General features: G+C 36.3%; 22 protein-coding genes and 2 long non-coding RNA genes across 36 annotated transcripts in view; 17 read left to right on the top strand and 7 right to left on the bottom strand.

The window, feature by feature from the left end:
- LOC127801089 (calcium-transporting ATPase 4, plasma membrane-type-like) overlaps nt 1-4,942 on the top strand; it is a 41,537-nt gene extending 36,595 nt beyond the window's left edge. Inside the window, exons 6-8 of one of the 2 annotated variants that reach the window (XM_052335941.1) lie at nt 3,755-4,053; nt 4,157-4,520; nt 4,617-4,941. In XM_052335941.1, the coding sequence (XP_052191901.1) occupies nt 3,755-4,053; nt 4,157-4,471 (614 nt within the window). In that variant the 3' untranslated portion in view covers nt 4,472-4,520; nt 4,617-4,941. Of the gene's footprint in view, nt 1-3,754; nt 4,054-4,156 lie in introns of both variants that reach the window. The other variant, XM_052335940.1, reaches the window with a different exon arrangement.
- A 4,139-nt stretch (nt 4,943-9,081) lies between these two features.
- LOC127801090 (probable glycerol-3-phosphate dehydrogenase [NAD(+)] 1, cytosolic) lies at nt 9,082-16,922 on the bottom strand. Its single transcript, XM_052335942.1, has 5 exons — nt 15,465-16,922; nt 13,833-14,054; nt 11,232-11,479; nt 9,718-9,857; nt 9,082-9,555 (listed from the first exon to the last, which is right to left on the bottom strand). Exons 1-5 carry the CDS (start codon nt 16,123-16,125, stop codon nt 9,435-9,437), a joined length of 1,392 nt encoding a protein of 463 aa, XP_052191902.1. The 5' UTR covers nt 16,126-16,922; the 3' UTR covers nt 9,082-9,434.
- Nucleotides 16,923-17,688: 766 nt separating this feature from the next.
- On the bottom strand, nt 17,689-19,959 carry LOC127801268 (protein IQ-DOMAIN 11-like). Its single transcript, XM_052336210.1, has 5 exons — nt 19,476-19,959; nt 19,068-19,396; nt 18,709-18,903; nt 18,495-18,626; nt 17,689-18,412 (listed from the first exon to the last, which is right to left on the bottom strand). The coding sequence occupies exons 2-5, from the start codon at nt 19,284-19,286 to the stop codon at nt 17,816-17,818; spliced, it is 1,143 nt and encodes a 380-aa protein (XP_052192170.1). The 5' UTR covers nt 19,287-19,396; nt 19,476-19,959; the 3' UTR covers nt 17,689-17,815.
- Nucleotides 19,960-27,521: 7,562 nt separating this feature from the next.
- Nucleotides 27,522-41,482, top strand: LOC127802745 (pentatricopeptide repeat-containing protein At4g20740). Of its 2 annotated transcripts, none has more exons than XM_052338749.1 (2): nt 27,522-30,040; nt 40,998-41,482. In XM_052338749.1, the coding sequence occupies exon 1, from the start codon at nt 27,861-27,863 to the stop codon at nt 30,024-30,026; it is 2,166 nt and encodes a 721-aa protein (XP_052194709.1). In that variant the 5' UTR covers nt 27,522-27,860; the 3' UTR covers nt 30,027-30,040; nt 40,998-41,482. The 2 variants fall into 2 exon arrangements, with proteins under 2 accessions (XP_052194709.1, XP_052194710.1); XM_052338750.1 differs by lacking the exon at nt 40,998-41,482 and adding an exon at nt 30,529-30,701.
- LOC127801529 (uncharacterized) lies at nt 33,365-36,163 on the top strand. Its single transcript, XM_052336751.1, has 2 exons — nt 33,365-33,814; nt 35,531-36,163. The coding sequence occupies exons 1-2, from the start codon at nt 33,365-33,367 to the stop codon at nt 36,161-36,163; spliced, it is 1,083 nt and encodes a 360-aa protein (XP_052192711.1).
- Nucleotides 41,483-45,182: 3,700 nt separating the features above from the next.
- On the top strand, nt 45,183-48,555 carry LOC127802550 (protein trichome birefringence-like 41). The gene is made up of 5 exons (XM_052338402.1): nt 45,183-46,131; nt 46,244-46,418; nt 46,914-47,089; nt 47,209-47,367; nt 48,030-48,555. Exons 1-5 carry the CDS (start codon nt 45,770-45,772, stop codon nt 48,349-48,351), a joined length of 1,194 nt encoding a protein of 397 aa, XP_052194362.1. The 5' UTR covers nt 45,183-45,769; the 3' UTR covers nt 48,352-48,555.
- A 532-nt stretch (nt 48,556-49,087) lies between these two features.
- On the top strand, nt 49,088-49,971 carry LOC127802323 (dirigent protein 22-like). Its single transcript, XM_052338066.1, has one exon. It carries the CDS (start codon nt 49,093-49,095, stop codon nt 49,714-49,716), a length of 624 nt encoding a protein of 207 aa, XP_052194026.1. The 5' UTR covers nt 49,088-49,092; the 3' UTR covers nt 49,717-49,971.
- Nucleotides 49,972-51,729: 1,758 nt separating this feature from the next.
- On the top strand, nt 51,730-68,238 carry LOC127801841 (protein JINGUBANG). 8 transcript variants are annotated; one of them, XM_052337300.1, is made up of 5 exons: nt 51,763-52,217; nt 52,831-52,886; nt 64,757-64,795; nt 66,011-66,713; nt 67,034-68,238. In XM_052337300.1, exons 4-5 carry the CDS (start codon nt 66,295-66,297, stop codon nt 67,863-67,865), a joined length of 1,251 nt encoding a protein of 416 aa, XP_052193260.1. In that variant the 5' UTR covers nt 51,763-52,217; nt 52,831-52,886; nt 64,757-64,795; nt 66,011-66,294; the 3' UTR covers nt 67,866-68,238. The 8 variants fall into 8 exon arrangements, 2 of the variants coding, with proteins under 2 accessions (XP_052193260.1, XP_052193261.1); XR_008023199.1 differs by lacking the exons at nt 64,757-64,795; nt 66,011-66,713; nt 67,034-68,238 and adding exons at nt 56,018-56,129; nt 56,267-56,727 and having other exon boundaries at nt 52,014-52,217; XR_008023198.1 differs by lacking the exons at nt 64,757-64,795; nt 66,011-66,713; nt 67,034-68,238 and adding exons at nt 56,018-56,129; nt 56,280-56,727 and having other exon boundaries at nt 52,024-52,217.
- On the bottom strand, nt 57,579-60,049 carry LOC127801840 (scarecrow-like protein 3). The gene is made up of 2 exons (XM_052337299.1): nt 59,906-60,049; nt 57,579-59,218 (listed from the first exon to the last, which is right to left on the bottom strand). The coding sequence occupies exon 2, from the start codon at nt 59,182-59,184 to the stop codon at nt 57,760-57,762; it is 1,425 nt and encodes a 474-aa protein (XP_052193259.1). The 5' UTR covers nt 59,185-59,218; nt 59,906-60,049; the 3' UTR covers nt 57,579-57,759.
- A 1,501-nt stretch (nt 68,239-69,739) lies between the features above and the next one.
- Nucleotides 69,740-99,184, top strand: LOC127802611 (CSC1-like protein At3g54510). The gene is made up of 10 exons (XM_052338523.1): nt 69,740-70,228; nt 71,387-71,527; nt 76,426-76,489; nt 82,138-82,350; nt 83,322-83,513; nt 85,145-85,443; nt 85,975-86,254; nt 86,540-86,818; nt 95,486-95,719; nt 98,486-99,184. The coding sequence occupies exons 1-10, from the start codon at nt 69,945-69,947 to the stop codon at nt 98,633-98,635; spliced, it is 2,136 nt and encodes a 711-aa protein (XP_052194483.1). The 5' UTR covers nt 69,740-69,944; the 3' UTR covers nt 98,636-99,184.
- A 3,910-nt stretch (nt 99,185-103,094) lies between these two features.
- On the top strand, nt 103,095-112,495 carry LOC127801764 (uncharacterized). 4 transcript variants are annotated; one of them, XM_052337154.1, is made up of 14 exons: nt 103,095-103,289; nt 103,665-104,013; nt 104,125-104,179; nt 104,599-104,672; nt 104,874-105,218; nt 105,341-105,555; nt 107,517-107,843; nt 108,009-108,219; nt 110,129-110,221; nt 110,310-110,401; nt 110,647-110,764; nt 110,901-110,986; nt 111,487-111,538; nt 111,661-112,495. In XM_052337154.1, the coding sequence occupies exons 4-14, from the start codon at nt 104,664-104,666 to the stop codon at nt 112,165-112,167; spliced, it is 2,055 nt and encodes a 684-aa protein (XP_052193114.1). In that variant the 5' UTR covers nt 103,095-103,289; nt 103,665-104,013; nt 104,125-104,179; nt 104,599-104,663; the 3' UTR covers nt 112,168-112,495. The 4 variants fall into 4 exon arrangements, with proteins under 4 accessions (XP_052193114.1, XP_052193115.1, XP_052193113.1 ...); XM_052337155.1 differs by having other exon boundaries at nt 103,665-104,179; nt 104,597-104,672; XM_052337153.1 differs by having other exon boundaries at nt 103,644-104,179.
- Nucleotides 112,496-112,647: 152 nt separating this feature from the next.
- Nucleotides 112,648-116,691, top strand: LOC127801762 (putative disease resistance RPP13-like protein 1). Its single transcript, XM_052337152.1, has one exon. The coding sequence runs from the start codon at nt 112,928-112,930 to the stop codon at nt 116,261-116,263; it is 3,336 nt and encodes a 1,111-aa protein (XP_052193112.1). The 5' UTR covers nt 112,648-112,927; the 3' UTR covers nt 116,264-116,691.
- A 176-nt stretch (nt 116,692-116,867) lies between these two features.
- LOC127801765 (uncharacterized) lies at nt 116,868-117,380 on the top strand. The gene has a single exon (XM_052337158.1). It carries the CDS (start codon nt 116,868-116,870, stop codon nt 117,378-117,380), a length of 513 nt encoding a protein of 170 aa, XP_052193118.1.
- A 2,432-nt stretch (nt 117,381-119,812) lies between these two features.
- LOC127801528 (secreted RxLR effector protein 161-like) lies at nt 119,813-120,403 on the top strand. Its single transcript, XM_052336749.1, has one exon. The coding sequence runs from the start codon at nt 119,813-119,815 to the stop codon at nt 120,401-120,403; it is 591 nt and encodes a 196-aa protein (XP_052192709.1).
- A 7,744-nt stretch (nt 120,404-128,147) lies between these two features.
- Nucleotides 128,148-136,296, top strand: LOC127801761 (putative disease resistance RPP13-like protein 1). The gene is made up of 4 exons (XM_052337151.1): nt 128,148-131,855; nt 132,593-132,937; nt 133,025-133,143; nt 135,956-136,296. The coding sequence occupies exon 1, from the start codon at nt 128,432-128,434 to the stop codon at nt 131,771-131,773; it is 3,342 nt and encodes a 1,113-aa protein (XP_052193111.1). The 5' UTR covers nt 128,148-128,431; the 3' UTR covers nt 131,774-131,855; nt 132,593-132,937; nt 133,025-133,143; nt 135,956-136,296.
- Nucleotides 136,297-147,414: 11,118 nt separating this feature from the next.
- Nucleotides 147,415-148,830, top strand: LOC127801525 (uncharacterized). Its single transcript, XM_052336745.1, has 5 exons — nt 147,415-147,543; nt 147,681-147,766; nt 148,232-148,283; nt 148,410-148,452; nt 148,637-148,830. The coding sequence occupies exons 1-5, from the start codon at nt 147,430-147,432 to the stop codon at nt 148,828-148,830; spliced, it is 489 nt and encodes a 162-aa protein (XP_052192705.1). The 5' UTR covers nt 147,415-147,429.
- An 8,144-nt stretch (nt 148,831-156,974) lies between these two features.
- On the top strand, nt 156,975-161,405 carry LOC127801760 (putative disease resistance RPP13-like protein 1). Its single transcript, XM_052337150.1, has 2 exons — nt 156,975-160,819; nt 161,348-161,405. The coding sequence occupies exon 1, from the start codon at nt 157,385-157,387 to the stop codon at nt 160,733-160,735; it is 3,351 nt and encodes a 1,116-aa protein (XP_052193110.1). The 5' UTR covers nt 156,975-157,384; the 3' UTR covers nt 160,736-160,819; nt 161,348-161,405.
- Nucleotides 161,406-161,407: 2 nt separating this feature from the next.
- LOC127801766 (uncharacterized) lies at nt 161,408-165,841 on the top strand. The gene is made up of 3 exons (XR_008023182.1): nt 161,408-161,690; nt 161,777-163,076; nt 165,455-165,841. It is a non-coding gene; the product is annotated as an uncharacterized LOC127801766 (long non-coding RNA).
- A 21,411-nt stretch (nt 165,842-187,252) lies between these two features.
- On the bottom strand, nt 187,253-189,434 carry LOC127802569 (uncharacterized). Its single transcript, XR_008023306.1, has 3 exons — nt 188,989-189,434; nt 188,320-188,441; nt 187,253-187,430 (listed from the first exon to the last, which is right to left on the bottom strand). It is a non-coding gene; the product is annotated as an uncharacterized LOC127802569 (long non-coding RNA).
- Nucleotides 189,435-206,371: 16,937 nt separating this feature from the next.
- Nucleotides 206,372-211,557, bottom strand: LOC127801737 (annexin D3-like). Its single transcript, XM_052337110.1, has 6 exons — nt 211,331-211,557; nt 211,027-211,172; nt 210,096-210,359; nt 207,139-207,351; nt 206,957-207,046; nt 206,372-206,772 (listed from the first exon to the last, which is right to left on the bottom strand). Exons 1-6 carry the CDS (start codon nt 211,404-211,406, stop codon nt 206,569-206,571), a joined length of 993 nt encoding a protein of 330 aa, XP_052193070.1. The 5' UTR covers nt 211,407-211,557; the 3' UTR covers nt 206,372-206,568.
- Nucleotides 211,558-220,638: 9,081 nt separating this feature from the next.
- LOC127801739 (annexin D4-like) lies at nt 220,639-222,769 on the top strand. The gene is made up of 6 exons (XM_052337113.1): nt 220,639-220,768; nt 221,213-221,385; nt 221,606-221,824; nt 221,943-222,167; nt 222,246-222,317; nt 222,406-222,769. The coding sequence occupies exons 1-6, from the start codon at nt 220,723-220,725 to the stop codon at nt 222,622-222,624; spliced, it is 954 nt and encodes a 317-aa protein (XP_052193073.1). The 5' UTR covers nt 220,639-220,722; the 3' UTR covers nt 222,625-222,769.
- Nucleotides 222,770-227,607: 4,838 nt separating this feature from the next.
- On the bottom strand, nt 227,608-229,470 carry LOC127801742 (annexin-like protein RJ4). Its single transcript, XM_052337116.1, has 6 exons — nt 229,305-229,470; nt 228,977-229,122; nt 228,576-228,794; nt 228,249-228,461; nt 228,042-228,131; nt 227,608-227,969 (listed from the first exon to the last, which is right to left on the bottom strand). Exons 1-6 carry the CDS (start codon nt 229,375-229,377, stop codon nt 227,766-227,768), a joined length of 945 nt encoding a protein of 314 aa, XP_052193076.1. The 5' UTR covers nt 229,378-229,470; the 3' UTR covers nt 227,608-227,765.
- Nucleotides 229,471-231,959: 2,489 nt separating this feature from the next.
- Nucleotides 231,960-236,841, bottom strand: LOC127801738 (annexin D3-like). The gene is made up of 6 exons (XM_052337112.1): nt 236,521-236,841; nt 236,202-236,347; nt 235,226-235,489; nt 232,638-232,850; nt 232,452-232,541; nt 231,960-232,267 (listed from the first exon to the last, which is right to left on the bottom strand). The coding sequence occupies exons 1-6, from the start codon at nt 236,594-236,596 to the stop codon at nt 232,064-232,066; spliced, it is 993 nt and encodes a 330-aa protein (XP_052193072.1). The 5' UTR covers nt 236,597-236,841; the 3' UTR covers nt 231,960-232,063.
- A 4,051-nt stretch (nt 236,842-240,892) lies between these two features.
- On the top strand, nt 240,893-243,101 carry LOC127801740 (annexin D4-like). The gene is made up of 6 exons (XM_052337114.1): nt 240,893-240,979; nt 241,391-241,560; nt 241,927-242,145; nt 242,265-242,489; nt 242,572-242,643; nt 242,732-243,101. Exons 1-6 carry the CDS (start codon nt 240,934-240,936, stop codon nt 242,948-242,950), a joined length of 951 nt encoding a protein of 316 aa, XP_052193074.1. The 5' UTR covers nt 240,893-240,933; the 3' UTR covers nt 242,951-243,101.
- The last annotated feature ends 5,832 nt before the right edge of the window (nt 243,102-248,933 follow it).

Here is a 248,933-nt window from a genome sequence, read left to right as displayed (position 1 = left end):
TAAAGTGAAGGGAGCCTTGCTGGTGTTCTCTCACTTACAGTCCTGTCTAGCCCGCCACAATCGGAGTAGGCTCTAAAAGAGAGTGAATCGGAGTAGGCTCTAAAAGAGAGTGAAGTTGCATAGAGAGAGAGAGCTTTTTCATTCATTCTTTCTCATATAATGAAATAGTACAAGAGTCTTTTGTTTTTTGGTCAATAATACTCTTTAACTATTACATCATTCTGCCTCCCATAATTTTGGCATGCAGTTCCCCACTCATTGAAACTTCATAACTATTCTTACCTAGTGTTACTACTCAAATTTTGAGTTGCTTTAAAAGCTTAATGTGATTCTAATTTTGTCAGGAAAAGTTAAGAGTAGCTCTATATGTGCAGAAAGCAGCGTTGCATTTCATTGATGGTATGGTTATTACTGAATCCACCCCATACATATGCTTACTCTTCCAAACTCTGTTTACCTTCTGAATTTATGTTCTTGTCTGGTACAGCTGGTAGCTGCATTGAGCAGAAACTGTCTGAACCAGTTAGACGAGCTGGTTTTGGTATTGAACCAGATGAACTTGCATCCATTGTTCAGTCTCATAACAGCAAAGTCTTGGAACATCATGGTGGAGTGGAAGGATTAGCCAGAAAAGTTTCTGTCAGTTTGGGTGGTGGTGTCTTTTCAAGAGATATAGCCATAAGGCAAAAAGTCTATGGCTTGAATAAATTCATCGAGAAACCTCCCAGACCATTCTGGAGGTTCGTCTGGGAGGCCTTGCAAGATCTAACTCTGATCATCCTCATGGTATGTGCTGTAGTCTCCGTAGGAGTTGGAATTGCTACAGAAGGGTGGCCAGGAGGTATGTATGATGGGCTCGGTATAATACTGTGTATTTTCTTAGTGGTTATAGTTACTGCAATCAGTGACTATAAGCAGTCCTTGCAATTCAAGGATTTGGATAAGGAAAAGAAGAATATATTTGTTCAGGTCATAAGAGAAGGAACCAGACAGAAGGTTTCTATCTATGATTTGGTGGTTGGTGATATTGTACATTTATCAATTGGAGACCAAGTTCCTGCAGATGGGCTTTTCATATCAGGCTATAGCTTGTCAATCGATGAATCAAGCTTGTCGGGTGAGAGTGAACCTGTCGATGTCGACAAAGAGAGGCCATTTCTCTTATCCGGGACCAAAGTTCAAGATGGATCTGGTAAAATGCTGGTAACCTCTGTTGGTATGAGGACAGAGTGGGGGAGATTGATGGTTACTTTGAGTGAAGGGGGAGAAGATGAGACACCATTGCAGGTGAAGTTGAATGGAGTTGCAACCATTATTGGGAAGATTGGATTGGCTTTTGCTGTTCTGACATTTTTGGTTTTGACCACAAGGTTTCTGGTGGTGAAGGCGCTACATCATGAGATAAAGAACTGGTCCACGAGTGATGCTCTGGAACTTTTGAATTTCTTCGCCATTGCAGTAACCATACTCGTGGTTGCAGTTCCAGAAGGATTACCGCTAGCAGTAACGTTAAGCCTTGCCTTTGCAATGAAGAAACTAATGAATGATAAGGCGCTTGTGAGGCATCTGTCTGCGTGTGAGACGATGGGTTCTGCTAGCTGCATTTGCACAGATAAAACAGGAACACTGACTACGAACCACATGGTGGTAACTAAACTATGGATTTGTGGAGAAGCGAAATTGGTAAAGGGCAAAGACGCTCAAAATCTATTAAATTCTTCTATACCTAAAAGGGTATTGGCCACTCTTTTGCAGTCTATATTCCAGAATACAAGCTCTGAGGTGGTGAAAGGTAAGGATGGAAAGACCAACATCTTGGGCACTCCAACAGAGACAGCAATACTAGAGTTTGGCATGCTTTTCACAGATGATCTCAATGGCTCTTGGAAGGAATCTAAGCTAGTAAAAGTTGAGCCTTTCAATTCAGTGAAGAAGAAGATGTCTGTGCTCGTTTCTCTTCCAGGTGGCAGGTTTAGAGCTTTTTGCAAAGGTGCATCAGAAATAATCCTGAGGATGTGTGACAAGATTGTCAATGAACAGGGGGATGCTGTGCCTATCTCAGAAGAACAAAGGAAAAGTATCATAAGTGCAATAGATAGTTTTGCTTGTGAAGCTCTAAGAACTCTGTGCGTGGCTTACAAGGATATAGAAGGCACGTTTAATGGAGATAGTATTCCTGATGATAACTATACCCTCATAGCAGTTATTGGAATAAAAGATCCAGTTCGTCCTGGTGTAAAGAAAGCTGTTCAGACCTGTTTAGCTGCTGGGATTACGGTGCGGATGGTCACTGGTGATAATATAAATACTGCGAAAGCCATTGCTAAAGAATGTGGCATCTTGACAGATGATGGAATTGCCATAGAAGGGTCAGATTTTCGTGATAAAAGTGTTGAGGAGTTGAAGGAAATAATACCAAGACTTCAGGTAGCCAAGAGACTTGAGAAACTTTTACTAGGACAATCTTTAGGAATGCCTAAACAGCATATGACTAACAGATGTCTTGCTACATTTGGCCTGTGCAGGTGATGGCTAGATCATTACCCCTAGACAAACATAAGCTAGTATCCCATTTGAGGAACGAATTCAAAGAAGTTGTGGCAGTGACAGGTGATGGGACCAACGATGCTCCTGCTTTGCATGAGGCAGATATCGGGCTTGCAATGGGTATTGCAGGAACAGAGGTTTGTTTCATGAAAGTGCTGTTTTTTTTTTTTTTTTCACTCAGTTGTTACTGTTGTTCTCTCCAGGCTACTGTTTTCTGCTATTCATCTTTGAGTTTGCACGAATTTATTTTCTTTTCTTATATTTCCTTCAAAGTCTTCATATAACTGTTAAGTTCCTTATCATGGGCACAGAAAATTGATAAAACCAGTAGGATCGGGATATAATCAAAGAATTCGCCCCATGGTTTGAAGTAGATGTGCTAGAGAACCTTGGTAGCCACTAGTTTGTGGGGATATATTTCCTTAATTTGCTGATATTAATTCACAATTTATTTTGCGGTAATTCTTGCGTTGCAATCATGCAAATACAATAACTATTCTTTACTCTTGCATTCAATCTGAAACAGAGGCATTATTTCTTAATAACTTACCGCATAATTAGCATCTCGGTACCCTAATCAAACATTCGTATACTTGGTTTGGATGTTAGTAAGCACAGCAACCATGCCATAGCAACTATCTTAGCTAATGTTCCAAATACCTGACACTATTTTGGCAAGAAATTTGTGGCTGGAAGATTTTATTTCAATCCGAGAGTGCACATCTTCTCCTTACACAATGTCACTATTAGTTCACTCATCATTAGAACATGAATTTTTAACTGGCAGTTAATGAATTGTATTTAGAGGCAACAAGGGTTCTTATTTCAGTTGTGAATTAACCCGATCTGTTCAGGAGGCTTAAAAGGCCACAATGCTCAAGACACGACACATGGTATTTTTCCAGATGTTATTTCACCAATGAATATTGTCCTACAGGTTGCAAAGGAAAATGCCGATGTTGTAATAATGGACGATAACTTTACAACTATTGTGAAAGTTGCAAGATGGGGCCGTTCGGTTTATATCAACATTCAGAAGTTTGTACAATTCCAATTAACAGTTAATGTTGTTGCTCTCATGATAAACTTCATCTCTGCCTGCCTGCATCTCGGGTAAGTTCTTCCATGGTACCTTTTGAATAATTCCTTTTACGGGTCTTCCAATCGCACAGCATGGGTGATGAGTAATATTTGGAGGAACTTTCAGGATCTGCTCCTCTTACTGCTGTTCAGTTGCTTTGGGTGAACATGATCATGGACACTCTTGGGGCATTAGCACTGGCTACAGAACCTCCAAACGATGAGCTGATGAAAAGACCTCCTGTCCGAAGGAATGTTTCGTTCATAACCAAGGTTATGTGGAGGAATATTATAGGCCAGAGCATCTATCAACTGGTTGTCCTTACAGTTCTCAAGTTTTATGGAAAGCACTTGCTGAAGCTTGATGGTTCAGATGCTAATTCTACCCTTGATACATTTATATTCAATACCTTCGTTTTCTGCCAGGCACGTTATCTCTATCTCAAACCTATTTTTCATTCGTTGTAATATCTACGTGCAGAAACTTATAAAACGATGCATCATCCTTGAATTGGTTTTAATTTGACAGGTTTTCAATGAAATAAACAGCCGGGACATGGAGAAAATAAACATACTCAGCGGCATGTTCAGCAGCTGCATATTCATGTTTGTTATCACCTCAACAGTAGCCTTCCAAGTTGTTATAGTTGAATTTTTGGGCACATTTGCAGATACTGTGCCACTTAACTGGGATTTGTGGCTAATCAGCATACTCATTGGAGCAGTGAGCTTGCCGGTGGCCGTTGTCCTCAAGTGCATCCCCGTCAACATGGCTAACTGCAGCATTGTTTCTGAGCATCATGACGGTTATGAACCCCTCCCCAGCGGTCCGGACCTGGCATGATTTAATCAAACTACAATGGCTTCCATTTGGAAAGGCATATACGTTTTCGGTAATAATTCGAATACAACTTCACTCAGTGTTTTTGGATTATGAGGAGCTATATGCTGATTTTATATTTTTTTAATTCTTTCCTGATTTCCTGCAGTATTGCATCTCCTTGTATAGAGTTCAGCCTGGAAGTGTAGGTGGTTTTTGAGTAGGAAAACTTAGATTTTGATTGTTTCTATTTGTAACGACCCATCCGAGCTATGGCACTATTAGTGAATAATCAACCGAATTATTCACACAATAAACTAACAACTGAAGGATTGAACTATATTTCAATAGGAAACGCTTTAGGTGGGTACTAGGCTTCGTCTTTCCTTTTGCCCCACTCGAAGAATCAATTCCAAAACATAAAGGAAGCATAGCGGAACGAGACCCGAAACCCGAGTGAGTTTCACCTTTCTTCAGCTCGTTTCACAACAAGGCAAAGATGATCCAGGCACAAAACTAGCACAACAAAATTTCGCTGAGTACTGAAAATTTATGGAACATACATTTCAATCCTTACCTAATCTAAAACTTAGCTCTACCAACTAAAGTCATATGCATCAAGCAATCTCAATCATTTATCACACTATAATGATTACAATAACTAGATACAAATCAGCGTCCAAAACATATATATTCAATCACGAGAATAAATATACATGCAACACCCGTGAATGCATGCATGAATATATATATACATATATAATTTAGGCAATATCGTTAGTCGCCACATCCTCCTCCCAGCATCATCCCTACTTTCATCTAGACATACAATACGAGGTAAAACCACATGAGTCATAAAGACTCAGTAAGAGTGCAAATGAATGCAAATAAGATAATATGTGAGATGCAATGACAAGTAAGTATACATGAATGGCGAGGTATCACTACCTTCCGAATCCATATGTTCGAGAGCATTAACCTCCCAAATTACCCACTCCACTAGACCACTTATAGAACATGCATAACACACAACTGCAAACAACATATATTTATCAATATTACAAATCATTTGCAAGGCTACCATCTTTGAGGTTATCCCTTACTTGGCTCAAAGTCTCATCTCTGCCAAAAGCGAGAACGCCAACCTGCTTCGCACTCTTCTAGGACCACCGTATCTTATATTACCCTTACTGAGTTCCCAAATTCACCCCTATATTTTCCCCACTAATCATACAGATGACTTGGGGTGAAAAAGGAAAGGCATGTTGGTGGACAAGACGCCAGTTGGCAGTGATCGTGGATCATGAGAATGTGAGTTAATCTCATGTGTTAATTATGTAATGTATCTATTGTGTATTAACTATGGGTAACGATTATGGTTTGACTCGAAGTCAACTCAAAACAAATTAAGGTTTCAGCCATGAGTAAACCCAGTGTGTGTTGGGAATTTGAATCGGCCAGTTGTGGTCAGAATATGAAATATGTGTAAATATGCTTGTCTATTGGAGTATTTTATTGAGCGTGTTGGTATTTATTTTATTTGTCTGTAAAAATTGAATTTATATTTTAAGAGCCTAATCGAGTTCGAGACTCAGATGAGTTTTCGCTGCCTATATATTTTACACCCAAGATCTCGACAGTCGAAAACGGCGAAGCTTGAATTCCACCCAAAATGTTCATATTATTTTAATAATTTATATTGACAGGACATAGTCGACCTTCAAGATAGGTCAAAATTATAACCATAGGTTACATTGGCACCGGATAATGGGGCCGAGGCATCACACTATTGAATTTCGAATTCAATTGCTTTGCCATCTCAATTCATATTCTTGACATATATGTAGAAATGAAGCGTCCACAGAACTGCACATTGAATCTTCTTAAGCAACAATGGTAGCCATAGTTACCCGTATGGGCAGCCCAATTGGTCAAGAAGAGGGGCGCAAAGTGCTTTCTGTGATGAATCTTGGACCAAGATCAAGGATTGAGTTTTGCAAGCGACAGTGTGGGGTACATCTTTTCAAAGTGAGGGGGGGTTTCTTGTGCGCGCTGAGTCCAGGTCTAGCCACTGCATTCGATTGGGTCACCATGATTAACCTCCTCCCACGTCCTGTCAGATCAGATGTGGAGAGCGCTCGAGATGAGCGATTTGACCTCTTGGACCAACAATGGTAGCCATAGTTGCCTCCCTAAAAGATCTGATGTATATGACAAGACTGCCATCATGACCACTATTGTTGTGCCTTCCTTAAAAGGAGATAACAAGATTGAGTTCTTTTTACAAATTAAAATGAAATTCAAACCGAACTTATTTTTTAAATTAACTCATTCTTTTGTTCAACCCATAAAAAAAAAAAAAAAAAAAAAACCCTCTACGTTTGGCAAAAATGGTAAACTGCAAATGCGGTTTTAATATTTTTGAATAAAACATAAAAGCAATTTTTGTATTTACCTTATAAATAACACAGTTTATGCATTTAAACTTAGAAAGATGAAAACGGTTTGGGTATTTATGTTTATAATAGGATCGAATGAATCCAATTTGTAGTTCAATATTCAATAACATTAAGTAAGAGCTTATTTAATATTGTATTATGTTTGGGTATTGAATATTGTAATATTAAACGCTTATTTGTCTTTTTGTATTATATTGAGAAAACTGTGTTTATAAAAATGGTTTGATAAATAAATGTAATATTGCACTTACAAGCGTTAAAAATAAGTAATAAATATAAAATCCACTATAAACAGCTTTCCTTTTTTTTTTTTTTTTTTTATAAAAAGGTAGGTAAGTCTCTCATTTTTTTTTAAAGCTATTTAACTTGTATTTTTAGAGAAGCATATATGGTTTGAGGGTAAAGTTGTGTTTTATCAAACAATTCACTAAAAATAAAAAAGAAAAAAAAAATACTTTTCTAAAACTTAAAAAAATAATTATTATATTTTAAAGACCCAATAAATATCAAACACAGCCTCTCTAGACTCTAATTCAAGTGAAAAACCAAGCAAATAGTACCACACAGGATCTAATTCAAGTGAGAAACCAATATGAAGGAACTCGATGGGTGTGAGAGACAGAGGGTGGACGAAATATATCATGGTGATAAATGCATTGGTGAGAATTAATGAGAGGAGTCTGTGAGCCATCTCCAACTCACCTCTCTATCTAACTCTCTATACTATTATAAATAAATCATTCTCTATTTTTAACTTATCTCAAAAATTATGTGTGCTCCAACCCACATTCTTTATTATATTCTCTATTTCACTTTTTATTTTATTTATTTGTTTTTATAAATTTTAATTCTATTTATTTTATTTCATTTATAATTTTAACACATACACAAAATCAATAATTAAATACATAAATTAATTAATAACTAAATATACAAAATAATCACATAAACAAAATTAATAATTAATTAAATACACAAAATAATCAAATATAAACATACACAAAATCAATAATTAAATACATAAATCAATAAATAAATACACAAAAAATACACAAATCGATCAATTCTACAAAAATTTCACAAAAAATCCCCAAACAATTTTTCCAAATATTCCCCAAACAATCGAACAAATTGATCCGACCTGCACATAAATATATACGATTGATCTGATCCTCGTTCAGTTCAGCTTAAAGAAGACGACCTAGTCCTCATCACCGACATCAGATCTGGCCGTCGTTCTACTCATCGTTGCTGTTGGTCGTTGCCGCCAATAGTCGCTGATGTTGCTACTGTTCCTGGCCACCATTGCTCTCGTCGTCACCACTGTAGCTCATTGCCGATGTCTTTTTCAAATTTTAGGGTCAACAACAAAGAGCTGTTGGAGAAATAGAGTTGAAGAGCAAATTTTCACTCCTCAACTGTATGGAGCCATTTGAAATTTCATAAAAATTTGAGAAAAAGTCCCTAGATAGGGAGACCTATTGGAGATCATTTTCAACAATTCCTTCTCAAATTTTGACTTAGAGAGGATTTAGCCCTTGCATTGGAGATGGCCTAAGAGAGAAGATAAAAATTGCATTTAGTCAGGTAAAATAAAGAGCTAGCTAAAAAGAAAAGACAAGATAGTGAAATGTTTTAGAAGTGTGTTTGATTGCTACGAAAGAATGGGATGATTCATTCTCTAAGATTGACTTTCTTCAAAATGATTAGAAAAAGAAAAACTTTCCATTACAAAATAGATGAAAAGTCTTCCTATTTTGTAGAATAAAAGATATTATTATTTTTAATTTATTAGATAAAATTTTAAACAAAACAAAATTTGACAGTGATAAAATTGTTTAAATAATCAATTATTAATTAGAGGTGAATTCAAATCTTGTCAACATAATTAAATTTTATTTTTTAAGCAAGATACATAAAAAAAATTTTTTAAGAACTTTATTAACAAGATTTCATAATACTAAAATTTGATGTAATTTTATTTTTCCAAATAGTCTAATTTGATAATCGGAGAGCGTAAAATTCTCGTTTTTACTCCTCTTTGTTTTGTTACAGTTACAGAACAAGGAGGGGTAAAAAAGCTCTTCCACCCCTCAAGACCATTAAGAGAGTTTTGAGACGGTTCAATCAATGGTAATGCTGCACACTGGGCTCTCACACAATATTATCACTGAATAAAACTAATTTGTTCACTTGCTGCTAACATTCTTTGTTTCTTCCTTGTGCCGCAAACAGCAGAAACTTTAGACTATGGTGTTGATAAGCCAAGAGGTATAAGTAGTTTTCCAACACTACCGGCAGGTCCACAATTAATAATAGAATGAACATTAGAAAGACAAAGCAACAAAAATAAATCTAACATAGAGCGCAACGCACTTTTCTCCAAACTGCTGCTGGTGGTGGTTCCTCCAACAATATGTCCACCTGCAGAAACTTGTAAAATAAGGTCACCTTACTGAGTTTTCTGCTGATCCGCGATGAAATACAGACGCCGCAGCAGTTCGAGCAGACATCTTTAGTCAGGGCCACTACTGCCCAAGAAGGGAGGGTCTGTAGAAAACACGACTTTGTGCTATCTCAATGCGTTCTCGAGGATCATTCATTGTTTCATCCCTCAGCGCTTGAAGGATGGCCTGTGGTAAAACCTCCCTGAAGATCAAGATGGATTCAAGGTTATTAAGGTTTTTTTTTTTTTTAAGTCCATCATGTTCCCTAAACAAACTTGATCATCTAATAAAACATTTGTGTGCGCAGGCGTGCGCGCACGAGAGAGAGAGAGAGAGAGAGAGAGAGAGAAGTTAACTTCGATACCTTGTAATTAGTATTTTATACAATGTCTTCAAAATTGGGCAAAGCTCAACTGGAGCAACAGGCTTGTTTTCTTCTGGATGTAGAACACTTAAATTGGACTGGCTGAGCAGCTCATAGAATGCTTTCACAGCAGAGACTCCCTGCAATTGAAGGACAATTAACATTGTTTGTTAAGACAGACTGAACAGATGTACATGAAAAATAAAAAAGATATGCCCTAAGTAGAGATTTCAACAATATATTCAAGATAAATCAAATTAATTCAGTCATCTCACAGTGTTTATACCAGGACACCAGTTGAAACAAATAAAAAAGCCTACAGTTGGACAGTTCCTCTTTCTCTTAACAAGCTATTCAGTCGGTGGATGAGCACCTTCTTCTTGTATTATAGGACAGCAGTGTAACTGTAAGTACCCTTCCTACAAATCATTATCACGAGATTATCAGCTTGCTGATAGGACTTGGCTGTTATAACTCCTTGCTAGAATTGTCAGCCTTCAAACTCTCTATCTAAGTGCTCCATTCTCCACAAGTCTGTTAATATAAGCATGCTCGCCATAAACTCCATATGTCCCCTCAACTATGCAGAGGTGAGGCCTTTAGAAGAGGATCTTGGCGACTCATCAATCACTTGCTGTAGAGGATGGCCCTAAAACCTAGACTCAAGCAAGGCCTCGGTCACTTTTAGGGACTTGTAAATTGGAGGGTTGAGACATGGATTTAGCCAGAGGGCCTTGCACTCCATTAGAGGGATTCTCCTTGATCAGCCACAACAAGAGCACGGCCAATCATCATGAAAGTGGTGGTTTATCCTATACTCACATTCCTACAAAGATAATGACATCCTAAATCCATGCAAGTGATGTCACCACCACAATTCAGAGTGTCTCACCATAATGTCTCCCTAGATGCCATAGGCACAAGCATTTTGGTTTGAGTTTTTCATAAGCATTGGGCCTCTGGTCATACTTGATAAAACAAAACAAGAGCCTTATTTTTCCCTTCAATAAACTTGGAGTTTGTCTCCCTACTACAACTCTCTTCTTGTTGGTAATTACCTATCTCTCTTCTCTTGAGTCCTGCCACATGTGGGTGCTCAAGAGAGGAATAAATCTAAGGGGCAAAACTGAAATAAGAGAAAATTTAGCTGTACGGTTAAAAGCCTTGACCATATGGCTGACATAATACAAATACATTTATTTGTCTCCTAGAAACAAGAGCTGCAACAAGAGACAGAGAGAGAAGAAGAAGAAGAAGAAATGCAAATAAAAAGGGAAATGTCTTTAACATCTGCTCCAAATATTTCTCTGTAGTGTCTTCATATTTTCAATAGCGCGAGTGTGAAAGAACAAAATGGCAAGTAAAAGGCAAATGCACTTGGAAGGAGCTCGAAGCTTTTCTCTCTCCTTTGACAATAACCTTTGATTTTAGTTGAACTAAATTTCACTCATTTTGGGGCTCAAGTTTTTTTCACTCTTCTAATAAAATAATTCTGAAGAAATCAAGATATATACCTGAATGGTTCCCTTCCCCTTGATGCTGTCACCCATATCAAGGGTCAGTTCTCCTTTAGCCAACTTCTGGCCGTACCAAGCATTACGACCTTTCAACAGGGTTACGTAGGTGTCAGCCAACAGGGGACCTGCAAGCTTCTCCGGTTTTTCAGCCAACAGATGAGTAACAAATATCATCTCTGATGTACAGTGCGCAAAATATACTGATTTGCTGGTGGCACTCTCATTGGTCAGAGCTGCTACCATACCTGTGAAATTCAGCTAGAGAAGGTAATGTAACAATTCCAAGACTAGATTACAAAATCAATGAAATAAACTTTTCTAACCATGATTATTCTGATTAAACTATTGTATAAGAGCAATAGCTAGTTTTTGTTTTCTAGGACTGTCATGCTGGACTACTAGTTCGTTGCTGGCTAGGGGTGTCCAAAAATATCCACAAACCGGTGAACCGGACAAAACCGGATCGAACTGTGCCTTTTTGATTGGTTATATGGTTCAATGGTTAGGTTCTGGTTCTAAAAAATGAAGAACTGATATATTTGGTTTGGTTATTGATTTTTTTTTTCAAACCGTGGTTCGAATTGAACCGGAACCGATATTATACTTATATATATATATATTATAATTTTTTAAATATATATATATACACATATGCATAAATAGTATCACTTCCAAAGAACCTAGCGAGATTCATAAACTCTTTTATTTCTAAACTTTTATGCATTATTGCTATACTAAATGGTTGATGTAATCTCATTTGATGAGATAGTCTATTAATTATTTTGTTCTACTTTTACTTCAAGACTTGAAACATTAATGAAGTTATGGGTTTATTTTAATTCACAAATTTGTTTGTAATTTCATATTTTGCGAAAATGTTTAGAAACTAAATGTTAATTGGATAGAACTGAAACCGGTTCGGTGTGACGGATTGGTCATGGTTTGGTTTTATATATATAATGGTTCGGTTACAGTTCTTATTTTTTCGGAATAGTTTAAAAATGGCTCAGTTACTGGATTCTTATAGAACCGGACCAATCTAAACTGTTGACGCCCCTATTGTTGGCTACTTCAATGATATAATTCTCCCCAAAAGGAGATGAGAACAAAACATATCGCGCAAGATACCAACCAGAAGGCAAACACAAACACACATAAGGACAATAATTAAAACTCTATAAGAATTTAATATGATACAACACCTTTAAGAACAAGTCAACAATTAAAAAGTTGAAGACAATAATCTATATATTTAAAAAAGGTTGCAAACTTCCCATAGACAAGAAACAAATTCTGCCAATGCAAGGGCGAGATCAATATAGACCCAAACCTAGGACAAACTAAACAAAGTGGCTGCCTTGATCATGAACGGTTAATTTCCAAGCATCTGTATATGACAGTATTTTCAAAATCAAATAATCAGGAATCCGGAAATATTAATTCATGGCATGGAAATAAGAACTTTATAGTGGTACTGATCATTTAAGTGCAATGCAATCAACAATTTCTCGTTGTTGATTACCATAGAGGTTTAGAGAGAGTTGTTGATTACCATAGAAGTTTAGAGAGAGGTGAAAATGATTTTGGAAACATTTTCTCAAGTCTTATATGCATGTCTATATGTAGCTATGTACATACATGGGGTGGGAAGGGTATGAACCAGGAAAAGACAAAAAGGTCCAATGGGAAAAAGTATTTCATATTTATGTATAGTTCTAAATTAACACCTTAAAATTTAAAGGCATGACCCTAATTTTTCTTTCAAATAAAAGGGCCTGATTGATCATGATCTTATTTATCTACAAAACTCAAAATCAGTTATGATGACATAATATTTAAAAATATTATATTATTTGCTTTTTAAGTAGTTATAAAAACTTATGCACATTCTTGTTGTGTTAGATTAGACTGTTAACAAATATTGTACTAATTCAGGGATAGTTCTAAGCAAGAGGAAGGAGAGTTATCTATTTCTGCAAGAAGTCAAGCCATACAGGGAAAAAAATAACTGCTAACAAGACTCAAGATGGGCTCTTGGTGTCTTTGATTTGGTGCCACAATTTTCACCCTTTTATTTTGGACTTCAATCATCTCTTCTTGATTCTATACATGTGAGAGCTAAATGGGCCTTGAATACCCGTTGATGGTTTTTTCAAGATTAAAAAAATTAAATAAGATTATTATTATCAATATGACATGAGTTGATGAATTGGCACAATAGCAAACTTATGTATACCATTTAAGCAATTAAACATGCATATTATTAGGCAGATTCAAGTCTTACTGATACTTTATGTGTATGTACGTGGCAGTTATGTTTTGGCTTCAAAATTTCCCAGTGAACAATCCCACAGGAGAGGGGGAAGTTCTTTGGTTCATCAATGATGTTAAGATTTTCCAAAGACAGGATCCTAGAGAAACCATAGCTGGTTACTGCATGCATCAAAATACCAATACTAAGCAACAGTGTATGGATCTAATTCTTTCATGAATTAGGACATTAATTAATGCAGAATGACAGGGGAACAAAATTTTAAGTAAGATTACTAGTTTTTTCCTGCTCAATGTTTTTTTCACAGTCAAGATAGTGGACCTTACCAGCTCCAATGGCATAAACGTTCTTTAAACCACCCATAACTTCATGAGTGACAAGATCACCATTATCCCACACAATAAAGTGAGGCTGCCTTAGAAATCTTGCAAGAGGTTTCCTCCACTTTTCGGATCCGCATACTCGTGCATTGGCATATTCCTTGTTGTAAATCTCTGATGCAATATTGGGTCCCCCAAGATAGAGAATGTTTTCCATGGGAACTCCAGCTGCAGATCATTATAATACTCAGGAACGGGGGATGCATCTTTTAACACATAAACAAATAGAAAATGCAAGGAAAAACTAATGCAGTACTATCAATATTCCCCCCCCTTAGATAAGACATAATCCATCAACAAAGGAACAAACATCTGCAGTTAATATAAAAATAGCAGTATGGCACATTTATAATTTACTTCACAATGTATAATCCTTTTAAATTGGCATGTGATATTATATAAATTTTGCAGGTAGGAGAACTCTTAACTATTTAGCATAATGAATCATCAAAAGATGAGAAAAAAGTAAATCATTTGATTTCCTTTCTTTCCTTTTGTTTTATCCTTATTCATTCTATTTGGATATATTTTTTTTTTATCAGTCCTACCTGTGAAAGGATGGTTTGCTTGGAATAGCTAACCATGGTGTCTGAGGTATAGGATTATGTTCCTACTTGCTGCAGTAGGTGTATATGAGAGGATATACTCAAGGATCACCCACTCATTCAATGTTCAGCAGTAAGAGGGATGTGGATCCTTTTCAGTTTCATGGAGAATGGAAACACTGGGATTTGGTGTACACAATTTTGTGTGTCAGGGTCTGCATGCTCTAAGAAAGAGGTAAGGAGGGAAACAGCTAGTTAACTCTTCACCAATGTGAGACTTAGGCAACTTGTATCTCTACTAGGTCTTGGGAAGATCAAGACAAGTCAGAACTATGCACCCTAACCAATGATGCAAGTGGACTAGATGTCCCTCACATTGTTTACGTTACAAAACTACTGCAACAAATAAGCTTTCCTTCACTACCACATAAGAAGGGGAGGACAAGGTTACAAGTCAGAATCATAACCTCCTAGGTGTAATCCCATAGACCCCACTAGGTTCCACTGGGCTACCACCCTCACTGGGATGTATAGAATTTTCTGTAGAGTTTTATATTGCTTTTGCAATTAGGGTACACCAGTACATATGAGTTGTAGAATTCCCACTCCCCAACCCCCTACTTCTATGCTGTTAATAAAGTTTTATAAGTGCTACGTGAGCAACATATCAGCCATTAGTGACATATCAGCCATTAGTGCTAAACGAGCAGCCTATCTGCAGATATAGTGTTTTAAGTCACCAAAATAACAATAAATTTTCTTCCCATGTTATACAGAAAAAGAAGGGAAGAACGGTGGAAGTTTTAGTTTTTGACAGAAGAATAAAAGCTATATTGTAAAGCATGAATTAATCAGCAGAGTAACAATCAATTTATATGTCGCCATCATGAGCCACTCACTTTCAAACAAATACTTATTAAGTAAATGGATGTAAGAACCTTAAACATATAAAAACAGGCACACGAACAGTAAAGAACTATAAAAGAACAGATCAACTGGAGACAGAAGGGATGGAGAAGAAGTGAGGTCTCACTTGCTCGATTGATCATTTGAGTGGGTGTTATGATGCGTGGTTCGGGCTCCAATTCAGCCTCTATACCTTTTGCCAGAGAAACTATCACCGGCACTGTAATTCTTTCCGTCCAATACTTACTTATTTCCTCAAACACCTCCCGGGTTTCAGTTGATGGCAGGCCATTCACCACAATATCAGCATCCCACACAGCCTCCTGCAAGTTGGTGACAACCTTCAAAGGGCAAAGAGGGGTGTCAATCATATTCAAGCAAAACCCATCTTTCAAAATCTCATCTGCGTATAGTGTCCGGTCACCCAATCTTGCCTCCACATACTTCAAGTATGCACATCTTCTAATCAGCCTCCTTAATATATCTTCCCTCGAGTTTATTACCTCAAATAGGTGCTCAGCAACTGCTCTATCAACCGATCTTCCAGCCCTTCTCCATATCCTAATCTGGACCTTGTCTCGAAGGTGACCGTAGCTATCTTGCATCATTGCAGCGAAAACACTGCCCCAGGCACCTGCCCCAACCCCAACAATCCTCAAGGGATCGCCATCAGCCTTGCCAAAAAGGAGACGAAGGTCATCAACCTTTTTCTCTATGGACCCATTTGAGTTCTGAATTGAACCATTTGGATGCATATTATTCGTTGCCCCCTCTGTATTCTCAACCATATTCTTCCAATTGCAATCAGCTTAAATTATTCACAGACAACAACAATACGTTAAAACAACAAACGCCCTTAATTGCAAACGCTTAGTTGGGACTGACTCGAGAAATTTTCAAGATCATAAACACATTCCAGAATGCCCAAATTCCAAGTTTTCCATAAGGGTTTTGGCCCTACCACAAAACTGAAGCTAGCAAATTAAATAACCAAAACATAACGAGATCATAATTTGGGTTTTGAGTTTTGGGTTTTTCATCAGAATCCAAAGAACCTCCCCCAGTCAGCCGTCGAGACTCCGAATTCTCTACCTGTCTCCTTCAAAAACTTACTAGAACAGAAAAACCACAAAGAAAGAGGCAAAGATCAAATGTAAAGAATGGATGAACATTCGCGAGGACCGAACTCTGGAAACTCCGCCAGCGAACTTGGGTAAACCACCCCACCAAACAAGCCGCCAACAAAAAGGTTCTATCTCGAAGATAACGCAGGAAACAAGCGCAGCCTTGTCGATTAGTGCAAAGAGGCGGCGATGGAATTTCCAAGTCCAAGACGGTTTGATCTCGCGCCGGCGCCGGCCAAATTCTCCGAACCAAAACCTTCACGCAGAGTGCACATTGCGAAGAAGGTGAGGATCGTAACTAGGCGTGAAGAAATGGATATGGGCGACTGGGTTTTTGAGGAAATAGATCAAATAAACAGTGATGGGTTTGACTCTAAGAAACTGAGATAGTGATGAATTATCATTCTTTTCGCTTGCACGAAAGAGCAAAACAAAGAGCAACTGATACTCTGATGATCTGATGGAGCAATATTTAACCCACAAGTTATCATAATAATAATAATAAATTCTTTCTTTATTTAACATGTCTACAAGTATCCATTCCCCATCACAATTACCTTTAAATATTAAAATACAACAGTCATACCACCCCCCACAACGACCTAGAAGATGTACTTGTTCTGCCAAATTCTATTTTTCATAAATTATAATTTAATATTTTACTCTTAAAATATTAATAAATTCATCTAAAGCTGTTTAAATAAATTAAAGATTTATTGTAATAGCTATAAAAATTTATTATAATAATTATAAATAAAATATTATTGATACATCATAATTTATATCTTTTACTACATAATATAATTAAAATATTTCTTATTCAAGCACGAAGTGGTGAAATACATTACTAAAATATCCTCACCCAAGACGATAAGATGGAGGGATATTTTTATCATTTGTATAATTCAAAAAATATCAATAACACGATCCTAACCATAGTAGATATAAATACAGATTAATTAACGTCATCTCAATCTTTTATTTATTTATTCTATTATTAATTAAGATATAAATTAAAAAATTTAAATATAAATATATTCTAAATTTTTATTATTTCTATGTTTCTCTCTCTTAAGTAATTTTTAAATTAAATAAAAATAATATATATATATATACTCTAATACATTTTAAAAAATTTAACAGACAATTTGATAAAAAATTTAAAATACTTCTTCTCAATTTTATCTTGAAAAGGATTTTAATTTTATGTTAATATAATATTTGTTAATCATTTAACGAAGGTTACCCAAACAAATATATATATGAACTCATATTGATTATAATTTAACTGCAGTCCGGAGCAAATCTACAGGCTATATATATAGCAAGGCATATTGCACTACCAACTTTTGGTTCATCTAGAGGCAACATTTCGATGCCAATTCGGAGTTTCAGAGTTGAGACCTTTCAAACTTCTTGTTAATTTGAGTGGACCTGGAAGATCTCGAAAGCTTGGAGATCTCTGTTGAAAGCCACTGTAGTTGCAGATCCTGCTGCTGCTCGTCACCTCACTGTTTATGGAAGATATCGGCGAGAATTTGTGCTTGTACGGTGAATTGGTTTCAGAGCCAACGTCTGAGCACGTCGCTCTCAACCTCGGCGAGCTCACCGATCTTGCTTTCGCCTTGGCAGATTCGGTGGCCGCCATGTAAGTTGGAACGACGGGAGAGGTTTCGACGCCATTGTCGTCTCCAACGGACCACTGTTTCTTGTGATGAAATGATCTTCTCGGAAAACTTAGCGGAGAATCCAACCCTAACCCGCGGAACTCCTCTGTGCGGTATTGTGTCTTGAGATGTTTCAGCTTGAGGTGTTCTCTGTATTCGTCTCTGGTTCCTGCGTTTGAAGCGAAAACTGTGTCCGACTTTTTGGATAACTGTGCGTCCACCCATTGCTCTAGCCAGTATCTCAATCTTCCATTCACCTTCTTCTGTTCTGATTCTGTTGATCTCTGTAAACATTTTTAGGTTCAATAATTTGGAGAAACTAGAACGCAAAATTTGAAGGAGAAGGAAAGAAGTGGAAGAACTTACTCGGTGACTCGAGCTGTATTCCTTGATCCTCTCTCTCTTGAAAACCGCTTCTCTCTTGCTTAAACTTAGGGCATTTGCTTCATCTTTCGTCAGGAGGCTGTCGTCCCATCTCCTCTGACTGTGCGAATCAGTCTGCAAATTCAAATCCTTTGACAACTAGATCTATGGAAAGAATGAACCGCGCTAGTAAATTTCGAATCAATTTTGAACTCGCCTTTGGGGTTCTGTTCTCCTGAAAATTGCAGGTTCCTTCCGCCATCTGAAATCTCTTTGCACAGACCTGTGATTGGATACTCACAACGGACTGCAAGCATTTTAGCGTGGTGATAGCTTGGCGTCTCACAGCGCGGCCTCTGATGATTGCTTGAAGCCTCACCAGTCCCTTCAATGCCCGTAAAGCTTTTCGCGCCTGCAGTTCTCCCAAACTCACAAGGTAAGAAATGACAAGAAATCTATGAAGTCTAGACGTTTACAATTATTACTCGTGTAATATAACCACATCGTGACGTGTATTCTGCAAGAGTGTCAAAAGTTCTAGAAATCGAAATTGACAAGAACTGAAACAAAACTCACAAGATAGCCCCGGAAGGCAGTCTGAATTATGGTGGCAGCAAGATCCCGAACCCCCTTCTCCCGCCGCCGAGTCAATTCCGGTGCACTGACTCGAACAACAATGCCGGAAAAGTCTCGCCTCTCCTCCTCACGTTGAGAAATATCAGCTGCCGCAACCGGCGGAGCCTGTGTCAACAGCTTCGGCGGCAGCCTCCGTTTCAACGGCCAGAATACCGACATGATTGCTCTGCTCTTCTTGGGTTACTCTAAGTCGCCGTTTCCTCGGCGCCGAAACGGAGGCCAATCTTCTGATACTGAGCCTTCCCAAAACCCCATCTCCTTCTCCTCTCCTTGGAACACCAATTACAGAATCAAGTATCAGCGTCTAGAAATTACCTACTTTACCAAAGAAGCAAAATCTGAACTTACCCTTTCTGGTTTTGAATGCGGCTCTGCGGAGAAGATCCTTTTCAGTAGTCGACTAAACCAACTTATCTTCGGCATGGGAACATCACTTCACGGAGCCGATGAAAAGAAAGAAAGCTAGCTGTTCACGGCTCTGGAACAATTTGGAGGCATTTGAACGTCCGGGCTTGTTTTCCCGGGAAGCGGGTGAGAGAATGAAACAAGAATCACCGCGTGGGAAAGGTCATTGGAACTGGTGTACAACTTTTGCCAAATTCAGGGAAAGTAGATGTGCAACGTAAGAAGAAGAATCATTGTTTATGGCACCAAGTTCAAGACGAAAATTGTGAAAATCAAAAGCAGATTTTCTTTTCTTCTTGAATTCATTCTCAGAGAAAGAGAAATCCCCCCAAAACAGATGAAATGGGATGTGAGATGAGAGTGAGAGGGCAACCCATTGAAAGTGAAAGTGGGTATTATGTGTTTCGTGGGTTCTTCAATAATTCATGCCTTTTCATGATCACAGACATCTATCTGTTCAGCGGGGAAATTATTCCTGCTCGGCATGTGGGTGGAAAGGCAAAAATCTAAGATAATGTCGAGTCATTCGAATTGACAAAGAGAACCTTCCTCGGAACAATGACAATCTTTACTAATTCATGGACCTTCAGATTATAGCTAAAATGTTTTATGATGCACCTGCTCTTATGGACTAATTTAGCTCGTTATAAACAAAAATTCGCAAATGATTATTTATACTTAAAGAAAATGGCACTAACACATTATTTTATATTTCCATAGAAATTTTGTAAAGAAATGCATAATTAAATAGAACACCCAGTTAGTATTTTTACCACAATAATGTGGTAATTTTGGATTCCACCATTTTAAAAAAAATGATTTATTAAACTGGTTTTTATTTTTAAAAGTATTGTTATCACTTATTCTTTTGATAATTGTAACTAAATTTTGATAAATTCCATCCTCTAACCTCGGGGCCCTAAGCAGAAAATTCTGGCCCTCCACAAGCGGCCCTACCAGAGCTCTATCTCAATGGTTAGAGCAGTAGACATTTAGGCGCCAATGCCATCTCTTCAGTGATGTCTTTGAACTTTAATTTGAAAAAAAAAAAAGTTGATAGCATCAATACATAGATAATGGCAGTCCATCTCTAGCACAGGAGCGATGAGGATGCGCATGCAGTTTCTGTTTTCCATATATTAGCTAGCTTTCAGCAGGTTAATTAGTTCTGATCTGCATGTGGAAGCATGGCAGATCTGACGGCCATGGTTGTCATTTGAAGTACCAGATGATTGTTCGATTGTAAGCTATAAGGGGCCTAGGCTTTTCCCAATCCTTTTCTACGCTGACGCTATATATATATAATACCATGTGATCAGAGCGACTGTGGGTGCTATTCAAGACCATGCAATTCCATACATCTGGCTTTATTCAAAAGGAGATGAATTCTGTCTCTGTTTCTGAAAAAGCAATGAAGGCGAGGAGGAGATGATGATGACGACATGCATGTATAATTGAAGAGGCCCGGTGGTGTGTGGGGTAGTCGGAAATGTGCAATGGTTGAGAGAATGTGAGTTAGAAGATGCGATAGAAGCAGCCTTTGCTACTGTGTAAATGGAAGGACAGCTGTGAGAGGACCCTATTGTGCTTGTCTCCAACCAAAACTCATCACCTTCCTGAAAGAGCAACGAAACAACACCTCTCTCTCTCTCTCTCTCAATGATCAATGATCAATGATCAATCATTAATTATCCATTCCCTTGGGGGGTTTTAAAAGACTATTTGCCAACCATCTTAATGCAATTCTGGATGTGCTAATTGCAGTTCGATGATATAAACTTGATGTCTCGTGTTGTATAAAATATTCTTAATCTTCTTGTATAGAATATTAATACTCTCAAATATTATAATATTTCTCTTATATATTAAACTAAAAATAATGATGCTACTATAACTGATGAACTGTTCAAAATGTCCCCTCTCTACATGTGTATGTTTGCGTCCCTTACGCCTTATTATCACCCATTGTTGAAGCAACTCAAAGATAGGGCCGAGGAGAAGTGGACAACAACTGTCCGGTGGAGCCTTGCAGGAAAAAGGCAAAACAAGGATGCTTTGGTTGGAACTTAGATAGCATAGCAGGCGCCGGTAAGGCCCGGTGTCCACTGTCCACAGAGTTCGTTTGAGTTTAATATTAATATTAATTAATTAGGATACTGAATCAATTTTGATTGGGTTAGTAAAATGATATTAGAAACCAAATTCAATTATTAACCTAACTTAATTAACGTTATATTAGTTCAGGTTGAATCTCAATTTCAAAATGCACAAAATAATCTATAATCTTAAATTCCAATAACATAAATTCTAAAAAAGCAATAGAATTTAATATAACATAAGATCTAAATATAACACCTCACCTGTAATGCTCCGGTTCCCGAGTGCATTATAACTCAGGGTAATTTTGGAATAATTTTTTTTTTTTCATACTACTAAAAACTAAGACTAAACTATATCATTGCTCTTATACATCCCAAAATTTTCATTCATTTATCTCCAAGGAGAATTATCATAAACATTAAATGCAAAAATTAGAATCGAACTTAATATCATAATATTAATAAAAAATCAGCTCTTACATCACGAGAACATAAATTTCTCAACATGACTTAATCATAAGTTCTTAACTAACATTAACCCTAAATAGGGTTTTACATCATCATTTCTCAAACATTTAGAATTCGAAGTGGCAGAACTTAAATACATGAGCAACATAACATACGTTCAATCGATCATACAACTCATCATGCACTTTGCTAAGTGCCATTACATGTCTCATTTATCCTCGTTTCTGCTACTATCTTCATCTGGAACGTTTGAATATTCTAGGGGCAAAACCCAGATTAGATGATGAATCATCTAAGTAAGGATATAAAACATTTAATACTCATGTATGTATGCAATGCACATAACATCATAACTCTCATGTTTGGGTCGACTGCACCTTAAGATTACCTGTCATTTTTCCAGTCTCCCTGCCAGACCGAAGTGTATGGGTGCACCATTGGCAAAGTAACGGAGCCAGTACCTAATCCCAAACCCATGACACGTATGACCGTGAATCTCATCATGCTCATATGCATACTTTGTCATCAATACATGTAAATGCAATCTACATGACATACTCACATCAAGACATGACAATATGATAAAATCATTTACGTAAAATCATATTTTGGATCGAACTACTTACAAACTAAGTATTTTCATAAAACCAAATTCAGTTGGGAGTACCACTTACCTTGCAAAAACATAATTTTGCCCCTAACATAATTTTGCCTCAAAATTCGCGCCAGACTTCCAATCATACTCAATTATGAACCTTAACGTATCTTGAGCATCATAATTACTTAAGAAAATCAGATTTATAATTTTCTCTAATTTTTCTAATTTCTCCCATTTTCTCCTATTATTTCCTCCAGATTATGAAATAAATAGCTTCTCATAAAATTTTCTCAATTTCTCTTCACAATAATTCCTAAAAACATATTCCTAAGCCCCATAAATTTCCTCATAATTTTCAGAATCCATATTCTATTTATTTCTCATTTTCTCTTTGATTTTCAAGCATCTATTGCCTCAAAAAAATTCATAATAAATACTAATCATGCATTTATTTTCCAATTTCATCATCAAAAATTCTAAAATATAATTATCATATTTCTAAAATTTTTGAAGAAAATTTTGAAGATAACTCACATTTCCACGGAGCGATTCGGTATTCTTCAATATTGCGATAAAATCTCGATTTGCATATCCAACAACACATTTTGTCACAAATTTTCATACAAACTACTAAACCCAGCCTATAGAATTTTTCTAGAAATTTCTTGGTATTTTTCTCTCTCTATTTTGTTTTTCTTTCTCTTTTTCAAACTTCTCTCTCACTCTCAAATCTTTTTTTCTTATAATTTTTCTCTTTCTAATTTAAGTTCTCAAACCTTTCAAGTTTTCTCTATTTATAGAAGGTTGAGTTAAGCTTAACATAATTGTAGTGACCCACTATCTTTAATTATTTCGTCACATTTCATAATTATTTTTCACTAAATCTAAATAAAAATCCTTAATTATTTATCCACACATTACTTTGTCTCCCACATTTCTCAATTATTTCACCCATCATCTTTGATTATTTGTCCACACCTTATTTTGTCGCTCACATTTCTTAATTATTTCACTCATCATCTTTAATTATTTTTTCATATTTCTTAATTATTTCCCACTAAATCTCACTCATAATCTTTAATTATTTGTCCATACCTTACTTTGTCTACAACATTTCTCAATTATTTCACTCATTATTTTTGGTTATTTGTCCACACCTTATTTTGTCGCTCACATTTCTTAATTATTTCACTCATCATTTTTAATTATTTTGTCATATTTCTTAATTATTTCCCATTAAATCTCATCCATAATCTTTAATTATTTCTCCACACCCTACTTTGTCTCCCACATTTCTCAATCATTTCATCCACTATCTTTAATTATTTTGTCACCTTAATTATTTTTTTTCACTAAATCTTCTTTTAAATAGATTATTATTTAATTTATTAGTTTTAAACCTACTTTCTTAGCCTACTAACTCCAAGCCCATTTAGTTAGCCTAGCCCATTAACTCTAAACCCATTTATTTAGCCTTTATTTTTTTTCAACTTAGCCCACTAATTCTAAGTTCATTAGTTTTCTCAATTATGATATTTAATTGATGTCAAAAATATTTTAAATATAAAATTAATTATTATTATTCTCAAAATACTAAGATATTACATCACTCCTATGTACCCTAAGTTTCTACGCAGAGCACAAGCTCTCCTGAGGGAGGGGTGATCAAGGTCAGCTGACTAACATATTATAAAACAATCAAATTAAAGACAAGCATAAATAATATCAAACGTATATTACATATATTATTCAAATAAACTAACACAACCTCAGGGTAGCAATTACATTTCAAAGAAAACCAATAATACCTGCATGATAAAGTCACATGCCTTCAAACTCTGTTAGAATTGACAACACCTATATATCTCAATCTCTATTTGCTCCTCAACTTCTACAGGATTGCTCAATTGCCATCTTGTCATTGTCAAAGCCTACAGTAACTATTGAAAATAGAGGAGGAAAATGATGAATGCATTTACTCATTAAGGTTTATCACAAATGCATGAATGCAAAGGATGTGCAACATCAATGTACGTGAAAAACTCTTTCGTGTTATTTTTTAATTGTCTGACTCAGGATTATCTTAGTCATGCATACTTAACTTAGCTAGATTAACTATTATGAGTTCTCACTTTATCTCCAGCTTGAACATTATGGTTTTAACCTCTCAACATCTCACTAATCTTTATTATCATACCCAATCTCGAAATAAAATATTATAAATCTGTCTTCTTACTAAACTAAATTAAGAATATATGCCTATCAACTAAGTTTTCAAAATAGTCCATTGATATCAATACTTAAAAACTTTATACAAATCACATATTAAAACGTGTCAAAATAACTTAAATCAACATATAATTCATCGCACCAACTAGTGTTCATTTTAGATAGTACTTGCGTGTTACTTCTAATCATCCTTTACGAGTTTCTCACAAATTTAACATCTATCAATAAAGCACAAAACACTCTATTATTGAGTATATATATTGGAAATTTACTTACACTTAGACCTTTAATTCTTTGAAATTACATTTTAATCCTTAAACTTTTAGAAATCTTATTTCAACTCTTAAAACTTATAAAAGTCACATATTTAACATATTTTCTTCAATAAATTTCATTTATGCCGAACCTCTTATTAAATCAAGATTATGGCCTCAAAACCATGCAATATTTATATAAAAACCCTTTGATTTTCATAAATTACATCTTGGCTCTAAATTTTACAAAAATTATACCAAGACCCTTATCTTTTCAAAACCTCACAAAACCCAAAAGTTTTTACAAATACTACATCAAGACCCCAGCGGTCTTCCTTTATCCCATTTCCAGAACCCAAGCTTTGGGGTTATTGCATTAAGTGCTGAATTTTTACAAAAATTACACACAACCTCCTTGCCTGAATACCATCTCTTCTAAACTTCAAATTTCATCCTATTTCTTGCAAATTAACCACATGCGAGCACCAACCAGCAACCAGGGACATTAAGTAGTTAGATTATGTTCATCAATAAGGAGAAACCAAGACAAAAATTGAAAATTAAACTTACCAAAAAACTGCCCAGAATAGCCACAGCTTCTAGAAGTTCATTTTCCTTCAAAATCTCAGTATAATTTCGTATGAAATCCATATGCAAAGCCACCTTAGGTGTCCTTAGGATAGGCAAAAAGAGATTATTGCTTCAAATTGAGAAAAATAGAAAAGATCAGCCAAAAAATACCCACCCATTGCCGCTCATTGCTAGTGTTATTCATTGTCCACTGCCGACTAACAGCTTCTTCTTTTCTGATTTTTCTAGATTCTGATGACCTGACTCCCTTCTTTAGTAGTTTCCTTATTCCCGATAGACTTGGACTATAGATGAAAACTGAGATTAAAACTCACCTGGACTTCTAAACTACAAGCGACAGCTGTAATACTTTTTTCTTAGCTTTCCAGCTACAACTCCTATCACCAGCGAGCTAGTCTTGGCGCCCCCCCCTAACAAGCACCTCCGACGGTTGCTTTCGCTGTTTTCATTCTTTTCTTATTTCCTTCTTTTTCCTCCTTTATTTCCCAATTACTTCTCTCAGTTGGAGCGTCTTTATTTCCACACACACGTATATATACTTTACTTTTATCTCACATAACCCTTTCCATGTTCTCTTTATTTCATTTAAATACCTTTGTATTACATTTGGCCCCCAAAGTTTCCAACGCTTTCATAAATGGCCAAATAATCTTTCCAGGCATTTATTACTTTTTCCACTTTGGGGCTAAGTTGTTAACTTTTTTTTTTCCCAAGTCCAATTTTCAAGGTCCATTTGTTATATCCATTTTAAGAATCTCCATAATCTAAGCCCTTTAACTAAAATGTTTTCTTGTTTTGGACAAGGACGAATCTTTTAATATTTTATTCTACCCAACTTTATTTCATGATTAATCCTTAACCAAAAATAAACCTTTAATCAAGTTCAGTTTGTTTTTCCAAGGCCCTATTTACATTTTTAGTTTTTTGGTCAACATTTTATTCAGTAAGATACTGTCACAATTCTATGATCAAATTTTATCATTGAGCTCAACTCAAATTCTTTATTTTCATTCCATGTTTACATGTATTTTTCAAGTTTTGAAATCATTTATATCATTAATTCATTACTTTCCTAACTTTTTGAGTTATTATTCTTTGAATTGACTCATTTTAACCCTTAATAACATTTCTTAATCTTTAAATTCCCTTAAACTTCAATATGAAGTAAAAATATATAGTATAAAGTATTACACTAAATACAAAATAACATTTATTTCTAAAATACATCAAATAACCGTTTGCATTATGAAAACTATTGGCTATTATTTCATTATTATATAATGTAAAGTAGCATTTTTATTAAATTACATTAATCATCCTTAAAATTTGACTTATTATAAAAAATACTTTCACATTTTAAAATAACAAAATTTACTCTTTATCACTAAAAACCAAAATAAATGATCATTTTAGTTCTAGGTGCTCTTCTTTCTCTCTATCTGCTCACTCTTATTCCTCTCACTCTACAGTGTATATATATTTAGATATGTATAAATTTTATTTGACGAAGAGATATATATTTCTCAAGATATATTAAAATATATTATAATTATTACTGTATTTTTAATTAAGAAACATAACTCCAATCTACAACTATGTTATACGGAAACACCTCATAGGAATCGTTTCTTCATTTCAGAAATATTTTTGAAACGTTTTCTATTTTTGTTTCGATCCTATTTATATTTATTTTTTAAAATAAATATTCGTTTCCACATAGATCTACAATGCCCGTGCCATGGAATCATGGATTAAGGGTTACCTTTGCAACTCCAAGCAAAACCCGTCCCCATCCGCCTTTTCCCATGGACGGCGGTTCTCGCGCAAGAGGAGAAAGCAGAGGAACGTTTCCTCTGCCATCCAGGTTTCCCATGCCATTGTTGGTTGGAGGTCATCTCGCTGTGAGTTGCAGACACTGTTGAAAAAGAAGTTGCCTTTGTAAATTTATCGCATCGCTCACTCAGTTGAAAGAGATTATTTCTTGCTCTACTTTGTACAAAGCCCCTTCAAGTGAACAAATCAGACATGAACATCGGAGGACGAGAAGCCGAAGAAGTGAACAAATAAAGCACGTCAACATAGAGATCGAATGCCGCCTCAGCCGCAACCCATCAAGCCCAACAAGCTCTACTTATTCTATGGCCACCGGAAGCCCTCCCAGAACCGCCCCACCGTCCGCGGCGGCCTCTTCTCCAACCGCCAAACACTAAACCCTAACCGCCCATCACACCAACCCATCGACGCCAATTTCGACCTCAAAAAATGGGACCCGGACTCCCCCGAAAGCCTATCCGCACCTCCCTCCAAAACCCCATCAGAGAGGTTCTTCTCCATATCCCAGAACCTCTCTCCCATAGCTCGCTTCATTGTCGATTCCTTCCGGAAGCACAAGAATTGGGGTCCCCCCATTGTTGCAGACCTCAACAAGCTGCGTCGCGTGACGCCGAAGCTCGTGGCTGAGGTCCTCAAGGTCCAGGCAGATCCCAGGGTCTCCGCCAAGTTCTTCCACTGGGCAGGTAAGCAAAAGGGTTACAGACATGACTTCGCTTGTTATAATGCTTTTGCTTACTGTTTGAACCGAACAAATCAGTTCCGGGCGGCCGATCAGGTCCCTGAGTTGATGCACATGCAGGGAAAGCCGCCCAGTGAGAAGCAATTTGAAATTTTGATTAGAATGCACTCTGACGCGAACAGGGGTCTCAGGGTGTACTATGTGTATGAAAAAATGAAGAAATTTGGGATGACGCCGAGGGTGTTTTTGTATAATAGGATAATGGACGCACTTGTGAGAACGGGGCATTTGGATTTGGCAATGTCCGTTTATAATGATTTCAAGGAAGAGGGTTTGGTGGAGGAGAGTGTTACCTACATGACTCTGGTTAAGGGTCTTTGTGGCGCAGGACGGATTAATGAAGTGTTGGAGCTCTTGAGTCGAATGAGGGGGAATTTGTGTAAACCGGATGTTTTTGCATACACAGCAATGGTTCGTATCTTGGTTGCGAATGGGAATTTAGATGGTTGTTTGAGGGTCTGGGAGGAAATGAGAAGGGATCAGGTTAAGCCGGATGTTATGGCTTATGTAACTCTAATTACAGGGTTATGCAAAGGCAATTGGGTTGAGAAAGGATATGAACTGTTTAGGGAGATGAAAGAGAAAGGCTATTTGATTGACCGGTCTATATATGCATCATTGATTGAAGCATTTGTAGCCAATGGGAAGGTTGGTACAGCTTTTGATTTGTTAAAGGATTTGATGGACTCCGGATATAGGGCTGATTTGTCGATATACAATTTTCTCATTGAAGGTTTGTGTAAGCTGAACCAGGTTGATAAGGCTCATAAACTTTTCCATGTCACACTCCAAGAGGGTCTTGAACCAGACTTTATGACTGTGAATCCCTTGCTACTATCATATGCAGAGTTGAAAAGAATGGATGACTTATGCAACTTGCTTCTGCAAATGCAGGGTCTCGGTTTTGACGTCATTGATAATCTTTCCAGATTCTTTTCGTTCATGATGAAAAAGGATGCCAGAATAATGATGAGTTTAGAACTGTTTGAATACTTGAGGGCAAAAGATTATTGCAGTGTTTCAATTTATAATATTCTTATACAGGCACTCCTCAAAATTGGAGAGCTGAATAAAGCTTTATCACTCTTTCATGAATTGAAAAATTCAAATTTCAAACCTGATTCATCAACTTACAGCAATGCAGCTATATGTTTTGCTGAAGCTGGAGATATCCAAGAAGCATGTACATGCTATAATAAAATAAAAGAAATGTCTTCGGTTCCTTCTATTCCTTGTTATCATTCTCTTGTTAAAGGGCTCTGCCAAGTTGGAGAGATTGATGCTGCTATGCTGCTTATTCGTGACTGCTTAGCATATGTTACAACAGGGCCCATGGAGTTTAAGTATGTCCTAACCATTATTCATGTTTGTAAATCAAATGATGCTGAGAAGGTGATTGAAGTTCTAAATGAGATGATGCAGCTCGGTTATCCCCCTGATAATATCATATATTCTGCTATTATCTCTGGCATGTGCAAGCATGGAACAATTGAGGAGGCAAGGAAAGTGTTCTCAAATATGAGAGAACGCAAGCTTCTAACTGAAGCTGATTTGGTTGTTTATGATGAGAAACTAATTGATCACATGGAGAAGAAAACCGCAGACTTGGTTCTGTCAAGTTTGAAGTTTTTTGGGCTGGAGAAGAAGTTGAGAGCAAAAGGTTGTTCACTTTTGCCAACTTGAGAATGTGAAGTCAGGTACCTACTTGTTGGCTTTTGTATACTACCTACTGTTTTGAAGAGTAAATTATTTATGATTATGCATAATTGATTCAGTATCTTGTTTGAACAGTATCAATCGCCTCACTAGATTAGTCTGATAAATGCTAGTTCCATTACTTTCAAACAAAGAAAATTAAACAATAAACATGGTCAGGTTAAAATCAGATTAATTGAGTTGATCCCCCAGGCATGCATTCTTTTTTTGAACTGTTGCAGTCCTAGAACTGATATATGCTTTTATCAATGCATGATTGATGCAAACCAATTCTTCATTGCAAATCTTTAATGCTTCTAATGAATTATGTTTCATATTAATAAAGAAGAATAAAACTAAAAAAGGCCACCAATGATTAGAATGTTCTATATTTTATAGTTGTTCTGCTGTATTGTGCTAATACCATGAGCATGACAGTATTATTTTTTTTACTTTTCTTGGCATTTCTTTTTTCTCTGGATAATTTTAGGGTTTTCAATTCATGATTTGGGTTTGGCTGGTTTGCTATGCTTGCTTGGGCGATTCTAAGGTTAGTTATGTGTTAGGAAAATGCTACTACCCTGACAAATTACAAACTCTATTTTGTACTTTGAAAGATTGTACATTTTATTTGGAAACAGTGAATTCAGCAAATTTATGGTGACCATGACGTTCTTTTTGTGCTTAATTTATTACTTAAATTTTCTCACAGGAGGACAAATAATTACATAGAACATGGTGAAATCTATGGGGAGTTGATTGTCCTGACAAAATATAAAAGGATAAGGCATCATGTTTAGAATTTTTTTATTGCATAGTTAATTTTGGAGACATAATATGCAAGATTATGCCTATCTGATTGGACGTCTTGATGTTAAGAAGACAATAGTTTCTGAAGGATCTTGGATTAGTAATACATAGAACCTGCTTATGGACATGCAAAGCTTTAAAGGATGTCTGATTCTAGTTTTCGAAGGAACTTACATTCTAATAGTAATATACCAACGAATGCACTGAATGCACTAAGTCTCTGTACAAAATATCCAGAGAATAGTTGTATTAGTGAACGAGGGATCTCCCAACCAATCAGGAAAGATCATGCCCCCATTGAGGAGGTATCTCTCTTTTAATTTGGCATCCAGTGCACCCCTAGGCCCTAGCCCTTGCGACATTTAGCAAGTTTGACATGTGCAGCATCCCTTTAAGATGAGGAACCCCTTTCATATCATCAGAAATGCTCAGCACACCGTGCTTGCCAATATGAAATTGCTTAAATGTTGGAGAGCTGACAGTCGAGCAATTTGCTTTGGCATCTTCCTTAACTTAGTTAGCATAGATGTACTAAACTTCCAATCCATTCTGGTAAAGGTAAGTGCACTAGTATTCATAAAGGTGACAACATATTCGACATCTCTGTGGGCTTAGCTAATGACAATAAAGTCCTTAGACTTTTTAGCTCATTGAATGCTTTCAACTCATTAGCATCCCTGATTGGGGTAGGATTATGTCACAGCCCAAGGGCTGTTATGTAATTAGAATGAGATGGCAGGATATTAAGGGGTTGGCATAACTATAATCAGCAACTTGGCACATGGCCGCCCACTTGGCACATGGCCACTTGGAGCTTCTAGAAAGGTAGTTAGAGAAGTCTCTAGTGTAACCAACTCCTATAAATAAGAAGCTGATAATGAGGATGGGGATATGTGAAGATTAATACACAAGTCCTTTCCCTCCTAATTCAATCTCCAATCTCTCTCTCTATTCTCTTTCTTCCCCTATCTTCCTAATTCCCTTTTCCCACCAAGTTTTCTTCCAAAGACTCGGAAGAACTCCTAGTCAGATCCAGAAGTCTGACATTTGGTATTAGAGCACAGCGACTTGTCAGGTGGAGAATGGCTGAAGGAATGCGAGCAAAGCAGAATGAATTGCGACTAGAAGCCCTAGAGGTTGAGTTGCCCCAGAACCAAACACAAGTAGAAGACCGCCTGGAGATTCTGGAATTACGCACCAAGAATACTCAGGAGGAGATAAGCAGGAGTCGGGCGGAACACTCGGCCAATTTGGAGAGAGTTGCAGGCGGAATTAGATCGGAGTTTGTGGGATACGCGACCAACTTCGATCGGGCCGTCAGTGGACTCAGGGAGGAATTCGCGGGAATGAGCCAACAGTTAAGCCAGCAAGTGAGTGCTGCTTCGAGCATCTTTGCTACACAACCCCAGGCCAGTCTGTCAACCGACTTTCCGTTGCGGGCCACATCAGCGCCCATCCTATCCACGCCAAGGGCAAGGCATGGGCCTAACGATCCAGGGGAGGCCAGGGGGGAAGCAAAGGATGACCTCACGATCCGAGGAGGATATAATCACTCCAATCTCCAGGGACCGCAAATGGACATTCCTCTGTTCGAGCGAGACCGACCTAGGTGGTGGGTAAGACGTTGTAAGAGGGTCTTCTATCAGTATAGAGTGGCGGAGAGAAATAAGGTGAATATGGCGGCAGCTTACTTGGATGACGTAGTAGATGCTTGGTTCCAAAATTGGAGTAGGAATAGAGAAGAATTGAGTTGGCCACGGTTTGTGACTGACATCTGTAATCGGTTTGGAGAGAAGACCAGAACCAACGTGATAGAAGAGTTCAATAAGCTCAAACAGAAGGGATCGGTAGAGGACTACTTAGTGAAATTTGAGGAGTTGAGATCATTGTTGTCTATAGCACATCCCACCTTAGATGAGGTTTGTTTTGTAGCTAGCTTCATCAGTGGATTGGATGAGCAAATTCGGCCCACAGTCAAGATGCTCTATCCCGTATCCGTGGCGCAAGCCGCTGAACAAGCTTACCTGCATGAGATGGCATTGGACGCCTTCGTCAAGAGACACCAATTGTGGCCTAAAGGAGGTAAGGATGAGAACTTGACAATTCCGATGAATAAGGGAAACCACTCCACATGGCAAAAGAATGGGGTGACAAGCAAACCCCAGATCACGCCTAATCAAACTAAGGACCTCACCCTCGATCAGAAGCGGCAACTGAGGCTTTGTTTCCGTTGTGGCGAGAAGTTTGGTCCCGGACACCAGTGCAAACAAATGCTACTGACCATGGAAGGCCACCAGGAGTACGAGAAGGAAAATGAAGAAGGGGAAAAACCAAAAGAAGGGATAGAAGAAGACGAAGGGGGCGAAATATCCATGCATGCATTACAAGGACATGCATCGGGCAGAGTATTGAAGGTGAGGGGAACAACGGCCAAAAGGAATTTGGTGGTGCTCATTGATAGTGGAAGCACCCATAGTTTCCTGGATGAGGAAATCGCCTCCGTCCTCTAGTGTGAAATGCAGGAGACCACTCCTTTATTGGTAATGATCGCAAATGGAAGTAAGATGGTCAGCCATTACAAGTGTAGTGAATTTAAATGGAAAATAGGAGGTCACGATTTTGCAGTGGACCTAAGGATCCTCAGGTTAGGTGGATGCCACATCGTGCTGGGCGTGGATTGGATGAGGACGGTAAGTCCCCTCGTGTTTGACTTTAACACACTAGAAGTCACATTTGAGAAAGAAGGCCAAAAAATTACTCTGAAGGGTTGCACGGAGATAGGGGACTACAAGCTAGTAACAGGCAAGAGACTGCAGAAACTATTGGATAAAAGGGGACCATCAGTAGGGCAATTACACTCCTTATATGCCCTGGAGAGCGACTACCGAAGAAGGGGTACTGCCCTTATCAAGCTGAGAAAGGAGGACCAGCACACGGTCCCTTCACCCAAGCTCGGCCACACTCAGGTACACTCTCTGGACCCTATTCACTTATTGTTGATGGAGTTTGAGGATTTGTTTACCATTCCTACTGGCCTACCCCCACATCAATTTCTTGATCATTCCATTCACCTCAAACCAAATGTTGAGCCTGTTAACCTAAGAGTCTACAGATATTCACCCATCCAAAAGGCCGAAATCGAAAAACTGATCAAAGACATGATGGATAAATCCCTAATTCAACCCAGCCAAAGTCCCTTTGCCTCTCCTGTTCTCTTAGTTAAAAAAAAAAGATGGAACATGGAGATTTTGTATGGATTATAGGCAGCTAAACACCCTAATCATCAAAAACAAATTTCCTATTCCAATCATTGAGGACCTCCTAGACAAACTAACGGGTGCAGCCATTTTTTCAAAACTGGACCTTACCTCTGGATACCATCAGATTAGAATGAACCCAAGTGACTGTCACATAACCACTTTCAGAACCCACCAAAGACACTATGAGTTATTGGTAATGCCTTTCGATCTTACTAATGCCCCCGCCACCTTCCAAGCTCTCATGAACCACATTTTTGCTCCCTATCTTAGGAAATTCGTGCTGGTCTTCTTTGACGATATATTAATATACAGACATGACCTCAACCAGCATATAACCCACATTCGAAAGGTATTTGAAATCCTCAAAACCATCAACTATTTGTGAAGCAATCTAAGTGCACTTTTGCCAAGCCACGAGTGGAGTATTTAGGTCATATAATCACCGGTCAGGGCGTAAGTACCGACCCTCAAAAGGTGGCAGCTATGAAGAATTGGCCTAAACCAAAAACATTGAAAGAGTTGAGGGGATTCCTTAGCCTTACTGGTTACTACTAATGGTTCATCAGAAGCTATGGAATACTGAGTAAGCCATTGACAACTCTACTTAAGAAGGATAACTTCCATTGGAGCAGTGAGGCAGATGAGGTTTTTGCCGACTTAAAAGAGGCTATGACCCAAGCTCCCGTGTTGGCCCTTCTTGATTTTTCGAAAGAATTTGTGCTAGAAATCGACGCTTGTGATGTGGGAATCGAAGCTGTACTTAGTCAAGAGGGCAGGCGAGTATCCTATTTGAGCCAACCCCTCGACACTTAGGCCTTAGCATATACGATAAAGAATTGTTGGCTCTGTTGATGGCAGTGGATAAGTAGAGGTATTATCTAGAAGGCATGAGGTTTACTATAAAAACAGATCACGAAAGTTTGAAGTTCTTGTCTCAACAAAGGGCACACAACCAGTTACAGCGCAAGGGGATCACTAAGTTGATGGGATATGACTATCTCATACCGAAAGGGTAAAGAGAACCTAGTGGCAGACGCACTCTCAAGGAATGAGGTACTAGCTGGTTGCCACGCCATTTCAGCATTGGTACTAGATTGGGTGCAAGAGATCACTAACAGTTATGCGCACACGCCATGGATTCAGGAGAAAATAACATGGCTGATAGTACAATCCCAAGGAGAGGTAGGATATTCCTTCCAAGAAGGCTTGTTGAAATACCTAGGCAGGGTAGTTATTGGGGAAGATGATCACCTAAGGAACAGGATCTTGCAAGCTTTACATGAATCATCCATAGGGGGGCACTCGGGGCTAAATGTCACCTATCGCCGGGTGAGGCAACTATTCTATTGGCCAGGCCTAAAAAAGGATACCACCAACTATGTCCTGCAATGTACCATCTTCCAACAATGCAAACATGAGCAGGTTCCCTACCGTGGTCTCCTACAGCCACTAGAGATTCCCTCCCAAGCTTGGGAGCTGATCTCTATAGATTTCATTGAAGCTCTACCGAAGTTGGAAGGATTTGACACTATTCTGGTGATAGTGGACCGCTTAACCAAGTACATCCATTTCCTTCTCCTTGCCCACCCTTTTACAGCTCCGGAAGTGGCTAGGAAATTAATGGATGGCGTCTTTAAGATACATGGGGCACTGAAGGCTATAGTTTCGGATCGTGATAAAATTTTTACAAGCCAATTCTGGAAGACCCTGTGTCAAGGACTAGGTATCGGGCTGCAAATGTCATCTGCCTACCATCCAGAAACCGATGGTCAGATAGAGCGCGTTAACCAGTGCTTGGAGACATACCTCCGATGCCTTTGTTTTACAAATCCCAGAACCTGGAGTCGTTGGTTGCCCTTAGCTCAATGGTGGTACAACACCAACTTCCATACCGCTCATAAACGAACACCATTTGAGGCTTTATTTGGCTATGCTCCCCCGATAATTCCGGCTGTGTTACATTACACTCCCGTCGAAATCTCGGCTGACCACTATCTACATGCACGGCAAGATGCACTTCAGATAATAAAGAGAGAACTCGGTCTGGCCCAATAGAAAATGAAGCAAAGGGCCGACAGCCATCGCACGGACCACACATTTGAGGTGGGTGATGACGTCTACCTAAAAGTGAAACGATTCCAACAACACTTATTTCACAAGGGACCTATCTCTAAAATTAGCCCCAAATACTATGGGCCTTTCAAGATTCTGGCCAAGATTGGAAATGTAGCATACAAGCTGCAACTTCCTCCTGGGGTGGGTCTACACCCAATCTTTCATGTGTCTTTCCTCAAGCCAGTTAGAGGGATCACGACGGATACTAGCTCGAAAATCCCTGACTTACACGAGGATACGGAACTGGACATCGAGCCCCAGGCCGTGCTCGATAGGCATATCATCTACAAGGATTCTCTACCCATCACTCAAGTCCTAGTCCAATGGATGCACCTACATCTGGATAACACCATTTGGGAATATCTCCCAGAACTCCTCCAGCGCTATCCCAGGGTGTCTAGCCTTCTCTAATTTCTTGAGGACAAGAAATATTTCAAGGGGTGGGGAGTGTCACAGCTCAAGGGCTATTACGTAATTAGAATGAGATGACATGATATTAAGGGGTTAGCGTAACTATAATTAGCAGCTTGGCACATGGCCGCCTACTTGGCACATGGCCACTTGGAGCTTCTAGAAAGGTAGTTAGAGAAGTCTCTAGTGTAACCAACTCCTATAAATAAGAAGCTGATCATGAGGATGGGTATATGTGAAAATTAATACATAAGTCCTTTCCTTCCTAATTCAATCTCCAATCTCTCTCTTATTCTCTTTCTTCCCCTATCTTCCTAATTCCTTTTTCCCGCCAAGTTTTCTTTCAAAGACTCGGAAGAACTCCTAGTCAGATCCAGAGGTCTGATAGATTATACCACTTATAATCATTGAACGAAAGGTGATGCACCTTTTTGGGAATATCATGGAGCTTCGTCATTCTTTCCTCTATGTAGAAAGTATATTGTCCAGATATGACTTATGCTAGATCATGGATAAGGTCATGCATCATAAACAAGTTGGTCGGAAAGAAATTGGACAGTTTCAAAAAAAGACCTAATTCCTTGAAGTCCTCCGCTTGGTAGCTCGGAAACGGAAACGCTGAAATGATATTTTTTTAAAAAGGTAAAAAATGGTTAAAAAGGTAGGAAATAAAAATGCGGGGTAAACTGTAAATTTAAAAAATATAAGAAATTTTTTATAAATATAATTTTTAATGCAATATGCCATATTATTGATATGTACAATTTTGCAAGAACCAGTGTAAATGCAATATGCCCCACTGATTCAAACTTAATAAAATTTGAAACTGATATGCAATATGCCATATTATTGAAAAAATTTGATTAGTTTAAAATTAATTTAGTTTTGATATAAATAGATTAAAAACAAAATACCAAACAGAAACCAAACAAAGAACATAGAGGGGCGAGGCTTCAGGGTTCGATCGGCGGCGAGGCCTCGTGGTTCAACAACGAGATGCGTGGTCTTCAGCAAGGAATGGCGAGGCTGACTAGAATCGGAAGTGATGGATCAGCGGTCAGTGGCAAGGGAGCACCCATAGCAGCAACTTGAACGTGCGGGAAAAGAGAGGGAACTTTTTTTTTTTTTGGGGGGGGGGATTTTCAGCCGGCCTTCGAGATGTGTGCGATGTGGGGGTCCGGCTGGCTTTCGGCCTTCGGGATCCATGGCCCATGTTGCTAGAAATGCGTTTCTGGCGGAAATGAGTTTCTATTTAATTTTAGTAAATTGCAAAATGGCCCCTGTACGTTTCGCAATTTACAAAAATGGCCCAAAAATCATTTTGGGCGGTTCTCACTGTCTCTGAAACGAGAAATGGTCTGGAAACGTTGAAATGGCATCCCAAATGCATTTCTGTGCAACTTAGGTCCTCCGTGTCAACTTTTCCAAATGTCTTATTAGCTCTTGCACAAAAGAGGGAGTGGAAAAGAAAAGGGAAAAAGCACAAAAAAGGGAGTGAAAAAGAAAAGAAAAGAAAGATGGATAAAAACAGAACTTTGATATTGTCAAGATTAGCACGAGTCCAAAAAATTTTATTCGAACCATATGTATGAAATAAAAGGTATATAGTGGATAACAACTAATAACTATCGAATATATACACACACATTGAAACAAGTTGCGATGAACACCTTATAAAAGAATTTAACACAATGATGTCTAGCATAATTAATCTTTCCTTTTCTGCGAACCCAATAGGAATTAAACCAAGCAAAATATAAAGCAATATGGATAAAAAATTCATGAACGAATCAATCACAAAATACCAAATTTATGTAGAAAACCTCCTAAACGATAGGAATAAAAACCATGATATTCAAATCCACCAAAATCTTTCACTATCAACAAATAATGGGAATACACAAGGTTATTCTCTAATATAAAAAAACTAGAAACACATAACAATATCTCAACACACGCATGTATCTTCTAGAGCAACCACCCTTTGCAACCAAACGATTTCTAAAAAAAAGGGGAAAAATCTTTCCAAATAGAAGCTCGGCAAACTATCACAGAAAATTGTAGACAAGTCAAGTTGATCTCCACCATTCAGATTGTAGAGCGGTATGTCTTGAATATCCTGATTGAATTTCAGCCAAATCAAACCCTAGATCAACCTCTTGATCAAAACCGGCAACACTTCTTTAACCCAAAAAATTAATCTCTCTCTCTCTCTCTCTCTCTGTGTGTGCGCAGCCCAAAAAAATGTTCTTTGGTCTTAAGTCCTCTAAAACCAACAGCTTGGAAAAGGAAGGACAAAAATGTTCTTGGGTCTTTCACATGGACTTTACCAAACAAAAATTGGGACGTCTCCACAAAGATGAAACCCATCCCAACAAACAGGCCCAAAAGTTCGATTGTTGGAAAAGGGTGTTAACATGCAAGAAGCCAACCCATCACACCAGGAAACCAAGATGGATCATAACTTTCGATGATCACACCCCATTTCAAACTCAAAATGCCTGTAATTAAAAAATAGTAAAAATATTAAAGAAATTCTTTGTCACTGCTGCTTTAGTTATCAGTCAATTTGTTTTGGGGGGTATGCGTATTTTGCGGATGTGAGAAATAATCTTGTGCCATTCCTCCTTTACATCCTTTTGGCACGGACAGCCTGGGATTAGCTGCTTATTGATGGACGTGGGAAGGCCCTCTTTGGGCACGTTCGTGAGTTCAGGGCAATACAGATTTTCAGTGCTTCAAGACCACCTACCAGTTGAAGGCCCCTACTGTCCCGTGATTTCAGACGTTGTAGCCTATAGAATTGAAGAAATTTAAGATTGAGGGCAGCAGCCTGTCATCTGCAAAGCTCTCCAGCTCGCTTGCATCATCAGTGAAGTAATAAAATTGTCAAGGCATGAAAGTGCTTGAATACCCCACTCTCTCCAACGAGCCACAAACTTGCATTCCCCAATCTCAAGTTGTTCTGCCTTTGAGGGAAGACCCCCTTCTGGACATGGCTCAATTTCTGAGCAACCCCAAATAGCCAACATCTCCAGGGAAGGATGGAGGTCTCACATTCTTTCCAGTTAGCTTAGGACAATCTCATATCTTTTACTTTTTAAGCTTTGAGAATTTATTAAACTCACCTAATCTCACCGACCATTCTTCCCACTCAAGCATTTCTCGAAAAGCTAGGCTCTCCAAAGACTGAAATATTGGTTTGCCCAGAGAATTATCTCCATAGAATTTAGGTCCCACCTGTCCTATTTCCCTCATACCAAAAAAGAATGATGTTTCAAATAGGGCAACTGATGAAGAGATTGTAAGCTAAAACAATGCTGGCAACGGTAAAACTCTTACGGAAATCATATTAGTGAATCGGGTATCTGCCAGCCAGTCAGGAAAGGGTCTCAGATCAATATTTTGTGAGATTCCTCAAGTTCGTGTTAGGTTTCAAATTTATAAGTACTTCTCTTTCATTCCTTGAGTCCTTGTGTTCTTCTTTCCATCTATAGATTAACCTTGTAATTAAGGAGCTTTCTCTCCTTTAACTTGGCATTCCATGCATCCTTGGCTGTTGTTACATTTTACAAGTTTGAAATGCAAGGAAGGTCTTTTAGGTTAGCAATTTTTAGACCATCCTCATTCTCGCCCAATATGAACTCATTTAAATGCTGAAGACTTGATAATTGAGTAATTTGCATTGGCATCTTTCTTATCTTATTTGTCCGACTAATATTGAGATGACACGAAGAAGCTCAGATAAGGTAGATGTATCAATCGCGTCTTCTATCATTAGGGAAACAAACCTTCTCAGAAACAATATCCTGCATATTGTATAGGTTACAAGTTGATTCAGGTAAGCATCCGATAGCCACAGCGTCAGAGATGTCTAGAGAAGACGCAAACAAATTAATTTCCCAATATTGTTTGGTAGTGTGGTGAGGCAACGATGTTTGTAAATTGCATAAGTCATTAATAATTGCAGGTAGTTTGATTTTCAAGTCAAAGAAGCTCAGATAAGTTAGATGTATCAAACTACCTATCCAATCAGGTATAGACAAGCATCATGGTACCCGTAAAGGTGATAACATAATTGGCACTTCCGTAATGATAAAGAAGTCCTCAGAAAGACTATTGAGCTCATTTAATGCCTTTAATTCCTAGATTGAATTCCTTTTTTGGGACTATCATGGAGCTTCAACGTTTTTCCTTCCGCACAGAAAGCATACTGTCCAGATCATACATTTTAAACCTATTGAATGTTTTGTGATTGGATCGTTGAAAGAGAGACCCAGACCCACCTTTTCCATTACTAGCTCTAGGCTGCTGCACAAAACTTGAATGTTTTATAATTTAGCCTCTGCAACTCCTTGAGCAGTGTCGGTCCACGGAGGAGGTTAACGACGGCGGGAGAAGCCTGCCAAATGATCAAGCAACACTTAGAAACATAGCAGAGAGAAGAAAGAGACCTGAAACAGAGACGCGATCAACTAATGGGTGCATATGCTGATGCTCAATGGGCGGCTGTGGTGAGTGAGGCTGCAGCCTACTCCTACTCTTAAATAGTAAGATCGGAACACAAGAAAATCATCAGTCTTAAGTAATTATTTTCGTTTTTAAGTAGAGCACTGATTTGTCTAACATAGAGAACAAAAAAGAAATTTAAAAGAAAAAAGAAAGACTCAGTTGTCCAAATTCTGCCTCTAGTGAAATGTAACTTTCTTTATATATGCACTGGAATGGACTTGATGGTTCCTAATTGTAAGTCTACGTCAATACATACGGTGATAATCTTATTGTAGACGTACGATATCTTTTAAACATTTACTAAATAACTATAGTTATGCAAATGGGTAAATTAGCAGACTCATTGTCATCTCTATTCCTGTGTGGTCTCTTATTATAGTCACGTTATATTAGGATTTAAAGTCTCTTATTATGTTCATCTTATGTTAATATTTACAGGATAAAAGGATTTTGAACACAATCATAAAAGTTTTAAGTGGATATTGTTAGGATTCTTAGATAATATTTTAGGTGTACATAACTTTATGAATGTCCAACAAAATTATGAATACTTCTAATCTCATAAATTATGTAACATCAATCTAATCTCAATTGTATCTTAAACTGTAATTTTATTTCTTTAAATAGCATTTGTTAAAATAAATAGGATAAGTTTGTATCAACATAAGTTTGGAATATATATAAAATAATTAATATAAGATTGAAAAGTATTTCAAAATTTTTATTAGATTATTTGCTAAATTTTTTTAAAATGTAACAAGAGACATGAGTTATTTTTTTTTATTGGTAAGGTTTCAAATAAATTTATTTAGAGAGAAATGAGATAAATTTATTTAAATAATTCTAAATTAGAAGTTGCGTGACTTCTTTTCAATCATTATCCGATTTCTAAAACAATACTTTACTATACTCTACTTCTACTTGCCCTTACGTCTCACCTTGTGTTGTGAGATGAGATGCAACGCAAAACAAAGTATTATGAGTAACAGTGTTGGAATAACGTTCTATTATGTCCCCTTTGCTTGGCCTGCGTGACAAAATTAGACCATTGTATTAACAAAATTTTCAACAAAGCTAATGCTAATGTTTCACGAATAAACTTTATGTTAAAATCTTTTCAACCCTTAACGTAAATGGCTCTTTTATTTGGGATAAATTAGCCAGTATGAATGGATCGATTATATTATCTTTATATAAACATTTTTTTGTAAGTAACTTCAACTGAGACAAAAAGAAATTATATCATACACTTGTATAAATTTCTTTACTTGACGTTGTCAATATTAATTTGTGCCATATAATTTTATCAAGGTTTATTTGAATTGAATGGGTGAAAGTAGAAACCCAAGATTAGAAGAATGTAGATGGAAAAGGATGAATTAACTTAGACAACTTGAAATATTAAAATTAACATTGGAGGGTGGTAAAAGCAAAACAAAGATCTTGAAATTTTTGGCTCTCAGATTCGAATCCTACTATTGTCTTTTATATTAAAGGTAATGATAATAATTCATAATTGACCATATAATGAATTGCCTTACGTTCTCACTCACATCTATAAATCTCTGCCACAAATAATTAAGATGTGAAAGGGTGAAGGATTAAAGTGAAGATAAAACCAATTTGAATCTTAAATAACTATTCAGTATTCAGCTGCAGCAAACATAATTACTTTGAGAGGGCACACATAGAACAACGCATTCCCAGGCATTTGTGCTGTATAGAACATTCTTGATGTTGTACACAATATATACCTTCCAGTATCATCATCGATGCCATTAAGTATCATAGAATTTTTGTGCTTTATAGTCCAATTGAATGCGCCTAATTCTAGACCGGAGCTGAGTGCTTTTAGGATCAACGTGCCATTGTAGCAGCTCTCCCTCTCCCTTCAGTATATTTTAATTAGAGGCTGAATCATCTGCATGTATACAAATAGAATCCTTCACAAGATCAGCTGCAATGAGAAGCACCCTTCATTACATCTCTCATACGCAGATATTTTCCCATAACAGATTGAGATCAACAAGTGATCGATAACAAGAGATATATGGAGATCTCTAAAGAAGCAATTCCAGCCTGCATCAACTCTTCAATTTAAAAAATTACAGAAAACCTTCATGACATGTGCAACTCCTGTAAACTTATATCGGATTTATGAGAAATTATTTTCCATAGTTACAACACAATAAGGATGGAATATGCATGGGAAAACAGATTATATGGTCAAACATTACATGCATGGGAATGCACTGGGGATTTCTATGATTACTAGAATTTCCTTCAAGTTGCTGAGTGCATCCAGGCTAGAAAATAATAGTTTATAAATAACTACAAATAAACAAATTAATGAAGAAAAGTGGGTCTTCTATCTGAGATGTGAAGTATCCTGACCTGTAGAGGGCATCCAACTACTGAGATCCGATCCATCTTTGCCCAAAATTCTCCCTTTCAATACCACTGATGGAATGGAAGCATTATATATATATATATCAATGCCATATTTACCATATTCTCCCTTTCAACACAGAGCCAAACACACCATCAGGGGTTACCATTGATTACGAACATCTACAGCCTAAAAAGAATTAGTAAATAGTGATGCAATTAAAACATGATTGTGCCCCTTATTAATAATTATTCATTTTAATTTAAAGGTGCATGGATACAATGATGAGATTTTATGTTGAAGAAGACACATAAAAAAAATACAATAACCCCTTCCCATTTTTCTATCGGTGCAGCCATACCATCTTCCCCATTTACCCCTTCTGTGCTCTCCCCTCTATTCTAGTCTTACTCCCCTACTACCTCCTCAATTTCGGTCCCCTTCCAAGAGCCTTGGTGATAGTCTTCTCCCAGCTCTTCAATAAAGGCTATTGGAATTGGCAAGTTTCACTGTTCCTTGTCCATAAATTTAGTGGGTGAATCAAATGTTTTTTATGGGCATTTTATTCTATAAGGTAATATTCAATTTTTTAAATACTATCTTAATTTTTTGGTCAAAAGACTTGCATCAATCTACATAATATTGGTCATAAAAAGTATAACAACTTATATATTCATTTATAATTTCATTATGAGCTCTTAAATCTTTTAAGAATAACTCCTTTTCATGAATTTTGATCAATGTTATTTGAACTGATTCTTTCATGACCATTGGTTGATTGGTTAGTGAATGAAAGAGATATTTTACTTAGGAATAAAAGAAATCCTCTCCCAATGTTTCAGCCATATTTGTACTAAGTTTGGGATGAAAATTTGATATGATTTATTATTATTGTTATTATTATATTATTATATTATTATTATTTAATCTACAATTTAATCAAACACTTGATTTGGTGTATGAAGTATGTTTCAATTATTAAAATACGTTTTATGTTTTATTTTATTTAGTAAAAATACAATACCCAAAAGAATTGAACCAAGTTACCATTATACCCATGCTTATTTTTATTGCATTAAAAGTAATTCTATAAATAAAAGTTTGATTAGGTGCATGCGCTACTTTCTTTTATGAACATAAATTCACATTTACAACTTTATCTATACCCTACCATCCTTACATGTCACTTTTAAAATGGATCTTTGCACACTTTTTGTTATTTTGTGAAGCATAATGTTAAGTTACATTATTTTTAAATAATGTATATTTAGTATATTTTATTTTAAGTTTAAAAATAGAAAACTAACTATGCATTCTTCGGTAATGGGGCCGTTATGATGATCACTAAAGTGAAAAAAATGGAGAAATATAGAACAGCTTGAGGACCCACTAAACGGCATAAAGTTACATGCTTTTACATAAATATTGCGCAGCTGTAACTGTGCAATGTGGTTGTGACTTAGACAAGTCTACTTCCATGTGACGATGGCATTTGATTTATAGTGATGTGTTGCATCACACATGCCCCCAGACCCAGAACGTTTGTTCGCATACATGCCCATGTTGCATCACAAATGCTATTTCGTATACTCAATTTCATTAATGCATGGAGACATGCAAAGGAGAGGGGACTAATGTATTGTTGGATCCTCCTAAAACGAGGTGCCCCCATGTGCTCTCCATTCATTAAGTGGCAATTGGCAATTGGTAATTAGAGGAACACAGATCTGCCCTTTGTTTAATTTGCTTCAGAAAGTCTCCCAACGTCCATATATATATATATATATATATACTCGTAGTAACTAGTCAAACTATATATCTTGCAATCCCACTCTATTCCACGTCCATGCTATATGGATCTCAACCAATCATTGTTCAAGCAAATAATATAATTAATGTATTGTATATTTTATTAATATTAGTGGCGTGACTTGTGCTATGTACAAGCAAGCAAAAAGAACAAAAATGATAATTTATTTGAAGGTTACATGAAGATACATAGGACACCCATCTCTATATATATGCCAGCATTGATGGAAGAGCTTACCCTTGTCGTCCGCCAAAGCTTGCATTCCATATCCACATCCAGCCAAGTTTCATGTGGGATTCATCAACCTTTTCTCTCAGATCAATCGTTCTCTCCGACATTATACGATTCGTGATATATATATATATATATATAGATTCTAGGCTCAACATCTCTGACGAGAGAGCAAAATATTATTAAGCCAGCCATGGGCTTCGGAATCGGAATGCATCAATATAACCAGAATTCGTGGGCTTGTCTGATCGTCGTGGTTTCTGCGTCGCTAATTCTTTCTGCAAGCTTCTGCTCGGCGATTGCAGGCAATGCATATACTTCGGGCAACAAGAACACGAGTAGTACGATGAAGACGGAGAACTGGAAATCGAGTGGAAGAGATTATGACAACTGTAATATGTACGAAGGGAGTTGGGTTTATGATGAGGCTTATCCTCTATACGACTCATCGGGATGTCCTTTCATTCGCAAGGAATTCGATTGCCTCAAGTACGGCCGCCCTGATCGTACCTATCTTCGATACAGATGGCAGCCCATGCACTGCGACCTCCCCAGGTTCCCCCCCCCCCCCCCCCCTCTCTCTCTCTAAATAATTAATTAATTATTTGGTTTATTAATTGGGGTGACTGTTAATTACATATAATATATATATATGCATTAATTGTAGGTTTGATGGAGGAGATTTCCTGAGAAGAATGAAGGGAAAGAAGATAATGTTTATTGGGGACTCGGTGAGTCTGAATCAATGGCAATCGCTCGTGTGCCTTCTTCATGCTGCTGTTCCTAGTACATCAAGCATCATTCGTTATACCAATGGCTCCATTTCTACATTTATATTTCAGGTAAGTAGTCTTCTTCTTCTCTTTCTTTCTGCGTGCTTAAAGTGGTCTTCACTTGAGAAAATGGACAATAGAACTGGGGTTGATTAGCATGGCATTGGCAGCCCTTGTCTCCATCTACCTAAAGGACAAGCAACATAATTTATATTTCAAAATCAAAACTTGTTTACACTATCTTTGAAAAAAATCTTGAAAATATTAACTAAACCAACATTTGTTGTCCCATATCACACCCACCCTCAGAATCAAATTTAATTTTGAAACGGAAGATTTAAATACGATATTAAGTTTTGTATATATAATTTAATTTTGAAACCACCAATTAATTGGAGAAAGCTAGTTTTATGCAAATAAAAGTACAGGCTTATATTGCTGGATTACTGTTTACCTAAATAATTGGCATAATGATAATGGACACAAATCATAGGTCTCTTGCAGAAATAGAAATGAAAAATGAGAATTTCATCCAATCAAAAACATACATACTGTTCTTTGCAGGATTATGATGTTTCGGTGATGCTATATCATTCTCTGTACTTAGTAGACATTGAAACGGATCGAATCGGTCGAGTTCTCAAACTGGGTTCTCTTAAAAACGGCGACGTATGGAAGGACATGGACATTTTGATCTTTAATACTTGGCTTTGGTGGTATCGTAGAGGAATTATGCAACCGTACGTATCTATATCATCAATATTTAATTATCCCTCCCTGCTTTTGAATAAGAAATTAGTGAACACTTGGAAGGTAATTAATAATTACGAAAGGGTTGTTGTTGTATTATTGATTGCAGATGGGACTACATTCAGGATGGTAATAAAGTGGTTAAGGACATGGATCGAATGATTGCTTTTAGGAAAGCCTTAATGACATGGGCAAAGTGGATTAATTCAGAGATAAATCCTCAAAAGACCAAAGTCTTCTTTCAAGGAATATCTCCTTCCCATTACGAGTAAGTTCTTTTATTATTTAAAACTTCAACAAAATCGTGATAATGGTGATTATCATATATATAGTCTTTTTTTTGCAGTTATAATTATTAGTCTTTCCATTACACTTGACACACTGATATTTTATGAGCAAAATGTCTCCATAAATAGAAGAGAAAAAATTATGGAACATAGAAATCCACTTCAAAAACAATCTTAATTAAGTCCAAGTAAATAATGGGGTACATATAATCCATTTTTTTTTTTTTTCTTTTGCACTTGGTCACAGAACCCAATTCCAATCAACCAATAAAACACTTGGAAAATTTGATAAATCTGATTGAAAGAAGAGGATATATATTGCTCTGACACCAAAATCTGAATTTAGAGGGCTTCGATGACATATAACACAACATCAATTTCGGGCTTTTTTCTTCACGTAGGAAGGTGACCCTAAGAAACCCAACAAACAATGCTATTGATCAATTAATTGGATATGAACAGGAACGAAAATTTTGAACTATATATAGTACTGTTGATCAATTTCTAGAAAGCTGTTTCCCAAACCGATTCAGATGCATTGTTCTTGACTTTTATCTTGCTTTAAAAATTGAAAAGAAATTTTAGAATCAAAACGAAACGGGCAGTGTTCATATTAATTTTCTGATTTGTGATGGGATTTCAGTGGCACAGAGTGGGGTGAAGCCGGAGTGAGCAACTGTGGAAAGGAGATAGAACCCGTAAAGGGTTCATCTTATCCAAGCGGCTTGCCAGCTGCAGCGGTGGTACTGAAACAAGTGTTGAGCCTGGTTTCAAAGCCTGTACACTTGCTTGATATAACGATTCTTTCGCAGCTAAGGAAAGATGCGCACCCCAGTATTTACCATGGCTTCAAGGGAATGGACTGCACGCATTGGTGCATTGCTGGGCTTCCAGACACCTGGAATCAACTGCTCTTCGCAGCTCTCGTGCATGGAAGCGATTACCAAAACCACTCAAGGCACTAGGCACTGGACACTGGACACTGGGCGCTGTCAGAGTCAAGTATTCTTTGTTTTCTTATTCACATATGCGTACCATTTGTAAAACTGCATTGACAGTTTTAATCCCAATAATTTACTCAAGGATGCCAGTGGTCATAACTTCCCTAAATTATAGTTTAATTACTTTCGTGCTGATGTACACGAGAAAAATGTAGCAGTGGTAGACGGTGATTATATACAAGTAGAATTTTATTTAATGGTAATATTATTGTACCATTTTGTTAATATAGACTATCATTTTCTATATCAATAATGAGGATAAGCTTTTCTTTTTTGTCCTCCCAATTAATTAGGAGGTGGTTCAAAGAAGGTAAATTCTCTTTTTACCCTTGATTGCTTTTTAATAATTAGAAGGCAAAAAGAAGATAAAAGAGGAATTTCACTTGTCCCACCACATCCTCAGCCAATTTGAGAAGACAAAATAACATTTGTCTCGAACATTATTGTGTCTACTTATTAACCACAAGAGAGTCATGTGGTTGTATTTGTAAAATATTATGGCCTAGAACAAGTTATATACAGTAGCTTCTCATACACAAAAGCATTGCAACCACTATGGTGAAAACAATCGTAACTTAAAACTATGCTTCAACTTGAAAACGAAGCAACCTATTCCAATTATGTGCAGTCTAAGAATACCAGTATCCAAGCAAGAAGCAATGATTCCTTCCCAAGGCATCAACCAGGCCAAGCCTTCTTAAGCTCATGCCACTATATAGCACCATTTTCAGTTGCCAATGGTTACCAAAAAACTCAATGGCCTCTTCTTCCCTGAATTACTCCCTCCTAGCCGTTCACTTAGTCCTCTTCTCAACCTTAATCAAACACAGCTTTGGAACTTTCTACGAGGAGATGGCTGAAGGCATAGCCTTGAAGAGCATGGACAGCACAATCCATCTCCATTTCTACTTTCATGACATAGTCAGTGGCAAGCACCCGACGGCAGTAAAAATTGCCCAACCACAGGACACTCCGCCCTCCGGCTTTGGCACCGCTTTCATGATGGATGATCCACTGACAGAAGGGCCAGAACCCACCTCGAAGCTCGTTGGAAAAGCGCAAGGAATATATGCAATTGCATCACAGAGCCTCGTAGAACTGCTCATGGTTGTAAATTACGAGTTCGTGGAAGGTAAATACAACGGAAGTAGCATCAGCATTCTTGGGAGGAATCCGGTGTTTGATGATACCAGAGAAATGCCCATCGTTGGGGGCAGTGGGCTGTTCCGGCTGGCTCGCGGGTATGCCTTGGCACATACCGTTTGGTTTGATCCTAACACAGGAGATGCCACTGTAGAGTATAATGTTTATGTCATGCTCTCTTCTTGATCATTATTCCCGGCCAATGCACTCTATCAACCCTTCTTTAACTGATGTTAACTGTACCGTATAGTAAATTCCATAACTGAAGAAGATGAGAAATCGAACCTGTTAATGAAATGGTCCCTTCTGTAAAGTCAACACAGGTTTGAAGCATGTCTGCGAATGCAAGAAGAGATCGCGTAATCAAACCTGTTAAAGCTTAGCGCTGTAAACAGACATAAGCAAAGTAGTTTTTGTCAATCAAAAAAGCAAAGTAGAATAGATGAGAATCTATTCATCTGACTTAGAGTTATGGATGGGACTAGATTAATTTTCCGGAGTGGACAGAGTACTGCAGCCAAACAAAGCGATCAAAGAGGTTATTATGAAACATATACTGAGTTCATAAAATTGTTAGAAATGAAGGCTGTCACAAACAAGCATCCAATCTGAAGAGTTAAAACAGATGTCATACATATTGAACACCGACTCCCTCTCTCTTTCTCCAAAATCTTCTCTTTCTTATATAATTTTCTCTTTCTCAACATCTTCTTCTTCTTCTCCAGAAACTGCTTCCCAGCAAGTTTCTTCTCCAGAAGCTTCTCTCCTTATATTTCCCTCCAGAAACTTCTCAAAAGCTGCCCACTTCTTTCTCCAGAACATTCTTTCCAGAAATCGCCCCCATCTTTCTGCAATCTCCAACCACCGACCTTGAATAAGTATAAATGTAGGACTTGGGCTCTGAATTTGTGTGTGAGGAAGAAAAAAAGAAAAATACATGTCAAGGTGTGCGTGGTGTATGTGTTTGGGTGTGAGTGGACAAGTGAGAGATAGTAAGGTGTATTTAGTTGTAATCTCAATTGTCCAATAAGAGTTGAAATATAGAGAGATACAAGGCTTGACTGATAGCCATGGCTTTGGTCCACGATGTGGAATAGACTATAATGAAACATTTAGCCAGGTAGCCAGGATGACAGCAATTCGAGTTCTACTAGCCTTTGTAGCAAATAAGTCATGAAAATTATAGTAGATGGAGAGGACACATTTCTACATGGAGGAAGAGGAAGAGGTAGAGGAGGAGGCATTTTTAACAATTGAGATTACAACCAAACACGCCTTAATATGTCTCACTTCTCCAGACATCCAAACACATACACCACACACATACCCTTAATATCTCTCACTCTTCTCCTTCTTTATTCGGCAGACACTCCTTTCTCTTTTCTTTTTCCTCACTCTGTTCTCCTTTTTTCCTTCCTCATACACACAAATTCAGAGCTCAAGTCCTATATTTATACTTATTCAAGGTTGGAGGCAGAAGATTGTAGAAAGATGGGAGCGATTTCTAGAAAGAATGTTCTGGAGAAGGAAGTGGGCACCTTTTGGGAAGTTGTTGGAGGGAAATATAACGAGAGAAGCTTCTGGAGAAGAAACTTGCAGAGAAGCAATTTCTCGAGAAGAAGAAGAAGAAGAAGATGTTTAGAAAGAGAAAATTATATAAGAGAAGATTTTGGAGAAAGAGAGAGGGAGTCAGTGTGCTTCAATACTCCCCCTCAGCGATTATTCTCTCTTTTGTCACCATTCCAAGTTGCTGTAGAAACTCTGTGATCTTGGATGGATCCAAACTCATGGAAAATGTACATGACTTGTTCTCCTGTTTTAACTGATTGCATCTTAATTTCTCCTTGTAGCATTTTTTTCCTTGTATAGTGCTAATGAATCTCCACATGCTTAGTCCTCACATCAAATATCAATTTTTTTTGTAAATCTAATGTGATGTTTTTACTTGTTATTTCTACCTATGTTGTTTCTGCTAACATTACATAGACAGAATTTTAATTTTCTCCTTAATTTCATGATTGGCGTGCCATCAATCTTCAATCTATGATATACTTTCACATCTCTCAGACCAAACACAACATAATTACCTGGACTTGTTAATTGTGCCACAGACAACAGGTCCTTCCTCATTCTCAAAATATGTAAGATGTTTGGCACCTGTACTCTATAAGAGCTGGTTTGTGAGCTAATTACGATAGTTCCAATGTGCTTAATTGGCAGCCTTGTATCATCTGTCATCTCCACCACTCTGTTACAATATGTTGTCTTATTCACTAACCTTGCTTCATCACCTGCCATATGACTTGCAACTCCTGAATCGACTATCCAATTTTTATTGTAAACGACTTTGCCTTGGTTAAGGGCTGTTAAGACAACTCGATTTGCTGGGGCTTCCGTCTCTATTCCGAACTCAAGGTTGTCCTTTTCTTCCTTACTGTAAGGCCCGACTTTTGGGCCTTATTCTTGAGCAGCCCAAGGGGAGCCAAGCCCATGTGAGAAAGGAAAGCTACTAGGGCTCCCAGCTCCCTTCCTCCCCCTCTGCTGGCTCTTTTCCGTCTCTCTCCCTCTCTCTCTCTCATTCTCTTCCAAGAGCACTTTTGTAAATCATTGATTCTTTTAAAATCCAACCCTCTGATTGTGAATCCGCCCGTATTTTCACAGTAAAAGTGGCCCCGATCTACAAGGAGGTAAGTCTTTTAGTTTTATCAGGAATCATTTTCAGCACAGATTCATGATATTTACGTATATATGCGCGGTTTGGGTTTGGTCGAAAGTTTAAGCTTAGATCTATGGAGATTTGGCCGTTCGATCTTGCTGGTTTTTGGGTATATTGGTCGATGGGGATAAGGGTGTCGGGTGCTTGCCTCCGATCGCTGGAAACCACCGGAAACGGTGGCCGGTGGAGACTGCCAGTGTGTTTTTCAGTTCTGGCCCGAAAATTAAGAATCAGATCTAAGAAAATCTAGCCGTTAAATCTCGCCCATTTTTGTGTGCGTTAACCCCCTTGGCTTGGCGTTTCTAATGGTAGGCTCTGATCGTGGGAGTCTCCAGCCGGCAGCCGCTGGCGGCGGCGTTTGTGGCTGGTTTAGGCTGTTTTTGGGGTTGGCCTAGGTTGGCGGGGCCCAGCTGGTTCATGGGCCAGCCCAATGTGTTTGTGGCTGCGTCTGGCCCAGTTGTGGCAGCCCTTGGTCCATAACCCATTCTATTGACCTGTTCGTTGACCTTTTCATTAGTCAGTTTGGATTGACATTTTTGGTCTTGTATTTATGCAATTCTCATGTAATTTACTAATATTGTTAGGTGACTTTGATGTGACCCGAGAGCGTCTGTGGGAATCCCAAATATTTTATGACACTGTGAGTTGGTAAATTATATTATGGTGGCAATTGTTGCATTTATATTTTTAATCATCTTGGTATTCTATATATGCTAATCATGATTTCATTCTTTAATTGCATTTGGGAAAGAATAAAATCCATATTTTCTGATTTGTGCATATTGACACTCATAGCTGATTCCATAATTCCTGTTACTTTAACCAGCTCATGCTGGTACCTATATTTGATACACCGCATGTAATACTTTTAATACTAGATGGTAGCATAAGACGTGTATTAAAACGAGTAACTACTTAGAACCCTATATTGCTAACTATAGTAAAAGTTAGGCGTTGGTGCACCACATACTTTAGGGTGACAGATTTTTCCTCATTAAAGGTAATGGACTTTTTTTTGTAATTTAGTTGAGATGTTTAATTGTTAGAAGATTATGTATATTGTAAGGCTTACTATTCCCTATTTGAGTCTATGGCTTCTTAGGGCGTAGTGCTGGTCACTACCTTCAAACTTGGGGCGTGACAAAGTTGGTATTAGAGCTTAGGCGTTAGAACTTTGGGATGTAAAATGAAAATGATATGACACATAGGTACACAAATAAGAGGTTAAACACTTTCACGTGCATTATATTGCATACATTGTACTCTTAGAGCAAGTTTTTGGTAGAATAGGTATGAATATGAGCCGCAACATCTTCACAACCTTGCCCTGCCGAGGACTTTAGGTCCCTTATGCATATCATGATTGTGTATGTGGAGTTTTATGTTATTTGGTATATTATTTTGTTTTGTATGATAAGACAATCTAAATGTTGTATAAATCATGCCTCTTAAGACTCAAGGTGGTGCTAGCCAGATGCGTGGACGTGGCGGTTGTCATGGAAGAGGATAGGCTATTTTTGCCTTGCTTGTACTTGCTTGGGGTGACCATGTAAGGACAGTGACGAACAACACCAAGGGGATGGGAATGCACTTGTCAATCAAGACACCGGAGGAGCAGGCGGATCCTCTTGGTTATCATAGTTCATAGAGGATAGAATTCAATTGGGTGTAAAGGCAGCGGTAAGTGAGATATTAAAGAGTTGGGAGAAGTTGGGGGGATGGATTAGGGTTGCAACGGAGGACAGACTATGCCTGACGAGTCGGATCATGGGTTAGACACTCACTTAATAGAATTCATGCGATACAACTTGCCTTGGTTTGATGAGATTAGCGACAAAGTGAAGTCGAAGAAGTTCTTGAGTAAGTACAATAAGATATGTGAGGCACTAGGGTGCAACTAGCAGAGGATGGTGGAGTGTACTTGTAATGACCCATTAGTGGGTTTAGGACACTTTATCGATAATTTTGTGTGTTATATTTTGTCATTATTTGATCAATACTTTGGGAAGTTACAAAAAGTCAAAATAAATGAAAATTTATGTATGTTGAAAAGTCAAGCAAAGGAAGTGTAGGGGTGATTGAAAAGTCAAAGGAAAAAAAAAGGATTAAAGTTAAAGGTTGAAAAGTCAAAATTGGGGGATTTACCCAATCCCCAAATTTTGACTTTTCAACCTTTAACTTTAATCCCTTTTACTTTATTTGACTTTTTAACCATCCCTACACTTCCTTTGATTGACTTGTCAACGTACATAAATTTTCATTTATTTTGACTTTTCAACTTAACATATAATTTCTCAAAGCATTGATCAAATAATGACAAAATATAACACACATAAAATTATCTATAGAGCGTTCTAAACCCACTAACGGGTCGTTGTAGTATTGTCTTTCAATTGGAAGGCCTAGCTTATACATGGTACGAGCATATGAAGACAACTAGACCACCAGGTGCACCACAACTAAAGTGGGAGGAATTTAGCAGCAAGTTTAGGGAGCGGTTCATCCCTAAAAGCTGTGAGGAAGGCAAGGGCTCGGAATTGATGCAGACCCCCGACGTGATAGTGGAATAATACAACTGCATGTTCACGTACCTTGTAGAATTCGCTAAACCTCCCTAAGTACAATTTTCGTGAGATGAGGTGTACGTGCTGTAGCTAGAGCGTTATTAGGGTATATGTAGAAAAATTGTTTACCCTGTTGCTCATCGTCAGAATTGATGCCAACTTACAAATCTAAAATATTTAGGAGTAAGCCTGTCATTGGCTTAGTGATATGACTCGTAGGTACATGTCCACTCTAACGGTAAGAATTGTGATAAGCGATTCTATTACATATACTTTAGTCACGCTTTGGCTATAGCATGTACACCTCTCCTTATTGAAATTGTGCTTAGGGAGGTTTAAGTTTCTTATGTAAATTAGTAAATTTTGGATATTGTTAACATATGATGAATTTTGGGCCGATGAGCAGTTCAATTTCAGTTTAAAGGTAATGGGATTTTTTTTGTAATTTAGTTGAGATATTTAAATGTCGGAAGATTATGTATATTTTAAGGCTTGTTATTTCCTGTTAAAGTCTATGGCTCTTAGGGATGATACTGGTCACGTTCCCCGAACTTGGGGCATGACACTTACGTTCCATCGTTGCACATGAAGCCTAAAATGCCCATTCTTCTTCACTATAGTCTTCTATCTTCTTTGATGTTGCAATATTTCCTTCAATAGAGCGTTTCTTTTATCTGAAGTCTCTAGCAAAGTGACCTTTCCTGCTGCAGTTGAAGCACTCAACATTACGCCAGCTGTAGCTGCTCGAACGTCTTATCTTCCAATCCTTGACAATTTTGAGCTCCCTGCTGGGTAGCTCTTTTCATGTTGCCTTGGTATTTCGTTGCGTGGGTTATTCCATTGTGATCCACCTCTTCCTCTTCTGCGACCTGGGCCGCTAATAATGCCTCTTCCTTTGTTGTTTTGTGAAAAACTCCCGCCATTTGTTTTTCTTGAGCCTTCTGATCAACTAGTAAAGTTTTTAGTTGTTCTAAGCTCAGTTGAGTTTCCCAGCCTTATATAACTGTCTTAACCCATGAACAATTTTTCTCATCATTTTAGCATCTGAGATTTTTGACTCTAGATCCAATTCAGAAATTTCTTGGCATAGTATTTTCACTTTTGTAAAATATTCCCTTATTGACATATTATCTTGCTTTAATGACATTTAATAATTCATTTTCAAGGAGCTAGAGCCGTGTGTTATTTTTCTTTGTAAATCGAGCAGGTAAAACATCCCACGTGGCTTTAAGAATGGTGGCGTACGTGGTGTGGTGTGCTCTTAGCATATCCTCCTCAATGGCAAACGTTGCCTTCGTAGCTTTGATCTTCCATTTTCGGTATGCAACAACTTTTGTTTTTGAGGGTGGCATGCCTTCATTGCCCTTTACGACTTCTAATAAATCTTTGCTCTCTAAGTAAGACTCCATACATATCTGCCACGTGCTATAATTTTCATCGTTTAATTTTTTAATAGCACTTATTACTAGGCCATGATCAGCCATAGTGACTGACTCAGTGTGAGTGTGATCCTCGTCAATATCGAGTGGTAAGAGAGTTCACAGTCCCAGACTGCAGAGAGTCAGAGACAGAGCCTCCTCAACAGATTCTTCACACCAATCCCAGACCTATTGAGTTCATGATGATCCTTGACCGCTTCTTCGGCAACACCTTGATTTGTAATATCTCCAAACAGTGTTTCGGTCCCTAGTTAGCCAACCTGGCTCTCTATACCAAATTGTTGAATAAAAGTTGAAATACAAACTTTTATTCAATAATACATTGATTGTTCCATGACGAGATCTCCAAAACCCTCCTATCAAAATGGTGGATAATTTCAAGTTAAAATTTTCAGTCTTTTGATTGGAAATATTTCTGCTAAACTAGTAAAGTCAAAATGGAGGGCATATGGTTGTATTGCATAGTGATTTAGTTCTATTTCTATATTTGCTTTTGCGAGAGAGAGAGAGAGAGATTGTGATCCATTAGAATGTTTAATAATGATGATTTAAAGAGATGTTTTTATCAAATTAAGAGTTAGTAATTGAGACTTGAGTTGAGCCGAGTTTTAGAGAAAATAGAAGTTTGAGCTCAAAAACTTATTTAAGCTCAAGCTCATTAAGAATATATTAAGTTGAGAGCTCGTCTCGTCAAAATCTTGTTTATCATGTTAAACAATCTCGAGTTTGAGCCAACTCATTTAATGTGGTAAATGGGTTTAGGTGAGCTAGATTTTTTTTTATATATAAATTAAAGCCATTAGTTTTTTTTTTTACATAAAAATATAATAAATATAAGTATAAATTCTCAAGACAAATATAACAAAACTGTGCAAACAAATATAAACATCATTTTCATAAACACAAGAATAAATAACAAAATAAATAAAAATTTTAAATATAATAATAAATATGTTCAAAACTACTTGATCATGGATAAAAATAAGTTCAATCATCAATTTTAAATCCTTAATAAACCACCAACTCTATGGCAAAGGAATCTCCCCAACATCATTATCCTATAAATAAAAATAGAAGAATTAATAATTATTTGTAATATTAAAATATAATGATAAAAAATATTTATTTCGTTATAATGTTCACGGACTTGTTCATGAGCTTTGTTTGTAAGTCAAATTGAGTTAGCGTTCGCTTTGCTCCAACTCTAAATTGGAGATCAATCTTTTTTCGTTTACAATACAAACTAAATATAAACAAGATTTAATCAAGTCAAATACGGGGTGTTCAATTCAACTCATTTACAATCCTAAGGAAATTAATGAAGGAAAACATGAACAACATAGAACATCATCAATATAAACCTCTGTCTGAAAAAGAAAAAAGAAAGAAAGAAACCTCCACATTGGCATCCGGGGGCAAAGATCGATTGTATAGATGTTTACACAAAATAAAAGGAAGAAAAAGAAAAAGAAAAAAAACTGGATTCCGGCACGAAGAATAATTTCAATTTTCAGCTGTACTTTCCAAATCTCCAGGCTGAAATGGAGAAAAGGGGTTTATTGTGCCAGCGAAAAATCGCACATCTTTTCTCTTCTTCTATGTTATAGCCGCCATAGCCTAGGGTTTGCAACAACCCTGTTGCCTGCAACATACTATGGTAACTCAAAGGGACTCTCCCGAACCCAGCGAACTCGAGCCTTGGAATCCACCTCTCAAGTTTTTCATGTCTCTCCTTTCGTTCAAACCCCTCACATGCTATGATGTTCTTAATTTCCTCTCCGAAAAGCATCTTCTCAACCTTATAACGCTCTACTGATGCCCTTGACACGGTAGATTGTAAGCCATCAAACAATGCTCCATAGAAGTTCAATGCTTCCGTTACTCTATCAACTAGACTATGGCCATTATGGTCAGATTCTTGCTCCATCACCATCACCAACTTTGGTGAAAGTTGCCTCAGGCCATTCAGAAAATTTATCATGTTTGGTGAAGAGGCATAATATAGCGTTGACAATGGCGATGCTGAATCAGGACTTGGGCTACACAGATTAGCCACATCTTTTACAAGGAAATCTCTTAGAGTGAGTGAATTCATCTTCAACAGACTTTGCAGGTGAAGAGAATTCGAGCTCTTGGGCATTGACGGGGAGTTTCTGCGAACCATCTCATCCTCGGATGCCAAGAGAGAATGCAGTTGAAGCACGGAGATGACTGCAACAGCTTCTCCTGTCTTAACACGCAAAAGGTCCATATCGAGATTCTCCAACTTACTAACTATAGGATTGAATTGAAATGGAAGATCCAATTTTTCAGCTTCTTCACTCAGTCGATGACCCATGAGTTCCAACACCTCTTTCTGTTGATGGATGCCTGTAATTTTCAAATGAGGTGGCCCTTGAGGACGATGACGTAATGCATGAAGGAGATCAATCCACTGAGCAGGTTCAGAGGAATTTAGGTCGACAATATGAACCACCTTCTCCCCTTCCATAGCCTCAATAATTGCAAAGTTTGTGATAAAATACGCACATCTTAAGAAAGGGCAGAGATCGAAGAACCATCTCTGGACTAGAATTTCTTCAGAGACAGATGAAATTTTGGTAGCACTGAGGGCCTTGTGCAAACCAGGCCATCCTTTAAGCATGCGATTCGCAAGAGCTTCAGTAAAGTAAGCAGCAATTCTCTGCATTGCATCACCTTCAGCGGAGGCGAGATGGGAAATTTGCTCAAGGGTAGCATTGGCTTTATCAAAACAACCCGCTGCTATGTGATTAGCACAGTTGACAAGCAGCTTGATCAGGCACAATCCTCTCTCCTCGGATTTCATTCCCGGGTGCCATGGATATGGTGAACCCAATCCAGGTGAAAGTGACATCAGTGAGAATAACTGAAGAGGTGATGAACTTACGGATGATGACCCATCCTCTTGACCCATAGCTGCTATGACAGCAAGATTGGACTCGGGACACCTGAAATGCATGGTGTAGTCATAATCATAACGGTTGCAACAGAAAAAGTTTAGAAATGATCATATCAATTGTCCTAAGCCAATATTTCATTGGAGGAAACTGTTCTTGAAACAGAGAACTTCAAATCCCATGTTCATGTTGTTTTGCTTCCCAAACTGCCGGTGGTTGCCGATGATAATGATAAAAGTACAAACAAAAATACAAAATTTTCAATATGTTCCAATAAGTAACATCCTAAAGAAGCCAGCTGAACTTTTACAACTAGTTGAATAGTTTTTAGTCAAAAATGATTCAGATTGTCATTCCTTTAATGGTTCTTCACTTCCCTCCCAAACAAATTGTGAACTATAGGAAAGGTGAACAAAAAGAAACAAATTTGCTTCCTCATCAAACACATCGAGCAGGCAGTTTGCGTTGAAGAGTTCTTCATCAACATTAACCTCTAGGTTGGCCCAATAGTAAAGAGCTACAGTACTCTCCTCTGCTACCAAAGTTCAAGCCTCTTGTGGACAAGCCCATACATATATTTCTGCGTAACAACTTAATGCAGTGACTTGAAAGATCGCTCTTGAAAAATGTTAAATGAACTTAACGATACATGTGTAAATGCACAAAAGTTTATGCATATTACGAGTAGGTTTCAATTATTTCGATCCTACAGAGACAGAACAAGAAGAAGAAAATTACCAGCAACAGTTCAGTTGTACCTCACAGGAACAAGCAATTCAACAGACTGCAAGATTAAGATTCGAAAAAGGGTTTTCCCGTTGATCAAAATCCCAGACAAAATCATATGAATATTTCCAAGGCTTCGCAGGATGTATCTGGCCGAAGGGTATGTTGCCTTAGGAGCGGGCCAATTAGAATTAAAAGCCCTTGCCATGAAGGACCTCTCTATGGCTGCACTTTCGACAATTCAAGTTGTCGTTTCTTGTCGGCGTTAATTTCTATTACTTTGGAGGATCCGAGGAATTTGGATATGTTTCTATGAAAGAACAGAGCCCTCTTTAGCGTTTTCCAAGTGCATACAAAGCCAAGATGGGAGAAAGAGACAAGGAGGTCGTCCGAAAAGCAGAATGTTTATCCAAATCTAGCTGTGGAGTGTTAGATGGGAATTCTTGGAATATGCCCTAGGTTATATATTTAACTAGTAATCATCCTTGTCTTGTGTTATTGATGTCATTATTATCTTCTCCAACGTGCTGGTTAAGAGCCGCTTTGGCTAAGTTTGTTCAAATAGAATTTTAAACTATCTTTAGCTTAATTTTTTTAAAAATTTAAATTATAGTCATGTTTTAAGTTAATGAAGTGTTCAATACTTTTAACTTATTAGCTAAAAGGTTACGTATTTAATTAAAAAAAAATTATAAGTTGCTAGAAGTTATAAAATGACAAAAAAAAGACATGTATATTTATATAAAGAAACTATATATATGTAAACTATTATGTATATATAAATACCTAAAGAAAAAAACTTTTTAAATTTTGAGAGCAACTAATATCATTCTAATTGTGGGCATAACAATCCGGCGGAACCCATCGACAACGGGTATTGTTGTAGGCAATTGGGAAAGCATCCTAGTAGTCAACGAAATCCATAGTCAATGATTTTCGCAAAGGTGGGGCACAAATGATGAGTTCCAAGTCGTCTGAATCCACAGATCTAAAGCCTAGAGAAGAGCGGAGAGAGGGAGAGAAAACAAGTGACCAGAGACTGGGAGACATTGCCATTGCCGCTGTCGATACTTCTTCTGCCTTTGGTGAATAAAGTGAGGAAGGTACCGATGGCAACGAGGATGTCAACAACTATGATAGGAGGCGACCAGTGACTGACTGACTAATAACAAACAATGACAATGGTGGACGCTGGTGAGGAAGGCCTCATGACCACAAATCTCTCCACCTTCCAATCCTAAATAATATAAATCTGAATCCAATTCTGTCTGTATACATACACACGTTAATATGCCATCAACCCGCAGTGTAATACAATTATGGCAGCCTACTCATCTGTAAAAAAATCGAAGGGAAGATAACCAAAACAAACTCTATTACCATGATGAACTGGAAGTACATACAGAATTGAGACTGCTCAAAAACATATATACAAGACCATCCTTATATGGACACAAGAGAACAATCTGGACATAGGAAGTAAATACATTAAAGACCTTGAAAAACACTCATAGGATCCATCTAATAATTTTTCTAGGGACTGCATCACCAGTTAATATCATAAACATACCTGGAGAACAGAAAAGACATGCACACCATCATAAGTATTTCAGGAATTATCAAAAAAATTAACTTTAAAAATTTTAACATCGTCTGCCCATTTCAAAGCTTTGGTAGTGCTTGTGATGGCCGGAATTCTGAGAGCCGGCAACCAGAGTATGGCGGGTTCCGGCGGGCAGTGCCTTTGGGACGATGAGGCGTTCAATACAGAATGCTGGTTCTTTCTTCAGCCAGGGCCCATTATATCGGATGCATGCTGCGGCGCCGTGAAGAGGCTTGATGTTCTGTGCGGCTGCGATCGGCTGGACCCCAATGACGAGGAGTTCTTTGGAGAGAAACTGGCCTACGTTGCACAATTCTGCTCCAACCCCATTGCCCTCCACTTCCAGGCTCCAAATGTGGAAGTAATTAAGAGGATCCCATTCATTAATTCATCATCTCTAACATTCGGGTCGGTTTTGGTATACCACAAAAAAATAATTATTAAGTCTAAGTCAAATTCGATTAGTTCGGCTAATAAATAAAATTATTAACAAAGCATATATGATTCATATCATTTTGTATGAATTATATGATAATTACATATTTGTAAGATGTTTTCATTTATTACATCATCCTTTAGTATAATATTGTTATATATTTTTTCTCAAAATAAATTAATTATATATTATAGTAGCTAGAATATATATGAATTTATCTAAATTTCTTATAATTGATAACATATTTAACTATTTCTCATCAATTTTCTTTTTTTTTTTGTTTTTTCTATCTTTTTCTCTTTAGAAAAAAATATATATTCAATTTTATCCATTTTCCTTCATAAGATTAAATATTTACTATAAAGTTTATCTATAGATATTTTTTTAAATTTAAGTTTCCAAATTTATACACACACACACACACACACACATATATATATATGTATGTATGTATTAGAGGAGTAACTCATGTGTGTAAAAAAAATAAATAATTATAAATAATTTTTTTTATGATTATAGTTTATTTTTTAATTCGTTTAGATAAAATTTTAAATAAAATAAGTTGTTTAAATAAAATTTTAAATTTTAAATATATTATCGAAGTTTCAAATAAGTTGTGTTAATATAATTTTTTTTGTTTAATCTTTTTATAACATTTTTTAATATTGACCAAATTAAAATGTAGAGGGTAATAAAGATATTTTTAAAACACAGAATATAATCATGAATTTTACCTAAGGAGGAAGTAGAAATTTTCCTGAGACATTTTGCAACGGTTGCTGTGCAGATGAATGAATTAGTTACTGGGTACTCAAATTGGAAAGGAAGACAATTTGGGGTTGCCATCGATTATAATCGAATCAAATTGATCAAAAAATACTAATTGAACCGAACCGAATTACATGTAATAACCAAACCAAATCGATCGATTAAGTCTAACTAACCAAAATCAAATTAACTGAAATTTAAACTGAGTTAACTAAACCGCTAACCGATAATTGATTGTGCAAAATCAGTATAGAAACAAACTAATTTGCAAAAATGAAATACAAGAACAACATCAATTGATACAGAAAAATGCAAAACCATTTAGAGATTGAGATAAGACAAATCAATTTGTGCAAAAGAAGGAAATACAAACGAAAAATCCATAATGCAAATGAAGAAATATCAAGAAACTAACCTCACTGAAAGTCAAAAAAAATTGAAAATAAAACCCTAACCTAATGCCAATACTAACCTCAATTTGACGGTCGATCATCATTGGTATGGGTCGATCGCTCAAGCACAAGGAAATAAAAAAACAAGGAGATGAAGGGGATGGCGATTAGCGAAAGGAAAGGTGTTGGTCTGGGTTTGACGAAAGGGACGATGATCGGCTAAGGGAAATGCGGGGGGCGACTAGTTGCTAACGGCAAAAGAAAAGGCGTCGAAGGTGGAAGTGACACCGATGGCGATGGACTCGAAGGGTTGGTCTTTTTCGACGTCTCGCGTCCATCTTGATCTATTCTTCTAGTTCCATGTGAGTGAGAGTCTTTGCCTCGAGTGTCGCGACGTCAACATCGGCATCGGAGGGGGCGATGGTGTCTCCGTGCCAGAACATCTAAGACAATGGAAGGGAGAGGGCGGAGCAAACTGAATGATTGGTTCGGTCCTTCCGCCTTCTAATTTGGGTCTTCTCTCCTCTGTGTCTCTGTATCAGTTGTCACTTAGCCCAAGTGGATATTTTCACTTTGCTTTTATTCTAAACCCAAAATTGTGTCGTTTTTGTAAGTTCGGTTCGATTTGATTATTTCGTTTATTTCAAGCAAAAAATCAAATCGAACATTGAAAATCAAACTTTCCAAAAAAATTATCCGAACCGAAATTTTGAAAAAAAAATATCCGAACCGAATCGATCGAACTTATCGGTTCGATTTTGGTTGCTTCGATTTAACTGAAATTGTGCTCACATCTAAAGCCAATGCTCCAAATTCACATTGTCATGCCATCATTGCGACCTTTCTGTCGTCCCTACCACGAGCACACCCGCATGCAACAACACTACTACATTTCACTTGCAACTTGTGTAACAAACTTAACATAATGCATGTTTTCGATCAATAGATACGTACGTACTAAAAACCCGTGAATGCAAGAGAATCAAGAGAAGACACAGAAGCCTAGCTAGAGAACAGAGCTGGTTCTGTGTGTTTTAAGGCCCAGAGTAAATTTTATCAAGTGTGCCTCTTTATACAAATTAGATAAAAAAATTAAAAGTTATCAATTAATTAATTTTATTAAAATTATAAGAATTTACAAAAAATAAGAAATAATACGTTGGGGCCTTATTAAAACTTTATTTGGAGAAAATCTAATGGGACAAAACTCCAAATAAAGGAAAAAGAGTACCCCGCTTTGAAAATATTGCATTAAAAAACAAAAATTACATATTTGAATCTATATATTTGGCTAATAAGAAAGTCTGTTTTGATTCCTCATATTTTGTTTATTTATTTTATATTATATTATATAATTAATAAGAGACTTTTCTTTTTAATTACATTTCTTTTTGAGATTGAGAATTAATTGGTTGGCTTCTCTTTTTTATTGATAGAATAGAGGCGACAATTTTTTTTCTTAATTTTTTACACATATATACATAGGTTTAAAAAAAAAATTTGGCCCCTCAATTGTGGGCCCTAGACAGTAGCCCTGGCCAGGGCGGGCTCTGTATATATATATATATATATATGTATTAGTATGTATTAATTAATTCAAGTGTTGATATTAAAATTAATTAAGGTTCTAATTAATCATCATCTTCTGTTTTTAATTGTTTCAGGCTACACAGTTCCATGAAGTTGCCCTGGAGATCTCGAAGGTGAGACTTTGAATTGTAGGTGTAATAGAATAAATTGAAGTGGGTTTTGGATAGATCTATTGGGACTGTCTCGGACTTTTAGTATATTTGGGTTGTATTTTCTCCAATTCTATCCTTGATTATTAATAATATTTCACCTTATCAATTATTGAAAGATAAAAAGGGAAATTGGAAGGCAAATATATAGATGATGAATTGCGAAGAACGCAAAGATGGGTTGGTAAAAATGGCAAAGAGTCGGCGGAGTGATAGTAGGCAGACAAGTTACGGGAGTGGTTTGGTGAATTGTGAGAAGAGAAATACTGATAAAAGCAAACAAAAATTAAATTAAATTAATATTTTTAAGTGGTATTTTACAGTTATATTAAATTAATATTTTTTCAAGGTATTGGGTGAGGTGGGTCTGGTCCTCCACAGTTAAACAATTACCAATTCAATTTTAATTGGCTAAACCAAAAGTGAAAAGAATTTCAAACCAAGCCAACAATATTAATACTCACCCATTTCTTCTCTTCTGACTTTGAATTGCCCAACTTTGGCAATTAACAAAAGTTTAGACCAATCAGGAAGGGGGGGGGCGGGTTCCGAATTTCTCCGGCCGACCACTACTATTGAAAGTTTAGGTTTTTAAAATTTAGCATTCTCTGAAATGGTCAAATTTAAAAAGTATTGTAAGTTAATAATTAATGAAAAAAAAATGTGGTTGAATTGCACAAAGAAGAATAAGGAAATGAAGAGACGTGTTTTTGAACAATCAAGTCAAGGGGGTTTGAGTTCAATTTGAGTCTGAGTTTGATAAAATTCTTAATAAATGAGTGTAAATTTAACAAAAATTAGGTCGAATCCACTCTTTTGTAACTCCCTTGTATTACAGTGTTTATTTATAATCCATATTACCTTTCTTCATTTGGTTATTAAATCTCTCTGGAAGACACCCTAAATCTAACGAGAGCAACTTCCTCTTGCCTTGTGCGACAATCATCAAATAAGAAGAAAATGAAAAAAATAATATACAGAGTTCTGTTACCAAAACATTAACACACACCTGTCCCAGCTCTTACATACTGAGCCCCCCCCCCTTTACCCGGGGAAAGCAAATGGACCCCTCTGATTTGTTTTTTTTTTTATATTTATTTATTTTCCCTCCTACCAAACAGCCGGCGGAGAATAGACCATTTATTTATTTATTTTCTTTAATTCTAGAATACATTTTAGCTGGCAGATTATGATTAGTCAACAGCCTAAAAGCAAGAGAAGACGATGCCATGCCCCCAACAGCTTCTTAATCCATTCGCCCTTCATTTCACGAGTATCTTGTCATAGAGTCAAAGTAGCCGTTGCACCCTTTCCTCCTCGGCTCCTCCCCATTTAAATACCCAAAATCTTCGCGACAAGAATCCCGTGTTCACAGCTCCGCTCCACCCCCCTACTCTTCCTACGAATCCTTCTTCTTCCTCATCTCTGCAAAGCAAAGTATAAGAAGAGATTCAATTGGAGAGATGTTTAGCACGGTGATGAATCGTCCTCTTCGGCCGGAAAGCGCGCTGTCGATGCCATTGTTGTCAGCAACAACCACCAGCAGTAGCAGCGGCGGAAGCAGCGACACCGACGACAGCCCCCCCGCGTCGCGCCGCATCCAGCTCCATGATCTCGGGTATCAAATTTCAAGCATGTCCAGTTCGGTGTTCCGCTCTAATTATAAGTCTCTGGCGGTTCTGTCGGGCCATGTTGGATCGGTTTCTTGTCTGGCCTTGTGCGGCGAATTCATACTCAGTGCCTCGCAAGGCAAGGACATCATCGTCTGGCAGCAGCCTGATCTCCGGCAGTTCACCAAGTTCGGGCAAGGCGACGGTTCGGTGAAAGCCCTTGTCACGGTCGGCAACAAGGTCTTCACGGCCCATCAAGATAGCCGAATCAGGTCTGTCTTTTAACTTTTGTACGTGAAAATATTCACAACTATAATCGAATACCACATCATTATGGTGAAGTCGTATCACGTATTGAAATACTGAGTATTTGTTGAAAGTTTAATTTTAAGAAAATTTCCAACCGCCATGTATTCACAATTTGAATACATGGTAGGATGTTATTAGATTGTGATGATATGGTGTTACAGTTATATCGAATATTATCTGCACTTTTGCAACTCTCTTTATAATGGCTTTGCACGAAAATCATATAATTCAAAATAAGACAATATTCATTGTTTTGAATCTCTCATGTATTTTTTCCTAACAGGGTGTGGAAAGTGTCTAGAAGGTCTGAGAATGTGTTCAGGCTCGTTGACACACTTCCCACTACAAAGGATTATCTGGGGAAGTTCATGAAGCAAAGCAATTACGTGCAGACTAGGAGGCACCACAAGCGGCTGTGGATTGAGCATGCGGATAGCATTTCATGCTTGACAGTGTATAATGGGTTGATCTATTCCGGTTCTTGGGATAAGACCCTGAAAGTGTGGAGGATTTCGGATTTGAAGTGTTTGGAATCGATTAAGGCCCATGATGATGCCATAAACGGATTGGTTGCAAGCAAAGGAATTGTCTATTCAGCTTCAGCCGATGGGAAGATCAAGGCCTGGGGGAAAGAGGGGAATTCGTCACACTCTCTGAAAGGAATCCTGGAAGGCCACAAGGATGTTTCTCTGAATTCTGTCGTCGTTTCTGACGATGGAAGGTTCGTTTATGGCGGGGGCTCAGATGGGTTTTTGGTGGGGTGGCAGGGGAACAGAGAATTCAGCAGCTGGAAGATTGTGTGTGAGGTGAAAGCACATCAAATGGCCGTTCTTTGTATGTGCCTAATGGGGGATTATCTCTGCAGTGGCTCGGCCGACAAGAGCATCGGCATCTGGAAGAGAGAGTTCAATGGCGGAATTTGCAGAGTTGGGAGGATAAGAGGCCATGAAGGGCCTGTCAAGTGTCTGCAGGCATCTCCTAATGGTGTTGGGGGTGGGTTCATGCTGTACAGTGGAAGCCTTGACAAAAGCCTGAGAGTTTGGTGGGTTCCTAAGAACTCTAATAGGGAAGAAGAAAACAAAGTTTCAGAGAAAACTTCCCCAATCTTGTTTTAGTGTGTTTGTGATGAAGCCCTGGACCCATGTTTTTTTCAGTGTCTCCAGTGCTACAGAGATTTTGTCTATAGTAATTTTGTCCATCTTGAAGTTTGGGTGAGAGTAAACTTTAGAGTTTAGAGTTTTCTGGGTGTAAATCTTAGGAAACAAACAAAGGGTAACTGTAGAGTATTTGTCTGTGTGGATGTGTGTTTGTTTGTCTTCTTTATCTTGTTCCCCCTATTTCCTTAATCTCTTGTTGGTTGTGAAGTGTAATTACAATATTGGGTCATTCAATTCAATTCAATAAGGATTATATGTTCTTTGGCAGTTCTGCTTCTGTCCTGCAGTTATATAACTATTTTATCAAGTGCCTTCCTGTATACTTATATTGTTCTGAACATAAATCTTTTTTTTGTATAAAAAATTTCTATCTGCAGATGATTCTTGCTACTCAACCGTATAATAAGTTAGGCCGACAGCAATTCAGATTACATCTGGACCACCATAATTAGGTGACTAAACTGAATGCTTAATTAATATAAGACTAGAATTGGGGTTTGTTTGAAGGGGGAGCAGGGGAATCTTCCACTAAATTATATGGCACTTTTGTGCTTTTTCCCTCAATAAACATGTATGTTCTCATGTCATGTTCCTTGCAGAGTTGGTAATAGTTTTCCACATTGGGGACCATCCCAAACCCTTAAAATCAGGAATGATGTATCCCCAAACGGGGAGTAGGGTCAAAGAATTCAAAACAGACACAGGTTGGTGATGATGAACGGACAAATCCATCCATGGTTTCAATTTCTTATACATATCCCTTTGCTCTTAATATTGTAAGCCATTCTAGTCGTCTTTTGACTGCAAAAGTGCAGGGCATCGGGGTTGAACGGCGATGGCTGGTCCAAACGCAGAGGCACTGTGTTATATTATTCTCATTTTTGGCGTAGAAGCCTCCTTTTGCAACTGTAGATGCGTAGGTTAGACCCTCCCCGAGGCCGAAAGAGGAAACCGAAAGTAGTTCTATTCTCCATCAACAAAGCAAGCCAATATACACACATTGCTCGGCGAAATGAATCGTCTAAGTAATTTAAAATTACAAAAGTATTATTGTTTTATCATTTCAATGACATTTTTTATATGAAAATAAAGAACCAACCTACACTTAGGACCACAATTTAACCCATTTTTAGCCCATTCCTTGTGTGAATTTAGAACTATCAATTATTGTTATCACTTATTGAAATTAGATTACAGTATGATACATAAATATTTATGATATCTAGTTTTGTTTTTTCAAATGGTGTTATTGAGGGTTCATAGTGGAGTTTTTTTTTTCGTGTGCTTAAATCCAACGAAGACTCACATTTCATCATATTTTTAATTATATATTAAAATTTTTATCTTCTCAACATTATAACCAAACTTTCATTTTGTTTTAAAATTTCACCTACTATCTATCTTTTGTTAAGATTATTCATTAAAAAGGTAACAATCTTCAATATATATATATATATATTCATAGATCAATTACAAATAACTATCTTATACTTATTTTAGACTAAAAATGCAAAAAAGAACTAGCTTGATCCGTTGATAAATGGGCCTGAGCAAGCCTTACCGGTTAAATAAATGGGATAGGTTGGGCCCCTTCCATGGGGTGGGCCTCGGGATGCTAGGCTCATGGCTAGGGCCAGGCTTAGCCCACGGACTATCAATTCAAATGCAATAATAAACCATCATCGTTTCTCTAACAAAATTGCTATTTTTTATTTAATTTTAAATATAAGTAAAACAATATTATTGAAAATTATTAGTCCATAAAAAAAGAACAAAAATAGACAGAAAAATAAGTAAGAAGGTGACATCGCCTCCCTGACTCGCATGGTGTATCGCTTCGAAAACAGAGGACGGTTACGTCCTCTGCGCTCGCTCTCCGCCACGTCCCCCTCGAGAACCGACACGTGGCAACCGTAAAACCCTCCTCGCTCCCTCCCTCCCTCTCTCTCTCCTCTGACGCATCTCTATCTGCATGTCCGCTCGCCTCACTACAAATTTTGATCCCAACTCGGCGCCAGACACAGTGTGCGTGCAAACATGGAAGCCGAGGACCTGTTGGCTTCGGCGGGCATCAACATAGTTCTGTCACTGGTGGTGCTGTGGCTCTTCTCCGTCCTGAAGAAGCAGCCCTCCAACGCCGGCATTTACTACGCTCGCCGCCTTTCTCTCGGCCAACGCGTCTCCTCCGACCCCTCCTCAACTCGCCACCGCTTCCTCCCGTCCCTCTCCTGGATCTCCCGCGCCATTCACGTCTCCGACGACCAAATCCTCGACACTGCCGGCCTCGACGCTCTCACCCTCATCAGGCTCTTCAAATTCGGGTCTCGTCATCTCTTCCCATCTTCGCTTATCTGCAATCGATGATTAGGCTTCCCTAATTCTGTAAATCGTAGCACGTTTTTTGTTTTGTGATTTGATTGTTCGGCATAGAATGGATGGGGAATGGGCGATTAGAAGTCGGACATTGGCCAATGTACTTAAGAAAATAGATGAGAATAGTGGAGTTTTAAAGGAAGTGGGTTTTTCCTTATCTGCCGAAATGGTTTTTATGCATGTCATGTACCGTGATTGTTGTCCTATTTCTTCTGTTAAAATACTCCTACCGATGAGTTATTAAGGTTAAATGTCCACTAGAATGTTATTTCAACAAGACCCTTAAAAGACTTTCAATACCAAGGGCTCCAGTTTTCTGTACTGGATGCAACAATTGCTGCTCATAGATAAACCCCTAGTTTGATTTGTTGGAACTACTAAAAATGGTGCTATAAAGAATGTGCTCAAAGGTACCTAATTCCTTATTTATAGTATTTGAGCTCTTCAAACTAAGTGTTCTGTTTTGGTTGTTGACATCCTAAAACCCTCGTTCCTTCAACTAAGTCTTTCCCTCTCTTGTTTCTTCTACAATCCAAGAACCCAATTACAGCATCAAGGCAGGAACTTAACTCTGTGGACCCATAAGGAGTACCAGTTTTTGTATGAAATAAGCTCCAAAATCCGAATTTTCTTTTTGCTATAGAGAGAAATAACTTAACAGAGTGAAACAAGATAATTAGCTTGGTAACATCTAGATAATAGCACACAGATCTATCCTTCCTACATTCATTCACTTAGAACCTTAATTTTGTTGTTTTCCATGTTAGCTCCAGGCTTTTGTTTATTTGGTGATATTGTAAGTGAGAATTTACAATATTGACTGTTAAATCGTGTTAGCATGTTCTATATTTATTCGTGCAATGTTGGAGGTTAAGTTAAGCTCTAATTTCCAGAGGCTGTTATTTATTAGTCTTATCTCTTGATATCAATGAGGCTGTGTCTGAACGTGGGAGAAAAATTGGGGAACTCTATTTTAGTTTTCAAGAAAGGAATAGGATTTTTGTGATGATACCCAAAATTATTTACCAAATAGAAAAGCCTAGTATAAATATTCAAAAGATTCAACAGCTTGTTCGATTTGCACCTTATTTTTCTTTATTTTGCAGCATCAATTTCTTTTCAATATGCTCTCTTGTTGGATTGGTGATACTCCTCCCTCTGAACTATACCGCTGATGATGCACAATCTAAGAGTTCCCATTCCATGGATTCTTTTACAATATCAAATGTTAATACAGGTTCCAACAGGTAAGAATATTGATCTGCACAACAAAAGTGTTCTACCAAAGTCATGATCATGTGGCGTCTACTACTTTCTCCATCCTATGTTTTAAGTATCAAATTAAGAATGTAAAGGGCTTTGGTATTATATTACGTCTGTCGAAACAGTTGGTGATTTCAGAAATGTTGCATAAATTCTTTTTATTGCTTATGCATGAGACCTCAACTTTGACACTGATGAAATCTTGCCATGCTTAACTCAGTTTTTGGCCAGTCCTATATTGTTCCAGGAACAAGCTGAATGGATCTGAGAGCTCCTCAAATATCTGTAGTAGTGTTCTCTTGATAAAATTTGAATCTTGGAAAGTTCAAAATCTCATAATCCAAAAACGTTCCTCCTTTCTGTCTCTCTCCATTGTCCCTCCCCTCCTCTCTCTCCCTTTTCAGGTCTGAGATTATGGCAGAATCTTTAGATATCAGATAGAACACAAAAGAAAAGTAGATGATTTGAACTGAAAGTAGGTACTGTAGCTAGATGTGTGGAGGAAGAGAGGCTAGGTATATTTCCATTATACTCACTATCATTCTGTTGTTCTTTACTTTTTGATTGATAATAATCATATAAAGAAGAAGATATTTTAGCCATTTGCATCAAGTTCAAACTTTCTTCTTGCATATGTGCACTATACTTACTGTTGCCACAAGGGGTCTCGCTCTCTCTCTCTCTCTCTCTCATACGTGCCCACTCACCCCTCTATGCATACTTATCATCGTCATAAGAATTTTTTTTTTGGGGGTTTGGGTTCTTTACTTACTTACGAGAGTTTTTTGAGATTTGAGATTCTTCTTGTTTGGCCAAATTCAAGGAAAAAGAAATGAAAACTGTGGGACTGTTTTGTAGTGGGTGACATGCACCATAATGGCATCTCACAACAGTAAGCTGTGAACTTTTAATGTAGTTGTGTAATACCTGGGATTTATTTGAGGATATAAACGGTATTTAATGAAGGACATAAGTGGAATTTTTGGAAAAAAAAGAAACTATAGGGTACTCTATCACGGTCTTTAAGTGACCGAATCGACTGAAGGGAGTGCTCTGGACCCTAGATATTTAAGGAAAATGGAATAGTATCGACGAGTGATTCGAGTTATAATTTTAGGCATCAAAAGAAGTTGAATCGGAAACAGTTTTCGGTACAGCTGTGGATCAGGCTGAAAAATCGAATTGTCGTAAGGGATTTCCGGAAAGTCAACGGAACCCTAAGGGAGTTCCGATTTTGTGTTAAGATCAACCCTGAAATGGTTTCGAGATGAAACAAGGATCCCGTGAGGGCTCGGAAGGCAAAATTGTCTTTATCAAGTAATTTTGAGTTATTAATTTTGAAATTTTGGTATTTTAATCTAAATAAAATTAATATTTGAGTATATAATTATAATTGCAATGCATAAAGTGGGATTAATAATTTAATTAAGAGATTTATATATAATTTTTATGATTTTAACAAATTATATGTATTATACATAATATATTATATAAATTATATATACATATATATGTGTGAGTGTGTGCGTGGTAAGTGAAGCCAAGTTCTCTCATATAATATATATATTATTGTGTGTGAAGCCAAGTTCTCTCATATAATATATATATTATTGTGTGTGAAGTGTGTGTGGAGGCGTAGGATCTCCCTGGCCAAGAGAAGGTGCAATTATAATATGTATATAATATGATTATTATATATATATATATATTTTATGTTAGTAAGTGAGTGAACATATAATATATGTATTTATGTGTGTGAATGTGTGGTGGGCGTGAAGGTGAAGGTGGATGATGAAGTTATAATGTAATTATTAAATGTATAGATAAGAATTGTGGCCAAGTTGTAGAGATTCTTTTAATATAGTAAGAGATGAACATTATAATATATATATGTGGGGGGAAAGTATGCGTGAAGGCCAAGGAGCTCTTTGGCTAAAGATAATGCAATTATAAAATGGTTATATGAGTGATAGGATAGGAAGTATTATATATAATATTTGTATATATGCTTGGAGGCCAAGCACAAGTTGAGTATAAATAGGCATTTGGGTGCAAGGAGGTGAAGGCGTAGAGAGGAGAAGAATGAGAGAAAGGAGAGGAAGAAAAAAATAATAGAAAGTTTGGAAGATTTTAGAAATTTATTTGAAGCTCGAGGAACGTGTTGGGGCTCGGAAATTAGCATGTAAAAGCTTGATACCAGAGTTGAGGTTGGGTGAATTTTCGAGGCATTTTGAATTACATTTAAGGTGAGCGTTCTACCGAAAAACTTGGTTTAAACTTGTGAGTGTTCTATCTGGAAATTTGGTTTTAAGTTGTGAGTTGTTCACTATCAAAACTTGTTTAACTGTGGGTGTTTTTACCCTAAAAACTTGGTGTTTGTCCTATCTAAAAGTGTTGTAATTTCATAGAAAATGATTTTGTTGCATGCAAACGGTAACTGGTGATGGTTGGTTTTACAAGGAAGGGTTTGTCCCTAAATGTTTTGAATTTGTGCATTACATTTTATAAAACTGTTGTTTATATGATGCTTTGAATTGTGAAATGTGGTATTGTCTTGTGTTTTGTCATTCATATGGAATGTCAGCCTAGGATGTTGTCTGGATAGTGTAGCCATAATTCTCCAAGGGCGTGACGGAATAATAGGGGTATCTGATGCTGGTGTGCATGTCAGGATAACCGCCTTGGTTTCCGTGCCAGACCTTTTGGTCAGGGAAGTTGCACTAGGATGACTAGGTGGTCCATGTGAAATTTTGCAGTTGAGATTGTGTAGTGGTTCCTGGATGCTTGGAGTGGGAACGTAATCTCTGACGTAAATGTGGTGAGCCGGGTTCCTGAGTTGATGTGACCCTCCTAGGCCGGGAGTTGGTAACGATTGTTCCTGAGATGTTGGAGAGATGCGTTGACTTGCCCCTCTTAAGCTAGAATCGCGTCGTGTCGATGTGTCGGTATGGTGGCATAGCTTTTAAAGAGATTGCTCTTTTCCCGTGGTAGGGCTAAGCATTGTGGGATTCTCTTGAGCTAGGGCTTACCGGGATTTGTTGGTTTATTTCATGTCTTGCATACATTCATGAAAACGTGTTTTGAACGCTCACTTAGATGATTCATCATCTAATATGGACTATGTCCTTGGAATATTCAAACATTCCAGGTGAAGGCAGCGGTGCGAAGGGAAAGGGAATTGCCGAGGAGTGACGGCGATTAGTAGATAGTTTACTTTATGTCATTTTCAATTATGTTGTTAATTTTGATGACGTCATGTAAACGTTGGTTCGACTTTATGTTATAAATAAAGTGGGTTTGATTATGAATTATTGAGGTTTCGATTTAGCTTCCGCATTTGAGATGATGTACCTGTCTTAGTTTATTGATGGTTCATAGTTGATATACTGAGAAGGTGTAACGGGATCTTCGGGGGACGGTTTTGTATTGAGTTTTCGTTGATTGGAAAAAAAAAAAAAAAAAGATATCCCCGAAATCTTACGTTACGTAACGCCCTCCCGGGAATTGGGGTGTTACAAGTTGTAAATAATTGCATCACTTACTTTGGAGTTCCCAACCAAGGAACTTCTTTTCCCCCTCTTTCAATGTTCCTGATCTTTCTGTGGAGTTTGAAGCATGGCTACTCTGAAGCTTCTCGGATATGTTAAGGGAAGTTTAGGAAAAATCTGAAACAGATTAATGAAATTTGCCGAGGAAGGTTCCTAAAAATAATAGTCCATATCCTTTTGTGAACTGTTCTAACTAGTTCCTACAAAATTTATGTAGCATTAGTGATTTAATGAGTCATCATCTAGTGTTTGTCGTGCCATTCCGGTTCCCATTTCCATCTGCCATTAGGCAACTAGGACAACATTGCCAAAATATAGCAGAGTTCAATGTGCTAAACTTCCTTCTAGATCAGGTAACTTCAACTGGAGGGACATTCAGGTCATGCCTTTTAAGTGGTATTCTAGAATTCAATTTTATAAGTGACCTGGTGATATTGTTGAATTCCCAAATTTGTGGGATTTGGAGAAAGTTCCAGAAATGTATTTGCAAATTGTCTGATTGTAGATTCCTCTGAATATAAATCCTGGACAACTTGGAATCTGAAGAATGATTAGGCTTCTTTTAATTAATTAGAGCATGCTAATTTCCATACCACTGAGGTTACAGTGTTGAGCTTACTCCCACAATAGTGTGAGAGAATATTTTGAGGCTGAACTTTGTTGATTGCATGGTTTGTTATAGTTTATGTTCTATGGATATTTAATGAGCTTTATCATATGTTACCCTTAGATTCACCTAAATTAGCAAGCAGTTCCGTCCTCTATGTAACATATTGTGTAGTTATAGCGTCTAGAATAGTACATGGCCCTCCAGATCATACATTTTGTTGGTTACCTTATTTCCAAATAGTGGTATTTATTAAACAATTTAAGACCATCCAAGACACTATCAATCTTCTCGGTTTACTTTTTATTTTGGCATTCCTGCAGTGGAAATTAGTATAATGCTGCTTAGAGATTCCCAGAGTTTGCTGGATTGTTTGAAGAATTTACTAGAAGCCATGATAATAGAATTTGCTACAGTTGTATGCTATAAAACAAGTGTTGCTACCTTCAGAACTTACATTGAGCTGTTCAATGTCAGTTATCTTAGCTACCTTTTTATTCATCAAAAGTATCTATTTGTACCCTCCAGGCACATACATGGGCATACATGAGCTCACATGTACTTATATAGTATTTTTTCGTATTTGACAGATTCGCTCTAATTATTTTGTATCAACTCTTTGTTATCATTTTGGTTTAGCAGATTAATATTTTTTTAGTGTGATTTAACCTTTTCATCTTGACAACTTTTTGACTTAGGATTTACTAAGTTTATTTCTATGCCACAGGCTTTGGGTACACTTTTCCTGCTTATGGTTTATATCTTGTTATGGATTGTACCTGTTATATAAGGTGACCCTCTCACTCATCCTTTATGATTGTAACTTTGCTAAATTTGATAAACATGCAAGGTATGTGATCATTTTATATGCCCTGACAGAGAGGGCTGTAATCCAAATTATCAAGTTGTAATGGCTATCATTTGTCTTCTCTGCCTGTCTCCTTGGTTCTCACACTTTCGTTCTACTTAGTCTCCACTTAGTTTCACCTTTCAAAAATCTTTCATGAAAAGGCTGTTGCTATCTGTCCATAAAGGGAACCATAAAATTTGTGAAGCAGAAATATGTCAATTCTCAAATGCTTTAGCAGATCTATTCTTGAAACCTATTAACAGCATAGCATTCTCATTCTCCTTGCTAACTAAATAACCATTTTGAAAGCATAGGATTGTCCTTCTCTACATTAACTGAATAACCATCAAACTTCCCCTTGAATAGAAGATATGAAATAAAACCTGAAGTCCTGCAAAATCCCCTTGAACTGAGGATCCCACACAAACACTCATGACGTAGTGGATAGTGGACAGCTATTGTTCAATAGAAACGTTGTCCTGGTTATCTCAAAATGTTAGGTGTTGTCCTTCTGCAAAATCCCCTTGAACTGAGGAGCCCAAACGAACACTTGTGATGAAGTGGATAGTGGATAGCTATTGTTCAATAGAAACGTTGTGCTGCTTATCTCAAAATCTAAGGTATTGTCCCTTAATGGTTTATGATCATGCCAACTATAAAAAAAATCTTAGGATTTATAACCAAATGAGTTGTATTCAAAATACTTCTCTTGAAGACTTGAATTATGTTTGGCATTGAAAGAGACAAAACTTGTGGAACTATCATGAAGAGTTTGTACATCACAGCTGCTACAATTGCATTTTTGGTGGCTCAGGGTGGAGCAGTTATGGCTTAGCCGTGTCAATCTCTCTCTCCATGCCATGTTACCTGTATCCCCCCTCTCTCCCGCATCTCTCTCTCTCCCTCTAACATGCCACTGGCCATCATTTTTAATAGTGGGAATATACAGCAGGTGACATAGTCGATAATTGAAACCAAATAAAAGTTGGATGCTACCATTGGAAAAATTCAAAGTTAGGTTAAAATTGAAAACTAGGGTAAAGTTCAGTTTTTTCTTTAGGTAATTAACCCAATTGAAACATGAAAAATATTGTTGTTAACATGCATTGATGCATCTGCAAATATGGATAAATGTTTGGTTGATAGAGGAAAGTAATATTCCCATGTGATTAAAGTTGAAAACTGTAGTAGTACAATGAGGGATGACATTTATACAAGCATGCATCTCAATAAGCATTTTCTAAACATAAAAATATGGCTTTTGGAAAAAAAAAAAACCAAGTTATGGGGAAAGGACAGCTGATTGTGTCATTTTAATTTTCTGGCAATGTTTTGAAGTTATGTTTGTCTCTCCGTCCGTCCATCCCCCTCTCTCTCTCTCTCTCCATATTGTTCAAAGTTTAGCTTCTTGTGTAATTAGGAGTACTGTAACACCCTGCTCTCCCAGAGTATTAGGTAACGTAAGATTCCGGGGATATATTTTTTTCTAACGGAAACTCAACACAAAAAAATCGTTCCCCGAAGATCCCATTACACCTTCTTAGTATATCAACTTAGAATCATTAATAAACCAAGACAAATAAGTCACCTCAAATGCGGAAGCTAGATCGAAACCTCAATATAACATAACCAAAACCACTTTATTCATATCATAAAGCCAAACCAACGTTTTACACGATGTCATCAAAATAAACTACATAAATGAAAACGACATATCATAAACTTTCCACTAATCGCTGTCACTCCTCGGCAATCCCTTTTCCCTTCGCACCACTGCCTTTACCTGTAACGTTTGAATATTCCAAGGACATAGTCCATATTAGATGATGAATCATCTAAGTGAGAGTTCAAAAACACGTTTTCATGAATGTATGCGAGACATGAAATAAGCCAACACAACCTGGCAAGCCCTAGCCTAAGAGAATCCCACAACGCTTAACCCTACAACGGGGAAAAAGCAATCTCTCTAAAGGCCATGCCACTATACCAACACATCAACACAACGCGGTTCTAGCTTAAGAGTGGCGAGGTTAACGCATTTTCCCAACATCTCGGGAACAATCGTTACCAACTCCCGGCCCAGGAGGGTCACATCAACGCAGGAACCTGGCTCACCACATTTACGTCGGGGATTAAATTCCCACTCTAAGCATCCAGGAACCACTACCCAGTCCCAACTCAAATCTCATATGGACCACCTAGTCATCCTAGTGCAACTTCCCTAACCAAACGGCCCAACACGGAAACTAAGGCGGCTATCCTTGCATGCACACCAGTATAAGATACCCCTATTAGTTCGTCACACCCTTGGAGAATTATGGCTACACTATCCAGACAACATTTTAGACTGACATTCCATATGAACAACACAAAACGCAAGACTATGCCACATTTCACAAATCAATACATCATATAAACAACATTTTATAAAATGCAATGCATAAGTACAAAACATCTAGGGACGAACCTCCCTCATGAAACCAATTGTCACAAGTTACCGTTTGCATGCACAAAACCATTTTGCATGAAATCTCAACATATTTTGGTAGCACAAACCAAGTTTTGGGGTAGAAGCACCCTCAATAAATCAAGTTTTGGGGAAGAACCACTCACAAGTCAAAACCAAGTTTCCAGGTAGAAGACTCGAATGTATTCGGATTGCCTCAATCCTTGTGCACGACTTCGATTTACGTGCCAAATCACAAACACCCGTACTTATACTCAACCGCGAGCCACGACACTCCCTAAACACCATATTTAATTAAATGAGCATCAAAAATCCATTTTCCTTATTTTTCCATAATTTTCTCTATTTTTCTCCCAATTTTCACCTCGATAATTCAAAAATAATTATCTCCTCAAACGTTTTCCCAAATTTTTCAACACAATAATTCCTAAAATAAATTTAGAAAAATACTGAGATAAAATACCAGAATTGCCCTTGTGTCACGCGCCCTGCGCGTGTCTTCGCGTGGAGTGTGATGCGTGCATCTCATGCGTCACCTTCTTCCTCGTTTTCGGCCGTCGACGACTCCTCCAATGGTCGAACTAAGGGTACCCCCTTGAAGCCCTCAACAAGTCGATCATGTTGGCACCGGTTGCCAGCCGAAAGACCACCAGAAATCGCCCCAATAGGCAGTTGCAGGTCAACGTAGGCGGACCGCCTTGAGTTTTCCGGCGAGCTTCGAACCAGCTTCAAACATGCTCCAATGCACACCAAATTCTCCAGATTTTCTCCCCTTGATGCAAGGATCAAAAGCCTCTTAACCACTCTCTCAAAATCACACCAAAACATGGCCAATTTGATGCCAAAAATGTTGAAACCCTCGGCCCCTTTTATAACCAAAATCCGGCCATCATTCGACCAATCATCAGCCAAGGCTTGGCCTCCAAGAAAGCCCATGCCGTATACTACCTCCCCCAGGTCTCCCTTGGCCGTCCCATTGTCGGAAACAGCGGCCACTTGCAGTGGATTGCGGCGGCCAATTTCTCCTTGCTGTGTTCACACTATGGGTTTTGGTTTATTACACTTTGGCCCCTTGTTTCTTCCAATCTCGATTTTGTCCCTTTCCTTGAGGCCCTTGATCTTTCTAAAAATACCACTAAGACCCACAAGTTTAGTACTCTTCATTTCATCCTTGAAATTCCTAAAAAATTATTCTTTTGACCTCCCTCGGGCAAAATCAGAAAATTGCACTTTGGCCCGGTTGATTGATTTGACCCTAAGTCCCTTCGTTTCAACTCGAAATCGCTCAAAGGTTGTTTCATATGTAAAATCTAGGTCCTTAAAATGTTCCGTTGACTTTTCGGAAGTTTCTTACGTCGATTCGATTTTTTTAGCTTGACCCACAGCTATACTGAAAACTGTTCCAGATCCAATTTATTTTGATTCCTAAAATCACGCTTCAAATCACTCGTCAGTACTATTCCATTTTCCTTAAGCATCTAAGGTCCGGAATACTCCCTTCGGTCAATTCGGTCGCTTAAAACTGTGATATTGTACCCTAAAGCCTCATTCTTTCGATAATTCCATTTATACCCTTCAGAAAATTCCATTTATACCCTTAAGGATTTCCTAGGTATTGCAAGTACACTTGTGTCTTGGTTCTTGCTGCTGAGAGTAGAGGTTGTCTTTTTCCATTGGTCTAACTACATGAAAGGAGCAAATTACTTCAGTCTTCAACCTGGATGAGCATTAGATTTTAATATGTTGTAGGTTGGTCAATCTATTAAAGATCCTTTTGACCTCCCTCGGGCAAAATCAAAAAATTGCACTTTGGCCCGGTTGATGATTTGACCCTAAGTCCCTTCGTTTCAATTCGAAATCGCTCAAGGGTTGTTTCATATGTAAAATCTAGGTCCTTAAAATGTTCCGTTGACTTTTCGGAAGTTTCCTACGTTGATTCGGTTTTCTCAGCCCGACCCACAGCTATGCCAAAAACTGTTCCCGATCAAATTTCTTTTGATTCCTAAAATCACACTTTAAATCACTTGTCAGTACTATTCTATTTTCCCTAAGCATCTAAGGTTCAAGGTACTTCCTTCGGTCGATTCGGTCGCTTAAAACTGCGATATTGTACCCTAAAGCCTCATTCTTTCGATAATTCCATTTATACCCTTCATAAAATTCCATTTATACCCTTAAGGATTTCCCGAGTATTACAAGTACACTTGTGTCTTGGTTCCTGCTGCTGAGAGTAGAGGTTGTCTTTTTCCATTGGTCTAGCTACATGAAATGAGCAAATTACTTCAGTCTTCAACCTGGATGAGCATTAGATTTTAATATGTTGTAGGTTGGTCAATCTATTAAAGATCCTTTTGACCTCCCTCGGGCAAAATCAGAAAATTGCACTTTGGCTCGGTTGATTGATTTGATCCTAAGTCCTTTCGTTTCAACCCAAAATCGCTCAAAGGCTGTTTCATATGTAAAATCTAGGTCCTTGAAACATTCCGTTGACTTTTCGGAAGTTTCTTACGTTAATTCGGTTTTCTCAGCCTAACCCACAGCTGTATCGAAAACTATTCTCAATCTAATTTCTTTTGATTCCTAAAATCACACTTCGAATCACTCATCAGTACTATTCTATTTTCCTTAAGCATCTAAGGTCCGGGGTACTCCCTTCGGTTGATTCGGTCGCTTAAAACTACGATAGTGTATCCTAAAGCCTCATTCTTTCGATAATTCCATTTATACCCTTCATAAAATTTCATTTATACCCTTAAGGATTTCCCGGGTATTACAAGTACACTTGTGTCTTGGTTCCTGCTGCTGAGAGTGGAGGTTGTCTTTTTCCATTGGTTTAACTACATGAAAGGAGCAAATTACTTCAGTCTTCAACCTGGATGAGCATTAGATTTTAATATGTTGTAGGTTGGTCAATCTATTAAAGATCCTTGGTGACATACTTTCTCGTGTTTTCAATTCTCTGACCATACATGGCTTAAATTTGTATCAGCTGCTTTAAATGAATTAAACTTTGTTCTCAGCTATTTTCAAGTTATTATAGATTTTCTGCGCTTTTGTCTTTGGACCTTGATATTCAAATAAGTTGTCGTAACAGGTGACCTGCTGCACCATGTCATCTCCAGGAATATAATAATATATTGACGAAAAGGATTCAGCAACTGTGCAACAACAGGCATCAACCTGACCAATTCACTGTTCTAGTTCGAGAAATACCTCTGTGTGAAGAACATAAGGCCCGTGGTTGTTGTGTTGAACACTTTTTCTCTAAGCACCATCAGTATGCATATCGGTCTTATCAAATTCTATATGATGGAAAGGATTTTGAGGACCTGTCGGTAAGGATACAAGAGAACAGAACTACACATATGATGCATTAAGAGTTTCAATTCTATAGCATACTAGTCTTGCATTAGCATAACAGTGTCTGGTTTTTAATCTTCTACTGTAGAAGGTGAGGGTCTCCAAACCTCCTACCAAAATGTGTCCAATCCTTTTGGGTTTTCTTTTTCTCTTTTTTTTTTTTTTTTGCCAGTTTTTTACTTTCTGAACCATCATATTTATATTCTGGTGTAAGTTATCCTATTTAAATGTTTTCTACTTGATAGAAAAGACCTTATCAAAGCAAGTTGCAACTAAACTCTTTGGGGTTCTCCCACTGGTTACTGCAAAGGAGCCGGGGTGCTTTTATGATTAGAGATTTTGTTGTTGTGATGAAATGCTCTTGGCAATAGAGCGACTAAAGAGTCTCAATTATTGCTCTTGCTAAAATCAGAATTAGTAAAGAAGTGTTTTTTTGAAATAGATTGGTGTGTGTTGCATAATTCTATAGAAATCTTGGTGCCAGTGGAAATTCTTCTGATTTTGTCAAAACTACTACTGATAGCTTGCACATAGTGATGGAGGGAAACTTATTCTTGGAATAAATGTAAATTTCCTGTTCCAATTTCCCTTCATCTTTTTGCCATTTCTGTTTGAAAATAGTTAGGAAATGCGGGGAAGAAGTTCGATCAGTTTTGAATTACAATCACAATGGTCAGACAATTTAGAACCATGAAGCTAGAATGATTTTGACTTTATTGTGGGAAATAGAATTTATTTGTATATTTTAGAACTTGAGATGACTGTTGTTCCTATCAAGTTTGGTTGCTTTGCATGTCCATGTGAATGAAAAAAATGTGAATTTTCTTATTGAACAATCATATAATTTTATTGGATAACTGGGCCATGTAAAATGTCACACTTCAGTATCTTTTTTCATTCTCTATGGTATTTGTCTTAAACCGTTTACACATATTTTTAAATGCAGAAAGAGGCAAAAAGCATTGCAAGAAAGATTGAGGACTTGAGATGCCGTTCATTGACTAAGAAAAGGAAGAGAAAAAACTCCCTCTCTGTTGCATTTCAAGAAGATGGAAAAATAAGAAAATATGAGGAAAGGCTTGAAGAACTTTGTCATAAGATATGCCATTTACAGTGCAAAAGAATGCTTGAAGAGAAGGTAAATTTTTCTCTGTTCATGATTCTTAAAAGCAGTGTCAACTGACAGCCATTTGTTGAGGCCACCATTTTTCTATTTGTTACATTTGATATTGTTAAAACATGTTTTACCCACTCAATTTATGGTTGTCAATAGCATGCAATCAGAGAGCTTTTCCCTTCTGTTATATTAGTTGAAATTAATTGGAGATTATCTGTATAGCAATTCTTTTCATTAACTTCTTTTTACTTTTATCCGGTTTACTCTGTTTTACTTTACTTACTTTGTTCTTTAGTTTTCATCCTAGACATTCAGGTTACTAATATTCTGTTCTTCTTTACCCACCCCACTTCCCCCAGCTTCTAACTGAGATTAGGGTCATTATTTGAGTTTGTCAATAAGGCATTCATGGTGACTCCAGCAACATGGGATGAGAGATTTTTTCCATTTAAAATTTGTGCTAAGTTCCAGTTGACTTCTGTGTCTCTTGCTTTTATGAAATACAGGATTTGAAGTGATATTATAGTACTCGTGTTGTATGATGTTGAGAGTAAAAACAATAATATAGAAGATAAAGTTAACCCTCTATCTACCAATTTAAGCTTTTAGATGAGATGGTGGTTAACAATTCAAAATGATAACAAAACAAACAAAAGTCCTGAATTCAATCTTCAATGCTAGTCCAGTATCTTATTAGTTGCACGTGTTTGACCCAGTTATGCACTAAAGCTTGGCCACATGTGAGGGTACTGATGAGAGTAAAAATAACAATATAAAAGATAAGGTTAATCCTCTATGGTGGTTAACAATTCAACATATGCAAAACACCATGTTAGCAGCATATAATAGGGTTGGGAAGGTAAAAGGAATATGCAACTCTTGAAGAAACTCTTTAGCAATATTATTTTGCTGCAAGCATAGGATATGGCAAGATATTCATCTTCACTGATGATTTAGAGGACTTTTCTTGTTTCTTGAAAATTCCAGGAAATACGTGAATCAGCTAAAAACATACCCTATCCTCTTCTGGAGCATCAGGTATCAGGGAAGAAGACCACTTGTGATCAACTGAAGCATGCAAATGTAGTGTAAAGCTGAAAAAAGAATAACAACCCCTACACTCAAGTTCCTTGAGGTAAATGATGACATATTCCAACACTGAAATGAATACTACAGACATCAACAATTGTTGGCCTATGCTTTCAAAATGAAAAGATATTCAACAATTCACCACATTGAATTGTCTAACTCACTATGTGAATGTTGAAACAACTGTGTTGAAGAGATGATATAGGAATCAGGATCACTGTGAATAAATTGGGAGAATTGATTCAAAATTCTGAACAGAGGTGTGTTGAGGAGAGTTAGGATATGTAAAACATAGTTAGGTTGAAAAGGTTTAGACGACTTCCTCCCGTTGTTCTTTCTATTTCTTTGTAGGCTTTCAATGTTGAATTACCCTTGTATATGATTTTGTGGAGTAGGATACTTGCAAGTATTTTTCTGCTTTTCTGTCATCAGAATATAAACACATACTGAAATTTATTTGTGAATACTTTTGGTGTATATATATGTATTTTGTGACTATTCCATGTACATGTTATTATTGTCAGTTTGGAAATATAATATTCTTGTTTGCTGTCATTGTCCAGGAGTTGCCTGTTGCTTTTGTCACATTCAGAACCCGATGTGGTGCTGTGCTAGCTGCAGAATCTCAACAACACTCAAATCCACTTTTATGGATCACCGAAATGGCCCCAGAACCAAGGGATGTATTATGGAAGAATTTGGCAATCCCATATAGGCATTTGCCACTCTATAAAATTGGAGTTTATGCTGTAGTTTCACTTCTCACAATATTTTTTGCCATCCCTGTGACTGCAATTCAAGGAGTAGCAAAATTTGAAAGATTGAGGAAATGGTTTCCTCCAGCAATGGCAGTACATGTAATGTAAGTAGTAGAATCTTTATCATTGAATTTCTTATATAAAGGGTAATTTTAACATTATATTAAAATCAATTTATGGACTCTTCTATTCCCTTTGTCCTGTGTGTCAAATATGACAAGGGTAAGGTATGAGATCTTCGACAACTATACCCAAATTGGACCCTTTGACCCACTGCTCTGAAATGATATTTCAGGAGGAAAATGCACACACTTGACAAAGGGACAATTTCAATGCTCTCACATGGATAACAGAGAGAACTCTTGTTTTCCTTTTAAGTTCCTTCTAATATTTTAAGTGTGTTTGTAAGTGAAAACATCTTATTTGAAATTGCATCCAACAGTGGTTATATTTAAATGTCCAGTGTCCTAATACCCCTGCCTATTTTTTTACTACCTATCTCAATAATTTAAGATTAAGGGTTACTAAAGTGTGATGAATGGAACAGACCCACATTAATGCTCATAGTCAGAAGATGTTTATATCTTGATATATGTACATATATTTGTTTTTCTTATATGGTAAATGTCCTACAGACCAGGTTTGGGGCCTGTCATTATAGGGTATCTTCCAAGTGCCGTCCTCAGTGGATTTATATACATCATCCCATTCGCCATGCTTGCAATGGCTAGAATAGCAGGTTATGCATCAAGGAGTAAAAAGGAGATGAAGGCTTGTGACATGGTGTTTTATTTTCTAGTCGGAAATGTGTTCTTCTTAAGTTTGCTATCTGGTTCTTTGCTTGATCAAATTGGAAAATCTTTCACTCATCCAGGGGATTTTCCTAGCCGCCTTGCAAGGGCTGTCTCATCCCAGGTATGTCAAGTAGCCTTTAACTCATTTGTCTGTCGTGTTCCTTTCCTTACTTCTCCTATGCTGTACAACATTTTTCTCTATTTGCAAAATGTGATCAAGAGAGGGGATGTTATTGTGGAGAGCATATGGAATACGCATTCACTTGCATTTGTTCCAATGCATATGTTACATATTTCATAGTTTTAGATGCTTCAATGTGATTTGATGATTCTTTGATCATTTTGCCATTTCTCACTTAAAGTTGACAGTTTGGCTTATAGATTTATTGTTTTCATGTTCTTTCAGGCAGATTTCTTTATGACATACATCTTGACAAATGGACTCGCAGGATTTTCCCTGGAGATTCTCCAGCCTGGATTGCTTATTTGGGATGCTATAAAACTGCGTACATGGGGCCGTGGAAAGGACGCAAATCTTTACCTGTATTCTATGCCCTACTGCAGAGTCATCCCTTTTGTGTCTCTCTCGATACTAATTGGTACTACATATGCGGTTGTGGCACCATTGCTTCTCCCATTTCTGATTGGCTACTTCTTTCTAGGCTACATCGTGTTTATCAACCAGGTTTGCCTATGTACCCCCTGGATATGGCTTCTTATTTTTTTCCCTGAGATATTATCTTCTCATGTCTATATGTTACCTTAGTGAGGGCAATTACTTCCTTGGACCTACAGCAAAAGAAAGGAAGAACAGTTTAGTTCCATCTTTGTTGTCATTTGTAGACTTGTCAATACCTGTGAGATATCTTCTGATCAAATTTGTCATATTAATCCCTTTATAACACTGTACTTGGTTAATAATCTAGGCTGCAGTTTTCATGCATTCTTCTTTCTTGGCAGCAAGATTTTCCCAACCTTATTGTCATCCAGAGTAATCGACTGAAACTTGCTGGCATTGAGTTATTTGCTGCCAACAGTTTATTACGAGGCAAAACCTTATCTGAACAAACAAAAAGAAACAATATTCCAAGTGTGCCAATGTTGCTACTTGTAGAAATTGAATAATTCCTTCTTACACAACATATGTACATTGCAGTCCTCTTATAGAGGAGAAAGTGTACAACATAGGAAACAAGTAAACCTAGGAAAGGAAAGATACATATGTACAAGATTTAGGAAACTTTCCTAAGACCGGATTAGGAAGATATCCTATCCGGTGATAGATACTACTAAGAAAGGTAAGCTGTAGATCTCCAATCTTCCCTTGATAATTTTCACGAGATCCAACACTCGCTCTCAAACTGGAGAATGGATGTCTGTCATTCCCAGCTAGCATATTAGGTTTTCGAATCTTTTCACTGTCAGCTTCTTAGTGAACACATCAGCCACTTGTTCCTCGAATGGAACATGAGAAATATGAATTAGGTTTGCATCCAACTTCTCTTTTATGAAGTGCCGGTCTATTTTTATGTGTTTTGTCCTATCATACTGGACCGGATTATGGGCAATACTTATGGCCAATTGGTTGTCACAAAACAGTCCAATTAAACCTTGAATCTCGATCTTCAAGTCCTCTAGGATGATCTTTATTCATAAGACCTCGCATAGGCCAAGTGTCATTGCTTTAAACTCTGCCTCTATGCTTGATCTAGCCACAATGCTTTGTTTCTTGCTTCTCCATGACACAAGGTTTCCACCTAAGAACACACAATACCCTGTGGTTAATCTACTATCAGTGGGAGATCTTGCATAATCAGCATCAGTGAAACCTCTAACATTCAACTCATTCCCTATTTTAAACAATATTCCTTTGCACGGAGTAGCCTTCAGGTAGCCAAGAATTTTCCTTACAGCTTGCATATGCTCCTTAGTTGCGCTATGCATAAATTAACTTACAAGACCAACAACAAAGACAATGTCCGGCCTAGTATGGGAGAGGTATATCAAACGGCTAACTAATCGTTGATATCCCCCCTTATCAATTGGTTGGCTGCCCGGATTCTGCCACAACTTGTTGTTTGGTTCCACCGGAATACTAGAACCTTTGCCTCCAGTCAACCCTGTTTCAGTCAGGAAATCCAATACATATTTACGCTAAGATTATCCTTGGAGTAGGCCACTTCAATACCCAAGAAATACTTGAGGATACCAAGATCTTTGATTTCAGACTCTTAAGCTAAATTTCCTTTGAACACCTTTTGTTCCTCTTCATCATTTCTGGTGACAATTATGTCATCCATACACACTAGTAAAACAATGACTTTTCCTTCCCTTGAGTGTTTCATGAAGAGAGTGTGATCACCCCTTGCTTTGACTATATCCCATAGCCTTCATGGCCTTAGAGAATTGGCCAAACCAAACCCTCGGGGACTGCTTGAGTCCATAAACAGCTTTCTTGAGCTTGCATACTTTCCCAATATCACCTTATTGGAATCCCGAAGGCAAATCCATGAATACTTCTTCTTCTAAATTTCCATGTAGAAAAGCATTCTTTACATCCAATTGTTGTAATTCCCATCCAAAATAGGCTACCAACGAAATGAGAATCCTCACTGTTTTCATCTTTGACACGTGGGCAAATGTTTCAAAATAATCTATGCCATAGGACTAAGTAAAACCCTTGGCCACCAACCTGGCTTTATATCTCTCCAGGGTTCTATCAGCCTTGTATTTCACATTAAAAACCCACTTGCAACCCATTGGTATAACTCCCTTTGGCCAAGAGACCACTTCCCATGTTTGATTCTTCTTTAGAGCTCTCATCTCTTCCAGCATAGCTTGTCTCCAATTCTGATTCTTTAGAGCCTCATCTATTGATTTCGAAATGACAATAGAATCCAAAGATGCTGGGAAGCCTTTGTGGTTTCCGGACAGACGGTGGTAGGACAAAAAATTGGTCAAAGGATGCTGGGTACAGCCTCTAACCCCCTTTTTAATAGCAATGGGTAGGTTTAAATCATCAAAAATGGGGTTAGGTTGAACTAAAAAAGAAGTCTGTGTGAATTCCTTATCTGGACTAGGGTCGGATGTTGGTGCTTGTTGAGACTCTAGAACAAGCTGCCTTCTTTTGAATACATAGGGTGATCCTTTAAACCTAACTGGAGGTTTCAACTGTTGAGAAGCAGGTTGCTCACTACTGCTTGAGAAGTAAGTAGGAGGCTAAGATTGAGGTTGAGGTTGAGAGGATGAATCAGGTGGAGTAGATTGGCCAGATGGAGTAGTCTTTGGAATAGTCTGTGGATTAGTACTAAGGTATGCAAGTGTTGATGCTAGGGTAGGAAGCACATCCCCACAGCAACAATGGTCACCATTAATCGAATTCTCCCCCTGGTGACCAGCCTTAGGAGTGCCAAAGAAAGGAGTGGACTCCACAAAGGTTACATCTTTGGAGATATAGAATTTCTTGGTAGAGGAATGATAGCATTTATACCCTTTTGAGTGGGAGAATTGTAACAGCCCGCCTTCTTGGGCATGTTATGCCTTAGGAAATTTGGTTAAATTTTTTTTTTTTGAACATTATTTTAAAATTCCCTAAGACCGTATCTAGTGCCAGATGAGATATCTAGACTAGAAATAAATGTAAAGCGGAAGCTGAATCGAACCTGCTCATGGTAATGCATAATTTAATAATTGTACATGGCATTTAATACAAGTTAATACATAAAGCGTTTGATGATGGAACAATATACATAAATCTTAAACTAATCATATTATAACATGGTACATTTACTCGCATCTTGATGTCTCGTGTCGCTACACATCACCACTCTCTGAATCATCTCTGCAAGTCCCGGCTAGAACGTTGAATGTTCCAGGGGCGAACCCATGTTAGATGATGAATCATCTAAGTAAGAATACCAAATGCAATGCTATGAGTGTATGCAATGTCTTTCATCGTAGGTGTCAACTACACCCCTCATGCTGCCTATCATTTTAGCGGCCACATCTTCGAAGTCGGGGTGTGTGGGTGCACCCTTGATAGGCCAGTGGTGTCAGTTCGTACTCCCTACGGCCTCATATGCATGTGATCAACAGTATCATTGTGCATGTATGCATTTCATAGTCATGCCCTTGATGCAGTCTACATGATGGCTTCATATCATAGCATGTCAATATGATAAAAGCATTTACATTTATAACTGTATTAAATTCAGGCAGCATACTTACAGTTAATTTGTCTCGAACTACGTGCCAAGCGGCTATCCCTTAGTTTCCTTGCTCACAAGGACCCCTACAACATAAATTTATTTTTAGAATACCATTTGCTAGTTTTTTCGTAATTTCTTCCATTTTTCTTTTATTCCTAAGCTTTATTTCTTCCAGAATTACATAATAATTATCTAGGCTTCATAAAAATTTACTTTCTTTTTACCAATATTCCTTAAATAATATTCTTAGTATTCTGGAATTTTTCTTGTAATTTTCTAACTTTAATTCCTAGTTTCCCTTATTTCATAATAGCTAAATATGTAATTATTACATAGTAATTACCTAATCTTTCAATTTATTAAATTTCTCTTCACTAATATTTCTTAAATAATACTTATAACATTCTGAAATTTTCTTGGAATTTTCAGACTTAAAAATCCTATTTTTTCTTTATTTCCATAATAGAGAAATCTACTTAAATTACATAATAATTACCTAATCTTTCATTTTATTCAATTTCTTTTCACTAATATTTCTTAAATAATACTTCTAACATTCTGAAATTTTCTTGAAATTTTTTGAATTAAAATCCTATTTTTTCTTTTATTTCCATAATAGGAAAATCTACTTAAATAATTAATAAATTTATCATTTTCAGAAAATTATACATTAAATGGATCATAAACAATATTTCAGACTTAGTAATAAAATTTTCAAATTTTATTTCATCTATTTTATTTTATTTTCTTTTCTTTTCTTTTCTTTTTATTTATTTTCTTTTCTGTCGGGCGCGTGAGCTGCACGCGCCTTCTTCCCACTCGCGGGCGCGTGCAGCTCACGCGCCCGACTGGTTCTTCTTCTCCGGCAAGAAGCTTCGCCGCCGGCCAGCGATTCGACCCTTAAACTCGATTTTTCTTCACCTAGCCCCTAGATCTCGACATTACGAACACAATGGTGCAAAAATTAGCAAGAGAAGAGATCGATCTTACCTCGAATCAGCCGAAATGCTCCTTGGCTCCGGCGAAGTCACGACTTTCCGGCGACGCTTGGATCTCCCTCTTTACTGCTTCGTTGGCCTTCAAATTCTCCAGAAATGCTGCCCACGACTTGAAGATCAGAATCCCACTCTCCAATCTCACAAAATCTCTCCCAATCGACCGATCTAAGCCTCGAAATTTTCGGATGGATTGGGCAAGGCGAACTTGGCTATTTATAGCCCATTTTCGACGTGCTTCGCTTCCCCATCGACGGCCACGCGTCCCAGAGGCTATTCCCCGGTCTTGTCGGCATTAAAAACCCCACCTTTGCCCCCAAGAAGCAACTTGCAGGAGCGGCCATGCTCTGGCCGCGCACTGCTCTGCAAATCCGATTTTCGGATTTTTTTTTTATATATATATATATATTATATACATACATACATATATACTGATTTATATAAATCTTAAATTATATTTATTTATATTGTCACAAGCATACCAAATTAATACATTATTATTTAAACTTACTTAAATTTATTCACTAACTTAGGGTATTACAAGAATAACCTAGAAAGACACACCTAATACCTCTAGGATCAATCTCGTCTCTATGTTGTTTGGGAATGTGAACAAAAGAAACACAGCCAAAGACCTTCAAAGGAAGAGGAGAATGTGAAGTGAGGTATGGGAAATAAGTAGATAGACACTAAAAAGGGGTCTAATGGTTGAGAATTCTTGAAGGTACTCGATTAATTAAGCTAGCTGCTGTAAGGACAACTTCGCCCCAAAAGTTCTTAGGAACATGGTGATGGTGGAGAAGAGTGTGGGCAACGTTTAGAAGATGCCTCATCTTTTGTTCAGCCACTCCATTTTGTTGTGGAGTGTCTACACAAGAAGACTCATGGACAATCCCTTCTTGTTGGAAAAACTGATGCATGTGAATATTGAAGTAATCCTTTGCATTATCAGTACGAAATTTCTGTATAGGGCAGTTGAATTGAGTTGAAATCATTTTACAAAAGTAGGGTAGAATAGTACCAACAATAGCTTTATCCTTTAATAAGAAAATCCATGTCATTCGAGTACAATCATCAATAAAAGAAATAAACAATAGAGCCCCAGAACAGTTTGGTATTCTAGAGGGTCCACAAACATCTAAATGAACCAAAGAAAAAGGTTTAGAAGACATCTTATTACTGACGAGATAGGACACACGGTGATGTTTAGATACCACACATACACATCACACTGAAATACACTAGGATCTAGGGTCCTAAATAATGAAGGGAACATGGTTTTGAGAAGAGTGAAAGGAGGATGGCCAAGCTTGTAGTGCTGTAGCCAAATGTGAGCAGCAGGATTGGAGGTGGACTGAGATGAGCAAGCAACTTTTGGCAGCTGATTTCCACTAGGACCACCACCCTTTTTCACCAAAAATATAGCCCATTCTGTTATCTAGCAGCACCAATCATCTTCCCTGTTTTCATGGCCTGAAATTCACACATGTGAGGAGAGAAAATTGCATGGCAATTCAAATCCTTAGTTAATTGATGGATGGACACAAGGTTGGTGGACATGTTTGGCACATGAAGCATTGGTTTGATGGTAAGGTTTGGGCTAATGGTGACCTCACCCTGTCCTTTAATGGAAACATAAGTGCCATTGGCTATTGTGATCTGTTTTGAGGTGACAATAAGCTCATAAGTGTCAAAAACGTTAGGATCAAGGGTCATATGGTCAGTGGCTCCTGAATTTAGGATCCAAATGTCATTATTATCAATTTTGGAGGCTGAAAAAGAGGTAGAATGTAGACAATTACCTTGCTGGGCAAAACAGTAGCTTCCATCCAGAATTGACTTGAGGAAGGCCTTAAGTTTGTTGATTTCTTCAACATCTAACTGAGTAAGATCAGAACTAGGAATTGGTTCTGTCTTATCAGTTATTTCTCCTTCCTTATGCTCCTTGCTGGATAGATAGGCCTGATTCTTTAATGCCATGCTTTTAAAGCCTCCAACCCTACTTAAGATAGCCTCTTTTCCATGAAGTTTGAAGCATGTTTCTCGGGTGTGCCTAGGTTTCTTATAGTAGGTGCACCATAGCCCCTCTCAGTTGGTGTTCTTAGCTTCTGATTTTCCCATTCCAAGTCGTGCTCCTTCCCTCTTGTTTGTCATCATAGTTGAACCCTCTGTCCCTAGTTCATTAAGCATGGCTCCTCTTCGGTTCTCCTCACTTCTAACAATGGAAAAAACCTCATTAAGAGAAGGTAATTTCTCCCTGCCAAAACTCTGTATCCTCACCTGATCAAGCTATGTATTAAGGCCAGCTAGAAACTCCACAATCTAGCCCCTTTCAAATATTCGGCTAAGGGTGGCAGCATCTGTATTGTACACCATTTTTATATCTTGGTAGTGATCTAGCTCCAACCATAACCCGTTCATCTTATTATAGTATTCTGTTACAGTCAAAAAAGCCTTCCAAGTACTACTAATCTTTGTCTTTATTTCAAAGATTACAAAGGCATCTCATACCTTAGAGTAGGTTTGTTTTACAGTGTCCCAAATTTCCTTTGTTGAAACTAGAAACATATAATTTTTACTGACCTCAGGTTGCATGGCATTCCAAAGCCATGACATAATGAGAGAGTCATCTATATCCCACGCCAAAAAACCAGGATTAGTGGTCTTTGGTGGAGAAGCAGTTAGATGGCAGATCTTCCCTTGGCCTTTGAGAAAAAGTTATAACCAGCTGAGCCCATTGCAAATAGTTCCTACCATCTAGATGGTAGTAATGATGCATCCCTGGTAATTCTCCAACTCCGACTGCAGCTCCAGTACCGGCATTGGTCGTCTGATCAACTGGTGTTGATTCTTCAGTTGTTACGCATGGTGTAACTTTTGAGATCTCTGACATGCTCACCTTGGCAATTGAGTGAACCAATGGATAGCAATGAAGGTGTACGGGAAAGAAGAGAGGAAACAGAGGCGTGCAATGAAGGCACGTTAGGAAAAGAGGAAATAGAGGCTTGCAATGACGACACATTAGGGTTTAGGAGCAATAGGGAAGCTCTGATACCACGTAGAAATTGAATAATTCCTTCATACACAACATATGTACAGTGCAGTCCTCTTATAGAGGAGAAAGTATACAATGTAGGAAACAAATAAACCTAGGAAAGGAAAGATACATATGCACAAGATTTAGGAAACTTTCCTAAGACTGGATTAGGAAGATATCCTAATCCGGTTATAGATACTACTAAGAAAGGTAAGCTGTAGATCTCCAATTTTCCCTTGATAATTCTCACGAGATCCAACACTACTATTTGTTATGTACCTTGTGTTGAAGCCTGAAACTCTAAGAAATCATCTGCTGGCAACCATTATATAACCATTTTTCTTGGAAAGTAGCATTTCTTTATGCTCCTTCAGTCTTCATTTTGATTGCAATGCTGTCAGAGAGTTTCATATACAACACATCCCATTGATTTTTAATGGTCATCTCCTATTGCTAATCCATGTTGGATTGACCATTGCATTTCTGCTACTCTGCTTCCTGGAGACTCCTGTCAAATCTTGCATTCCAGAGAGAAAAAATGTCATTGAAGAATTTCCAATTGCTTATTTCCTTTCATTTTTCATTAAGGCCTTAATCCTTCACATGGTCTCAGTCTTCAGCCTGTTGAAAATGCATTGTCTTTAACCAACACAATATGTACCTTATAAGCACTAACAAATGCAACCTACCTTCTTGGACCTATTTAAGTAATCAAGATTTGCCATGAGGATATAGTAAATGTCTTCATATCTGTCAACTTTTTCATTTCCTTTCCATTTGTTTCTTGTCTGGATTGGAACTACAGAAACTCAATTGTAATTCTTACACTTCCATTTGCTCCCCCGGTGTCAATAACTCAAATTTATGGTCCTGAGTAGCATATGAATGATCGATCAAATTTTGCTACTTTTATGCATAAGGAGAACATTGTATTACTGCCTTTAAATATTTGCAGAACAAACTAGATAGCACCTTTGCTGCTTATTTCTGGTGCATATGTTTCTTTAGGTGTTTCTTTTAACATTTAGAAAATTTGAAGTATGCCGTATTTATTATACTTTTGACAAGAGAACTAACAATTTAGCAACAATATGACATTTTCATTTTTGCAGATTCATGATGTGTACGATACTATTTACGAGACTTGTGGTCAGTATTGGCCATACATACATCACTATATTTTTCTTGCAATAGTTTTGACACAGATCACTATGATTGGTCTATTTGGACTGAAGTCGAAGCCCTCTGCCTCATTTGCTACAATTCCACTACTCATTTTCACTCTAATGTTCAATGAGTATTGCAAGATTCGTTTCCTTCCTACATTTTCCCATTATTCAGTCAAGGTAATTGAACCTTAAATCTTTTATCTTCAATTAATTGATCAGGTTCCAACTTGCAAGTATAAATGTCTAAATCACTCCTTGATGGGAGATAGTTTAAACTTTCCTCAAGTATTCTGAACTGTTTTATGCTGACAACTTTAGTGGTAATGACTCTAGAAGGCTTATGGAACCTTGCAATATATTTATGTGGATACCTCCTCATATATCCTATAGAAAAATTTGTCAAGACCCTAGCTGTAACTAATGTTTCCTTTGAAAATAGAAATGGAATTGAGGGAGAAATGGGAAGAAATGGAGGAGAGACAGACAGAATAATAGGGGAAACCGAGAGAAATGAGAGAGAAGTAGACAGAAAGTAGGGAGAAAGAGAGAAATAAGGGAGAAACTAGAATTCTAAAATATTCATTCAATTCTTATGTGATTCTCGGAACTGTGCATAGTCTTATATATAAAGCTATATGACAGTAACTTAGTAGCAGTTACCTTTACACCACTACTTCTCCATTACTCCATAACTGTAAATTAATTGTAAATAATACACAATTACTTTTAAAACATAACTATAAATAACAAGTAATAAATATATTACAATATAACTGCCTAATTTACTTGGGGTCGTGATATTCCCTCCCCCTTAAAGGATTTCTTGTCACCAAGAAATCACAGCAACGACCACTGTTCTTTATCCAATTTCAGCTTTCACTATATGCTTCATCCTTCTTAAACCGTTCTTTCCAAAGATTTCACTGGAAATGCCTAAAAGATTAGCAAAGTCTATTACCAATTGAGGATGAATTTTAACTTATTTTTCCTTCTTCTCGCTAGCTTTATCTAGTAAATCCCCAATTACTAGCTTTGCATTGACATCAAGTATTGGAAGGGTACCTATTCTTGGCTTGAAATCTTCAAAATCTAAAGTTGGTGTAATAGTAACCTTCTCCAACTTCACAACATCTTTTACCTCCTAATGCAGTATAGGTAATTTATCAACTTCTTGTAGACTAGAGGTCTTAGGGAGGATTCTAGCTCCTATTGGAATCGGTTCTGCAGTAGGTTTTGAATAAAGATCTACTAGTATACTAAACTAAAACTTCTTTGAAATCAAATCCATTAAGTCATTCATCTTTTTATTGAATTCTTCCTTGAATACTTTCTCCAGCGACTGCATTGTCTCAAGAGTTCCTTCGCCCATCGTTTCCTCAGTCAAATTCTATTGACTTCACTCTGAACAGCAATTGAAACTGCTTCCAATAATTTGTAACTGCCTCTGAGACCGTTTCTAGAAAACCTTCTTGTACTGCTTGCCTTCAAAATCTGATTAGAAACACCTAGATCCAACCAAAGAATCAGACTGCTCTGATACCAAATGTCAAGACTCTAGCCCTAATTAATGTTTCCTTTGAAGATAGAAATGGAATTGAGGGAAGAAATGAGGGAGAGACAGATAGAAAAGGGGGAAACCGAGAGAAATGAAGGAGAAATAGAAAGTAGGGAGAAACTAGAATTCTGAAATATTCATTCAATTTTGATGCGATTCCCAAAATTGTGTACAACCTTATATATAAAGCTATATGGTAGTTACTTAGTAGCAGTTACCGCTACACCACTATTTTTCCATTACTCCATAACTGTAAATTAATTGTAAATAATATTCAATTAATTTTAAAATATAACTGTAAATAACAACTAATAAATAATACTAACAACATAATTTCCTAATTCACTTGGGGTTGTGAAAAAATGTGATGGCCTAGGGAACTTTAGTTGTTTAATTTACAAAGTTTGATAATAGTTTAACAATAAAGCACCTTGTTTCTTTAATATATTCTACACGCACTGGATTTTATACAGCATCTAGAGTTATTAATTTTGTTGTGTTATAACATACATTGAGTTTTGACAACCAAAGTTCAAAGATTGGAATCAAGCTCTCTCTCTCTCTCTCTCTCTCTCTCTCTTTGTGCTTAGTTTCATCCAATTATAACAGGCTTTGACACTAGAATGCCTTCTGGTTTCCTACCTGGCTGCCTTTATTTTCTTCATTCTTATTCTCAATCACTGTCTTATATACCCATTTTTCCTCCCATATTTATTAATATAATTTTTTGTTCATGTTGAGTAGGTATCTTATTGAATCGTTGCCAAAAGGTAATTGGAGTACTTACATATATTAGCTGATATTCTAAATGCACCGAGTTACCAACCTGCCAATTCAGGCCACTGGTGGTGGGGCAAATTTGATGCATTCATTTGGTTCCAACAAATTATTTATTAGTTATCTGAAATTAAAATTTGACCTAGGCAACTAGCATGTAAAGCATGTATAAGGGAAGGAAGAGCCTTTACTTTGATAATGTTTTTTGTCCCTTTCATGACATTTCGATGATCTAGATAATTCTGTCCACAAATGCCATAGTAATGTGGAAAAAGGTACCTCTGTTTTGTTTACCCATCATTTTTTAATATATTTGCAACTAAAATGTGCTTCTCAAACGTAGTTCGAGTATGCTTAACTTAGTTGATGATAAAACCTTTGGTTGCCAGTTGAATTCTAGGTTGCCCTCCTTTCAATTGACTCTTCTTCAGCTTGTTACTGCTTTACAGCTCGGGCACCAGATCAGACTAGGGAAGAATGCTTCTCATGTTCTACTTGAAATGTGAATTTATGTGTGGGGGGAGTGGGGCTCGAAAAGTTTTTAAGTTACATATCCCACTAATTTCTGAATCAAATGTACAGCATTATCTAGGAATTGTCTTTCTGTTCAGGACGCAATGAGAAATGATGAACTTGATGAGATGTGCGGTTCAATGGAATCCAACTACCAGAATGCACTGGATGCATATTGCCCTCCTTGCCTGCGGCAAGTGAATTTCTCAGCGGAAGGATCAAGCTCGACACAGCCACTAATATCTTGACACATGATCCACCAATCCTCTCTCCTGTTCTCTTTTTGTTTGGGACATCCTCTCACGAGAGTTCCTCGCCGATGTTTCCTCTGTTTTGTTCTTTTAGTCATTCAATTCATTGTTGTATCTTCCTGTTATCTCCAAATGACAAACGGCTGCGAGCTGCCACTTGTTGGAAAATAAAATATGTATGCTTGATGGGTCCGTCCAGGCTACTTCATGAAGCAAGGAACTTGCATTCTATATACAGTACAGTAGAGTTGATCACAATGGTTCGTGTGAAGCCATCTGCAGCTGGCCACTGCTTAATTTAGAGTTTTTGGTGGGATTTCTGTTGCTCAAGAGAGCTTCCAAACTGATCCTTATTGGTGACTTGTTTTGAACATAATTTACTGCTGGAGGCTTGACAGAGTTATTTGTTTTCTATTTCAGTTTTGGTTTTCATCTTATATATATATTGTCCATGAGGATCAATCAATCTGCGTGCGTAAGTGTGGCTTCTAATTCTTGTTCTCCCTTTGCAGATTTGGCAAAAGAAAGTGGAAAGAAATGCTTTATCTTAGTAGGTTGATGTACGTGCTTCACAAAATTAAGAAAAGTTTAGGAGCATAAGAAACAAAATCACTGAATCAAAGTGTGTTTGTAACAAAGATTTTTCGATAAGTAGTAAAATATTATGTGTTAATCTACATTTATTTTGGGTAATTTATCAAATTGCATTTAATTATTTTAATTTTAAAACATATTTAAAAAAATAATACAATTTGTAAATTATTTATAAAAATATTCCAAACTGTTCTAAGTTATCGCCTATAGTTTGAAAATTTTAGCAAGGAGGAACTTGTGTCTGGTCATTTGTGCAACTTCTCACTAGTGAGGAACTTTGTGCATATATATCATAGAGTTAACATTATCCTAATAACTAATATAATCTATTTTTGCAAAAGCTTGCATGGAGGCATTTTATAGATTTCAAAAAGTTTGTTTTCCAATAATTTTTCAGTCCTTGGAGTATTTTTGTAATTTTCATAAATTTAAGGGACCTGTTTTTTATTTTCAGAGATTTAAGCGTCATCTTTCTTAATTTCTTAAAAATTAGGGGTTCAGAGAGTTGGTAATAGAAAACTTTTTAACAGTCCAAGTGCAAAGACTTAAATCTTCTTTAACTGGGTCGGGTCAATTGGGTTATTTGTTTGTGAAACGAGGGGCTTAAACAACCCTTTGCTTATTTGTTGTACTCTTACTTGGACTTCATTTAGCTATGTGGTTTGACCAGCTAGTTATGTAGCTTATAGCATTTATTTTTACTTGTTTGGCAATATTACATAACTTAAAAGTTATGTAGTTTAAGAGGTTGTTTGGCTTAACCTTTTTTTCAATAGTTTTTAAGTTATTTAACTTTTAAATTAAAAGTTAGATAGTATTTAAGGTGATAATATATTTAGATAAATATACTTTTAAGTTGTTAATTATTAGTTATATATTTAATTTAAAATATATATATATATATACACACGCAGTGAGTGATAGGGACAGAGGAGATGAATGTGGGGGTAGGGGTGAGCAAGAGTTCGGTTTAATCGAACTAATCGAACCGAATCGACAGGTTCGGCCGGTTCGGTTTGATTTTTTATAAAAAACGATTCGGTTCAGTTACCTATTACTCAAATTTGGTTATTTAGTTCGATTCAGTTATTTTAATAATAATAACCGAAAAATCGAACCGGTCTTGCACCATTAAACACCCCTCCCTGGGGCGGGGGGAATTGAACCATGCCCCATGTACCTGATAGGTGAGAGCCAACCCTCACCCCCCATTCCTTACCCGATAGGCGAGAGTCACCCCCTTCCCTTCCGTCCGATTTCTAATCGAGCCCTAACCTCCATCATTCGCTGTCGCTATCGGCTTCTGTTCTCCGCTTTCGACCTTCTTTTCCTTCATGTGCCGTATTTTCTTCGTTCATTCCTCTCTTTCTCTCTCGTCATTTTGAAACCTTAATCCTAAACCTAATCGTCGGAAATAACTTTTGTTATCGTCGTCGCTGCGCCCATTCATCCATTCTCGAGAGTGAGCGATTCCCTAACCCTAACCTTAACTTGTTTCTTCTTTGTTTTGCCGACTACGACGAGTTGACGACAAAGAGTGAGTTCTCTGTTTCAGAATAGTTTTCCTTTCTTGTTCATTTGTTCATTAGATTCAGTTAGGTTTTTGTATGGTTTTTCATTTTTCAGGACACTATTACAACATTACTTCTTACTTCATTCAAAATGGCTTCAACGTCTTCATCTTGTAATGTAAGTAAAATCCTATATGATTTGATTTTCTACAAGTTTTATTGGCAAACTGAAATTGTTTTTAAAAAAGAAATTGAGGTTAAAAAAGAATGTAAGATATTAATTAGATCATCATATCAGTTTCATTTATGATTGTGTTTGGATTTGTCTAAATTAGATTATCTCTTAATTACATCAGGTTTATTTGTGTTTTCAATTTAAGACTAATTTGTTAGATTTAACTCTTGTTTGTTTGTGTTTTGGATTTAATTAATTTTGGAGCCGATATTCATGATCTATTTTAGCTGTTGTGATTTCCTTTGTGCTCTTGAATTTAGATCCATTGGTCTGTGTTCTGGATTTATTGTCTGTGTTTAGGGTTCATTGTCTTGTTTGTCTGTGATTTGGATTTATTGTTTGGATTTCTTCTTATTTTGAGCGTATGGCAGTATGCCATATAACCAACAATCGAAAGACATTGTTTCAATTTTTACTAATAATTAAAGATATTATAAGATTTGAATTGGTTTTTATGCCATTTTTTTGACTGTGAGGATATGTTCAGTTTTGTTTTGGTATGATTTTTATGCCATTTTTTTATAGGAAGATAGCAGTAGCAGGTTTCATTGTTCATTTTTTTGTATGGGTTCATTTTTTTGTAGGAAGATAGCAGCAGGTTTCATTGGCCAGCAGGTTTTGTTTTTGTATGGTTTTTTCGGTTTGGTTATAGAAAATCCAAATTTTGTTATTTCGGTTAGTGTATTAGTCCAGTCGGTTCAGTTATAGGCCTAGGTTCGGTTCGATTCGGTTAGTTAAATTTCGTCGGTTAGGTTCGATTATAACCGAATGCACACCCCTAGGTGGGGGCGATGGCCAACGGGAAGTGACTGGTGGAGGTGACGACAGCTTGTGGCAGTAATGGTAGAACAGAAGCAACGAATCTAGAACTAGATAAGACGATTGCATGACCCACCAACATAAGACTGCTTGCGATTGCCCAGCTGGACAACGATGAAGGCGATTATGGAGGAAGGGCGACAGTGACAGTGGCAGTAATGGTAGAAGAGAGCTTTTGGAGAAGATGATGGGAAAAAATAGCTTATGGGAAGAAGATGTAACGGTAATAGCAGGGACATGCATGTAAATATGGAAAATATTTTAGGACAAAATGATATTTTTCTCGATCAACTCTCCAACGTTTTTTGCCAAAGCTGGGTCACGCGTGTAAATATGGAAAATATTTGAGGGCAAAATAGTATTTTTCTCGATCAACTCTCTAGCATTTTTTGCCAAAACTGGGGGCACCAGCTTCTGTCAAACACAGTTATAATAGCTTTAAAATTATATAACTTTTAAGCTATTAATTGTTACCAAATACTTAACCATAAAAAGTTATATAACTTTAAGGTTGCTTATGCAACTTATAAGTGATCAAACCGCTAAGCCAAACAACCTTTAAACGCTAATATGATAGTGTTTGAAAAAAGTTTATGATCACCAACTTTAACAAAAACGCTATCATCAGTTTATTGTATTGACAAAATCATTTACTATTTTGTCTTATAATATTTATATCTCTTGTCCTTACTATCTCTTCTCTCATTTATCCTTCGCATTTCCCATCGTCACCCCTTCTCTATTATCGCGATCGTCGTCGCCTAGCTCCATCATCACAAGCTGCATCCTCTTGGTGGGTCTCCTCCTTGATCGCACCATCGTCATCTCTATTTCTAAATTTACCGTTGCATCTCCTACCGCCTACTTTAGCTCCTCTTACCATCTTTCCTGTGCTGTTGCCCATTTCTTCTTTTGTTGCCGGTCACTTTCTTCACTATATATATATATATATAACACATATGATAATTTTGTATATAACATATTTAACATATAATATATATTAATTTTAATAAAATATTATATTAATATATATTTTTAATAATTATATATAATTTATTAATAGTAAAATTTTATTAATTAGATATTAATTTATAATTTTTTATTAAAAATTAATATTTTTTATATTTTTTATTATTTAATAACATATTTATTTTTTTTATCAAATTCTAATATTATATCAATTCTTTCAAAATAAACATATAATTATTAATTAATAACTTAAAAATATATTTATTTAAACACATTTTAAATGTTATCCCACTTACAAACTTTATACCGCTTAAAAATTACACAATTTGCCATTCAAAACGCATACCCAAAGTACGCATAACCTCTCCGGAGTTGCGTTGTGTTTCTCTCAAGCCAATATAAACCCTAGCCGGAGCTGCCCGGAGGCGTCGACGAGACTTTCTAAGATCACGGGTAGGTAGTTAATGAAGATAAACCAGCAGCGAAAGGGATTCTCACCTGATTAATCGCCGACGATGCACCGGTCAGTCTTCTTTCTTCTTCACTAATTGTTACTCGGTGATGATGCGAAACCCTTTCTTTGATCGGTATTTTATGGGCTCATAGGACCCCTGTGAATTTACTTCAACTCGTACAACGCCCAACTATTGATGGCATCTGAATATTCCATGCTTAATTGCAAAAGCTTGGATGCCCTCTCCGGTGGTTGGCCCTCTCCCGTTCATTTTCCAGATTTGATGTCCTTCTGAAACCTTCTTCGGCCGTTATAGATATTCATGTTACCTCTTGTTTATGCTTTTGACTTAAATTATTGCTTTTGCAGTCAGCTAAAATTACTTGTATTGGCTGACACCATAATTGCTCATTCTCTTACTAGTGCTTTAACTGAGAATCTCAGGGCCAGACCTATAGTGAGGCCCGTGAGGGGGTTGTCTCAGGGCCCATAAATTTTGTCACTTTTGGGGGCCATAAATTTTTTCCAAGCCCACCCCCAATCAGCGCCTTCTGCAAACCCTACTCCGTCTCTGGCTTTCTTGCCCTCGCTGCTTCGCGGCTCGCCCTCGCCCTCGCCCTCGCTTGACGCTTGCTCGCTCTCGCTCGCGGCTCGCCCTCGCCTCTCAGTCGGTAGCTGGGGAGGTCGCATCTATGGCTACTGGCTCTGGCTCTCTAACTCTTGTTCTCGCTGGGTGACTGGATCGCACGCCTCTCTGCATTGCCATTGGGACACTTTGGTTCAATCTTTTGAGGTTTGGTTCCATCTTTGGTGTTGTGTTCTGTTCGGGTTCAAATTCAATACCAGTGACAAAAAAATCTTTTGGTTCAATCTTTGGTGTTGTGTTCTTGTTCTTGGCGGGCAGGCAGTGGCCATTGGCCAGTGGGCATCCCTTCATACTCTAGAGACTAAGAGACTAGGTAAGTTAATTTATTTGATTATGTTCTATTTAATGTGTATTTTTATTTTGTTTTGACTAATTTAACACCTATAATGAGTTTAGAAATTATGACTTTAAAATGTTATTTGACTACTTCATTTAGTTAGGGATTGTCCTGGCTGAATTGTGTTAATTGTGATTGAATATTTGTTAATTGTGATTGAATATTTGAATTGTCCATGCTAAAATTGTTACATTTTCGATTTTATTCTTTGACATGAGATGAATATTTATTTATTTTTTTGATGTTTTATTATTAAAAAAATAAAATTTAAATGTCCATTACGATTCAAGGGCCCATTTTTACATTTGACTTAGGGCCTCAAAATCTCAGGTACGGCCCTGACTGAGATATATGGCATTGATATGTAAGTGCGAATATTGGATTTGGTTTTGTAGGTTAACATGGGAATGCCACGATCTCCATTTTCTACGCTGAGGAACTTCTTACCTGCTTTAGCTCCATGAAGCTTGTAACTCTCCCTCTCTCTCTCTCTCTCTCTCTATTTATATATATATATATATATATCTGCTTCCATCCATGTAGAAGGCGCAATGTTCTTGCAAAGAATTACATGCCTTTGTGTGTGGTTCCATTCTGTGTCAGTCATGGTTGTGTATATGTATGCGTCCATGAAAGTGTGCATTGGATTGATTCCGTTTCCTTTTTGCAGACATGTCTAAGCAAAGGTGGAGGTTTTCATTTCCCACCCTGCTACATAATCGATGTGTGTGGGATCCTGGTCTTACTTGACTGTCCCCTGGACCTTTCTGCTCTCGCAATCTTTGCTCCTATTCTTACTGATATATCCAATGATTCTGAGCCTGGGGACCAAAAGAGACAGAAAAGGGAGAAAGCCCTTGATGCAAAAGTTTTGGTGCAGTCAGAGCCTTGTTACAAGAATGTTAATAATTTACACCTGTGGGATAGTGCTTTCGTTAATGTTGTTTTGATCTCAAGCCCTATGGGTATGCTGGGGTTGCCATTTCTAACTCGCACCAAGGCTTTTTCTGCTAAGGTGAAAGAATTTGCAAAATTTGCTTCTCTTTTATAATTTAGCTTTATGTGGGGTTCTATTTCAACTTACTCTTCAGAGGAGATTAATTTCTTTGTTTTGTTTGGTTGCTTCAATTGGGTTAGATTTATGCTACTGAAGCAGCGGCACGACTTGGGGGCCTTATGATGGCAGATCTTGTGGCGATGCATACGGAACTGAGACAGTTTTATGGGCCTGAAGATTGTAGTTTTCCTCAATGGATGAAATGGGAACAGCTTGAAGTGCTTCCATCAGTACTGAAAGAGAGAATTTTGGCCAAAGATGGATCTGATATCAGTAGTTGGATGCCTCTGTATAGGTAATGATATTTCACATCTCATATAAAAGACCACACACAACTTTCTTCGTTTGTTTATTTGTAGTTCTGTAAACATTCTTACAGTTCTACTTACCATATTTATATACTATTATTTTCTGGCCGAGATACACTTGACATTCTTGAAAGAAATTCTGTAATCATAGATTTGGTCAGTGCATCCGTGTAATGTTTGAGTGCATGAGCCATTATCCTATTGGTCACTTCCTTTTCTACCCCCTTAAGGGATAATCTTGACCCACCTTGCATAATTGGAAACAGGCTCTTTGCAAAAAATGGGGGCGGAGAGGCTGCATAAAAATATGACCTTCTCTTGACTCCCAATGCAGGGAGCCTCATTTTAGATTTATATAGCAACAATAACCCTAAGAAGCCCGGCGCGGGGGGGGGGTGTTACTGTGGTTCGATTTATTTGAAGTCTACATCCACTCCTCTGGCTTCACTAGAGAATTTCAATCCAAAAAGACTTGGAAACACAAGTAGAAATTCATATTACAAAATCAATAGACTTGAACACTAGAAATCATAGGTCTGTAAACATAGATTTACAACCCACAAGTGAATACACTGACTCAATGACAATAAGTAATTGTCAAAAGAGTAAAAGAGAAAAAGTAATCACTATAAGTAATTAAAACTCTATGAATGCTTGAGTGAATGTACTTCCAAAAAGTTCCTTTTTGCTGAAAGTGGTCTGTCCTTATAAAATTTTGAAAATACTGGAAAACAACCCAGCTGTTCAGAAAATTTACTACACAGAAAATGGAAAATTAGCAAACTTGATGAAATACAAAATTTTCCAAATAGAAAATGGAGGTTTGGAAAATGCAGTTTTCCAAAATTGAACTAAACTTGGACAACACCTAAAATGAGTTTTCTAAGTTTTCCTTATTAATTTGGAAATATGGAAATGTGATTTTCTTAAAATTTTTCACAAATCATCTCCATCTCCTTTCTAACACTAGTTACACAAAAGAAATTAAAACACCTCTATCTTTTTCGAACATATGTCGCAATTTTTTCAATTGGAAATTACTTTTTGGTATTTCTAATAGTTGAACGCTTTTTTAAAATTTTCTATGGAAGATGGAAACAAGAAATTATATAGAAAATTGGAGATCATTTTCTACAACTAAACAGCCCCTAGCTGTTAATAGACATTTGAACCACCTGCAAATAAGTCAGAGCTAACCATTAGATTCATGGACAACTTTTTTGACAGTTATAGTGAAACTTTTGGCTGTCTTGGTTTAAATATAAGAAATCCGTCAACTGATTCTTCGTATATATAACAAAAAGCTGAGAACTATTAAAACTTCAGTTGGCTGTTATATTGTAAACAGTTGACAGTTTTCCTCGTATGAAAAGCTGTTGTTAAAACTCTGTCAAACATTTTATGCTTGAAGATTTTTGTTTTGCTATGTAATTGGAACTTATGCTTGAAATTTTGTTTTGCTATGTTAAAAATGATAGCATCTTTTTAACAAAAAGAAATTGCTATAGAACATTCCAACAAATCTAAAGGTTTTCATTTTGAAGGGAGAAGACTCAAATTTCTTTAAGGATATATCAAAGACATGGAAATTTCAATCAAATTCATTTACTAATATTCCAAATCTTATTTAAATTTTGTTACATCAAAATCAAACTTGGTTCACACCTTTGCATTGTAGATACCCCTTTTTAAATTATTCCATTCTTATTGTGTTGTAATTAAAGAAAATAATTTCTTATAAATCCGATATAAGTTCACAGGAGTTGCACGTGTTATAATTTTTTTTTGCAGCTTCCTTTTTCTAGTTTTTTGAATTGAAGAGTTGGAGCAGGCTGGAACTGCTGGTTAAGCCTTATTTAGAGATGTCTGTCTCTTGTTCTCATTTATTGATCTTGATCGGTATGGAAAATGTATGTGTATGAGAGATGTAATGAAGGGTGTTTCTCAGTGCAGGTGATGTGAAGGATTGTATGCAGATGGTTCAGACTTTGAAATATGCTGAAGAAACCTGCTACAATGGCACATTGATCTTAAAAGCATTCAGCTCTGGTCTAGAAATAGGTGCATGCAATTGGACTATAAGTTCTCCAAAAGGAAGCATTGCATGCCTTTCCAGCTCCATTTTTGTATCTTCTCATGCAAAGAGTTTTGATTACCATGCTCTCCAAGGATATGATATAATTTTGTATACTGATTTCTCACTGCTTGACATCGTGGAAGATACTGATGGCAATAATTGTTCTGTGACAACTGCAAACAAATTTTCAGCTATCAGGTACTGTCGCTTCTCACACTGTTGACAAATATCAAGTAGGTTTCTGTGCATACCCTTTGAAAGTATGCTTGCCTTAGCTGAGGAATTAATATATTATTACAGGCTTTATTTTTAGTTTGTCACGAATTTAATGCTTTACCCTTTCACTTTAATTTTTTGTTGCAGAGATGATAGCAAGAACCAGGATATAGTTGCTGGGTTGCTGCTTGACAATGATGAGAATTTGGAGGAGTTGGAGAAATTAGCTTTTATATCTTCCTGCGCCATTGATTCTGTTAAAGCTAGAGGTTCAGTCCTTATTCCAATGGGACGACTTGGAATTTTACTGCAGCTTTTGGAGAATATTTCATGTTCTCTAGATTCTTTAAATCTTAAGGTAATATTTTCATTCTCTTTACAAAAACTTTTGTTGTAATTATAAATTGGCTATCGCAAACTCTGGTATCCTTGCTTTCAGAGAGTGATTTAAAACTTCTGCCTTGAATCCTCAAAACTGAAGATAAAAATTTTACAAATTTGAGTAGGGGCTGATATAATGTTATGCAATCTAGTTTAGGAACACAGTTTGACGCCTTAGTTGCTGAGCATATCAGTTAAGGCAGTTTTATCTTGGTGATTCTTTTATATTTAAAAAAAAAACTGCAGAAAGACATCCGTTTATCTTTTACACTCTCAATACTCAATGCTACTGTTACATGTTCCTGATGTAGTTGATATGAATAATATATACATTTTAAATATTTTATTTTAAATTATCATCACTTTATCCATTATTTAGATATTTCTGCTTAAATTAGCAAATCAGAGAAATCACAGTTCCACAAATATCATATATACGACATGCATGGTACTATTGCTCGTCTTTTTACTTTATTTTTTTAAAAAAGAAAATGCTAGCTTTTTTATGCAGTGGCTTTATTTTAAATGTTTATTCCCATACACATTTCTATATGTACACTTGTTTTGCATGTTGGAGGTTGCCTATTACATGAGTTTCTTTGTGTTGGCCACGCACATGCAATGCACTTGTTTCAGCAATGTTTCAAGATATATTTAAGGTGAATGAGTTGCTTTCTTAAGATACCAAAATTTGTCATTGTTAAAGATGCCTAACAGAGGTGGTGCCTAGGAAGGTCCAAACAAAAAGTCTCCCTGAAGTATCCAAATAATGAATACAGCAACATGCCAAGTTTTTATCCCACTAATTCAAATTATGAATATATATTTTTAAATTAAAAGGAAGTCCAGTCCACACTGCACGAGGCTCCCTGCTTTTCAAGGTTCAGGGAAGAGTTGTATCTGTGTGCAGCCTTACGAGCTGGTTTCACAACTCAAACCTGGTACTTGTCTCTCAAAAAGGAGCAACCTTAATGTTGCTATCAAGATTTACTCTCATGAATGTTTATTTTAATGCTGGGTAATTTTATTTTTTATTGGGACACCATAAAAAAGTGTGCAACATGCTTCTAGGAGTATGGGTGCCCAGCATGCATTAAAAACACACTCTTCCATAAGATTGTCCTGTTTGTTAGCAATTAGCATGCATCACTTCTTGAACTGCTGTGCTTTAAAATTCTTCTTAACTAGTGGCTTAAAATGCCAAATGATGGATAAATAACAAATGAGAATATAAATAAATCTAGGGGAATGCCAGTACATGTTGCCATATGTCCCGTTGCGCTTCTTAATTGTGCATCTGCTATCTTTTGCATGGAGTGCTGGTGATTGCCTAGGTTGTAATATGCATAACTACATGGGTGATGTTATTATTTTTACACCTAGGCAACTTAGTTGTTTCTAATGAAGAACATATTGGCCAAGTTAATCACTCACAATTTGGATTAGAGAGCAGTGAGACACTTGGGTAACCTGTAGGCATGGCATGGAAAATAATGGCTTAAAGAAGATATAATTATGTATAAAGATGAGTGTGAGCTATAATCCATGTAGCCTACTCCACCAGTCCACCTAGTAAAGATTAGGCTTGACATGGTTTTATTGTTGGTGCTAGCAATCAGACACTTTGATGAGTCCTAGAAAATCCATGATTAGAAACTTAGCAAAAGGAAAAGAAGAAGAAGATTTATTTTGAGCTTTTGATTTCTTTCAAGTCCTAACCTGCACGTTACTAACACTAACCCATTATCTAAATAATTGATTGGATGTTAGGTGCTTATATTCATGATTTCTTCTGTAAGATCTATTTTGAGCTTTGATTTCTCCCAAGTCCTAACCTGTAAGTTACTAACTCTAACCCATTAACTAAATAATTGATTGGATGTTAGGTGCCCATATTCATGATTTCTTCTGTAGCAGAAGAATTACTAGCATTCTCAAATATTATTCCAGAATGGTTATGCAAACAACGGCAAGAAAAGGTATTTTTTTTTTTTTTTTTGTAGAAAGTATTATCTTAGGTCATAATGTGTACAAGCTGTTTATACTTCACTTTGATTGTTCTTGCAGCTGTACTCTGGTCAGCCATTGTTTGCTCATATCGACCTTTTAAAAGAAAAAAAGCTTCATTTATTTCCTGCAGTTCATTCGGATAAATTACTGTAAGATGTTTATTTCCTTCTCAGATGCAACTGTGTCTTTGCTCGTACAGCTCTCCAATCTTCTGTGAAAGAAGAATTCTATTAAAAACAGTTATTCTAATTTATGTGCCAGAAAATAAATATATTTGAAAACCAACCCCTGATAGTTTGCCGTGGTGATTGAAATTCAGTTAATGCAAGCTGTTGCCTCATTTGTCCTTTCTTCTTTATCCATTGAGAAAGTAAGAACTTGTGTCTCTTTGCAGAAAAATGTGGCAGGAACCATGCATTGTGTTCTGCTCACACTGGAGCCTGCGGCTTGGACCTGTTGTTCATTTGCTTCGCCGTTGGTCTGGGGATCAAAATTCTTTACTTGTCATGGAGGTGTTTGTAGTCTTTTTTAATGTTTTCCTGATATTGTCTAGCAGCATCATATCCTATTATTTTGTTTATGAACATTAAACTTGTGTTAGATTGGACTTTCTTCTCACTAACAGAAGGGCTCATATGCAATCTGCAGAAAGGAGTAGATGCTGATTTGGCTCTCTTACCTTTCAAGCCAATGGCAATGAAGATCCTGCAATGCTCATTTCTTTGTGGAATGAGGTATGAGTTTGTTTTCAATTTCTCTCTCATCCCTCTTCCAGAAAAATATAAATATGTTATCTAATAGTGAATGTGAATTGAGTAGATAGATTATGGGGAAATCCAGATATGGTATCACTGTGTACTGCCAAAGCTATGGCATTGTTTGAAGATTAGGATCATGAGATGTTAAGCAAGCATGATTTTATATGTCAATTGATGATGAACTGTTTTGGGGAATGGCTAAATTTATAATCATTCTCAATTTCAACAGTCTGACTCATACCTCTCTATTTGGGCCGCCCTTTGGGTGCTACTAACACCTTCCTCCTATTTGAGTCAGATCAAGTGCTCGCATGAACTGAAATGAAAGAAGGTTCAATGTGAACTTAACTGTTCCCTTTTCCTTCTTTACTAAGTTTATGATTAAGGCCTTGTGGAAATGGAACTAGTCTGCTCGACTAAATTCTGGAACAACCCTTTCCACTAATTGTTAGATTTTTTCACCTTTTTGTTTGTAGGATGCAGAAAGTTCAACCTTTGTTGAAGATGTTACAACCAAAACTTGTATTGGTAAGCTGTGAAATTTACTTTAACACAGCTATCGTTCTTTTCTAATGCAAATTAGACTTGGAATCTCCTACTCCTATGCAATCTTTTTCTTTTACCCTAATTTGCTTTCCTGTTCATGCTAGTTCCCTGAAAATCTGAGGCGGTGTTTTGAGTTTTCATGCACAAGTTCAACATCCTTCATTCAATACTCGGAATACGAAACAGTACGAATCCCAAGCTTGAAGTTCACTCGAGACTTGGAAATTGCAGCGGACTTGGCTTGCAACCTCCAGTGGACAAAGTTGGAACAGGATAATATCAATATAGCAAGGCTAAAGGGAGAGTTATTTGTGGAACACAGCAAACACAGGTTACTTGGAAAAGAGCAACTAGTCTCTTCACCCCCTAAACACTTGACCCACTGGGGTTCGGTTAATATGCAAAATCTTATGACAGCGTTGCAGAAGATGGGGATTAATGCTTCTGTTGAACAAGGCTCGAATAATTCCAAATCAGAATACAAGGTACATGTTGAGCCCAATAAGGCCTTAATTGAGGTTGAAGCTGGACGTACCGTTATTAGCTCAACTGATGAGAAATTGGCTGCGTCCATTTTCGGAGCCATCACCAGTTGTTTGGAGGGCATTTAACAGAAGAGGCATTCCTTTTAACTCTTGTGTTGACTTGTTCCCCCTTTTTCGGCGACCTGGATTATGGGCAAATGTCATACAAGGAAGGATGTTTCTCTGACTGGAGCATTTTTGGTTCTTTGCTCTTATTTTCCAGTACTTGTTACTTCTTGTCGATGGTTAGGCAGGAAACAGAAAAGCTCGATACTGTACAGCTACAATTTCTAGTTAACAGTCCAATATCTGTAATTTTGTTGGGGGCGAGGGTGTCCTATATGTAATGTATTGCTTGTGAAATTCCCGAGTATTTGAGCAAATCTTGATGAAATTGGTGTAGGATTGATTCGTATTTCACAGTGTTAGGTGAAAATTGGAGCATCAATTATCAGTAGAATTGAAGTTTGTCTACGCAGTTGTTCCTTATTTGTTATATTCTCAAAGGAATTGTACGCTATAAGTATCGATGGGCAAGTCTAGGTTACTTGATTTTCAGACATTACCGTCAAGTATTAATAGATTATAACCTGTTGACATATGTCTAACGAATCTCAGAAAGGCGGCGTATTTCTTGAATATCGCTGAATCAAAGTCAAATTTCGTGACAAAACCTTGTGGGTTTCATTGGAAAAAAGGGCAGAAGCGTGGGCTCACCAAAATTACCAGGGAAAATATTCAAGGCAACACATCAAATGCACTAAATGAAGGTCGCGGAGTCTCTCCCGAAGAGCATAGCATCTTTCTTTTCTTTCTTCTAATCTTTAATTGCCAAAGACAAGATGACATGGCTGGGATTGTTGGTGGCGCCTTCCTCTCTGCTACTCTTCAGGTGCTGTTTGATCGTTTGGCTTCTCGCGAGTTCCTCAACTTCCTTCGTGGGCGGAGAACTGTGGAAGCAAAGCTTAAGGAGCTGCGCCGAAAATTGCTTGTACTCGATACAGTGCTCGATGATGCAGAGGCTAAGTATATCAGGAAAGAAGCAGTGAAGAAGTGGTTGGACGAGCTTAAAGATGCTGTCTATGATGCGGAGGACTTAGTGGATGAGATCAACTATCAAGCTTTGCGATGCAAAGTGGAACATGAGTACCAAAGCCGCCCAAACCAGGTAACAGGGCTTATCCCAACTTCTACAATTTCATTTGATGTAGGGATGGAATCCAAACTAGAGGAGATGGTCCATAGATTAGAGGATTTTGTGAAAGAAAAGGATGCTCTTGGTTTGAGAGGCGACGATGGAGGGAAATCGCGTGTTAGCAGGTTGCCAACAACTTCTTTGGTGGATGAAACCTATGTATTTGGGAGGGATTTGGAGAAGGAGGATATAATTAATTTGTTGCTTTCAGACGATGCATGTGGTAACGAGATAGGTGTAGTTCCAGTAGTGGGGATGGGCGGAATAGGGAAGACCACTCTCTCTCAAATTGTGTACAATGATGCTAGAGTGGATCAACATTTCGAAATTAAAGCATGGGTCTTTGTATCTGATGTTTTTGACATTCTCGGGATTTCCAAATCGATTCTTGAGAGAATCACTGAAAAAACTCACGTAACCGCAAACCTTGAAGAAATTCAAGTCCGTCTTAGGGAGAAGCTGCGTGGCAAGAAATATCTAATTGTAATGGATGATGTCTGGAATGAAAATTATGAGATGTGGGAACTTTTGATGAGACCTTTGATAGCTGGGGCATGTGGAAGTAAGATTATCGCAACTACACGTAATAAGAGGGTTGCATCTATCATGCAAAAAAATCCTGCTGTTCATCAGAACTTACAACCACTGTCAGATGAAGATTGCTTCTCTCTCTTCTCTAAAATTGCTTTCACTCATCCAAACCTCAAAATGATGCGTGGGGATGTGGTGAGAAGGTGCAAAGGGTTGCCTTTGGCTGCAAAAACACTTGGGGGTTTGTTGCGTTCCAAACTTGGTATTGAGGAGTGGAATGACGTCTTAAAGAGTGATTTATGGGACTTGCCTGAAGATAAGAATAATATCCTTCCAGCCCTAAGATTAAGTTATTATTATCTGCCTTCTCAAGTTAAACAATGCTTTGCTTATTGTTCCGTATTTCCTAAAGGTTACAAATTTCAGAAGGAAAGGCTAGTACTGATTTGGATGGCTCAAGGTTTTCTGCAATCTAGAGCTAATAAGACAATGGAAAAGATTGGTGAGGAGTACTTCGATGAACTTGTATCAAGGTCATTCTTCCAACAATCCGATTATGAAGTAAACTCGAAACAGACCTATTTTACAATGCACGACCTTGTTCATGATCTAGCACAAGCCATATCTGGACAGTTTTCTATCCACTTAGAAGACGCCAAAAAGCTACATGATATTCCCAAAATAGTACGCCACATTTCTTTTGATTCATTCGCCCTTGACATGAGGGGTATTAATTGGTTCAAGGCATTAAATGAGGTCAAAAGTCTAAGGACATTTCTGCCTTTCTCGCATCAATATGTATTCGATGATGAGGTGTTGAATACGTTAGATGAGGTGTTGAATACAATGGCACCACTACGGGTACTATCTTCTCCAATTTTACCTCATTCGGTTGATAGTTTGACAAATCTACGATTCTTGGACTTATCAGGCTCAAAAATTCTACGGTTGCCTGAATCAATTTGTAACCTATACAATTTACAGACATTATTACTAAGCGAATGCCGTTCCCTCACCACACTACCATCAGAAATTGGAAAACTAATTTGTTTGCGTCATCTAGATATTAGCTCTGTAACATACCCAGAAAATTCGGGCACTATGTTAATGGAGATGCCAATTCAAATTAGTCGACTAACAAGTCTCCAACAATTAAGTAATTTCATATTGGGTAAGAATGGTGGGCTGGAGTTTGAAGGCCTGAAAGAGCTCCATCATCTTCAAGGGTCACTATGCATTTCAAACTTGCAAAATGCAACAAGTACCAAGGATGCATTGGTCACCAAATTAAAAGAGAGAGCGCTTCTCAAAGAGTTAAAATTTGTATGGGATGGAGAAACCAATGACTCCTGTTTTGAAAGAGAATTGCTTGAGAATCTGCAGCCTCATGCCAATTTGACGAGCCTCTCAATATGTGGGTATGGGGGCACAACATTTCCTTGCTGGTTGGGAGATCCCTTGTTCACTAATTTGGGTACCTTAACCCTTTATGGATGTGAGCATTGCTTTAGCTTGCCCGGTCTTGGTCAACTGCCCTCTTTGCAAGAACTTGTTATTGAATCTATGAGGGGATTAAGAAAAGTGGGCTCTGAATTCTATGGGGATGTTTCTTTGGGCAAACCGTTTCAGTATCTAAAGAAGCTAACTTTTAGAAGAATGTTTGAATGGGAAGAATGGTTTATGTCTGGAACTGTAGAGTTCTCTCAGCTTCAAAAGCTCAGTATAATAGATTGTCCCAAGCTAATGGGGACTCTACCTACTCATATTCCATTTTTGCAGAAATTTGTTATTATCAATTGCCTAAACCTTATGCCTTTTCCTCCATTACAATTCTATTTGAACCTTCAAGAACTAAGCATGTTCCATTTGGAAAAACTCGAAAGTCTTTCCATTTCCGACGAGCATGAGCTTCAAAATCTAAAATCTATCTGCCTTAATGACTGTCCAAACATGATATCTGTTGCTCATGGAGGGTTATCAGCTCCCAATATTAGGGTTCTTGATGTCTGTTCATGCCCACAATTGAAGTCCCTACCAGAAAGAATGTGCAGCCTCCTTCCGTCCCTTTTATCATTGAGTATTGAAGATTGTCCAGAACTTGAGTCGTTTCCAGAAGGGGGTCTTCCCTCAAACTTAAGGAAACTTGGAATAGGGAATTGCAAGAAACTTGTTGCTCGTAGGAGAGAGTGGGGTATTCAAACACTCCCTTCCCTTCAATACTTTCTAATTTGGAATGAAGAAGAGCTGGAATGCTTTCCAGACGAGGGGCTGCTTCCCTCCACTCTTACAGAGCTTGTAATTGTTTCTCTACCAAATCTAAAATTGTTGAACAACAGGGCCCTTGAACTCCTTGGCTCTCTTGAAATACTGGGAATTGGCGAGTGCCCTCAACTCCAGTCCCCGTCTAAAGAGGGCCTTCCCAACTTCACCTCTAAGATGAGAATCATATATATATGAACCATAGCTGGAATCTTGCTGAAAACTTACTGGAAAAAGGGTTTGAGAATCCCATGATATATATATATCAGAGGGAATCATTCCATGTGTGGCAATCAATTCAGGTGCTACCTCTACACTTTGTTTATGCGTGAGTTGATTCGTTACTGAAAGCTTGGGAGAGTGATAATGTTTACGTGCTTGCTGTAACAACTTTTGTTAGCTGACGTGTTTAGGAGTGCATGCTGATATGGATTTCAAGTGTTTTATTTCTGTTTTACTTTGCTTTTGAATAAGTCAAGTTAGTTCCACTTTTCTAGGAAGTGGTTAGTTGCTTGTTGTGATCATGGGATAATTTCTAGCCATGATCTTAGTGATTTGATTTTCTGTTCTCTACTTATTCTGTAAGGATTCAGAAGTTAATTCAGTTTTTTGCATCTTATTCCTCACGTTTGTGCTGCACATCTTTCTTTCTCTATCTATGTTCTTTCCTTTCAAATTGTAACAGTGGTATCAGAGCTTTTATCTTTAAGGGACCTGTGCATCCATGGAGTCTGAATCCAACTTGACTACAATTGCTCCACGGGTGTTTGATGGCACCAACTACCAAATGTGAACAGTGCGCATGGTGACCTATTTGGAGGCCCTAGATCTCTGGGAGGCAGTGGAAGAGGACTATGCGGTACTTGCACTTCCTGCTAATCCTACAATGGCACAAATAAAAGCACATAAGGAGAAGAAGACCAGGAAATCAAAGGCAAAAGCTTGCCTATTTGCAGCAGTGTCACCAACAGTTTTCACTCGAATTATGTCCTTCAAATCAGCAAAAGAGATATGGGACTATCTCAAGAGTGAATATGCAGGTGAAGAGAGAATTAAGAGCATGCAAATTCTGAATTTAATAAGAGAATTTGAACTTCAAAGGATGAGAGAGTTTGAGTCCATCAAGGACTATTCTGACAAGTTGCTGGGCATAGCAAACAGAGTTAGATTGCTAGGAGCAGAATTTAAAGACTCAAGGATTGTAGAAAAGATTCTTGTCTCAGTCCCTGAGAAGTATGAAGCATCAATTACTGCTCTTGAGAATACTAAAGATTTGTCAAAAGTTGCTCTTGTAGAATTGCTAAATGCTCTTTAAGCACAAGAGCAGAGAAGGCAAATGAGGGAGGATACTGAAGTTGAAGGAGCCTTATCTATCAAGCATAACAAAAAGCAAGTGGAAAGGCAAGAAAAAGGATGCTGAAAACAGTGCCACCAATGCTACACCAGCTGATGCTAACGGCAAAAAGGAGACTCAAAAGAAGTCCTATCCTCCATGTTAGCATTGCAACAAGAAAGGCCATCCACCTTTCAAATGCTGGAGAAGGCCAGATGCAAAGTGCTCTAAGTGCAACCAGAAAGGGCATGTAGCAATTATTTGCAGATCCAAGTCTCAGCAACATGAAGAAGAAGCCAAAACTGCTGATCAAGAGGAGGAAGATCACCTTTGTGGCAACCGGTTTCTCCCGCATGAATTCAAGTGAGAACTAGTTGATAGACAGTGGCTGCACCAACCACGACCCACAACAAAGAGCTCTTTATTGAATTGGGTAAGGCAAGCTCATCAAAGGTCAGAGTGGGTGATGTCAAATACATAGCAGTAAGAGGAAAAGGTACTGTAGCCATTCAAACTTGTCTTGGTACAAAGTTAATTTCTGATGTGCTTTATGTACCTGAAATAGATCAGATTTTACTAAGTGTGGGACAATTGATTGAAAATGGAAACAAAGTTTTGTTTGAGAGAAAAACCTGTCTAATTCAAGATGCAGTTGGGAAAACTTTGTTTAGAATAAAGATGAGTGGAAAAAGTTTTGCTCTAAATCCATTGGAGGAGGAGTAAATTGCTTTTCAGTAAAGGGTAACATTTCTGAGTTGTGGCATAAGAGGTTAGGGCATTTTAATTATAAAGTCCTGTTGCAAATGAAGTCAAAGGAAGTAGCTATAGGACTTCCACAACTTGTAAATCAAGTCCCATCTTGTAAGGCCTGTCAAATAGGAAAACAGTCTAAAAAACTCTTTCCTAAAGTAGCTTGGAGAGCCACTAAGAAGCTGCAGCTAGCTGGCCCTCAAAGAACCCCTTCATTGAATGGCAGCCTTTATTATGCTATTTTCATTGATGATTTAACTAGAATGTGCTGGATCTATTTTTTGAAGCACAAGTCAGAGGTTGCACAAGCATTTTGGAAGTTCAAAGCTAAGGTTGAGAATGAAAGTGGGGTGAAGATTCAGGTTTTGAGGTTTGATAATGGAAGAGAGTATATTTCTGAGGCCTTCAACAATTTCTGTGAAGATGCAGGCATACATCATCAGTTAACAGCCCCATACACTCCACAACAAAATGGAGTGAGTGAGAGAAGGAACAGGTATATACTGGAAATGACTAGATGCTTGCTGCATGAGAAAAATTTACCTAAAAAACTATGGGCAGAAGTTGCAAATGCAGCTGTGTACCTGCAAAACAGGCTTCTCTCAAGGGTAGTGGGAGATGTGAAACCTTTTGAAGCTTGGTATAGTTACAAACCAAGTTTACTCCATCTCAAGGTGTTTGGTAGCCTATGTTTCACTCATGTGCCTCATGTCAAGAGGGATAAATTGGATGAAAGAGCATTACCTGGAGTCTTTATTGGGTACAGCTCTACATCCAAAGCCTACAGAGTCTTCCAACCACAGAATGAGAAGATAGTTGTAAGCCGAGATGTTCAGTTCTTTGAAGAAGAAGAGTGGGATTGGAATGACAATGCAGAAGAGAGGCAGAACTTAAAGCTAACTGACTTTGTCTCTGCAGATCAGAATTTGGTGAATGATGAAGATGCTGTGGATGACAAACCTGTGAGAGGTACCAGGCTACTCACTGATGTTTATCAAAGGTGCAATGTAGCTGTTTGTGAACCTACCAGCTATGATGAGGCTAAACAAAGCCAGGAATGGAGAGCAGCAATGGAGGAGGAGTTGTTCATGATAGAAAAGAACCAAACCTGGAAGCTTGTTGATAAACCTCAAGACAGAAAGGTTATTGGGGTTAAGTGGGTGTTCAAAACAAAGCTCAATGCAGATGGGACAGTCAACAAGTACAAGGCAAGACTTGTGGTGAAAGGGTGTGCACAAATACCTGGAGTTGACTATTCTAACACATTTGCTCCAGTTGCAAGGTTGGACATCATGAGACTTCTTCTTGCTGTTGCTGCATAGATGGGTTGGCAGGTGTATCAACTTGATGTGAAGTCTGCATTTTTAAATGGCTATTTGGAGGAAGAGATTTATGTTGATCAGCCTGAGGGTTATGTGAAAAAGGGAGAAGAAGACAAGGTTTATCTCCTAAAGAAAGCCCTTTATGGTCTAAAACAGGCTCCTAGAGCCTGGTATAGCAGGATTGATAAGCACTTGAAGAACTTGAACTTCTGTAAAAGCTTGTCAGAGTCAACTTTATATGTAAAGAAGGTTGAATCTGAGATTCTTGTTGTGTCTCTATATGTTGATGACCTACTAGTGACTGGGAGCAATTTGAGCATGATTCAGTAGTTTAAACAGGAAATGAGGGAGCTTTTTGAGATGACAGACCTGGGGTTGATGACTTTCTTTTTGGGAATGGAAGTCAGGCGGAAAGATCATGAAATCTTCATATTCCAGAAAAAGTATGCTAAGGAGATTCTAAACAAGTTCAACCTTGAAGAATGCAAGGGCATGAATACTCCTATGAATGTTAAGGAAAAGCTAAGCAAGGATGATGGAACAGAAGGAGTAGATCAGGTGCATTTTAGAAGCATGGTTGGCTGCCTCATGTACCTTACAGCTACCAGACCTGATATCTTGAATGCAGTAAGCATTTTGTCAAGGTTTATGCATTGTCCTACTGAAATGCATCTCAAAGCAGCTAAAAGTGTGTTTAGGTATGTCAAAAATACCTGCAATTTTGGAATTAAGTTCAAGAAATGTGAGGAATTTAAGTTGATAGGCTATTCAGACAGTGATTGGGGAGGTTCTGTAGATGATCTAAAGAGCACTTCAGGATATTGTTTCTTCCTTGGGTTTGGTGCATTCTCTTGGTGCTCAAAGAAGCAGGACATAGTGGCTCAGTCAACTGCAGAGGCTGAATTCATTGCTGCTACAGCAGCTGTAAATTAAGCTCTATGGTTAAGGAAAATTCTGGTTGATTTAAACCTAGAGCAGATGGAGAACACTGTGATTCCTGTTGATAATCAGGCTGCCATAGCCATTTCAAGGAATCTAGTGTTCATGGGAAGACAAAAGGACTTTAATATCAAGCTTTTCTTCCTAAGAGAAGTACAGCAAATTGGAGAAGTGAAGTTGGTCTACTGCAAGTTTGAATGTCAAGTGGCAGACATATTCACAAAACCTTTGCCAGCTAGCCGGTTTGAAGATTTAAGAGCTAAACTTGGTGTTTGCAGCTCCTAAACAAGGAGGAGTGTTGGCTGACGTGTTTAGGAGTGCATGCTGATATGGATATCAGGTGCTTTATTTCTGTTTTACTTTGCTTTTGAATAAGTCAAGTTAGTTCCACTTTTCTAGGGAGTGGTTAGTTGTTTGTTGTGATCATGGGATAATTTCTAGCCATGATTTTAGTGATTTGATTTTTTGTTCTCTATTTATTCTGCAAGGATTTCAGAAGTTAATTCAGTTTTTTGCATCTTATTCCTCACGTTTGTGCTGCACATCTTTCTTTCTCTGTCTGTGTTCTTTCCTTTCAAATTGTAACAACTTTCAAGTACTATTTTGATGATGTTTACTTGCTTTAGGAAAATGAACCTTGTCTGTGTTCTTTCCTTTCAAATTGTAACAACTTTCAAGTACTATTTTGATGATGTTTACTTGCTTTAGGAAAATGAACCTAATATCTATTTTCCTGATCGAATAAATTACTAACCAAAAATAATGTGGCAGCCAGTGTTGGCAGAGAAAGCTTTGTGCTTGTACTACTGCTTTTTTCATGTATACTTTAGCAAAGTAGAAATGGGGTTGGTATCCTAGTAATCTAAACTCAATGTGGATTTAACTGAGTTTACTCTTTTTTTTTTCATGGGTGTCCTCGTTCATATTCAAATTCTGTTATGTGGTTTACTATGTTGGATTGCTCATTCTAAGCTGGACATCTGTTTCCGATGCCACTTCTCCCCCTTGCAAATCACATTTCTAATGGATCATCTTTGGTAGAAAAAAAAAAGAGAGCTTTTATTTTCTTGAATTGCATAAGTTTTGCACATTGATGAAAATTTTGAGATTAAGGTGATTGTGACACTGTTGATATTAAGATCGAATAGACAAGTGTTTACAGCTGAAATCCATTCTAGAGCCTGGTAGAAAGTCTCTTTTGAAGGATGAATCAGTTGGATTAGCCTGTTAGTGATCTTAGACATCAATTCTATCGATTAGTTTAATTATTCTTCAAATAACAAAATTCTACTTGACATAGCTACTTGGTCATTGATATACGTTTTAGCTAATAACCCTTTAATTCTTTTATTTTCTATTCTAACAGAAGTGCTTTTAGCATCTACGCGGAGGTAATTGCACAAGAAATAACATCATCAGGCCAATTCAGACATTGTTTTGCATAAACAGTAATTTAAATTGGTTAAATAAGCTAGATTTTTTTTGTCATGACCTGAGTTGGGAGGAAGCCTTAATTGCCTTTGCATCTTTATCATGCAAGTAAACATTTTTATCAGTGTTGAAGTATGAATGGAACGGGAAAACCAATGACTCTGGAAATGGAAGAGAAGTACTCGAGAATTTGCAAACTCATGCCAACTTGAAGAATCTCGCAATGTCCAAGTATGGGGGCATGAGCTTCCTAATTGGTTGCGTGATCCCTCATCTGATAATATGGTTTCTTTAAAGCTTTCTTATTGTTAGTATTGTTTCATGTTGCCATCTCCTAGACAATTGCCCCCTTTGATATAACAGGGGCCTTCAACTCCTAGGTTGTCTTGAAACGTTGGAAATCAACTGCTATAAGCTGTTAGCTGTTAACCAAAGTCTGAGAATGCTAAGGATTTTTTAAGGTACCCTCCTTGTTTATGCGTGAACTTTCTTTCCAAGTCAATGCAATAAATAGAAAAAAACTTTACAAATGTATTGTACAATTTTCATTCAACACTGTAAAAGTTGCTTATATCAAACTTTAGTATTTAGCAATAAATTATTGATATAAAAAATTTACTTGCATAATTTTTTTATTAAAAGTTTTTTTATACCAATTTTTAAGTACTGTTAACGAGTACTCTAAGGTGTAATAAATTGAAGTATCGTAAACTATAAAAACAAGTGCGTTAAAGTTGTTCATTACCAACCAATATGAATAGTTGGAAGAGATTTAATAAATATATTTTATTTAAAAATATGATGTATTTATTGCACTTTTAGTACTAAGTTGTAACAAAAAGTTTGTCTATATAAATTTACTTTGAACTGTCAAAATTTGTGCATATTATTTTTTTAAAAATATTCCTATAATACTCGTGTATTAATTTCTTGCAGCACCATTAGTAGAAAATGTCTTCTGAATTCATTAATTAAATAATATATTCACTCTCTTTTCTGCACACTGATTATATAAGATTAAAAATATTATATTTCTGCTAACATCAATTCGTTGTATTATTAATTTTAACAGTACAAAGAATAAAAATAGAAAAAAAAATTGAGATAGAACTTCTCTTATTATTGTTCATGAGGTTTATATATTCCTTGTAGTTGTATACAAAACATATTTATAAAAAATAGTGGAGAATCATAACTATTCCAACTACCATTGCATCTTTTTACAAAACATGTTCTTTAAAATAAGGATCAACATTCCTTTTTAACTAAATTTTCTTAACTAAATCTCATTTTTAACACGGATAAAATATCCTTAATGTTGTATAAAAATTATGATATTGAATGCTAGGACATTTTTGAGATATTGACTAACATTAACAAGGAAAATTAGTTTCACTGAACAGAATAATTCTAATTTAGTGGTAAAAGTCTTGTCACTAAATTAGAATTATTCTAATTTAGTGGCGGAGGAGCATTGCTCTCAGCAACTCTCCAGGTGCTGTTTGATCGTTTGGCTTCTCTTCTCTTGAGCTCCTGAACCTCCTTCGGGCCAGAAGAAATGTCGACAAACTGCTCAAGGAGTTGGGTCGAAAATTGCTCGTACTTGATGCAGTGCTAGATGATGCGGAGGCTAGCTAGGTATGTCACGAGCGAAGCTATATATGAAGACATGGCTGGACGAGCTTAAAGATGCTGCCTACGATGCGGAAGACTTGGTGGACAAGACCACCTATGAAGCTATAATTCGGTGCAAAATGGAACATGATCGGCTACCAAAGGGGGCACAAACATGCAGGTAATAACGAATCCCAATCCCATCTCCACTTCTACAAATTTTGTTTGATGCAGGGACAGAGTCCAACATGAAGGAGATAATTGATAGATTAGAGGACTTTGTGAAAGTAAATGATGCTCTCGGTTTAAGGGGCAACTGCGATGCTGCTGGTGGTCTTGGTCCAATATGTTTGAATGATATTTATATATATCATTCAAACAAAATTTTCATAAAAAAAATTTAAACAACAATCACCTAATTTACACTTTAATAATACATTATATTATTATTTATTATTAATAAATAATATTATTTATTTTCACTAGTTTTTGGTCTTCAACCAGTCCCAAATCGGCCAGATGGAAGACAATAAAAATTTGGCCTAAATTTCAATGAGTCCAGAACCCAAGCGGTCGGTCTACAACAGAATTTAAATACTATTACTTTGTAGCATTAAATTTTTTTAGCTTTATCCTTTGTTGCATTACTTTCTTTTTTTTTCTAGATAAACATCCTTTTACCATTTTTTTATTATACAATAAAAATAAATTTAAAATTATAACTAAATGCAGGGGCAAGGGTGTTTATTGGTCTAAGTAAACCTGAAAACAACTAATTTGATTTAATTTTTTCGGATTTAATTTGAGTTGATTCTAAACATTTGGACCCTAAATTTACTCAATATCGGTTAAGTGGGCCCACACTTTTGGGATGATCACCCTTACGCTTACCCCATCTCTAGTGCTCTTGATTACACGAAAATCGCAAGCGTAAGATTTTTGCTTCATTGCGTAGAGGAAGGTTTGAATTCGCATCCCATTAAATTAACACTAACATAGCACTCATTCTTGCCAAGTGACCTATACCCTAGGAGCAAGTGGACTCACACTCTTGGATCAATGGACACCGGTTACATCTATACTCTATATTCAACATATTGATGCAAGAAATTTATTAAAGATTAAAATTAAGTGTCTAAATAATATATTTTTAAATTTTATATTCTAACTTATACTAATATAGTTGTTCTTTGTTATTTTCTTTTCTTTTATATTTTAGGGTGGAGCTAAGATTTCTTTTTGGTACCGCGATTTATTCGTTATTTACAAATAAGTTGCTTAGTATATATATATTACTACTAGTCTGCTACAGCGTCATTGTGACTTCAAATATTTTTGTAAGATATTAAATGTTGGGGGTTGGAGGCAGTGCCGTACCTGAGATTTTGGGGCCTGAGACGAAATGTAAAAATGGGCCCCAAATCGTAGCAACTAATCGCTAAAATTTGAAAGCTGAAGCAGATTTGAAATTTGAAGGCTTGAAGCAGATGCAGATCTAGCTGGCGAGGGCGAGCGATGAAGGGCGAGAGAAAGGTAGTGCGACGAAACCACGGAGTGAGAGAGAGGCAGTGAGCAACGAAGAGCGAGCCACCACCACTGGCCACAAAGGCGAGGCGAGCCACCGATAGAAAGGGCAAACGCGAAGCTAGGAGTGACAGACGGAGCAAGGGAAGCAGCGAAAGCGAGAGAAAGAGAAGGGTAGGGCGAAGTTTTGTAGAATGGGAGATGAGGGGGTAGGCGACTGGGCCTGGGCAGTGGGTCTTTACAAGAGGGAGGTTTGGGCCCCTAAATAGGTAATTTTTCATGGGCCCTGAGGCAACTGCCTCATGGGCCTCATGGAAGGTCCGATCTTGGTTGGAGGCTGTCGGATAAGATTTTCATTCTGTGGCTCACGACCTTATCGCGGAAAGCATTTCGTGATAAGGCCACGGTAAGACTTTAGGCTTCGCGAAAAGGCCATTTTGAGCTTGTTTTCTTTCAAATCAAGTAGAGATGGGCTCTCTCATGGGTGAGCCACCGACGGAAAGGGTAAACGCAAAGCTAGGAGTGACGGATGGAGCAAGGGAAGCAGCGAAAGCGAGAGAAAGAGAAGGGTAGGGCGAAGTTTTGTAGAATGGGAGAAGAGGGGGTAGGCGATTGGGCCTGGGCAGTGGGTCTTTACAAGAGGGAGGTTTGGGCCCCTAAATAGGTAATTTTTCATGGGCCCTGAGGCAACTGCCTCATGGGCCTCATGGAAGGTCCGACCTTGGTTGGAGGCTATCGGATAAGATTTTCATTCTGTGGCTCATGACCTTATTGCGGAAAGCATTCCGTGATAAGGTCGCGATAAGACTTTAGGCTTCGTGAAAAGGCCATTTTAAGCTTGTTTTCTTTCAAATCAAGTAGAGATGGGCTCTCTCAAGGGGCACGACTTTAGAGACCTAAAAAACACTATATAAGGAAGGATTTTTGAGAGATTTAAGAGCTTTTTGGAGGAGGAGAAGACGGCAAGTCGAGGAAGAAGAAGGAGATTTTCTTGAAGATCTTCGATTTTGGTTGTATTTTTCTGTTCTTTCTTCTCTCCAACATCATGAACTTTATTTTTATTATTCTTTCATTGGTTGAAACTATGTTTGACTAAGTAATTTGTGACTAAAGTGATTGATGAAACCTAGTTCAATGATGGTTTAATTAAAAGTATTTGAGTTTTATTATATTTTTGTCTTTTGGGTTGATCGTTTGTTATGCACTAATTCCATTTTGATGCTTGGCCGCCATTAGAACGTGTTTGTGATTTATATTGCTTTCGAGAGATTCAATATAGATTAGCACTTGGTAATAAATGACATAAGATTCAATAATAGGTAAAGATACCATTATACCTTGTGAAATCTTATTTTGATGATCATTGTAGATAAATGCATGTTTGTATATTTGCAGATTAATTAGAGATAATTAATCTCATATGTAAGTATAGATTTGATTGACCATCGAGAGAGGCTTTTGATTGATGCTATTTCTTGAATACTGCTGACTGACCGGAATCGTGTAGGCCCACCTATGTTGCACGAAAATGAAAACGGGAAACGCGGAAATGAAAACCCGAAAACGAAAATGCGGAAATGGTATTTTTCAAAAAAGTTAGGAAACGAAAATGCGGGATAAACTATAATTTTAAAAAATATAGGGATGTATTTGAAGTTAATATATAATTTATATACTATAAATAATATTAAGTTATAATTTTGCAAACCCTAGATTTGCTTTTCTTTGCCCTAAGAGAGACCCACGCCTCTTGCTGTCAATGGCAGACTGCCGCCGCTTCCTCCGTCTGCCATTGTCGCCCTCTTGCCATCGACGCGTCTGTTGCGCTCGTCTTCGCCGTCGATCTCGCCTCTCTCACAGTCGATCTTTGCCATCGTTGCTGCCTCTCTCGCTATCGACAAGTCTCTTGCCTTCACCCTCGCCTTCGTCTCACCTCTCTCACAGTTGAAGCGTCTCTGCCATTGTCGTTTGCCTCTCTCGCCATCGACGAGTCTCTTGCCCTCACCATCGCGTTCGATCTTGCCTCTCTCACAGTCGAAGCGTTTTTGCCATCGTCGCTCGCCTCTCACCCTTATCGCCGCCCATCATCGTACACCATCTCTTGCCTCGACCGTCGTTGCACACTTTATATCTCGCCTCGTCGCTAACCGCCGCCGCCTCACCTCTCGATGACCATTGTCTTTCTCGCTGCAGGTGAGTGATCTTGGTCCCTGGAAACACGTTTCAAGTGTGAAACACGTTTCCCACATTTTCTGTAAATTGTAAAACCGCCCCCATAATGTTTCACAATTTACAGAAACGTTCCGAAGGTTGTTTCGGGTCGTTTTCATGTTTTCGAAAAGGGAAACAGTTCAGAAACGCCGAAACGGCGCCTCCGAGCTGTTTCCATGCTTCATAGCCCACCACAACTCCCCTATGGTGAATTTCGAGACAAAATCGTGTGGGCTTACCACAACTACCGTGTGGTGAATTTCAATTTTTCTTGAGTATCACTATTTCTCCAAGTTCGTTAATATTTCTTGAATTAAATATCACTATTTCTTCAATTTCCAAAAAAAATCGTATGGGCTCACCACAAGGCAATAGTATTTCTTGAATTTCGTTCTAGCCTGGTATGTTTCAAGTTCAGATGGTAATAGTGATGGATGATTAACGTTGAGTAAAATTTTATAAGTAAGTAGTTATATTTTTAAAATTTAGCGAGTGTATGTTAAATTTACTTTTACTACGATAGATTTCGTTAGCCATATTAGATTCTGTTAGCATTTTTCGTTTGTAATATCTAACGAAATTATAACGAGTGATGAATGATTAACGTTGAGTAAAGTTTACTGAATAATAAGTAATTACAATTTAAAGTTTAATAAATAAATAATTATAATTTAAAATTAAATGAGTATTTATTAATTTTACCTGTTTGGAGCCACACTTCAAACGTAGTATATGAAGGTCGTGCAGTCTCTCCTGAAGAGCATTAGCATCTTTCTTTTCTTTTTTCTTATCTTTGTTGAATTATGCCTAATTGGTTTGTTGTTTTGTGCCTAACTTTGACAAAATTAGGTGACCTAATTTTATCTAAGTTAGGCTACAATTTTGTCTAAGTTAGGTAGCCTAACTTTGTCACTTAAGGGGTATGCTCCATGTATAAATACCTTTTTTTCCCATAGGCTTTGGCATCTCATCTCACCCCATCTAATTGGCTTGTTGTTTACTCCTATTGTTAGAGAGAGAGTGATACTTGTTATCTTTTTACAATTTGAGAATAGTTATAATTTTCTTATTCTTTCTAGTGAGATCTTTTTTTTACTTATCATGGATGTAGTCTATATTAGATGAATCACATAAATTTTTGTGTTCATTTTATTTTTAATTTAACTCATTTCAACTATTAGTTGCAAGTCATGTAAGACCTATCATTTTCCAACAAGCTTTAATTGGCAAAGACAAGAAGGCATGGCCGAGCTTGTAGGTAGCGCCTTCCTCTCTGCTACTCTTCAGGTGCTGTTTGATCGTTTGGCTTCTGGCGACGTCCTCAACTTCCTTTGTGGACGGAGAACTGTGGAACCAAAGCTTAAGGAGCTGCGCCGAAAATTGCTTGTACTCGATACAGTGCTCGATGATGCAGAGGCTAAGTATTTCAAGAAAGAAGCAGTGAAGAAGTGGTTGGACGAGCTCAAAGATGCTGTCTATGATGCGGAGGACTTAGTGGATGAGATCACCTATCAAGCTTTGCGATGCAAAGTGGAACATGACTACCAAAGCTGCCCAAACCAGGTAACAGAGCCTAACCGAATTCCTACAATTTCATTTGATTTACGGATGGAATCGAAACTAGAGGAGATGATCCATAGATTAGAGGATTTTGTGAAAGAAAAGGATGCTCTTGGTTTGAGAGGCCGGGATGGAGGGAAATCGCATGCGAGCAGGTTGCCAACAACTTCTTTGGTGGATGAAACCTATGCATTTGGGAGAGATTCGGAGAAGGAGGACATAATTAATTTCTTGCTTTCAGACGATGCATGTGGTGACAAGATAGGCGTAGTTCCAATAGTGGGGATGCCCGGAATAGGGAAGACTACTCTCTCTCAAATTGTGTACAATGATGCTACAGTGGATCGACATTTCGAAATTAAGGCATGGGTCTTTGTATCTGATGATTTTGACATTCCCCGGATTTCCAAATTGATTCTTGACGGAATCACTGGAACTCCTCACGAAACCGCGAGCTTGAATCAAATTCAAGTCAGCCTCAAGGAGAAGCTGCGTGGCAAGAAATATCTAATTGTAATGGATGATGTCTGGAATGACAATTATGAGATGTGGGAAAAATTGAGGACACCCTTGATATCTGGGGCACGTGGAAGTAAGATTATCGCAACTACACGTAATAAGAGTGTTGCATATATCATGCAAAAAAATCCTGCTGTTCATCTGAACTTGCGACTACTGTCAGATGAAGATTGCTTCTATCTCTTCTCTAAAATTGCTTTCACTCATCCAAACCTTGAAATGATGCGTGGGGATGTGGTGAAAAGGTGCAAGGGGTTGCCCCTGGCTGCAAAAACACTTGGGGGTTTGTTGCGTTCCAAATTTGATATTGAGGAGTGGAATGACGTCTTAAAGAGTGATTTATGGGATTTGCCAGAAGATAAGAATAATATCCTTCCAGCCCTAAGATTAAGTTATTATTATCTGCCTTCTCAAGTAAAACAATGCTTTGCTTATTGTTCCGTATTTCCTAAAGGTTGCAAATTTCAGAAGGAAATGCTAGTACTGATTTGGATGGCTCAAGGTTTTGTGCAATCTAGAGGTGAAAAGACAATGGAAAAGATCGGTGGGGAGTGCTTCGATGAACTTGTATCAAGGTCATTGTTCCAACAATCCGATCATGAAGTAAACTCGAAACAAACCTATTTTACAATGCATGACCTTGTTCATGATCTAGCACAAGCCATATCTGGACAGTTTTCTATCCAGTTAGAAGACGACAAAAAGCTACATGATATTCCCAAAATAGTACGCCACGTTTCTTTTGATCCATCTGTCCTTGGCCCGTGGGATTTTGATTGGTTTAAGGCATTAAATGAGGCCAAAAGTCTAAGGACTTTTCTGCCAGTAAGTTTGGGATTTGTCGGAATCCACAGTAAGGGGATGAATATGTTGCCACCACTACCTTACTTACGGACATTATCTTCCCTAAATTTACCTGATTTGATTGAAAATTTTACTAGTATACGGTACTTGAATCTATCTTACTCAGCAATTGAGGAGTTGCCGGACTCAATTTGTAACTTACACAATTTACAGACATTATTGCTAGCACAATGTTTTTGGCTCACCACACTACCATCAAAAATTGGAAAACTAATTTGTTTACGTCATCTAGATATTAGCACTAAAATACACTGGGGAGCATCCACTAGCTTAAGGGAGATGCCAATGCAAATTAGTCGACTAACAGGTCTCCAACAATTAAGTAATTACGTATTGGGTAAAAATGGTGGACTGGGTTTTGAAGGCCTTAAAGAACTCCATCATCTTCAAGGGTCACTATGCATTTCAAACTTGCAAAATGTGACAAGTCCCAAGGATGCATTGGTCACCAAATTAAAAGAGAGAGCGCTTCTCAAAGAATTGCATTTTAATTGGTGTGGAGGAACCAATGACTCAAGATCTGTAAGAGAATTGCTTGAGAATCTGCAGCCTCATACCAATTTGACGAGACTCTCAATAACGATGTACGGGGGCACAACATTTCCTGACTGGTTGGGAGATCCCTCGTTCACTAATTTGGTTACCTTAGCCCTTGATAGTTGTGAGCATTGCTTTAGCTTGCCCGCTCTTGGTCAACTGCCCTCTTTGCAAGAACTTGTTATTGATTCTATGAATGGATTAAGAGAAGTGGGCCCTGAATTCTATGGGGATGTTTCGGGCAAACCGTTTCAGTATCTAAAGAAGCTAAAGTTTTTAAGAATGTTTGAATGGGAAGAATGGTTTGTGTCTGAAACTGTAGAGTTCTCTCAGCTTCAAGAGCTCCATATATCAGATTGTCCCAAGCTAACGGGGACTCTACCTACTCGTATTCCATTTTTGCAGAAATTTTCTATATACGGTTGCCCAAACGTTATGCCTTTCTCTCCGTTACAATTTTATTTGAACCTTAAAGAAGTAAAGATGTTGAATTGGGCAAAACTTGAAAGTCTTTCCATTTCAGACGAGCATGAGCTTCAAAATCTAAAATTTATCTCCCTTGAAGGCTGCGCAAATATGGTATCTGTTGCTCAAGGAGGGTTACCAGCTCCCAATATTTGGTTTCTTGAAGTCCGTTCATGCACACAACTGGAGTCCCTACCAGAAAGAATGTGCAGCCTCCTTTCGTCCCTTTCAACATTGACTATCGATGATTGTCCAGAACTTGAGTCGTTTCCAGAAGGGGGTCTTCCCTCAAACTTAAGGACACTTAGAATCGCGAATTGCAAGAAACTTGTTGCTCGTAGGAGAGAGTGGGGTATTCAAACACTCTCTTCCCTTCAATTATTTGAAATTCGGGGTGAAGAACAGCTGGAATCCTTTCCAGACGAGGGGCTGCTTCCCTCCAGTCTTACAAGGCTTATAATCCATTATCTACCAAATCTAAAATTGTTGAACGACACGGGCCTTCAACTCCTTGGCTCTCTTGAATTACTGCAGATTATCTCCTGCCGTCAACTCCAGTCCCTGCCAAGAGAGGACCTTCCCAACTCTATCCATGAGCGATTGATCACTAATTGCCCATTGCTGGAATCTCACGGATAACTTACTGGAAAAAGGTCTTGAGAATCCCATTATATATATGTATCTCAGAGGGATTCATTCCATTGTGCGGCAATCAATTCAGGTGCTACTTCTACACTTTGTTTATGCGTGAGTTGATTCGTTACTAAAAGCTTGGGAGAGTGATAATGTTTACGTGCTTGCTGTAACAACTTTCAAGTACTGTTTTGATGATGTTTACTTGTTTTAGGAAAATGAACCTAATATCTATTTTCCTGATCGAATAAATTGCTAACCAAATATAATCTGGCAGCCAGTGTTGGCAGAGAAAGCTTTGTGCTTGTACTACTGCTTTTTTCATGTATACTGTAGCAAAAGTAGAAATGGAGTTGGTATTCTAGTAAAATCTAAACTCAATGTGGATTTAGCTTTGTGCATTTTTTTTTCATGTGTGGCTTAGTCTGTTGGCTTGTTCATTCTAAGCTGGACATCTGTTTCCGATGGCACTTCTCCCCATTGCAAATGGGTCGTCTTTGGCAGAAAAAAGGAGAGCTTTTATTTTCTTGAATTGCATAAAGTTTGGGCCATTGATGAAAATTTTGAGGTTAAGGTGATTGTGACACTATTGGTACTAAAATCGAATAGACAAATGTTTATAGCTGAAATCCATTCTAGAGTCTGTTGTAAAGTCTCTGTTGAAGGCTGAATTAGTTGAATTAGCGTCTTAACCATATACATCAATTCTATTTATTAATTTAGTTGTTCTTCAAATAGCAGAGTCATGTTTAACAAAAACTACTCGGTCATCTATATACATTTTAACTAATGACTTTTTAATTATTTTCTTTTCTATTCTAACAGAAGTGTTTTTAGCATCTACGTGAAGGCAATTGCACAAGGAATAACATCATCAGGCGAGTTCAAACATTATTTTACATAACAGTAATTTGAATTAGCTAAATAAGCTAGGTTTCTTTTGTCATGACCCGAGCTGGGAGGAAGCCTTAATTGCCTTTGCATCTTTATCATGCAAGTAAACATTTTTTTCATAGTGTTGAAGTATGAATGGACCGGAAAAACAAAAGACTCGGGAAATGGAAGAAAGTGCTCGAGAATCTGCAGCCTCATACCAACTTGAAGAATCTTGCAATATCCAAGTATGGGGCACGAGCTTCCTAGCTAATTGGTTGCAAGATCCCTCGTTTGGTAATATGGTTTCTTTAAAGCTTTCTTATTGTTAGTATTGTTTCATGTTGCCATCTCCTAGACAATTGCCCTCTTTTGATATAACAGGGGCCTTCAACGCCTAGGTTGTCTTGAAACACTGGTAATCAACTGCTATGAACTCGAAGTCCTTGCCTGAAGAGGGCCTTCCTATGCCCATGGATAAGCTCTTAGGTGTTAACCAAAGGGTGAGAATGCTAAGGATTTTTCAAGATGCCCTGCTTGTTTATGTGCGAACTTTCTTTCTGAAAAGTTGAGGTCTAATGTGTGACGATTCGTTAGAGGGTCTATGCATTTTCAAGTATTTTATTATGGGCTCAAAATTTTTACTTTAATTAATTGAGGATTGAAAATATTTTTTATTTATGGAATAAAGTGTAAGTGGAAATAAGAATTTGGTGGCCCATCCAAATGAAATTTAAAAATGTGGAAAAAGTCCAAATGAATTGGACCATTGACATGTGTTTAGAATTTTAATTATATTATAAATGGATCTAGGTGTTTTATTACTTGATGGCAATTTAATGGCATTTTAAATATGGGTATAAGTATTTTAATACTTGATAAATCTCTTTGATGGTATAGAAATAATTTTAGATTTGTATAATTTTATTTTGTTGTTCATGTAATCGTGAAAATACGTATATGGGTATAATTTTTTAATAAATTGAAAATAATGAAATGGACCTCAATTAAATTAGTTAATGAATTCATGGGTCTATTAGGTGGGCTATGTAAATTCTAGTTTGGGCTTAGGCCCAAAGGTAATAAGATTTAAATTTTATTATTATGTGGATAAAAAAAAATGAAAAGCAGTAGGCTGTTTGCTTGAAGTAGTAGGTGCCTGTAGCTCTCTCTCCCTCTCCCTTTTGATTCTCTGTTCTCTCTGCAGACTGATTTTGTACCATTTGGATGATTTGGTACTTGATTATGTTTCCTATTCCATTGGCCATCACTTTCGTTCCTACTTCTATAGCCACTTCATAACCTCATTCTTCTCCATGTTCTTCTTTTGCTTTCATCTTCTTCTCCACCTATTTTTGCTATTGACGACTGGAGCTTCAACGAAGAAGTCTCACCAGACAAGTTCTCTTTCTCGCACCACTCTTTTACTTTCATTTCGTTCTTCCATTCGGAAGTTCTTTGATCATAAGAGTTATGCACTTGGATGTTCAGTTGAACTAATCTTCTTCTTCCTTCTTTGTAAATTTACTGTACACACACACACATATATACACCTAGTATATTCCCTTCTAATCTAGCTTCGGATCACCCCAAATTGTTATTATTTTCCATTGGGATTGTCTTCCCAAATCTTTTTTCGGAATGGTGTAGCCCATAGGTATTGCTTGTGTTATATATATATGTATGTATAAATTATCATATTCATAAACGAGTTGCTGAATCGTTTCTCAGTCATGTGAATAGAAAATAGCTTATCCAAATGAGTCTTGGGGAGCCATGTGAATAACATCTGGATGAGTGTGTGTCTTATCCGGATATATATCAATCCATCCGAATGCTACCCTCCAAAGATAGCCATATTCGGATAGATCACCATGACAGCAACTTCAAGCCCATTTTCAACCTTTATAAAACCCTAATATTTGAAAACTTAAAACACAAAAGTTATATATCTTCCTCTTGGATTTCCATGGCATCTTGAATCATCTCAATCGGAGTTCGTACGAAAGAGATATGACCGGAATACCAAATGCTGTCGAACTGTATATTCACATTCGAATGTAACGTAATAGCATCAAACTTCAAGCCAACTTTAGACCTCCATTAAACCAGAATATTTGAAATCTCAAAACATAAAAGTTGTATATATTTTTCTTGACTTTCCATAGAACTTTGAATCATCTCAATCGGAGTTCGAACGATAAAGTTATGCCCAAAATACGAAACCTTATCGAAGCTAAATTTTTGAAACATGGTGCATCCGAATGACTTAGCCCATATCCGAATATCCATCTGAATGCGCTAGTGTAGTATCCGGATATCACTCACAAACTTGATTTTGAACATCCGGATGTCTCACCCCATATCCAGATAACACTCTCAATTACTCCCGGAGACATCCGAATATGCCTCCAGCCATCCGAATATCACTCAATGCTTCTCCAACATATCCAAATAGACCATAACCCATCCGAATACACTTCCCCATATTTGAATATATATGCTAAAATTCGAATACCCTATTTAATTTTTCAAAATACATATCAATGTCAATTTAACATAATTATTAAATGAATCACTGAAGATTATTATGATGGGAAAAATAGCATATTAAATCTATATTACTCCTCAAATGGTGAATCAAGATTTAACCTTAAATAACATGTCCCAAAATTATTTATGTGTTATAATTTACATATTGATTGCGGTAAATGTTATAAAGTAAGATATGTTGAATTATTTGATGATGGTAAAATATCTGGTATGGGTAAATGGTGTTAAAAGTATGAATGTTGAGAAATAAGAATTTAAATAAATATGGTTGGCAAATGCATACATGTACATGTTACATATATATATATTTTGTGCATCTATTATTTTGCGCGGAGAGAGAAATGGTACCCTAGAGCACTTGGCGCAGAACGAGATGGCCATAGCTCTGCAGGTTGACTCCATATTTATTGTGAAGTTTTATGAAACTTATGCACTTTTGCAGGCATCGATTTATGGCTTTTGAGCCGAGAAAATCGATTTTGATAATGAAATGATGCACTCTTACATGTATTGATTGATGGCTTGCGAGCCTATGAAAATTGATAATGATATTGGAATTTTATGCATATTTGCATAATGATACATGGTGACATGATATATTAAGTTGAATTGATAAATTTATGAATTATAAATCTGGTATATAATTGTGGAGTCCTTGATTACTATTCTTGGTGTCATCGAGTTCTTGGATCCTATATATTGTTTATTGTTTCTCAAACTTGTTGAGCCTTGTGGCTTATTTGATCTTTTTTTCCATTCTAGGTCAATGAAAGATTGTTATCGGGGGCGAGTCCAATAAGACTGCAGTCAAGGGATAGTGGTGTACGGAGACGCGTCTTAACTTCAAATATCATAATTAGTGAATTAGTGAGGTTTATAGTGATGAGGATTTGTTATATTTATGGGAATTTGAGCCTTTTATTATTTTGTATGGCCATCGAGCCTAGAGTCATGAGATTTTGAAAATGTATTTAAATCTTATTTAAATTTTTGTTGTTAAAAATGAAATGAGTTAAGTTCAATTTTGTTTTATATCATCTCTGTAATAACTTTTTTTCGAGTATTCGAAAGTGGGTCTTACATAATGAATTTATTTTCTTCTTATCTTGAATATTTGGAGAAAGATGTTCCGAGGCAATGCAATAAATAATATTTTTATATACAAATGTATTTTACAATTTTCATTCTAACATTGTAAAGGTTGCTTGTATCAAACTTGAGTACTTAGTAATAAATTATTGATATAAAAATTTTACTTGAATAATTTTTTTATTAAAAGTTTTTTTTATACTAATCTTTAGGTAGTGCTCTAAGGTGTATTAAATAGAAGTGTCCTAAGCTATAAAAACGAGTGCCTTAAAATTGTTCATTATCAATAGTAGGAACTAAAAATGAGATTTAATAAATACATTTTGTTTTAGAATAAGATGTATTTATTACATCTTAAACATGCTCATTATTTTAATCCTTTTGGTACCAAGTTGTAGCAAAAAGTTTGTCCATATAAACTTACTTTGAACTGTCAAAATTTTGTGCATATAATTCTTTTTAAATATTCCTATAAAACTCGCATTAATTTCTTGCAGCACCATTAATAGGAAATGTCTTTTGAGTTCATATCATTAAATAATACAGTTAATATCTTTTCTCTGATTATGTAAGATTAAAAAATATTATATTTCTAATAACATCGATTTATTGTATTATTAGTTTTCATAGTATAAAAACACAAAAATAGATTTTTTTTTTTTGTAATTTTACATCTCAAAAATAAATTTCGGTCTGCTCCTGTATAAATCTGTGATGTACAATTCAAAAGTTTTGTCAGCCGAGCAACAAAAAGAAAATTAATAGATTGTTTTGTTTTGTACCTTATTTATCATCAGGAGAGACCTACGGGCAGGCCTGACTGCCTAGGGCCCCAACTACGTGGGGCTTAAAATTAATAATTAATTATTTTTTATATTAATTATAATAATTAATTTTTATAATATTTTATAATAATAATAATAAGAAGAAATTATTAATTATTTTTTAAATTTAATTATTAATTTTATTTTATAATATTTTTTGTTAAATTTATTCTCTATTATTTTGTTATTTTATTTCAACGGAGAGCATTCCAATTTTCTTAGTTTATAGATCATTTTTTAATTTTAAACAATAAATAATGACATGCAAACTAATAATGTAACTAAAAAAAAGAATAAAAAGTAAAATTATTTTTTACAAAAATAATTTGATAAATAATCAAAATTTTTGTTTGAAAAATCTGTATTGATTTGGACATTAAAAAGAAATAAAGATAAATTAGTAAATTTTTAAAATATAGAGTCTGTCCATAAACTTTTTACAATTTTTACTTATTTAATTTTTATGTTTTCAGATTTTTTTTTCTTGTTTATATTGTTAATTAAAAAATATTTATTTTTAAATTTTGATACAAAAATTTAATTAACGTTTTTACATCTTAAAAAACAAATAAAGTAAAAATTAAATAATTTTTAATATTTGTTTATATTATCAAAAGACTTCTTAACTGAGCCACAAATTTTCTTTCCGTGCCTACGGGCACGTGAACCACTAGCGAACTGTGTGGGGGCTTAGAGATATGATTTGCAAAATTCTTTGTCTTCTAATTCTTTCTTTATATCTGCGATCGAGTTGATCGGTTTCTTCATTGTCTATTTCCTTTGTTTCTTCTGCTTTTCCGCAAACATTCTCAGCAACTCTCCAGGTGCTGTTTGATCGTTTGGCTTCTCTTGAGCTCTTGAACCTCCTTCGTGCCCCAAGGAATGTCGACAAACTGCTCAAGGAGTTGGGTCGAAAATTGCTCATACTTTATGTTGTGCTCGATGCAGGGCGAGACCTTCCATGAGGCCCATGAGACAGTTGTCTCGGGGCCTATGAAAATTTCATGAAAATTTCACTAATTAGTTCCTCATAAATTGAAAATATTTTCATTTGTAAGAGCCCATTGCCCAGTCGCCCACCCCCTTCTCGTCTACAAAGTTTCTCCCTCTCTCTTTCGCTTGCTGCCCTAGTCCTACCTCTCTCACTCTGTCGCGCCTCACTCTCGTCTCTCGCTGCTGCTTTGTCTCCGATCACTCGCTGTCTCTCTCTCCTCTTGTTGATCCGTCGCCTTTCGCCCTTGACCTTGCCCTCACCCTTTCGCTCTTACCCTCTCGCTCTCGACCTCAATCTCTTGCCTCTCATTTCTCGGTCGGCGGTCGCTTGTCCTTACCGGCTCGCCTCGCCCTCGTGGCCAGTGGCTCGCTGCTTAGTTGCTCACCTTCCGTCGCCCGCCCAGCAAGCATCACCTTTCGCTACTCTGCTCGGTCGCTCACCCTTGTGGGGTGTGGTCGGTGGCTCGCTGCCTCTTGCTCCGTTGCTCGCTGTCGCTGGTGGCTCACTGCCTCTTGATTGCTGATTGGCTCATTAGATTCAATCTTTTAGATTTACTTCAACTTTCAACGATTACATTTTAGAGGCCCATTTTTACATTTCACCTCAGGGTCTCAAAAACTCAAGTACAGCATTGGCTCGATGATGCGGAGACTAGGTATGTCAAGCGCGAAGCTGTGGTCTTAAAGATACTGCCTACCATGCGGAAGACTTGGAGGACAATACGACCTATGAAGCTATTTGGTGCAAAGAGGGACATGACGGCTACAAAAGTGGGCACAAACATGTAGGTAATAACAAATCCAAATCCCTTCTCCACTTCTACAATTTTGTTTGATGCAGGGACATCATCCAACATGAAGGAGATGATTGATAGATTAGAGGACTTTTTGAAAGAAAAGGATGCTCTCGGTTTAAGGGGCAACTGCGATGCTGCTGGTGGTCTTGGTTTGAGAAGAACATCGCTGGTGGCTGCTTCTAGTAGATTCCCATCAACTTCTTTGGTGGTTGAAGCTTGGTCTGTTAGGGAGGGGGAGGAGGAGGAAATAATTAAGTTGTTGCTTAATTCGAACAGTGGAAGTGGCGATGAAATAATTAATTTTCAGGTATGAACTAAACTAACAATATGGGTAAAGAATGCCTTGGCCACGTCTCAAGTGGGCATGGATAACGTTAAATTGTTAATATAAAAAGACCTAGACCTTGTTCAAGTCAATCTTGGTTTTTATTTGTTAATTAAGATAAGAAAGAAAAAATATTAAATATAAAAAATATTTTGGATGTTTAACATTTTTAACGTGATCGTTAAACTTATCTGACTATTTTCGAAAAAGTCCTCATATGACATTTGATCTCCCTTTTTTAAGACAAATTTATCTAATTTTTTCTTTAGATAAATTTATTTGATATTTTGCAGATAAGCTTCAATCCAAGATAACTAGCAGATACCCGTGACTAAAGACACGGGTAAATAATATTAAAATTAAAATGCAATATTGTCAAAAAAAAATTATGAACATGGAATAAAAAATAGAAATTAAATTTATTATATACTTATTAGTGTTTTATAATAAAAAAATATTAAATTTATATAATAAAGCACATCACTAAGTACTCTATAATCTGCCGTCGGCAGCTACCATTAACAAGGAGGGAAGGAGAAAATACTTGACGAGTTACAATCAAAAGGAGAAGAAAAAAATATAAAAAATAAAATTGAAATTAATAAATAGAGAAATTGTTCTACATTAAAATAATTCTTTTTTTATTTTATGAAGAGACTGTTTTTAGTTGTTTACAATTAAGAGCAATAGTATGCAAATTTAATTTTTATTAAAAATAAATTTATAAAAAAAATCTTAATTAAAACTAAAACTATATTACATAAAATAAAGGTGAAAAGTAAAATATAACATTAAAATTATAAATTAAATATAAAAAAAATTAGCACATCTCTAAATCATAGTTTATAAATCATCATTTCTTTATATCCACACAACTCAAATGCACTTCACGGTCACAAAGATATCCCAAAAAAATTATTTACAAAAAATAAAAGTTAGAAAATCATGTCCAATTGAGAAATATTTTTAAATAGACATCCAAAAAATCTGTTCTTCAAAAAATTTGTTTACAATTTGTTGAATGCAAAATAATAGATCAAAATACATTATCTAAAAATTTGTTAATAGACCGAAATACATTAATATTTATGTAATTTATTTTAAAATTTAAAAAAAAAAGAATCGTTAATGTATGAATTTGATCTAATTAATTAGTTCAATTTGATTAAAGAATGTCAATTAAATAATGTATTTCGATCAAATTGTGAGCATAGTTTTAGCTACTTCAAACCGTGAGCATAGTTTTAGCTAATCAATTGTAAATTGTGAGCATAGTTTTAGCTACTTCTAACTGTAAAATATATTTATATTAATATTATTAACAAATATAATATGACTTTTTTTTTATTAAAAAATAATAAAAAATCATTATATCATACGTTTTTCATTAACAAATCACTATATATATATATTATATTAACAAATAATAGTTGTTGGGTTAAGCATGTGAGTCGGCACTAAGCTAGAGTGGGTATGAAGGCATGTGACCTTTTAGTAAAGTGCAGAGAGTGGACTCTGGGTTGAGGATCGTGGATTGTGGGCAGTGGTGCTTTCTCACTTGCACCCTTCTTTTCACAAATACCCATTTTCTCCCTCTTTTCTCTGCACAAAAGGACATGCAAAAGTCAAAATTATTCAGAGAGAATCATGCTCTTTTCCCACCACCCAATAACTTATCTATGCTTTCAAATTAATTAAAAATTATAGCTATCAATGTAGAACAACAATTAAGGAACTATAATATACACACATTGACTTATACACTTGATTAAGGAACTATAATATTTACTTATACACGAATTATGGCTATCAATGTACAACAACAACAATTAAGTAATTTTATTAAGTGAATTATTGACCTTCAATCAACTAAAGGAACTAAATGTATTGAAACTATATACACACAATGCAATAGATACACACAACGACTATATACACACAGTGACTATATACATATAATAGATACATATACACACAGCAAGCTTGGCCTTAAGCCAGGGCGGTCAATGCGATTGCCCTGGGCCCAATATTCAAGGGGAGCTCAAAACGATTTTCATAAATATTATATTATATTACTATAATTATTAATTAGTTTAATATATATATTTTTTAAAAATAAGACCCTGAACACCCAATAATACTGGGCGAACTTCAAGTCCGCTGAAAGCTAGCGGACTTGAAGGTGGACTTCAAAGTTTGCCCAACACTCAAGTTCACTTAGTACTTTGGACCCCTGAATAATATATTAAAATTTAATATATTAAAGTTTAAATTCTCTGAAGACTCAAAGTATTTCTAAATTTTAATATATTAAAGTTTGAATTGAGATAATTTATTTGACTTGAATATTAAATTTTTAGTTAATTTGGATAGGTTAAATTTTAGTTAAAAAATAAAAATGAGTTCATCACTAAATTTAAATATATATAGGGGCCTAAATTTTACTTTTACCTTGAGCCCTAAACAATTCAGGATTGACACTGACACACAGTGAGGAGAGATAGAGAATGAAAGATACATACATACACACACAATCACGATGAAGCTTCAGCAGCGATGGATATGCATACACACACAGTGTGGAGAAAGAAAGATAAGGTGGTTGGGTTGAAGATTACTGAGCCCTAGCCTTCTTAGATAACCCAGCAGTGGTTGTGCTATCACACTGATACAAACCAACAAATAGTGAAAAACTAAGAATTCGAGATGGATTTTGAAGAAATAACATACGGATTTTTATTTATTTATTTTTCTTTTCTTTATTTATTTTCTTTTCTCCTTCTCATCTTCTTCTTCCTCTAGCTTCTCCTTTACGCACGACCAAACCACCCGCACCAGCTACCTCTGGCCACCAGCCTGGGCCCTCGCCATCCATCACCGTGGCCTTTCCTGTCGCCGTCTGCAGCCCTCTAGCCACCATCGCGGTGCCAATGCTCACATCCGATCGCCATTTCTGGCCGCTAAGCGTCGCAACATCCAATCGCCATCGTTCGGCCATCACGGCTTCAGGCCGCCGCATCTAGTAGCGAGACCAGCTCATCGTCTGCCACCTCTGGCCATTCCATCGTTGGTGGCTGCTGCAATTGGCTCCACCGGCCAGCCTATGGCAGGGCACCATTCAACCTTCACTGCTTGCTCTTTGTAGAGAGAGAGAGAGAGATAGATAGATAGATAGATAGATAAATAAAGGCGTGAGTGAGGGAGTGGGTGGTCTGTAAATAGAGAGAGAGGGTCGGCTAGAGAGAAAGAGAGAGGTTTGAGTGGGTGGGTAGGGTCTGTCAGAGAGAGAGAGAGAGAGAGAGAGAGAGAGAGGGGTAAGACAGAGGGCAATGAGAGTGGGCGAAAACTTAAAATTGAAATTGATCTCAACCATTCATGCATAATGAGAATTCATCTCAGCCATAAGAAGAAAATATATGAAAGATATTTTCAAAAATTGTTGTGATTTATTATATAGATTAATGTTATTTAATATATTTTAAATTTATTAAAAAATTTATTCATTTAAGTCTTATAATTAATATTATTTAATATATTTTTAAATTATCATATATTTTGATAATTTTTAAAATTTAAATGACATTATTCTTTTCACCAATTTTTAAAATTTAAATTTCTTAATCTCTATATATATTTTATTAACTAATACAATTTTTTCAACAATTTTTAAATTATTTAATTTAATTTATATTTTATTATCTGTTATGAAAATATGTTTTGGCTAATTATCTAGGTAGAATTATTGTAATTCCAACAATAATTATTTTTATTTTTTAATTATTTTTTAACATAAATTTAGAAAATAAAATATTATTTTTTTATTTTTTTGACAATTCATATTAATGATAAAATATTATTTTAATTATAAATTTATTTTTTATGTTAACAAACAATTTTGAATAAATTTGATAATAGAAATATTTTGATAAAAAAACTCTTATTTTGATGCTTATCATATGCATTAACAAACATATAGGGAAAAAAATAATTATTAATGAATTTTAAAAAATTTAACAAACAATTTAATAAAAATTTTAGAATGTTTGTCAGTTTTATTTTGACTATTTCATATATTGATTCAAAAATTATTTTATATTTTATTTATTTTATCAAGTGACTCTAAAAGTATAGAATACTTTGAACTGTCAAAATTTGTGCATATTATTATTTTTTTAAAATTTATATAATAAAATAGAATGATTTTTAAAAATATTTAAGATAAAATTTAATTCTATAACAAAAATAAAATTTAAATATTAATCAACTGAGTTCAAATACCAACATACCCCCCCCCCCCCCCAAAAAAAAAAAACCATCCCATCATCTCTCCCCCCTTCTCTCTCGCACACAAACCCACCCAAAACCATCCCATCATCTCTTTCCCCCTCCCCCTTTCTCTCTCTCTCAAATCCACCCATCCACTCACTCAATAGCCCCATTTATTGCAGTTTAATTAAAAAAATTATATTTTTTAACTTATTAGATTATAGCTTCTAAAATTTAGAATAAATTGTGAATTTATTTATTATAACTTCTCAAAGTTATAGTTAAATAGTTGTAGTGTTTGATACAATAAACTTTAATTAAAAAAATTATATTTTTTAACTTATTAGATTATAGCTTCTAAAATTTAGAATAAATTGTGAATTTATTTATTATAACTTCTCAAAGTTATAGTTAAATAGTGGTAGTGTTTGATACAATAAACTGTAAAATAACTTATTTTTGTATAATTATCCATAATACCCTTAATGGTTATAGAATGATAATTTAAAAATTAATTACTGTATATCTATAAGTTTCAAGTGTTATAAAAAAATTAATTAGTGTATAGAGATAAAGAGAGATGGTGTGAGAGAATAAGAGATTTGAAAATGAAGATGACAGTGGAGAAGAGAGACCCTTGATTGCGTGGACATAAGAGTAATTCTTTGTTAAAAATAAGGGCAAAATTGTCACAAAAATGTAACTATTTAATCAAAAGTTGTAGAAGGTAGGGTGCCCAAGCTTTGAAAAAGCTAGTTTCTAATCCTTCTAAAAGCTAGTATAAGTTATAAGTTAGAATTCTACAAGTTAAAACAAATATAATATACCCACTCTTTTGAAGCTAAAAGCTAAAGGTTACAGCTTTTAAGTTACAACAAACAAGCCCAATGTCTCTCTCTCTCACAGACCCTACTCATAGATACATATACACACATACGTGCATACATATATATACACATACAGAAAAAAGAAAAGAGAAGCAGTAGGAAGAAAAGATGGGAAGGAAAAATATTTAAAAATATAAAATATAGAAGAAAAAAAAAGGTTTCAGCTGAAGGAGAAGCATGAGGAAAAAGGTGGGAAGTAAAAAAATAAAATAAATAAAGAAAAAAAGAAAAAAAAATCTAAAATATGAAAACAAAAATAAGGAGAAAATGGGGGGAAGTGACATTGTTGATGGGTGGGTTTTGGCACAAATGAGGCACTTAAAGAGGCGACGTGAGAGTGAGCGTTTGTTAGGTTTCTCCTCTAAATTGATTGATGTAAAAATAATTATTTTTAAATTATTTAAATCTTTAGTTGGTATTATTTGAAAATTGTTGATGAGTGAATTTTGCGGATCGGCCCCTTCCCGTTGTTTTTTTTTTTTTCATTTTTGTGAAAATATTTTTAAATAAAATATTTTAGAAAAATATTTTTAAATAAAATATTTAAAATTAGAAACATTAATAGAAAGTAAAAAATTTAGATAAAATTACCTTAATCAATATTTAAAATTAAAAGCATTACACCTATAATTTGTGTTTATTTACGTATGCCTGTTAATAAGATAAAAAGTATCATAGACTATTTTTTTTTTTAATTTTTCTTAAAGAGTATCATTCTAAATATTCTAATTTTAAAAACATTTAATACTTAATTTTTAAGTATTCTAAATGTCAACAGTGTAAGTTTTGAAATATCATGTAAGTTTTAAATAAAAAAAACCAACAATATAAGTTTTAATCTATAAGAATTTGATATTTAGAATTTGACATGGATGATCTAAAAAAATAAAAATATCTTATTTAAATCATTGATAATCAAATGTTATTTTTAGTGTAAAATTTTACTCAAAGTAGGAAGCTTAATTCAAAATTTAAGGCTATGTTCTCTTTATTTTTCAATTTTTAGTTTTAAATATTGAATTTATTTTCAGTTTTCTGTTTTGGTAGTATGTTTTTAGAAAATTAAAAACGTGTTCTTTTTTTCATTTTGAAAAATTATTTTTCAAAACAAAAAATTAAAAAACGCGTTCTCTTTTAAATTTTAAAAATATTTTTTTAATAATATTTTATTCAATAAATTTAATTATTCTATAAATTAAAAATATTTAATGTTAATATATTATTATATATATATATTTAAAGTTAATGAATTTTTTAATATTTTTCCATCACAATAATAAAATATGAATAAATAAATATATTTTGAGTTTAGAATTTGTTTTGGATGAAAACACTCAAAACAACAAAATGTTGTTTTGAGTTTTTTTTATAATTTTTTTATTTTTAAAAATACATTTTTAAAAACAGTAAAGAGAATGTGTTTTTTTTTTTTTATTTTAAAAAATCAAAAACTAAAAATAACTTGAAAACCACAAAAAGAATATAATATTTTTATTTTTATGTATTGAATCTTTAATATTTAAAGAAATGTAAAATTGATTAATCTATCCTATTGAGTTACTTAAAGATGCAAATATTCAAAAATAAATTATTTTTTAAATTTTAATTTTAATTTATTAATTTATTTTTAAATTTTTTAAAATTAAAATAATATAAAAATTAAAGAGTTTCTGATCACACATGGTCAGAGAACCCAAGGTTTGGAAACACAAGGGTTCCCGACTATGAGTGATCAAGAATCGAAGGTTCTCCAATCTTGAATCGGGGTCCCCTTGTTGATGGTGACGGCTATGGCGACCGGAGAAGGCTAGTATGTATTGTTTGATATTTAATTTTTAAATTAATTTATTCAGATTGTAAAACATTACAGATATGCTTTATTATATAGATTTAGTTTTTTTTATTATAAAACATTAATAAATATTAAATAACTTTAATTTTTGACCATACATGGTCAAAGAACCCAAGGTTTAAGAACACAAGGGTTTCCGACCACTCACGGTCGAGAATCTAAGGTTCTCTAATCCTGAATCAGGGTCCCCCCGTTGATGGTTGCGGTTATGACGACCAGAGATGATTGGTATGTATTGTTTGATATTTAATTTTTAATTTAATTTATTTAGATTGTAAAGCATTTATTGATATGCTTTATTATATAGATTTAGTATTTTTTTCTCTTTATTATAAAACGTTAATAAGTATACAATCACTTTAATTTTTTTTTTGTTCAATATTTATAATTTTTTTTACTTGCTCTTATATTTTGATTTACAATATTAGTGAACATTATAAATCTTATATGTTTGAATTTTATAGAGCATTTAATATAAGTAAAATTATTATAACATAATACGTATAAATTATAATTATATTTTAATCTTAATATTATTTATATCGTGCCGGATATACGTTAGTATTCCTATAAAACTCGTGTATTAATTTCGTACAACACCATTAGTAGAAAATGTCTTCTGAATTCATATAATTAAATAATATATTCAATCTCTTTTCTGCACACTGATTATATAAGATTAAAAATATTGTACTTCTACTAACATCAATTCGTTGTATTATTAATTTTGACAGTAAAAATAAGAAAAATGGAGAAATTTTTGGGACAGAACTTCTCTTATTATTGTTCATGAGGTTTATATATTCCTTGTATACAAAACATATTTATAAAAAAATAGTGGAGAACCGTAACTATTCCAATTACTAATGCATCCTTCGGATAAATTACTTCTAAGATAAACTACTATTCCAACTACCATTGGCCGTGTAGCATTATCCTTCGGATAAATTACTGTAAGATGTTTATTTCCTTCTCAGATGCAATTGTGTCTGTGCTTGTCCAGCTCTCCAATCGTCTGTGAAAGAAGAAGTCTATTAAAAACAGTAATTCTAATTTATGTGCCAGAAAATAAATATATTTGAAAACCAACCCCTGATAGTTCGCTGTGGTGATTGAAATTCAGTTAATGCATGTTGTTGCCTCAGTTGTCCTTTTCTTCTTTCTCCATTGAGAAAGTAAGAACTTGTGTCTCTTCGCAGAAAAATGTGGCAGCAACCATGCATTGTTTTTTGCTCACACTGGAGCCTGCGGCTTGGACCTGTTGTTTATTTGCTTCGCCGTTGGTCTGGGGATCAAAATTCTTTACTTGTCATGGAGGTGTTTGTAGTCTTTTTCAATGTTTTCCTGATATTGTCTAGCAGCATCATATCCTATTATTTTTTTTTATGAAGATTAAACTTGTGTTAGATTGGACTTTCTTCTCACTAACAGAATGGTTAATATGCAATCTGCAGAAAGGAGTAGATGCTGATTTGGCTCTCTTACCTTTCAAGCCAATGGCAATGAAGATCCTGCAATGCTCATTTCTTTGTGGAATGAGGTATGAGTTTGTTTTAAATATATTATCTAATAGTGAATGTGAATTGAGTAGATAGCTTAGGGGGGAATCCAGATATGGTATCACTGTGTACTGCCAATGCTATGCCATTGTTTGAAGATTAGGATCATGAGATGTTAAGCAAGCATGATTTTATATGTCAATTGATGATGAACTGTTTTGGGGAATGGCTAAACTTATAAACATTCTCAGTTTCAACATTCTGACTCATACCACTCTATTTGGGCCCTTTGGGTGCTACTAACACCTTCCATCCTATTTGAGTCAGATCAAGTGTTCGCATGAACTGAAATGAAAGAAGGTTCCATGTGAACTTAACTGTTCCCTTTTCCTTCTTTACTAAGTTTATGATTAAGGCCTTGTGGAAATGGAACTAGTCTGCTCGACTAAATTCTGGAACAACCCTTTCCACTAATTGTTAGATTTTTTTCGCCTTTTTGTTTGTAGGATGCAGAAAGTTCAACCTTTGTTGAAGATGTTACAACCAAAACTTGTATTGGTAAGCTGTGACATTTACTTTAACAAAACTATCTTTCTTTTGTAATGCAAATGACACTTGGAATCTCCTACTCCTATGCAATCTTTTTCTTTAATAAACTCTAATTTGCTTTCCTGTTCATGCTAGTTCCCTGAAAATCTGAGGCGGTGTTTTGAGTTTTCCTGCACAAGTTCAACATCCTTCATTCAATACTCGGAATACAAAACAGGATAATATCAATATAGCAAGGCTAAAGGGAGAGTTATTTGTGGAACACAGCAAACACAGGTTACTTGGAAAAGAGCAACTAGTCTCTTCACCCCCTAAACACTTAACCCACTGGGGTTCGGTTAATATGCAAAATCTTATGACAGCGTTGCAGAAGATGGGGATTAATGCTTCTGTTGAACAAGGCTCGAATAATTCCAAATCAGAATACAAGGTACATGTTGAGCCCAATAAGGCCTTAATTGAGGTTGAAGCTGGACGTACTGTTATTAGCTCAACTGATGAGAAATTGGCTGCGTCCATTTTCGGAGCCATCGCCAGTTGTTTGGAGGGCATTTAATAGAAGTGGCATTCCTTTAACTCTTGTGTTGACTTGTTCTCCCTTTTCGGCGACCTGGATTATGGGCAAATTTTTACATATAAATACTTCACAGTATATATATTAAATGCACATATCATATAAAATACTGATATCTACAAGAAGAAGAATACCTCTCATTTTCATTGCAGCGAAGAAATGTCTTGTTTGTAATGGGTAGCACAAATGCACTGCACCAAACCAGATCTTCCTTTTCTTCTCTGCTATTAAGCCTTTAACCCTTTTCTTAATGGGAAGAAAATGGTGTAATAGATTGATTAGAGAGAAGAGGGGATCTAGCCATATATATATAGAGCCAATAGAGTTTTGCCCATCACAAAACCCTATTGGGCCTACACTTATTCCACAAACCATATGTATATAAATAGGCCTAAGCCCATTAAGGTGCACCAAGCCCAAAGTCCAATTATGATCACATATAATCCATTTGGACCTCCAGGCATTGTTAAGCTATAGCCCAACTGATTTTTATTCTTAAAATACAAGATCCATTTAATATTGCACACAAAATGGAAAAATTCTAACATTCTCCCACTTATGCAATATTAGTTGGTGTCAATAATTTTTTTTTTTTTTTTTTGAAATTGACTCTCCAGTTGGACAACAAGAATTTGAAAACTTGAGTGGCCACTATTTTGAAAGCATAACTTAACAGATAATCACCTTTAAACATGTTCCGTTCGACCTAATTGCCAAAATTAGATCATAGCCGTCAAAATGTATTTATTTTCATAAATCCGCACTATGGTCATAACTTTGGCAATTAAATTAACATGAATACAATATGATTTGAAAATGTAGTATAGACAATAGCATGTACCTTATATGATCTTCATGCCAAGTCTATATCAGTCCTTTAACTATCACTATCCATGAAAGCTGAATCTGAATGCCTTCAATAGTGATAAAAGAAACAAGCATAACAACTCCAAAATATACAATGATATCACCAATCTAATGTCATGAAAAGATACATCATAAAAAGATACATTAGTATGCATATGACTTTAAAATTTAACATGGATCCATGAAATAAATAGTCGAGCTCATTACATAACAATGATTGGGAGTAACAATTCAACAAAAAATAACAACTCCCACTAATCAAGCACATCAAAAGACTCTAAAATCCCCATATTAACAATGTGCCTTTTAAAATCAATAGGTCGAAGTCCTTTGGTTAATGGATCAGCAACCATAACCTGAGTATTTATGTGCTCCACAATAATATCACCTTTCTTGACCATGTCTCTGACTGAAAGATATTTGATCTCTATGTGTTTGGAACCACTAGAACTTTTATTGTTTTTAGTGAAGAAAACTGCAGCACTATTGTCACAATAAATTTTGATTGGCCTTGAGATGGAATCAACAATCAAAAGCCCAGAAATGAAGTTCTTCAACCACAGAGCCTGTGATGCCCCTGCATAACATGCTACAAACTCTGCTTGCATAGTAGATGAAGCTACAAGTGTCTGTTTTGCACTTTTCCATGAAATTGCCCCACCGGCTAACATGAAAACATATCCAGAAGTGGATTTTCTTTCATCAGGACACCTTGCAAAATCTGCATCTGTGTACCCAACCACCTCAAGGTGATCAACTTTTCTATACACTAGCATAAAATCCTTTGTTCTTTGCAAGTATCTCATAACTTTCTTAGCCAACACCCAATGCTCAGGCCCAGGATTAGAAGAAAATCTCCCTAACACACTAACTGCAAAAGCAATATCAGGCCTAGTACAAACTTGAGCATACATCAAACTTCCAACAGCACTAGCATAAGGGACATTTTCCATTTGTTGTTGCTCTATTACATTTTTGGGACGATTTTTCTTACTAGGCAATTCTCCCTTAGCTATAGGCACTTCCCCAGCTCTACAGTTTTGCATATTAAAGCGATTGAGAACACGATCTATATATGATCTCTGAGAAAGTCCCAACAAACTTCGAGTCCTGTCCCTTTTAATTTCAATACCAAGAACAAATGATGCTTCACCAAGATCTTTCATGTCAAAAGTCTTGGAAAGCATTTGCTTAGTATCATGAAGCAAGTTCAAATCATTGCTCGCAAGGAAAATATCATCAACATATAGCACAAGAAGAACAAATCTGCTCCTACTGATCTTGAGATATATGCATTGGTCTATCTTATTTTCAGCAAATCCAAAGGAAGTAATTACCTTATCAAACTTTAAATACCATTGTCGAGAGGCTTGTTTTAAACCATAAATAGATTTCTTCAACCTGCATACCAAATGTTCTTTGCCACTTTCTTTGAAGCCTTCAGGTTGCTGCATATATACTTCTTCATGCAAGTGTCCATTTAAAAAGGCTGTTTTAACATCCATCTGATGAAGTTCAAGATCAAAGTGTGCCACTAGTGCCATAATAATTCTGAAGGAATCTTTTGAGGAAACAGGGGAAAAAGTTTCATTATAATCAACTCTTTCTTTCTGAGTAAAACACTTAGCCACTAATCTCGCCTTGTATCTCTCATATTGCCTTTTGAATCTTTCTTAGTTTTGAACACCCATTTGCAACTTATAGGCTTAACTCGTTTAGGCTGTTCAACTAGTTCCCACACATCATTGCGTGCCATAGATTTCATTTCATCCTCCATGGCTTCCAACCATTTATCAGAACAAGTACTTGAAACAACTTGGCTATATGAGATTGGATCTATAACATGACCAAGATCGTAGTCATTTTTACCAAGGTATACCACATAATCATCTGATATAGCAGATCTTCTTTCTCTCTGAGGGCGCCTATCAGGAATTTCAGGATATGAAATGTGTACTGGAGCATCTTCATGTTGGGATACTTCTTCTGTTTGATCTGGTTCAAACATCATCCTTTCATGTACAACTGGCACTGGCACTATCATAATTTCCTCTTCCACATTAACATCCCTTAGACGAGAACAAGAGCATTCACTAGTATCATTCTCCAAAAATTTTGCAGTGATAGAATCCACAATCTTTGTGCCTCGACTAGGGCAATAAAATCTGTATCCCTTAGAATGGTCAGGATAACCAACAAAGAAACAACGTGTAGTCTTAGGATCCAATTTACTCTCAGAAGGATTGTAGATTCTTACCTCAGCAGGACAATCCCAAACTCGGAAATGATTTAGGCTCGGCTTACAACCAACCCAAAGTTCAAAAGGAGTCAAGAGGCACAGATTTACTGGGAACTCTATTCAAGATGTACATTGCAGTCTTTATGGCTTCACCCCAAAGAGACATGGGTAGATTACATCTACTCATCATCGTCCTCATCATATCTTTTAGTGTGCGATTTCTCCTTTCAGCTACTCCATTTTGATCTGGTGTGCCAGGCATGGTATATTGAGCAACTATCCCACAATCTTGTAGATACATGGCAAACGGACCCATACATTGTCCACTAGGTCTATGCCTACCATAGTATTCTCCACCTCTATCAGATCTCACAACCTTTATACTTTTCTCTCGCTACTTCTCAACCTCAGTTTTGAAAACCTTAAACTTTTCGAGTGCTTGAGATTTATCCGCAATAAGATATACATATCCATAACGAGAAAAGTCATCAATAAAGGTGAGAAAATATTTGTTCCCACATAATGTAGAGACATAAGGTCCACTTATATCAGTGTGGATAATTTCCAAAAGCTCATTACTGCGAGTTGCACCTTTTTTCTTGGTTTTGGTGAGCTTTCCCTTTATGCAGTCAACGCAAGTCCCAAAATCATTGAAGTCAACAGTAGGCAAAATACCATTTTTAACAAGTCTCTCCATCCTTTCTTTGGAAATATGACCCAACCGTTTATGCCATAAGGTTGAAGAGTTTTCTTTAATCAAGGTTCTTTTAACACCAACATTCTCAACGTTCAAGGAAGTAGCCATGGAAGAAAAATTTAACTTATATAACCCATCACACAAGAGTGCAGTGCCAACAATAACTGAATTAAAAATCAAATTTAAACTTCCATTACCAATACCAAAATGATATCCCGCACAATCCATCTTAGAAATGGAGATCAAATTCCGCCTAAAGGACGGTACAAAAGCAACATCATTCAAAACAAGGGTATATCCAGTTTCTAATCTAAACTCTACTGCTCCTATATCTTCAACTTGTACTCGAATGCCATTTCCAACCACCAACGTTCTCTCATGATCATTTGGCTTTCGCTTGCTCTTAAACCTCTGCAAGGTATTGGCCACATGAATAGTTACCCCAGAATCAAACCACCAAGAATTCAATGGAACATCTATTAAATTGGATTCAAAACAAACAAAAGCAAGTGGTTTACCTCCACTTTTGTTCTTTACCAACCAGTTCTTATACTTGTGACAGTCAAATTTCTTATGACCCTTTTTCTTACAGAACCAGCAATTGATCTCTTTCTTGATAGCAGGTTTGGGGCCATTGCTCTTCTGATTTTTGATCTTGTTGCTACCTTTGTTGTTTCTGTGATAATTGTTGCTTGAGGAATGCCCTTTCACGTTTGGTTGACTCACAAAATTCACACTACCACCAGAACCTCTAAGGATCCTCTTTTCTTCTTGGTCACAGATAGAGATTAGCTCATTGGTATTCCACTTATCCTTCTGAGTGTTATAAGAAGTCTTCAATTGGTCAAACTGTGAAGGCAAAGAATTAAGAGCATGATGAACAAGGAATGACTCAGTAATGGGGATCTCAAGCTCGGTCAGTCTAGTAGTTATATCAACCATCTTCATAATATATTCTCTAACACCACCAACCCCATCATACTTCATTCTTGTCAACCTATTCATAAGTTCTCAAGCATCTGCTTTTTCAGACGATTTGTATTTTTCAGCTATATCATCAAAGAATTTTTTAGCATTTTCTATCTTAGATATGGCACCAATAAGAGTATGAGAAATAGACCTTTTCATTATCATCAAACTCAAACGATTCGCCCTTCCCCATTTTTCATACCTAGCTTTCTCTTCAATGGAACTCCTCACAGTTGGCTTAAGAGGCTCATTCTCATGTAAGGCCATGTCAAGATTCATCAAATCCAGTTGAATTTCAATATCTTCTTTCCATCTTTTAAAATTGGTTCCAGTTAGAGTTTCAATGGTCGAAGTCTGATTACCGACATTGAAAGCGCAAGGGGCTGTATATGAAAAAATATATATTGCAATTAAATGTAAGCAAAAGATAAACAAGAATAAGCCCAAACATCTTTATGGCATTATTCTTACAAAAACTTAAGATGCACATTATAAAATCACCTTTGGGCAAAAAATATAATATACAACTTAAATTTTCAAGTAAGTAAATCAAGGGAAAAGGATAAACAAGAATAAGCCTTAAACCTTTATGGCATTATTCTCACAGGAATTTAAAATGCACATTATAAAATCACCTTTGGGCAGAAAATATAATATACAAGTTAAATTCCCAAATATGAAAAATAAGTAACTCAAAAACAATCTCCTTTGGGATAAAAGTTTCAAGTCACAATGTATTTTTCACATTTACATCATGTCATCTAAATTAAAATACACAATTAACACCTTTGGGCAGAAAATTATGCACCTCAATTCAAATAACAAATGTCCCAAAATAATTAAGTGAAATCAATCAACTTAAATTTCCTTTTTTTTTTTTTTGAGTAATGGAATTATCATTTAATTATTAATTTTTTAGGCTCAAAAATAAAATTTTAATTTCAAACCCAAAAATATAATTTAAATAATTAAATGAGTAAAACCCATAACAAACATATATATCCCAATAAACATATGGGCTAAGTTAATAAAATAGGCCCAAATAATCAAATTAAAGCCCATAACAAAACAGGCCCAATAGTTAAAATTAACCCACTTGCTAAAAGGATTGCCCAAGCCCAGCCCCAATAAAAACAAACTTTGGATCTGCTGGAACAGATTCATTTATGGATCTTAACAAAACGGGTCAAACGCCCAGATCCGACCCAAAAAACTAGCCCAGCTCCTCATAAACCCCATCTTCTTCCTAGGGTTTCTTCTCAAACCCACCGCCTCCACAGCCTCTCCCTTCCTCACTGTGCGCCACTGCCGCCGCCTCTTTTTTTTCTTTCACCAGCGACTTCATCGCTGCTCACTGCCTTCTTCCTTTTTCTTTCATCGCCATCGTCCCAGCGGTATAGTCTCTCTTTCTCTCTTAAATCCGTAGCAGTGAACAGATTATGAAAATATATGTATATGTATATATACTTTGTTTAGTTACAGAGAGGTTGGAAAAGACAAGGCAATGGAAGATATATATATCTTGTATATATATATATGTTTTGTTTAGTTGCAGAGAGCTTAGAGAAGACAAGGGAGTGGCAAATATATAATATATATCTTGTATGTATATATGTACTTACATATATAAATAAACATTCATGGAGTTTACGGATTGCACAGAAGAATTTAAAATATATGTATTGAAAACTCAACAGTGCGTGCAACCAGATTTTATATGAATATGTATTGAAAACTCAACAGTGCGTGCAACCAGATTTTATATGAATATGTGTTGTCTCTGATACCACATGTTGCATATAAATACTTCACAGTATATATATTAAATGCACATATCATATAAAACACTAATATCTACAAGAAGAAGAATACCTCTCATTTCCATTGCAGCGAAGAAATGTCTTGTTTGTAATGGGTAGCACAAATGCACTGCACCAAACCAGATATTCCTCTTCTTCTCTGTTATTAGGCCTTAACCCTTTTCTTAATGGGAAGAAAATGGTGTAATAGATTGATTAGAGAGAAGAGGGGACCTAGCCATATATATAGAGAGCCAATAGGGTCTTGCCCATCACAAAACCCTATTGGGCCTACACTTATTCCACAAACCATATGTATATAAATAGGCCTAAGCCCATTAAGGTGCACCAAGCCCAAAGTCCAATTATGATCACATATAATCCATTTGGGCCTCCAGGCATTGTTAAGCTATAGCCCAACTGGTTTTTATTCTTAAAATACAAGATCCATTTAATATTGCACACAAAATGGAAAAATTCTAACACAAATGTCATACAAGGAGGGATGTTTCTCTGACCGGAGCATTTTTGGTTCTTTGCTCTTATTTTCCGGTACTTGTTACTTCTTGTCGATGGTTAGGCTGGAAACAGAAAAACTCGTTACTGTACAGCTACAATTTCTAGTCAACAGTCCAATGTCTGTAATTTTGTTGGGGGCGAGGGTGTCCTATATGTAATGTATTGCTTGTAAAATTCCCAAGTATTTGAGAAAATCTTGATGAAATTTGTGCAGTGTTGGGTTTTCACAATGTTAGGTGGAAATTGGAGCATCGTTTATCAGTAGAAATGAAGTTTGTATCGGTAGAAATAAAGTTTGTCCCTGTTGTACCGAGCAGAAGACTCAAACAAATCAGATTACAAAATAACTTTCTCAGAATAAAAAAATTTCGACAAAACAGAAAAATGTAAACACACTTACACAATCAAAAACACAAACAAATCAGAACGAAAAGGAAAACAAAAACAAACAGAGGATACAACAAATTTACCTTGATTCACCTTAAATAGAGTTACGTCTTAATTGAGCTCAAGAAAAAAGAGTTCACTACACTATATTGTGTAGGGTTACAAAATTCGAACATACAAATTATACATCAATGACTCTTCTAACAAAATGGTCTCACAATTATCAAATATTGATTAGAAGCAAACTTAAGAACCAAAGATTACAATGAAAATAGAGAGCTACAAGAATGAAAACGTTGCTCACCCCAAAAGAACCCTTCACTGATTGATCTCCCTTTTCCCTTTTCCTTTTTGTGATATCTTTTCGTCTATTTACCATCTCGAGGCACTGTAGTATATATATGAGAATCGAACGGCTGAGATTTGATCCAATAAAGGCAACATCGACAGCCATAAATTGATCGTATAACAAGATTAACAGAAAGAAGCAAAAGACAATCAAGAGACGTTGGGTAGAGAAGCAGCCTTGATAGTTGCCAAGTGGCCCTCCAGATTGCCAACTTTGCCCTCCAATTAAGATGGCACCGTTTCTTGATGCTTCACACACAACAGTCCTGTCCGTTTTTCTCTTGAATTATATTTGATGTCTTTGTTCCTCGCTCGATATATTCCCAAAGGAATTGTACCCCAGGTATCGATGGGCAGTTCCGGGTTACTTGATTTCCAGATATTATCGTAAAGTATTATAGATTATAAGCTGATGACATATGTCTAACAAATCCCAGAATGGCAAGAGTATTTCCTGAATATCGATGAATCAAAGTCAAATTTCGAGACAAAACTGTGTCGGGTTAATTGGAAAAAAGGGCAGAAGCGTGGGCTCACCACAACTACCAGGGAAGATATTCAAGGCAACACTACTATCGTGTTTTCGTGCGAGCGTGGTATGTTTTGAGCCGCACGTTAAATGCAGTAAATGAAGGTCGCGCAGTCTCTCCTTAAGAGCATAGCATCTTTCTTTTCTTTCTTCTAATCTTTAATTGGCAAAGACAAGAAGATATGGGTGAGATTGTAGGTGGCGCCTTCCTCTCTGCTACTCTTCAGGTGCTGTTTGATCGTTTGGCTTCTCGCGAGGTCCTCAACTTCCTTCGTGGGCGGAGAACTGTGGAAGCAAAGCTTAAAGAGCTGCGCCGAAAATTGCTTGTACTCGATACAGTGCTTGATGATGCAGAGGCTAAGTATATCAGGAAAGAAGCAGTGAAGAAGTGGTTGGACGAGCTTAAAGATGCTGTCTATGATGCGGAGGACTTAGTGGATGAGATCACCTATCAAGCTTTGCGATGCAAAGTGGAACATGAGTACCAAAGCCGCCCAAACCAGGTAACAGGGCTTATCCCAACTTCTACAATTTCATTTGATGTAGGCATGGAATCCAAACTAGAGGAGATGGTCCATAGATTAGAGGATTTTGTGAAAGAAAAAGATGCTCTTGGTTTGAGAGTCGACGATGGAGGGAAATCGCATGTGAGCAGGTTGCCAACAACTTCTTTGGTGGATGAAACCTATGTATTTGGGAGGGATTCGGAGAAGGAGGATATAATTAATTTGTTGCTTTCAGACGATGCATGTGGTAACGAGATAGGTGTAGTTCCAATAGTGGGGATGGGCGGAATAGGGAAGACCAATCTCTCTCAAATTGTGTACAATGATGCTAGAGTGAATCAACATTTCGAAATTAAAGCATGGGTCTTTGTATCCGATGTTTTTGACATTCTCGGGATTTCCAAATTGATTCTTGAGGGATTCACTAGAACTCCTCTCGAAACCGCAAATCTTGATGAAATTCAAGTCAGCCTCAAGGAGAAGCTGTGTGGCAAGAAATATCTAATTGTAATGGATGATGTCTGGAATGACAATTATGAAATGTGGGAAATTTTGAGGAGACCTCTAATAGCTGGGGCATATGGAAGTAAGATTATCGCAACTACACGTAATCAGAGTGTTGCATCTATCATGCAAACTCTCCCTGTTCAGAACTTGCAACCACTGTCAGATGAAGATTGCTTCTCTCTCTTCTCTAAAATTGCTTTCACTCATGGACTCACCACCGTTCCACCAAACCTCAAAATGATGGGTGTGGAGATGGTGAAAAGGTGCAAAGGGATGCCTCTGGCTGCAAAAACACTTGGGGGTTTGTTGCGTTCCAAACTTGATATTGAGGAGTGGAATGACGTCTTAAAGAGTGATTTATGGGACTTGCCAGAAGATAAGAATAATATCCTTCCAGCCCTAAGATTAAGTTATTATTATCTGCCTTCTCAATTAAAACAATGCTTTGCTTATTGTTCCGTATTTCCTAAAGGTTATAAATTTCAGAAGGAAAGGCTAGTACTGATTTGGATGGCTCAAAGTTTTGTGCAATCTAGAGGTAATAAGACAATAGAAAAGATTAGTGAGGAGTACTTTGATGAACTTGTATCAAGGTCATTGTTCCAACAATCCGCTCACAAAGTAACCTCGAAACATACCTATTTTACAATGCATGACCTTGTTCATGATCTAGCACAAGCCATATCTGGACAGTTTTCTATCCACATAGACTATAAAAAGCGACGTGATATTCCCAAAATAGTACGCCACATTTCTTTGGATCCATTTGTTGTTGAAATGATGGGTATTAGTAGGTTCAAGGCATTAAATGAGGTCAAAAATCTAAGGACTTTTCTGCCATTATGGCCTGAAAATGTTCGACTCCACAATGAGTCGTTGAATTTGTTGCCACCACTAAATTATTTACGGGTTCTATCTTCTCCAATTTTACCTCATTCGATTGATAGTTTGACAAATTTACGATTCTTGGACTTATCAGGCTCAAAAATTCTACGGTTACCTGAATCAGTTTGTAACCTATACAATTTACGGACATTGTTGCTAAAAGAATGTCATTCTCTCACCACACTACCATCAGAAATTGGAAAACTAATTTGTTTGCGTCATCTAGATATTAGCACTAAAACATACACAAAAATTTCATCCACTAAATTAAGGGAGATGCCAATGCAAATTAGTCAACTAACAGGTCTTCAACAATTAAGTAATTACGTATTGGGTAAGAATGGTGGGCTGGATTTTATAGGCCTGAAAGAACTTCATCATCTTCAAGGGTCATTATGCATTTCAAACTTGCAAAATGTAACAAGTCCCAAGGATGCATTGGTCACCAAATTAAAAGAGAGAGAGCTTCTCAAAGAATTACAATTTGAATGGCATGGAGAAACTAATGACTCCAGTTTTGAAAGAGAATTGCTTGAGAATCTGCAGCCTCATACCAATTTGACGAGCCTCTCAATATGGGGGTATGGGGGCACAACATTTCCTGGCTGGTTGGGAGATCCCTCCTTCACTAATTTGGTTACCTTATCCCTTTATAGGTGTCAGCATTGCTTTTGGTTGCCCGCTCTTGGTCAACTGCCCTCTTTGCAAGAACTTGCTATTGAATCTATGAGGGGATTAAGAAAAGTGGGCTCTGAATTCTGTGGGGATGTTTCTTTGGGCAAACCGTTTCAGTATCTAAAGAAGCTAACTTTTAGAGCAATGCGTGAATGGGAAGAATGGTTTATGTCTGGAACTGTAGAGTTCTCTCAGCTTCAAGAGTTGTGTGTATCAGATTGTCCCAAGCTAACGGGGACTCTACCAACTCGTATTCCATTTTTGCAGAAATTTGTTATTTTCAATTGCCCAAACCTTATGCCTTTTCCTCCATTACAGTTCTTTTTGAACCTTAAAGTACTAATGGTCGATTGGGCAAAACTTGAAAGTCTTTCCATTTCAGACGAGCATGAGCTTCAAAATCTAAAATTTATCTCCCTTCACGGCAGCCGAAATATGTTGTCTGTTGCTCAAGGAGAGTTACCAGCTCCCAATGTTAGGTTTCTTAGCGTCGGTTTTTGCACACAACTGAAGTCCCTCCCAGAAAGGATGTGCAGCCTCCTTCCGTCCCTTTTATCATTGATTATCCATGATTGTCCAGAACTTGAGTCGTTTCCAGAAGGGGGTCTTCCCTCAAACTTAAGGAGACTTGAAATGGGGAATTGCAAGAAACTTGTTGCTCGTAGGAGAGAGTGGGGTATTCAAACACTCTCTTCCCTTCAGCACTTTGGAATTTCGAATGAAGAAGAGCTGGAATCCTTTCCAGACGAGGGGCTGCTTCCCCCGACTCTTACATGGCTTGAAATCCGTTCTCTACCAAATCTAAAATTGTTGAACAACAGGGGCCTTCAACTCCTCGGCTCTCTTGAAGTACTGACAATTGCCAACTGCCCTCAACTCCAGTCCCTTCCTAAAGAGGGCCTTCCCAACTCCATCTCTAAGCTAAGAATCAGAAATTGCCCATTGCTGGAATCTTACTGAAAACTTACAGGAAAAAGGGCTTGAGAATACCATGATATATATATCTCAGAGGGAACCATTCCATTGTGCGGCAATCAAATTCAGGTGCTACCCCTACACTTTGTTTATGCGTGAATTGATTCGTTATTGAAAGCTTGGAGGAGTGATAATGTTTATGTGCTTGGCAGAGAAAGCTTTGTGCTTGTACTACTGGTTTTTTCAAGTATACTTTAGCAAAGTAGAAATGGAGTTGGTATCCAATGCCACTTCTTCCCCTTGCAAATCACATTTCTAATGGATCATCTTTGGCAGCAAAAAAGAGTGTTTTTATTTTCTTGAATTGCTAAGTTTGGCAAATTGATGAAGATTTTGAGGTCAAGGTGATTGTGACACTGTTGATATTATAATCGAACTAACAAGTGTTTATAGCTGAAATCCATTCTAGATCCTGTTAGAAAGTCTCTGTTGAAGGTTGAATTAATTGGATTACCCTGTTAGTGACCATAGACATCAATTCTATTGATTAATTTAATTGTTCTTCAAACAGCAGAGTGTTGCTTAATATAACTACTCTGTTATTTATATAGATTTTAGCTAATGGCCCTTTAATTCTTTTCTTTTCTATTACAACAGAAGTGTTGTTAGCATCTACGTGAAGGCAATTGCACAAGGAATAACAACATCAGGCGAGTTCAGACATTATTTTACATAAACAGTAATTTGAATTAGCTAAATAAGCTAGTTTTCTTTTGTCATGAGCCGAGCTGGGAGGAAGCCTTAATTGCCTTTGCATCTTTATCATTGAAGTAAACATTTTTATCAGAGTGTTGAAGTATGAATGGAACGGAAAAACCAAAGACTCGGGGAATGGAAGAGAAGTACTCGAGAACCTGCAACCTCATACCAACTTGAAGAATCTTGCAATATCCAAGTATGGGGCGCGAGCTTCCTAATTGGTTGCAAGATGCCTCGTCTGGTAATATGGTTTCTTTAAAGCTTTCTTATTGTTAGTATTGTTTCATGCTGCCATCTCCTAGACAATTGCCCTCTTTGATATAACAGGGGCCTTCAACGCCTAGGTTGTCTTGAAACACTGGTAATCAACTGCTATGAACTCAAGTCCTTGCCTGAAGAGGGCCTTCCTATACCCATGGATAAGCTGCTAGGTGTAAACCAAATGGTGAGAATGCTAAGGATTTTTCAAGGTGCCCTGCTTGTTTATGTGCGAACTTTCTTTCTGAAAAGTTGAGGTCTAATGAATTTATTTTCTTCTTATCTTGAATCATTGGAGAAAGATGTTCCAAGGCAGTGCAATAAATAGAAAAATTTTATACAAATATATTGTACAATTTTCATTCAACACTGTAAAGGTTGCTTGTATCAAACTTTAGTATTTAGTAATAAATTATTGATATAAAAATTTTACTTGCATAATTTTTTTATTAAAAGTTTTTTTATACTAACGAGTGCTCCAAGGTGTATTAAAAACAAGTGCCTTAAAGTTGTTCATTACCGACTAATATGAATAGTTGGAACTAAAAATGAGAGATATTAAATATATTTTATCTAAAAATAAGATATATTTATTGCATCTTAAGCACGCCCATTATTTTAATCATTTTGGCACTAAGTTGTAGCAAAAAGTTTGTCTATATAAACTAATTACTTTGAACTGTCAAAATCTTGTGCATTTAATTTTTTTAAATCTATATAATAAAGTAAAAAGGTTTTTGATTTGTATAATATAAATGTGAGAGCGATATTTTTTGAATGATTGTGATGACTTTTCAAGAAAATTAATAGCTGAGATCAACACATTTTTTCCCCCTAAACCATCCCATCCTTCACACTCACACTCTTCCCTCTCTACCCAACACACACCAAATCTTCTTCAGTGGCCTTCAAAATTTAGAAATCTTTAGGCATTGGGATTGTGGTTGAGAGAAGAAGAGAGCACAAATGAAGAAAAAAAGAGAGAAGAAATAGCAGGTGGCCGAGAGCAATTGTGAGACCGCTCTGCCTCTATCCCTCCTCTTCTCCTTCTCTTTCTTTCTCTATCTCCCCCGCTCCTATGGCCACTCGGACCGCCATTGCTCCCACCTGTTGCCCACATCGCCCCCCCCACCTAGCCACAATCGTCGCCCCCCAAAAAACCCCTGAAACTCACCACCGTCGCCTCTACAGCCGTTCACACCCGTCGTCGCCCCCACTAGGCCATAACACAGCTCGCCTCACCATCCCCGTCGCCCCTACCAACGCCACTCTTTGCCAACGCCCCCATCCAGCCATCGCCGTCGCCCCTACCCGGCCACCGTCGTCACCTCTCGCCAACATCACCTGAAGCTCCGCCTCCGGCTCAAAGGTATATATGTGTATGTATTTTGTGTGTGTGTTTGTTGCTCACGATTAAATTGTGAAGGAAGTTGTAATACCCCATGTTTGTATGAGGTTGTCACGTAATTCTGATAAGTTTAGAATACCAAAAAATTGGTTTGATAGTAGTTATAAGTATCAAATCGGCTACATGGAGTGTCTGGGAGTGAAATTGTTTAAGGAAAATGATACGACGTTGATAAGCATCCCGAGATAGGATTTATGATATCGAAAGAAATCGAATCGGGAACAGTTTTTGGTACAGCTAAAATATAGCTGCCATTTAAGCTGCAAAATTGAATTATTGTAGGGGACGTCCGGGAAGTCAACAGAAGACTGAGGAGGCTCCAATTTTTCGTAATGAACAACTTTTCAGTGATTTCGGGATGAAATGACAACCCGGTGAGTACACTTGGGCGAAATCATCATTATCGAATAACTTTAAAATTATTAACTTTGCGTTTTCGGTATTGAAATGCAAATTAATTGGATGTTTGAAGGCACAGTTGTAATAAAGGAATTACTCAAGTGAAATTAAAAAGAAAATTGGGGTTGAAATGAGTAATTTCTTATATTTATTGATGTAATATATAATGTTATATATATATATATATCTGTCCACCTGCGCATAAATGAGCCATGTCTCTGCAGATTTCATGCATACCTCTGCAAGCTTTATGGGCTAAATGGTGTGATCTTCATGCAAGCAGTATGGACAAGTAAGGTGGAGTTTTGTTTGTGATGTGAAGTGTATATATATTGATATATGTACGTGTGCAAGGAGGCCATGCCTCTGCAACGCCAAGCCATGCCCTGCAACGTGATGGTTGGCAATGTGGGGATTTTCACGCAATAGAGGATGGCGAAGGGTAGTGAGAATGACTTATAAATTGGGATACATTTTGGCCGATTGGGAAGCAGAAAGCAAGTGGGAGATCGAGAAAGAGAATGGTGGCAATGGAAACAACCTGCAATGGCCGAATTCGACCATGGCAGCAAGTGGGCGACATGACTAATGGGCAGGGGGCCACGGTAGCGGCCGTGTTCGGCCAGCAGTAGTTGCGTCAGAGGTCGGCACAGGTGTGGGCAGCAGCCAGCGAGGCTGAGGAGGCCGGTGTGGTGGCAGGTAACCGCAGGCAATACTAGTTGGGGCGCTGAAAGCGGGAGCAGAGGAAAGAAGAAGAAGAAAAGAAGGAAAAAAATAAAAAGAAAAAGAGAGAAGAAGAAGCATGTGTGAGTTGCAGGAGGAAGGAAGAAGAAAGGAAGAGGAGGAAGAAGAGGGGGAAAAAAAAAGAAAAGAAAAGAGAAAAAGAAGAGAAAAGAAAAAAAAAAGAAAAGAAAAGAAAGAAAAGGAAAATGGAAGAAAAATAGAGGAAATGTGGAAAAAAAAATTGGAAAATAGGAAATGGAGTGTTATGGTTATTTTCGAAATTTTGGGCAAGAAAATAGTTCGGGAACGCTTTTCGAGGATATGACACTCATACCGAGAAAGTCAGAAGGCCAAGTTAAGATGAGTAAAATTTCCTAAAATTTTTTAAAAATTTGGGAATATTATTTTATGAATTTTCGTAGTGAAATATTTGAGAAATATTTAGTTTGGATTTATTGAGGAAAAATATGAAAAAATAGAGAGAAAAATAAAGAAAATGTAAGAAATTATGGAAAAATAGGTTTTAATACTTATTTAATCAAATATGGTGATTAAGATATTTTGAGGATTAAGTTGAAGTGACTTGTGTGAATTTTGAGATTGGCACACAAATTGAGGCGATGCACGCATTTCGATATAAAGCACGGATATTGAGGCACCCGATAAGCTTAAGAAAGTAAGTGGTACTTCCCAACTGTATTTAATTTTATGAAAAATGGTTGGTTGTAAGTGATTTATGTTTCAAACCCCGATCCTCGAGGATCTTTCATCATATTGACATGCTTTGATATGTATCTATCACGTAGACTACATACATGACATGCTATGAAATGCATATGTACACGTTGATATCATTAATCATGCGTATTGTGGCCGCAAGGAGTACGAACTGACACTACTGCTTTACCAATGGTGCATGATTAGTGGTTAATTTTGTAAAAAATTTGTTATAATTATACCATTCTTTTGATCTTAAAAATGGCTTAAATTAGATATTAATATATATTTTATAGTTATATGCAAGTTTAAATTGAAAGATGAATGAAATGAAGTTCTAAAGTAAATAATAATAATATATAAAATTATATATAATACATATACATCATTATATGCATGCATGTAATATATATATAATATAATCTAATATATATGTGCCATGTGTAATACATATATATAATATATAATTTATTAATAACATTAAATTATTTTTTTTGTAGCCATGAAGACTTCAAGTCCATGAAGAATTCAAGCCCATGAAGAAATCAAGCCCATGAAAAATTAAAGTCCATGAAGAATTCAACTCCATGAAGAATTAAGGCCCAATTTGAGCAACCCATGGAAGATATTATTTGGAGAAGGTCCAAGGATTATTTTTAATCCTAATGAAGATTAAAAACCAATTTATAGAAATCTATTTTTATTTTTTTATGTGAGAGCTTTATTAGGTGTGTTTTTTAGCTAAAATCCATTTAACTATTAGGTGGATATTATAGCTAAAATCCATTTAACTTTATGAGTGCTTTATTAGATATGTATTTTAGCTAAAATCCATTTAATATTAGGTGTGTATTATAGCTAAAATCCATTTAACTTTAAGTGTGTGAGTGCCTATTAGATATAATTATGTCTAATTGAATAATTGAAATTGTATGGTTTGTATTGCATCTTGTGGCCTATAAATAGTTCACTTGATTGCATTTGTAAGTGTGATTATTATTCTTGAATCAAAGTTTAGTTGTTTCCTTATAATTCTCTCTTTGAGAATTGTTCTTGTTCTTTCCCCTTTTCTTTAGTATTCTCTCTTGTGATCTTACTTACTTCCTTTCTTCTTTTAAATTCTTATGTCATTTATTATTACTTTATTATTCACCGCCTAAATGGCTGGTTAATTTATGCCTTTAAATTTCTGCAATTTTAATTCTTGTCATTTAATTATTCACCGCCTAAATGGCAGGTTAGTTTATGCCTTTAAATTTCTGTAATTTTAATTCTTGTCATTTAAATGTTTACCGCTTAAATGGCCGGTTAGTTTCTACTATTTTAATTCCTGTCATTTAAATTCTGTTATTCAAATTATGTCATTTAAATTCTTGTCAATTATTTTATAAATGGAGATGAGTAGCTAAATCTAATCTTGGGTTAAGGCAAAGACAGTGTCCAACGCCAATGATTTCCAAAGAAAGCTACACTTTAAATGAGTAACATTAATTTAAATTTTAGTATGAGTGTGTCTTAATTATTAAGAAATCACTAGGTTTGGATTGGAGCGTAAGCCTAACTTAGAGCTTTCATGCCATGTATGAGAGTTACTAGAACTGAAAACGCTATCATACCCAAACCCGGATGATTAATTTAGTTGTTTTGTATATTAATTGTAATTAGATTTATGGTAGTTGCTTAAATTAGAATCCCGCATATCATGTATGGGGATTGCTTAAACTAGAACTATCATCATCTCTAATTGCATTTAATAACAAACCCTCATATTTGAAATTAAATTAATGTTGCTAATCTTTTATGCTAAAATTTGGAAATCAACGGGTTGGTACTGAAATTGTCTTAACTCAAGCAATATCCAAATTCATATTTTTACGTTTAATATTTATTTCAATTTCTGCCTTACTTTATTTTCTAGTATCTGTTGTCTAAACAAACCCATAAAAAACCTTGTTGCCAATTTGTCCAAATGCGTGTGCGTGTGTGTGACATTCTTTTTCTTTTGCCATAAATAAATCTCTCAGTGGACAAACTGCATTCATCCAGAAAATATAAATTTAAATTTGGACTATAACTGCACTCGTACATTGGCGAATATAAACCTCTCACTAAAATAAAAAAAAATATAAAAGTTTTATTATGATTTGTTTTTATTGTGTTTTAATTGTAGGGTGAGAGTGCAGTCAGTGCACCCATACACCCCGACTTTAAAAGAGATGGCCGCAGAAATGGTGAGTAGCATGAATGGTGCAATTGACCCTTACAATGAGTAAGACATTGCATTCATGCATGAAATATATTTTATGTACCCTTACTTAGATGATTCATCATCTAACTTGGGTTTTATCCCTGAAATATTCAAACGTTCAAAATGGAGATTGTAACAGATACGAGGATGAATGAGCATGAAATGGTACTTAGCAAGGTGCATGATAAATGAAATGTATGTTATGTAGCCTATGTATTTAAGTTTTGCTATTTTGAAATCTAAACGTTTTAAGGAATGATAATGTATAATCCTATTTAGGGTTAATGTCGAGAACTTATGTTTTGTATTAAGTTATGTTGAGGAATGATGATTTAATGCTCAATGTTAAAAAATCAGGTTCGATCCTTACTTCCGCATTTGTTGTATATAATGATTCTCTTTCGAGATTAATGTATAGGAATTCTGGGACAGATTTAAGGAATGATGTGATTTAGGATTAGTTTGAAAGAAAAAAAAATTATTCTCCCAGAATTGTCCTAAGTTATAACGCTCCCGAGAAAACGAGGTGTAACAAAAGTAGTCAAATTTTATATGTATGTACGTTGTTCTTTGGAATTAAATTTTAATGTTTGTTGGAATGATATGTAGTTAAATTTTGGAATCATATGTATGCACAGAAGCAATCTAATGTTTGTTGTTCTTTGTTTTTTTTGTGTATGTATGCACAAAGTCACATGTATGTATGTATGTCAATGTTTGTTGTTCTTTGTTTTTTTTGTGTATGTATGCACAAAGTCACATGTATGTATGTATGTCAATCCGGGTGTCTGTGTTTGTCATTTCTAACAAATTTGGAGCACACGTGCCTTTGTTAATCCGGGTGCCTTTGTGTTCGTTCTTTCTAACAAATTTGGGTTTTAGGAATTGAGTTTTTGACTACAGCTTGATTAAGTTAGAAGTCTGTGCACACGTGCCTTTGTGTAACTCTTTTTTTGTGTATATTTATGAATATGCTTAGTATGTATGAATATAAAACGGAAATGCTTGGCAGCCTCTGGAGACTAATTCTCCATGCCATTACTCATTTCAATTTCAATTCTCCTGGCATGTAAGTGTGTCTCTTGCCAGCCCTCCTCACTTTGTCTCCCACTTCAATTGCCAGTGACTTTTCCAATTGAAGCTTCTCAATGTTTCTTGAAGCTTCTCATGGGAACCCTTGACTCGTGGGCTCCTGATCGGCCACTGTCGGGGGCCCTTGAAGCCCCTGTCTAGTAACGGTCGGGGACTTCAATTTTTTTTTTAAATTTTTAATTTTTTTAAATTTAATTTTTAAAAAATCTTTATACAAGGTCAGGGACTCTTTCAATTTTTAAAATTTTTTATTTTTTTAAATTTAATTTTTAAAGCATTTAATACTTAATTTTTAAGTATTCTAAGTATCAACAATGTAAGTTTTTGAAATTTTTTAAAATATCATGTAAGTTTTAATACTTAATTTTTGAAAATTTTCAAATAAAAAAACATCAACAATATTGTAAGTTTTAATGGATAAGAATTTGACATTTAAAATTTGACATGAATGATTCAATTCCAAAAGAAATAATTATGTTTTGTGGTTATTATTTAATCTTATTTATATTTAGCACGACTATGGGTTTATTTTGCAAGGATACATAGTTTGAAATAGGCAAAATAATAATTATTATTGTTTTGATGCCTAAATCAATTGGTAAATAGTCATGTTTAAGCATGATGATGGTTAATATTATGATGTTTTGTGGTAATCAGCATGCATATGATCTGGTTTGGTTATGATTATAAAATATATAAGTTTTATAAACATATTGATATATTTGTGGTATTATATTTTCAAATGATATTTTGCCAAAAAATTAAAAATTTCTTACATTGATTTCAATTTACATTTTCAAAGGATACTCTCTCATTTCATGGTTTTTGAATTAAGCAAATTATTTAGTGACCTAAAATGTAATTCAACACATCTTGCTTGATTTTTGTTCATTTATTGAGATAGCGATTGATTTAAAAGTAGTTTATGTCATTTTGTTTTGTGATTAAAGTAGTTTGTGATTAAAAAAATTTATGGGTTTATTTTATCTATCACTTTTACAAGCATTGATATAAGTACTGTTTGTGTACAAAAAATGTTGTTGCATTATATTTTCAGAGGATACCCTATCAAATTTGACAAAGTATTCACATTTTGATCCTTTTTATTTCACTAAAGTCATGACATTAAAAATGATAAAACAATTTTCAGCTTAATGCATATTTTATATTCATTATTTGATTATTTCGTGTTTAAGAACTATATATATTATCTCCAGACACGTGATATAGGGCGAATTTAAGCTTTCAATTTAGTACGTGTCCGAGTTTAGTGCTTGATTATTTTGCATTCAAATTCAATGTTTGATTTTTTTTTTTAGTTGCACCAGACATGGGTTATCTCTGGTTATTAAATAATATATTTAATCTCTTTTGTCTGATAATGTAAGATTAAAGAAATATTATATTACTAATAACAAATCCAAATCCTTCTCCACTTCTACAATTTTGTTTGATGCAGGGACAACGTCCAACATGAAGGAGATGATTGATAGATTAGAGGACTGTTTGAAAGAAAAGGATGCTCTTGGTTTAAGAGGCAACTGCGATGCTGCTGGTGGTCTTGGTTTGAGAAGAAGATCGCTGGTGGCTGCTACTAGTAGATTCCCATCAACTTCTTTGGTGGTAGAAGATGGTGTGTTATGGAGAGGGAGGGAGAGGAGGAGGAAATAATTAAGTTGTTGCTTAATTCGAACAGTGGAAGTGGAGATGAGATAGGTGTAATTCCAATACTGGGGACGAGCGGCGTACGCATTTGATGGACCTCCTGGGGATTTTCAAATCTATTCGTGGGACAATCCCCAAAACTCCCTACACAGGTACAGCAGAATGAAGTTCCAGGTGGCCTCGAGAAGAAGTTGAATGCAAAGAAATATCTAATTGTGTTGGATGACATTTGGAACGACAACTATGAGATATGGGAAAACTTGGGAACTCCTTTAACAACTAGGGCATATGGAAGTAAGATTATTGTAACCGTACGTAACCAGAGTGTTGCATCCATCATGGGAACCCTTCCAATTAAAACTTGCAACCATTATCAGACGAAGATTGCTTCTATCTCTTCTCCAAAATTGCGTTCACTAAGGGGCTCTTTGTCGCTCCACTTAGCCTCAAAATGTTGGTTCTGAGATCATGAAAAGGTGCAGAGGGTAGCTAAAGGTTGCCTTTAGCTGCGGGTCCCTTGCATTCCAATCTTTTGATTTTGAGGAGTGGGAGAATGTATTAAAGAGTGAGGGTAGCTAAAGGTTGCATTCCATTAATATTCTTCTTTGCTCTAATACTAGTCTATCATTATCTTTCATCTCATTTAAAGTGATGCTTTGCTTATTGTCCTACATTTCCTAAAGGTTATGAATTCAATGAGGAGTTGGTATTGTTTTGGATGCCTCAAAGTTTTGTGCAGTCAGGACTTAATAAGACAATTAAAAAGGTGGGTGATAACGTATTAGGATTTATAATTCTAAATATTTAACATTTGTGGGTCAAAATATTTACTTATAGTTAAAATATTACTTGGGTTATGACATTGTCAATAATTTACTTTAAAATATGTAAAATTGATTATCTTTAATTATAATCAATATCGTTAACTTGTCCTGTTGGGTTTATAATATGACGAACATGGTGGTTGATTCATTTTGCCACCCCGATACACCAAGCGCTTTTCCTTTTCACGTGTCATTGTTAATCTGCAAATGAGAACTTAACCCTACCATTATACATAATACATTTATTTTACACATGTTAAATATTTTGCTTTTATGAAATGTTTTATAAAAATTGTTCAGAGGAAAAGAAGAAGAAGTGTGTTATAAAACAGAGTTTTAGCAAAAATTACATCTCTCCAGATTTGTTTATAAAAATAATTACTTGTATGAAATATGATTTTCCATAATAAAAAACATATGCTTGTATAAACAATTTTGTATGAAGGCCTTTGTACGAGGCTGTGATAAAAAAAAATTCTTATCTAAGATTTGATTTTTCAAAGTTGCAGAAGCAATGGAGTAGGAAATGGAGGAATTAGAATCGTCTGACTTTGCTCTTCTTCAATGAACCCGGATTAGCCGATGGAGCAGTAGTGTAACGAGCTAGTTTGCAGAATAGAATAATAAAAGAGGCTCTGAATCGCGCGTATGTAACAACAATCTCCAGGCTTTCTTGAAAATACTAGCTCGAGAAGCAATTCTGTACAAACCATATACTACAGAAACGGTTTAGCACAAGAAGTTTTACTGTTTTTCAAGTCTGATATGTTCCACTACTACACACCACTAAAAGTTTAATTGAAAGAGGCAAATGAGAGCAGATAGAGCAATCTTCCATGGCTGAGCAAGTCAGTTTTTATCTTCATGCAAGGTTATGAGGAAGCGCCTATAGTGTCCTGAAGTGTCGTCGCGAATTGCATCATCGAGAATAATTTTGGTCGCCTTGTAATATTCTTCTATGATCTTCTTCATATCGATTTCAGCTCGAGCTACAATATAGCTCTTGTCAGTGTTGGGAAAATCGGGCAATTTTCCCCAAAATCAAAAGCACCAAAATAATACCCGATAAAAACTATTGAATATAAACATAAACAGAACACCAGAAAATTAACGAGGTTCGACCAATATGGCCTACGTCCTCGGACACCACCAAATCTTCTCTAATATCAAAGAGAGAAAATACAAAGTGTGTAAGAGAAATACACACTCAAATGAGGGGGTACAAATGCAATAAATGCAAACTTGTTAGGATACATTTAACAAAGGGGAAGGGGGCATTAAACAAGGTGAAGGAGGATCTCCCTCCCACTGCCCAACCGATGTGGGATATGGGAGGAAGCCATAAAAAGTCTACAAATCTCCACCTTGGCGAATCTCCCAAATTCCAAAAAAACCTCAACAATCTCTTCAAAGAATCAATAATCAGTAGGTGTCTTCAAATGCGCTATGAAGCGCCAACTTCAAATACTAAGGATATAAATCAAGTCCAAACAATGTTGAAACTTGACTGCTGTCACAACCTTAGTCATCATATCAGCAGGATTTTCAGCAGTTGGGATCTTCTGAATCTGTATCTCTCATTCTTCTAGAATTTCCCGTACAAAATGATATCTTACGTCGATGTGCTTCGTCCTTGCATGATAAACTTGGTTCTTTGCTAAATGAATAGCACTCTGACTGTCACAATGTACCTTGATGTACTTTTGACCAATTCCCAATTCATCAAGCAACCCATAAAGCCAAATAGCCTCCTTCATAGCCTCTGTAATTGCCATGTACTCTGCTTCTGTGGTAGACAGAGCAACTGTAGACTGTAAGGTAGACTTCCAACTGACCGGTGCCTTTGCTAATGTAAACACATAACCAGTCGTAGATCGACGTTTATCCATATCACCAGCATAGTCGGAATCACAATAACCAACTATGCAATTATCCATTTTCTCATCCTGCTCAAATACTAAGCCAACATCTACGGTGTTCAGAATATACCGTAGAATCCATTTCACAGCTTGCCAATGTTCCTTTCCAGGATCATGCATATACCTGCTCACAACTCCAACTGCCTGTGAAATATCGGGCCTTGTACACACCATAGCATACATCAAGCTACCAACAACTTTTGCATACGGAACCTTTGACATATACTCTTGTTCCGCAACACTCTTCGGAGATAAAGATGCACTTAGTTTGAAATGAGGAGCTAACGGGGTACTCACAGGTTTTGACTTTTCATTCGTGCCGAAACGTTGTAGTACTTTCTTCAGATATGTTCTCTGAGTCAAACAAAGCCTTCTTCTTTTCCTGTCTCTGATTATCTCCATGCCAAGAATCTTCTTGGCTTCACCTAAATCTTTCATTTCGAACTCCTTATTCAACTGAGTCTTCAGTTTTTCAATTTCTCCACTATTCATTGAAGCTATCAGCATATCATCAACATATAAGAGAAGATAAATAAAAGATCCATCTTGTAGCTTACGCAAATACACACAGTGATCATATTTGCTTTTTGTGTACCTCTACCCCAACATAAACTTGTCAAATCGCTTGTACCACTGTCTCGGAGATTGCTTCAATCCGTATAACGATTTGTTTAGTTTGCAAACCCAATTTTCTTTATCAGCAACTCTGAATCCTTCTGGCTGAGTCATATAGATTTCCTCTTCCAAGTCACCGTGTAGAAACGCAGTTTTCACATCCATCTGAACTAGTTCCAAATTCAATTGCGCTACCAAGGCCAACAAAATTCTAATGGAAGAATGTTTCACAACTGGAGAAAACACTTCATTATAATCAATACCTTCCGTCTGAGCGTAGCCTTTAGCCACCAACCTTGCCTTGTAGCGAACATCATTCTTGTCAGGAAATCCATATTTCTTTGCATATACCCATTTGCATCCAATTGCTTTCTTTCCCTTCCCTTCGGTAAGCTGGCTAGCCTCCATGTCTCATTCTTCTTAAGGGACTGCATTTCTTCATTCATAGCTTTCCTCCACTTTTCATTTTCTGAACTTTGGACAGCTTCATTGTAAGTGGCAGGAACTTCATCATTTACAATTGGAGATGCATAGGCCACCAAATCGACAAATCGAGCAGGCTTTCGAATCTCTCGTCGTGGCCTTCTTGTTGCTATTGATTCTTGTTGCTGTGGAGGTTCTTGGGTTGGAACCTCTTCTTCATCTGACGACTCCTCTGCCACAGGAGTGTCTCCTCCTGATTTGATACTTACTGCTGGGTCAATTCTTCTTTCAAACTCCACCTGTTTTGGAGTATTCTCCACCTGTTGTGGAGCATCATCAAACTGTTGCACAACTTCATTTGTTACTTTTTCCAACATGGCAAATTCATCAAAAGTAACATCCCTACTAAAGATTATCTTCTTCGATTCCGGACACCAGAGTCGATAGCCCTTTATTCCAGAAGTGATCCCCATGAACAAAGCTTTCTTTGCTCTTGGATCCAACTTGGATTCCTTAACATGATAGTATACAGTGGAACCAAAAACATGTAAGGAATTATAATCATTAGCAGGTTTTCCAGACCATACCTCGAAAGGTGTTTTTCCACAAATAGCAGTTGATGGCAATCGATTAATGAGATGACTCGCATAAGTCACAGCCTCAGCCCAAAATTGTCTGCCCAACCCAGCATTGGACAACATACACCGAACTTTCTCCAGCAACGTTCGGTTCATGCGTTCTGCCACCCCATTCTGCTGTGGTGTATCTCTAACTGTAAAGTGTCGAACAATACCTTCATCTTGACAGACCTTATCAAATGGATCATTTCTATACTCACCACCATTATCTGTTCTGAGTCGTTTGATCCTTCTGCCAGTCTGAGTTTCCACCATATTTTTCCATTTAAGGAAACATCCCAACACTTCATCTTTTTTCTTCAAAGAATACACCCATACTCTTCGGGAATAATCATCAACAAAGGTTACATAGTAGTGTTTACCTCCCATAGATGCTGTCTTGGATGGTCCCCACACATCTGAGTGAACATAATCCAGAATACCCTTAGTATCATGGATTGCAGTGCCAAACTTCACTCTCGTCTGCTTCCCTTTGATACAGTGCTCACAGAAGTCTAATTTGCAGGTCTTGACGCCTTCCAATAATCCTTGCTTGGCTAAAATTTGCAAAGATTTTTCACCTGCATGTCCCAAACGCATATGCCACAGTTTGGTTACTTCTGTATCCCTGTCATCATCTGAAGCTATTGCTGTTGTTGTCCCAATGGCTGCATTACCCTGATAGTAATACAAGTTATTCTTCTTTCGTATACCTTTCAATATTACAAGTGCGCCAGAGAACACTTTCATAACTCCATTTTCTGCAGTTACCTTCAATCCCTTGGACTCCAATGTTCCCACAGAAATGAGATTCTTTGTCAAACTCGGCACATATCTTACATCTGTCAGTATTCTGGTTGATTCATCATGATTCCTCAAATGGATTGTGCCAACTCCGTTTGTTTCACAAGGTGTGTTGTTTGCTGTGTAAACAACTCCTCCATCAAGTTCTTGAAAGTCAAAGAACCAATTCCGATTAGGACACATATGGTGGCTGCAACCCGAATCCAAAAGCCAAGCTCCAGAATAGCTTGTTGAAGACGTAAGAACTAATGAAAGGTCTGAATCCTCATCATTAACTTCAGCAATATTTGAGACGGCTTTCCCTTTGTCAGATTTGCCCTTAGCTTTTAACTTTGGGCAGTCCTTCTTCCAGTGGCCTTTCTCCCGACAAAAGGCACATTCATCTTTGTTCGGTCTGGGTTTCGAACTAGACCTCCCTCTCCTTCCTTTCTTCTGGCTTTGCAAACGGCCTCTTACAATCAATGCTTCTGCTGCGTCATGCGTTGTTTCCTTTTTATCTTTCTTTCTCAACTCATAACTATACAAAGCAGCACAAACTTCACTAAGAGATACCTGAACCTTCCCGTGAAGTAGAGTCGTCTCAAGAAATTCAAACTCCTCGGGAAGGGATCCCAACAGCATCAAAGCCAAATCCTCATCTTTGAACGTTTCATCTAAATTCATCAAATCAGCTACCAACTGATTAAAGGTAGTGATATGATCATTTATTGTGGTACCAGGAACATAAGTAAAGCGGAACAATCTCTTTTTCATGTAGAGCTTATTCTGACCGCTTTTCTTCAAAAATTTCTCCTCCAATGCCTTCCATAGTATACCGGCAGAATTTTCCTTCGAGAATGCATACTTCTGCTCTCTGGACAGGCATGATCGAATTGTACCACACGCCAATCGATTGATGGTCTTCCAATCTTTTTCTTCAACATCTTCTGGTTTCTTTTCTTCAATGGCGATGTCTAGACCTTGCTGGAAAAGAGCGTCTAGAACCTCGCATTGCCACATGCCGAAATGACCCGAGCCATCAAACACCTCCACTGCAATTCTTGTATTCGCCAGATTCCTCGCCCAAGTGGACGAAGAAGAAACTCCCGATGTGGATTGTTCTGAATTCTTTTCGCCTGCCATCTCTGCCATCTTCTATATTCAATAGTTATCAAAGCGGAAACAATCCAAGAAAATCTTTTCTGATGTGGAAGATCAGACACAACTGCAACCACAGAGCATACTAAGAAAAACTTGGCCAAAAAAAGGAATCTTTTCTGATGTGGAAGATCAGACTCAACTGCAACCACAGAGCATACTAAGAACCTTGGGCTCTGATACCAATTGTTGGGAAAATCGGGCAATTTTCCCCAAAATCAAAAGCACCAAAATAATACCCGATAAAAACTATTGAATATAAACATAAACAGAACACCAGAAAATTAACGAGGTTCGACCAATATGACCTACGTCCTCGGACACCACCAAATCTTCTCTAATATCAAAGAGAGAAAATACAAAGTGTGTAAGAGAAATACACACTCAAATGAGGGGGTACAAATGCAATAAATGCAAACTTGTTAGGATACATTTAACAAAGGGGAATGGGACATTAAATAAGGTGAAGGAGGATCTCCCTCCCACTGCCCAACCGATGTGGGATATGGGAGGAAGCCATAAAAAGTCTACAGTCAGCGAATCTTCATCAGATCCAAAACCAACAACTAAACTCTTGTTACCTAATCATACATATTTCCAACCACCAAGAAAGGTTATTAATTTGTGTTATTTCAAGATACTCTTGAAAATACAGTTTAATCTCTCAACATTAAGAAAACAATAGATGCTAGAGATTCAAAGCAACCCAAGAAAAAGTATTTGAAGTTTTCTTGAAAATTTAAAGGAGCTAGATGTGTTCCATGATCACCTTAGCAAAGTGTTTCTTCGAAGAGTCTGTGCACCAGATTATAACCCCCAATACTGACTCTAAGATGCCATTTTCGTGACTCTTAATGTCTTGTCAATATTGGAATTCGAGTAAATCAAGGAGAAAACAAACAACAAGATTATATTAAGGAATTAAAATCGATATATAAGATGAACCTGATATATGGAATTTTCGCATTTCTATTAGTCGCACTCGAAAGTCTTTTTGAGCTGGAAAAAGCGTCTAGTACCAAGTATCCATCATCTAGATGCTTACTTTGAATAGCTTCATACAGCTTAGTTGCCTCTGAATTTGCTATATTCGAATTCACTAAATTTCTGTCGTATCTGTAGAAACTTACTAAGCCGAGAAGAGGCTAACCAGTTACACGTCAAGTGGAAATTTAAAAACTCGAAAGGTTTAGAGAGTCAAAATGAAACCAAACAAGCTCTAGCACCAAAACATTCAAATAGATTGAAAATTGATTTCAAACTAAGCAACCGAGTGCTTCATGAGGCGTGCGCCTAACACCTCAAGATGGACAACAAATCTTACTGACTCTCCACTTCAAGATTCATACTACAACAACATTAAGAGACAACTCATTAGGTCGAACCTATAATAACTAATAAGGTTATATAAGCAAAACATTGAGGTTAATATCCTCATCTTTCTTAATAGTCAATATTCTGTTTACTTGACTGTTAAGAGAGACTGTAAATTGTTGAAATTATTTTTATATGTCATGTCACATTATAGAATTTTGTGAACACTATAAAAAGAAAAAAATTAAGCACTGGACAATTGAATAGTTCTCAAAAGCTTCTTTGCATTTGTCTCATACAATTAAATCAGAGTATGTCTAATATTTCACACTCAGAATGTTTAATCATTTCATGTACCATATAGTACACGAATGATGAAAATATTTTCAAATTCTAAATAATAATAATTTGACGAGGACAAGCTCAATAGGTTTAAACACTTAGACCTACAAGTTTTGGATGTACTTGGAAGCTTTCACCTTTAAAATTCACTGATTGAAAAGATTATCGTTCTATACATTGATTACTATTCACATCAATATTATTATAATTAAAATTATATATAATAATTATAATTACTAAATATACTATTTATTTCTTTCACCTAGCAAAAAAAAAAAAAAGAATTCTTCTAATTTATTAATGATATTGTATCATAACTACCATCAAAATAAAAGGATATTGTTATTATGCTAATTTTCAGGTATGAACTAAAACTAAACTAACAATATCGGTAAAGAATGCCTAGCCCACGTCCCACGTGGAGCAAGTGGGCATTGATAATTTTAAATTGTTAATACCCAAGCGGTCGGTCTACAACAGAATTTGACTACTATTACTTTGTTGCATTAAATTTTAGAAAAATACTATTTGTATTTTATAAATTATATAATATAATTAAAATAATAAAAGCACCTCCTATCCAATACACTAGGCGAGATGGTGAGGTGACGAAGCGTATGATTAAAATATCCCTCAACCAAGGTAGTGAGATGACGTGAGGCGGTGAGGCACAGTGAGACATGAGAGATATTTTAGTCATTTATACATGTAACCCAAGATATAATTCTTGATATACTAGTATGGTCCTAAATTTTTTAACTTTATCCTTTGTTGCATTATTTTTTTTCTATTTTCTAGATAAGCATCCTTTTACCCTTGTTTTGACTATACAATAAAAAAATAAATTTAAAATTATAACTAAGTGCAGTGGTAAGGGTGTTTATTGGTCTAAGACTCTTAAGTAAACCTGAAAACAACTAATTTGATTTAATTTTTTTGGATTTAATTTGAGTTGATAACATTTGGACTCTAAACATTATAACTAAGTGCAGTGGTAAGGGCGGGCTCATACTTTTTTTTTTTTAATGATCCAGGTGTTTGGGATTCACTCGTCTAGTCTTAGAAGAGACCAATCTTCCCATATGATTCGGTCTTCGAATAAATTAGATGCGATCATAAACTTATACACTTTCGAGTAGACACGCAATTAATTCTCAATAAATGAGATATTTTTGCCTTTATCAAGAGTTGATCTCCCGTTACTTTTAAAAAAATTTAAAATTTTTATCACTTATACCATATTCTGAAGACTAAGAAAGCCCTACTCTTAGATCTATAGACACCGGTTAAAGCTATAGTCTATATTCAACATATTATGCCAGAATTTTATTAAAAAGGTCAAAATTAATTATCCAAATAATATATTTTTAAATTTTATATTCTAACTGATACTATTATAATTGTTCTTCGTCATTTTTTTTCTTTTATATTTTAGGGTGGAGCTAAGATTTCTTTTTGGTTCCGCCATTTATTCGTTATTTATAAATAAGTTGCTTAGTGTATATATATATATTACTATTAGTGCATCAGTACGACTTCAAATATTTTTGAAAGATGATATATTTAAGTGGGTGCTGCACTTAGAGATGGCAAACGGGCTGGGCCGGCCCGCCACCAAGTGGCCCGCAGGCCAAGCGAGCTGGGCCAAATCGGCCCACTTAAAAACAGGCCAGCAGATTGCTAGCCCTAGCCCGGCCCTACACGGGCCCGCGGGCGAGGGGCGCAGGCGAGGGCAAGAGCGAGGGGCAACGGCGAGACGAGAGCGACGGCGAGAGCGAGGGGCGCGGGCGAGGGTGAGACAAGGGCAACAGTGACGGCGAGCGAGGGCGAGAGCAAGGGGCGCGGGCGAGGGCGAGACAGAGGGCGAGGTGAGGGCGAGGGCGAGAGCAAGGGGCGCGGGCGAGGGCGAGGGCGAGGGCGAGACAGAGGGCGAGGTGAGGGCGATGGCGAGATAAGGGTGAGGGCGAGGGCAAGGCAGAAGGTAAGGGCGAAAGGCGAGGCTGAGGGGGGGTTTTGTGGCCGATTAGCGGGCCGAGCCAAATCGGCCCAGCCTTAAATGGGCCAGCAAAATGCTGGCCCTAGCCCGGTCCCAGGCAGGGCCCCAACGGGCCAACCTGTCAGACCGGGCCCATTTTGCCATCTCTAACTACACTAATCACATGCAATAATATTTGATTTTAACTGTTGGGTTGGAGGCTGTCTGTGTAAGTGGTAAAATTTTTAAATTTTTTTACAGAGTTATAGGATTGACCCTTAATAGAAACATAAATGTTCCATTTGGAAAAAATTGACTACCTTTTCATTTAGAATATATAAACTTGTAACTGTATATAATTTATTCGAATGTCAAATTAAGGAGAAATATCGATTTTTTTAAAAATATATGAGTGGAATCTGAACACTTGAGTCGTAAGAAAAAAAAAAAAAAGGGCAAATGTCATTGCTGTCTTTTCTGGCACGGAGATTGTTTTAATTTCTCTTTAGAGATTGTGCAGATTTACAACTTACTATGACTACTTCTGTAATTATTGAATCTTCCTTTAAAGGATTAATTAATTCTTTAGCATGATATATGCTTGCGTAATAATTAACTTTTTTGTGGGTAAAAATGAAACAATTTTCAAAATATTACCAATCCAAGGTAAATGAAACAATTCTCCACAGTCTGATGAACACACACACACAGAGGTTCGACCGGAAGCAACGAACTGAAGGAACGATGAAATCGGAAGCGATGGCAGCGAAAGACTAAAGGAACGGCAAAATTAATTGGAAGCGACTGAAAGTCACGAAATTGGAAGCGACAGATCAGGGTTCGACTGGAAGCGACTGAAGGAACAATCTTGGGCAGGGAACGGTGATGGGCGATTGGAATCGGAAGCTATGGATCGACGGATTTGGAGAAATAAGTTGACGGACGACTAAAACCAGAAAGAAGAAGAAGAGAGAGGGAATGCGAGGTGAGATGGCTGTCACCGGAAATGCTAAAACGCGTTTCCAACAAGTTTCAGTAAATTGCGAAATGACCCCATACGTTTCCCAATTTATAAAAACGCCCAAAATTTGTTTTTGGGCGTTCTCGCGGTCTCTAAAATGGGAAACGGTTTGGAAACGCCGAAACAATGTCCCGAACACGTTTCCATGCTACTTAGGCTATCATTATCTTTCGTCTCATTTTCTAAGCTAGCTAGCGTTTCTTAAAATAAGAGTATAAAAATAAATTTTAAAAAAATTAAATTAAAATATTAAATAATTATGATAAGTTTAAAAAATATTATAAAATTTTTATCAAATTATTTGTTAATTTTTTTATAATTTAACAAAAATTATACTTTTTATTTTTATTTATTAAATATATATGATAAGTATTAAGATAAGAATTTTTTATTAAAATATTTCTATTACTAAATTCATTCAAAATTGTATGTTAACATTAACAATAAATTTATAATTAAAATAGTATTTTATAATTAACATGAATTGTCAAAAATAAAAATTAAAAATAGTGTTTTATTTTCTAAATCTATGTTTAAAAATAAATTCTAAAAGGACTAAAAAAAAAGAAATAATTATTAGAGGAATTACAATAATTCTACTTAGATAATTAAAAATTATCAAAACATATTTTTATAATAGATTATAAAATATAAAATTAAATAAAATAATTTAAAAATTTGCTAAAATGACTTTGTATTAAATAATAATATATATATAGGAAGAGAAATTTAAATTTTAAAAATCAGTAAAAGGAATAATGTGATTTAAATTTTAAAAATTGTCAAAATATATGACAATTTAAAAATATATTAAATAACATTAACTATAAGACTTTAATAAATAAGTTTTTTTTTAAAATCAACTTTAACACCCGTTTTCTAGACGTATTATAATTTAGAACAATTCCAAGACAATAAATTTTTTCTATTCAAAATTACAGTTAAATCATATCATACTTCATATCTATCTCGAAATTATCATTCATCTATCTCTAATGAGAATCATCATAAATATCAAATGCGGAAGCTAGAATCGAACTTTAATTTTAACATTAACTAATAAAAAGATTTTACATCATCACTCTTCAAAATGTTCAGAATTTAAAATAATAGAATTTTAATATATAGCCAATATAAATGCATAACCATTACATCGTGCACTTTAGCTAAGTGCCAATACATGTCTCTTTCATCATCGTTTCTATTACAATCTCCATCTGAAACGTTTGAATATTTTAGGGGCAAAGCCCACATTAAATGTTGAATCATTTAAGTAAAGGTACATCATTTAATGCGCGTGTATGTATGCAATGCAACATATCATCATTACTCTATGTTTGGGTCAATCGTACCCAACTGCTGCCCGTCATTTTTACAGTCTCTCTGCTAGACCGAGGCGTATGGGTGCACCCTCGGCAAAGTAACGACACCAGTCCCTAATCTCAAACCCATGCAACGTATGACCGAAAGTCTCATTGTGTATATATTCATATTTCATCATAAAAAAATATAAATGCACTCTATGTGATGCATAACACACCAAGACATGATGACGTGATAACAAAACGTTTGTATGGAACTGGATTTTGGGTTGAACCACTTACAAATCAACATTCTTCATGAAACTAAAAACATTTGAATAGTATCACTTACCTCAAACATATCTCAGCATATCTTGATTCTAGTGCCAGATTTCTAATGAACTAAATTCGGAACCTCAACATTCCCTTACTATCATATTTATTCAAAGATATCAATATTCTATTTTTCTTAATTTTCTCATAACTTTCCTCTATTTCTTTATATTTTTCCTCAATAAATTCAAAATAAATATTTCTCAAATATTTATCTATAATAATTCATAAAATAACTTTCCTTATTTTCTGAATTTTTCTAAAAAATTTTACTCATCTTAACTTATTCTCTCAAGCTTCCTTAGTATGCGTATTCTGACCTCAAAATGCGTGCTCGATCAATTTTCTGCCTCCGGACATGCTCATCTAGTCCCAAATTAATTCATATAATTTTTTAAAATTTCTCAAAATTTTTCTACAATTTTCCAAAATATATATTTTTTATTTCATTTCTTTTTTTTTTCTTTTTTTCTTTTTCTCCCTCCCTGCCTCCTGCGCGAACAGCCATGTGCAACCACGCACCATCGTGCCTCCGGCCTCAGTCGACCTCGCCGACCGCTGCCTCACCAACCCTAACCAACTTCTCCTACTCCGCCGCTATGCCATTATCGGGCCACCCAGCAACTGCAACAACAGTTTCGCTGCCATGGCCGCTGCCTTTGGCCATTTCTCATAGCACCTACCCCAGTTCTTTCTTTCTCTCTCTCTCTCTCTTAATTTCCTCCCATTTGCTTGCTGCTTCTCTTGATCTCCTTCCAATTTGCGACCACCCTCTCTGCAATTCTCTGTTGTTGCTTGCTTTCTTTCTCATTTCTCCATTCTTCACCATTTTTCAATCTATTTATAGCCAAACCCACCGCCCAAACTTGCCTTGGCCATCACCTATTGCGTGCAAATCCCTCATGAATCTTGCAGGGTATGGCTGTTGCAAAGGCATAGCCATTGCGTGCACAAACACGCATAGATATATATATATATATAATTATATATATTTCACAAGAAATTACACTTTTAAATCTCAAATTCTATTTTTATTTTTCCTGGACAATTCTCTAGTTATAATTACACCCTCAAATATCAAATTAATTTGCATTACAATACCGAAAAATCCAAAATTAATAATTTAAGACTTACTCCATAAAGACTATTTTGCCTTTGCACTGTCACAGGATCCTTGTTTCATCCCGAAACCACCACAGGTTTGATCTTTACATAAAACCAAAGACTCGCTAGGATTTCGTTGACTTCTCAGAAGTCCTCTATGACGATTTGGTTTTTTAACTCAAATTATAGTTGTATTTTAGTTGTACTGAAAACCGTTGCTGATCCAATTTTTTTTTTATCCCATAATTCACATCTCGGAACACTTGTTAATCCCATATCCATTTCCGTAGGTTTCTACGTTCTAGGGCATTCCCTATAGTCAATTCCATACTGATAACTGTAAGAAATTATACTTAGGCCCTTAATCTTTTGATAATTTTACATATGACCTAAGTTAAAATTACTCTTGAACCCTTTAGAAAATCTGGGATATTACACTAACCTTATTGTAAAAATAAGACTTAATAAATTTAAATTTTAAAAATATATTAAATGATATTAATTATACTAAAGTGGCATATATGTAATTTAGCCTTATCTATAAAATATCAGATAAATTTATCTAGAGGGAGGTCAGATAAATTTATCTGAAAAAAGTCATATAAGAGGTCACGTGAGACTTTTTTTAGAGACTGTCAGATAAGTTTAACAAACACATTGGAAAAAAAAATATTCAAAATACTTTTCATATCTGACATTTTTTTCATATCTTAATTAACAAGCATTAGTTAAAGATTATGAATTCAATGAGGAGTTAGTATGGTTTTGGATGGCTCAAAGTTTTATGCAACCAAGACCAAATAAGACAAGCTCTCGGGCACAAGTCAAATAGTTAGACCATGATAAGTTGGGATTTGCACCAGTAGATCGTGGATTCAATTCTTTACTCTACGTAGTGAGTAAACCTTCTACTTGCGATTTACGTCTTTTGTCGAAATCAAAAATACGAACAATGGGAGACCGCACAAAAGCGATAATCGCAAGACCTAATAAGACAAAAGAAAAGATAGGGGGTGACGACTACTTGGACGAATTAGTATCAAGGTCATTTTCTCTGCCTTCCAATCTCTCACCAACCAAGTTTAGAATGCATGGCCTTGTCCATAATCTTGCACAATTAATTTCTTGGCCATTTTCTTTCCACTTAGAAGGAACCAAAAGCACATGATATTCCTAAACAAGTACGTCATCTTTCTCTTTGGATATTGGAGCATGTTACTTACCAAACATATGATGTTAATGACTTGAGGGAACTAAATGAGATCACGACTTTGAGGACTTTTTATTGTTAGGTACCCATGAGATAAATGTCTTGGCAAATGTGTTGAATATCTTGCCATTTTTATAGTTATTATGTGTTGGTCCGTGTGTGTGAGTGGTGTATTTGGTTTAGATTTATTATTTATTTTTTATAGAAATTTGAACAGTCAGTTTATTTTCTAATTAAGTATGAGGCTTTTCATTTATTCCAAGAGTGATAATTTTTAGTGGGCATAATGATTTTATTTAATTGTTGTATTAAATTTGTGGTTGTTGGGAGCCTCCATGCAGCCATAAAAAGCTGCTAGAGTCTCATTCTTCATCATCGAAGCATTCGTGCATTCTCTAGTTCTATCTTGTGTTCACATTTATCCTAGAGAGCAAGTTTCTTTATTGATTTTTGTCAATTCTGACCTGTAAGGCCCGCTTCCGAATATTCCCACTAGCATATGATATTTGAAAGAAAGTCATTATAGAAATGATATAGAACAAAACTGAACTCAATTAACAACTCATTTCATTTCTAGCAGCGAAAATTAAATTAAGGTTTAATTACATTTTCAGAATCTCATAACCTTAGGCTCGATGGCCATACAAAATAATAAAAGGCTTAAATGCCAATAAACATAATAGATTCTCATCACTATAAAATCTCACCAAAACACTAACTAGGATCTTTAAAGTTAGGACGCGTCTCCGTACACCACTATCCTAAGGCTGCAGTCCTACTAGACTTGCCCCCAATAACAGTCTTTCCTTTACTTGGAATGGCAAAGAAGATCAAGTGAGCCACAAGGTTCAGCAAGTTCGAGAAACAATGGACAATATATAGGATCCAAGAACATGATGACACCAAGAAGAATAATCAAGGACTCCACAATTATATACAAAATTCATAATTCATGAATTTATTAATTCAACTTAATATATCATGTCCCCATGTATCACTATACAAATGTGCATAAAATTTCAATATCATTATCAATTCTTATAGGCTCGCAAGCCATCAATCAATACATGCAAGAGTGCATCATTTCATTATCAATATCAATTTCCCCGACTCTCAAGCCATAAATCGATGCATGCAAAAGTGCTTAAGTTTCATAAAATATCACAAATAAATATGGAGCCAACCTATTGGGCTATGGCCACCTCGTCCTGCGCCAGGTGCTTTAGGGTACCATTTCTCCTTCCGTGCAAAATAATAGCTATGCAAAACATATATATATGTAACATGTACATGTATGCATCATGTATGCATTTGACAACCACATGTATTTCAAGTCTTGTTTCCGCGATATTCATACTTTCAACATCACTTACCCATACCGGACATTTTTCCATCATCAGATAAATTCAACATATCTTACTTCATAACGTTTTTCACGTTTAAGATGTAAATTATAACCTATAAGTAATTTTAGGAGATTCTATTTAAGGTTAGAGCTTGATTCAACATTTGAGGAGTAATAAAGATTTAATATGTTATTTTTCCTTTCTTATAATTGCCTTGAATTCATTTAATTGGTTCCAATATACAACTACTTGCATTTATGCTCATACCTCAATCATAATAAAGAATGGCAACCCAAAAGGATTTTTATCTCATAAGTTGTTGCCATACTTATATTTATTTTATGCCCATCTCACAATACTAGACAGCTGATCACTCATATCAAGTATGCACACGCTACAGTAATTATTTCAAGAATTCATTAAATCATTTGATATTTTACTCTTGGAAAATAAAATAGTTTTGATAATGACTATATGAAAATCAATCTTTAAATCTATACATGAGTTTGAAACAAAGTTATGAAAATCAATCTTTCTTGAATTCTATAGGAAGTAAGGCTGAGTGATAAGATTCAAAATTAATAACCTTTTGATAATCTCAACTTGCTTTCAAAAGAAACGAAGCTAGGAAATGAAAAGTGTTCAAATTTTCAAATGGATAGTCGACTATGCGATTATGGTCTGTTGACTATGTTTATGGATAGTCGACTATGGCTTATGGTCTGTCAACTATGCCTATGGATAGTCGACTATGGAATTATGATAGTCGACTATGGGCTCATGAATAGTCGACTATGTGTAACGCCCCGTTTTCCCACAACGAGCGTTAACTCGAGATTTCGGGAATATTTTTTTTTTTTCAACATCGAACACACAACATAAGTCTCTCAATACATATACCTTCATCACAATCATTTCCCGTCAATCCCGATCGTACCTTCTTAGCATATCAAAATTTAATAATAAACTAAGACAGGTATCAACAATCACATCAGCGGAAGCAAGATCGAAACCTCAATGATATATAACCGACAATTCCTTTACAATAACCAAATCGATGTTTCACATGAAAATATCAAAATATTACATAACCTCTGAACATCGTAATCATGGACAAAACCTACGAAAACTAAACATAGCCGCTACATCTCGATGATATTCTTTCCCTTGGCGCCACTGCTTTCACCTGGAACGTTTGAATATTCCAGGGACATAGTCCAAATTAGATGCTGAATCATCTAAGTGAGAGTTCAAAAACGTTTTCATGCAGATATGAAAAATCATATACAAAATCGATAAATCCCAACATGCACCAGCCTAAGAGAATCCCACATAGCACTTAACCCTAATCGGGGAAAATGCAATCTCTCTAAAGGCGACACAACCACTTCGGCTCATTGGCAAAACAATCATGCTTAAGAGGGACAACCTCGACATATGAACCCGGGAATCACCCCATTGTCATTGTTAGGTTTTACGCTCCAACTCAAAAGCATTCCAAAACCCAACGCAACCCTAGCCCCAAGAGTGCCACATCAGCACTATCCTCGGAATCGACGTCACCTCGGCATTAATGCTATTGCTCAAAGGAACCTGGGGTGGTGTCCACTCGCAGCCCCGCCACTTGAGCCAACAACCGGGGTGGTGTCCACTCTCAGCCCCGCCACTTGGGTCCCGTAGGGTGAAGTCCGTCTCAGCCCCGTCCCAAGTGGGTCACCTAGCATTAATCCTAGGTACGCATCCCGAGTGCCGTCACTCTGGGCTACGTCACAAATTACCAACCCAAGTCCCACATAGACGATACAAAACAAGCCAATGCCGAAAAATCATAACATGCATAAAATCAACATCTCAATGTATGCAATTTACCGTACGAAATTCAATGCATGTGTAAATAATTGTTTGGACAACCATAATAAACCAAGCCATAGGGATGAACATTCACAGTAAACCATTCACATGTCACTTAAAGTCTTTTTGGGTAGAACCACTCACAATTCCAAACAGAGTTGGGGGTGAACACTCACAATAACCATTCATAAACCACAAACGAGTTTTTCGATAGAACTACTCACCTTTGGGCGCAATTCGAATTCTTCTTGAAAAGCGCGGTTTGCCTCGATTTGCGTGCTTGTCTCGATTTGCGTGCCTTCTTCGAACTTCGCATGAGTCACCTCGTCTCAACCCTCAAGGCACCCTAATCATCACATTTATCCAACAATTATAATTTTCCTTAATTTTCTCACAATTTTCCTATTTTTCTCCCATTTTCTTTTCTAATAATCCAAAATAAATATCTACACAACTATTTTCTCAAATATTTTTACATAATAATTCATAAAACAATATTTATAAGCCTCTGGGATTTTCTGGAAATTTTTCACATTTTTCTCCTATTTTCTCAAATTTCCATAATTACTTTTCCTTGAGAAAATTTATTTCTCATCGATTTACTTCGAATATACTTCAAGAAAAATCACCAAAACTCATAAAATAAATTCCTTATACTTCTGTAATTTTTTCAGAATTTTCTAAAAATTCCTCCTATTTATTTTCTATGTACATTTCCTTTCAAAAATCAAAAATAATTATTTCCCCAAGAAATTTCCAAGATAAAAATTCACCAGATTAAACTATTCATCTTTCTTGAATTTCTGGATATTTTACCATAATTTTAATTCCTTTAATTCTATTTTTTATCGAATTTTATATATTTTCAGAATTAAAAAAATACAGAAAAATACCTCCGGTCATCTTCTCCGGCGACGGCACACCGGAAAATTGAAGCGACGACACCAGGCTGTTCCTCTCCCTTAGTCGATCCCAATGGTACCAATCTTGCTCGGAAAAAACCACCGGAAGCCTTCCGATTTGGCCAAAAACAGTCGGCCGAAGCTATCCCGCCACCGAACTCCGGCGAATCAAATTGACCCTCGATTCGAACTCCGATTGGCACGAAACTTTCCAGATCACTTACCCATCACCTTGCGAACAAAAGCCCATTATTAGATCGCTCGATCGATCACTCTACAACCCGATTTCATCTTCACTCGATATATATATATATATATATACATTCGGCCAAATGCAAAAACACCCCTATACCACTCCAAAAATTCCCAAAATTTCCAGAAATGATCCTCTTCCCTCAAGTATCGAAAGCCCCTTATTGGTTTCCCTCGATTCGCTCTCAAACTTGAGCGATTTGATGATTTACATTCGGCCGAAACCCTTGGCTATTTATAGCCAAAATTCGACCCCCACGTGGCCAATTTCCAGCCAAATCTTTCCCCACACGCTTCCTAGACTAGCCTAGGCCACTCTCTGCCGATCCTAGGCTGTCAAACGGCCGGATTTTCCGGCCAAATCCATGGCCAAATCGGCCATGCTTGTACTACTTTCTGAAAATTGCATTTTGGTCCTTGGAAATTTCTCTTTTGCATTTTGGCCCTTATCCTCAAGCCCCTGATCTTTCTAACATCTTCACTAAGACCCTCAAGATTAGTACTTCTCATTTCTCCCTTGAAATTTCTGAAAATTTACCGTTTTGACCTCCCTCGGGCATTTTTAGAAAATTACACTTAGGCCCGATTGATTTATTTGACCTCAAATCCACTCGATTCAACCTGAAACCACTTAAGGGTTGTTCTATACATCGAATACTAGTCCTTGACACTCTCCGTTGACTTTTTGGATGTCGTTTACAGCAATTCGGTAATACGACCTAATTGGCAGCTGTATTTTTGCTGTACCGAAAACTGTTCCCGATTTCATTTTTTTTCATCACTAAAAATCATAATTTTAATTGCTCGTCGATACTATACCATTTTCCTTGGCTATCTAGGGTCCGAGGTACTCCCTCTGATTAATTCGGTCGTCCAAAGCTGTGTTAGTGTGCCCTATAGTCTTATTTTTCCCAAAATTCCAATTATGGCCTTCATCAAATATCATTTTTATCCTCAAGATTATTCTCGGGTGTTACATCCTCCCCCCCTTAAAGAAATTTCGTCCTCGAAATTTGGTCTGTGATACTTGCTAATGACTCTTAATTGAAATGTCCTAAGTACCACTCATTATCCTTAGCAATTATTCATTGCTTATATCTCCTTATGATCCGAGCTTACCAGACATGTTTTTATTTTCCAGAATATCCCGTTGTAGCTCTAAACAGGCGGTTACACAAATCCCAAAATAATTCATAACACTTATTATTATTTCCAACTGTGTCCTCGAAATACATTTCATTGACTCCCAACCGACTCTAATGCTAATGACATGATGACACAGAAATTGATAACATTGAGCTTTAACTCATCTGCCAAGATGGCACAGAAATTGATAACATTGAATTAACTCGGCATATCTTTGGTTATTGTCGGATGGGTTTCTTCGTCATCTCTTGCCAAGCCAGGGTAGACCTCTTCATTTTCTCTTGTTAGGCAAAAGACTCGTCCGGTACGAGATCCTGGCGTCATGTTTATCTTCCCGGGTTGATCCATCTTTTGTCTTTTCGGGCATTCACTAGCGTAGTGACCTGGTTGATTGCACGAGTAGCATGTGATCCCCGTTCGGTTCCCAGTTAGAGGTACATCTTTCTTCTTAGGGCAGTCCTTTTCCTTATGTCCTTTTTCGCCGCACGAAAAACACGTGATATGCCCTTGAGAACAATTTCTTCCTGGGTGTTCTTTATTGCATCGGGGACACGACTTGCTATCTTTGAAATTTTTTCCTCCTGTCTTATGCTCCGTGCTTTTCGAATCTCTTTTCTTTTCATCAGATCTTATCAATCCTACACGCAGTAGGTTCATCTCGGTGGTCAGAGCCCTGTCCAGCGCCTCGTTGTAAGTGTTGATGGTACATGAGCTGAGAGCTTGTTGTAGATCCACTTTTAATCCACTCACAAATTTTTGTGCCTTCTGTCTTTCGTCAGTTTCGTACATAGGCACGTATCTGATCAGTTGAGTGAACTTGACATCGTATTGGGTTACTGACATTTCGTCAGTCTGCTTTAAGTTCATTAATTCCCAAGTTCTCTCTTCCTTCCAGCTTTGGGGAAAGTACTTAGCATTGAAAACTTCCTTAAATGCTTCCCAGGTTATCGCCTGAGCTTGCCTCGGCCTTAGATCCTGTGCTGCCTACCTGGGTGTCCTTTGTAGGGCTCGTTGGGCTGATTGCCACCATCGTGCAGCCTCTTCTTCTAGCATGAAGGTGGCGCAATTAACCTTCTCTTCGTCACTGCACTGCAGATGTTGGAGTAGCTTCTCAGTTTGCTCTATCCAGTACTCGGCTGCACTGGGGTCATCTCCCGCTTTTCCTCTAAACACCGGGGGTCTTTGCCGGCGATACTGATCCAGCATATGGGGGGTGTGCCTTGGCGGCTCGTTCCTTGTTACATGTGTCAGCACGCCCTCTAAGATCCGCTCTATTCGATCAAGTCTACTCTCACTAGGACCTGATTGCTCTTCTTGTCGTCTACTGCTCGCGGCACGATTCGTGGAGCGACTACGGTGATTACTCGTAGCTGAATTCGCAGAGCGACTATGGCGACTGCTTGTGGCGCGACTCACTGAGCGACCACGATGACTGCTACTATCGCTTTCTTCGTCTCGCTCATTGAGATCCGTGATTCTTCGAGTTTTCACCATCTGAAAAAGGAAAACACCGACACTTTCTTAGAGGTAACCTCAATCATTAGAATCCTTAGACTGTATTCTCAATAACACTAACCGAACCATCCTAGGTTTCTCATTTCCCTAGGATCCATGGCAAATATCAAATCATTCTAATACTAGAACCTCAATGCTTCACATCTCCTATTTGCAAACCTATCTCAATCATTCTCAATTTCCACTAGTACCCCTGAGTCTCCAATCGGGGTTTTTGCTAGTTTGCTCTGATACCAAATGTAACGCCCCGTTTTCCCACAACGAGCGTTAACTCGAGATTTCGGGAATATTTTTTTTTTTTCAACATCGAACACACAACATAAGTCTCTCAATACATATACCTTCATTACAATCATTTCCCGTCAATCCCGATCGTACCTTCTTAGCATATCAAAATTTAATAATAAACTAAGACAGGTATCAACAATCACATCAGCGGAAGCAAGATCGAAACCTCAATGATATATAACTGACAATTCCTTTACAATAACCAGATCGATGTTTCACATGAAAATATCAAAATATTACATAACCTCTGAACATCGTAATCATGGACAAAACCTACGAAAACTAAACATAGCCGCTACATCTCGATGATATTCTTTCCCTTGGCGCCACTGCTTTCACCTGGAACGTTTGAATATTCCAGGGACATAGTCCAAATTAGATGCTGAATCATCTAAGTGAGAGTTCAAAAACGTTTTCATGCAGATATGAAAAATCATATACAAAATCGATAAATCCCAACATGCACCAGCCTAAGAGAATCCCACATAGCACTTAACCCTAATCGGGGAAAATGCAATCTCTCTAAAGGCGACGCAATCACTTCGGCTCATTGGCAAAACAATCATGCTTAAGAGGGACAACCTCGACATATGAACCCGGGAATCACCCCATTGTCATTGTTAGGTTTTACGCTCCAACTCAAAAGCATTCCAAAACCCAACGCAACCCTAGCCCCAAGAGTGCCACATCAGCACTATCCTCGGAATCGACGTCACCTCGGCATTAATGTTATTGCTCAAAGGAACCTGGGGTGGTGTCTACTCGCAGCCCCGCCACTTGAGCCAACAACCGGGGTGGTATCCACTCTCAGCCCCGCCACTTGGGTCCCGTAGGGTGAAGTCCGTCTCAGCCCCGTCCCAAGTGGGTCACCTAGCATTAATCCTAGGTACGCATCCCGAGTGCCGTCACTCTGGGCTACGTCACAAATTACCAACCCACGTCCCACATGGACGACACAAAACAAGCCAATGCCGAAAAATCATAACATGCATAAAATCAACATCTCAATGTATGCAATTTACCGTACGAAATTCAATGCATGTGTAAATAATTGTTTGGACAACCATAATAAACCAAGCCATAGGGATGAACATTCACAGTAAACCATTCACATGTCACTTAAAGTCTTTTTGGGTAGAACCACTCACAATTCCAAACAGAGTTGGGGGTGAACACTCACAATAACCATTCATAAACCACAAACGAGTTTTTCGATAGAACTACTCACCTTTGGGCGCAATTCGAATTCTTCTTGAAAAGCGCGGTTTGCCTCGATTTGCGTGCTTGTCTCGATTTGCGTGCCTTCTTCGAACTTCGCATGAGTCACCTCATCTCAACCCTCAAGGCACCCTAATCATCACATTTATCCAACAATTATAATTTTCCTTAATTTTCTCACAATTTTCCTATTTTTCTCCCATTTTCTTTTCTAATAATCCAAAATAAATATCTACACAACTATTTTCTCAAATATTTTTACATAATAATTCATAAAAAAATATTTATAAGCCTCTGGGATTTTCTGGAAATTTTTCACATTTTTCTCCTATTTTCTCAAATTTCCATAATTAATTTTCCTTGAGAAAATTTATTTCTCATCGATTTACTTCGAATATACTTCAAGAAAAATCACCAAAACTCATAAAATAAATTCCTTATACTTCTGGAATTTTTTTAGAATTTTCTAAAAATTCCTCCTATTTATTTTCTATTTACATTTCCTTTCAAAAATCAAAAATAATTATTTCCCGAAGAAATTTCCAAGATAAAAATTCACCAGATTAAACTATTCATCTTTCTTGAATTTCTGGATATTTTTCCATAATTTTAATTCCTTTAATTTTATTTTTTATCGAATTTTATATATTTTCAGAATTAAAAAAATACAGAAAAATACCTCCGGTCATCTTCTCCGGCGACGGCACACCAGAAAATTGAAGCGACGACACCAGGCTGTTCCTCTCCCTTAGTCGATCCCAATGGTACCAATCTTGCTCGGAAAAAACCACCGGAAGCCTTCCGATTTGGCCAAAAACAGTCGGCCGAAGCTATCCCGCCACCGAACTCCGGCGAATCAAATTGACCCTCGATTCGAACTCCGATTGGCACGAAACTTTCCAGATCACTTACCCATCACCTTGCGAACAAAAGCCCATTATTAGATCGCTCGATCGATCACTCTACAACCCGATTTCATCTTCACTCGATATATATATATATATATACATTCGGCCAAATGCAAAAACACCCCTATACCACTCCAAAAATTCCCAAAATTTCCAGAAATGATCCTCTTCCCTCAAGTATCGAAAGCCCCTTATTGGTTTCCCTCGATTCGCTCTCAAACTTGAGCGATTTGATGATTTACATTCGGCCGAAACCCTTGGCTATTTATAGCCAAAATTCGACCCCCACGTGGCCAATTTCCAGCCAAATCTTTCCCCACACGCTTCCTAGACTAGCCTAGGCCACTCTCTGCCGATCCTAGGCTGTCAAACGGCCGGATTTTCCGGCCAAATCCATGGCCAAATCGGCCATGCTTGTACTACTTTCTGAAAATTGCATTTTGGTCCTTGGAAATTTCTCTTTTGCATTTTGGCCCTTATCCTCAAGCCCCTGATCTTTCTAACATCCTCACTAAGACCCTCAAGATTAGTACTTCTCATTTCTCCCTTGAAATTTCTGAAAATTTACCGTTTTGACCTCCCTCGGGCATTTTTAGAAAATTACACTTAGGCCCGATTGATTTATTTGACCTCAAATCCACTCGATTCAACCTGAAACCACTTAAGGGTTGTTCTATACATCGAATACTAGTCCTTGACACTCTCCGTTGACTTTTTAGATGTCGTTTACAGCAATTCGGTAATACAACCTAATTGGCAGCTGTATTTTTGCTGTACCGAAAACTGTTCCCGATCTCATTTTTTTTCATCACTAAAAATCATAATTTTAATTGCTCGTCGATACTATACCACTTTCCTTGGCTATCTAGGGTCCGAGGTACTCCCTCTGATTAATTCGGTCGTCCAAAGCTGTGTTAGTGTGCCCTATAGTCTTATTTTTCCCAAAATTCCAATTATGCCCTTCATCAAATATCATTTTTATCCTCAAGATTATTCTCGGGTGTTACACTATGGATTATGGATAGTCGACTATGGCTTTGGATAGTCGACTATGGGCTAAGGATAGTCGACTATGGGCTTATGGATAGTCGACTATGCCCAATCTTCTGTCGACTATGAATTCTCTCAGTTGACTATGAATGCGGGCTTTGAATATATAAGAGAATGCAAATGGGTTTGCTTTGAGCAGGGCATCCAATAGCTTGTGTGTGGGTAATTATATGTACATATATATATATATATATCTGTGTGTGGGCAAATATGCATAGGGCCTGGGCATCCAAAGGCTGGTTAGGTATGCATATATGCATAGATATATATATATATGTGGGTGAGAAGCTATTGGATGGTGGGTATATATACATACCTCGGGTGGCTATTAAAATCAAACATGGAGTGTACATACGATTATCCCAACATTATATGAGGTTGCTCGAAATAGGGGAGAGCTCCCAGACTGGCAGCTTCTTTGGTTACGTATACGTATGTATATATATATAAGTGAATTGTTCGAATGAGGTGTTGAATATGTGTATATATATGTATACACGAATCGAATAGGGCATGGGGGGTTCAAATTTGTACAAGGGCCTTGCGAACTGAGTATATACGTGCATATATATGTAAATGGGTCAAGTGGCTGATTGAAATAGAGGGCATCCAAATGGAGGCATGTGTATATGTATATAAGTGGGTGGCCAATTAGAACATATGGGATTTACACGAAGTTATACATATGTATATATATATGTATATGATTCGAATGAGGCATGGGGGTAAAAGCATATTCAGTTATAGCTTAAAATTTATTTTTACACAAATACAGAACAAGCAAGGATTCTGTATCAATTCAAACCCAAATAAATGTCATTCACTGAAAGAACTTGGAGATGATTCAATCCCCTTTAGAGACATCAACGAGACCCACAACTCATCGAGAATCAAAGATCTAAGTGTATGAAATAATATAACAGTAAACAATGGTAGCAAACCAATATATATATATATATATATATTTCTTCCGCACAGAAGCTCAACAAAAAACAAAGATGAGATAGATGAAGAGGAGAACTTGCATTGGAATAAAAATGGGTAAGAGAACTTGCCTATGAGATTCCTTCGCTAAAGCTCCAGTCGCAAACTGGAAGTGGGAGAAAAAGATGAAGAATATGAAGAAGAAGAAAAACAGATGGAGAAGAAGATGAAGGGCAATGGAACAATGGGGGACAAAAGGAGATATGCAAATCAGTCTTAAAATGGAACAAACCACAATGCGCAGAACAAAAGGGGGCTGTGACACCAGGTCTGCACACCAGCCTTCAAAAGACTCAATTACCCCTACTTTTTCTAATGACAAACAAACTTTTTAGGGTATTTCTTACATTTGACACTTATTTTTTTATTTTAATTTTCTTTTTCCTATCCACATAAAATATTTAAATTCCTTCACCATTAGACCCAAGCCCAACCCAACAATTAAATAGCCCACCTGATAAAACCATGAACTCATTAACCAATTAATGTGGCCCATTTCATTTAAATTTATGATCTCATGGCCCAAAGAAAGTTTTATACTAATCCAACATTATTTTTATGCCATCAAAATAGATTGTCATCAAGTGTTAAAATACTTAGACCCACATTTAGAGTGCCATTACATTAACATTAAATATTAAAAACACCTAGACCCAATTTAGGATAGTTACATGACTGTTCGAGGCCGCCATTCTGTTAGAGAAACCATTTCATCCTGTTGAAACTTTCGCCACAATCTGCTGGCTGCCAGTTGCTGGGCAATCTTGCTTTCAAGACAGCGCTAAGCCGCAACTCGGTCTATTTTGTCTCTCCGATCTAGTTGTTTCATTTGCCGTCAACCTCGTCTTAGTCTCTGGTTTGCAATCCCTTAATCTTAAAATTGTTGCTAATATTTATAATATTGAGAGAATGGTTATGCAGTTTCAATAATTGCATTAAATATTGTTGCAATCTTGGGGTTGGTTAATTATTGTTATAATTGTAATATATATATTCTGTTACGTAACTAGCCATAAAACAACATTATGTTGCTCAACTTTATCTCGTTGGATTGATAATTCAGTTCATTTTTCTTTTTTTTACATATTTCCTGAGTCGAAAATCAAATAGATGCCTAAATTTATTTGTATGTTGTACAATATACAAATCCTATTAGTGAGAGAATGTCAAAGCCTTGCCACATTACCACAAATATTGGAAAATTAATTTACTTGCATCTTATTGACTTCTGTGACTCAAATATCCAACAGTTGCCCAGATCAATTTGTAATTTATATAATTTACAGGAACACAAGATGTCATTCCCTCACCACATTAGCAATGCATATTGGAAAACTAATTTATTTGTGTCACCTTGATATTAGTCAGACTAGTAGCTTGAGTGAGATGCTAATGCAAATTACTAGACTGCAAGCTCTTCAACATTTAAGCAATTTCAAGTTGAGCAAGGATGGTGAGCTGGGTATTGATGATCTAAAAGAGCTTCTTCATCTTCAAGGGATCCAATACATTTCAAACTTGGAAAATGTAACAAGTGGCAGGAACGCATTAGACGCCAAGTTAAAGGGGAGAGAGCTCCTCACAGAGTTAAGAGTATGAATGGTATGGAGAAATAATGACTCAAGAAAACAAAGAGAACTTGCAGCCTCTATCAAGAAAACAAAGAAAAGTTCTCAAGAACTTGCAGCCTCATACCAATTAGACGAGGCTCAAAATATCAGAGTATGGGGGCGCGAGCTTTCTTGATTGATTGGGAGATCCTTCGTTTGCTAATATGGTTTATTTGGAGCTTTTATGTTGTGAGTATTGCTTTAGCTTACCAGATTCTTGGTCAATTGCCTTCTCCGAAATGCTTTTCGATTTCTCGTACGATGGGAGTAAGGTAGGTGGGACCTGAATTCTATGGAGGTGTTACTTTAGGCAAACCAATTCAGTCTTCGGAGAGCCCAACTTTTGTAGATTTAGCAGTGGGAAGAACGGGTCATATTAGGGGATGAAGAGTTCCCTAGGCTTGAAGAGCTCTCTTTATAAGGTTGTCCCAAGCTAGCTGGTATCCCAGGATATCCCAATCTTGAATGGATTCAAATCAATTCTTGCAATCAACTAAAGTTCTTGCCAGAGCAAATGTGCAGTCTTTTTCCATCTCTGGGAACACTGAAGATCTTTAAATATCCAAAAATTGAATCATTTAAAAAAAAAAAAAAGTCTTCCCTCAAGCTTGGGATTACTTGAAATCAGTAACAGCAAGAAACTCCTGGCTGGGTGAAGAGAGTGGGAAATCCAAACACTCTTGCCTTGAACGTTTTGAAATCTCAAGTGAAGGCGAGCTGGAGTGGTTTCCAGACCAGGGGCTGCTTCCTTTGAAGTTTGAACCTTAAATTGCTTCAAATTCTTCACCTGGAAAATTTGAAATCGCTAGACAATGGGGGCCTTCAAGTCCTAGGTTGTCTTGGAACACTTGAATTCTGCTACTGCCTTCAACGTACTGGAGTACTTGCCTGAAGAGGGCCTTCCTGCGTCCATCAATAAGCTGGTAATCCATACTTGTCCGTTGCTGGAATCTCGTCGCCAAAAGGCTGTCGGAGAGGACTGGCACAAGATTGCTCACATCCCCAAAATACTCATCTTTTCTTAGATGAGCAAAGAGGAACAGTTCCAAGTGCACTGCATGTTCGTGCCTGACTGGATTTCGTTTCTGAACGCTTGAGGTTGGTTATTAAGTTTACACTCTTCTGGTCCTTGGCATTTAAATTAAGTCGTACAATAAATTGTATGTGTTATACTGCAATGATAACTGGGGTTGAGCGAGTGTCCGCATGGTTTTTTAATTTTTTATTTATGTAAATCATTGTATGTAATAAGATTGTATCTAATTATTGTTATATTTTGTGAAACATAAATGAGGCCCAAGTCTGGGGGGCCTCTTGTGGCAACCAGGGCTGCCCTTCTGGGCGCCCACTGGAGGGCCGCAAGATGCAGCCAACTTGGGCCAGCCCACTTCTCATATCCTTTGATCTCTTGTCGTTTTGTTTGCTGCCTGCTGCTCCCTTTGCACGATTTAATCCAGACCATCGACGCTGCTTTTGCTAAGGCAATCCGAGCCATTCTCTTCATTATATCTCGCCTCGAGATTGTCGTTATCTGATCGCATTGAAGATGAGTTTTGCATTGAGGGGTTTGGCAGAGAGTCGGTCATTTCTAGGGTTTCATCTTTTGCTCTCTCTCTCGTTCTCTCTCTGTAAATGTTGTATAGTTCGTCTTCTGTAAGCGTTCTCTGATTTTGTTTTGTGTAAGGTAAGCTCCTAATCTGTAAGTGATTTCGTGGCTTACGGTTTTAGAAAATCAGGGTTGTTTTGTTATTGTTTTGCTGTAATCAGATTGATTCTATTAGTGGAAGTGAGCTCTTCTCACCGGAGCTCAAGTGGACGTAGCCCTATTTTTGGGGTGAACCACTATAAAATCTTGCGCCTCTTGTTTTCTGGTTTATGTTTAAAATACTGTCAATATCGGCTGCGTTTAATTTTTTCAGATCGTGTGAGTTCATTTGTGTGAGATTTTGACGGTGTGTTTGTGTTTGGAGATTTTGCTATCTCTGTTTGTTTGTAACAGTGGTATCAGAGCTCTCTGGTTTATCGTATCCAACATTTTAGGGTCAAAATCTAGACCGACTCTGTTTTTCGAAAACCTAGGGTTTCCTTTCCTTACTGTGTCGGTGTTGTTTTTTAAGAACTCTGGGGTTTTCTGAAGAAAGCCTGTCAGCGTGAGTTTGCTGTACAGGTCTCAGTCAGTAAACTAGAGTTTTTTGTTTTTGTGAAATTTTTCGTGTATTACGAAAATGACAACAACCCGATTTGAAATCGGTACATTTGATGGAAAGGGGGATTTCGGTAGTTGGAAAAAGAAGATGAGGGTTCTTATCTCTCATCACAAAGTGGTTATAGCACTTGAGACAGATGACCGAAAATAGTCACCTGAGCAGCTGGCCCGAACTGATGAAATCAGAGAAGAGGCATTTAATCTGATTTTTCTTCATCTTGGTGACTCTGTAATCCGTAAGGTTGACAGTATATCTCTACCTCTTGAACTTTGGAATAGATTAGAATCTTTATATTCTGTAATGTCTGCTCCAAATTTAGTTTATTTAAAAGGCATGTTGTTTAACTTTAAAATGAATACATCTAAGTCTATGGATGAAAACATAGATGAATTTACCAAACTCACTTTGTTATTGAGAGGTACTGATCAGGCTTTAGGAGATACTAGTGAGGCAATGATCTTGTTAAATTCTTTACCTGATGATTATGATGTAGTGAAACATGCTTTACGTTACACTGGTATAGTACCAAATATGGAACTTGTTATATCTGGTATTAAAGCTAGAGAACTAGAACTTAGTACATCTAAGAAATCTGGCAACAATTTGTTTGTTAAAGGAAATATAGATAAAAGAAATTATATTGTGAATACTGAACAACACAATGGGTCAGGGTATAAGGGAAAAAAGAAGGAAAAGAAGGGAAAACAAAAACAAAAGTGGAAATGTTACCACTGTGGGAAAGAAGGTCATATAAAGAAATACTGTTACGATTACTTGAAAAAACAAAAGCAAGGGGGAAATGTAACAGTAGCAGCTAGTAGTTCTAATTGTTTAGCTGAGGTGCTTAATGTTTCCTCAAGCTCAGTTTTAAATGAATGGATTATGGACTCTGGCTGTTCTTTTCATATGTGTCCTAATATTAACTGGTTTCACAACTTTAATAACAGAGAAAGTGGAATAGTGTACATGGGAAACAACCAATCTTGTAATGTTCAGGGTAGAGGAGACATAACTCTTAAGTTGCATGACAACAAAATTAGAACTCTTACTGATGTAAGATATGTCCCTGATCTTAAAAGAAATTTAATCTCACTTGGTACACTTGATGAGTTAGGATTCTCATACAAAGCTGAAAATGGATCCTTAAATGTTTTTAAAGGAGATGAACTAATCCTAACTGGCTTAAAGAAAAATGGTTTATATGTTTTAAAGGGCTGTTTTCATTCCTCTGTTATATCAAATTCTGCATGCTATGTTAACACTGATAAGACAGATCTGTGGCACTTGAGACTTGGCCATATGAGCCTGAGAGGTATGCAGGCACTGTCAAACCAAGGATACCTTGGTCCAGTGTCTGCTGAGACCCTCGATTTTTGTGAACCATGTGTGCTTGGCAAGCAACACAGGATGAGTTTCCATAAGGGAACTCACCTGGCGAAGGCATGCCTTGAGTACTTACATGCAGATCTGTGGGGACCCTCCCAGGTCCCCACCCATGGTGGCAACAGGTACTTCCTTTCTATCATTGATGATTATACTAGGAAGGTGTGGGTTTTTCTATTAAAATCAAAAGATCAAACCCTAGAAAAATTTAAAACCTGGAAAATCTTAATAGAAAACCAAGCTGATAGGAGAATCAAAACTCTTAGAACAGACAATGGTTTAGAATTCTGCAATAAAGAGTTTGATGATTTCTGTAACTCCCAAGGAATAAACAGGCATAAGACAGTTAGGAATACACCCCAACAAAATGGGGTGGCTGAAAGAATGAACCGGACCCGCCTTGAAAAAGTGAGGTGCCTTTTGTTCACATCTGGCTTACCTAAATCCTTTTGGGGAGAGGCCTTAGCAACAGCCGCACACCTAGTAAATAGAAGCCCCTCCACAGCCCTTAATTTAAAATGCCCTGAAAAAAAGTGGATTGGAAGAAAATTAAACTTCAACTACTTAAGAACCTTTGGCTGTGAAGCCTATGCTCATCAGTCAGAAGGTAAGCTGGAACCTAGATCCACTAAGTGTATTTTTGTTGGGTACCAGGAAGGAACTAAGGGATATAGGCTATGGGAAAGGAAATCTAAGAGTGTAAAAATTATCATCAGCCGAGATGTAATATTTAATGAATCAGTCTTCCCTTGCAAATTATCTAAAACTGATGACATAGATAAATCCACCAGTTTAGGAGATACCCAAATAGAGGTGGAGCATCAAGTTATAGATAACAATCCTTCAAATGCTCCAACCATACCAGTCCTTCAATCTGAAGGAGACCCTACATCAAATCAAGACCAGACCTCTGATCATGAATCTGATCATGAGGAACAAAATGATGAAACAGAAATTGAGGTGGAGCAATTTGACACCCCTCAACATAATCTGGAAAACTATCAACTTGCTCGAGATAGAAGCAGGAGGTCTATTAGACCACCTTCTAGGTATGCTTTCTCAGATTTGGTGTTTTGTGCCCTAGTGGCAGGTGTTGAGATGAGGAGCAGTGAGCCTTCCTCTTATGAGGAGGCTGTCAGCTCAAAAGAAAGTAAAAAATGGCAACAAGCCATGGATGAGGAAATGGCCTCTCTGATGGCAAATGGAACTTGGGTACTTGTCCCTCGTCCAGAAAATCATAAACTGATCCAGTGTAAGTGGCTGTTCAAGTTAAAGGAAGGTATATCCTTGGATGACCCTATTAGATATAAAGCAAGACTAGTAGCTAAGGGGTTCACAGAAAGGGAAGGGATAGATTACACTGAAATTTTTTCTCCTGTGGTCAAATTTAAGACAATTCGCATGATGCTTGCAGTAGTAGTTCAATTTGACTTAGAACTTGAACAATTGGATGTTAAAACTGCATTTCTGCATGGAGACCTAGATGAACACATTTACATGGTTCAGCCAAATGGTTATGTTGTGTCTGAAAAACCTGATCATGTCTGTTTGCTGAAAAAATCTTTGTATGGCTTAAAACAGGCCCCAAGGCAATGGTACAAAAAATTTGATAATTTTGTTCTAGGGGCCGGGTTTATTAGGAGTCAATATGACAATTGCTTCTATTTCATGCTTATAGAAATTCCTGTTTATCTACTGCTTTATGTAGATGATATTCTTCTTATTAGCAAATCTAAGTCAAAGATTAATGAGTTAAAATCTATGTTAAATTTAGTTTTTGACATGAAAGACTTAGGTCATGCTAAGAAAATTCTAGGAATGAAGATTGAGAGAAATAGAAGCAACAATAGCCTTAAGATACATCAGCATGATTATTTGATGAAAGCTGTTCACAAATTTGGAATGGGAAACTGTAAAACTGTCATAGTTCCATTGGCAGGACATTTTATTTTATCAAAATTACAATGTCCCACATCCAACTCTGAAATAATAGAAATGGAAAATGTCCCTTATGCAAATGTAATTGGAACAATTATGTACTCAATGATAAGCACTAGGCCAGACCTTGCATATTCAATTTCATTACTCAGTCGATATATGTCTAACCCTGGTAAAACACATTGGGATGCCTTAAAACATTTGCTTAGGTACATAAATGGTACTGCATGCATTGGTTTAAATTTTAAGAAAAGATTTGACACTTTAAATCTTACTGGTTATGTTGACTCTGATTTTGCTGGAGATAGAGACTCCAGAAAATCCACCACTGCTTACTATTTTACTTTGGGTGGAAATTGTATAAGCTGGAAGTCTTAGTTACAGCCTCTTGTAGCTCTATCCTCCACAGAGGCAGAGTATGTGGCTATAACAGATGCCTTTAAGGAAGCCATATGGCTTCAAGGCATACTAAAAGAAATTCACTTGCTTCAAAGCAAAGTGATGGTTTTCTCGGATAGTGAAAGTGCCATCCACTTGTCCAAAAATCCTGTGTATCATGATAGGACAAAACACGTGGATGTGAAGTATCACTATGTAAGAGAAATTATATCCAACGGAACTGTGGGAATTCAGAAAGTATCTTCAGCCAACAATCCAGCAGACATGGGTACCAAGGTATTAACTGCAACTAAATTTAAGCATTGCTTAAAATTGTTGCATATTGATGATGGCTAATTTTCTGGTCATCTAGAGCTATGAAGGTGAGAATTGTAGCATGCTTTACTTATATTTTCATATCTGATTACTTAGTTTTTTTTTATGTTTCAAGGTGGAGTTTGTTATATTTTGTGAAACATAAAAGAGGCCCAAGTCTGGGGGGCCTCTTGTGGCAACCAGGGCTGCCCTTCTGGGCGCCCACTGGAGGGCCGCAAGATGCAGCCAACTTGGGCCAGCCCACTTCTCATATCCTTTGATCTCTTGTCGTTTTGTCTGCTGCCTGCTGCTCCCTTTGCACGATTTAATCCAGACCATCGACGCTGCTTTTGCTGAGGGAATCCGAGCCATTCTCTTCATTATATCTCGCCTCGAGATTGCTGTTATCTGATCGCATTGAAGACGAGTTTTGCATTGAGGGGTTTGGCAGAGAGTCGGTCATTTCTAGGGTTTCATCTTTTGCTCTCTCTCTCGTTCTCTCTCTGTAAATGTTGTATAGTTCGTCTTCTGTAAGCGTTCTCTGATTTTGTTTTGTGTAAGGTAAGCTCCTAATCTGTAAGTGATTTCGTGGCTTACGGTTTTAGAAAATCAGGGTTGTTTTGTTATTGTTTTGCTGTAATCAGATTGATTCTATTAGTGGAAGTGAGCTCTTCTCACCGGAGCTCAAGTGGACGTAGCCCTATTTTTGGGGTGAACCACTATAAAATCTTGTGCCTCTTGTTTTCTGGTTTATGTTTAAAATACTGTCAATATCGGCTGCGTTTAATTTTTTCAGATCGTGTGAGTTCATTTGTGTGAGATTTTGACGATGTGTTTGTGTTTGGAGATTTTGCTATCTCTATTTGTTTGTAACAATTATTAATAATTATAAATAACAATATTGAATGTGTAATCAAACTTATTACCAAACCTAACATTATGAACAAAATAAAGTGAAAACCTTATTTGATCCTTGCATGCACCCACTATGAAATTGAATGAGATTTTTTATCCCATTTTGTTCATGAGTGTTCAATTGACATAATTCAAAGTTGTGCAATCTCTTATACCTTGTACAAAAATGACTGTTAACTAAAATTCAAGTATTAGTTATTATGTACCCATCAATTTATCATTTCAAACCTACTTTTGCTTTTGTTGCTCCGGCAGTGTATGTTGTAAATTCAACATTAATTGATAATGAGTGTTTACACCTTTATGCAAAAATCTCAATATTAATGGATATCTCACAAAAATTTGTCCAAAAAAAAAAGAATTATATGTTGACATGCATCTAAAATTTGGGTCGAAACAATGCTTAGCTCAATGGCCACGCCCTTATTGTGACAATAGCTGCTAAATAAGATTTGCCAATTAGAAAGCAAGATTTATTCAAAACTTACCTTAAAATAGACGTTTCATACTTTAACTTTAAGATTAAAGAAAAAATTATACGTTATGATTTAGGATTTAAGATTTATAATTCTAAGTATTTAACATGTGTCAAAATATTTAGTTACAATCAAAATATTACTTTGGTCATGATGTTGCCAACAATTCACTCCAAATTGTGGGAAATTGTTTATATTTAATTATAATCAATATCATTATTAGTGTTTAGCTTGTCCTGTTGGGTTTATAATATGATCAACATGGTGGTTGATTCATTTCTTTTTTGCTACACCAATAGACCAAGCGCCTTTCCTTCTTATTGTGTCATTGTTAGTCTGTAAATGAAAACATAACCCTACCACTATACATAATATATTTATTTTACATATATTAAACGTTTTACTTATATGAGATGTTTTATACAAACATTTTAGAGGAAAAGAAGAAGAACTGTGCTATAAAACATAGTTATAGTAAAAAAGTACATCTCTACAGATTTACTTATAAAAAAAATTACTTGTATACAATATGATTTTCCATAGTAAAAAAATTTGCTAGTATAAATAATTTTGTCTGAAGGTCTTTGTACGAGGCTGTGATAAAAAAAAAAAAAAAAAAAAAAAAATTCTTATATAAGATTTGATTTTTTAAAGTTGGAGAAGCGATGAAAAAGGAAATGGAGGAATTAGAATCGTCCGACTTTGTTCTTCTTCAATCATGTTCAGTGAATCAGGATTAGCTGATGGAGCTTGCAGAATAGAATAATAAAAGAGCCTCTGAATCAAGCGTCTGTAACAACAATCTCCAGATTTTCTAGAAAATACTAGCCCGGCAAGCAATCCTGTACAAACCAAATACTACAGAAACAGTTTAGCACAAGAAATTTTACAATTTTTCAAGTCTGATATGTTTTACTACAGAGTACTAAAAGTTCAATTGAAAGAGGCAAATGAGAGCGGAAAGAGCAATCTTCCATGGTAGAGCAAGTCAGTATTTATCTCCGAGCAAGGTCATGAGGAAGCTCCTATAGTCTCCCGAAGTGTCGTCGCGAACTGCATCATCGAGGCTAGTTTTGTTCTCCTTGTAATATTCTTCTCTGATCTTCTTCATATCAATTTCAGCTCGAGCTAAAATAGCTCTTGTCAGCGAATCTTCGTCAGTTCCAAGACCAACAACCGAAGCTCTAATTACCTAATCATGCATATTTCCAACCACCAAGAAAGGTTATTAATTTGTATTATTTCATGATACTTTTGAAAATACAGTTTAATCTCTCCACATTAAGAAGACCATACTAGAGATTCAAAGCAACCCCAGAAAAAGTATTTGAAGTTTTCTTCAAAATTTAAAGGAGCTAGATGTATTCCATGATCACCTCAGCAAAGTGTTTCTCTGGGGAGTCTATGCACCAGATTACAACCCCCAATACCAACTCTAAGATGCCATTTCCGCGACTCTTAATGTCCTGCCAAGATTGGTATTGAGTAAATCAAGGAGAAATCAAACAAGAAGCAACAAGATTATATCAAGAGATTAAAATCAATATATAAGATGAACCTGGTATATGGAATTTCTATACTTCTTCTGGTAGCACTCAAAAGTCTTTTTGAGCTGAAAAAAGTTTCTGGTGCCAAGTATCCACAAAAACTCATCATCATCTAGATGCTTACTTTGAATAGCTTCATACAACTTAGTTGCCTCTGAATTTGCTATATTCGAATCCACCACATTTCCATTGTATCTGTAGGAACTCACTAAGCCGAGAAGAACCTAAGCAGTTACATGTTACATGGAAACTTAAAAACCCAAAAGGCTTAGAATGAAACCAGGTGAGTTCTAGCACCAAAGACATTCAAATGTGTTGAAAATCAATTTCAAGCTAAGCAGACGAGTGTTTCATCAGGCGTGAGGTTGACACCTCAAGATGGACAACAGACCTTGTTGACTCTCCACTTTAAGATTCATACTACAACAACATAAAGAGACAACTCACTAGGCTGAACCAATAATAACTAATAAGGTTATATATATATGCAAAACATTGAGGTTAATATCCTCATCTTTCTTAATAGTCAATATTTCATTTCACGTTGAGGAATTCCGTGAAGACTATAAAAAGAAAAAATCTAAGCACTAGACAACTGGATGGTTCTCAAAAGCTTCTTTGCATTTGCCTCATACAGTTAAATCAAAATATGGCTTACATGTCACACTCAGAATGTTTAATCATTTGATGTACCATTTAGTGCACGAATGATAACAAATTATTTAGTTTGATGAAAATATTTTCAAATTCCAAGTAATAGTAAATTGAGGAGGACAAGCTCAAGAGGCTTAAACACTCAAGACCTGCAAGTTTTGGATGTACTTGGAAGCATTCACCTTTAAAATCCACTGAGTGTAACATATCCCCCACTAAGACAAGTGCATAAACCGTGGTACTAGCAGCTTCTTAAAGATTAAACTTGAGGCAGAATTAGAAATATATAATGTTGCTTAGTTATACAAAACATTTTCCAGTTATCTATCTCCAATTTTTTAATTCATCTCCAATTGTCTTCTTCTATAGAAAATTTGAAAAACATGTTCAATTGTTAAACTATGGAGAACTAGTTTCAAATCTTAGAAATTACTAATTAGAAAAGAAAAAAGTGCTCAAAGTTGTTATATAAAACAATTCGAGTTGGTTCAAATTTTCTATAAACCTAGACCTAAACCAATTATGACCAGATCCAAAATTTTGGACCCAAAACCAACCCAATCATACAGCCAAACCAACCCAAATAAATTCGAGTTGGGTCTTAGTTTCAAAGCATAGTTCAATTCAAAATAAATTCTGAAAACAATCAGCAACAACATCTTAAAATAAATATATTCAAAAAAAAAAAAAAACTGAAACAAAAAAATCCACTAAAAGTCTAAAATAGCAACAGTAAGTAAAAGCTAAGAATGGAACTTGGCAACAGAAGCATCAACTAAAGGGGCATTAAGGGCATCTCCAACCATTTGCCCCAAATTTGGGGTAAAACTTCCCCCAATTTGGGGTAAAGGAATAATATTTTCTTTTATTTTTTATTATAAACGTTTATTTTATTTTTAAAATTATTTACTTACTTATTATATATCAACTTAAATTACTACCTAAAAATTGTATAATTAACTAAAAATTTTCAATTATTTTTATCGTATTTGTAACTTTTATTTAGTAGTGCATTTAATAATTATTATTCATTAATTGATTACAATTTATTAATATTATTTAAATATTATTAATACTAATAATAAGTAAATAAAAAGATGTAAAAATAAATTAAAAAAAAGATACAAAAGGAATTAAAATTTGTTATAATTAAAATGAAAGGACATAATGGGGATAAACACATTACCCCAAAATTGGGGTAAGTGAATAGTGCTATCCCAAATTTGGGGTAATACTATTCACCCCTCCAAATTTGGGGTGGGATTTGGGGATGGGTTGGAGATGGCCTCTCTTGAGATGGATTGTAATTTTACTTAGAAATAAATGAATAGGACTTGGGCCATTTGATTTTCAAGATTTGTATTAAACCATTAATTCAGCTAAAGTCCATAGACCTGTCGGTCCGGACCCAACCTAATATTTATCGGTTCTAACAAAAATTAGAACTAAAACTGAACCAACCAAAAAAAAACCAAACCAAGCAACCCAATCACTTTTGGTTCAATTCAGTCAAGTCTACTCAAATCCTTCTTGTTACATAATATAATATCTTATTATTAATAATATTAACTATTTTAAAATTATAAATAACCTAGATCGAAAACATTATAAGATTAACATTAACAATACAATATTTATCATATTACTAATATTGTAAATTCTTTTTCACAACTTAATAAATTTTAGAATACTAAATATTTTTGTTATTAATGTTTTATATTTACTATTAGTCAATTGGACTATTTATTAGTTTTTACTATTTATAATGTTAACAGTATTGATATTCTTACATTATTGATTATAAGTTAATTTCAAAATTATATTATCGTAGTAAAATGATTTATTGGATATTAGTCAATTTTTCTGTTTATTAATATCGTTCATATTTCAATCTTATAATATTTCTTATTATTAGTAAATCTTAAAATTCAAATTTATACTGATATTAATAAAAGTATAATAAATATTAATTTTGGTTATACTGGAAACTCATGTTTTTTATTCAGAAAATACGGAGAAAATCAGAAACGTTGGAACATCTTCAACTAACAGTTAGCATAAATTCAAAAAACTTGAAAATGGAATTTTCTGTTTTCTATTTATAAAATATTCGCATTTGAACATGTTTTCCAGTTTTTTATTTTCTATGAAATGATTTTTTTCAAAAACAAGGCTTATTTTCCACAATTGACGCCCCATAATTTTCCATTTTACACAGAAATTGCAAGCCCTCTTGATAATGTTAAGACCATGCAGCAAAGGGATCAAAAACAAATTGTACAGTTTCCTATGCATCGGAGAAAGTGAACGTCACCTTTCTAACCGGTAGGGAGACTTTTGATGTGATGTCTTCTTCAAGTGAGCAATCAAAGAGAGAGCAATATGCTTGCCTTACTGCCATGAGATGGTCAGGCGGTGTCGCACATGCTATTTCAACTATCACTTGAAGATGAGTGATGGTGTCCTTCCCTCTCACTTTAAGATGAGAGATGATGCCTTTGCTGCATGAATTGAGGGCCTTATTAGCCAACCTTGCATCTCTCTCAGCAGGATCATGTGTCCATAATATCACGGCATCCTGTTACTCGACAAAAATTTATATGAAACATCCAATTAGACTTAGATGATATAAATGTTTCTTAGAAGATAAAACTATAAATATAGATGACCAGGGAGTTAAAATTCACGTAACTGATAATATATGGTGGAGATAAAGGATTGATTTGTTGTTGTTTATCCAATTAAATTAAGATTTCAAATTTTCAATCATTTTAAACTCATAAAAATGGATAGTCTATGAACATAAATTAGACTAAAACAAGTAAGAGATTGTGGACACACACACATATATACTTGTAATCAAGTGGATTTTGATCAGTGGGCAGAGAAATGCGTCTACAACATGCATTTGTAAATGATGAAATGCTTTCCCTGTTAGCTAGGGCTGGTCAAGCAGCAAAAAGAGAATCATTTACTACAAATAACGTTAGGAGCTTCACCTCTGTCTCCATAATCCTTGGCGCAACACACTTACTGGATGTTCTATAGATTCATTTATGGTCCCACTAAGTCATTCATCACTCTCACTTCAGATTCTCACTGACTTTGTTCTGAAGAGCTAGATTAGTTGCACTTAAACGGTTATACCCCAAAGCCAAACCAAACAAAAGCATGAAATCGTAAAATGAAAATGGAGCTTGAGTAGTGACGCTGTTGGGGAAGTAAAGAGAACAAGAAAGGCGTACCCTGAAATCGCCAGAAAGTTCAGAATGGAGCTCCTCAACAAGCGGCTTATCGTAGAGGCGCTCATACATTTCTCTAATCTTCTTCCTCTGGCTTGCATTTCTATGCCCCAAAATACTTATTATGGCCCCTTCGTCCGTTCCCAACCCTGACCACAGCCAAAACGGAGACAAGAATCAAAACTTCAAGCGATGAGAACAGAGCAGAAACTTTACAGAACCGTCAAGAAAGTTAATGAAACTCGCACAAAATCACAGCAGAAAGAGAATTAAAGGAACCCAGAAAGAGAAGATAGGTGTATTTGACCTTCGAAAGCCTTCATAAGCTCCTCGGAGTCTTCGGATGCAGGAGGAACAAAGAGCGGTACTCTGAGTGTGGCCATTACTCGGTTCAAGAATTTCTTCTCGAGAAAATATTCAAACAAACAGGACCCCGAAAGCTTCTCAGTCAGCTCCCTGGTTTGTTAACGAGCGCGCTTCTGCTGTTTCGGACGGGTTTATGTTTCGGTTGCCTTCCCTCCTCAAACATGGGTAGAACAGCGGAGTTGCCATTGATCTTTTGATTGGACCTTAATACCCCTGTGGTAGTTTTTTCTTTCCAAACAAATCCCCTTTTTATCTTTTGCCCGATAAATTCCTCCTGTTTTCTCAGAAAGTAACAGAAAACATCATAAAATTAAAATTTCATGTGTGATGTTACAGATTCACATTCTATATAACAGCCAAACAAGATGGGGAGTAAATATTTCTTTTAAATTCAATTTAGATGCCTAATATTTGGATGTTTCGATACAATCCCCTAAATTTTAGCATGATTACACTTGAGTGAGGCTCAACATTTCTTTTTATATTTTACTAAGATAAATTTAATCCTCATGTATTGAATGACACCATTAACTTGTTAATAAATAGGAAAAAAAGAAAAAAAAAAAAACTGAAGACCCGCCATTAAAAGGACATTGAAGAGAGTTTGTATGTGTTTACATATATAGCCACAATTGCTCAAATAAAAACTTTGATTAAATTGAATTAACACTCAAACTGTTACTAAGCTGAATTAATACTCAATAAGAGCAAATCCCAACAAATTCTTTGGACAAAGAAAATAGGTTATAAATACCAATTTTCTTCAAAAACTTGTGAGCTATAAACGTATTTAGCCACAGTATTAAAGAGTAAAAAAATATGGTTTTTAGATGTGACTTGATGGATGGATGATGATAATTATTCTTATTTAATACAACTTTTTTTTCTTTCTAAAAAAAAGTATAAAGAAACATGCACTATTGATAGAACTTTTCTTTTTTAATTGATTATTATTGAAAATTCATTTTTTATCTTCTCAAAAGTAGAGGGGTAGGGACAATTAATTTCCTTTCACGTTCAAGGGATACTATTTGTTAGCAAAATATTAAAATAAGAAAGACGGGTCCCAACATTCTTAGAGGAAAACAATCCTTCGTATAAAGCTAGTTTGTTGTCAATCTCATTCATTATATGTACATTACATCTTTTAAGAATTGTCACATCACTCTCATCATTAAAATAAATTTTAAATTAAGAGACATTTAAAAATATCTTAATAAATAATTTATTGAGACATTTTAACTATTAGGGCATTAATAATAATGTCTCATGTAACTGTGCCCCAAAAACGTATTGAGACACTTACAAATGCCTCAAAAACAACTATAAATTTAAGTTTATTGCGACACTTAAAAATGCCTCAAAAATCAATATAAATTTATTTTTCATATCCCCCACAAGGCCATTTCTTAACTCTAACTTACTTCTCTCTCGACTCGAACCCTAAACCTTTCCTTTTTTCTTGCACACGCGTGACTACATAATCTACACATTATCTTATTAATATATGTGTCTATGTTTATTTTATAGTATATCTAAGTTTCATTAGAATTATTCTATTAGGACACTTAAGATTTGTCTATTAGAGCACTTTATTAAAGTGTCTTGTTAGAATTATTTTATTTAGGTATTTTAAAAATTCTGCCTTATTAGATTTATCTATTAAGACACTTATATTTGTCTATTAGGGCATTTCATTATCGTGCCTCATTAAAGTTATTTTATTGGGGCACTTCTTTAAATTGTGCCTTAAAATGATATTTTATAGGGCGCTTAATTGTTGTGCCTTATTAAAGTTATTGTATTGGGGCACTTTTTTAGATTATGCCTTAAAATGGTATTTTAGAGAATACTTTCTAAAAAATATCTTAAAAAAAATGCCTCAACAAATCATTTTTGTTGTAGTGCATCAACGAGAATTACAAAGACTGTCCTTAGGTAAAATAAATTATAATTAAAAAAATAACGAACAATAATGATCCACATTACTTGAGTTTTAAATTATTAATTAATTTCACACTATTATTAATTCTGAAGTCAGTCAACCACATGAACAGGACGGGTTGTTAGGAACTAATTTATTTGGCAAATAATCCATGATTTAATTCAAAACGTTCAAATATATTACAAAACATGCCTTGCACGAACTTCAATTTTTATATAATTTTAGAATCTGAACATAATCAGTTGAAATCTTCCTATAAATTATCGCCGCTATTATTACTCTAAAACGTTTGATAAATTAGAAGCCTCACCACGATTTGCTTTCATTTTTTAAATGTTCAGGAGAATAGAAAACTACATGTATTGAACATCTAAGTGATCAAAAGTTGAAGATATTTTCTTTTTTATATAGCATCAGTTTTATTATTTTTTTTATTAACGTATCATTACGAGCATTCTCGCTGTTTGATCTCACGATTTCAATAAGAGAGATAAATCAGAAAATCTAATATAATCATAAACATGAGGATGACAAGCATTTTTTATTTTTTAGGATCACTTATTGTCTGCTAAATTATCTGCTAAATTATCTTCTAATTAGAATTCAAACACGAAATTTGAGATTTAAAAAGCAACACTCCAACACATTTTTTTTTTATCAGTTGATATACGTCATGTGGCATCAGCTTCCTTACTTATTCTATACTTGAGGCACATGTGACAACTCGATGCATGGATGGCCCACGTTATTGCCCAAATGATAACATTGAATAATAAGAATGTGGTTCACAAGGGGCATCACATTCCATTCATAAATAAATAAATAAAATGGAAACAAAGAAACACCATCACCTGAGTTGGTCTCACGTACAATTTTATCATATCCTCAGTGCATTATGATTGTCATGGTTGTTGAGTTAGCCTGCATTATTGAACTGTTATTTTTTTTATTTTTTTAATGTTGTGTAATTGTAATGAAGAAATATTTTAAATTTTTTAGTAAAGATTTTCAATATTCAAGTTAATTAATGCGAAAATATATTAATGAGCACCGGCGGAAATTAGAGGTAAAAGAAATAAAAATAAAAAGATATTATTATTATACTAATTTTCAGGTACGAATGAAACTAACAATATGGATAAGGAAAGTCTTGGCTATGCCCTCACGGGTATTGCCTAGTAGTTGAGCTAGTATATGAGTTGAAATTTAAAGAATCTTTGAATTGTAGTCATTATATAATTGGTTGGAGTATCGTGAGTTTTGTCATTAAATTTTATGATTAACTTCTCTTATAGAAATTTTAGAATTCAACTACAAAGCTTTAAGGTGAAAAATTTCACCATTTGGATTCACGTACCACGTGGAGCAGGTGGGCATGGATAAGGTTAAATTATTAATATAAAAAGACCTAGACCTTCAAGTCAGTCCTTACTTTTTCTTTTTCACGTTAAAAGTATAGAATAGAATATATTAGTATTAAGTAAGAAAATGGCAAACAAAAGTAAAAAACTTTAGGAGTGACCTTGACCTTGACGTGGACCTGTCGCTTAGCTGTAGACCGCATCTCCATTGGCATCTTTTTTCCGTCTGCTCAATAATGCACTCATGGCGATCATCACGTGAGAACACACCCATAATGATTTTGTTGTCTATTCATGCGGGCAAATATATATTTTTACTCTTATAATTTTACGTGATTATTTATATTTTTTTTTTTGTAAATATTTAATTTTTTATTATTTTAATTATATTTATAAATTATATATCTTCAAATCAATTACACACTTCAATTAAAAAATACAACACATGCATATTAAAATGCTTAAATTATCACTCATGCAACAACTATCTTCACCATACCTTTTTCCTTTAGTGACTGATGACAAGACAAGTATAGGTCAATAATTATGGTGAAGCTGCAGAAGCTCTTGTCGATTAGAAAAAGATAAAAGGTGAAGAGACCAAGGTAACAACGATGACAGAAGACAAGGGCTTCAATGGGGGTGGTGGAAGGTCATCGACGACGTTTGCACCTTTCGCCACTGTTGAAGCCTTCTCCTCTTCACCTTTTACTTTTTCCAACTAACAATAGCTTCTATACCCTCTGCTGTAGCCGTCAGCCTACACTTGCCTTGTTGTTAGCCACTAAAGGAAGAAGTTATGGCGAAAATGGTGGTTGTGTAAGCATGTGTTGCATGTTCCAATTGAGGTGTGCAATTAAGTCAAAAATGTATAGTGCAGGGGTGTAATTGAAACAATAAAAAAATTCAAGTGACCACACGAAAAAAAAACCATAATAGTACATGAGCAAAAATATATATTTGGCCTACTATTTGTTGATCTAGAACATATTGTATAATATAACTGTTGTTACTAAAATACAACAGTCAAGACTTGTTTATTTTAGGGAAACTTAGGAGAAGGTCGATAGAGTTAAGATGATGAGGAAGTGGAGAAGAAGCTAGGGCTAGCAAGTATTACACTAGAAAGCCAAGAAGTATTCAGGGAGTAGCTCAATCTATTGTCGAGAGAGCAGAAGAACACGCGAGGCAGAGCTCTATCCACAGCTAAGGAGAATAGAAGAAATGCCTCAAAAAATAACCCAATGAGATCATCCAAAATAGGGTCCCAAAAGGTCTTCAAGAAAGAGGGACTTAGTGGATCTTCGACTGGTGGGGAGACCCCAAAGGTCTTTAAGGAGAGCACGAGTGGTACGACTCTAAGAAAACTGTGAATGTCTTCGGGAAAAAGTGTTCAAAAGCTTTGAAAGGTTTTTTGATGGACTCCCTGTTGTCTAGAAGAGTTGATTAGTGTCTGAAAGAGTTGTTGGGGCCTTCGGATCTACGAGACATAAGTGGACAGAGGGCACATGGGGATCTTTCTCACATGGGCCCTTCAATGCCTAATTAAGTCAAGGGTTATCATGATGCCGAAGCTAAGATGAGGATGAGGTATGTTGTATGCAGATGTAGGCTTCGGAAAAGCTCAAGCTTTTCAGATAAGGTGTTGATGTGGATGAGATGGCTTTAGTATTTTATGAAAGATGGGAGGAGAATTGATGCAAAGTTCGAAATATGCAATTGGGGTGATTTCAGAGGCTACTTTCAATGGAATCGGGCTGAGGATTCAGAGTCACAGCTATGTTGGTGAGGCCCGTGCTTTTTCGGGTAAATTCCTTCGTTTAGACCACGAAATTAGCATTTTTTTTATTTTAGGAAATAATTGATTCGCTAATAACTTCCATTAGAAATTGAATTTTAACATGCCGTTTTGAGGGATTTTTCTTATTTCATGCTGATTTTAATTCTGTAATGAAATCTCAATCTTGCATTTTTTGGTAAGTTTCGAGATTTAGGGTTTTGGGATGTTTTCCAAATTGTAACCTATAAATTCTATGTTTATAGAATGTTTTGGATTGATTGATGAATTTTCAATAAAATTTTCCCTTAATTCTCTTCAATTTATTTGGTATTCTTTAGAATCAACGAGTTACTGATTGAATCTTATAATTTGGCATTCGTGAGTGAATCAACAGATTATTGGAAGGCTTTCACTATGTTAGGTGTTCTGGTAGATCTAACCTAGGTCTTTAGGGTTTGGATCTGGATCCCAAAAGTGTGGGATCGAAGGGTATTTATAATCGTCTATGGACAGGGACACATGGAATACATGCATGGAGACCTGTGGTAAGACCCTTCATGTGAGAGAACATGGGGCTTTGGGTGTTTAGAGTTAGGATCAGAAGGTCAAAAGAAACCCCCCAAAGATTGGTTTTCAAAGGAATGAGGCCTCGAAAGGGTAAGCCAAGTTATTGAAGAATAACCTAAGTTAGGTTGTGGGAGAACACTCTCTCAAGGGCTCCCAAAAGGTGATTCAACCTGAAAGGCAATCAAGGGGTATGGGCTAAGCCTTTGAGAAAGAAAGTCCTTAAATGGCCCTTGGCTAAGCCTTTGGGGAGCAGGTCCCCGAAGACTCATCTGAGAGGTTTTCTTGCCGGGCAAGTGCACCACATCTGGGATAGCTACCCTTTCAAAAGAGATCCCCCAAAGACTATGCTACAACAGGGGCTCCCCATTCTTGACTTTGATTGAAGGTTGAAGGGAAAAGTTTGTGAACGTAAATGGAAGATTCTTTAGAGCCCTTTGGAGAGACAAGGCTCTTCCAAAGGGGTGGTCAATATTAGAATTTCCTGAGGAGTTTTTGGATATATTGCACAATGGGAGGCTTCGAAAAAACACTAGATGCTTCAAAGAAGACACAGAAAGAAACGCGTGCATAATAATCACGCAGATGTTCAGCTCCTAAGGGGTTCCATTTATAAATACTAAGGGTTCTTCCACGGATTTCTCTTATAGCCATCGACACTTTGAAGCTCTGGCGATTTTCTAAAAGGCCTTTCGAAGACCTTCAATGTTCTTTAAAGACTCGTAATGGTTCTTGATTCTTGTTTAACTCAGAAGGTGTCGACGTTCAATTTCAACCGACCGTGATTCGTTTTGGGTGGCGGTGAGTAAGTCCAAAGTGCCAAGAAGAAGAAAACAAAGGTTTTAGATGTGAGTCAACACAAGAATTTTCACGTGGTTTGGCCAGAACGATGCCTACACCACGACCGCACCCTGATTATCCTTTAAGAATGACGGTGTCTGATTATTTTCTTTGTACCCCTCATGGTATCTCTGACTCCTATTTATATTGAGGGGTCCTTACAATTTAGATAACATATAGAAATATAATGGTCACATAATAGGGGACAAACAGCCCTTATCATCTACACAAAATCGAGAGTGAGATTGTAACATCCCGCTCGAGCGATAGGAAGAACCGGAACAACTTACCCTGATGGGCCTACACGAACTTCCCAAGGGGGTCACCCATCCCTGGATTACCCCAGGTTAAGCACACTTAACTTGGGAGTTCTTTGCCAACATTCAGCCCAAAAGGTATCCAGCTGGTATTGTTTCCTTTCTTACACTATCCTCGATATATTCTAACTTCTCTGGGCTCTCGGGGTATTACATTCTCCCCCCCTTAAGCACATGACGTCCTCGTCATGCGACCTTACAACCAGTTCCAGATCTCCCCCCGTGCATGGCCGATGTGGGATTCGCCTAAGGTGCCTACACGCACCCCCATAGGGGCCTCACACCCCCCTCGGGACTCAACCTCCTCGCTGAGGTTTGCCCCACCACCGTGCTCAGAGGCTCGGGGGTCGGCTCTGATACCACTTGTAACATCCCGCTCGAGCGATAGGAAGAACCGGAACAACTTACCCTGATGGGCTTACACGAACTTCCCAGGGGGGTCACCCATCCTTAGATTATCCCAGGTTAAGCACGCTTAACTTGAGAGTTCTTTACCAACATTCAGCCCAAAAGGTATCCAGCTGGTGTTGTTTCCTTTCTTACACTATCCTCGATATATTCTAACTTCTCTGGGCTCTCGGGGTATTACAGAGATCCTCATTACGAGGAACATGGGTTGTTGCAAATAAAGTAAATGGTCCCTATCTCTGACTTCTCAGCAGCTTTACCACTTATGCGAGCTGGAGGTTTTAGGCTAGCGACCTAGACGGTCCAGCGAACTGTGGGTTTTGCTGAGAGCTCGTCAGTCGATCGTTGAGAGCTCGCTAGGGGATTTGTCGGGAGCTCGCAAAGTGTTTGCTTTATGAGCTTCAGATTTTGGTGGTGTATGGGCTTTCTTTGATGAGGTCGCCTGCGTTTTCTAGGTTCCGGGCGATTAGGCCGGGCCATTGGATTGAGCCTGGCCCATAAGGAGTGATGCAGGAATAGTGTGTAACAGAAGGTGTTTACGTTTCTTTGAAGGAATACTTTGTGGAAGATTGCTTCAGTGAGGACATTCCAAAATCCATCTTAAGAATCTGAGAGGGTTTTTGAAGACCTTTCTAGGGTACCTCGAGCCATTATCTTTGAATAAAGGTAAATGATCATGCCATCTCGTGTCAAGTTCGTTCACAGATCTAAGAGGAAAACAAAACAGAACCCTGGTGGCAATGTAATAGTGCCTCGCAAGATGCAAACTCTTGATGCTAAGAAATAGTGACGTACAAGAGCTAATCGAGGCGTTTCACATACTGACTTTGTGGAAGCCTAGGAAACCCTAAGGACACGGAAGAACGCCTATGGTGATTGGGGATGGAGTTGCTATCCACGTCAATAGCCTAGGAATGGGTTTAAGACTCCCTCTCCATCCGAAGACCCTTCGGGTTTTGCTAGCGGTCAAAGATCCACCAAGTCTTTCTTTCTCAAAGACCATTGGGACCTCTTTTTGGGTGATCTCCTTAGGCAATTCTCCTACTTTCCTAAACAATGGATCGAGCTTCGCCCCACATGCTCCTTTGCTCACCTAGACAACGGATTGAGCTATTCCTCAAATAGCTCTTAGCCTCTTCTCGTGCTACTAGCTAACATCGGCTTCTTCTTCACTTTCTCACCATTAAGGTGTGCAAATCGAATTAATCGAGATTCACTAATTGATATCGAGAAGCAAAATTGAATTGAATCGATTGATTAACCCCCAAAACTGAATTAACTGATAATCGAAAAAATCGAACACAAAACGTATAAATCAAACCAAATCGATTAAATAGAAGAAATGCAAAAAAAAAAAAAAAAACTAAAGTAACAAATAGAAAATACACAAAATCGAAGAAAACGATATTATTTTATAAATATCAAAATGACGTCATTTTAAATTTTGATCTATTCGATTCTTCTAACTAAAAAAATCAAACAAAAAATTGAAATTTTAAGAGAAATTAACTGATTTGAATTGATACAAGAAAAAAATTGAATCCAACCAACAAGTTCGATTGGGTTAGTTCAAATAAACCGAACTTTTACTCTCCCCTACTCACCATCTTAGCTCTGTCGACATTATACTAAGTTTTTTCAAAATAAATAAGTTTTAATTGTTGTATTTCATAACAATAATAATATTGAAAAATATTTTAGAAAATTATATGTATTGGTCTTAAAAACTATTTTAAAAAAGCACGTTTTCATTGGTTTTTAGGACATATTAGCTTAATTCTACCTTATTCGGTATAATAATACATCTTGATTATTAATTACGAAAATTGTGAAAGCAAAGTTAATAAAGATATACGGACCACGGCGGCCAAACAAGTCGTAAAAATATCATGCTTTACTTACCGTTACCTTAAATACACCACAGGATGGGAGGACGAACATGTCATTTATTTTTTTTTGCCAACCCATTATGGTCCTTAAGATGAAAAATTCCGGGATGAACGCGAATGACCAAACTACCCCTGCAGATCCTCTTATAAATGCAGCATGGAAGTGGACAGGACGCCTCGAACTCAGCTGTCGTAAAGCGTCCTTCAACTTCAATCACCAACTCTGCAAATGGCTGTCTCTCATGAGATTGAATCCCTCGCCAAGGCCTTCTCAGGTTCTTTCTTCTTCTTCTTCTTCTTCTCCTTCTTCTTCTTTTTTCTTCTTTCTTCTTTCAAACTTATGATAAGACATTAATTAGTTTTGTTCTGAAAATTATCGGCGACTTCAAAGATAAACTGTGTTAGATGTTTCTGTGATCGATATTCCCAAATTTGCCGGATTAATTAGTTTTGAATATTTGAATCTTTTCTTCTGCATTCATCCATTACTTTTTCACATTTTCTGTTGTTCCTTTCGCTTCTTGGCAGTTTCAGCTTCATGCCAAGATGCTGTTTTCTCTGCAACTGTCTTTTCCGAAAATGACAGTTTCACTTATTATGTACAGAAAGACACCAGAAATACGTTACAGTAGCATCTGTATTCCATTTATGCCACTTAAAAGTTCTTAATTCCCGTTCGTTCCTTAATTAAATGGCGGAATCAATGTGTTCGTTCGTAGGTTTTGGTGTGGACGAGAAGTACTTGATATCAACATTGGGGAAGTGGCGGGCGGACCAGGCGGAAGCCTTCCGGCAAGAAGCACCGTTCTTCGCAAAAGATGAAGAACGTCATTTCGAGCGATGGAACGAGCACGACGTCGAACAACTCAAGCACGAGTTCTTACGTTTTAAGGCAATTTCATTTTTCTGCATTATATATGAAACTTTTGAATAACGAATTTTTATTTGGCCGTTAGTAACTAAAAATAAAAAACCCATTGCATTCACTTAATTTATGAAAATGCTGCCGACATTAATTATAGCAAGTTATGTTACAAACATGGTATTGTGTGACATTATGTTGGTGAAATTAACGATCAAATTTTGGGCCTACTCTGTTGTGGGTTAAATAGAGTGCGGTGGTGCTGTGGACGATGCACCCATGGGAGAGGGACGCTCGGCTGATGAAGGATGCTATCATTGATGGCCCCAAATCATACAACGTTATAGTGGAGTTAGCCTGTACTCGATCCTCAGAACAGCTGTTGGGCACGAGAAGAGCCTATCACTCTCTCTTTGACCGCTCCCTTGAGGAAGACGTTGCTTCCCACGTCAAAACCCCAGAACGCAAGGTCTCAATTTTAAATCAAAATTGAACCAGAATAGTACCTTGCCATGCATCACATTTTTATTTTTTTTCTCATCCCATAGTACATTTTTTAATTTGGTCTTGTTGAATGTATCAAATAGCTGCTGGTAGGACTTGTTTGTGCCTACCGCTACGAAGGGCAACGAGTTCATGAAGACGTTGCAAAATCCGAGGCAAAGACGCTGGTTGTTGCCGTTAAAAATGCCGACGGGAAGAACCCAATTGAGGATGAAGAGGTGGTGAGGATTCTATCAACGAGAAGCAAGCTCCATCTTTGGGCCGTGTTCAATCACTACAAGGAGATCTCCGGGAAGGGCATTGATGAGGTATAAAATGGGAGCCTTGTTGAACCAAATATTATGTTTCAGATTATCTTCAATAATGCTTTTCTCCATTTTCCTCAGGATCTTGTAGCGAACTCAATCTTACTTGACACAGTGCAGTGCTTATCGACTCCTTATCCTTATTTCGTCAAGGTAATGGACTGAAAAATATTTATAAGCCCTTATAGTTTCTACTTAACAAATTTGTTAATTGAACAGATGATTTTGTGCTTCTCTTCAGGTTTTGACTGCAGCGATGAATCGTGGTGCAGATGAGAACACCAAAGAGGGGTTGACTAGAGTAATAGTAACCCAAGCAGATGCCGATATGAAAAGGATCAAGAAAGAGTATAAAATGCAAAATCAACTTGAGCTATATGAGAAAATTGAACAAATAACCAAAGGGAGCTTCAAGGATTTCTTGCTCGTGTTGCTTGCAAGAGATTCAAATGAGAATTGAATCTCACTAGTGTCTTTTGTTAATTGTTCTGCTTTTCGTATCAGTATTCTTTCTGATTTGCTGCTTGGAATGTTGTTGCTGATTGTATGAACATTATATTCGGGGGACCATCATAACGTTGAACCTTTTGTTGTTGCTTCGTTCACTCTCTTATAGTTGCCTACTTCTCTACTCTGCAAATTAGCACTTAGATTCAATTGTTCTGCTTTGAATGACATTAGTGTTGGGTCGGGCTTCCCTCTTAGTTGGAGGATGGCCCAATAGTGGTTGGATATTTTTAAGAAGATGGCCCAATAATGGTTAGGCATTCCCAAAAAATGACCCAATTTTTGTCACTAATATTTTTATTCCATAGGCCTAAAATACCACTGAGTAGATTAGGGTTATTGGCCTCTTAGGCTATAAAAGTCGTGCATAAAGGTGAGAAGAATAAAGAAGAAAAACAGAAGAGTTTTTAATTTGGCTCAGATTTCAATTTTTGCTTGTGTAGCTGTGATCAAACAGGTGATCGGACGGTGTTTTATGGTTCGATTGAGCTGAAATTTGAAATATACGTTCTAGACTCATGGTTCTAGGATCTGAACCGTGGAGATCTGATTTGGAGCTGAGATTTGTGGTGATCGAGCCATTTTCTTAGTGCCATGTGGTTCGGCTCTGATTTCAGTTTTTGCCTAGGCAAATGAGATCAAACAGAAGATCAGACTGTGTTTTGTGGTCCAATTAAGTTGAAATTTGGAGAGTACATTTTAGATTCATGGTTTTAGGATTTGAATGGTGGAGATCTGATTTGGAGCCCGGAATCCTTGGGAATCAAGTCATTTTCATACTGCGCCTTACGGTTCATCCTGTTCTTCCATAACTCTTTTGTTATTTCATTGATTTGACATAAGTTTAGTTATGTGTTTTGTCTCTTGCCTTTTGTGATTATTGAGAGGATTTTGTTACCCAAATTTAGTGATATTAATGGAATTTTGGATAAACTTTGGTTCTATAATTTTTACTCTTCACATTGAGGAATTTTCCTCATAAGTTGATTGTCTCATTTATTTTTGTGATTACACTTGATACTTGTCTGGTTGCTTTATTTTATCACAGGTCTTCACAACATAGGGTTTGGATAAATTGATCCAACAATTAGCAATAACACTATGCAAGAATACAAGAAGATATTCAGCAATAACACTATACAAGGATACAAGAAGATAAGGGAACAAACTGCAAGAAAAGTATTTGTAGCAAATGAGTTTAGACCCAAGAGATCTCGTGGCAGGTCTGGTCATACTTTTTAACTCTGTTTTTTTTAAGGGAGAGTATTTTATGCACTGGTCTTAACTATTTTGGAAAACAATACCGGAGGGGTTCACTGGTCTTACAAAATTGTTATTATAAATAAAAATATTTTAACGTTTTCATAATTTCATCAATAAAAAAGAAAAATGTGACGTTTCTGTGACTGGAGATACGAATAGAGGGGTGGATCTAGAAATTTATGTAGGGAAAAACTGATTTTTTTTTTTTTAAGTGTAAAACTGTACATAATAGATTTTATGGTGCAACTCATATATAGATCGACCATTGTAATTTTCTCCCAACTCTTTCCCAACTAATACAGAGTCAAACTAAATAGTCATTGATCGATAATGGGAATCTGCCAGAGACCAATTGATGTTCAGAGAAGTATGTAGTCATTGATCAGTGCGTGTGTAAAGAAAACTGTTTAGTGAATAATGAAAAAAACTATGGTCATCAAGATGATAGAGGAAAAATATCATTATATAATAAAGTTTACGATTATAAAGTTTAAATATAAGGTACTTTTAAATATTTGTTGAAGAATAAGATGTGAAATAAAAGATTCAATTAGATTCAAACATAAGAGATTTTTACGTGAAAAATCTTAGTAGGGAAAAACTACGATCGTCGGGATGACAGTGGAAAAATGTCACTATATTGTAAAGTTTATAACTACAAAATTCAATATTTTCTCTGTAAATCCAAGTGCCAATTACACCCAATTCATATCTTTTACTAGTCTCTCACAAGTGATTTGCATACCCTGAATAACAAGTTAAATATTCTATTTATAAACTAATTTCCTCGTTCATCAAGACTAATGTTTCCTTGTTTAACAATAATTAACAACTGATTAGTAAATAAAATTATATATTAAGAAGGAAACCAATATTAGGAATAAGAAATAATTTTCATAAAGACTACTTAGCATTTTTTGCTGAAAATCCCAACAAACCATCATCTCAGCGAGAATTCCTAAAAAATATTCGCCATTCTCCGATAACAAATATAACTATCTATTATCGATAATCACCATGATCTCAATCACCAAAATCATCGTACTCCAACATAAAAGGTACAATCACTTATATAGGCACATATTGTCTTAAAATTTTCATGGCACAATGTCGAAAAGTACCTTGCTAAAAAACTATGGTGCAACCCCATGCTTTGCTTTTTTGGGAGTTCTTCAGCCATCGACATTTTTTCCACCACACACCTTGCATCACATTTGTGAATCCGCTAGAAGTATCACATTTTTTTTCATGGCAACTTTAGTGGTCTAGCGGCATGCCATGGCAATGTATCCATCTCTTTAGAGGACATTTTCATCTCACACAAAATTGAGAGACGAACTTTCAGCATCACAATCTTTGGAGCCTTTTGCTAGACTTGCTTTATTAGGGCGACAATCCTTTTTCACATGATTGGATTATTTGCACTTTTAGCAGATCACTTTCTTCTTGAAGTTCTTTTTCCAATTGCTAACAAGTGTTAAATCATGAGAAGTTTTATCTTCACTTCTCAACCTCATTTCCTTAGAAATTAATTTTTTCGCCACATCCTCAAACCTTATAGTTGAGCCCCCATGCATCAAGATAGGCTTCATATGTGTATAGTAAGATGGAAGTGACTAGATGAGTTTCAACACTTTGTCCTCATCATCTATTTTAACTCTAATTGCTTCTAGTTCAACAACAATTCCATCGAGCGCCCCCAGATGATCAAAAAATTTCATAGCTTTAGTTATCTGCAATTTGTGAAATTGCTCATTCAGGTAAAATAGATTACAGATGTTTTTTACTTGATACAATTCTTCAAACTTCCCCCAAAGTTTCTCCACACTAGATATTTTTTGAACAAGAACATTCTTGGTTAGGCATAATCAAATTGTACTTGCAACCTTCAAATCAAGTTCCAATCATCATTGCTCATCATGACTTTTCCAAAACTAGCTCCAGTTATTTCTTTACCAGATTTTTCAAAATCTTCATGAGTTGGTTTACCTTTCAACACCTTGTGTAACTCATATTGAATCAAAATATCCTTAACTTGTATTTGCCACAAGCCAAAATTGATCTTCCCATCGAACTTTTCAGAATCAAACTTCATCATGCTTGACATATCTTTTGAGTACTAAGCGACTAATAACTAAGGGCCTGTTCTCTTTAGCGTTTTCAACCCATTTTCCATTTTTAGTTTCTTAAAACGCGTTTACTTACCTATTTTCAAAAACGCATTTTGCAAAACACACAAAAAATTTACACAAAAAACTCAAAAACACTAAAATCACGTTTTGGCTGTTTTCAACCAAAACCAACCCCTCAATCCAAAACACGGAAAACGATAGTGTTTTCACCTACTTCTCTTCCATCTCTCTTATCTATCTCTTCAAGCTCAATCACCACTACCATTATTACCATTCATGCCCGCCACCGCCATCATTGCCATCCACGCCCACCGCCGCCATTACCACCACTGCCCAAATCGCCCAGATCTACCACTACCCTCCGCCCACCATTGCCCTCCACATCATCGCCACTGCTCAAATCGCCCGCCAATGCCCTCCACGCCACTGCCGCCACTGCCATCCACACCTACCACCGCCACTACCCAAATCGCACCACCTGTAATCGCCCGCCACCACTCATCATTGCCCTCCACTCCCAGATCCGCCACCACCACCGCCCGCCACTTCCTTCCACTCTAAGATTCCCACCGCACCCGCCACCGCCTGCCATCCATGCTCGCCACCACCCTTTTACCATTATGTCATATCTTCTATGCAATTTCTTCCTTCCACGCCCTTTAATATAATTTTTTTATTAATTTTTCTTTTCAATTATATTTTTAAATTTTGAATAAATTAAGATTTTACTAATTTATTATTTATAATTTATTTTAATATTTATGTTGTGAATAATTAAATATAAATTTATTATGAAATTAATAGTTGAGTCAAATTAAAAATGACTTTAGATTGTATTGTGTAATTTTAATACAATTAAATCATTAGTTATCTCTTATGTTATTTTTTAAAATTTGTAAATTAAATTTATAATTTATTAATAATTTTTTATAATTTACTTTGAATCACATTTCTTAAATAAAATATCATAAAATAAGATTTTACAAAATTTCAAAATAAACTCGTTTTTCAGTTTTCTGTTTTGAGAAATAATTTTTCAGAATGACAAAAAGAATGCGTTTTTAAAATTTTCAAAACAGATACTCAAAATACAAAATTGAAAATGAATTCAAAACTCAAAACTGAAAATTGAAACACAAAAAGAACACCACCTAAAGTTCTGATATCACTTGTTGAAAAAAATAAGATGAAAAGTAAAAGATCCAATCACACTCAAACATAAGAGATTTTTACGTGAAAAACCCTAATAAGAAAAAATCAAGGTTGTCAGGATAACATAGAAAAAATATTAGTAAAGTTTACAATTACAAAACTCAATATTTTATCTCTAAATCCAAGTACCAATTACACTCAATTCTCATCTCTTACTGGTCTCTCACAAGTGATTTGCAGACCTTGAATAGCAAGTCAATTATTATATTTATAGACTAGTTTTCTTGTTCATCAAGATTTATGTTTCCTTACTTAAAATCAATTAACAACTTACTAATAAAATAGGATTATACACTAAGTATGAAACCAATATTAGGAATATGAAATCATCTTCAAGACTAATTATGATTTCTCGTTGAAAATCCCAACAAAAACAAAAACAAACCAGAATGTCATAATGCCAAGATAGGAATTTAACACAACAATAAGGATAACAGCCGTGATTCATGCTTAAGCCAACTACATAAACTATCCCTCAATGAAAAAGCTAATCTTCCTTTCCTAGCAAAGTAAGAAGCAACTGTTTGTAGTCCCCTGAAGTGTCCTTGGCAACTGCATGATCAAGGGAAACACTATTTCTCTTGTAATACCGCTCCTTGATCTGCTGCATGTCCTTCTCGGCTCTTGTAACGATCACTCGAGTCAGTGCATCTTCGTCTGTCCCTGTCTTGTTAATCGCATTGCGCACTACCTGAAAGGGCATAAGTAATTTGGAAGGGTCCATTAAGGTTATATTAATTCATGGGAATGGATTGAACATCACCTTTTCATAGTACTTAATCGGATCATTGATGCATCTGATGGCTGTCCGCAGAGCAGCCAAGTACTGATTGTTTGGATCATCCACCAAATGCTGAAAAGGGTAACAAAAATTTAGGGGGGAAATGATCAAAATTTATGTTTAACGGAACAACTCTCCAAATTTAGGGGGAAAATGATCAAAATCATTAGAGAAACTTTCTATCTGCACCTTAGTGATGGAATTGCCATACTCATCTTTGTATCGGTTAAAGGTTGCCACGAGCTGTGCCTTGCTCCTTGTACTCACAATCCGAATAATCTCTTCATGATTCAAAACCTTCTCCTTGATGGCATTGTGAAGAACTGTTGCCTCTGAATTTGCTAATCTTGCATTTATCTCATCGCCTTCATATCTATATGTTCCCACTAAGGCAACCAGAAGCTGTAGCACAAGCAAGTTTAAAAGTGTATTAGTCTTCCCAATTAGTACATGAGAATTTGTCACGAGCAATAGAGAGTTTTTTTTTTTTTTTTTTTTAAAGAACAGATTGCATGCCTTTCTGAGATCATCAGAGGTATGAGCGGCCAGATCCTCTTCCAAGGAATGCTTGTAACGAGCCTGGTAGGCTCGCTTGACGGATAAGAGCTCATCAGCAGAGTGGATGCATGCGAGTTCAACGATCACAGGATAATCAGTGGTCGACTGCTTAAGGGCTACGTTGGCTAAGACGGCTTCTCGATCAACTGGATCCAGCATCCATCGATAAACTGCTTTCTATACCAAGAAAGAGGTAAACAACACTATTCAGTCTGAAAAGGATCCTGACAGAATCTCCATGAATTTTAGACTGTTGTGATCACAGAACCAACTCTTCTTTTGAAACCCAGATAAAAAGAAGACATATATCACTAAACACTGTAAATTTATTGTTCAGTCCACTTCTAATATATCCTAACCTCCAAGTGCCCCGTGAGCTCTGATTCGAAGCACTTGATTAGATCTTCTTGATAAATCTCCTCATAGGCTTGCCTGATCAGCTTCCTTTGAACCGCATTTCTGTGTCCAATAATTGAGATTACCGTCTTCTCATCGGTCCCCCAGCCTGGGAAGAAAATTTTGAATGATGATCAAAACAAGCGGCAAGAAAGATAACAGAAGAAAAAGGAGCCATAACCCAGATCAGTTTTACATCTGTTTGGCTGCCAAGGAAGTGACCGATAAAAACAATGCTTGTGATCAAGAAAGTGTTGAACAAAAACAAGAAAAAAAGGCAAGATAGACAACCTTTGACGGCCTTTCGGATCTCCTCAGCGTCAGAAACAGGCGAAGGGTGATCAGGAGCAATGAGGCTGGCCATTCTCAGGCTTCTTCAATCTACGGAGGTTGATCAGATTGGTAGTATTATATGCGAAATGTACGCGAAGTTCCAAGGAAAACTTCTTCTTGTGCTCTGTTCCATTGTCTCGTCACCTATTTATAGCAACACCCAAAGATCTTTCCAGTCTATACAACTCACCAACACTTACTTTGAAAGTAACGCTCTTTCTCAATATTAAAGAAGAAAACAAAGATCAGCATCTGTGTGCCAGTTTTCACACTCAGAAAATATAACTTAATGGGTTAGGTGGTGTCATCTTTCCAGTGCAGAATCGACATGAGATTGAGATCACTTCTGATATTAGTATTACTTTATCATATCAAAATCGAATCTTCGTACAATTTATCCAAAAAAACTAAAAAGCAGCATCAAATTTATTAATGTAAAGATTTCGTAAACATCTACCATTGCCTTGGATTCTGACATCAATTGGAAATATCGAACGTTCATACTGAAGGCTCTAGTATGTGGGTTTGTTTGAATGACTCATCTCCATCGTCAAATCTCGACATTTTTCTGAAAGGTTACACAATTCAGAACAAGAAAAGCAATTCTCTTTCCGGGTAATCCACGAGTTTTTGGTAAGCAGATGGCCAATTGGCTTAAGGTAATGATGCTTTTAACTCAAATTAAAAGTCTTGTTTATGTTTAATACAGCTTTAAATGCTAAGAAATCTTAATTTAATACCTTGAAAACTGCTACCTGCCCTATATGATCCGTATGGCACTTTCTGTTTTCGAGAAAAATTGTCCCAAAAGACTCCAGAAAAAAATTAATTTAGAATAGCTATGACAAGTATTTGGTAAACTGCTTAACCAAATAGTTAATGAAAAATGATAATAAAATCTTTAGGATATTGTAAATATCATATTCTATTAAAAGGGTTTTGTTTTAGATGTAAAAAATATTTTTTGAAGTTAGATTTTAATGAATTTTTGCATAAAGTTCCATTCCACAAGACAAGAGGCCAAAATGTATATAAAATCGATTTGCAAAGGCTGTGTGCATATTAACTTATCAAGTCAAATGTTATATAATAATAATATTTATAAGATTTACATATATATATAAGTTAGAAAAAAAATATAACGTGTAAAAAAAAAAATTATATATAATAAGTTATATTTTTTTATTTATGTATATTTGTGAGTTTCAAAAATATTATTATTATTATATGATACATGATATACTAAATTAACATGAATATATTCTTTCTAAATCGATAGATAAAATTATATCTAGTTGAACTAATTTGAACTCAATTGTCAAAATTAAAAGATTGGATAAAATTATAATTCAATAAAAGAATTGGATTATTTTGATGATTAGTCCATTTAGAAAAATATCATACTCCATTTTTGTATATTCCAATTTTATCTTTTTATAAAACTAAAACAAATTTTAATTTCTCGTGTATCTCAATAAAAACCCATATACAGTCTTCGTTACTTTTCTTCCCTACTTGATACATACACACATATATAGAAAATATATTTATTTTCACATTACTTTTAAATGTTTTTAAAAAATTAACCTCACAATTTTTTCAATAAATATTTGTAAAAATTTTGTATTTGATAAGTTCTCATTTTTTCAATTTAACCCGAGGTGAGGTGAGGTTTAAGCCAAAATTTAACCTCACAACTTTGTAGGAGTAATCATAACAATAATTCAATCCTTTTCATAAAATTGTAATTTTATCGAATTCTTTTAATTTTAACAATTAAGTTTAAATTAACTCAATTAGATATAATTTTACTTAATATGCAAAATTGACTTATAAATAGTGTGTTCATAATGATTTTTCATGACCGGTGTTATATAATAATAATAATATTTATTAAACCCATATATACATAAGTTAGAAAAAAATATATATATAACTTGTAAAGAAAAATAGGTAAATAGATTATGTGTAACAAATTATATTTTTTTATTTATGTATATATGCAAATTATACAAGTATTATTATTATAAGACATGACATGACAATTATTATTATAAGACATGACATGACATATGATGTAATATCACATTTTCTCGAGCATGTTATAACTTAAGAAATTTTGATCATATTATTATTTTTTTTTCCTAAAAGCAATCTCAATATCCTATAAATGCCCAAAATTTCCTATTCACCTACCTAGTATTAGAACCATTATACATCATAAATGTTAGGCTAGATATTCCTCAATTGCGAAAGTATGAATTGAACCTAAGCATACATCAAACTATATTCATAATACATGATCGTTATGAACATATTTCATAATATAAGACAATTCCTCGAAAAAACATAAGTTTTTCAATATGACTTAAAACATAATATAAGTTTTTTAATATGACTTAAACATAGTATAAGCAGGACATATTCGATTCTTTATGAAGAAGAACAAATATAGAGAAACATTTTTGTCAAAACCATGATAGCTTGAACCACTATATCTCGTCCATTTTCATGTTTTCGCTACAAATCTCAACTGGAACGTTTGAATATTTCAGAGCATAGCCCACATTAGATGATGAATCATCTAAGGATATATTATTCATATCTCATACATGTATGCAATACAACATAACATCATTCATTTCGTTAGAGTACTAAAAGTTAAATTGAAAGAGGCAAATGAGAGCGAAGAGAGCAATCTTCCATGGTAGAGCAAGTCAGTTTTTATCTTCGATCAAGGTCATGAGGAAGCGCCTATAATCTCTCGAAGTGTCATTGTGAACTGCATCATCGAGGCTAGTCTTGTTCACCTTGTAATATTCTTCTTTGATCTTCTTCATATCAATTTCAGCTCGAGCTACAATAGCTCTTGTCAGCGAATCTTCGTCAGTTCCAAGACCAACGACTGAAGCTCTAATTACCTAATCATGCATATTTCCAACCACCAAGAAAGGTTATTAATTTGTATTATTTCATGATACTCTTGAAAATACAGTTTAATCTCTCCCCATTAAGAAGACTATGCTAGAGATTCAAAGCAACCGCAGAAAAAGTATTTGAAGTATTCCTGAAAATTTAAAGGAGCTAGATGTATTCCATGATCACCTCAGCAAAGTGTTTCTCTGGGGAGTCTATGCACCAGATTATAACCCCCAATACCAACTCTAAGACGCCATTTCCGCGACTCTTAATGTCCTGCCAAGATTAGTATTCAAGTAAATCAAGGAGAAATCAAACAACAAAAAGCAACAAGATTATATCAAGAGATTAAAATCAATATATAAGATGAACCTGGTATATGGAGTTTCTATACTTATTCTGGTAGCACTCGAAAGTCTTTTTGAGCTGAAAAAAGTTTCTGGTGCCAAGTATCCATAAAAACTCATCATCATCTAGATGCTTACTTTGAATAGCTTCATACAGCTTAGTTGCCTCTGAATTTGCTATGTTCGAATCCACCACATTTCCCTCGTATCTGTAGGAACTCACTAAGCCGAGAAGAACCTAAGCAGTTACATGTTAAATGGAAACTTAAAAACCCAAAAGGCTTAGAATGAAACCAGGTGAGTTCTAGCACCAAAGACATTCAAATGTGTTGAAAATCAATTTCAAGCTAAGCAGACGAGTGTTTCATCAGGCGTTTGACACCTCAAGATGGACAACAGACCTTGCTGACTCTCTACTTTAAGATTCATACTACAACAACATAAAGAGACTACTCACTAGGCTGAACCTATAATAACTAATAAGGTTATATATGCAAAACATTGAGATTAATATCCTTATCTTTCTTAATAGTCAATATTTCATTTCACATTAAGGAATTCCGTGAAGACTGTAAAAAGAAAAAATCTAAGCACTAGACAACTGGATGGTTTTCAAAAGCTTCTTTGCATTTGCCTCATGCAGTTAAATCAAAATATGGCTTACATGTCACACTCAAAATGTTTAATCATTTGATGTACCATTTAGTGCACGAAAGATAATAAATTATTTAATTTGATGAAAATATTTTCAAATTCCAAGTAATAGTAAATTGATGAGGAGAAGCTCAATAGACTTGAAATTGAAAATATTTTCATATTCCAAGTAACACTCAAGACCTGCAAGTTTTGGATGTACTTGAAAGCTTTCACCTTTAAAATCCATGAGTGTAACATATCCCCCACTAAGCCAAGTGCATAAACTGTGGTACTAGCAGCTTCTTAAAGATTAAACTTGAGGCAGAATTAGAAATATATAATGTTGCTTAGTTGTACAAAACATTTTCCAGTTATCTATCTCCAATTTATCTTCTTCTATAGAAAATTTGAAAAACATGTTCAATTGTTAAACTATGGAGAACTAGTTTCAAATCTTAGAAATTAGAAAAGAAAAAAGTGTTCAAAATTGTTATATAAAACAATTCGAGTTGGTTCAAATTTTCTATAAACCTAGACCTAAATCAATTATGATCAGATCTAAAATTTTGGACCCAAAACCAATCCAATCATACAGCTAAACCAACCCAAATAAATTCGAGGTGGGTCTTAGTTCCAAAGCATAGTTCAATTCAAAATAAATTCCGAAGACAATCAGCAACAAATCTTAAAATAAATAAATTCACAAAAAAAAAAAATGAAACAAAAAAATCCACTAAAAGTCTAAAATAGCAACAGCAAGTAAGAGGTAAGAATGGAACTTGGCAACAGAAGCATCAACTAAAGGGGCATTAAGGGCATCTCCAACCCTTTGCCCCAAATTTGGGGTAAAACTTCCCCCAATTTGGGGTAAAGGAATAATATTTTCTTTTATTTTTTATTATAAATGTTTATTTTATTTTCAAAATTATTTACTTACTTATTATATATCAACTTAAATTACTACCTAAAAATTATGTAGTTAACTAAAAATTTTCAATTATTTTTATCCTATTTGTAACTTTTATTTAGTAGTGCATTTAATAATTATTATTTATTAATTAATTACAATTTATTAATATTATTTAAATATTATTAATACTAATAATAAGTAAATAAAAATATATAAAAAAGGATACAAAAGGAATTAAAATTTGTTATACTTAAAATGAAAGGATAAAATGGGGATAAACACATTACCCCAAAATTGGGGTAAGTGAATAGTGCTACCCCAAATTTGGGGTAATAAAACAAGCAACCCAATCACTTTTGGTTCAATTCAGTCAAGTCTACTCAAACTCTTGTTGTTACATAATATAATATCTTGTTTTTAATAATATTAACTATTTTAAAATTATAAATAACCTAGATAGAAAACATTATAAGATTAACATTAGCAATACAATATTTATCATATTACTAATATAGTAAAAAAAATTTCACAACTTAAGAAATTTTAGAATATTAATATTTTTGTTATTAATGTTTTCTATTTACTATTAGTCAATTTGACTATTTATTAGTTTTTACTATTTATAATGTTAACAGTATTGATATTTTTACATTATTGATTATAAGTTAATTTTAAAATTATAATATCATAGTAAAATGATTTATTGGATATTAGTCAATTTTTGTGTTTATTAATATCGTTGATATTTCAATCTTATAATATTACTTATTGTTAGTAAATCTTAAAATTCAAATTTATACTGATATTAATAAAAGTATAATAAATATTAATTTTAGTTATACTGAAAATTCATGTTTTTTATTCAGAAAATACAGAGAAAATCAGAAACGTTGGAACATCTTCAACTATATAACCGGTAGAGAGACGTTTACAAGAACAATTGACGCCCCATAATTTTCCATTTTACACAGAAATTGCAAGCCCTCCTGATGATGTTAAGACTATGCAGCAAAGGGATCAAAAACAAAATGTACAGTTTCCTATGGATCGGAGAAAGTGAACGTCACCTTTCTAACCGGTAGAGAGACGTTTGATGTGATGTCCTCTTCAAGTGAGCAACCAAAGAGAGAACAATATGCTTGCCTTACTGCCATGAGATGGTCAGGCGGTGTCGCACATGCTATTTCAACTATCACTTGAAGATTAGTGATGATGCCTTTCCCTCTCACTTTAAGAAAAGGGATTATGCCTTTCCTCCATGAATTGAGGGCCTTATTAGCCAACCTTGCATCTCTCTCAGCAGGATCATATGTCCATAATATCACGGCATCCTGTTATTCGACAAAAATTTATATGAAACATTCGATTAGACTTAGATGATATAAATGTTTCTTAGAATATAAAACTATAAATAAATATAGATGGCCAGGGAGTTAAAATTCACGTAACTGATAATATATGGTAGAGATAAAGAATTGATATGTTGTTGTTTATCCAATTAAATTAAGATTTCAAATTTTCAATCATTTTAAACTCATAAAAATGGATAGTCTATGAACATAAATTAGACTAAAATAAGTAAGAGATTGTGGACACACACACATATATATTTGTAATCTAGTGGATTTTGATCAATGGACAGAGAAATGCCTCTACAACATGCATTTGTAAATGATGAAATGCTTTCCCTGTTAGCTAGGCCTGGTCAAGCAGCAAAAAGAGAATCATTTACTACAAATAACGTTAGGAGCTTCACCTCTGTCTCCATAATCCTACTGGATGTTCTATAGATTCATTTATGGTCCCACTAAGTCATTCATCACTCTCACTTCAGATTCTCACTGACTTTGTTCTGAAGAGCTAGATTAGTTGCACTTAAAACGGTTATAACCCAAAGCCAAACCAAACAAAAGCATGAAATCGTAAAATGAAAAATGGGTATGAAATCAGGAGTTGGGCAATCTAGGCGAAATGTAAAAAATTGGAAAATGGAGCTTGAGTAATGACGCTGTTGGGGAAGTAAAGAGAACAAGAAGGGCGTACCCTGAAATGGCAAAAAAGTTCAGACTGGAGCTCCTCAACAAGCGGCTTATCGTAGAGGCGCTCATACATTTCTCTAATCTTCTTCCTCTGGCTTGCATTTCTATGCCCCAAAATCCTTATTATGACCTCTTCTTCCTTTCCAAACCCTGACCACAGCCAAAACGGAGAAAAGAATCAAAACTTCAAGCGATGAGAACAGAGCAGAAACTTTACAGAACCGTCAAGAAAGTTAATGAAACTCCATTTCTAGTCGTACAAACAAAATCACAGCAGAAAGAGAATTAAAGGAACCCAGAAAGAGAAGACTGGTGTATTTGACCTTCGAAAGCCTTCATAAGCTCCTCGGAGTCTTCGGATGCAGGAGGAACAAAGTCCGGTACTCTGAGTGTGGCCATTACTCGGTTCAAGAATTTCTTCTCGAGAAAATATTCAAACAAACAGGACCCCAAAAGCTTCTCAGTCAGCTCCCTGGTTTGTTAACGAGCGCGCTTCTGCTGTTTCAGACGGGTTTATGTTTCGGTTGCCTTCCCTCCTCAAACATGGCTAGAACAGAGGAGTTGCCATTGATCTTTTGATTGGACCTTAATACCCCTGTGGTAGTTTTTTCTTTCCAAACAAATCCCCTTTTTATCTTTTGCCCGATAAACTCCTCCTGTTTTCTCAGAAAATAATAGAAAACATCATAAAATTAAAATTTCATGTGTGATGTTAAAGATTCACATTCTATATAACAGCCAAACGAGATGGGGAGTAAATATTTTTTTTTAAATTCAGTTTAGATGCCTAATATTTGGATGTTTCAATACAATCCCCTAAATTTTAGCATGATTACACTTGAGTGAGGCTCAACATTTCTTTTTATATTTTACTAAGATAAATTTAATCCTCATGTATTGAATGACACCATTAATTTGTTAATAAATAGGAAAAAAAGAAAAAAAAAAAACTGAAGACGGTGCCACCATTGAAAGGATTTTGAAGAGAATTTGTATGTGTTTACATAGCCACAATTGCTCAACTAAAAACTTTAATTAAATTAAATTAACACTCAAAGTGTTACTAAGCTGAATTAATATTCAATAAGAGCAAATCCCAACAAATTCTTTGGACAAATAAAATAGGTTTTAAAATATGTTTGCCACAGCATTAAGAGTAAAAAAATATGATTTTTAGATGTGACTTGATGGATGGATGATGGGAATTATTCTTATTCAATATAAATTTTTTTTTTTTAAATTATAAAGAACATACACTATTGATAGAACTTTTTTTAATTAATTATTATTAAAAATTTATTTTTTATCTTTTCAAAAGTAGAGGGGATAGGGACAATTTTCTTTCACGTTCAAGGGATACTATTTGTTAGCAAAATATTAAAATAACAAAGAGGAGTTCCAATAACAAGCTTGTTGCTGCGGGGCCGACTTCAATGATTTTTGAACTTACAGACGAGCTTCTTAGAGAAAACGAACTTGCACCCCCTCTTAACGTTGATATTATTAATTAATTTCACACTATTATTAATTCTGAAGTCAGTCAACCACATGGACAGGTTGTTAGGAACAAATTATTTGGCAAATAGAAAGTGGGGTTCCAATATTTTAGCAAAATATTAAAATAACAAAGAGGGGTTCCAATATTTTAGTGGAAAACAATCCTTCATATACAGCTAGTTTGTTTTCATTCTCATTCATTATATGTACATTACATCTTTTAAGAATTATCACATCACCATCCACGAGATTCACAAAGACTGTCCTTAGATAAAATAAATTATAATTAAAAAAATAACGAACAATAATGAGCCACAACTTGAGTTTTAAATTATTAATTAATTTCACACTATTATTAATTCTGAAGTCAGTCAACCACATGGACAGGTTGTTAGGAACTAATTTATTTGGAAAATAGTCAATGATTTAATTCAAAACACTCAAATATAATAATACAAAACATGTCTTGCGCGAACATCAATTTTTATATAATTTTAAAATTTAAACATAATAATCAGTTGAAATCTTTTTATAAATTATCGTCGCTATTATTACTCTAAAACGTTCGATAAAATAGGAGCTTGATCCATCACGATGATTTGCAATTATTTTTTAAATATTGAGAAGAGTAGAATACTACATATATTGAAAATCTAAATAATCAAAAGTTGAAGATATTTTTTTTTTTTTATAGCAATAGCTTTATTATTTGAGATTACGTCCCCTTGCAGGTATTATATCACTTGACCTTTTAAGTGACGAGGAGTAAATCTAGATATAATTCACCAACTATGTTAGGAGAGGATTCAAATCTGAGAACTAGATTAGCCCACCTTTTTCAACTGACTGCTGAGATAATCCGTGAAATTACAACTTCATTACTAATTCCATATTTGAGGGACAAGTGACGAGAAATATTATGATAACATTAAATAATGAGAATTAACGTAATTCAGAGGGGCATCACATTCCATTCATAAATGAATAAAACGGAAACAAAAAACACCGTCACCTTAATTAGTCTCACATACAATTTTATGGTATCCTCGATGCATTATGATTGTGATGGTTGTTGAGTTAGCCTGCATCATTGAACTGTTCTTTTTTTTATTTTTTTAATGTTGTGTAATTATAATGAAGAAATATTTTAAATTTTTTAATAAAGATTTTCAATATTCAAGTTAATTAAAACATTGATGAGCACCGGGGGGGAAGTTAGAGGTAAAAGGAATAAAAGTAAAAGGATATTGTTATTATACTAATTTTCAGGTATGAACTAAACTAAACTAAACTAACAATATGGGTACGTAGGGAATATATTATTGTTAATATAAAAAGACCTAGACCTTCAAGTCAGTTGTTACTTTTTCTTTTTCACGTTAAAAGTATAGAATGGAATAGATTAGTATTTAGTGTGTGCATGGCAAACAAAAGTAAGTAAAAAATTGGGCATGGATACCGTTAAATTGTTAATATAAAAAGACCTAGAGACCTAGACCTTCTTTAAGTCAATTCTTGTTATTTCCATGCCCACGTGCATGGCACATAAAATATATTAGTATATATTAGAATAGAATATATACTAAAAGTAAAAAACTGACATCTCCAGACGTATTTAGTATTTATAGAATAGAATATATTAGTATTTAGTAAGTACATGGCAAATTAAAGTAAAAAACTTTAGGAGTGACCGCATCTCCAGACTCCATTTCCACCTTATTTCCGTTTACTCAATGATGCACTCATGGCGATCATCACGTGGGAACACACGCATAATGATTTTGTTGTCTATTCATGTGGCCAAATATATATTTTTATTCTTGTTTTTTTATATAATTATTTAAATTTTTTATTATTTTAATTATACTTATAAACTATATGATTTGAACTCAATTACACACTTCAATTAAAAAATACAAACACATATACATTGAAATGCTCAAATTACTTCACATGCGACCACCATTTTTGCTATATCTTCTTTTTTTAGTGGGCGACGACAAGACAAGTGTAGGCCAATGATTATAGTGAAAGGTGTAGAAGCTATCATCGGTTAGGAAAGGCATAAGGTAAAGAGATGAAGGCATCAACAATGAAGGAAGGCAAGGGCTTCAATGGTGGCGAAAGGGGGGGTGGAAGGTTATTGACGACTTCTACACTTTTCGCCACTGCTGACGCCTTTTTCTCTTCCCTTTTTGCTTTGTACCATATGTTCCTCTGCTCACCCAAATAGCAGGTCTAGTTATTCCTCGAGTAGCTCTTAGCCTTCTCTCATGCTACTCGCTAACATCGGTTTCTTTTTCACTTTCTCACCATTAGGGGTATGCAAATCAATCGACCAAAATTCACTGATTGATTAAACTGAATTGAGAAACAAAATCGAATCAAACTGACCAATTAATCCAAAAAATTGAACTAACCAATAACCGAAAAATTGAATACATACCGTATAAATCAAACCAAACCGATTAAATCGAATAAACACAAAAAAATCGAAGTAACAGATAGAATAACATCGTTTTATAAACTTTAAAACTATATCATTTTAAATTTTGATCAGTTCGATTCTTCTAACTAAAAAATCAAACTGAAAATCAAAAATTGAAATCTTGAGAAAAATTAACCAAATTGAATCGATACAAAAAAAATTTGAATTAAACTGACAAATTCGATCGATTTCATTGGATTAGTTCAGGTAAATCAAACTTTTGCTCTCCCCAACTCACTATCCTAGCTCTATCGACATCTTGTTGAGTTTTTCCAAAATAAAAGAGTTTTGATTGTTCTATTTTGCAACAATAACAATATTAAAAATTATTATAGAAAATTATATGTATTGGTCTTAAAAACTATTTTAAAAAAGTATTTTTTCATTGATTTTTAGGACATATTAGCTTAATTCTACCTTATTCGGTAAAATAATACATCTTGATTTTTAATTACGAAAATTGTGAAAGCAAAGTTAATAAAGATATACGGACCACGGCGGCCAAACAAGTAATAAAAATATCCTGCGTTACTTACCGTTACCTTAAATATAACATGCCATGGGAGGACGAACATGTCATTTATTTTTTTTGCCAACCCATTATGGTCTTTAAGATGAAAAATTCCAGGATGGACGCGAATGACCAAACTACCCCTGCAGTTCCTCTTATAAAGGCAGCATGGAAGTGGACAGGACGCCTCGAACTCAGCTGTCGACAAGCGTCCTTCAACTTCAATCACCAACTCTGCAAATGGCTGCCTCTCATGAGATTGAATCCCTCGCCAAGGCCTTCTCAGGTTGTTTCTTCTTCTTCTTCTTCTTCTTCTTCTTCTTTCAAACTTATGATAAGACATTAATTAGTTTTGTTCTGAAAATTATCGGCGACTTCAAAGAGATAAACTGTGTTAGATGTTTCTGCGATCGATATTCCCAAATTTGCGGGATTAATTAATTTTGAATATTTGAATCTTTTCTTCTGCATTCATCCATTACTTTTTCACATTTTCTTTTGTTCCTTTCGCTTCATGCCAAGATGCTGTTTTCTCTGCAACTGTCTTTTCCGAAAATGACAGTTTCACTTATTATGTACAGAAAAAGACACCAGAAATACGTTACAGTAGCCTTTGTATTCCATTTATGCCACTTACAAGTTCTTAATTCCCGTTCGTTCCTTAATTAAATGGCGGAATCAATGTGTTCGTTCGTAGGTTTTGGTGTGGACGAGAAGTACTTGATATCAACATTGGGGAAGTGGCGGGCGGACCAGGCGGAAGCCTTCCGTCAAGAAGCACCGTTCTTCGCAAAAGATGAACGTAATTTCGAGCGATGGAACGAGCACGTCGTCGAACAACTCAAGCACGAGTTCTTACGTTTTAAGGTAATTTCATTTTTCTGCATTATATATTAAACTTTTGAGTAATGTCATACTTCATGTATGAGAGGCAACTGTCGTGTTGTTCCAAATAACGAATTTTTATTTGGCCGTTAGTAACTAAAAATAAAAATAAAAATAAAAAACCCATTGCAATCACTTAATTTATGAAAATGCTGCCGACATTAAAATATTATTAGTTGTTTATGGCATCGTTTACTAGTTAATAGCTTAATTAATTTTTTTCGAAAGATAAGACGAAATTCAATTAATTATAGCAAGTTATGTTACAAACATGGTACTGTACGTGTGACATTATGTTGGTGAAATTAACGATCAAATTTTGGGCCTACTCTGTTGTGGGTTAAATAGAGTGCGGTGGTGCTGTGGACGATGCACACGTGGGAGAGGGACGCTCGGCTGATGAAGGACGCTATCATCGATGGTCCCAAATCATACAACGTTATAGTGGAGTTAGCCTGTACTCGATCCTCGGAACAGCTGTTGGGCACGAGAAGAGCCTATCACTCTCTCTTTGACCGCTCCCTTGAGGAAGACGTCACTTCTCACCTCAAAACCCCAGAACGCAAGGTCTCAATTTTAAATCGAAATTGAACCAGAATAGTACCTTGCCATGCATCACATTTTTAATTTTTTTCTCATCCCATAGTACATTTTTTTAATTTGGTCTTGTTGAATGTATCAAATAGCTGCTGGTAGGACTTGTTTGTGCCTACCGCTACGAAGGGCAACGAGTTCATGAAGACGTTGCAAAATCCGAGGCTAAGACGCTGGTTATTGCCGTTAAAAATGCCGACGGGAAGAACCCAATTGAGGATGAAGAGGTGGTGAGGATTCTATCAACGAGAAGCAAGCTCCATCTTGGGGCCGTGTTCAATCACTACAAGGAGATCTCCGGCAAGGGCATTGATGAGGTATAAAATGGGAGCCTTGTTGAACCAAATATTATGTTTCAGATTATATTCAATTAATAATGCTTTTCTCCATTTTCCTCAGGATCTTGTAGCGAACTCAATCTTACTTGACACAGTGCAGTGCTTATCGACTCCTTATCCTTATTTCGTCAAGGTAATGGACTGAAAAATATTTATAAGCCCTTATAGTTCCTACTTAACAAATTTGTAAATTGAACAGATGATTTTGTGCTTCTCTTCAGGTTTTGAGTGCAGCGATGAATCATGGTGCAGATGAGAACACCAAAGAGGGGTTGACTAGAGTAATAGTAACCCAAGCAGATGCCGATATGAAAAGGATCAAGAAAGAGTATAAAAAGCAAAATCAACTTGAGCTATATGAGAAGATTGAACAAATAACCAAAGGGAGCTTCAAGGATTTCTTGCTCGCGTTGCTTGCAAGAGATTCAAATGAGAATTGAATCTCACTAGTGTCTTTTGTTAATTGTTCTGCTTTTCGTATCAGTATTCTTTCTGATTTGCTGCTTGGAATGTTGTTGCTGATTGTATGAACATTATATTGGGGGGACCATCATAACGTTGAACCTTTTGTTGTTGCTTCGTTCACTCTCTTATAGTTGCCTACTTTTCTACTCTGCAAATTAGCACTTAGATTCAATTGTTCTTCTTTGAATGACATTAGTGTTGGGTCGGGGTTCCCTCTTAGTTGGGGGATGGCCCAATAGTGGCTGGATATTTTTAAGAGGATGGCCCGTTAATGGTTGGACATTTTCAAAAAGATGACTCAATTTCTGTCACTAATATTCTTATCCCATAGGCCTAAAATACCACTGAATGAGATTAGGGTTATGTGCCTCTTAGGCTATAAAAGTCGTGCATAAAGGTGAGAAGAAAGAAGAAGAAAAACAGAAGAGTTTTTGGTTTGGCTCAGATTTCAGTTTCTGCTTGTGCAGCTCTGATTAAACAGTTGATCGGACAGTGTTTTATGGTTCGATTGAGCTGAAATTTGAAATATATGTTCTAGACTCATGGTTCTAGGATCTAAACAGTGGAGATCTGATTTGGAGCTGGGATTTATGGTAATCGAGCCATTTTCTTACTACCTTGTGGTTTAGCTATGATTTCCATTTTTGTCTACGCAACTGAGATCAAACAGACGGACAGACTGTGTTTGTGGTCCGATTGAGCTGAAATTTGGACGGTACATTCTAGATTCATGGTTTTAGTATTTGAGTGGCAGAGATTGGATTTGGATCCCGGAATCCTTGGAAATCGAGTCATTTTCATACTGCCTTATTCATTTTGTTCTTCCCTAACTCTTTTGTTATTTTATTAATTTGAAATAAGTTTAGTTATGTGTTTTGTCTCTTGTTTCTTATGATTATTGAGAGGATTTTGTAACTCAAATTTGGTGATATTAGTGAAATTTTAGATGGACTTCGGTCCTATAGTTTTTAACGTAAATTAGTTATCTTATTTATTTTTGTGATTGCACTGGATACTTGTCTGATTACTTTATTTCCTCACGCGTCTTGATTGGATAAATTGATCCCAACAATTAGGAATAACACTATACAAGAATACAAGAAGATATTCAGCAATAACACTATGCAAGGATACAAGAAGATAAGGGAACAAACTGCAAGAAAAGTATTTGTAGCAAATGAGTTTAGATCCAAGAGATCTCGTGGCAGGTCTGGTCATACTTTTTTACTGTGTTTTTTTTTTTTTTTTTTTCTGGTTTTGGAATATCAAATGAATTTAAGGGAGAGTATTTTATGGACTGGTCTTAACTATTTTGGAAAACAATACCGGAGGGGTTCACTGGTCTTACAAAATTGTTATTATAAATAAAAATATTTTAAAATTTTCATAATTTCATCAATAAAAAAGAAATATGTGATGTTTGTGTGAGTGAGAATACGAATAGAGGGTGGATCTAAAAATTTATGTAAGGGAAGACTGAATTTTTTTTTTAAAGTGTAAAATTATACATCACAAATTTTGCGATGAGATGTAATTTTTTTTTTACTAAGTTATTATTAAAAAATATTTTTTTACATTAAAAAATTGATTTTGTATGTTTAAAATTAATTTTTAATATAAAAAATTAATATTAATGGTGAGCTGCCGTGGCTTCTGCCCAAAGCAGCTCATACATAGATCCACCATTGTAATTTTTTCCCAACTCTTTCCCAACAAATACAAAGTCAAACTAAACGGTCATTGATTGATAATGGGAATCTACTAGAGATCAGTTGATGTTTGGAGAAGTCTGTAGTCATTGATCAATGAGTGTGCAAAGAAAATTGTTTAGTGAATAAGAAAAAAAACTACGGTCGTCAAAACAATAGAAGAAAAATATTATTATGTAATAAACTTTACAATTATAAAGTTCAAATACAAGGTACTTTTTAACATTTGTTGAAGCATAAGATGGGAAATAAAAGATTCAATCACACTTAAATACAAGAGATTTTTTTGTGAAAAACCATAAAAAAGAAAAACCACGATCCTTAGTATGACAGAGAAAAAATATCACTATGCTATAAAGTTTACAACTACAAAACTTAATATTTTCTCTATAAACCCAAGTTTCAATTACACCCAATTCATATCTCTCACTCGTCTCTCATAAGTAATTTGCATACCTTGAATAACAAGTTAAATATTTTATTTATAGACTAATTTCCTCATTCATAAGGGCTAATGTTTCCTTGCTTAATAACAATTAACAACTGACTAGTAAATAAGATTACATATTAAGAAGGAAACCAATATTAAGAATAAGAAATAATCTTCAAGACTAATTAGCATTTTTCGCTGAAAGTCCTAACAAACCACCACCTCAGCGAGAATTTTTGAAAAACATTCTTCCATTCTCTGACAATAAATATGACTATTTATTATCGATAATCACCATGATCTCAATCACCAAGAACATTGTACTCCACCATAAAAGGCACAATTATTTAAGCACATATCACCTTAAGATTTTCATGGCACAATGTCAAAAAATACCTTCCTAAAAAACTATGGTGCAATCCCCATGCTTGGCTTCCTTGGGAGCTCTTCAGTCATCGACATCTTTTCCACCACACACCTTACATCATCGCTAAGCCAATGCCTGTATGCAAACTTGTGGATTCGCTAGAAATATCACATCATCTTTCATGACAACTTTAGTGGTCTAGCAGCATGCCATGGGGATGTATCCATCTTTTTAAAGGACATTTTCATCTCCCACAAAGTTGAGAGGCGAACTTTCAGCATCACAATCTTTGGAGCCCTTTGCCAGACTTGTTCTATTAGGGCGACAATCCCTTTTCACATGACTGGATTGTTTGCACTTTAGCATATCACTTTCTTCTTGAAGTTTTTCTTCCAATTATTGACGAGTGTTAAATCATCAAAAGTTTTATCTTCACTTCTCAGCCTCATTTTCTTAGAAGTTAATTTATTTGCCACATCATCAAACCTTATAGTTGCCCCCCCATGCATTAAGATAGGCTTCATATGTGCATAGCAAGATGGAAGTGACCAGAGTTTCAACACTTTGTTCTCATCATCTATTTTAACTCTAATTGCTTCTAGTTCAGCAACAATTCCATTGAGCGCCCCCAGATGATAAAAAATTTTCATAACTTTAGTTATCTGCAATTTGTGAAATTGCTCCTTTAGGTAAAATCAATGGCAGACGTTTTTTGCTTGATACAATTCTTCAAATCTCTCCCAAAGTTCTTCACACTAGATATTTTTTGAACATTAACAATAACATTCTTGTCTAGGCATAATCAAATTGTACTTGAAACCTTCAAATCAAGTTCCAATCATCATTGCTCATCACGACTTTTCCAAAACTAGCTCCAGTTATTTCTTTACCAGATTTTTCAGAATCTTCAGGAGTTAGTTTACCTTTCAATACTGTTGACGTACGAGAACCGTCAACCGGAGTTCGAGAACCCACAATGCGATAACAGGTGCCGAAGAGTAAGGAATAGAAGCAAAAGAACAAACAAGAAGCATACAAGATTTTTACGTGGTTCGGCCCGAATGATGCCTAGTCCACGACTGTTTTCTGGTTATTCCGGCAGAGTCACAGTATGTCATTCAGTCCTCGATCCCTTTATAGTGGCATATCCTTCTCTATAAATAGAGTTGTGTTATTTACAATTTGAATCAGTTCTAAGTATGGAAGGAATCTATTCCGTTGATGGCGTTTTTCTTATCGGCTTTGGAATATCAGGGATAGGTTCCTTGTCTTCAGGGATTTGAATTACTTCTGATAGGCAGATGTATATTGCTTCCGATTATCTCGCGGTCTTCTAGTTGTTCTAATCTTTAGCGCGTCTTTCAACGAAGTTGAAGTCGTGATGTTGTGATGCTGGGATGTTGTTTTGAGCGAGCTCGCCCTAAGCGAGCTCGCTATCTTCAAGCGACCTGACTTTTTACCGTGAGACTCTTCATTGGTGGTTCTCGATCTCTGGGCCTGGCAGGCCTCTAAGGAATTTCGGCTGGCCTATTGGGCCTTGGGTATTTTGGGTTCGCCCTGCGGGACCGAGTCCATTCCATCAGCTGATTCCCGGAGATCGCCCATAACAAATACCTTGTGTAACCCATATTGAATCAAAATATCCTTAACTTGTATTTGTCATATGCCAAAATTGATCTTCCTATCGAACTTTTCAGAATCAAACTTCATCATGCTTGACATATCTTTTGAGTACTAAGCGACTAATAACTAAAGTTCTAATATCACTTGTTGAAAAAAATAAGATGAGAAGTAAAAGATTCAATCACACTCAAACACAAGGGATTTTTATATGAAAAACCCTAATAAGGAAAAACCAAAGTTGTTAGGATAACAAAAAAAAAAAAAAAATCACTATGTAGTAAAATTTACAATTACAAATCTCAATATTTTCTCTCTAAACTTAAGTGCCAATTACATTCAATTCTTATCTCTTACTGGTCTCTCATAAGTAATTTGCACACCTTGAATAGCAAGTTAGGCATCCTATTTATAGATTAGTTTTCTTGTTCATCAAGGTTAGTGTTTCCTTGCTTAATAACAATTAACAACTAACTAATAAAATAGGATTACACACTAAGTATGTGTTGGTCCCTTGACACACACAATGGCCACTCAAGAGGGGAAGGTGAATTGAGTGATTAAAATCTTATTGAATTGATTCTTTCCTTTTTAAAACTCTTGAGATTTTCTTATACACAAAATACATTTGTTATAAATATATATGTTGTTTGGAAATGATAGCAATATAAATACACAAACAACCACAATATAAACACAAGATATATAGTGGTTCGGTGTATCCAACACCTACTCCACTCTCTCAAGGTCAAACCGACACTTGAGGTTCCACTAAAACCACCACTAGGTTTCCACACAAGAACACCTAGCAAACTTGTACACCTCGAGGTTTCCCTTTAGCTCACACCGGAAACTAATACAACATAATAATACACCTAGATTACTTGGGCTCTAGGATGCCACTCATAATCCACAATCTAATACAAATAAATCAATCCTATGTCCAACACAATTGGACTATAATGAATATCAATACAAGAACAATATATAAGGAAAAATGAAATGATACAAGTTACCAATAAGAAGAAAACTTCTTCTTTGCCTTGAGGCTCCAATGGATAGATCTTTGAAGCTCCTTGGGCCTTGGATTGCTTTGATTGAGTGCTTGAGAGCTTGGGTGTGCTTTAGGAAGATAGGAAATGATAGAGCATTAGCCTTCTCAAGATTTCTCCCTTTGATATTTATATTGAGGCTCCCAAAACAACCTACAACGGCTCCAAAAATTCAACTATTAGAGTCTGGCAGTCGACTGCTCAAATTGACAGTCGACTCCGCGACACCCACAGTCGACTCTCGCTCAACCCACAGTCGACTTTCTCACAAACAGTCGACTCTCATTGGCTTACAGTCGACTGGCCAAAACCCACTCTCGACTACCTTGACTCTGCATAAATAATGCTCGGCTATATCGACTGATGCACATCCACAGTCGACTGCCATTGACTTACAGTTGACTGTCCCTCACTGGGAGTTGACTCTCAGTTTAGATTTCAAAAAAATAAGATTTACTTTGATAATACAATACATAGTATAAATTCATTACAAGATATTTACATTCATTATAAGTAAATGTCCACATTTTCTTTTATTTATATTTTACCTTCCATTTACTTTAATACATAAATGTAAATAACAAAGTACCCCCCATTTGGATTCAATAAAAATATCTAAAAAATCAAAATCCAAATAGATAAGAAAGTAGATTTTGGATTTTAGAATAAATTCCGGTTTTGACGATTTTAGCATTTCCAAATACATATTTTCCATTACTTGAAAAATTCACTAAAATTTATTTTCACAATAATGAATATTAGTTATGAAAATACCAGGAG

Source organism: Diospyros lotus, chromosome 5 (assembly GCF_014633365.1).
Source record: "Diospyros lotus cultivar Yz01 chromosome 5, ASM1463336v1, whole genome shotgun sequence".
Taxonomy (NCBI): Eukaryota; Viridiplantae; Streptophyta; class Magnoliopsida; order Ericales; family Ebenaceae; genus Diospyros; species Diospyros lotus.
The sequence above is the reverse complement of the archived record's forward strand: the minus strand, read 5'-3'. Positions and strand labels throughout refer to the sequence as shown.

What these genes read in the sequence shown, in the direction of transcription:
- LOC127801738 (XM_052337112.1), bottom strand. Translation starts at nt 236,596, where the DNA reads ATGGCCACACTCAGAGTACCGGACTTTGTTCCTCCTGCATCCGAAGAC. An exon ending in AACTTTTTTGCCATTTCAGG is followed by an intron (nt 235,490 to 236,201) that starts GTACGCCCTTCT and finishes GTCGAATAACAG; the next exon opens with GATGCCGTGATATTATGGAC. An exon ending in ATAGAAACTCCATATACCAG is followed by an intron (nt 232,542 to 232,637) that starts GTTCATCTTATA and finishes TAATCTTGGCAG; the next exon opens with GACATTAAGAGTCGCGGAAA.
- LOC127802550 (XM_052338402.1), top strand. Translation starts at nt 45,770, where the DNA reads ATGGGCTTCGGAATCGGAATGCATCAATATAACCAGAATTCGTGGGCT. An exon ending in ATGCACTGCGACCTCCCCAG is followed by an intron (nt 46,132 to 46,243) that starts GTTCCCCCCCCC and finishes CATTAATTGTAG; the next exon opens with GTTTGATGGAGGAGATTTCC. An exon ending in TTTCTACATTTATATTTCAG is followed by an intron (nt 46,419 to 46,913) that starts GTAAGTAGTCTT and finishes TGTTCTTTGCAG; the next exon opens with GATTATGATGTTTCGGTGAT.
- LOC127802323 (XM_052338066.1), top strand. Translation starts at nt 49,093, where the DNA reads ATGCCACTATATAGCACCATTTTCAGTTGCCAATGGTTACCAAAAAAC.
- LOC127801841 (XM_052337300.1), top strand. Translation starts at nt 66,295, where the DNA reads ATGTTTAGCACGGTGATGAATCGTCCTCTTCGGCCGGAAAGCGCGCTG. An exon ending in CATCAAGATAGCCGAATCAG is followed by an intron (nt 66,714 to 67,033) that starts GTCTGTCTTTTA and finishes TTTTCCTAACAG; the next exon opens with GGTGTGGAAAGTGTCTAGAA.
- LOC127801529 (XM_052336751.1), top strand. Translation starts at nt 33,365, where the DNA reads ATGCAGGAGACCACTCCTTTATTGGTAATGATCGCAAATGGAAGTAAG. An exon ending in CCAAGCTCGGCCACACTCAG is followed by an intron (nt 33,815 to 35,530) that starts GTACACTCTCTG and finishes AAACATGAGCAG; the next exon opens with GTTCCCTACCGTGGTCTCCT.
- LOC127801737 (XM_052337110.1), bottom strand. Translation starts at nt 211,406, where the DNA reads ATGGCCACACTCAGAGTACCGCTCTTTGTTCCTCCTGCATCCGAAGAC. An exon ending in GCTTATGAAGGCTTTCGAAG is followed by an intron (nt 211,173 to 211,330) that starts GTCAAATACACC and finishes GGCTGTGGTCAG; the next exon opens with GGTTGGGAACGGACGAAGGG. An exon ending in ATAGAAATTCCATATACCAG is followed by an intron (nt 207,047 to 207,138) that starts GTTCATCTTATA and finishes CAATCTTGGCAG; the next exon opens with GACATTAAGAGTCGCGGAAA.
- LOC127801762 (XM_052337152.1), top strand. Translation starts at nt 112,928, where the DNA reads ATGGCTGGGATTGTTGGTGGCGCCTTCCTCTCTGCTACTCTTCAGGTG.
- LOC127801765 (XM_052337158.1), top strand. Translation starts at nt 116,868, where the DNA reads ATGGTGACCTATTTGGAGGCCCTAGATCTCTGGGAGGCAGTGGAAGAG.
- LOC127801268 (XM_052336210.1), bottom strand. Translation starts at nt 19,286, where the DNA reads ATGTCGGTATTCTGGCCGTTGAAACGGAGGCTGCCGCCGAAGCTGTTG. An exon ending in AGGAGAACAGAACCCCAAAG is followed by an intron (nt 18,627 to 18,708) that starts GCGAGTTCAAAA and finishes TTGAATTTGCAG; the next exon opens with ACTGATTCGCACAGTCAGAG. An exon ending in AATACAGCTCGAGTCACCGA is followed by an intron (nt 18,413 to 18,494) that starts GTAAGTTCTTCC and finishes AAATGTTTACAG; the next exon opens with AGATCAACAGAATCAGAACA.
- LOC127801764 (XM_052337156.1), top strand. An exon ending in AACAAATTTTCAGCTATCAG is followed by an intron (nt 107,844 to 108,008) that starts GTACTGTCGCTT and finishes TTTTTGTTGCAG; the next exon opens with AGATGATAGCAAGAACCAGG. An exon ending in TACAACCAAAACTTGTATTG is followed by an intron (nt 111,539 to 111,660) that starts GTAAGCTGTGAA and finishes TGTTCATGCTAG; the next exon opens with TTCCCTGAAAATCTGAGGCG.
- LOC127801528 (XM_052336749.1), top strand. Translation starts at nt 119,813, where the DNA reads ATGAGGGAGCTTTTTGAGATGACAGACCTGGGGTTGATGACTTTCTTT.
- LOC127801742 (XM_052337116.1), bottom strand. Translation starts at nt 229,377, where the DNA reads ATGGCCAGCCTCATTGCTCCTGATCACCCTTCGCCTGTTTCTGACGCT. An exon ending in CCTCTGATGATCTCAGAAAG is followed by an intron (nt 228,462 to 228,575) that starts GCATGCAATCTG and finishes CTTGTGCTACAG; the next exon opens with CTTCTGGTTGCCTTAGTGGG. An exon ending in CGATTAAGTACTATGAAAAG is followed by an intron (nt 227,970 to 228,041) that starts GTGATGTTCAAT and finishes ATGCCCTTTCAG; the next exon opens with GTAGTGCGCAATGCGATTAA.
- LOC127801090 (XM_052335942.1), bottom strand. Translation starts at nt 16,125, where the DNA reads ATGGTTGAGAATACAGAGGGGGCAACGAATAATATGCATCCAAATGGT. An exon ending in CGTTTATGCCATTGGAGCTG is followed by an intron (nt 11,480 to 13,832) that starts GTAAGGTCCACT and finishes TGAATTTCACAG; the next exon opens with GTATGGTAGCAGCTCTGACC. An exon ending in AGGGGAAGGGAACCATTCAG is followed by an intron (nt 9,858 to 11,231) that starts GTATATATCTTG and finishes CTTCAATTGCAG; the next exon opens with GGAGTCTCTGCTGTGAAAGC.
- LOC127801739 (XM_052337113.1), top strand. Translation starts at nt 220,723, where the DNA reads ATGGCTGTCTCTCATGAGATTGAATCCCTCGCCAAGGCCTTCTCAG. An exon ending in TCAAAACCCCAGAACGCAAG is followed by an intron (nt 221,825 to 221,942) that starts GTCTCAATTTTA and finishes TGTATCAAATAG; the next exon opens with CTGCTGGTAGGACTTGTTTG. An exon ending in CTTATCCTTATTTCGTCAAG is followed by an intron (nt 222,318 to 222,405) that starts GTAATGGACTGA and finishes GCTTCTCTTCAG; the next exon opens with GTTTTGACTGCAGCGATGAA.
- LOC127801761 (XM_052337151.1), top strand. Translation starts at nt 128,432, where the DNA reads ATGGCCGAGCTTGTAGGTAGCGCCTTCCTCTCTGCTACTCTTCAGGTG.
- LOC127801525 (XM_052336745.1), top strand. Translation starts at nt 147,430, where the DNA reads ATGTGGCAGCAACCATGCATTGTTTTTTGCTCACACTGGAGCCTGCGG. An exon ending in TCATTTCTTTGTGGAATGAG is followed by an intron (nt 147,767 to 148,231) that starts GTATGAGTTTGT and finishes TTTTGTTTGTAG; the next exon opens with GATGCAGAAAGTTCAACCTT. An exon ending in TTTTGAGTTTTCCTGCACAA is followed by an intron (nt 148,453 to 148,636) that starts GTTCAACATCCT and finishes ATCTTATGACAG; the next exon opens with CGTTGCAGAAGATGGGGATT.
- LOC127801840 (XM_052337299.1), bottom strand. Translation starts at nt 59,184, where the DNA reads ATGGGTCAAGAGGATGGGTCATCATCCGTAAGTTCATCACCTCTTCAG.
- LOC127802611 (XM_052338523.1), top strand. Translation starts at nt 69,945, where the DNA reads ATGGAAGCCGAGGACCTGTTGGCTTCGGCGGGCATCAACATAGTTCTG. An exon ending in GATTGTACCTGTTATATAAG is followed by an intron (nt 76,490 to 82,137) that starts GTGACCCTCTCA and finishes TGTCATCTCCAG; the next exon opens with GAATATAATAATATATTGAC. An exon ending in CAAGGGCTGTCTCATCCCAG is followed by an intron (nt 86,255 to 86,539) that starts GTATGTCAAGTA and finishes ATGTTCTTTCAG; the next exon opens with GCAGATTTCTTTATGACATA.
- LOC127802745 (XM_052338749.1), top strand. Translation starts at nt 27,861, where the DNA reads ATGCCGCCTCAGCCGCAACCCATCAAGCCCAACAAGCTCTACTTATTC.
- LOC127801760 (XM_052337150.1), top strand. Translation starts at nt 157,385, where the DNA reads ATGGGTGAGATTGTAGGTGGCGCCTTCCTCTCTGCTACTCTTCAGGTG.
- LOC127801740 (XM_052337114.1), top strand. Translation starts at nt 240,934, where the DNA reads ATGGCTGCCTCTCATGAGATTGAATCCCTCGCCAAGGCCTTCTCAG. An exon ending in ACGAGTTCTTACGTTTTAAG is followed by an intron (nt 241,561 to 241,926) that starts GTAATTTCATTT and finishes TGGGTTAAATAG; the next exon opens with AGTGCGGTGGTGCTGTGGAC. An exon ending in CTTATCCTTATTTCGTCAAG is followed by an intron (nt 242,644 to 242,731) that starts GTAATGGACTGA and finishes GCTTCTCTTCAG; the next exon opens with GTTTTGAGTGCAGCGATGAA.